Source organism: Poeciliopsis prolifica, unplaced genomic scaffold (assembly GCF_027474105.1).
Source record: "Poeciliopsis prolifica strain line A6 unplaced genomic scaffold, Auburn_PproV2 SCAFFOLD003, whole genome shotgun sequence".
NCBI lineage: Eukaryota > Metazoa > Chordata > Actinopteri > Cyprinodontiformes > Poeciliidae > Poeciliopsis > Poeciliopsis prolifica.
The window spans coordinates 3,115,613-3,323,182 of NW_026562378.1; the positions used below are offsets into that span (position 1 = coordinate 3,115,613).

At 39.6% G+C, this 207,570-nt stretch overlaps 5 protein-coding genes and 1 long non-coding RNA gene across 19 annotated transcripts; 1 reads left to right on the forward strand and 5 right to left on the reverse strand.

The window, feature by feature from the left end:
• The first annotated feature begins 64,830 nt into the window (after nt 1-64,830).
• On the forward strand, nt 64,831-81,804 carry LOC129358211 (uncharacterized). Its single transcript, XR_008605774.1, has 4 exons — nt 64,831-64,904; nt 72,600-72,664; nt 78,217-78,380; nt 81,738-81,804. It is a non-coding gene; the product is annotated as an uncharacterized LOC129358211 (long non-coding RNA).
• On the reverse strand, nt 70,332-76,813 carry LOC129358210 (ADP-ribosylation factor-like protein 8B). The gene is made up of 7 exons (XM_055027101.1): nt 76,595-76,813; nt 74,199-74,279; nt 73,127-73,200; nt 72,952-73,045; nt 72,797-72,864; nt 72,577-72,647; nt 70,332-71,808 (listed from the first exon to the last, which is right to left on the reverse strand). The coding sequence occupies exons 1-7, from the start codon at nt 76,715-76,717 to the stop codon at nt 71,759-71,761; spliced, it is 561 nt and encodes a 186-aa protein (XP_054883076.1). The 5' UTR covers nt 76,718-76,813; the 3' UTR covers nt 70,332-71,758.
• LOC129358209 (N-acylethanolamine-hydrolyzing acid amidase-like) lies at nt 76,975-81,885 on the reverse strand. The gene is made up of 11 exons (XM_055027100.1): nt 81,692-81,885; nt 80,769-80,933; nt 80,514-80,637; nt 79,458-79,548; nt 78,462-78,547; nt 78,204-78,376; nt 78,074-78,136; nt 77,926-77,992; nt 77,815-77,843; nt 77,177-77,246; nt 76,975-77,098 (listed from the first exon to the last, which is right to left on the reverse strand). The coding sequence occupies exons 1-11, from the start codon at nt 81,865-81,867 to the stop codon at nt 77,075-77,077; spliced, it is 1,068 nt and encodes a 355-aa protein (XP_054883075.1). The 5' UTR covers nt 81,868-81,885; the 3' UTR covers nt 76,975-77,074.
• A 2,938-nt stretch (nt 81,886-84,823) lies between these two features.
• Nucleotides 84,824-90,277, reverse strand: LOC129358208 (N-acylethanolamine-hydrolyzing acid amidase-like). The gene is made up of 11 exons (XM_055027099.1): nt 90,040-90,277; nt 87,939-88,103; nt 87,692-87,815; nt 87,231-87,321; nt 87,059-87,144; nt 86,799-86,971; nt 86,665-86,727; nt 86,523-86,589; nt 86,194-86,222; nt 85,737-85,806; nt 84,824-85,658 (listed from the first exon to the last, which is right to left on the reverse strand). Exons 1-11 carry the CDS (start codon nt 90,228-90,230, stop codon nt 85,638-85,640), a joined length of 1,080 nt encoding a protein of 359 aa, XP_054883074.1. The 5' UTR covers nt 90,231-90,277; the 3' UTR covers nt 84,824-85,637.
• Nucleotides 90,278-92,724: 2,447 nt separating this feature from the next.
• LOC129358457 (class E basic helix-loop-helix protein 40-like) lies at nt 92,725-96,171 on the reverse strand. The gene is made up of 5 exons (XM_055027521.1): nt 95,811-96,171; nt 95,647-95,710; nt 95,317-95,424; nt 94,861-94,984; nt 92,725-94,720 (listed from the first exon to the last, which is right to left on the reverse strand). The coding sequence occupies exons 1-5, from the start codon at nt 95,885-95,887 to the stop codon at nt 93,891-93,893; spliced, it is 1,203 nt and encodes a 400-aa protein (XP_054883496.1). The 5' UTR covers nt 95,888-96,171; the 3' UTR covers nt 92,725-93,890.
• Nucleotides 96,172-98,948: 2,777 nt separating this feature from the next.
• Nucleotides 98,949-207,252, reverse strand: LOC129353750 (inositol 1,4,5-trisphosphate receptor type 1-like). Of its 14 annotated transcripts, none has more exons than XM_055023141.1 (62): nt 207,072-207,252; nt 205,565-205,677; nt 200,662-200,732; nt 194,294-194,409; nt 194,107-194,193; nt 193,362-193,520; nt 190,734-190,832; nt 190,547-190,630; nt 190,295-190,441; nt 190,084-190,179; nt 189,074-189,118; nt 188,956-188,985; nt 188,503-188,657; nt 184,823-184,922; nt 184,574-184,734; nt 184,308-184,449; nt 184,054-184,212; nt 183,788-183,960; nt 182,812-182,931; nt 182,526-182,717; nt 181,759-182,010; nt 181,533-181,674; nt 181,307-181,460; nt 180,970-181,163; nt 180,755-180,893; nt 180,604-180,658; nt 180,318-180,483; nt 179,413-179,580; nt 179,247-179,318; nt 179,023-179,160; nt 178,756-178,881; nt 178,460-178,660; nt 177,966-178,217; nt 175,809-175,934; nt 175,511-175,639; nt 172,543-172,663; nt 172,278-172,462; nt 168,485-168,633; nt 166,820-166,931; nt 165,079-165,114; nt 159,752-159,787; nt 158,856-158,903; nt 157,164-157,293; nt 153,923-154,107; nt 142,244-142,427; nt 141,639-141,904; nt 140,255-140,455; nt 137,696-137,806; nt 136,360-136,455; nt 136,151-136,285; nt 135,234-135,341; nt 134,614-134,845; nt 131,615-131,737; nt 122,590-122,765; nt 122,328-122,492; nt 122,012-122,201; nt 120,833-120,925; nt 119,074-119,219; nt 115,719-115,884; nt 114,639-114,799; nt 103,756-103,917; nt 98,949-100,170 (listed from the first exon to the last, which is right to left on the reverse strand). In XM_055023141.1, exons 2-62 carry the CDS (start codon nt 205,654-205,656, stop codon nt 100,084-100,086), a joined length of 8,346 nt encoding a protein of 2,781 aa, XP_054879116.1. In that variant the 5' UTR covers nt 205,657-205,677; nt 207,072-207,252; the 3' UTR covers nt 98,949-100,083. The 14 variants fall into 14 exon arrangements, with proteins under 14 accessions (XP_054879116.1, XP_054879165.1, XP_054879108.1 ...); XM_055023190.1 differs by having other exon boundaries at nt 134,653-134,845; nt 190,075-190,179; XM_055023133.1 differs by having other exon boundaries at nt 190,075-190,179.
• Between the last annotated feature and the right edge of the window lie 318 nt (nt 207,253-207,570).

The window sequence follows — 207,570 nt, forward strand, 5'->3', positions numbered from 1 at the left end:
CCCCCATGTTCTCACCAGCACACGTCTCAGCTCAGAAAAGGAGTGTTCAGCACAACATTAAGGTGACCCATTTTGGTTTCTTGTACAGGAAAAGTATAGGTCTATACAACATGCTCATTATATTGCACTCAAAATCATTCTATGATAATTTAGTCTGGTCATTTGTGCCTGTTTTGAGCCGTTTTAGTGAGAAGATTTAAAGTCTTGAGTTGAGTCATGGAAATGGCTGCGAACGGATGCACAGCGACCAACCGTACAGCTCTGAAAAGCAGAAGTGGAGTCTCCTCCACAAACAACGACAATGCAGAAAGTGGTTTCTGAATGGTAAGTCAAAAACAAAGGACTGTATAACTGCAGAGTGGATTTACCATTACACAGTGGTAAAACCAGGTGACCGAACACGCAGGGTCTGAGCTCGGGCTGCCAGGTTACGGCGCCTTGCCTATCAAATGTGACTAAATCAGAACGTTTTTGTAATGGCTCATTTTCTAGACACCAAAAGACATTAACTTATTGACAAACAAAATGGCTGGGTGGTTCTTTTAATCACTGGGATGTCTGTAAAGGCAGTTTAAATCTAAATGAAAGTACAAGAAATGTGCAAAATGTCAAGTCTGCATAATGAATTCACTTTGGTTTCAGAAAAAAATCCATGTCTCATTTGCATTATGTGTCTATATAGCTATTCATAACACACTTTCATAGTATACTTGTATATAAAACTATATCTTTATTAATATAATTATGATTTTGGAGAAAATTGCTCTTTGCAGTTGCTGCCCTGCGAAAGCAGGCCTGACGTGTTGATGTACTGCGGTGATGGTTGAAACGCTCTCATCGACTATAATGGCTGCAAATTTACTGCAGGGTCCATTTCATGACGGAGCGGAGACGCGAGCGGTCCAAAGAGAGGGTCAGCATGCATGTGGCAACAATTGAAAGGAAAGACTTCTTCTTCAAAGATTTTCTGGCCTTTGTGAACTTTATTTGCAGTAGATTAGAGAGGAAATAAAGAGAGAGGGAATGGGGAGGTGACTTCAGATGCGAGATAAAACTTTACAGGGCGTAATAAAAGGGTGGAGAAATAATAATAGACAGATGACTTGCTGTGGCGGACCCTCAAGGGAAAAAGCTGAAAGCAAAAGAGGAAGAAATAATAGGACATTAAAAATAAAAGCACCAACTATATACATATATGAATACGTTTCAAATTGAATGCCTTCTCGAAGCAATCAAGTGCTTGGACCACCTTTCTTTGCCCCCCACCTGCATTTGGGGCCCTTGAGCAAAAGTTTCCTCTGTTGTTTTTGGCCAAACGTGGAGCTCCATAAATTTATTAGTCTCTAAAGGTCCAACGATACTTAACTGCCAGTATCGGCCCAGTTGCCTGAAGGAACCACTACCCACCGCAGAGAAACCACTTTGATTTTCTGCCACTTCTCACACGTCATGTGGCCAAAGAAACGACGACCTCAGTCTCGACTGAGCCGCAAAAAAAAAAACTAATGCAGCGTGAGCATGTGCGCTAAACGGCGTCTTGCGCTCATGCCGCGTTAGCAGGCGAGTACGTTTTCCAGCCACTACTCTACATCAGTGTTGACTTAATGTGAAAGGCAAATAGTCTGTAACGGAATAAAATCCCAGACATAAGTCCAGAAGGAAAAGAAACTGGCCTGCTTTCAGATTCTCAATACACTTCTGTTCTCCAACGAAGGCGGCCTGGAGTTTTTTCAGCTGTCACCTTAAACCTGAGCAAGAGGATCTTGACAAATAATCAGTCTAACAAAGTCTGAATGGTGATTTTATTCAGCGATCTACATTTGAAACACCCACGGCCAAGTCCTTGAGGTGGGTTGTGTTTGAGTCACGCTCTAGTATGCGTCATGCTTCCTTTTCACACCAACTTTCTGGGAGGTACCAGGCTGCGACAAAGTTGATTTTGTGTTGCTGCAATCCATCGGAGAATTAAAGCGTGATGACATCACTCAACAACCACACCAGTATATTTTGTTGTGCATGCAATCGGAATAATTGTCAATCACGCGCTGCTTCGGCTGTGTGTTTGACTGTGCTGAAGGTGCAGAGCATAAGTCAGCGGATGTTGAATTCACGTGATGCAGCTGAGGAACATGCATCTCACACAGTTTGAAGAAAAGTTGCATGAAGTTAAATAGAAAAAATACTTTGCTTCATGATTATCCAAAGCTTTCCTCAAGAACAAAAAAAAAAGTCTGAGGAATATTGGGAGTCAGGCCTTCAAGAGAACAGCAGATGAGGCCAAGTGTGCATTCACACCAGCTCTGCTCAGGCCTCTTTAACGCAGTTCTAGTTTGTCTAGAAAGTCCAGGTCGGTTGGGCAGGTGAGAACAAACGATCAAAGTCTGATGCGGACCAAAAAAATTAACCGTTTTGCCCCAAAAAATCTTGTCCTCAGTTTGGTTGAAGTGAAGTCTAGCGCGGTCTGAATGCATATGTGAATGCCAAGCAGACCAGAAAACGCTCCAGAAGCAGGAAGCGGACTATTGTGCAGAGAATTCTGGGTAAATATAACCAAAATGAAACACACTAGTTCAGCACTAGCAGGAGAAATCACTCGTGGTCTTTCGCCAAAGACAAAAGAGAAATCCATAATGTCTGACAGCGTTCCATTTTTGTTTACATGTTGCGAACAAGGAAGTTACACTCGTGTCATTTCCAATTCAGTAAATCTTGATCCAATGCCACCGCGTGTCTGCAAATGCATTTTTCCAAATGGTTTGGTCGTTTTGACACAGTGCAGCGTGACAATGAACTCCACCAGTTGAAAAATAATTTCAGACAATTAAATGTGAAAATCCCCCCAGAGACTGTCTTATCGTTTTTCTGCATTCATTTCTCCACTGCTGCTGCTGTCTAGTCTGTATATTCACTTGTGGCCGCAAAATACAAACAGTTCGTTACACATGGTGCAGGTCAGTGTTTTCAATATCTTTAGTAACGTGAATGAGAGGAAAGCCAATCAGTATCGACCGACCCACAAAAGATATGTATAGGTCAAGCTGACCTACATAGAGTCGCAGCATGACTGTAGCTGACACTGAATCAAACATATTAATGAGTTTCTCCACATTCTGTCCTATTGTTGTTACAGCTATGAATGTATTTCATTTAGTACTTTTTGTTAAAGTTCAACTTAATGTGAGAACGACTGAGAGACAGCAGGTCAAATGGGACGAGAGAGAGATTGTTACGGACTAATGGAAAGAAGAATGATGCCAAAAACCTTTTATAGAAACAGGAAAGGACACAGTGGCTTGGTTTCAGCAGGGTTGTCAAACCATGGCATGGTCAGCTGGACTTCCATTTTCTTTTAGCTGCTTCTCTCCCGTTGCCCAAACGGCTCAGTTCATCCCAGTCAGCACATTAATAAATAAGCTAAACTGGGAGCACGTTAAAAAGGTGGGTTCGCCTCCAGGCAAAGCCTTTAGCAAATCCTCACTTTGCATCCAGTCTCAGTAGTCTCATCGATTTTCTGTCCTTGTTGTCCTTCACACCAACAGCTGGACCTCGTCGGCTCAATCGAGGCAGTGAAAGAAAGAAAGAAAAAAGCCACTTCTGAAAGAAAACCATAAAAAGTCCCATAAATACTTCCAAACGTATGGAAGTATTTAATGGGAAGATGGGGTGAAATAAACGGGCAATCATGGAAGATAATCTGATAAAGGCTGAGACTTTATTCAGACTTTCCAAAAGGACAATCACCTTCAACATACAGTTTGTAGTGGCATGGTGTAAATCAAGGTACTGACTCAAAAAATGTGAAAACGACAACAAATCCCAACAATATATATTGTAGATATAACATGACAAGATCCTGTCATGACAGGGAAACCTAGACTCAACTACTTAGCAAGTACTTCAATATGTACTGTGCTTTTTGTTGCATTCCATGGTTGTTTGATTAAGACTGACATACTGAGTCAAAGTTGTGTTCTTCATTGGTTGTGCTGGTTCAGCTCGACTGCTTCAATCGAAAAGCAAACCATGTGACATTGATCCTTCCTATTCCAGCAGCAGTTGGTTTTCCAAGAACTCATTCATCTACCAAAACCTCAATCAACATCTTTCTCCATAAAAACTTTTATTTCCCTGAAAACATTCTCTGGAAAGACAACAGCTTTATTTCTAAACAACAAAACCCCCTCCAGTTCAAAGTGAAAGTCAGCTCAAAAAGATCTCAGAAGCAGAAAGTTTCCGACATCGATGCCAACAGTGGAACAGCTAAAGTCTACATAGTTGCTGGTGGGAGACGAGATACGAGGGACAATCTAAACTTTGCACTCTTTGTGGCTCACTTGCTATCTGTTGTGACGCTAACGCTGTGCAATGCTTCCTGAGAATGTCATGAGACTTGTGAAGGGTAAAAGTGCAACACTTCCCCGGGAATCTTGTTCGCTTCCTGCTCTGCAACAGGACAATGAGGCGCTGACCTCATCTGTTGAACCCGTCCTCAGGTTCGCCTAAGCTCCGGTCGCCGTGTTCAGTCGAAGTAAACATGACTTTTAAAACCTGTTGGGTGACTTTAACCTCTGCTTCCTGTCTTGATTTGATCTTGGATACAATGAGTGAAGACAGGTAAGCCTCCAAGAATGTCTCAGCTTTAACTGGACCGCATACAGATGATGCTTAAAAAACACCTCTCCGCACACAGGCTGGAAAAACATGTTTCAACCTAAACAATGTTTCAACCGAGTTTTAAAACCAGTTTCCATGTGAAAATACTGCAGTCGTAAGGAGCACAACCATCTGCAATCCTCTTGTTTCCTTTTGAGCAGACATTTTTGTGTCAATACATGATGTACAAAATATGTATGAGGTACAACAGCCCAGACTCCAGAGGTACCATGAAGTTTCTAATGGAACTGATCCTAAAAACTGGCCTGCAGCCCTCACTAGTATCAGTAGGGATAAGACACTTACTTCCCCTCCCACACCTCAATCGGTCCAGTGAAAGTCTGTCCACGGCAACCCCTCGCGTCCACTGGTTCTCTCTGGGTACTCTGGCTTGCAGCATACCTCTGGTCGCTGTGCTGGGTTCACGTTCACACCACAACGAGCCTCTCTAGAGTTCAACTCGAGTGGCGAGGAGTCTCAACCGCAGCAAGACTCCGAATGGTCTCGGTGTGGTGAAATGTGATTGTTGAGGTCCCATGACCATGGGAAGAAAATAACCGGAGTCCATTTTGTGTCCAGTCCATTCAACAGTGCAGCAGATAATTGAATATTTTAGAAAAATATTTCACATGCAGATTCAAGAACCTAACTTGGACAAGACGTTCTCAGAGGTTTGCTTTGTTTGAAAAAAACAAAAAAATAAGTTATTCACTGAAAAATTCAAGATGGCCACCAAGATGGTCAACAAGAAAAGCTCATTATTGCGATAGAACTGCCAATATTTATCACAAATGAACACCTTTGGTGTCAAATCATACATAACTGGACCCAAAGCAATCACACATACTGATATTTTGCTTATTTTTCAAGATGACCACTATGGCCGTCAGAGAAATTTAGATGAATGCATGTGGTGACAAACCAGCCTTGATCTTGCATTTCCCTTTTCCATTGGATATTTTTTTAAATGTTTGCCATGGTTGTAATGAAAACTGGCTACCTATTGCCACAGCTAACCAAAAAGCCAGGTTCACAAACCGCTAAAACACTGAACAACAATCTCAGCTCCGCTAATGCTAAACACATAAATCAGCAGAAGCTAACACCAAGCCGCTAAACACACAGAATTAGCAGACGCCAACGCTAAATATTAAGACGAGTGTCTCTCAGTCTTCCACCCATCAGCTTTACGACTGGCATGAAACTCGCAAATAGCAAAGTCCTGTGATTTTGCGACATACTGTTACTTTAAAGATATATGAATAAAATGATCAAAGACGCAAACATAAAAGTGGATGATAAGTTGTGGCAGTAATTTTAAAGCAGTTGGTAATATTATATATAATATGAAAAACATAAAACCTGAGGAGTGAACATGCTAATTTTATGCTTGTACCCGCAGTGTTAGGACTTTTACAGAGTTAATTCCTTAGGCTTCGAAGCAAGAGGCAGGAGATTTTTCATTGAGGGTTTTTTTTTTGCCATAAATACCGATATCTTCAGAAACTTTAAATATGTTTTCACATTTTGAATAAGTGTTTATCTCTGATTTAATCACTTTTCCAGCTCACCTGACACAGTTTCAGGTGTAAAGGGTGTGTGTGTGTGTGTGTGTGTGTGTGTGTGTGTGTGTGTGTGTGTGTGTGTGTGTGTGTGTGTGTGTGTGTGTGTGTGTGTGTGTGTGTGTGTGTGTGTGTGTGTGTGTGTGTGTGTAACAAACCACCCAACCAGGAAATGCAGTAACTTTACTTTGTTTTGGAAGCTGATCTGATCTCATCTCTTCCATGACTGACTCATGTTTCTGCCAGTGAGCTTCTGTGATTGCTGCTCTGTAGGTGTGAGCCAGAGGAAACACACACATACCTGCACTTCGGTATCTCCTTCGAATATCTTAGCAAGATTCCAATATAGATTGAACAAACGGATGTGCAGGGTTGCGCTCAATATTATCGCAAAGCCATCTGCAACTGTGGCATTTCAGGATGTGCGAACACTTTGATGTCCTTCAACACAATAACCCCCCATTCCCCTGAAGTGTACAACAAAGTGGAGCTATATGCCTGCATGGCAGTTCTGAGGCTGAGTGGAGACTTGGTAACCTTGTGTTACAACTCCTGGCCTTAATGCGAGTCTTGTGTTGTCTCCCATAATGCTTCAGGGGTTGTGGGTCCTCTGCATGCCCGGGCCGCTCAGATTCTTTTATTTATTTTTTTAAGACTCGACAGCAGGAACGCTAAAAAGTTATTTGCGTTGGGAACTAAATACCTGGTGAATTAGTGAAGCGCCACACTGAACACCTTTACGGGAAAATTCATATTTGTGTTCATCACCAACTCGCAAAGCAAACTTTTGGAAAACTTTCCTCTCGACTTCTTCACCAATCTGTTGCTGCGTTTGGGCGTGAACTAAACAGAGCGGATTGCATGATGTGAAGGGAGCGGCTGCTGGGCTGAACACACAGTGCCTCTGGGATGTTTTCAGTGAACGCCGCTCTGTGGTGATGTCAAATGTGCCAAGTGATCTAGAGGCAAGAAATGTCAAAAATAAACACAGAGTTGCCTGTGTTAGGGTTACTTACCACGACATAAAAATGAACTGGATGATGTTTCTGTTGACCAAATTACCTCTTAATTTGGCAGAGGAAATGGAAAATTTGTCACCTTTTCTCTGTGCAATCAACCTGACGGGTTGGAAATCTGATTCAATGAATTATGTAAAATATTTAACAAGGTCAGCGGATAAAACAAACACTGGAGTCATTCTGGGGAAACCCAGTGAAACCACATGGAGCAAATCAGTGAACAGTTTCCAGAAATGTGTCATCTTAAAGGTGTAGTATGCAACTTTTATATATAAAAAAAAAAATACACATTTTTTGCATGTTCGTTAAACTGTTATGTCTGTTATAGCAGTGTGGAATATGAGAGATGATCTGTGGAAACATCGGTCTCCTCCACCTCCCTGTGCTGCTATTGCCGTCTTAAGAAATGCACAGCTACCACCGAAAAGCATCCAATCAGAGCGAGGAGGCGGGTCTTAGCGCTGTCTACCAATCTCATGAAAACACTACTAAATGTGATAATGATGGCGAAACAACTCACCATCCCAGAAAAACTGTTTGACCGCTGTCATCAGTAGCGATGCTAACTAGCATTAGCATTCATAGCATGCTGTGCTGATCAGGGGAAGTTGTCGTGTGGCCCAGAACAAGGGAGGTGATGAGTATCGCTACATGGAGAGAGAATGACAGGTGTAAGTCCCTCCTCCTGGCTCTGATTGGTTGTTTCTAGGAAGCACTGAGAGAATGCAGAGGAGCTACACTTTCTCACAATGCAAGTTACAAGATATCTGAGCCAGTTTCTTCTAAACCAGCATCAATTTTATCAGTTCACTACATGCTCCTTTCATATAGAGGTGTCTGACAACATTTCCTCAATTTTTGGGGGGATCCCAATGATTTTACATGTGAAATGAAAGACATGCACTGATTGTGAAGTCCAACCAAGACTCCTCCACTCTGCATATTCTAATTAATTGCACTCTAAAGAGATTTATAATGAAATGCCTGCTTTAAAGTGATGACAGGATAACACAAAGTAGCAATAAAACCAGTCTGGTTAAAGCAAAACTCTCCCCCAAATAAACTTTTTTTTATTGCTGATGACCAAACTCAACAGGCTATTTATGGTTCTATATTTACGTTTGTGTGCAAATCTGGACATTTTTTTTTTCAATGAAAAGCTCATGAAACGCATAAAGTAGCTTTACACAATTAAAGTGTCACAAGAAACACCATTATGAAGTGAAACGACAGTGAAATCAATAAACCTCAACATAAATAAATACATCTTGAAATGGATGAAACAAATGAGACATAAAAACTGTCCAGTTTTATTTCCTAAATATTTGTCTTGTTTCATTTCACAGGAAAAGTTATTCACGGTGTTAAACATTCAATTGTTTATTAAAAGCACTGCTTATTTAATTTCGAATAAAAAGGCTCTCCATATTTAAGCAGGCTTCTCCAGACAGAAATGAATATATCGTTTTTATCAGCTGCAATAACAAAGAGTCGGTGTGAAAAAAAGAAAAGAAAAAAAAAACACGTGTTGAGCTGCGATCTGACAACTGAGCAGACGGCTGGAGAAGCCATGGTGATCAGATATCATCCCCTGTTTGCGTGGTACAGATGTTAAAGCCATGAACAAACCATTAAGTTTCATACACATGTAATAATTAATGGTGATGAGTGCCAATCCATATAGATGGTTATATGAGCAGGCTGTGTTGGACAGGCTCCCCACGCTCTCCGAAATACCATCTGTCATGATCTTCAATGGGTTTAGAATTAGTACTGCAGTCTTGTTAGCAAAAACAGTGCTAAAGAATTATGATGGCGGCTTCCATCCCCGCTATGCGTAAAGGCCGAAGGCTTCATTAAACTGGCGTCTGCGCGAACCTTCTGAACCGAATTGGTTCTCAGGCCTGGCTGGATTTCTACTTCATTCTCAGCTCATACGACCCATTAGAGGCGTCAGGAGAAGAGGATTTCGCAGCACGGATCTACTCACTGGCATCACATGCTGGCCTACAGAGTGGAATTTACTCTTGGGATTAAAGTATGAGTCACTCTTTGAGGAAAAACAGAACCAGTCACTCACAGGACACACACCGAACCTCGAATGTACACTGAGAAAGAAAATGCTGGAGTTCAATTAGACCCATTCAAGCATGTTATCAGGGCTGATTTCAATTAAAAATCCAGAGAATTGTAACTATTTGAAGGAATTACAGCCATTTTTGTTACTTTAATTAGATTTAAGTTCTTTTTTTAAGCAACTTCATTCAGTTTGTACAACATAAATACTTATGTCGCAGCTACTCTGTTATACAGTGACGTAAGGAGGTTACTTTCCAACTTAGATGTTAATCATTTCTGATCTGCTAATCTGTTTTCTGTCAGATTAGCAGATTATGCATCACTAAGACTGTCGCCGTCATTTGGCTTGTTTATTTGAAAAGAAACATTTTTGAAGACGTCATTGAATTTCTTAAATTTAAAGAGTTCAAAGCTAAATTATGGTTGAATACTCTGACGCAGGTTTATTCTGGAGGCCAATTGCTGCTTTTCTTAATGAGACGTTTGCAACACAGAGAGATGGTTCAGATGGTTCAGATGGTTTTTTATAGGTCAAATAAGTTGCTCCACTTGCTCCATATTTCAGGCACTTATCAGAAAAAAAAACGCATTAAATGTTTGAAGTCAAAAGTGAATAAAGTTCACCAACGGCTTCATTTCGGCTCCAATTTAAATGTTTTTTGTGAAATTTGCCCCCGAAGTGGACTCATCAAAAGGGGACCATTACAGGTCGGTAAATTTCTAAACTAATTTGGTTGATCAATATCTGGGTGACTTTACTTGCTAACATTCAACGACTGCAAAAAAGCCTCAGAAAAATATGTCCATGCAATTCCATCAGACGATTCTTTGTTATCATTTCATGCGGTGTACGGCAATGTTTATGTTGTTCTTAAGTCAATAAATGAAAAGACCAAAACCTATTTTGTCCAAATCTCATTATGAGATGTATATATGTACATTTTAAATGGAAATAAAGGACAGGACTCTCAGCATTGAGACAATGTGCGCCATCTGGCCTAAATCTGGGTTTTTATGGCACGTAAAACAGCAGGAAGTGATGCATAGTGGCAGCATGTTAGCATATGTATAGCATGTATGGCTTTCCTTGTGAATTCGAAAGAATGCCAGGGTCTGTTTGGTTACAGGACCACATATAGGGATATCTTCCCTTTATGTCAAAAAAAAAAAAAAACTGTTAAAATTTACAGCAGGTTGCAAAAGTGACTCTCTGGAATATTGTGGTGACTTATAATCAGGTGAGAAAAAATAAATAAAAATAGAAATGTATGCAAAAGGACAGAGAAGGAAATCAGCACCTGATGCCGATACCTGCGGGTCGGCTGGCCGGAGCGAGGGAATGCAGCGTGCAACAGGCGATCAGATAATCCCTGTATCCCAGCAGGCGGCCCCGGCTGCACACTCAGGTATCAGCAAGCACCGCTTTGATGGAGGTCCGGATAGCAACACAGCGCAGCGATGAGACGGGACAGATGGAGGTCAAACATTCTCTGTCACGACAATAGAGTCGGGTCGGGAAGGGCGCTGACATTAGGAACTAAGGCTTTTCTTTTCAATAATTTTGACGTGCTCTGTGTTAACAATTAGCAAATAAATCAAAGTGATCTGGATCAAAAATGGTACGTCTGAGCGTGCATCAGATTTAGCAATGTTATACATCCAGCATGAGTGGCTTGAAAACAAACCGAGCAGCTGTTTGCGGAGCCCGCTTTGGCTGCTGATGTTATCTTGAGAGGATGTTTTGGTGATAACGTGAATCACATTAACCATCTAAGTTGCTGAATAGCATTCACTTTATAAGCATTAAACATTGAACACCTGTTGAGCTGGTGGATTTTTCTAATCATGGCATTGCAAGATTTTAAACATTTCTCATTTTATCAACTTACGACCACAAAGCCCACAAATGTGTTTCACTGGGATTTTGTGTGAAAGACCAACACAAAGTCGGAAATAACAGGGAAATATAATAAATTATTTTTTGTTTGTTTGTAAATAAACCTGGTAAAGCATCTTGCAATTCAAAAATCTTTGCTCCTCCTCTAGGGTTACGCTAGGATTATTTTACTGCTTTCCTAACTAAATGCTCTTGTGGTCGAGCCCTTGCAGTTCTGCAGAGGAAGCATTTTAATATATTTTTACACAAATAAAACATTGGCATCCAAAACATAAAAATCACCAATTGGTAAATGAAAAAAACAAAAAATTGGCTATACCAAGTGACTGATGCTAAAATCTGATTTCATATCTGACAATTTTGTAAACAAACAAGGGTGTAAAGTTTTGTGAAAATTCTGGCAATTTGAAGACAAAATAACACAAAATTACTACAGATAAATACAAAACTCATTCAAGTAGAAGAAAGGTAAAATTAATACTTACAGTAGGTAAGCTGTATATGCCAGATAGTAATTTATGCATCTTAATTATTGGATCAACAAACAACATTACAACAACAAAGCAGAAACAACAAGTCTCTCCAACACAAACTGCAAGTCTGTGTCTCACAAATTTGGTTAAATTTGTTGTTCTGCAAGTAAAAGTTAAAAGTACAGTATTGCACAGCTACTCCTTAGAGTACATCTGTTTGGAAAAAAAAGAAAAAAGAAAGTCCCTGAAATAAAAGCAAATTCAAATTTAGTTTATTAGATGAAATCTTAATAAAACACGCAGAAATTACATGCCACCCCGTTGGTCTCATTTATTGTTCACTTGAAATTAAATGTTTCGGAACTGTTCCTATGACTTCATTTTTATTTGTGGTAGGAAGTCGACATAAGTTTAAGTTAAAGTAGCAGGACAGGCACCAATGACTCATTGTAAGGTTTACTAATAGGATTCCTGGCACGCCTAGAGTCAAATGTTAATGTATGGCATATGTGCGTCCACCTAACTCGACCACCCCGCCAAGCAGACGCAGTGGGCATGTCGGCTTTCTTCTCGCTCTGAAATCCCTGCTGCGGTTTCCTAAGAACATTTTGAAGGGTGAATGTGAACATAGGAGCTCGTCACGTTTTTAAAACCTACATAAACACGTCAATGAAGGTACGCACAGAAATCCCTCTAAACCAGACACTCTGCTCTGCTTATAGGATCCAGCAGGATGCATTGCAATTACATCACACCACTGAGTGTGACTAAGCATGTTGGATCAACTGCAAAGATCTCACCTTCAGAAAATAAAAGCATGTTGTAGTTTTGTGTGTGTGTGTGTGTGTGTGTGTGTGTGTGTGTGTGTGTGTGTGTGTGTGTGTGTGTGTGTGTGTGTGTGTGTGTGTGTGTGTGCGCGCGCGCGTTTCCGGTTTTAAAAAATAAACTTATTTTGACAAAATTTTTCAGACCAAAGTAGAACAACGTCTATACTTCTGCTGCTCTCAGAAGTGGCTGAATCGAGTCCTGATGCATTTTGGGATAAAAAATAAATAAATCAAATAAAATTCTGCATTTTCTGTGACCGGAGGAAAATCTGACCCGTCAAACCTCATATATTAAGAACACAACTATTTATAGAGTCTCAGGGACTGTGGTTATGTGGTGACAAAAAATAAAATTGTATGTGATGTTGCTGTGTGGGAAAAAATATATTTTGTGTGATGTTTGTTCTCTCCAATTCATAATTTTAAAAAATGACAGTGCTCCTCATCTGCCCAAAAAAATCTGAATATTCCATCAGTTATTCCAGCATAGCAGTGTTTATGAAGCATATAAAATCCAATTCCAAATGCGTCCGTGCCAAAACATTTATTTGTCCTTCAAAATGTTTTTCTATTTCAGGGCAGTTTTTCCAACTCTCCTTTGATGAAAATTAAAATGTTTGTTTACAACTGAAACAGAGACTCCAGTCTGAACCCAAACTGCTGAAGTATTGTTGACTGAACCTGAAGCAGTTGCAGAAAATTAAAGAAATCAAGGTTCCAGACAGCAGATGAATGATCTTTTAGGCGTCACGTAATTGCATCTAACAATGCCTGAAGAGATTAGGCTTTATGAGTCAGGGGGGGGGAGAAAAAGAAGCTTTGCTAAAGTTTACATTTGCCTTTTAAACCAAACCCAGTAGACTTCCTGGAGGCTGTAGTGTGTGGGCTGCTCAGTGAACTTGTTGCCCAATCTGTCTGATGGTTACCCCAGTGTCTTTCTTTGCTATGTTTTACTTTTTTTTTAAATGTACATTTACGCAAGCACAAACGCTCAAATCCCACACCGGCCCTTATTACAGCACACACAAACACAAAGGAGCACAACTTGCATCCCGGCCCCAGGGCTTCCCACTGTGGGTATTTACACCACAGACCTGGGGGCAGCGGGAATCCATTCACAGGGATACATGCCCGGCAGTAGAAAGTGATGCATTATTGCAGCAGCAGACATAAATTATGCTTAGTTAATGATTTTTGAACTGAGGTTTTGATAAAAAGGTTATAAGTTTGCCAGCAGTAGATAAATCTCAATATGTTCATGTCTTACTCTTAATTTTGTTTTTCCAACGTTGCAGTGGCCGGCAGCAAAACAGACTGCTGGCATTCTGGAATTACTTCACTGTCAGAATCTCATTTTTAAAAATGTAAAACCATTTTGTCAACTTTTAAACTTCCATCATGTTTGCAAAATATAAAGTTACTCGTAATGAATTTATTTGGTTTCCAGTATTTTTACACCCACAGGTCATAGGTTAGCATTGTAGCCTAACACCAGTTAGCATGAAATGATCACGTTTTGTGTGACTTATAATAAATCCTTTCCTACGAAATTCCTCACGATTCTCAACAATCCTTTTGATAGTCTTCCTGGGAGTGGAGGCCGTTTTTCTCCCTGTTTACTGATAATGGTGGCTGTCACTTAGCCTTCAAGTTAAGTGTTTTTGGAATTAAATCAATTATCTGACATTAAAAACAAAAGCAAAACAAACAAAACAAAAAAACACAGCCAAGCCATCTTTTGAAATGAGAACGCAGACGTCGGCCGTAGATGAGGAGGTCATTTGGAGCTGAGGATGTAAAGCGCAGGAAAACGAATAAAGCTGCAGCAAAAACAGTATCCAAAGGTTTGGGGGTCGCCTTCAAATTTCAATCAATAGTACATTCCTCATAAATGAAAATGTTGGCCTGTTCCCAATCAAGCCAAAATTGAAACACTTTCTTAAACACCTTCAGCGTTTCCCACATTTGAAGCCGTATGTGTGGCTCATGTTTGATAAGAGAAGGTTAATAAAAAGTCAGTTTGCTCTTGTCCCCTGCTGTCTTTTTTTTTTTTTTTTTTTACCTGGCAGGAAGATTCACAGCTTTTATTTCTGATGCTTTTTGTATTGGATTCCTGAGGTGGCGTGGCCTTCACGCGCTCCCATTTGGGCAGACGAACAGAAGACAGCGTTTAGTGTGTGGTATCCATGGCGACCAGCCCATCTTAGGCGGAGGGACTCTCTGCCAAGCATTGTGTGTCTAGACGCAGGAGGAATCAGCAGTCGACCGAGGCGAGTCTGGCGTGTCTCGCTTTCATGTGCGAGATCAGAGCCATGCTAATGCTAGTTTTAGCAGCACTCGAACTCTGCCTCCTTTTTAATTGTGCAGTTGCCACAGCAACCAGTGAACGAGGAACAGCGGGCTTCTTTTGTTGATGTTTGGCATAAGTGAGACCAAAATCAAACGGAAGTAGAGATTTTTTATTTTTTTGTCAGAACAAAGGAAGTTAAATTTAAAACCATTTCTCGTGGTAATAGACAAAATGGTTTGAAGCATCTGCCAAAGAACCTACACTCTGTTTTTGCAATATTGAAAAATGAATATGTTATTTTACAGTGAATATCTTTGTCCACTAGCTATTTAATGGAATATATAATGTTGACTGCCAGTGCGTCTGCCAGTTGTTTAGTGGTAACAGGGCTGCTGTTTTCACTACACTATACAGCAGCACTCATTTAAATCTTAATTTTTGAGATTTAAATAGATTATAGATGTACAAATCAAATAACCCAAAGTAGAGAAATAAGTTTAAAAAAAAATCTCTGAAAAATAAAATATGATTTTCTCTGCTGTGGGGAATATGGCGCCACTAGCAACTGTTTCTAATTTCCACAACAAATAGCAGGAGAAAATTAACTGTTTTTTGTTCTTTACAAAGTTAGTTAAGGCTCATCAAATTAAAAACAGTGTTCACAGAATTCTTCGCAAAGCTCCGATAAGTTGCCGGTTCACTTTTTCCTTCCACTCAACTTCCTATGAATTTGCTTGGATGTGGTACTGTGAGCAATCAGCTCCTTTAATAATGTCCTCCTGTGGCTTCCCTTCAGCGACAGTCGTCTTCCCCATGACTGTGTGATTCATTAGTGGAGTAGGTGGTGACAACACTAATGTACTTTTCACAATATTTTAACTTGGAGACCAAATGTAAATTGCATACATTTCTGAAAATGTCCAACAGGAGCTTGGTTTGCATTTTCCACCTGGGTCAAGTTGAGTCCCAGATCCCAGTAACTGATATCAGTTGGGTCGGCATTGCATTGCCGGTATTTGGCAGCTCCAGATAATCGCCTCATTGTCCCTGCAGCCTCGTCCTGCCATCACTCTTTATCAGAGCTGAGCAGGAATCAACCAACCGGCAGCAGCTCATAATGAAATACTGTATCCCCGCATCCCTCCGCCTATCCGCCCGAGTATCTCATTAGCCGCCGGGCTGTGTGGTATTCAGAGCAGGTGGGCAGCCTCGCTGCAGATGGTGACTGACATCTTGACATCTTCTTTTATCTACGGCTCTTTCATTCAATGTACCTCCACCTCACACTGAGAACTGGAGGGAAAAACAACAAAAAAAACCGAGTCAGTCGCTTGTCTCATTGTTGACATTTCATGCAAGAAGTTTTTTTAGAGGAATTTCTAAAAGTATTTTTTGCACGCTAATGTCAAATGCAAGAGAACATTACTAATACTGCCTGCTGGAGCTCCCGGGCTTTCCCACAGCGATGTACGCTGAGGTCATTTATGACGACGTCTTCGTGTCGGAGGACAGCTGCGGAGCAGCGGCTCCGTCACGCTCAGCAGGACTGTAACATGGACTACTGACATGCGGGCCCACACGCTTACATTCAGCTCTCCATGCACGTCGCAGTGGAAAACATGTGCATACCTTTCTAAATAAGCATGCGCTGTGTCATGATAAGCAGTCTGAATGAAAAAACTCAAAAGAATTCCCTTTTATTCCTCCACATTTTGTCTCGTCGTCAATTTCTGAAATCTCGTTAGCGTGCACACAAAGATGAAAACATAAAACAAACAATGCAGGAAAATAATTTGATTTTGTGCTTGTAGCATGCCCAATAATTTATTGGACATGAAAAATAAAAAACGACGATGTTATTTTCAGCATCTTCAATTTGTTCTTCATACCGCTTGATAATGTTTGTCTTTGTTTGTCCTAGATGGGAACATTTGCATTAGACAAAAACTCTTTACAGTGAGAATCACAGTGAAGCAGAGGCTGTTTGGGCCACAGGAACACCAGACGTAGCACTTTATGACGCATAAAGCACATTTACGGAACGGAACAGATTTTTGCGCACAAATAATGAACTGAAGCCGCAAGAAAAGTAAATAAAAAGCCACACCGTTAATGAGTCAACAAAATGGGGTAAACACGCTAATGTTAGCCTAGCGCTTCGGCTAACTACACGGCATGAGTAATTTGGCCCAATTTGGTGTGCACCGTGTAATTAAGGGGCGGTTTAATGTCAAGACTGGAACTTCACAAACCAGGGATTTATTACTGAAAAAGAACAGAAAAAGTAATAATTAAGCAAATGGCTTGCCCAAGATGTAAAAATACATTCTGTTTTTCACCTCGTCAACATGCATTGCGTTGTATTCAAAGTGTTTGTTTTTTTGTCAGACACGGAGGCCTTTTCAGCATTCAGAGTGACATTCACGCTGTAGCAGCAGGTAGTAATCTGAAACCAATCCAGACACTTCTCTTTGACCTCTCTCCTCCCAGCGCTCTGTAATTACTTTGACCTTCAGTGTCTGAATGACGACCACCAACACTTCAAAACAAGGGGAGCATCTCTCAAGTGTTCGCCCAGAAGATAAACGCAGCCGTTGGCGTCGCATCTGGAAACACCTTGGGTAGGTCGGCACACGCTGTCCACCAAACTCTGAGAACTTTCTTCCTCTTCGATAACAGACAGAATCGATAACAGACGGTTTCCTCAGTCGTCTCTAACGTTTAGAGACGCGATCAGGTGACAACCTGGATTTCTGTTTTGTAAATCTGACCACCTGGTCCGATGGCGATACAGGCCAAGAATATACGAAAGTCAATGCTGCTCTAAAGCAGGACCATGACAGACTACAAACATAGCACTCAGCTGACCAGCCGCGACCCCACCCTGCCTGACACCTTAAACAGCTTCTTTGCCCGCTTTGACACGGTGGGCAGCAGAGAAGCTGTACATCTACCCCGACTGGAAGAGCAGTACCAGCTTCTCGTCCTGCAGCAGCACCAGGTGACGTCCACCCTGAGGAGGATCAACACCCGCAAAGCTACAGGACCGGACAAGGTGTCAGGCCAGACGCTGAAAACGTGCGCCGACCAGCTGGCAGGAGTGTTTCTGGACATTTTCAATCTGTCCCTGCAGTTCACCATGGTTCCTGAGTGTCTCAAGTCTTCCACCATCATCCCTGTACCGAAGAAGACGACCATCACCAGCCTGAACGATTACCGGCCCATCGCTCTGACCCCGGTGATCATGAAGTGCTTTGAGAGGATTCTTCTGAGGTACATCAGACTTCATCCCTGCAGACCTGGACAGCCTCCAGTTCGCCTACAGAGCGAACCGGTCAACAGAGGATGCTGTCTCCATCACTCTGCACACAGCCCTGACCCATCTGCAGCATCCCAACACCTACGTCAGGATGCTATTTGTAGACTTCAGCTCAGCATTTAACACCGTCATCCCAGACAAGCTGGTGCTGAAGCTACTCAAGGTGGGGCTGCCTGCTTCACTGTGCCACTGGATCAGAGACTTCCTCACCAACAGGCCTCAGGTGGTGAGAATAGGTGGCTCAACATCGTCCCCACTGGTCCTCAACACAGGCACACCGCAGGGCTGTGTGCTCAGCCCAGCTCTCTTCACCCTGTTCACACACGACTGCGTTGCCATCCACCCCACCAACACAGTCGTCAAGTTCGCGGACGACACAACAGTAGTGGGTCTCATTTCAGACAACAACGAGACCCACTACAGAGAGTAAATTCAGCAGCTCACTCAGTGGTGTTCAGCCAATAACTTGGTGCTGAACACAGGGAAGACCAAGGAGGTCATTGTGGACTACAGAAGGTCCAGGAGGACGGGTCACACTCCCCTTCTCATAGATGGAGAAGAGGTGGAGCGTGTGGACAACATCAAGTTCCTGGGCCTCCACATCACGTCTGACCTCTCCTGGAATACCAACACCTCCCACCTGTGTGAAGAAAGCACAACAAAGGCTCTTCTTCCTCAGGAAACTGAGACGGGCTGGACTTTCCTCACGGCTGCTCGTGAACTTTTACAGGGCGACGATCGAGAGCGTCCTCTGCCTCAACGTGACTGTGTGGTACGGTAGCTGCACAGCACTGGAGAGGAAACAACTGACACGGGTGGTGAGAACAGCACAAGGCATTGTGGGATGCCCCCTCCCGGACCTGGACTCTATTTACATAGGCCGGGTCAAGAAGAGAGCTGGATCCATAGCCATGGATTCCAGCCACCCGGGCCACAGACTGTTTGTGCCGCTGCCATCAGGCAAGCGGTTCAGGAATATACGGACTACAACAAACAGACTGAGAAACAGTTTCTTCCCCACAGCTGTCAGAGCCATTACTCCCACACATATCATAACCTCACATACCCCCCACCCCACACACAGCCATTGCACTTGCACTGTCACATCATCTGCACTTTACCATAATTGGACCTGCTGCTTCTTCTTTGGTGTGGTTGAGTGCCTTTAGTTAATTTTAGTTGTATATATTATTATTATTGTGTGTTTGTTTATTTAATATTGTATATTTTGACTTTTTGCACGGGAGTTGCAATAGAAATTTCGTTGAATCCTGTTCAATGACAATAAATGCTATTCTATTCTATTCTATTCTATTCTATTCTATTCTATTCTATTCTATTCTATTCTATTCTATTCTATAACTTCCTGCAAAGTTGTACGTCCACATAGCAACAAACATGTTTTACATAATCCTGTCACATATAAGCAGTATAAGTCATTTCTGACCATGCATAAAATTTTCAGATGTAAACGCTAATAGTTTCATCCAGTAGAAAAAAAACAAAGTTTTTTTAAATGACTTTTTATAGGTGTCACATATTGTGCATTGTTCTCCAGAGGTTCAGCATTACTAGTTTTTTCTTTTTAAGCCACGGCTCACTGTCTCGGTTCTGATTCCACTTCACAAAACAAGAGCAAACTTAATTTACCACTTCAAAGCTAAAGTTGATGCACCACGAATTCAGTTGAAAGTTGGTAGATAAAGGTGGATAATCCTGGGCTAAGCTAGGCGTGGGATGTAGTTTATCTCCTCTTTTACTTTTTGCTTATTTACATTTCGTATTTCTCTGCTAAAGTTACAATGACTGAGGTTTGGGAGATCAAATCCACTTGACACTGCTTAGCCCGTCTGAATGGAAACTGAATGTTTTAATTATCTGTAATCACATCATTATGAAGAAGCTTGCATTGTCAGCAGGGATTTAGGCTGTGTGTACATCGACAAAAGATTTGTCAAAAATGCTTTATGCCCTTTTGCCGGATCAAGTTCCAAAACCAAGAACCGACTTACCGCCCGCAATTTACTCCCACAGACTGTTTGCTTTCGTCTTAATTGGAACGATGTAGTGCAACTCTTTACAGGCCTGCTGCCTGTAAACTCAAAATGATCTCAGAGTGTGAAGTTTGCTTTACATCAATGTCAAATAAGAGCTGGTGACATTTTTGCCTTTAATGCACAAGGCAGTATGAATTTGGGTCTTTTTTAGCCGTCATAAAAATGTATGCCCTGGGAAAATTGAAGTAGTCTAACTAGTTATGGTGGCTCGGCGATCAGCCTCACCCTGAGCTAAACCCATGTAAAAGTTGTGGATTATCACTAATTTAAGTGAGGATTGAATTATGAGTTTCTGTGAGACTATAGAAAACAAGTCCAGCGACATGGAGCGCTTTGGGAGGTTTTAAACATTTATTGGGATTTATGGTGACGGCGATAAATTGAAATTCCTATATGATAAAATAACGATAAATGAACTATACGATAACTGCCCAATAAAATAAATAAATAAACCTGAGCCTCTTTTTTTTTATTTTTTTTAAAAATCTGAATATCGCTTATGATGTCATTTCAGTAGGATGACAAAATAATCCAAAATGTTCAAACTTCTGGTTCTGGACCAGAAAAATGCAGTCATGGCTGAAAGTGAGACAGTCTCTGATGAGTGGAGGAAAACGTGTGATGCAGCCTTCACTGTGCGACCTGAAGCAGCTTCAATAGACTCACGCTACCAGAAGGTCAAAGCAATTGTTTTAAGGAGGGAAATTTAGCCAAGTTAATGAGACAAGTGGAAAAACAGGACAGATGGCAAAGGTCTGACCTGGCATTTAGACGAGTTTCTTTGCCCAACAGAAGACACAAACAGTGTTCTGTTCAGAGAAGATGGTGTCATTTGTTTCAGTTAATCATGTTACAGTTTACTGACCCTTGGCCGTAGCCTTTGGAGTTTTTTGTTGCTTTTAAGCTGCACACTTCAAGTCCAGACTCCAATCTGCTTTGGTTTGACTGTCACATCCATTTAGGGCGTTTTCACACCTGATAGACTGGCAGATTTTGTTCGACTAGGGACGAAAAGCACAATATTTGCTTCATTTTCATTTAAATATAATTTTGGTGATTCTCTTTCATTCTGTAGATATGGTTTTAATGAGGGAATAACATTAGAACATGATGTAAAGCTCTAAAATTATGTAAATCGATTTTTATATAGTACTGCCTCTTCAAAATGTGGCTGAATTGAAGTTTTAGGTCCATACATCTATGCATCTGACACAGCAGTCTCTAGTTCCTAAGCATTTCATTTTGCCTATGCTTGCATATAATTGTTTGATTGACTAGTGTGTCAAGTATTTGGACAAACCAGCTGCACAATCCTCTTCCTAATATCTGCCGACTTTTCCCATTGTGCAGATGCCTTCAAATACATCTACAGGAGAAGCCTCTGACTGACACGAATCTGACAATCTGCCCATCTGAGATTTCCAAAGACGCAACTTCTCAATCTCAAAAACATTTTCTCGCCACCTTTTAGCAAACAGAAATATTTCTGCTTATTCCAACTGACCTAAAACGAGAGAAACTTGGTCAGATTCAACTTCAGACAGCGAGAAAAAGAAAACAAACAACAAAACACCCTCATGAACATGTCTCTGTATTCGGTGTATGCAAACTTCTGGTTTCAAATGACCTCTGACGCCATTTTGGAAACACATTTGGCAGGACAGTCAGTGAACGCACCGTTTCCAGATGACTCCCTGTGGCTCTTGTGAAGTCGCCAGCTATCGCCGCTGTCATCTCTCAGCTCTTATCAGTCAGCCATGTCCTGAAGGCAAAACAATGTCATTCTGAATCCAAGGCACGCTACTATACGTTTACCCCATCCAGCCTGCAGCCATCACTCAGAGCCACTGGCTGACATTTTCATTACATCGCTGTAGTGTTTGGATTTTTTAATATATGTAACAGAATGCATACAAAGTCAGTGAGTGACTTACATTGGAGTTTTATGCGAGAGATTAACATGACGGTGTGCAATGCTGACGCTACAGAATTACGTCTATGGTTTTACAAACAAATCTGAAAACTGCAGGTGTATTCTTGCATGTAACTATGTATGTAACTATAGCTGCAAGTCTTTCACATTGTGCATTACACTGTAAAATATAATTCTGTGGAATTACATTTTTGTCAATTTCTCTTTAATTAGACAATTTTAGCTAGAGAGTTAAGTGTCCATCAAATTTTGGTATAGAAACTTCCTGTGTTTCCATTACAAATGTGTGTAAAACTTTTTCAATATTTGAAAAAAAAAGAAAGAAAGAAAAATTTCGTAATTGCAGCAATCCCAGGCTGCGTCATGACCCTCCGACTACTTCCTGTTGCTGTCTTCTTTGTGGATTGCGTCAGTGGAAACATCTGGTTGTCGATAATTTGACTCATGAGATGTGAAAAAAGTGTTTGCGTTGCAGTTTTGTGAAATAAACCCATTTCAACGAGGCCAAAAGACCCAGCTCACATGGCAGCAAAGCATCTTAGAAAAAATAAATTTAAAGTAGTTTTTTTGAATTTGGCATGTTTCCATTAAGAAAACTTAGTTTTGAAATGTCAAATTGTGCAACTATAAGGTCAATGGAAACACAGCTACTGACTGGACACATGCTTTGCTCTAAACCAGTCTAATGTGGATCTTGGTGTGGGTTCAGGGGTCTGCTGGAAAGTGAACTTCTCCCTCTGTTTTTGCAAAGTGTAGCAGGTTTTCCTCCAGTATTGTCCCGTATTCAGCTCCATCCAGAGTCTCATTAAGTTTCCCTGTGCCAAGCCCTGCTGTGTGTCACGATGTTCATCGGTGGGGGACCAACAACTCTGAAGAAGGGAGTTTAAACAAGGTGAAATCTCGAGAGAGAGAGAGAGAGAGAGAGAGAGAGAGAGAGAGAGGAACTCGAACCAACATAGCGTGAAACATGAAGATCTGGTGAAGTCTCATCATTTCATATGATCATATTTCTCAAAGCAGGTGAGTTAAGAATTAGTAAATTGGTAAATCTGACAAACACAATGTTAATCTAATAATTTTGTTCCTCTGAATCAGAAGACTCCTTTCCTGGCAGTTGCGTGAATGTTTGTGCACCATCTTGGTGGTGATCTTCTGTGTCTGGAGTTTGCCCAGCGTCGGAGCGCAATGTTTGCTCGTGAGAATGAATTTAAAAAAAAGAAAAAAACAACAAGAATCCATCTGAGCATGACTCCCCTGCGAGATCTCCGTGTTTACATCCATCTTGGCCTGTTAATTACCTGCATGTCTCAGGAGTTCTTGGGTTTCATCCCCCAGCGATGAATCGCGTTGAACAACCATATTTCATAAATTCATTGATCTTATCATTAAATTGCCTTAATTGCCTTTATCGCTTTGAACATTACCGGCTTTTGTCATGACCAGCTTTAATCTCTTGCCTTTCAAAGAAGTAAAAAAAAAAAAGAAAAATCTAAACAAAAAAAAAGAAGCACACAACAGGGAGACGTATGTAAAAACAACGGTGCGGTCCCGCTGTGGGCCGAGGCGTTTTCGCGCGAGTCCTCTGCACGGAAGAACAAGTGGCTGCTGGGAAAGGCCTTTGTTGTTCCGTGACGGTGCATGGGGGTATTTAAGTTAGATCTTCTCGATAACTTGTGGGTTGTGGGTGCGGCACTCAATTGCTTTTTGCAGACGAATTGCTTTGCTTTCAACGTTGTCATTAATAATTTCGCTCCAAAAAATAAAATAAGAGATGTGAAAATGTGGCGAGAGTGACCTCAAAATATAAACTGAAAAAAATATTTTCTATTCTCTAAAAACAATTTTTGAAGAGTTTGGGGGTTAATTTTTATTGGAATAAACAAATTTACTGAATTTGTCTTAAGTTTGCAAAAGCTTTCATATCAATTAAAGTTTTTTTTCAATTTTTTTTTTTTACATTTTGTCATATAGCTACAGCCTTCAGTTGGATTTAGTGATTTTATATATCAGACAAACACAAATGAGATAATCACTGATGTTTAGCAAGTGTGGTTTAACACTTTTTAATCGATCTAAATCAGAAAACAGAGTATAAAACCCCTAAATAGGATCCAGGGAAACCATTAACCTTTACATATGAACAAATTTTCAAACATAGTCCATATAAATGTAATTAACAGTTTCATGACACCGTGTGATGCTGGTGCAAACTTGCTACTGAAGATAAAAAACAAAAAAACAAACAAAAAAAACACTAATGCAGTAACGTTTGTGGACACACACAACATGTGAAAAAGTTCCAACAATATGAATACATGTACTTTGCACTGTATACAGTTGCAGGTACATGCATCATTATGGGAGGATCCTAACGATATCTGCTCTCCTGCCTGTTACTGCGAAGCTCCACGTCTTGATGAAGCCTGTCTGACCAGAGCCCCGATCAGGCTGCAGGCCTCATCACAGCCGATCCGTTATGTGCCTGAGAAACCAGCTCTGTGAGTCAGATTGACTCACCAGGGTTTTGCTACACAGTACATCATCTTTAGAGCTCATCTTTTATATTTTTCTTACATCTGTTTCCTATTAAACTGCTATCTGTGCTGGTTTCCCCCTCATCCCCTGACGTTTACCTAGCAAATAAGGTGAAAATGGAACTGGCTGGGATTCAAAATGTCTTTTTCATAGCTTAGTTTGAGTGATAGAGGATCATGTATTGTGGTTTTCACGTTTTTTTTATATACATTTCATAGCATTCCAATAATTTTAATTGGAAACATACCCTATTTGTTCCTAAAAACACCAGCTGAACCAGTCGGTGGTGAATCTTATCAGACGGTGGTTTAAGTAGGGATCAAGAAGTTTGTGATTAGAAAAAATAGGAAGTTGAAATATTTAAACACTCCATCTTCTACATGCACCAGGAGAATTACTGCCAAACCACTTCAGTTTATTTAAATACCTTCAATTTACAACAAATGTCATCTGAATGCATCTTTACAACTCAACCAGATCCAGTTCATAGTTGGTGTAAATGCCACAGATGCACATGGTCTCATTTTGCGACGCACAGGACACACTGTAACATAAATACCTGATTTATAAAAACATTTTTAAAAAATCCAGCTGAAGACCGTTTTCATTCACCTGGCTTAAAATTCACTTCCTGCTTCTTTCTTGGCTCCAAGTCAGATTTGAAAGATTTTAGCACAAGTTACAGAAAACCTTTTCCTTCAGGTCAGAAGCAAACCATCTAAAATTTATTCAACACTTGGCATCAGATCATATAGACATTAAGACCAGCTCTTTCAAAGTCAAGCCAGCCGTTTTGCTCCACGTTAAAGGCCCATTTATGGTTTCCATTTGGAGCCACTTCATTGACCTGCAGCAGGCGGAGGCGATAACACGGTCCTGATAAATCTGATTGAAAGCAGCGAACCCTACACCTCTGCTTGTTGTCTGGAAATGGAGAGCCGTGCCGCTTGTTTGGCTGACCTTTCCCATCATTAATCAGGCAGGCAAGGCGAGACTCTGAGGGTCTCACACCAACAACCCGACTACAGTGAGGCCTTCAAATACTGCACAGATCATTTTTAATCAATGTCGACATCCTAATGAGATAGGACGGCTCTTCCATTGCGATTTCTGCATGGCGGAAAGATTTGTTTTCAAATTTATGATTTATGACTTGTGATTTTGTTATTTTATTGTTTATTTGGCAAGAACAGACACACGAAACCACATTGTTGGCTGATTTGTAACACACATCACTAGAATCTTTAACAGTTGATTAAAGTTGAGGTTGACAGCAAATACAACAAAACTGTGAAAATCATATAAAGCAGTATTGAAAGAACTACTGATGAAGTTCAACCTCTGATCAAAACCTTTTAAAATGAGGTTTATGTCCATCACCAGTTGCATTTCTGTGGATTGTATAACTGCAGTTTGACATTTTGGAAATAAACTCATGTCATAGAAACACACCGATCTTGGACAAACTTGTCAAAGTTTTGGTATTAGGATGAGGTGGCTTATTTTTCAAAATTGGATTATCTTGCAAAACTGCAAGGAAAAGACTTTTTTTGTCACACGAGTCACATGATCAAGAAACCATGAAAACGACAGCAGCTGGAGGATCATGGTGCAGCATGTTAATGACTTGTCTTGTGAACAAACACATTCACGGGTGATTTTAATTGTGTTTTTTCATTTAATGGAAACACCACAATTGCGAAATAGTGTTTCTTTGACAACAGCAGAATATCGACAAGGATTGGCGCACATTTGTAGTGGAAGCACAGCTAGAGTTGATGTTAAAATTCGGCAATCATCTCTCATCCATGTGTTTGGTCAAACATACTGTTGCTTAGTGAGATTAAACCTGTGCCATGTGTTCATGATCTGGTTTCATACTCAATTTGAATTTGAAGCTCACACATCAAGAATCTTGGGTTTTCAAAGGGCAATACTTGGAAAGTGAGTGATGAACCCTTCCAATTTCACACAGCAGCTTTGCATCTGCCCATAGGCTATCACTGACAAGATACCCACCGTCCCTTGTAACTTGAGAGTTGGCGAGTTGGTCACATAAGAGAAGCTTGACTTGAAGACTAAAAGAGGGTTCAAACGTCACCTAACAGGGGGAGACTACTTGCAGGATAAGACAGACATGAGAGTGAGAAGTCGCCATGAAGATCGCGGCGGCTCCTTCTGAAGGAGCAGCCGGCCAGCTGCCTGCAGGGAGATTAAATCACCCTACAACTTGTTGCCTAGTGCTAAATAAATTCTGGCATGTTGTAGAGGGACACCCAACACTGTGGGTGGAGGGGTTGCTCACTCAGAGTTGTTCACGGCCTCCGGTCTCTCAACCTTCCTCTGCCCTGGTCATTCACACTCCCACTCTTCCCTGGGCACACTCCTGCATCAAATGCAACTTGCCAACGATTGGTTGGCTCACTGGGACCAGTCAATTCATTGATCAGGAGCAACTCAGCCATATGTTTATAACTTTTCCACTTTTTCTCACTTTACAACCTCTAACTTGTAATGGAGTTAATTGGGTTTTTTTGTTGATGTTAAAAAGACATCTGGTAGTCCGGTGGATTATCAGATCAAAATTATGGCATTTCTTACACTTTCAGCTGATGTGGTTCTTCTTCACACTGCACTGTCAAAAGATCCAAGCGAATTGGAAAACATGTTCACCCCCCTCACCTGTGGTGGAGCTGCAGGCAGGAAATGACATAAAAACTTGAGAAGACGACATGAACGCAACTTCCCTCTTCGCAAAATGTAAAAAATGGAGTAGTGCCAGATTTCAGCGGTTGTAGGATTTCTCTTTTGTCTTTGGCATTACAGAAAGCTAAGCACTACGATTCACTTCCTGCTTTTGGAGCCATTTATACAAACATAAACAGCCCAGAGTTCACTTTAATTGAATCGAGATCTGGGTTTTTAGGTGGACCAGAGTTTGCGTTTTGGTCCGTATCAGAGTTCAATTGTGCATTCACACCTGTGCAGAAGAACATAGCGCTTTTAAGACAAACAAACAAGAGTTTGACCAAGAAAATAAATAAAAGGCCTGGCAAGAATGCATCCTGGACCATCTTAAACGCGACTCAAAAAATGAAAAAAGTAGGTGAACCTAATGTTTAGCCATCCAAAAAGACTAAAGGGCCACACAAAGAAACATAATCAGAGCAGGGAGCAAAGAGACCTGCATAGATTCACAGCTCAAGTGAGAGAATCTACCGAAAGACCAGACGGAGATGATGAAACAGCCGTATCTTCATACACTTCAAAATATTGAATTATTAAGGCAATCTGCATCCTAAAAAAAAACAAAACTTCGTACCAAGGATGTACATAGTGAGATTGAACATGAATGGGGATTTTTTCAGACAACTGAAAATTAGAAAACCATCAAATAAAAGAAAAATAATCTTAAGCTATTTTGACAGTTGTGTCAAAAATGGAAAAAGTAAATAAGTTTCCAGGCACCGTTTCAAAATGATACAGTTCAACAATTTAACCTCCTCCCTTCAGTCATGACCTTTCAACTCATGCTGGTTAACAACTACACAATGTTTCATTACTTTCCTAATTTGAAGGAAGCCAGAATAATATTCTTGCGCTGCACCAAAAACCTTTTCTCTGAGAGAAAGGAGAAAGGTCTGCCCAGTCCTCGCTAACTGGCTTCCACCGCACAAAGGGAATTTATCATGAAAGCAGCAATCGATAACTCTCGCCCTACGCCCGACAAAGCGAGACTACTACAGCGAAGTCGGATGCTGAGCTCTGAGGACGGGTTGGAGGGGTACCAAAGGAGCTAATTAGAGGCTGAATGTCGGCTATCTTGTTAGCCCACACCGAGCTGTGGGAACGGCGCTAATGAGAGAGCCGTACCAACATAGACGGGCTGTTACTGCAACACGAAAGAAAAACTTCTCTCCCTACTCCCGCATGCTTCTGTAATCATTCAGGTAATACATATTTAATGTTCTTCATTCTCCTCTGGAGCTTCCCGCCGGTAGCCGAAGAGTCTCCGGCAGCTGTGCAGGCCCTACATGCAACTTGGTGTCAAACAGCGTGTAGACTCCTTCAGAAAAGGCCCCCGACATTCCTGAGGCGTGTAGCGCGCCCTTCATGGAAATGAGATTCATGTCTCATTAAAGTCAAATACAGACACTTGGCTTGTTTTAGCGCTAATGCGATGCAGCCATTTCATCTGCAACTCCAGCAAACTACAAAAATCTGTTTTGTTTTGTTTTTTTAACTGGAACTTGTTGAAAGTCGCTTGTTTTGCTGATTAATCTGGTAATTACCAATTAGCTTCAGTAATGGCTTGCATCCAGGCAGCCTGTAGAGCAGCAGGCCTGTTTTATCTTCATTAGGTGCAGGGAAGTAGAGTGCAGTGAGGCACATTTTTTGCTCCTTACTCCAGGGATGGGGCTTGGCAGCAGGTCGATGCTTCGAATCAGACTCAAACGTAATTCCTTGGTCTCCTTCTCCTCCTCCGATTTGTTGCTATTATTTCACATAATTTCAGCTGAATCTCATGGGAGAAGTTTAAAAAAAAAAACAAAAAACAAAAACAAAACAGGCAGTTTCAATCAACTTCATCAGGAAAAGATTAACATCTTTAAATTTATATTTGGTTTCAATCACATGTCTCAAAAAAAGAGCTCTGAAATGTTAAGTTACAGAAAACTATAAATGTACACAGAGCCTTTCTGAACTAATGTATTTTCCAAATAATGTCCAAATATATGTAAAGGTTTGTATATTTTCTTTTACACATTTATCCAGTACTCCATTCAAAACAATATTTTTTTAGAATTTTGCACAAGTCTTCTAGAAGCTGCAGGTACATCACAAAAACAAAACAGAATTTTTCTCAAATACACCGTAACCCTGTAAAAAAAGAAGAAGCTAATATTAAGCAATTATGTCAATTTGCAAATCACAAATGATTACAAATGGGGACACACAAATCCACTTTTTTCTCTTTCAATACCAATATTTGAGGTTTTGTATCAGCTGATACCGATACGATGCAGAAACACTGATGAATTGACTTAAAACTTAAAAAAAAAAAAAACAGATAAATGTACTGAATTAGAGTCATTGGTACCAGTAAAGCACAGTGAAGTCCACCAATAGCTTCACAAGGTTGGTCAAAAATGTAAAACAACAACTTTAATTTATTTAGTCAGTGCTAAATAACAGTAACAGTGATTTAGATAAAGATACGGAAGAAGGAAACTCCAAAAGAATTTCAAATATAATGTTAAATAAATAAAGCATGATGTCACTCACATCACAAAGCGCAGATCTGCCCTTGTATGCAGCACATTTTCATCCATACCTGATCTAGATTGTTTTTTGTGATATTGGGGCCGATACAGATTTTAATATTGTATTGGTGCATCTCAAATTACAATGAAACTAGCATAATGACAAGGGAAAAAACTAAGAAAAACTGAAGATAGTCATCCAAAGCAAGTAGGTGTCAATATTCCATTACAAATCTAGTTATTGGCTTACATTTAGATTCAAAATATCCATCTTAAATTGTTTTTGCTAATTTTTCCACAATGTAGACCTTTTTAATTCCGTCTGTTCGCGACAATCTCAACCAAGACATTGTTTCTCTGCAGTCTTAAGCGAGACTTAAATACTTATTGTCCATATCCCGTGTTTCCCTGGAACTAAAATACATAGATGGATCCAAAAGCCACCCTAAAGATATTCTTTATATCCATTTGCACATGGAGCCTTTTTAACACAATCTGATTCTAGGCGAGCTAAGAGGCCAAGATCTGCGGCTCCGTCTTCCGCCTCCCTCAGCTTCGCGGGCTCCTCAGCAGGGTAAATATTTACAAATGTGCACTCAGAAACATCTGCTGCGGTTTGGGATGCGGCAGCGCGCGGCGAGACGAGGCTCATCCTGGACTCCTGGGAACGGATCCGCGGTCTCTGGTTCCATCTGCTCACCTCGAGCCTCCGGTCCCAGATGTATGCCGTGATGCAACACAGATGAGCTCAAAACTTGCATAAGCCTTGTGTAAGTATTCGTGCTCTTTGGATTGCGCCCCCACAACACACACATTGTCGATTTTGAGACACAACCTTCAATGTGTGTTTGGCGGCGTTAATCAGAGAAAGGCAGAGTTTGGCAAAAGCAGTGAATGAGGGCGATGTGGCACAGATGCAGAAGCAGTTGCTCAGGTCAGGTAAGACCAAGACTGGAATATTTTTATTTTTGCAAAATAAAAATATTCTCCGCATGAGAGGAGATTGATGGCTGAAAGTCCAATCAACATCAGCTGGTGAAAAAATCTCAAAACGTATTTTAAGACATCAGGATTCGATCCTTCTTGAATTTGCTTGTTGAACCAGAGAACACAAACACAGTAGACAGGAGACGGAGAGAGCATTAAAACCCCAACAGGTGCACAAACACACACACGTCCCGCTAAAAGCTTTTTCATGCTCTGCTCTGGAAACACAACTGAGTGTGTGTGTTGGTGCCCAGTCAAATGGTAAGGTTTGACGGAGTGAGCATGTGGGACATAAAAGACTACAGGAAGGTGGGACGCCTGCTAGGATATACACTAAGCCCCTCGGCCATACCAGGAAGACGTCCCGTTTTCCCCTGTAAATCAAACTTTAAATGATTTTTTTTAAGACTGGAAGGTGATCTTCCAGGGCTACTAGTCTGATAGATAATGGGATTATTAATTTTTTTTGCTGTCCTCTTGCAAAGATCACAGGAAGACTGGTTTCACTAAAACCATTCAAGGATTCAGAAATCGTTTCGACTTTCTTTAAGCAAATCTATCCTTTGGTTTAGATTTACGGCCTGAGCCTGATCTGAAATTCGCTCCAGAATTATCTGCTTGATCGTCGGTTCGGGCTTCAGTGGCACATCTAATACATACCGGCCTTTAAAGTTAATTAGTCGGGTCTGCCTTCATGTTCCTTGAAAGGATGAAACGATTTTTGGTGTTTTCTCACAGTCCCGTATTTTCTGACTGGCAACTTCAATGAAACCCATGCATAAATCATAAAATATGCCTTTTTTTTTTTTAAACACATTTATCTATGAAACATCGCATGTACCAGCAGGGGTGCCAGTCAACCAGTGAATTAAGTTTTAAATATGTTCCACTTACTAGAAATCTGAGGCCTTAAAACTTAAGAGGCTCCTGGTTCAGTGGGATCCTTTGCCACAGGCAGAGACCGTTAGATACCTACCCACCAACCGGTGCTGTCTTTTTTTAAGAGAGTTTTGATGACTTTAGTTTTAGTGACTGGGTCAAGGATAAGAAGCAAGAGCTACTCTTATCTGACCCAAAGGGAGACCCTGCAGGGCACTGATCCACCAGGCTTATTGTTCACTTCATAACTACCCAGTAGTACCCAGGCTGCTCTTTTTTACTGTGATGGCTCTGCACCAAGAAACACTGAAAGAAATTGCAAAAATCTCTGAACAAGAGGTTTTTAAAGAACTTTCTTCTTTATGAAACAGACAAAAATGGAGTGGTGTGAGATTTTATCGCTTATAGGATTTCTCTCTTGTTTTGATGAAATACTACAAGTTGTTTCTCCCCCTAGAGCTAAACTCAAGTTTATTGTGGCCGCATTCACCCAGAATACAATGCACAAGAGTTCATTTCCTGCTTTTGGAGCGGTCTCTGATAAGCTTGCATCCGCATATGCATGCAAGCCGTGTCAGACTTCACTTTGACCAAACCAAGACTTAGGTTTTTAGGACCAGAGTTGGCATTTTGGTCCATACTGGAGTTCAAATTAGAGTGCAAAAGTAGTCTACGGCATCTGTTGTGCAATGCAACAAAGGGGAGAATAACTGAGTTTGATTGAGAAATTCTATGTATACACTGATAGAAAGAGGGTTCCTTCCACTTCTACCTGCTTTTGGCAATGCCCGATAAAAAAACCTCCTGATCTAATGATCGCTCCTTTCCCACACTGGTGAGAACAGGGGCCCATAGCACCAAGGACTTATAAAGTAAATGTAATGTTGGACGTCTCATTGGCCTGACAGTCAAAACCCCAAACTGCAGCTACCAGCCCACTGCACACCCCAGCATGAATAATTCCTGTTTAAGTGAGCTGCGCAGCCCCCTGCAGCTGCAGTGAATGTGTGTTTTTATGAGCTCTGGCACGGTACCGAGGTAATGAGCCCACCTCCATTAGCGGCACTTGCTTACTGGATCAGGTAAGGGTGGGAATGCACGTCTTTATTGAGTAAGCTGCTTGGTTTCAAGTTACTTGGCAATTAAAGTAAAAAATGCCAATTAAAGAGTGGATGATGGAGGATTTCAACAGACGTGTTTGCATCATGCAGCATGAACCTGTACAAAAATAAGCACATAAAATATTTTGAATGGATAGAGAAATATTTTCTACATTGTGGCAGAAAATTTGCATTAATTTTAAGATTTGAAAGCAAATCTGCCAAAAGGTACAACAAGGGCTTCCAGTGCCTTGAACTGGTCTGTCATATTAAAGCACCTCCACCCACCACCAAAAACAAAAGCAAAAACATTGTCATTTGTAGTTATAAGTTGATAAAAGATTTAAAAAAAAGACTCAAGGAGTATTAGTGCTTGTGTGAGGAATCCAAAGATTGTTTTATCTTTTAGCATGTAGGCTACGTCCACAAAGCAGGTGAATGGGACCCAAGTCAGATTTTTGATGTTATGTCTTAGTTTCACCTGGGGATAGCAAGATGCTTAATTTTGATTCTTTGTATGTTTAGAGTTATTAGGAACTGATCTTTTTATGCCCATGCCTGACTTTTTCATGGCAGTCCGAACAACTCAATTTTTTTCAATGATGTAGGGTACATCGGTCCATTACTGGGCTAAATTCCTATTAAATTTCTTGACGAAGCTTCAGTGTGAAACGATGAATAATAGTCGAAGGCTATCACTGAAGAGGAAATCCAGGCGATGTGTTGGCGTTCTCTGAGAGTGTGTGTTTAAGAGTTTTCCTTTTTGTGGTGGACAGGTGAAACTGAACAGAGTCAGTAGAAATGAAAGCTTGAAGAACATGAATCATTTTAACTAAGATTCATGATGAAATCAAAACTAGCCAACAAAAAAGACACATTCTGGTTGTCCAACTGCTCCTTAAATCACTAAAGACTGATTAGACAGTAGCCACCAGGTGTGCAGTACACCAGGAAAAGCCACACCCTCCAGCAGAGATCCTCTGTTCAGGGAAGAGTCCTCACGCACGCTCAAAAAACACACTAGAAGCCTGACGGCTTGAGTGTCGAGTTCCCGTCTTGTAAAGTATGTTTACTGTTGGTATTGCCATTTTGTTGGCAGACATGCATCGAGGCTTACCGGATACAGGACAGACTTTAAAATGTGAAACATGAAGCAGAATACTGCACAACCAAATTAACAGCCCGAAAAGTACAGTAACCTATAAAAGTCATTGTTAGCAGACACCAATACGTCTTCTGCGGGTAAGGACAGAAAAGTTGTTGGGTGATGAATAGCAGGTCTTGAAAATTGAATGTGGGGGTTTCCTCCCTCCCTCGTTTCCATTAAAATCACAAGCAGAAGAAATACCCCCCCGCGTTTGTGGTGTTGCCTTACAGTGAACTCCACGAAACCGTCCCGGCTGCCCGTTAAACGTCTGTTGAGCAATAGCTCGGTCAGCACAGATACGTTTTAAAGCTCCTTGATGACGGACTGACATGACAATGGGGAGCTTTTAAACGCTGATTTAAAGGAAGAGCTGAAGCATCGTCAGCACATGGCCAAGCAACAGTTGTAGGGTGAAAGTCTCACCTCTTCAGCTCTCGGCCTGTTAAACATGAGTCAGGATTTGTGGAGACGCTGTTCATCAACTTTATGGGGGTCAAGTGGCCACGGCTGTGCTATGAGGGGTGAAGGGCTAATGTCTCAATGTTCATTGACGTACAACTAGACCTAAGGTTCTATTCATGTCACCTCTGTGCCACCTTTACTCCTTTGTCATTTTTAAAGCAATAAAGGAGCTTTAAAAATGAATCGCCCTGCAGGACGTTCATCATGCACAAGTTTCTTCAATTGAACTCCTTGTGGAGAACTGAATCACCTCTGCTGCTGTTCACTTACTTTAATCGGGTATTACCAGCTTGGGTACAAAGTTCAGCACCCCATATTTGGAGGTTTATTATTCCTATACATCTGAGGTGTATTTAGTTAAATGGACATGGCCTTATTACTGCACGGTATTGATTTACATGCTGTTGACCTTTTTAAAAGTGCCACGGTGAGGGATTTACTTTTAGAGACAAACATGGTCACGTGTTTATAGCAGAGCTTTAGAGTCGTGCAAAGAAAAAATAAAAATCTATGAAAATAAAGTCATCAAATTTTGAGAATAAATACATAAAATGAGAATAAACTCAAAGAAAGTCATATTACAAGAACATATTTTGAGAAGTCATTTTCAGAGTCAAGTCATGCACAACCAGAGCTACAACGTAATGGTTGATATTAAAGCACAGATTTGTATTTATATTTCAAACAATCATTTCCTTTCTACTTCACAATTATGCACTAGTTTTGGTTGATCTGTCACTTCAAATACAAATTAAACACTCTAAAGTTTATGGTTGAAAAGGTTCGAGGGACAAACCTAGATCATTAACATTATTACAGTGCCACAAATAGACAGTCATTACTTAGAGGTTTGTTTTTTTTTTAATACAGTTGGAAATGACCTCAGCTGTCACAGTTCCGTTTTGTTCCCTGAAATCTGTTGCAGCTACCAGCTGACACCAATTTCTCCACCGAAGTTTGTTTCAGCTAATCAGTCAACAAACACAAGTCACAGCAAACAAAATGTCCCAGCAGTAATTGTCATTCAATCATGAGGCTTTGTTCTATTCCTAACTATAATCAGAGACCTATTGTCTAAAAAACCAGACACAAAAATTTCATCTCGACAAACTTGCAGTAAACTCTGAGCTCAACTTGAGGTGGACACGTCACTGCAGCAGTTTTCTAGGTGACCTGAACAAGTTTTGAGAAAGTGTTCTGGTCAAGTTCAGCTATGTTAACTCGAGTTGTAATAAAGATTTTATTTCCCAATTTAACACATTGAAATTAGGCCTGTGTCTCTTTAAAAGCCCCTGCTCACATCACTCCTCTATTAACCCTTTAAGAACATTTTTGCCAACCTTGCATTGAAAAGTAGCTCGTATTATAAGCTCAGCTGATCTTCCCCCAGGTGCTTGCCAATTGCTATTGGTTAGTCTGAAGGAGCTGAATAGGGGAGTTTCACAATTTCAGCTGCTTTCTTGGCTCTGTGCCATTTTGTGGTTTCTTTTATTTATTCAATCAACACTTATTCCTTTACTACAAATAACCTGATTTATTGACTTGTGTGTGTGTGTTGTGGGCATATGGTTTGAACTTCTTGTTAACAGGCCCATAAGAAACGCATCTACAAAGAAAAAGGTTAACGTACATCCTCGCTTCATTAATTCAAAGGATAAATTTGGTCAAAGGCTTGTGCATGTCTGTAGCAAGAGCACCAGTGAATTTGTCCAAGTCAAATTAGATAAGGAAATGCTCACTTTTTATAACCAGCAGTTTCGCTCCTTTCATTCAGGATTTCCAACGGGGGCCCCTCTGACAGACATACAAGTTATAATCAGGCTCTCTGGGGTCATTCAGAGTGACAGCGTAAAGCATCAGAGGTTAGCAGGGATTGGGTAGCCTTGCCTCTTGTTTCCTTCCAGGAGACATGATCCTGCCCCCTGCCTTGCAAGCTTGTCTCAAGCCAGCAGACCCCAGATGAGACCCAGTTAGGTCAAGTCACAGCACAGACCTTAGACACCTCCTTATGCATTCTGCACATACCAAGCCCAGGGCACCCGCAACAGGACCAATGCACTTGAACTTCCCTGTCACTTTATAGACGCAATGCTGGGCTAAGATTGTTTACTGTCACGTATAGCCAGCAGTCAGGTGCTGTTATCGTTAACATGCTTAATCTCTTTCTTGACAATGCGCGTGCCGGAGCGTAACATTTATGGCAGGAAGTGTTCTGAAGCAAGAAGACTTAAGGAACTCACGTGAACAAGGTTTTGCTCTGTGTGTCCCCCGAACAGTGGCAGCTCCAGGTCACCTTGCCTGTGGGAGCCAAACTAGTGGACTGCACTGCTGCATTCTGGTAATGAGAGATTTGTTGTGATTTTCATCAATGTCAACAAAGGCCCATTGAACCCTGTGCCAAGCAACAATCTTCTCTTGCGAAGTGGCTGAAGGAGAACAAGGTGAACGAAAGAGGTAAGGATGAATCAAAGTTGTGCTCTATGGGAGTTCGGTCAAACAATGCAGGTCTTTGTTTAAAAGGGGAGGTCAGAATGCTGACAGACACACAGATGTGGGCTGCAGCCGCTGCGGCCGCTGATGGATGGGAGATCCGAGACGAAACGGGTTCTGAAAGGAGCCGATTCCAGGTGATGGTGCACAACGTGAGCTGTGTGATTTCTACACCTGACTTCTTTGAATGTCATGCAAATCTAGCTATTGATCATCTAGAATAAGAGGTTTTACCCACAGGTGCCCAACCCTTTCCTAACCCGAACCCAACAGCTGGTTTGTACAGACTTCAAAAACCCAAATGGGGTAATAAAATAGCTTTTCTATTAGCCAATTCAGGCAGATGGTGATTTTGGCCATTTGTCATGAAAGGCGCCATATTTCAAACATAACCGTTTTGGAACGTTTCAATACTACTTCAGTCGGGAATGAAAGGCCGCACCTTCGATGCTCTTGCCTTACTGTCTCGAGCTTGAAATGTATTTACCATTATAAAAAAGGTTAAATACCAATACTATCACTTAAAATAGGTGCTGATAACACATCATGTGTTGTATGCAGAAACAAAATTCATGAAGGTTTCAGTCCTGAATGAGTTCAGACTCGTTGGGCATTTCAGAGTATAAAAAATGAGGGTGGGAAACTCAATGACTGTTATGACCTCCAGTCTTTCAGATGGCGCTGAAACTGTGGAACTCTTGACGCCGAGTGGGAAGACGTAACCATAGGAAAGTTTTCACTGCTCTGTGGCACAACATTACATCCTGAACTGCCACTTCAAACTTTACGGTGGAGGGAAAAAAAACATAAACAAGATGTAGGTTCAACTAACTGTCCACGTCTCTCAGCTTGCCAGTGATTGGACAGACCGTCGCATTGTGGAAACATGTTTTGCATTAAGAAGATTCATGTTTAGATGACATTTGGAAAAAAAGACACCATGTTCTCTATAACAGGATATTAGAACAACGTCTATTTGTAAAAGCAACTTGTCCAGAGACGAGAGCAAAACTACACTGGGAAAACATTACAAACGACAATGATGCAGAAAATGAATTGCTGGTCCGTCTTGCTTGTAGACATGACCTGTTCCCCAAAGGAATGTTTTCATAGTATTGAAACAAAAAATGTGAGGAGCCGCCACCCCCTACTGTTCCTACACAATAACAAATGCTTAGTCTACACAAAGAGCGAGAAAAATGTTTGGTTTCACAAAAGTGTAAGATTAAACATCTATATTTTTAGGAAGCCTAATACAACCAGAGATCACAAATCTCAAGGATTTTTAAACAGCAAAGCCCTGATGCCTATAACGACTGGAAACAAACATGCTTCAACTGACTATAGGTCAGATACGTCTTTTTAAATTACCAGGATATGAGGATTTTAGTCACTTCCTGTCCAGACAGTCTGAAGGCTATAGAAAACTGGACCACAGGGTTTTCTCTCCACACCCCTGCTGCTGCCATTTGCTGGATCTGCTTCCTGGGAAACTGTGCTTCATCCTGGATGAGGCTAAATACTCAATCTATGAAGTTCTGACTAGAAGGAGGGAGAACGCAAGAGAAGAAGAATGGTCAAACTGTGTCATAGATGACTAAACTAGTACTGTACTTTAAGTTGGAGATTTGAAACTCCGTTTCCCCTCACCACCACTTTCTCAAATCAAACAAAATTGGTATCAACAGTGCTACCAAAAAAATCTTTAAAATGACAGCCTCACAAATAAAACTTTCTGCTGCACAAATGTTTGACACAATTCCGTATTACCTTGTACTGGTCTACCACATAAAACCCATTGTGCAAGAGAATACCAGTAGTCATTATGAAAACCCAAGCTGTCTCTGCCACAATGAGGGAAAAGAGTGAGGATTGTGAGAGCTGCAAAAAAGAGAAAATCAAAGGACTTGCAGTTGCAAAACTGCAGCAATAAGTAACATCTTGAAATTGACCAAATTGTATCATAAAGACCTTTGGACACATTTGTTTTGGTCGCATTTACCCGGTATGCTCTGTGTTACAGTACTCTCTTGCTTTTGGAGTAGTCTGTGGTCCGCTTAGCATTCACATATGCACTTGAACTGCACTAGACTTTCAGGCGGACAAGAGTTTGCTTCTTTTTTGGTCTGCATCAGAGTTCAATTACACATTCACATCTCACCTAACTAACCGGGCCTTCAAGGCAAACAAACTCTAGTTTGAACTGAACAATGCTGGTGTGAATGCTTCTCATGTCTTCCTGCTTAGACCACATTGAGGTAGAAGGGTCAACAACTCCAGCTGGTTCTATATGCTGCAGATTGATGTGTAACAAGCATATGCAAGCATGCACAATACTTCAACTCAGTCATTGTTACACTACATGCCTGTGTGTTTCAGAAATTTGCTTAAAATCCTCAACTCTAAATTGTCCCACTACATCACTGAGATCTGACTGATAACTTGGGTAGCTGTATTTCATTATATTGTGAGATTTTACTCCTTTAGCAACTATGTGGTCAACTCCTGTTTATACTTAAATCTGAGTTGCCTACTTCTCGAAAGAGCTCCAGCTGTGATCGAAATATTACAATTCATCCCGTCAAATGCCACGCTTTTCACCACCACATTTCCACAACTTAAAAATCCAACCTTCTACAAGTCAAAGCTTCGGTGGGAAAAACAACCCCCTCCACTAGTCTGCTTCAGACGAGGAAACCCAGCGAGACCCTCATGCGATATTGATGAAGGACTCCGCCCAGATGGGTCTTGGATTTTCCCAGCCTTCCTTTGAAGAATATCCCACCGTCTAGTTCTGTTCATAAAGTTTTCAGGAATAGAGATGTGAACTTGTTCCCTGGGGACGTTTGTCAAGATCAGAAGTGTATGCACTCCTCTCTCTCATACTAGGATGCACCAATACACATGTTGAGGACGGTTCAGAGTTAGATTTGGATTACCAACAACTGAACCAAACAAAACGGGGCTGGACACTTGTTTCAGTCACAAGTACTTTTTGTATTATTTCAAACTTCCTTTTATTCAATTCATTCTGTCTGGTTAGGTTTAAACATCACTAAATACTGCTACGCTCAGTTCACAAACTCATAGTGGCAATGTGTTTGTGGCACACCACAGGTAATATATTAAATGGAGCTCGTATTTTTTCAATTGAGTGGTTTTGGAACCGAATTCAGACAGGTCTCTTCTGAGACCACTAACCATTTGGAAAAACATAACTAAGACCATGTGATCACAGGCAGTGCCAACATATAGACTTCTAAAGCCAAACCTCATGCCTAAGCACACACTTTAGCTTTGGTTCTTCCTTGCAATGATGCATACCTTTTTGGCAGAACGTTTGTAAATGAGATCATGACTTAGTACTGAGATCAGAGTACTTTCTGAGTTTGTGTAAGGATGAATGCTGACTTCATTGACAAAAAAATAAATAAATAAATCGTAATCACTGCAGCAGAGAAATATAAGGAAAATATGAGCCTGCAAATGATGAGGTTTTGTAGTTATACACAAGACTTTTTATACCAGTTTCCTAATTTTACAGTGATATATGGAGACACTTGTTTTCCTTTAGGTTTTACATTTTAGTATGTGTATGCATGTGGGAGTTTTTTCAGTGTCCATTCACAATACATGTCCAGGCTTTCGGAGTTGCAAAACAAAATATAAACCAGCTGTTCCTCTCTGGCTTGTTGTTTTAAAGAAAGTTTGGCAAGTAGTCCAGATGCCTTCTGTATTTACGATTACCCTGACTTGGGTGACTGAATGTCTACCCAAACAAAGTATTTAAAAGTTCAGAGCTATTTTGTACTTTCGCCTGATATTAAGGAGACTCGTTTTAACGTCCGTCCTGGAATTCTGCCAAAACTGAGTCAAACCGTTTTTTATAAAACTTGGATCACCTTCCAACGTTAACCAATTAGGATGTAACTGTAGTTAATCAAAGAGGAATTGAAAACGATAAAATCCCACCGGATGGCTCGAACTGAGCTTGAAATTTGTACTTTATGCTGCTGGAACTGAACATTCGTCAACAACTAACAAAGTCATAGTGCGCTATAGTAAAGGCAGATAATTTGCCTTGAGGAATTTCAATAATTGAGGTACTCAAAACATGAGGAATCGTGACAGACCTAGTTGCTTCCCCTGTCTTATTTTAGGATTTCATTGTGTGTGGGTGTGTTTGCAATTGTTTTATTTGTTGTTATTTTTTGGGAAAGAAACCAAAAAGTGCATTTTCCTGTGTCTAACAGTTTGATCTAATTGCTCTGAATATTTGCACATAGAATTAAATCATGAATGTCAAAAAAAAAAGCCAAAACAGATCTTGTGTTAAATTTTTTCTTCCAATTTGAAATGTAATTGCAGTAAATTAAGTAAAAGTTGTCTGCAAAAAAGTGACATAATTGGACAAACCTGACAAAGGAATAAGAACCGGTCATTCCTACGTACATTTCATCTCCACTTTGTTACACTACAGTTAAAAAATATTTCATATTCAGCCTTGTAACGGGTCAATAGTGATGGTGCTCAAACTTCTTTTAACCTCCAAGAACCCAACTCATTTGAAGCTTCACAGCTGAACAACACCCATACAATAAATCTCACCTAACCCAAAAGGAGAATCAGACAGCATGAATAAAAAGAGTGAGCTCGCTGCTGTTGCGCCATTGGTTGGGCTGCGCTCGTGTACGTCGCCCCAACATGACACACACCGAGTATGTGACCAACGGCGTTTCTCTTAACCGCTGCGGTTGTGGTTACAGTTCTGCTTCGCACGTGTTTGGAGGCATCCGTCGCAACAGCCACATCTGGAAACCACATGTGTTCAGGACGTGAACACCAAAAACAGCTTCCAGCAACATTCCCCACAAAGCTGGATTAACCTGGTTGCCTGTCAATCATCCCTAATCACCAACAACGCCCATTAGTGGGTACTTCTATGTACCATGCGTCTCTCATCAGGATGAAGTCACTCCAGCTGAACAGTGAGGTGGATCATTAAGTTCAGAAAAGGTACTTTCAGTTACCTCTGCCATGACTTGATTGGGGAACGCTTTGATAAATCAGTCTCTAATTGCGGCCATTTTCTGAAGAGCCAACACATTTCCACGAATCCAAACATGCCGACAGTCAAAAGAAAAATGAAGGCATTCAACACAAATGTTCTCAACGTGCCTCATTCTGAAAGGGATTTGGTGGGAGGAGATAAGTTTGTCATCTATGCTTTAGGAATCTGTTGTAATCTCCTTTTTTTCTCTCCAGGATCTGTTCCCACTGTCAACTCCACGATACCCGATTGATGCTGCCACTTGTTGAACCATTAATTAAAAGAGTATGCCACACTTGCAGATTGATATATATAAATTTAAGTTATTATTCCTTCCATTTTCTTAATATGCTCTTCTTTGTATTATGACAAAATTTAATTAAACCAGTGGCACCTCCAACATGACAAAATGTGCATATGAATACTTTTGTTTTTGCATTTGTTCTGCATTTTCATCTAGAATAGTGTCTTAGTAAAAAAAATGTTTCTCAAACATTTAGCATGTTTGGGAACTCCTTTAATCTCCTGAGGCAACCATTCAACTGTGCAAAACACCAAAGTGGATTTATCTCCGCCTTGGACGACAAAGCTCTTCCTGATTGGGAGCTGCAGTTGCAAATCTTGACAGAGCTCAGATCCCCACGCAGCTCCTTCAGAATCGCCAGCAAAAGATGACAAACTGCTGGTAACTGCACATCTGCCGAGTTTATTATACGAGCTGCTTCACTGTGCAGCACTGGTAAAAAACGTTTTTAAAGGGTTAATAGAGGAGCAACAATGTGATGACGTCCCGAAGGCGGAGCTTCAGAAAGACCAGGCATTTTTTAGAGAGAGAAACCCATCTTCAAGAGGTTAAATTACAAAGTCTCTTTTTTAATTCATATTTAAAATATAAAGCATTTTTAGGAAGACTGAAAGCAACAGCTACTTGATTGTGCTATAAAATGGCACTACATGGCTGGAGAATACACAGTAGTGCAACTTTAAGTTTGCTGACGTAAAGGACTAGGAGGACAACTTGTCCGGTATGTTTTCCGACTGTCATCACGTCGCCTGCATTTCCTCCATCCTTAAAATTGTACAACAACAAATAAAAGGATGTTTGGAGAGTCTTTGGTCACGCTGCAGCGCCACGCTGATGACTTCCACATGACTGTGGTGTCATTTTTTGTTCCCAAGTCGAACGGAGGGATGACATAAAGCCAGCCCCCTCCAAAGGGCAGGCTAATAAGTTGACGCTTGTAAATTAATCTAACCTTTGGTGCAACAATATCAGATGATGTACAAGCAGCACTGGCTCCTTTGCTTATGAAAACCAATTATGAGCCCTGCCGTGGCTAATGTGCTTTAAGCATTTTCTGGAAATAAAATAAAAGCAATGAGAGGAGGTACCATCCTATATGACTGCAAAGGTCTGGTTAATAAACTTTAAGCACAGATATTCTTTTGAAGAAAAAAGTTTTTCATCCTTTAAAGCCTAAAGACAAATTAGAGATCAATTTCAAAAGCTCTTGTGCATGCAGAGAAAATGTATGTCAGGCTGAAGGACACCGTGTCTGACACTGTGGTCAGCAGCACAGGAGCCCCTCAGGGCACAGTGCTGGCCCCTCTTCTCTTCACCCTGTACTCCTCTGACTTCCACTACAACTTGGAGCTGTGTCACATACAGAAGTATGCTGATGACACAGCCATAGTCGGATGTATCAGGGACGACGCAGAGGAGGAATATCGCTGTCTGGTGAGGGACTTTGCTCTCTGGTGCCACACAAACCACCTGGAACTCAACACCTCTAAGACGAAGGAGCTGGTTATAGACTTTGGGAGGTCCAGACCAAAGCCGAGACCAGTCGTACTAGAGGGAACGGAGGTTGAGGTCGTGGATTGGTCAAAACACCTCAGCCACCTGTATGGGAAGGTGCAGAGCAGGATGTACTTCCTGAGGAGACTGCAGTCCTTTAACATCTGCAGCAAACTGCTGTGGATGTTCTACCAGTCAGTGATCGCCAGTGTCCTCTTCTACACCGTGGTGTGCTGGGGAGGCAGCACATCCAAGAAGGACACGTCCAGACTGGACAAACTGATCAGGCGTGCCAGCTCTGTGGTCGGCATGAAGCTGGACTCTCTGGTGACGGTGGCAGAGAGGACACTGAACAAACTGCTGAACATTATGGACGATAGCAGCCACCCTCTACACGCCGTCATCAGCAGCCAGAGGAGCCTGTTCAGTGACAGACTGCTGCTTCCCAAGTGCCGGACCAATAGATTCAAGAACTCCTTTGTCCCCCACGCCTTCAGACTGTACAACTCCTCACTGGGGGGTCGGAGGTGACACAGGACAGAGGAAGAAGGAGTAGTTTTTCTACAAATGTGAACTCCATATTTATCAGGCCAAACCATACAGTGCAATACCATATCACTGGTCAATCTATCCACCAAATTGCTATAATTTTCTTTTGTGTTGTATTTATATTCTTTGTTTTGTATTTTTATTCTTATTATATTTACTGTGTACCTTGTATTTAATTTGTATTTTTTGTATTCTTTTGTGTATGCTTACTGTGTGCCACATTTTTGCCTGTGAGCTGCTGGTAACTATAATTTCCTGAGGGAGTCTTCCCAAGGGATCAATAAAGTCAAGTCTAAGTCTGTTTCACTAAAACATTTGACACAAAATGATTCTTCAAATCTTTTTATAGCCATTATCTAATGTGTGTCGTGGGTTTGTATTAAACTCCCTCTTACTGAGCAGACCAGGTATGATGTTAGTAGATGCAGTGGCAGCGTTAGCAAAACTGTAGATACATTTTTTTCCCCCATAATCCCCAGCACTCATGAAGTCATGAAGTGGCTCATGAAGTCAAAAAAAAAAAAAAAAAGATTAGCTGTAGTCGGTTCGGATGGAGGCCGTTCTGTATTCACACCAGAGTTAGTTTGGAAGCAGATTGAGAGAACCTCAAAAAGCGAGTCGGTGAATCTGTTCACACCCTCACTGGTGGTGGCACACCAGCACCAAAAACCACTGAAGGAAGCAACACGAAAACCTCTAAAGATGAGACTCAGCGCAACTTCCTTCTTCACAAAATGTGAACAGAAATGGACTGGTGTCGAATTTTAAGATTTCTCTTTGGCAAAAGACTACAAGCCATTCGTCCCGCTAACACAACATTTTTGCTTTTGCTTTGGTTACATTTACCCAGAATGCCCTGCTCTATAGTTCACTTCCAGAAGATGTTAGATGCATTGCAGCGCTGTTTTTAATTTAAGATGGTTTTTATTTAAAATGGTCGTCTGCGGAAAACGGACTCCAAACGAGTCACTCCTTATTAGCCAATCAGCAGGAGTGTGGAAGAGGCGACGGCGCACTTCCTTTTCTCCTTTTGATATTTTATGTGTTCGGGAACTATAATTCCTTTTCTCACCAAGATCCAATAAGCAGATTAAGTGGAAAAAAAAGCAAACCCAGGGGTTAAATCCAGCGTTAATAATCCCTGCTTTGCATTATACCACTAATGTTATCCGTTTGTGAACTTCAAATTAAGCCTCAAAGGGATCTGAACAACGATGCTTGTTATCAAAGTTTAGGTGTGGCTGAAACAGCCTGTCATTTTGAAAAGGTCAGACTTCTTTCGAACCCCCCCGTCGTGTTTTAGTTCCGTTTGACAAGCCTAATTAACTCCTCAGAGTGAACACAATTAGAATTTTGAGCATGTGAGCCAAAGAAGTGCAAAAAAACAAAAAGCGAACAAGCTTTCTCCCAGCCTGCGAGCATTCAGGCGTCTTTCGGTATGTGCAAGACGGTGCATGCTTGCATTTCTTAGAGATGCCTCTCAAATGACCCAGAGGTGCTCATGCCTGGCACAAGCCTAGAAGAAACAATCCCTCTTCGTCGCCAGCTTCAGGCTCAATAAAAGGAAAATTGCAATGACTCAGAGGAAAAGTCCTCACGAAACAGACTTTGTTACATGTAGACCAACAAAAACATTAAAATTGTTTTCTCTCTTTAAATGGCTGCAAATAGAGTGACTAATTTCAGACCACACAACGAAAATATGAAGAGCTGTGCAATATAGAAACCAAGGCTGGCTAATAAATCAATAATCGTGCATAATGTGATAGACACGTGATCAATAGCGATAGAAAATTCAATTTATAGAATGTCCAATAATTTCACTCAAGTCAAATTGAGACCGCAGAAAATCAAAAATTGGGAAGAGAAAAAATCTGACATTTTCTGGAAAATAACATGGAAATTTAGTCTTATGGTGAAAATGTTAGATTTGAAGCTCAGAAATTTCTGACATTTTTACACTTCATGTTATATGCTTTGTCTCCTGGACTGTAATTGGACACAGTCATGGCAGAATCTCATGTCACATGTACTAAACCCAAACCCTCTATCAAAATAAAACCAATATACTGTCAAATAGCCACAAAAAAAAAGTTAGTTTTTCTTCTGACCAATTATTTTGTTCATCAGCCGAATGTTTGGTGTGTCATGTTGCCATCACCACACAGACTACGCCATCACAGATCTAAATTCATTTATTTTGTAGACTGTGCAAACCTTACAATTTTTTTATGCCCTTGTGTGTAGATGGAGATCATCCTTTCAGACATGATGTAATTGTAAACTTCTTAAATATCCAACATGTTGGGAGAAAAAGAGAAAGAATATGCATCTACAATAGTTTAAGGAACAGAACTTGTCTGACAAGAGATGGAAAAAGAAAGTTCTATTTGAGTAGACAAACACAAACATCACAGCGTTTCCTACCTCATATCATCCTAAAAGATGAAAAACAAAATTCTTCCTCTCAGTAATCCAGATTTAAGGGAAAACTGAACAAAACAGAGTGCTGCAATCAGTTCTCACTGCGATGGGATCACTAAAAGAAAAAGAACAAACCCTGATATCCATCTGTTTTGTCTTATTGTGATGAGCAACAGTTTGCATGGCTGGATAAGTAGATCTGAAAGATGCTGTATCCAATTTAGATTGTATTACAATGGCGCAACAAAAGGCAGCGAGACACTGGTGAGCCACTCTTTGTCCCAACCTGATAAATATAAACAGTGACACCAAAAGAAGTTCAAATACGCTCAGATTTCGCTTGCAGACTCTTCTGCGCCGGCCGCGCAGCCTCATGTCTGGTTTCTACGAAAACGGTGACATTCACGTCTACGTCCTCCCGAAGGCAGGATGCATCACGACTCCCCACACAGGTAAAGTCAAACAACAAGGCGCCTCTGGCTTGTAATACAACTCCCGAGTGCCGATAAAACCCCCGGTGCCAAATGATGAATGTACAGTAAGCACTCGCTTAGCGGTAAGAATGTCGAGTCAGAGCCCCAGGGTCACATCTCCCACTTTTGTTCAGCGGCTACTGTGGCTGCAGTACGAGGGACCTCTACGTGTGATTGGCTCATATTTCTTGAAGCCCTGCACTGAAACATTTCATCAGCTGCATGACTTTAAGATATACGAGGCTCGCGGCTCAAAGATAAGAGGTTCTGTTTCAGCTGGGTGAAATGCAGGTAATTCATTCAGGTATTTGCTAATGGACTCTGTTCCTTTGCTGAGCTTCCCCCCACCCGCTTCCACGCCATCCTCATGAGTAAGATGTGTGGTTTTCAGGCATTTTAAAGCTTGCACGAATCTCCTCATGCATACATCACTCTGAAGCGAGAAACTTTGTACATCTTCTATAGCACACTCACATGAGATTTTGCAACCTCCATTTTGCAAAATCTCATGCCTTCACCTGAAAATGAATACATCTCCAGAACTACAGAAAGGATGTAATAAAAAAAAGGGACACTTTTTACTTCTGACATTTGTCATCAAAAATTGGAAGGCACCACTGCATGACCTTGTACAATGCAAAACCACCATCTGTAAAAAAATAAAATTAAAAAATAAAATTAACCTTTTAAAGTGTTTTAGCCTTTGGTGCACCACAACTTATGAGGAATCAGATTACTAATTAATTGGGATGTTTAAGCTTCATTCAATTACTGTAATCAAAAGATAATTACATTAATTTTCTGATAACATTGGAAAGAAAAAAAAGTCAACTTTTCTTATAGTTCAGTTGTTTTTTTTGTTTTTTAATCTCGCATCTTGTATTGTTCTCATATAATCTGGGCAAGATAAGCAGATTTTAACAAGTTTAATATGTTTTCTATCATTCAGAATACAGGCGTTTTTTTCCGTCTTTAAAAGAACGTATTGACTCAACAGGAGTCCATTACTCAGCGCTCTGCTTGCAGGACGCCTGGGTCCCCGATCACAACCTCTGTCCAATTTATGCTCCTCTTTGACTGCGAGGCCACGCGCCTGCTCCTGTTGTTTATGTGGGAGTTGAAAAGGAGGACCGCTCCGCTCTGAGGGCATGGTGCCAACCCCGTCCTGTTGGGAGAAAAAAAATTATAAATGAACAAAAACGATAATTTTAAACACTTGGAATATGTGAGTTCTACTTTGAGGTCCATAATGATTTTATTGACCTCAGAAAAAAAATAATAACGTGAGTCAATGCTACACATCAACTGATGGGGCATTTTGAATACTTCAAGCATAATTTATCATCCCTATTGTGACTGCTGGATTAAGGAGGAACCAATCACACTTTAATGAGAATATTAATTCTCATTAAAGCTAAGACTATAATGAGAATTGATAAAAACTTACAAATATTGAGTTGGGACCTAATAAAAAGGAGAGAGACAGAGGAGGAGAGCAGGAAGGGAGGAGATCCAGTGAAGGGAGTGGAAATGACAAAAGAACCAGGAGTACTAATTACAGGTAAGTGGATGCAGCCGGGGAGCGGAGCAGGTGGAGACAAACGAGGAAATGATTGACAACTGAGATGAGATGGAAAAAAAAAAAAAAAACTGACAGACATAGAGAGTCAGGGGAAAGGAAAACTGGACAGCAGCAGAAATACTGACATATTTAATGGAATAAAAGCAAAACACAAACTGAGAATAACTGAAAAAATAAAACAGGTGGTCCAACCTTAAAAAAAAAGAAGTTAATTTGTTATAATCAAATTAAGTTCATCAAGTTGTCATGTTAAACTTAAATAAGCGACAAATTTAATTTGACTACATATTTTTTTTACATTGGAGCTCCATTCTATTTTTTTTAGATTAAGAAATAAACTAAAATGGCAAAATGTAAGAAAATATACAATAAGGACATAATCAAAAGAGAAAATAGCTGAAAAAAAAACATCCCAGGATCATAACACCTGCTGAGGATTGCTCTCTAAAACATCGCTTAAAAATAAAAAGCTTTAACAAAAACATATATTTTTTATAGATTTCTGTCATTTTGACTCTGAAATCCAGGCAAAAAATAAAATAAAATAGTGAAATTGAATGCAATATTTTAAAAAGGAACAGAAAATAACGATAAAGGTAAAAGTTGATAAAATTTTGCCCTGTTGCTGCTTTAACTTCATTCTTAAACAAGGATGCAAATGGATTTTACTACTAAACATGAAAATAAAATAAAAAAAATTAAAAATGTAAATAAGGAACAGAAAAAACCTCAGTTTGTTTATGGCCTTATAACTATTTGAAATGTTGCTTTCTTTTGTCTTGGAACTGGTTCTCTTTGGCAAGCTTCGCTCCATCACAACAGAAAACATGAGTTATAAGATCTTGACTTTTCAAAGAGCTACAATTTCCTATGACAGCTGTTAGGAAGGATGGAAGATCATTTTGAAAAGGAAGATATTTCTAATTGCCTCCATACAAAGCAGGTAGAGCCTCTTCTATAAACCATGCATCAACTAGACAAGCTGCTTTTGGCGCAAGGCAACCACGTTTAGAAAAACAAAACAAGAAGCATGAAAAAAAGACATCATATGAAGGAGAAGTGAAGATTTTAAAGAAGGGGGGAAAAACATCCTCATTAACTGTTTTGTTTACATGAAACATAAGGAGAAGAAATATTAACAGACACAAAATTTGCTGGAAATCCAACCGCAGTAGCGTGTTTCTGCTCCTGTACAACTTTTACAATCGATCTCACTCCGCCCGATTTAGCTCAGAGTTCTCCCTGTTCATACACGCTGACGCATACCAAGTGATGATATTTTCATAACCCGGTTATGGTGAGGTAATCAGCTATAAAGGAAGGTCTCCACCAACAGCTGCACTGGAGTTAAACTTGGCTTGAGGAGGGACTTCACCCTTTTCTCTCCCCACACCTACGCTGCTTTTCATTTGACGTTTTTTGAACGGTCTAAGCAAAAGGAACTAAACTAGTGGAAATGAAGCATTTTAGTCTGGAGCAGCTGTCAGAGCCGATGAGCCGCTGGTGACGGGGACCTGGCGAACGCTGCCAAGGTGAAAACTGAACAACAGGAGAAGGTGTGATGGTTCAGAAAACCTCTCATTTCCTCTTTAATAAACAACAGCGGGCGACGACAGAAAGATCAAGTACCTTTCCGTCTTCTGAAAACACGTAGATTACTTCTGTGTTAAAGTGAAATGAATTATGGGTTGAAAAAAAAACAAACAATGACAAAAAAACAAAAAAAAAACATCCAAAACAATTTGCAGGTATTTTAACATGAATTTAGAGTGACAGATATTGATGCTGCTGTTGAGCAAACCAAATTAGGAATCCAGTCAAGCAACTTAGCATAGAGCATTCAGTGGTGGAAGGTGCATGAACAAGGTGCACCTTTACTTTACAGGTGAGCAGAAAGCATGAAGCTGGAGCCTCAGTCCTGTCATTTCAACATCACTGTCCCATTCAGCTCCTCCTACAACAGAGTCAATCTGCACTCTGTCAAAAACACTAAATTGTAGATTTGCTCTAGTTGCAAACGTCTGAGAACACTTGAAACAAGACAAAACTAACTTGAAACTTTTTAGCAAGATCTAGGAGCTTGTTCTAAGTAAATAATTGCTTTTGCTGGACGATAAATCGTCCCAGAAGTTATTGCGATAAATGATAATATTGTTGTTTTGAGACTATTTTCAAGTAGTACAATGACAATGACATAATAAGGCAAGAACATATTCTTAACGATCAATAAACTTCAGATTCTAATAAAAATTTGACAGAATTTGAACAGGAAAACATTTTAAATAGCCAAAATAAATAAAAACAACAAAAACAAAAAATCAATTAATTAAATGATTTATTGAGACAGACTTAGTTGTTGGTTGTAATATTCATAAATTTTGACGGACCAAAGTAAGCCAAACAGTTATTTTTCTTTTATTGCACAAATGGAAACCAAATGCATTTTTGTGCTTTTTAGACCGATTTTCCGCTTGACTGCCTTATTTCTCTGAAATTTGACGTAGACTAAATGAAACTGAATCATATCCAGCACAGAGGAAAAAAGGTAACTTTTGTCCCTCATTAAATCCACTTCCAATATGTTCTGGTTGCTCATCGACAAATGTTCCGCAATAAAAACAAAATCAACGAAGTATCACAAGATGTTGCATCAAAACAATATGACATATGTGCCTTCTGAGGCCTGGGTGAGAAAAGCAATGAAATTTATTGTGGGGAAATCAGATTTCCTAAAGTGGGGATAAAATATCAGTCATTTTAACATATTAAAGCCCTCCACCATGTAAAGTTAGTCCAGTTTTTACAGTAACAACAAGCTGTTACCTGTCTTGTTCTGGTGTGTTTGCGGCGGCCGCGTTAGAGCGGCCCTTGAGGACGGCAGCAGCCGTCGTCAGGGATCAGATGGTGAACAGGTGGATCGCTCCGTGGCCAGGCTGCTCCCTAACAACTGAACCCTAAGTGAGCATGGTGAGAACACATTCACAGCTCCCCCAGGGCAACAAAGGACTCCAGGCAGGCCTGAGTAAAACACCTGTGGGGACATTTCCCCTGGAAGAGCGCGGCTCTGGCGCTCGGCTCAGATCTGTGGTCAGACGTGTAGCCGCAAAGGCAAGATGGAGTCAGAGACGGAGGAATCTTACATGAGTTTTTGGAGTTTGCTTTAGGGAATTAAAAATGAAATACAGTTGTTGTTTTTTTCTCTATGTGATTCTGAGGCTCTTTCTGGCAGAATCATGATTAAGACAACAAAGCAGAAAATCATGCAATCATGAGAACTGAGTTAAATGTTCAAGCTGTTATTTTTGGTTAAACAAAGCTATGGCTGCCCAGGATTTCTTTAATTCTATTGCATTTCCTCCTTAACTTTGAACATTTCAACAAGCAATTTCTGAATAAATTACCAGAAAAAATTGTAACATTACCAGAATAAAGTTGGAATATTATGACTTTATTCTTGTATTATTTTGGCATTATTGTCAAAATATTGACCATATTCTTTTGACTATTTTGTAACAGTATGACTTTATTTTATTTACTAGTTTACTGTTGTAATATTTGTGCTTCATCCTTTAAAGCAGAAACAGCACATGAGCTTAACATAAGGGAAGGCTCAAAAATGTGGATTTTACACAACACTGTCCCTTTAAATTTCAGCGAGTTTAACTGGTTTAATAAGGTCACCATAAAAAGGCAAATGTCCACTGGAAAAGCTCAGTTGGTTTTACACGTAACAAAGATATCGGCAAAATTAATAAAGATTATCATATTTACAATTTCCATCAAGAAGCAGGACTAAATGAGGCAAAAATCATAACTTAAACCACCTGGAGTAATTTAAACCCTACAATGGGGTAAGGTGACTAAAGTGCAGTGACTAATTACTGCCTCTTGTGATGGTTTAGCTGTTATTTCATTAAAGACATTACGAGCTCATGAATTATCCACAGTTAATTAAGTTTCCTGGCTCAGCAGGACGGTCCTTCTATCCATCCGCTTCATGGATAGAAACCTCAGAGTTGCAGGTTTGGATTTCACAGGGGAACACCATAGAGAGCCGATACGTACAACGTCCCGGTTAATGTTACAGGTCCAGAAATGTGCTCGCTGGTGATGTATGCGCGCTGTCGGCTGACATTACACGAAAGATTCCCCTGGCCATAAGCTCAGCCGACTGCTCCGGATTAGGACGTTAAGTGCTTCATTTGATCCTGTGAGAAAGCCGAGGCTGGCTTGATCAAAGAACGGGACGGCGAAACGTCTTATCGGCGTCGGTGGACCTGTTGGCGGCGGACAGGACGACATAACGCGAACGCCTCTGGAGGAAATAAAACGCTGTCCGGAGAAAGTGGCTTCATGGGACTGTGGACGGTTTTTTTGACTTTCAGGTTGTGCCTTTCGGTGCTGATTACGACTTCTCAATACAATTTCTACACCAATGTCAGATGGTCATGAATGGATTGTTTGTTTGTTTGTTTTTTACCTTTATCAATGACAGTTTGTCTCAATAAGAGCCAAGACCTCTTTTGATCAAACAAAAGATTTCTCTTTTTGTCTTAGAAGTAAAGTGTTATATATTTTCTAAGCACATAGTGCCATTTTTTAGCATAATCAAATCATAACTGTTGCCCTCATTTGTTATCAAAATGTTATATATATTAAATATGACTTAAAATAAATTTTGCTTCCTGATTTAAAACCTTCAAATTGGGTCACTGTCTCTTTCTGAAACTCCGCCAAAAGGAAGTCATCACAACATGGCTCCTTTATCAACTTTAGCTCAGCTGATGTGCAGTTCCAGCAGGTGTTTGCTAATTGCGGCTGGCTAGTCTGAAGGAGCGAAGTGGAGGCGATAAAGGGGACTGCTCTGCAAGACAGAAGCTCAGAAGCTTGGAAACTTCAGTTCCTAGGAGGAGCTTCGTCCTCGAAGGCGGTGCTGGGTTGACCCAGGCCTTTTGCACGGCTGAATGGTTGCCATGGGAGATGAAAGGATTTCTCAAACACCATAGCACTCTGGTTATGGTTTCGATGAGGGAATAATATAACATGGCGTAAAGCTCAAAAAAGTCAATTTTACGTAATGCTTTCCCTTTAAGACATTTAAATTGTACCAAAGGAATCAGAGCATCTTCACTTTTTGATGAATCAGCTTATTTGCTGTTTATAAGGCTAACACCAGATCATTTACTGTTGTTTTCCACTATATTTGGTTCGGAATTAACATCATTTTATGTCATCATTTTCTCATTTATAGAGTGAATACATCGTTCCCTGTATCCTGTTTTGAAATTCTCAGTTCTTATTTACCTTGTAGCTTTCTGTTTGGAAAGGTACCCGTGTTATCACTTCTGTGTTATGTAGTTATTTATATCCCTCTGTTCTTAACTCAGCTGCAATGTATTCAATTAGATTAGTCGCACCTTGTTTGTTTCGCTGTCCACATTCCCAGTTATAAGCCAGTCAGTTTTCTTCCTTGCTAGTTTTCCTGTCCTATGTATGTATGAGTAATAATAATATAAGGAATTTTGGCATATAAAAATGTTTAGGAACCCTAAAGTCGAGTTTTTTGAGGGAGTATTTAGCAAACTTATTGGATTTCAAATAGCCAATCAGCAAACAAAAGGGTAAGTTATGAACGACGATGACGATGATCTGCACGGTTTTAGATTTGTAGTCTGCCCTGTCGTTTTAGCAGCAGCAGCGGAGGAAATGAACAAAGCCATCCGGTCTGTGTTGGCCACGCTTTCAAATATTTACCAGGCTAACTCCAAAAACGTTCAGTTTTATAATTTAAAGAGTGTTCCTTGGCAAAGCACATTTTCTGGTTTTCTTTTCCCACTCTGTTTTTGGTAATATAAAGTTCCTGAGTAGTCTATAAAAACTTGGGGGAGAAATATACATCCCACATTTTATTTTCTGACACAAAATGACCATTTCTTCTTCCAGGAGCTTTTACTCACTCTACCCAAGTATCCCTGGCCCCCTACTCAGGAGGAGAGGACATAAATCCACCCCCCTTCAGCGATTACACAGTATTAAAGGGATATGATTCAGGTTAGACAAAGAGCAGGGTTTAAGAGAGGGGCGACAGGAAAAACTCAAGCTCAACCGGAATGACTCTCATTGACACATTGGCTCCATTCTGCTCCCCATACTCAGCAGGTTTATTACAAAAACCCTGTTAGTGATGATTGGTCAAAGTAAAAAAAAAAAAGAAAAAAAAAGAAAAAAATATTTTAGCCTTGTATATCAAGCTTAACGGGAGGTCATGGTTTAGCTATGAAACAAGAGCGTAAACAGTGAGAAACGTTTTTTCATCTTTGTTCGTAAATGCACACTATGACAAATCAGGCACTTAGAGGGCATGGTGGGAATGAGAGGAGACTGAGTGTGTTGAAAAGGTCATGTGCCTGTACTGCAATAACTACAACATCTCCACCAGACTTGGCAGCAATGGCGTCTGGATACGTGATTTGGTGATCCTTTAGCTAGTTCTCAGTTAGCAAACAAGTTACTTCCACCAAAAACACTAAAAAACACTAATAGTTATAAATGTTAGTTCTGCTGATGTGAATATACCAATATGGCAAGTTAACAAAAGATCAGGGGAAGCTAAGCATGCTAAACGTTTTTAAAGTTAGCAAAAATGCTAAAGCGATATCAAAACATTTTGATTAGCAGATTAGCTCCAGTGTGCCCACCTCTGGATTTAAAAGCAAAAATAAGTTCTAGTAAGAAAAAATATGTCTCTGTACTATTCACAGCTTGCAGATATTCAATTAATCATGATGCTCCTGTGATTAAATAAAAATACATGTTAGACTATATGTCTGGCTGTAGCATGGCAGCCCAATAAAACAGAAGAAAACGCAAAGAACAGAAAACAAAAGAAGAAAAATGAAAATGTTTTAGCTTTTCTCTGAGTGGCTTTTCAGAAATAACTACATATTACTAAGCAGGTTATTTAAGCTGTTTTCACGTATGAATTCCTTCAACCATATGTTTCTAGTTTTGTGGATGTTTCCACACGTAACATAAAGCAGAATGCAGGAGAAGGGAACGCGCTGGATGAACTGTCAGGGTAAGAGGATCACACAGGTCAACATGACACTCTCCACATATCTGTTTGTTTTTGCAGATGTAACATATGACTGCAAGTGTTTATGTAATGATTATCATTACTCGTCTACTTTATTCCTGTTTCAGCCACAGCTGTACGAACAAAAACAAAGAGCTTAACGGTGGAAGTTTACATATCGCATAGCATATTACATTTATTAAAAGTCAAAGGTCTTCACAATATAAATGTAATGTAGGTCATAGTAAGCACAGGGAGAACTTATCATATCTGTGCCAGGAACCTGAAGTAAAATAAAAGGACTTTTTATGTTCCTTGTGTCCAACATCTGAAAATCTGTGGTTCATTTGTGTGACTTTGATTAATATTCTAGTTTTGATCATCAAATATAGTTATGTATTCTTTTCTTAGAGAAAACTCACTACAACAAAACAAATCAACTACCACACAGACCTAGTATGCCAGATATCTGCATACAATAAGTAATAAAAGAATGACATATCCTTTATTGTCCCACAATGGGGAAATTCAGAAAATATTCCATTTTCTTTCTCACTATCTGAGATTAAGTCACACTAAACAGTTCCTACTTTAATTCAGTTCAGATTATAAAGATAATTGTATTTTCCAAATTCCAGAACAACAAGAAAGAGATTGTTTTTTTCTTTCTAAATTCAGACATTTGCAAACAAAGGCTACATGCAGTACATTTAGTTAATCTGGGAAAGCTAAAATGGCTAGTATGCTAAGGTAACACTTTATAAACACTACTCCCTTCTAAGTTAGGCAAAATAACAAGAAGGAAATTGTGGATTCATTCTTGGGCGCCACATTCATCTGTTCAAACAATAATATTCATGGGAATATGGAACCATAACACAACTTTGCAAACTGATTCTGTGTGCCAGGCCTGATGTCTGTTGGTGTGAAATGTGTGGAACAAACCCACGAAAAAACAAAAGCGCTTATAGACAGGTTGGCTGAAACTAGGAAAAACAATTATTAAGGGAGTTCAGTACTGTACCGACATGGACCAAAAGGCCACTCAGTAGCCATTATTCCAGAAGACACATAAGTCAAATTATAGATTTGAAAATACACTCAGGGACAACAACCTTGATGTTTGCCGACATTTCCTGTGGTTTGGTGAAATTAAAATAGAGGGGTTTGGTCATAACGCCCATTGATACATTTGGACGAGCAAAGGGACACTTCATAAAACGGATAGCATCATGCGGACAGAACTTTAAGAGAAAATGTCTGTAAAATTTTGAAATTGAAGAAAGCGAAAACCAAAATAAAAAATAAAAGCTTTTTACCTCTCATTATTCTGGACATGGTTAAAATAATTAATTTTTGCGAACCCAACTGACCTACAACATGAAAGATTTAGTCAGATTTAATGCCCGTCTCTTTGCAGAATGTCTGCAAATATCTGGCTTAAACAACATGTCCCACTTGATCCTACAGAAACAAATTAATAGCAGCAGGGTGACTCACACACCACATCGAGTCTATATAAGTTTGGCTACATCTTTAATAAGAAAACTAAACACTTGCTGAGTGTTTGTACTTTTTAACAGGCTCTTGGCGCACAGCTAAGCAAAGGCTGCCCTGTTTGAAAGAACACACCAGAATGTGAAAGAGGCCCATAGACTTTCCTTGGCGTTCCCCCAACCTCTCCAATGGGTCTTTGAGGTGAAAGTAAGGAAGGAAGGATTCTTGTTGTTTCATGGTAAGCTGAAACATGGATGTGGCACAGACCAGAGAACGCCTGAGAAACTGCAGTGCAATTGGCTTTCATGCAAGGTTTGGATTGTGAAAAAAACCCATTTATACTCCCTTGTTCTTTTCAAATGTGTTGTAAGACTACATCTGTTGAACTGACAGTGCCTTACCAAGCCACTCTTGTACCAGATTTCCAGATCTTCACATGTGGAATGTAAAGATTAGATGTTGCACCTTGTGTTGTTTTACACAGTACCTACCTTGAATTGGAATGTATTTTATTGTAGGCTGCCATTGCCAAACTACAGCCCCTACATAGGCAGACGACAATCCTAAAATTGACAATGTCTTCATTATGTGACAGCTCTATGGTCTCCTTCAACCAGAGAAATCAAGCTCTTTGGGAGAGTCCCAGATGGAGCACTGAAGGAAAATGAGAGTTGGTTGCAATTGGAAAATTGAATAGGAAAACAATGGCCAGGCTCAGTTTGCTATATCATGCTCTTTTCCGTCTTTCACATGATGATTACATGCAACTCGGTGAGGTATTCCTAGCTTGATCTCTGACCTGTCTGAAGTGTCACCTGGTCTGTGTGATGCTGTTTCTTCTTCACCAATGTTCTCTAAGCTCTGAGGTCTTCACAGAACAGCTGGATTTAAATTGGTTTATTTTTTTAAAAGTCCAAGAGCTATTACCATTTTGAAAGGCACAGCATAAGACAAGTCAATGGGCAATAAGTCTGGACTATCTCTGGAAAAGAGGCTCTTACAATGGGACTGTTACACACAGCGGAGGATAGTTTTGTTAACCTGTCCCCGGGGGGGAGCGGCATCAGCAGAGTCCAGCAGGCAATCATGCAGGGCAAGGTCTCGAGGAGGAAGCATGATGGACAGGAGGGGGGAATGGCTGGACGAAGTGCCTGGGAACCTTACTCTAAGAGGATGACAGCTCTATAAGTCAGGCCCTGATAAAGCAGTCAGCAGTGACAATCTCTTGGCCCCAGTCGTCCTGCTCAGATAAAGTCAGACAGGCCATCCATCAGGCCGGAGACAGAAAGCTCTCCCCAGTTCGCCCGCCAAAGTGGAAGCACCCTAATGACCAACTCTGGCAGGAATGCAATGGAAGCTATTGCTCTTGAGAGGCAGCGGTGGCAACAAACAAAGATGACCGCAGACCCATTGGAGAAACCGTGCATTGGTGTTAGTGGGAGTGTGTGACGTGCCGCCCTGTAGAGAGGTAGAGGTGCCATGTCTGAATATAAAGGATGAAGAGGGTTGTTGACAATGGCTGCCACACAACTTCTTTTATAGCCAAAGGGACCACCACGGTGGCTGACAACCGGGCAGCTCCAGACAACCTTCATACCGTAATGAGAAAACAATTTGGCGTGGAAGACTGCAAATGTCACATATCACATTCCACATGTCAGCGCTGACAATGCAAGTGCCGAGAGGAGGGGGGGAACGAGAGCTGGAACTTTGATTTTGAAAAGATGCGTGCATTCAACTGGTGACAATATTTCAGGTACAAAAGGCAGCTTGCTTTGAGGTAAGAACAATGTTGTATTTGTCATGATAGTGAGCAAACATTTTCACCCAAATTTGTTTCTATAGTTCGCCTTTTATGAGCAACTCTTGTCGCTCTGTCTTCTTCTCATCTCCCGTTTTCTTTCTCCAAGGTACCCATCACTGTGTCAAGCTTAAGAAAATAGAACCCATATCACAAGAACAAATATCAATTTCCCTCTCGTGTTTACTCAGTGTTGCCCTGAGTATAAGTCGCAACATTATAAGAGACCCATTCCATTTGTGCCTATTCTTTTCTGTCCAGTCCAATCAGACACAACCAGTGACCAAACTAGTAGTAAAACCATAGCAATTTAATCTAAAATCTAAAAATCTTCTGAGTTAAATGTTTAGTCCAATACAAACCACGAGACTATGTCCTGCACAGAACAACAAGCGCTGTTCCAAGACCTTTTAATGACAGATTCTTCTAAGAATATTTTCACACCTGACAGTCCGGTAGACTTGGTTCAATTTGAGACCAAAAATGAAATAGCATCAGGTCTTAGTGGTTACAGAGATTCTTTTTGGCAGATGCACCACCCGAACGCTCTTCAAGAGCACAAAACATTTCAAAATGTTAAAGCAATTAGTGCAGTTTAATAAATCCACTGTCACAATGTGTCGACAAATGTTAAAGACGCTGTCACGCTGTGTCCTATGTATGGTAGTGTATTGAAAAATGTGTATCATTTCTATCAAAGCATGAGGGTTTGAAGGAGATTCTGTGGAAAGTCAAGTCCTGTCACATTTCTGAAGCATGTGTTTCCCCTTTTAATCTTCTCCCAGGCTGGACAGTTTGTGGGTATTGAGATCAAGAGTGTGGAAAACAACGTTTGTCAGGATGAGGTATTCCTTTGCCATGATGCCACACCTAACTTTTTGGGGGTTTTCAAATTCTTTTTTTCATGTTTAACTATTAACTTACCAACAATGGGATGAAATTTCAATGCTTTATGAGCCAAGTGGTCAAATAATAATTCACTGACTTTAGTAGAAAGTAGATTTAATATGTATGCAGAGAATCTTCATCAGGCAGACACTTTGCATCCTTTTGCATGAGATTAAGTGGCACTATCTTGTCAGTGCTGCAATATTTCAGTGGTAGTTGTGTAAATGCTGTGGGAGGGGTGATAGGCTGTTACGTTTCTGTTAAATATCATACTTTTGAGTGTTTTTTTGTCTTGGGTTGCTTAAAAATGCCAGGTTACTGTTACCACATTCATCCATACAGTGTCACCTTCAGAGAGGACTGCAGCCTGGCTCTATGACACAGGATCAATCTCAGCCAGAAATAGCAACTAGTCTTGATTTAAGAGTCAAACAGATTTAAGAGCATTAAAAAACAATAGCATTCCTGCATTGCTTCATCATCCTGCTTTATGGAAGGAATTTCTGCATTAAGGTGTTTGTACTCTCTGCAACCTCTAATCAAGCTTTAGGATTTATCTTTTTTTTTTTTAACTTGGCAGCATGGTGAGTGTGAAGGACAGTCTTTGTCCAAGAATGCAACTCTTTCTTCAGCTACGATTGCCATGCCTCTTCTCCGGCTATTCTGTGTACCCAAACAACTTCCTTCATCAGATCATGTTCAAACACTTCTTTAATTACAACATAACACATCGAGGTGGCTGAAAAGGCAATCCATTCACACAAAACATGGCAAAGGAATTACGCTGTGGAAAGTTTGCCTTGGAACCGTCTCACTGACAATGCAACACAGACAGAACTGTAACAAATGGGACGCACAACGCAGCCAGTGTGTCAGTCTGACTTCCAGTCAGAAAACGGTAGAAATGTTTCAGAGGAAGAAAAATCAAGCTGCAAACATACAGAGTACACTGTTGTTTGCTGCTTGTTGTATTGAAAGCTGAGCAGGTTTCAATTATTTTGCTAAATTTCAGAATGACGCCCACTTTTGAAGACGCCCCCCATTTTGGGGCTTTTTTGACCAATGATTGCCATAACATTTTATCCATTTTCAGGACTTTCATTAACTATATGTTGTATCATATGTTTTTGACTGTAGTTATTCTATTAATGTAACTTTAAAGTAACAATATGTAGATTTGCACACTTTGCTGTGTGCAAGTCTTATATCTGTCGTCAGGTGGAAGGAGATTAAGATAAGTGACACAGTTAGACATTTTTATAGTTAGCGTTATCTTATGCAATTTTGCTTTTTACCTGTTTGGCGGTTTAGTGTTAGCTTCCCGTAATTGTTTTTGTGTGTTTCGCATTAGCTTCTGCTAATTTTTGAATATGTTTTGTGGTTTTGCCTCAGCCTCTGCTAATTTATGTTATATTTAGTGGATTACAATTAGCAAAGCTAAGATTCTTGCCTAGCCAATTAATGGTCAGCTATGCTCACCACTGACAATAACGACTGCTGATTTTAGCACAAACACTCTGCATTACAACTATTTTGAAAAATCCCCAGCAGAAAAAGGAAACATTCTCAAGAAAATATATAGACTATGATTTGACACCAAAAGTGTTCCTCTCTGATAAATGTTGGAAAATTTAGTGTAAAAATACGTTTTCCTTGATGATCATGGTGGCCATCTTGAATTATTCAGAAGTGGATGTTTTTGCTGTTATTCAATTATCTGCTGCGCTCTGAAAGGCTTGTTTTTCAGCTGCTTCTCATTAGCTGAATTCCAATTCTTGTGGTATGTAGCATGAACGAACAACTACTACTTTTAATCTTTGAGCAAAGATAAAGTACATTTCTTCTAAGGTAAAACATGAGGTTATAGAATGTAATACTCAAGAAGAAAAAGCCAAAGGAAGAGAACAGAATCAAAATACAAGCAAGTGGGATTATCTAGGGACATCAAGAGAGGCTGACTCTTGATGCAGAGGCCTCTTCACTAAATCTAGCACTGCTGCCCAGGCATGAAACTGTAATGAATATTCAATCACCTTGTGTCAATTGGGCTGTGGGAGAGTTGCCCTGGCAGGGGATCAGACAGAGATGAAGACTCCTCAACCTGCAGCCTGATGCTGTCTGAAAACTGTACCTGCAGCCCAATGACTGTGCTGATATCAAAGGCAGCTTACCTGGTCCGTATCCAGCTGTCACCGCTTTTCCACTTCATCTGGTCTGAAGGAGCATCTGTCTGACTCCTTGAACTGAGTCCAAAGTCTCATCAAGGCCCTTTTTTGTTTATGGACAGGCGGCAGGCATGTGCTTTAGCTCGTTCAGGGAGCCGGAATAAGTGTTTAGAGAGAGCCCTAAAGGAAATATTGTACATTTATTTGAGTATTAAGTATTGAACAAAACCGATTCTATCTGATTTACTATAACAGCTCAGAACAAACAGAAGAAATTACAGTAAAATCTTTTTTCCCCAGTTCTTCTTCCACTATTTTGACACAATCATTTTTCTCCTACATTCCAGCTTGTGTTGCACCATTTATCCTATCAGAAGCTCATTCATAACCTTGAGGCTTTCAGCCATTGTCAGTCTGAAACTATGGTGACAGAAGAATAAAAGGACTCACATGGCCCTTTCATAATTCTTTTAACACACTCATACCTGATGCTGCAAGGTAACAAAAAGGAGCTAATAACGTTCTCTAGCCGTGCAGGCGAGAAGTTCAATGTGAAGAAAAGTTTTGCGGGAAACGTTATTCAAAAAATATGTGCATTAGTGAGGTGCTGAGTTGTTAACACCCTGCAACAAGCATTCCTCGAAATTGGCTAATATCGGTTTCAATATTGCTAAATTTGAGATTGGAAATTAGCCAGAAATACTCAAACAGTCATAAAAAATTTATTATTACACACTGAACCACGGATGTAAGGGGAGTGGTCCAGTTTTCGTTTTGGATTGTCCAGATGCTACAGACTCTGGTCATTGTGGGCCGTCAGGGTTCACATGCCTCTTCAAAGTAGATGGCAGACTACATGAAAACAGATACCAAAATCAGTAGAAAACTCTTAAGGTTCCTACACACTCAGGTCTGCTGTGCGTGCTCTGTGAGCCGCACTGACTATGCACGCATTGTCTGTGGACGGTTGAGATGTCATAGTTCAGTTTACCTTTTGCATTCAATTCTTGTGACAAATGCTGTCATTTCCCACAATCCAAATGGAAGCTAGCAAGTTCAATAAACTAGTTGGGCACCTCATGCAGTTTCTTTTGCAAGTGACACAGTGTCAGCCACCGTACACCTGTTTATGCGGCACAAGTGGCGGTCTAGCTACTGCGCGTCCTTAAGACTGTTTGCACAGACTCTCGAGCTTATCAGCTCAACGTCGGACACAAAACAGTTCAATGTGAACACTGTTTCCTGCTGAGCAGGTTACTAGGTGACAACAAGAAAAAGTATGCAACTGAAATTTTGTAAATTTTTAAATTTCACCATTAGTCACCATTAGTCGTGGCATATAAGCCACTTGCCTTCATGCAGATGTGTCCAGCGAATGTCCACTTTAACCTCGACCTCCGCTGTGTGACGTACATGCGAATATGTACGTCACACACTCGGAATATCAGAAGTAGTCTTCTAATACTCTAGATCGCATTAGCCCATTTTAGAACTGAATGGCACATATCTGAGAGCAGTAATCTCAAACTGCTGTCCTCAAGGGCCAGTGACCTGCAACTTTCAGATGTGTCCCTTGTCCTACACTTGATTTCAAAGACCAAACCATGTCTCTCTAGCAGGCAGTCAAGCTCTTCAGAGCTCTGCTAATAACTGGAGCCAGGTGTGCTGAAGCAAAGAGAAACCTAAAGGTTGCAGTAATGTGAGACCACTGTCTTAGAGCCCTGGAACTCAAGCTATGTCAATTCCCCAATATTAGTGACAAAGGTGGGTCGATTTTAAATTGTTTTCTGCCACAAAGTCCTCATTCAGGTCCATCTACAACACAAATACGAGGGACCATTTTGAATTTAGTGCAATTTTTTTAACATTACAATTTAGAAAGGCTTTCAATGTCAGATTGGCCATGTTTCAAAAATGCAATCTTCTACACTAAATAACCTGAATCGTAGAATTGTTTCCCTTAATTAATAATTGCAAATGAATGTTACTTGTAAATTTAAATTACCCAAGAAACTGATCAAATGTGTTTTTCAGTTTTGATTTTGGCTCCAAACAATTACTAAAACAAAACAAATACAAATAATTAGTATTACAATTATTTCCCCCACATACTAATCTGCAAATGGACTGCTTTGTTGTTTACTACAATATGCTTTGAAACTAAATTTGCATTTGTCAATTTAAGGACTGACATTTTTGTGATTGTGATTTTTATTTAATTTTTTTCATAATTGAGGAGCCTTACCTTGGGTGCAAAACGAAACTATTGAATATTTATTGATATTTCAAATGTATAGCAAGATGTGCCTTGTTTGATTGACGCTTGCTTAAGTAACCAAGAGGCAGATGCAAAGCATCCTTTTCATCCAATTATATGGATCCAAGAGTCGCTGTGTTCAGTTATCCTAAGGCGGAACCAACCAGCATTTTCGGATATTGGTTGTGGAAAAGTTTCACGTTTTGACGAGGCAGCCATCATGAATCTCCTGTAATTGTCACGTCAGGCCACTGGGTGGCGCTGGGATTTCAACGCGTCCTTGAGACGCGCATGCGCTTTTGACCGTTAGCTTCCACCCCGCTAGCTTCCTGTCCGTCTCTGAAGACCTGAGGTTCGCAACTGGGCTCCGTGGTGAGATCATTTGTCTCCTCTCCTGCTTAGAACGACACAGTTAAAGTTATAAATACAGCCGAAGAAGCGTAAAAAGACAAGACCTGTTATCTTTTCACTGCGAAGGAATGTTTTTGGCAGTTAACATGGCCAATGACCCCATTAAGACTTGAACTGAAACTGCCCTGCGTGCGCTACAAACACCTATTATAGCGTATCTCCACTGACAGCGGGATAAAGATAGTGATGGTTAATGCTTTGGATTCCTAAAGAGAACATGTTCATATGTAACCACTTAAAACAGAGGTGCAAATGATAATGGCGCACACCCCAAAGATTTTCACTAAAGTTTGAAGTTCAGTAGTGCACATGCTTTATTATTCAGCTCACATCGCATGTACACTCCCTTGTTCAAAGAATTACACCCTCGACATCAACTCTTCATTAAAAATACATAAATCCATCATGGTTTAATAAAGAGGACTTCAGTGAATCTGCTGTAAAATGCAGACTGATAAATACCCAATCTATATGTAAATATGAGGCACATGGGTGGGGGGAGGGAATCAAAATGCAGGAAAAAAATTTAATAACTACTCTATTTGATCAGAACCCCAGGAGCTAAAGTTTTGATTTTTTTTTTAATGGAATCCGAGGAGGAGAGCCGCACCGGGTAGGTGAGAGTTGTGAAAGCGTTCACACGGGAGCCAACTATCTGAGGGGCCACCGGATAACAGAGTGGGCCTGTAAGATTATTCTCACCCAGTGGGAATGGAAACATTGCATTTTGGAGGTCTCAGCAGCTTTTCTGCACTCCCACAATCACAGGAGAGAGGAGAAAGTTGCGGATTACAGCCGGGCGGAAATAACTTTACTTGTTCTGCGTCTCGGCGAACAGCAGCGGCCTCGAAAACAGAATCCCTTCGGAAGACGTTGGCTTTTCGATTTTCGATTTGAAACGCGCTTAGCCATTTCGGGGTTGCCCGTCTGATTGCCCAAACATAAACAAGACAAAACCAAAACTTTGAAAAATTAGAAAGTCAGTTAAAAGAACTGCCAGAAAGGGGTTTTTTTCCTGTATCACTAGCTGCATAGTATTAACATTGCATTGATCTCTTCCATAGCTTATTGTAACTTTAAATCACACACATTTATAATTCCATACTTCTTTGTTGGCCAATGTTTACTTGCAAAGCATAACAAGATTATCTATCTTGCTTTTAAACATAGTAGTTAGCCTGATCACTGCACCAATGGGTGAATTCCACTAGTTTTGACTCAACTGGGTGATGGGAAAAGCAGGTACATATAATGCAAATCTCTACAAAACTCATATTTTGTAGACATGATGAATTATAAAGATTGATTATTAATGTCCACTTTTTTTGGGTGAAAAATATAGGATTTCTTTTTTTTTTTTTTACATACTATCTTTAATTAAAGTCAAATTGTTTTATCAATTTTGGATTGTCAATCCACAATGGCTGCCACTTCGTTCCAAAATCAAAGTCCAAACATAAACGTTTTTAACAATGCTAACCTTAAACATGGTCAAATCAAGAACTCATTTTACTCAATATCATAAACGGCAGTTAATGACCGCCATAAAGCTGCAAGGTGGAGGGACGATGTCCACAGAGCCCCGTTATACTGGATTATTACAGGGTGTGTTTACTTGTAACCATCTGTCTTTAACAGGGTGTAGAGCGCTGAGGAATGATGATATGTGCCATGCGGCCACGAATGAATCATGTGACATTCCGCACGGCGATTAGTGCCAAATTAAGGTCTGCGCAGGGGAACTGAATGAAGTGCTTGCAGATGCCTGTCAATCCCAGTTCTCCAAAACATCTAGCCGGGTTAAATCTGCACTTTTAACAACTCTGAGTAACATTAGTTTCTGTCATAAAAAAGGGGGGGTTTTAGATCTCTGGATAAATGAACGGGAAAAAAATCACTTATTAAATTTGGATTTTAAAGTCTCATGAAGTATGCGATGTTTATTAATGTGGTCAAAGTGGCTCAACGACTGGAATGCCCAGGGCGGCATTCGATCAGGGGTTGGCACAAGTGGGACCACAGTGTGTTTTATTTCTTATTTGCATGGGCTGATACAGAGTTATGCTGACGTCAAACCCAAAGTTGCCAGTTATTCTAGTTAAGAAGTCGGAATTTCAACACGGCGAAGCCCGTAGATATCATTTCCAAACCCTTTTTAAACGTCATTTTAAGCTTTACTTTCCATAAGCAAACACCACTTTTAATTTAGTTGGTGACTTTACATGTAACATTGAATTTTAGAAGCACTTTTACATGCGTGTCTTGAAGAATAAATATGTTTCCACCACATCTTACTATTGATGCGAGGAGCGGCCATATTGAAATGTGAAGTCTCCCATCTAAGTCATAACTTGTGGTAGTCAGAGTCCCTCCCAGTTACCCAGTAGGAAATTCAATTTCGAAAGGTGTTCTAGTTGAGTACTGGAATATAACATAGGCATTGTAAGAAAACAAGCTGCACATATATGATATCAGTGACACTGGATTCCTTTTTGTACTGAAGGGCTCTTTTGGTTTATTTAACGGAAATTGACTAATTTCTGGTTCAAATTTAGCTATTTAGTTCAACTTTTAGTTTAACTCTAAACTAAAAGTTTAGAGACCTAAAGATTTAGATTTCTCTTGAGTATTACCGGTAATAAAGTATTTTGGAATTGAATGGTTTCTATGCATTAAACACTTTTTAAAAGCAGAGAAAAACAAACACGTGCGTTTTTGTTTTGTGAGAACAAAATAAGACGTATCGAGACCGATTCTTCAACAGCAGCCGCCGCATTTATCGTCTTGTCATCAGGATTTTTAAACCTGCACCTACGCAATCGCAAGATGCATGTTCTTGTCTTATTGGTATCCAGTAAAAATGCTGCGTAGCTGTGTTACGAATGTGCAGTGTAAACACTTCAAGCTGAAAGTCTTAATGCTGGAGGTAAATATTATTGCAGGCATGTCTGGAAGAAGTAAAAACTGTTTATGGTGACACAGCCAAGTGGGGAGGGAGAGGAAGGAAGTGGAAGTGCTTTAGCCTGCCTTTAGCAGTTCAGTCAACACTGCAGGCGCACGCTTTTGATAATTAACAACGTGGTGAGTGATTGAAAAGAAATTATGGAAGGCTTTTCTTTTTAAGTTTTATGGTTCTCGTTTAAGCAGATTTGTCAAGTTGGGCTTCTTTCACCAAACTGAACGCCAGTTGGCTCTCCACCCAGGGTGGCATAGCCTTTGGGATGCCACATACGCTCCAAAATAACAAAAGGCTGTTAGTTTTCTCTTGCTTATTTCCAGGCCTAGTCATTTTGGAGTGGGCACACCCCTGTGGCTGCACATTGTAAGCACAATAAGAAAATGAGATTGTGCTACTAAGGATAAAGATGAATCTGATTCAGTCTTCATGGCTTCTGACTTTACTGCTGATTTTAAAAACACAAGTCTGACTTTAGACAGGCCAATATTTGTTACTGTCTAAGAGCTATTGGTCAGGTGGGGTTGATGTTTCTGATTATACTGCTGAGAACAGACTTGTTGACAGCTAAGCTACACCCTTTTCAGCACATCCATCAATAATAATTTGACAGAGAAGATTCATCAAAGAGAAAGATCATCTCTGATGGAGCACCGAATGCTCCACTTTCAGGAGGAATCTTGTCATTTTGGTGATGGCTCATTATGTAGTCAACTAGTACATGTATCATTACACAATGAATGAAACTATATGTCACACCTTTAGGTCACCTCTATGACCTCTTCTCTGATTACGACTCCAAGTACTGTTCAGTCTATAGGCTTTTTCCTCTAGCTGTGAGCCACGTTAAAGGAGCCAGTAATAATTCTGGAGCGATGCCGCGTTTTGTGATGATTCGTGGGTTTCTTCAGGCAACACCCACGTCTGTCCACACCTTCCACCTATCAACACGGATACAACCAATGCCTGCAGGTGTTCATTTGACGCCGTGTTTAAGAAATGAGATTAATAACCAACTCTGTTGGTTCCTGTTGGACCAACAAAGGTCTGCACCACCTGGAGAGGACTCTAGTTATTGGCCCCCAGTGGGAAAACACGCTTGCGAACATTGCTGCATTTTTTATTTATTTATTTATTTTTTTCTACAATAAACCACTATGTGTTTGGATGGGGGTTTCTGCTTGTTCGGTGTCCACACGCCTGGAACTTCTCTGCATTTGAAATCATTGGTATTTAATGGGATAGATCGTCACAAAACATTGAGTTTCTGTGAAATAGGGCAACAATCAAACACAAAACATTTTTTAACAAATCAAAATTTTAAATGTGCACTTAGCCTGTGTAACATTGACACATCTAAATAAAGTATAGGAATAAGTTGGCTTTTGAAATAGTCTACCGGTAATTAATTTAACGGTTTGTTTCAGGATGTCATTTACGATCAGTATAAAAGTTTATAGAATAAATTAAATTGATCAAATTGTCATGTTAAACATCAACAAACGAAGTTTTCACAAACTTATTGGTAATTGAATTGCATGTAATTTTTTTTTTTTTAAATTTGGACCTCCATTCTCTTTTTTCAAGGTAGTGCATTTCTTAAGAACAAACAAACAAAAAAACATTACAAAGGTACCAGTAGAATCAATATGTAAACGAAAGTATGTTTGAGATCCAAATAAAGAAAATCTGGACAGACCAAAGGAGATTTTTATTGGTCAAATTCAGATTATTAAAATAATAATTAAAATGCAGATCAAAACAATAGTCATTTGTCTCAAATCAAGCTCGAGTTCATTTTCTTGCACTGTGCAATTACGCGCGACTTTTTGATTATTACAAAAAAAAACTAATTACTCTGCAATTTTTATCAGTTGCTACATTAAAAGGGCACGCAAAAAATTTATTTAAAAAAATGTAAAAATTTATTTTTAAAAAATGGAGACAAAAAATCTGAAAATCGAGTTAAGAAATTTATGAAAAAAAAAATATATATATATAGGAAAAGAAAAAAGAATCTTGTGTGTTTTTGGCATTTTCCTTGACACCCTGATATGTGACGGACATTACAAGCAGACGACTTTTCTGTCAAAGCAAAAAAAAGAGTATTCTGCATTTGAACAGCGAGTAAAAATTACAGGTAAAACATGGTTCAATGTGTTGCAGTGAATAGTTAGAACCGGACAGAAATTGAGAAATGGATGTGGAAGAACTCATCAGTGATGCAGCAGAAAATGTTCGTGTAACGCTATTCTCTTCAAACAAACCACGCCCTTTCAGCAACTGCTTTCATTTTTCTTCAAAATCACTTTCAAAAATATTCCACATTGGCTTCATGGCCTGCCTCACCATTCTGCGCCAAAGCCCTCTGCTGCCATCTAGTGGCGAAACAGCAAAATGAAGCTTTCACAAAAGACAGCACAGGTTGGAAATCCTTATAAATAAAAACAAAATTTATTGGCAATCACAGGGAGATAATGCATGACATCTACAGGAGCATTTATTTGAATGAAAATGCTAACATCTTATTTACAAAGTCTACCAATGAGTGTGAGCAAGCCCAGCACATGCAGGTACAAATAATGCAAATAGGTTATATTTATTTCACAGGTAACAAAAAAGCTTTCTGCAAGATAAGCCAAACGAACAGCTCCCCCTCCCTCACTGCTGCTGTGGTCCCGACAATCGACGCATGGACTAGATAGAGAGTGATGTGGGCGTGGCTTCAGTGGCATGATTCCAGAGACTTGAACGTAATGAGGAAAAGAAGAAAACTGATGAAGATACATCAACCAGGACGTTAGTGATTCGACCGATTAGTCTTGTTAATAAAAAGCAAACCCGTGTAAATGGGAAATATTTAATCAGAACAGAAGTGACTCAAATGAGGGATAACCTCGCTGTAACACTGGCTGTTACCAGACCGTACGTTTAAAACTCACCTCGAGAGAGACATCTGATTGGACTTGCGCCGCGGTCCGACTCTTTGCGTAAAAACACCCCTATCAATCTGTCCCAGCTTTCCACGCTGCAGACATAACTCAAAAAGGCTTCCGGACGCCCTGGCTAGCATGAGAAGAGTAGCATCTTCTCCGTTCTTTGTCGTCAGACATCGTTGACGCGCTTACTTGATTTATGGGGAGCTTAAAACAAGATTGTCTATTGGTGCTGTTAAGATAGGAGTCATCCAGGGATACTAACCATCTGATTGGGACACTTTTCGCAGTCAAAGGCACTTAAAATTTGGCTCAGGAAATCTTGCACACCGAAAACTCTTAACCTTTTAACGAGATTTAAAAGTTACGTGTAAACTTGAATTTAAGACACCCGAGCAGGAGACGCTTTCAAATGCCAAGCAAATGAAGAATGCTTTTGCAATGTCGCAAAAGATTTGGATTTCAAAAAAAAAAAAAAAGACAAAAGGAATAGGCAGAAGCAACCGTTGTCGTTTTGGCAAATAACTGCTCAAAGATACAATCACTAGATGCCGCGTACGCACTGAATGTTGATGAGGAACAGAATAGGCGGTTGGTGTTTGGGAGTGGAGGGAACAGCACGTTGTAATACCTTTAGCTTCCTGGACATCATTAATGAGAGGAAGAAAACTTCTGACAAGGTCTATCAGATAGAGGTTGGTGGGGGGGGATGGGTTAGTGCTGTACAGAAAGATACACATCTACGGTAGTGTACAAGGGGGCGGTAGTGAGCAAAGACAGCTGGACTACTTCACAGAGGCAGTGCAAAGGGTGACTGTTGAGAACCCCAGACTGAAGGGTGTGGTGTGGTGGGGCCAAGGCCAGCGCTGCGACAGGGCAGAGGTGGTGTTTGGGTGGGGGAGGAGGGCAGCCAGATTGCATTTTCAGCTTCTTCGTGACTTTGAATGCTGGATGAGCCACTGCAGTGTGATATCTGAGGTGAAAGGAAAACATATCGATGGTTTAGTTATTGGCATTACTAAGAGAAGACAATGCTTTGAGTCAATAGCTGCGTTTCTTTTGAGTCTTAAAATTGTGCAAATTGGAATTATGGAAACAAAATTTGCTTCATAGAAACATGACAATGTAGAAAACAAAAAAAAAAAAACAAATTAGGGGTGTACCGACTGCAGTTTTCTGATCTTTAAAAATAAAAATGTTTTGATTTCATATGAAAATGTCAAGAAATCAATGATTTCCCAAACTTAAGCAAATTGGGACAGATTTAACAGTACACCCTTATTATAAATATAAACCAACCTGCAAAAACTAGGTCAAGAAAGGCTTTATAAACAAAAACTTCAAGCAAAATAAAGGTAACCCAAAGATAAATAAAAATCGGTACTGGTTGGAATCAGAATCTGCCAAAAAAAAAAAAAAAAAGATTGGTGCAAACCACTCAAAAATGATTTCTTTATTGCTTCATCCCCATGACTATTTATGGACAGAAATGTTATTGGGACACATTTAGACTACATCTAATTTAATCTTTAGATACGTAAAGACAAACAACTAAACTGCAGAAAATATATATAAGCAAACACTTTTTGAGTAAATTCAAAAGTCGGCCAAAAACTGCAGTCAGTGCAACCCTACAAAACAATGACATTTTATCTGTAGGCCCACTGACCAACACAACTGAACGTTAAGATTCACGTCTGGCTTTCAACTTTGACCAGACAAACATCCCTCTGATATTTACCTATGTTGTCTTTCTCTTTGCAGGACACAGAGTAGCAGCAGATCTCCCGGTCCTGAATGGCAGAAAGGTTCCTGCGTAGATCAGGACGGTACGTTTAATTAGGAGTCAACATGAAAGCAAAAGAACAGACAGACATTAACTTTAGAACACAACACTTGACATGCTATTGAGTTTTAGTTCTTTAGAGCCACAGAAACTAAGTAAAATAAGCATTCCTCACATTTTTTCAATGAGCTGCTTCTCATCAAGTGCGTTGGGTAAGTCCCGCTTGTTACCCAGGACTAAAACCTGGAGAAAGGAAAAGGAAGTTTTATCAGAACCCCTTTGTGATAAAGCTAACGTCATGTTTTACTCCGAAGATAAGACATTTCTCACAGGAATTCCTTGTAGTTGTGGTTTCTCTAAAAGGTTGTGTAATTCATTTCTGGAACCTTCTATTTTCTCTCTGTCTGCTGCATCCACCATGTAACTGGAGGAATAAAACGGAGACATTATGAAATGCTCATGTCGAACCTTTGCCTGGCGTTCTAGCAGAACAGCGGCAGCTTACACGATAGCGTTGACTCCTCGACAGTAGCGCTCCCACATGCTCCTGAAGCGGGGCTGTCCACCTATGTCCCATATCTGAAACATCAGAGCACAAAGTCAACACCAAACATTAGCTATTTATGAGCCAATTGCTGCTTGGTATGTTGGAGGCCATCTGGAGGCATCCTGAGAATTCTTGTTATATCCAGAATCTCACAATTTTCAGCTTCACTGAGACGGATCGGTAACCCGCTGGTCAGAATCTCAAATAAAAACACATTGTTCCAGTCAGTGAACGGGTAAACTATCAACAAAGTCAGAGGAACAGCAGAGAAGTAAGAATGTATTTAAACAAAACAAAACAGTTTTTTGTTGTACATTCAGGAGTAGATTAAGAAATCGAGATTGTGGGTGACTAACAGGAAGGCTGAACATATTCCAGTAAAGTTGCTTCATTTTAACCTTGTGAGCTTCAAACTATATTATTGAAAATAATACAAGAATACATTCTCAAAAATCAAATGTTCAATTCTAATCAACATGCAACACCGGAACTGGAAAATATCCTAAATAAATAACAGAAACAGTTCAAATGAATTATGAAGCGTCTGTAAACAAAAGCGAGCCAGCCAGCTGAGACCAAAGCACCAGAATGAAGACTTTTGTCATCCAGTTTTTGGTAAAAGGTGAGAAAGAGAGAAAAACAACAAATCATGCAAATGAAAATCATTGAGGTAGGCCTAATTTTCAAGTGATTACCAGTGATTGATTTATTATTAATGGGCTACAGAAAACTCCTATTTACCCCTTTTGTTGTCTTTTAATCTCATTGCAAACCAGTCCAAAACATCCAGTCACTTTTACGCTGAAGCTGAGAAAGGGGCCCCAATTTGGTGAGACTCATATCCTCACCTACAATTGGACTGCTTTCTTGTGCTTTATTAAAACACAGCACATTTAGTTTATTATTGTGCTCACAGTAGAATTTGTTTCATATTTGTAACTTCAAAGCAACAGCCCAAAGCTTTAGGAAAACAGAAATTGGCCCCTTGTTTTCTGGGGCCAATCTTCTTTTCTTTTGCAGTCAGAATTACCTTTATTGTTACGTTGCCTTTAGTGACTTTACGCATGTTGAAACCGACTGTGGGAATCATGTCTTCACTGAACTGCCCCGACTGCAAACAAGAAAGAGAGAGAGAGAGAGAGAGAGAGATTATGTTAGAGAAAAAGTGGATGACTTGCATCTCTGAGCAAGTCGTCATGGTGTCATTTGATCTAAAATCTATGAGTGAGCAGGATTGTGGATATAAATTAGATCAGTAATAGGTTCTAATCGATGGACATAATTTCTCCTGACTGCTTTGGGAAACGTTTTACCTCCGTTAATCACCCTGATATGACGGCTGGTGTGATGTCATTGTGCGGTCTGGGAAAGGAATGCTTCCTCAACGTTTGGTGTCTGTACATTCTGGTTTAAGCAGATATAGAAGTTACAAAAACAGACGCTTGACTAAAACCCAGTGAGTATGCTGGACTGAGTGAGGAGAAAAATAATCTATATTTTTAACGTTTCGCGACACGTCTTCGTCGTCTGTACGTTTTCATAGAGCGAGCTTTAAGCAGAGACCGTCTTTTTGTCTTGTGGTAGAAACAGCTCAGAAAGTCTGAGGCCAGCAGAGAAAATGTAAGACAAGTATTGTTGTCAAACTGACCCAACGCTGCAGGGAAAAGTAGTTCTAAAAACAGACTCGCGTCATTTTACTCACTTATGAATATGTTTTTGAGGTATTAAGTGAACTGGATAAACCAGTGCCAATTTAAACAGGTTCAGGCTACAAACCAAATGAGCCAGGATAGCATTGATATGCACAATGTGAAGAGAATTATGACCCCCTCCAATCGGAAAAGCAATAATTATTCTTGATGTTGCTAAAGTAGAATCAACTATTAATTTTTACCATTACAATTATAATTAGAGGTGCACCGATTACAGATTTTCAGAAAAAAAATGAACATTGTAATTTTGGCAGACAGATATTTTTTTCTGAAAACTCATTGTTCCCCATGTAAGCATCAGACAATCTGCCAAAAATAAGAAAACTGCAGCTGCTAATCATAAATAAATGCAATAATACTTTTAAAGCTTATTGCACCAAATATTAAAGATTTTTGATATTAAAGATTTTTGATGTCTTCTCTTCATACAGTGACAAGTCTAATAAGCTGGTGTTGGATGGATAATTATGAATCGGTTCCGGTCGCTAGCCTGCACTCAACTACTTAACATGCAGCCAGTAGCTACCTTTGTGATGAGTGTGTAGTTTCCACACATTTCCCTGTCTAGGTTTTTTTTTTCTTCTTTTTTTTTTGCAATCAGAAATATTTTTTACATTTTTCTCCTTTCTCATAAGCAAAAGAAAAAGTGTATTATTAGCATTCTTTCAGGCAGCTGGTAGGCAGTGCACTAATCCAAAGGTTAAGAAACTTTAGAACCTTGGTAGCCTGTCATAATGCTAATTGGCCTAAAAATCTAATATTTTTTGTTTTGTTTTCAGCCAATAAAACTTGACAGTACAATTTGAGAAAAGAGTTTAATCAGCAGATTGGGTCAAAATAGCCCCGCTATGACAATGCAGTAAACATTTATGAGGGATCCATTTGAATAGAAGCCTAAAAGTAATCCAATTGGAAACCACAACAATTCAACAAATAGTACTGACGCATAAAGTACTGAAAACAACTCTGATCAGCTGCCTGGTGTGACGTCAGAGACATGTGGAGGGGTGGGGGAACTGACAATTACATGTTTTTTGTTTTTTTTTAATAGGTGACAGGGAATATGTTACATTATTTTTGATTCGTTTTGCAGGAAAGTCTGGTTGGTGCACCTAAGAAGCCGAATAACCTGGAATTACGTGACTATTGCCTCACATCATTTCTTCAAACTCGTCCAGCCTTTTCTGTAATTCCAAAGGACTACTAAACAAGTCCAACTGCACTGGAGGACAGAAACATGTGCGAACGAAAACTCACAAAACACCAGGCACTAAATGAGCACAGAGACTTCTTGTTTTTCTCCACAGGTCCAAGAGGAACCTAAAAACTTACGGTCGTCGTCGTCAGAAAACATGAACAGCCTGTTTCCAGCCATGAGCCCAGACCGGTGTTGTGGAAACACTGGGAGCCGCTACAAAGCCGTGACAGCGCGGTCACATGACCCGGTGTATTAGTAAGCACACAGTCACACCGAGAACTTCGTCATTCTCCAACACCAGCTGTTTCAGAGAGTTATTCCTCCTGCACTTTCTCACCCAAACACTACCAAAAGGATGTTTATTTTATTTTTTATTTTTTGCAAATATGTTCCCTTTTCTTCCCCGTCCGAGAAGTTGCAAAAGAAAAGGCTGTAATGTTTGACAGACACCTTCGCCCTCTCCCAGGTAGTAGCCTGGGCCCACTTTACGCGTCTTCGCTAACGCTGGCTACTTACAGCTATCACGTTGACAAATGTGGTTTTTCCAGAGTACTGAAGTCCGACTAACGTGAGCTCCATCTCTTCCTTCCAAAACAGCGACCGGAACCAGTCTAACAGTCTGTTAATGAGGGCCAGCATCTCGGAGGAGTCAGTAACCGCAGTCTGTTGCCGTCTGGAAGAAAGCCGCTAACTACTGCTTTGTCATATCATGTGACCCACAGACAGGCGTCCACTCCCGCTTCTTCTTCTCCTCACGTTCTTACCAAACCGCGCCTCGATACTGCCATCTTCTGGTGGTAACGAATTTTTTAAAATTAAACATATTCATGCCAAATTGGAAAAGTAGAAAGAAACCACAACATTCACATCTTTTTTTTACTCCGTTCTTTTTTTAATTGATCTTTTATTTTGGGATGAAGCCAGATGTCTTGTAAGAGTTGTATTGATTATGTTCTCAAACATTCACTCATTAGTCCCTGCTCCTTTTTGACCACTTCACATGATCTTCTTCGTGCAGCCCTTTAGAGAGAGAGAAAAAATAGTAGTGTGGAATAATGCCAACCATTTTCAATAACATTTCAGATGTAATTGCAATACCTTCTGGTGGAGAACTGCAGTGTACTCCCCGGGGGTTGCTGCACTCATGACTGTTGTGTAGATTGTAGTTCTGATGGTTTGATAAAGAAAATATAGATATACTGTCAGATTTTAATATTTATACTCATTAAAATGTGCCTGAAACACGGGTATGTGTACGTCTTAAACATTTTTACTGGTTTTTCATATCACAAACACAAACTTAAAGGTTTTCTATTAAGATTCCAGGCAATATCAGCACAAAGTATTGCAGGTTTCAGGTTTTATTTACAGATGTGTTATGACAAATGCAGAGTGCATTCACATTCAACCAAAATAAGTTGAATGTAAAATCACTTTTTATTGCAATTCAGTCTTCTGAGGTACAGCTCTCTTTTTTCCACTATTTCCATAGATTTGTGGATTGCATGACTAGCATTCACCTGTTTTCAATTCACTGCTTTTCATTCAAACGTCAGAACAATTCTGTTAATAGAGAAATGAATGTTGTGATTATATTGTGACAAAATCGAGGCACAAACATTCCTGCAGAGGCTGATGGCCGTTGCTGGTCTGTGTGGTTCTTCACCATTTTAGCAACAACAACTGCTGGGCAACAAAAGACGACGGGAATAAGACAATAATAATTTCACCCTCACCTGAGGCACACACGAGACAGAGACAGAACCTGGAGGAAAGCACTCCATCATTATATTAATCCTCATATTCATAAAATGAGCTGTGACTCGCATGACCTCCTCACTACTTGCCTGGTAAAGTTTATCCATACGTATGCGATTTTGGCCCACGGCATCCAGTTTCTTCATGACTACATCCCTAATAAGTGATCACATGACAGCAGTGTAGTAACAGAAACCAAACATTATGGATGTGTCATCACTCTGTGAGGTAACTAACCTTCGATTGATGTTTTCAGGAGGAGGAAGCCAGTGGTCAAAGTTGGTCTGCACTCTGTACCATCTAAGCAAACGAGGAAGGGTTACATGTTGCTTCACTGGTGTACCGACTCTCACCAGACTCTCCTTACTCTCCATTTAAAGGCTCCAGGGCCCAGATGTCAACGGGGCCCTTTTGATCTCTGGTGATGATGACCCCCTCTGCTGCCCGCACCCCACCCACGATGTAGTACACCCCGGTGATGAGGGGGGTCGTCGACAGACGCGTCACTGCGTCCTCAAAGTCTTTGGCCTCCTCCAGGGTCTGCGTGAGTACCACACCAACAATTTGATTTCAACGTGATGTCATGTCGCTTTTATTATCCGGCAATATTCTGCAATTTACTCACCACCCTAACAAGCCAGCTGACCGGGAAACTGTGGCTAAAGATGGCAGACACAACATTCTTCCACCACCTTAACCAAACCTGGGTTTCTTAGGAATGACAAAGTAGTTTAGGGACGAAAAGACGGTGTCAACAGTATATGCGTTGACAATTAGCTATATTAAAGTTATGAAGTATGCTTAATGGAAACAGGGCAATTTTAAAAAATGAAAAAAATAATGTTTTTTGTTACATGACGAGGCTTTTTTTCAGCCATATTAAATGAAATGGATGAATTTTACAAAACTACAGTGGAGACAATATTTTCGCATCACTAGTTAAAAAATGTTATGTATTTATTTTTGGGGGGATTTGTGTGCTAATTACCAAATTCTCATCTAATTTCCAGTAAAATGCAAAAAAGAAGGTTAACTAGTCATTTACAATGTTGACACTAAAACCTTTCTCTTCGGTTTTTTTAAGTTACTTAGCGTCCGGGTTTTGATCACGGGATCAAAAGCCGGATGATGATACTGATGAAATGTCGAAAGCAACGACCGGTAGTAGTCAGAGGATGATTCTTTTTTTTTTTCTTTTTTCAGACAATGTGCAACTGGCTCCACCAGAGCTCTCACAGAACCGCAAAGCTCATAAAAAGTTGCACGTCATACGATCATGCTGAACCCAGAGCACTTCTGTAAATTCGCAGGCTACATTTTCCCCAAAACGCCACATATGTTGCCGCTCCCAAGTATAGGGAGTCTGTGAGTGCAACGCCTGAGTAAGACAACGTCTTGATGAGCACTAGCGCCATAGCTGAATTATGAATACCATGTATTTAATGGAACCATTCCACGACTTACCAACTGAAGGAGCTTATTTATGTGGTTTTGATTTCAATTCTTATTTAATGGAAACACAGCAAATGCAAAATTGCAGTGTCGCTATGCTTTTTCAACAGCAGCAGAAAAGATTCACACACGTTTGAAATGGAAACGCGGTGATTGTCAGCAGTCTTACCTCGCTGGTTGCCAGACACAGTGAACTTGTATGGACTCATCCCGGTCCATAGCCCCACATAACCGGCTAATGACGTTCCAAAGTATGCTGGCTAGAAAGTTGCATGCAACAAAATAATCACACAGGCATTTCAGTTCACTAGCTATAACTTAACACCCGTACAAATATGTTTTACTGTGTGTCACTCATTCAGCTCCAGGTTTTTGGTGGAAGAATTAACAGTTGGGTAATTTGTCTGGGTTTACCACAGAGATACCACTTGCTAAAAAGTTATAGTAATCATTTGAAGGGAGAGGAGCTAACTTCGAAACAAACAGACAATTTTATCATTCACAAAAATGACTAACAAGCTACTCATTTTTATACACAAAAATATCTGAGTTATTTCTTTAACCCACATGCTAGTTTAATGCTGCTGAGTCAGCAAACAAAAGTTGTGACTAAGTTTGTTGGTGAGAGAAGATACTAGCAGGAGCCTCGACATTTTTCACAGGCCACCATGACTCACTGACATCACTGAACATAGAAACAATAAGAAACAATGCATAATAATGTCAATGTCAGTTGAGTGTGTTGCTGCCATTGTTCCACACTAGAAAGCCAGTTAAGATAACATTAGCCTTTAAGACTTTGGTCAATAATGTCAATAAAGAAAGGCACAATTTAATAAAGTGTAATAAAGTGAGTATTTAGTTGTTGAGGCTGCACCTGACCTACTTTTGGTTTTTTGCAAAGCCAAGTTTGTTTGACAGTTAATTGGGTTGAAGCGTACTCTCTGACTTGCTTGTTTGAAAAATCTTTTCTTTGAGATAAAACACTTTTCAACTCCAATTTTTTTTTTCTCCGTACACATTTTATGTTGCCACCACCGGATCCGGTAAACCTGGGGTTGTGACTTTTCAGTACCTTCCTGAAAAGCTAAGCCACCACTTCAGTATTTTGAATGCTGATATGATCCTGACAATGTGGTAACTCAAAATCAGAAGATTACTTTATGATCAACATGGCTCTCCTTCTACAGTTCTGTTGCTTAATGAGTATAAACGAAGATCATACCTCCCCGTTTTTGAAGAAGACAACATTCATGGTTAGATTCCTCAGAACTGGATGTGGAAAATCAAAATTCCTGCCATGGTAGATGTTCCCGTTCCCGTCCTGAGCCACGATGCTTGTGCAGTAACTGTGGATGGAGACGGTGGATGAACCTCATAAACCTTCTGACGTGTTGCTTCCATTCCTGCTTCGACTTTGTGAACATCTGACACCTGGACGTACTCACAACCACATGAACAGACTTGGAACTTTACGTACGCAGTAAATTCATACGCAAAGTTGAGGATGATGACATCAGCGAGGTTCATTTTCATCGTGCTGGCTATTCCACGGATTTCCCCGGCGTACGGCTGGGGAATGCGTTTTTCCAGGGACATCACAATGGGGCTAGTTGCCTTATGCAACCAATTTGGAACCTGCGAACTATTGACATAGATAAAAAGCATTGTGGTTATTGTTTACATGTGTATAATAGAAGATATTGTCTCAGTGTCTAAGAGTAAAGACCTACCAATGGACACAGAACTTTCTTTTCGCAAAATAAGTTGAATAGAGATAATGAATTTCAAAAAAGTGCTGGGTTCCACCTGTAATCTGCAAGTCCTTCACTGTTAGAGCCAACACGGAGAAGCTTTAACTTCTCTAATCAAAAATTAGAGAATAATCCATACGAAGTGATATGTTGACTCTTTCTTCCTCAAGCGATGCAGTGTTTAAGTTCAAACCAGCCATGGGAAACTTTTTCTTGTTCTGACATCTCCCAAATAGCCACACACGCTACAGTCAAGGTCACACTTCCGACATTTTGTCCGACACGTTATCAAGATTTCCAAAAAGTTTGACACAGTTTGATGTCATTTTAGGGCGATTAAACGTCAACAAATCAAAACTATAAGATAAAATGGCATCCTGGAGGACATCCAAAGAAGCTTGGAATAATTTAACACGAATAGTAACTTGTGTAACAAGGGAATAAAATAACCTGCTCCATTTATAGAATATTTCCAGGCATAATAAATATAGTAGAAAAAAAAATTATATGTAAATCTACATCTTTACCCTATGGAAACTAAAATATCAAACTGAGCTGAGAATTTTCTTTTGCAGGATTAGATGTTGCTTATATTCCCTAAGTCTGTGTGTTATGGCTTTTATTGATGGATAAACATAGAAGGACTTACCTAATGAGGATTTGTGCAGCTTTTTTCATTAAATCTGCATCAAAAGCTTCCTGAAGATGCTCCCACCGCTGTTCTGGACTAAGGTCCAGATCGACAGACACTGTAGGCGGCTGCTGAGACCGTAGAGACCCAGAGAGTCCAATCAGAACCAGCAGCGCTGAACTCCACAGCATCATGACTGCATCAGTCAGAAGAATGAGCCGCGCGACACTGAACGAGACTGGCAGCTTTAAGGTGATAATGAAATGCAGATAAAAGCCAAACCGCCTTCCTTTAATGGGTTTTTATAATAAAATAAGAGACGTGGGTCAGGGTTGATATCTGCCAAGGGTTTGCATGTTTTCATGCTTTATCCAGCTTTATGCAGTGTTACACCCATTTGTCTTTTTTCCCTTTCAGTTCTTAGACTTAATATGTACTTTAGGAATGTTTTAGATTTTTCAGCTAGGTGCGTTTATTTCCTGAAATATGACAATTGGATCTACACCAAGGCAATTCCAGTGATCTGATTTAAAATGAATTAACATATCTTGATTTTTGTGTTTATTTTTTTCTTTTACAAGAAGCTAGAAACACATTAAAATATGACCTGCCTTTCATGTCAACATAAAGTGGACAAGATGTGCTCCAGAAACATCCAGCTTTAAAAATATGACACAGTTAAGGAATAACACGTCTCTGTGAAAGCGAGCAGCAGTGAAACAAATGGGAACAGTCTTCACTGTAAGCACCGGTTTGTCTCAGAGTTTACTGCAAGTCATTTCTGCACAGCTAAAGAGTGTAGACAGGTTTGTTGTGATTCTGACAAGAGGAGAAGAAGGAAAACCTTCAACTGTACATTTTTTTGACATTTTCAGATTAATTTCTGAATTTTCTTTTAAAAACAAATCCCAAGTTTGAAAAGTTGACATTTTTCAATGAAATATTTTGTCCAGGCAGTTTCTGAAATTACTGTCAAAATTTTGAGGCAAGACTTTTGACTTTTCGAATAGAAATGTTCTTGTTTTCTTCTGCCAAATGTCCGAGAAATGTTCAACTTTTGAAACTCAGAAAATTATTTGTGTTTTTCTAGAACATTTCTGACTAGTTTTTATTTATTTTTTCATCATTAGTATTTCTGCAATCCTTTTTCCATCACCGACAGAAAAAGATCTCTTCACACGACAGTCATGGCCGTCATTTGAAGGCAGCCATGACTGACTCACTCTCACTGTCCTCAGCATCTTTCTGCAGGATATTTCTGTAACTTGACTTGTGTTTTCTCATTTTACACATTTGTTAGTGGAAGATATTTTATCTTTCAGCTTTTCTGGGACAAGGCCATTTGCGCATTCTTTTTACATATTTGCGTGATAAACCAGAAAATAAACACATCCTTATCTGGTGACTGTCTCCCTTGTACACTGTGATCAGTGTCGTGCTAGAGCATGCTCATTGAGAAAGGAGACTGTTGGGAAAGAACAGAAAGATCATTTCTAGGAATATGACGCAGCCTGCTGAAGGAAATGTGTGTTAGATATTCACATTTGTGAGATAAGCAGAACAGGCACGAAAACTTGATTTAGTAAGGCTGAGCTTAGAAGAAAAAACAACTTTTACATGTATTAGCAGTGACACGAAAGAGCCTGTAGATGGCAGTGTTGCAGAACAGCTCGGTGTATGTTTGGTGACTTTTCTCAGGTAGCAATCTGGCCTTACCACTTCCTGTTAAGAGGAGGTCAGGAGGTTTTATGTAACATAGACTTTTTGACTTTTTTTGTTATGTTATTCCCTCATCATTTATTGAGCCCGTTATGCCAGCTACTGCTCAGTAAAAGCCCCTTAGAGCACTTGTAAATGGCATAACGAGGAGCCTTGTTGTGATGACGAACCGTAGGCGACGTGCTGCAAAGAGCAGGAGCTTCTTAAAGAAACAGCAACCCAATTTCAATTCATCAAATTGAAAAGTCAGCTTTCTATTAAGTTGTACTGCATTTTCACAAGGCAGCTATGACTGTCCTACTAGCTGTCAAGAAGGACAGCCAGCTATAGTGGTAAAATGTAGCCTCTTGATAAAGAGTCATCTAACTGCTTCTGTGTGATTTGTCCTGATCTGAACTATGTCTCCTTTTTCTTTCGCTGTCTTGTGTTTCGTCGCCATTTGCTGTTCATTTTCAGTTCACCTTTTAGATTCGTATTGTATTTAGGTTGGGATGTGGATTTCAGTCTTCATGTTATGCTTTCCTTTGTAAGCGCTTATTTAGGAACCTGTCCTTCCTGGATGAATGTGATCTCCTCGCCGCCTCCTACTCTGAGTTTCCACGTCACCTTTTGGATCTGTTGTTGGCTTGTTTCCCGTTTCCATTTGTATGCTTTTCTGTCTGTTTGTTTTTTGTGGTTCTCTGTGTCGGTTCTTTTCAGCCTTTCCCTCAGTTCATCTCCAGATCGCTGCTTTCCCTCATTTATCTGTTATTAATAAACCACATCTCTCTTGTTCTGCATTCGCCATGTGAGCTTAGATCATTCTGTGAAGTTCTTGTTATTCTGTTTCCTTTTCTATTTATATCAGAAATATTGATCATTCCCTCTCTTAATTCTTCAGATGTAAGGAGGCTTGTGGATCTGAAGACATAAAATGATTTCTCTTTTCACTTTTGTATGAAACAAATGAAAACAATTCTGCTAATGTTAAGTGACCTAAAATAGGAAATTAATTCATATTTAATACAAGACAATAAAAAAATTACTCTTTTTTTTTTTTTTTTTACATTTTTTACGTCTGTGTAAATATTTGCTTCCACATTTGGAGGAAATTTGTGTTAATGATTGACTTGGGTTTCCCCTGAACTCAAAAGTCTGTCGTTTGATTTGTTCCTCTGGTGGCTCAGCGTCCTCATTCCCCTCAGCTCTTATTGATCTTTCACCAAACAAAACTTAACGCTCAATTCCTCTTCGGTCGCATGTTAAAATCACCGTTTCTAACATTAAAGTCCAAACCGAAGCTCCTGGTTGTCTTGTAACTAAGGTATAGTTCAAAGAAACTTTATGGAGAGGAGAAGAGAAAAGAGAACAGAGATCAGACTTCCCATTTCTTCTTTATAACGCTTCATAAATATATATAGGAATTCAACCAAAATTAATTAACAATGACACTTGTGGTAAGGCAAGGTTTTATTAAAACCAGTCAATGATTTCCAAACAAACTGATATCCATCATGACATGGAGCAACACAGCGATGAAAATGTGTCCTCGTCATCAGTTCAATAATTCCCATCTCCTTTTACTTTTTGCAGGGTTTCACATGATGGATTAAAGCTTTATTGCAAACGCACAAAATATAATTGACATACACAAAGAAACCCCTAAAAACCTGTTAAAACATTTGCATGATTTTAAAGAGCATCAGTAAAATTACATTATTTACACAATTTGCATAAGGCATTCGGTTATATGTGCACTTACTAAAGAACTTTTTATTTATTTATTTATTTATTTATTATTACTGGTTAAATGTAATGGTGTGACTGATTGGAGAAGTGGAGACCATCATTATTTAGATGGCTCTGGTTCCTGATAGGATATTTCAGTGGCTTTAGTTTAAGGTCAAGCTTTTTTCTGTGTGAAAAGGTGAAAATTAAAGAAGAATTAAAGAGCCATTTCTTCAATTGTGTCTGTTGATTTGGTTTTGTAGAAGACAAAAGAAAAAGATGAGACTGAATGAGTCAAAATGTCACATTCCAGCATTCCTCTCTCCTATTGTTTTTAACTAATTGGTGCTTCAAAATGCACTAATTTTGAAGCACCAAAATTAGTGCAAGCTAGCTGGGTAAGGCAGCGGCAAGATTCAATGTTCTTTCTTTAAGGGCAACCTAAAAAAACAAGGAAGTCAAACCTCCTCAATCTCACTTCCACATATCTGCATGTGATGAGCAGAAATGTGTTTTGTGTCCTACACACACAGTCGGATCAGTCGGTTTTGGAGCAGCCCTAAAAATAGATTGTCAGATGTAGATGAGTGAGTGAGTTATTCTGATCATTTCTCATTGACCGTTATCACGTCCATACCTGTGGTCTGACGATCGTGGTGTAATTCCCAGGCGATGCTGCACTCATAACTGTGGTATAAACTGTAATTCTGTGAGGATTTAAGACAGAAGGCGGCGGACGTCGTCAAATGTGATGGAATTAAAATAAGGAAAAGTATTTGCATATTTAGACCTTATTACTAATTCCAGGTTGAACCCTTTATGTCCCTCCTTCCCTTACTTTCTACTTCTACTAGAACCTCATATTGAACTGTGGTGGAATAACCATAAAGGACTGAGACTTCTGGAAAAGTCTGGATGGTTCACATGAAAAATGTGCAAAACCTGATAAATAGCACGTCGATAATTGGGCGTCTGCTGAACAACAGGAAGTAAAACTGCTCTGCACAGTACGGCTCCATTTGTGCAGAACAACAACAACACATGTGATTTCTAGATGCTAACAGATTAAAGACAGCAGCAAACAAGCATCTTACCTGTTGCAGACGGGATGCAGTGACAAGACCTGCAGGACAAGACTCACTGATCATTATGTGTCCCATTCTGAAATGTGAAGAGACTCTCACTACAACCAGTATCACCTAAACCTAACATCTATCATTATGGACTCCTTGAAGTGAATTAAGTGCAGAACAAGATGATCTAAGGCGTCCCCTCAATTAAAACTGGGAAAATCTGCTTCGACCTAAATGCATGTTAAGAGGAAGCAGAGGAATATTCTATCACATAAAATCTCAATGAAACCCATTGTGGTTAGTGTTTATGAGGTAAAGAATACCTTAGGTATCGACTAGACCCTACTTGCCTGATAAAGTTTGTCCATGTTGATGTGGTCTTGACCTGTAGCGTTGAGAGCCTTGTTTGCCGTTTCCCTAAGATACGATCACATAACCGCAGCTTAATCAGTTAGCAAACATTATGGATCATCATCATGTGAGATGACTGACCTTCGATGGTCTTTTGCAGGAGGAGGAAGCCAGTGGTCAAAGTTCGTCTCCACTCTGTACCATCTAAACAAACGAGGAAAGGTTACACCTGCCTTCAGTCCCATCGACCCAACCCCCCTGCAGATTCTCCATACCCTCCAGTTAAAGGCTCCAGGGCCCAGATGTCAGCGGGACCCTTTCGGTCTCTGGTGATGACGACTCCCTCCTTGGCTCGCACCCCACCCACGATGTAGTACACCCCGGTGATGAGGGGGGTTTTGGACAGACGCATGACTGCATCCAGGAAGTCCTCGGCCTCCTCCAGAGTCTAAATGAATCACATATGATTCGTTTCACTTCCTCAAGCTGTAAGCGCCACATTTAGCCACTGCTTTCCTGTAAGAAACGTACTCACCTCCCTCACAAGCCAGCTGACCGGCGACCTGTGAAACAGGGCCGCGGACACAACATTCTTCCACCAGTTCCACCAGTGCTCAGTCCCTGGTGAACCAGGAAACAAATATTAAAAATGGGGAAACGAATCAAATGAAATGTAGCATCTGTTCCGACCGTGAAGATTGTCTCACCTCGCTGATCGCCGGATACGGTGAACTTGTTGGGACTCATTCCTGTCCACAAGCCGACATAACCGGCAAATGACGTTCCGTAGTACGCCGCCTAAAAGTCAATGAAGGAGCATCACAGTTCCCCTTCCACTGGGCAAATGTTTAAATTACAGCATTTTTATGACTGATTTAAGTACAGAGTATAACTTTGCTAATCGCTATTATAAAACTGAAGACTGTTTCAAATGTCAGCTCCATGGTAACCTTCTCTTTGAGTTAAACAAGTAGAACTCAACGCACACAGTGTGAAGTCGGCTCTACTTCCAATATAAATAAGGAAGCATAAAAAAAACTATTCTGAACATTCAGAAATTGGACACAAAAAAACTGCTAGAAGAAAAAGAGCCTGTGGATATATTAATATTTTGTAAAAATTCCTTTGAACAGCTACCCCGCTCCATCATGCCGAGTCCGTGTTGTACCTTTCCATTCTTCTGGAAGACTAAATTCACGGTCATATTTCTCAGAACAGGGTGAGGGTAGTCGAGATTCCTCCCGTGAAACACGTTCCCATTTTTATCTTGAGCCACGATGCTGGTGCAAAAGCTATGAAAGCAGAAAGTTGGGTTTTTGTTAGTACTCCTGGGTTTCAATGGCATACCTGTCGGCATACGACAAGCTGGCTTTGTTCATTTACAAATGAAGACATATAATTGTAACTGTACATACGCAGTGAATTCATAGGCAAAGTTAAGAATGATGGCATCAGATAGGTTCCCTCCCAGGACAGAGGCCAGGCCACGGATTTCGCCAGCATACGGCGGAGGAATGTATTTTTCCAGGGACTTCACAATCGGGATCGCTGCGTGATGCACCCATTTTGGAACTGTTGCTCTGCAGAAGCAAAAAATAAATGAATAAATGCATATTTAAAAAAAACACACAGTAGAAGTTACTGTAAACATGATCATAATCGAACATAAATGGAGTGACTCAGACTTTGACATGTTAGTGTGTTGAATGTTCTGAGGTTGTCTATGTATGTAACATGCCAACCTTCACTGGTGTCATTTGTAATTAGCTTACGTCACACCAGTGGTATAAGAGCCAACTGAAAAAAAAATTTATTTGGATTTTTGAAGTGCAGAGTGGTAATGCAGTGTGCCATACTATTTGAAATTAATATCAGCTGATAGACACTGAGTTTGCAACAAACAAGTTTGATATCTTTTAATTTCCAAACACTGACAAAAGCCAACAGCAGGAAAATATTAACTGTATAACAACTATTAAAATGACATCAATATCATTTCCCATGTGTAATAGTATTTACTTTGTATTTTTTGTTTTTGATATTCTATATTTGGGGGATTTTTTTCACATGAGCTTGGTGCTCGTGGTCGCCCCCTGGAGGTGTGTTTTTTTTCTTTAATTTTACCTACATTTGCTTCTGATTTACAAAGGCATGACATCATCATCCAATTGTTCAAATGCATAATAATCCACTCATGTAGATTTAAGAATGTCATAAATAAAGATGATCATTTTATTTTGATGTAACAAATAGAAATCATGGTGACAGTCCTAACTGACCTAAAACAGAAAACACTTTATTTAAAGTCAAACAGTGAAAAAAAAAAAAAAAAAAACTGCGGCTATGCGGCTGTTTTCTAACAGAATGTCTGAATAAATGGTTCCAACTACACAGCCAGTAATTTGCAGCCTGTCATGTAGAGAAGTTGCCACTCTGAAACTGCCAAAGAGTGGAAGTTTCACTATTTTATCAGCAACAAAGTAAGGTTAGACCTCTTTTTTTTATTTTATTTTGAAAATCTGCGCTCTATGGAGCATGAAAGTCACCGGACCGGTATCAGAAAACTTCTGTGATGAGATGGTGGCAGTTCACTAGCTTGACATTTGAGATCTCAGGCATCTTGTGCACAGAGGCCCATAGAATCAGGAGAAGGACGCACACCCCCAAATTGTACGTAATAGCTCAAATATGCTAATACTTGACACTAATACTAGAGTATATATCATTATGTGCAGCTTTGCTGTATATATTTTGTTCTATGCAGTGGTTTGTGGTTTAGATGAGTGGCTACTCATCTTTATTATTTAGTTTATTTACTTTGGATCAGCATTATTAGCTTTTTCTTCTTTTGCTCTTTCTTTTGGTTTGTTATTTTGTTTGTATTTCCTTTTAATTCCTGTAAATTGTATTGCTGAAAATGTGCCATATAAATAAAATTACCTTTACTTTTATTTTGCCATTAAGACCCAGCACTGTAATAGTACATCTCTAATGTAACAAATGTTGACTTTAATTGAGTTTCTCCATCCAAACTTACAAGTTGGATCCCATAGTTCAGTCTTGTAATGCTATCGGATGGAGAATTTGCATTGGCATTTCCCCAACACTAAATCATAAAATATCATAACTTCAAACATTTTGGGCTGAGCAAAAATCTCTGTGGGGGAAAAAAACATACAACTGGATATTAATTGAACCAGATCAGTTCAAAACAGAACAAGGTTGAACTTTTTAAAACTTTTTATTTTTTTTCCCCTCATCTTTTCTCTGGGTTTTGTCCCTGCAAATTACTTCATGTAACAATATTATAGTTTATTACGAAACATTCACACAACCTCCACAATGTAATTTATTAAAATAATAATAATCCGTGTCATAACTCTGTCCTAACGCTTCAGCAATTCATTACCTGAACACAATTATGCTCATTTTAACTGAGCTCAGCTGGTCTGTGAACGTCACAAACAAACAAACACATTGTATTAAACTTTATCATACGCTAAACTTGAGACTCACTCGATGATTTCTGCCGCGGCTCGGCTCAGGTAGTTCACGTCAAAGACCTTTTTGAGAACCAACCACCGCAGCTCCGGTTCTTCGTCCAGGTCGATGACGACCGAGGGAGGAGACGGGCTCTGAGCCCGCAGGGAGCCGCAGAGTCCGAGCAGCAGCAGCAGCAGCGGCGGCGGCTCCGCAATCCGGAACATCCTGGTCCGCTGCAGGCAGAGGAGGAAGTAAACAAACCAGACCTCAACCTCGTAACGAACCTCAGGGAGAAAGAAAATCACTTCCGCTAAAAGCTTTTCAAAATAAAATAGGTATGAGATTGGGTGTTCCTTCTCTGTCTTTTTTTTTTTTGCCACGCGAGTCGACTTAAGAGTGTCAATGAATAAAAAACAACAGAAATACCACGGAAAGATGAACCCAAACTAATAGCAGAGCGGTTTTCAAAAGCAGCTCGTCTATATTCATGATAGAAGTTACATCTCTCTTTTTGGTTCTAATGCAGTGTTTATGTAACAGGTGGCACCAGTAGGTGTCGCACTCTCCACAGCCTGAGCCTCCAGAAAAGGGAAGGTGGAAGGGCGGTGGCCAGGTGTTCATTTCCGGTGTGTGAGACCAGGTGTGTTTTGGGCCCATGCTGTTTGCTGGCTGTGGTAGGTTTGGAGGAAAACTGTTTTAAAGTGAGTCTCTTAAGTGCTGATGTGGTGTTTTTATGCAGGGCTGCATTGTTAATGGCAGCACTACCTGGGCATGTGGATGTTCCACGCCACAGGTAGGTTTATACATTTGTCTAAATGTATAAACCGGTTAAATTTAAGTTAGCTGGGGATCCTCTGATGTGTGTAGCAATAAATATTGTTAATTAACTTCACTCTGATTATTGTTTGTTGCCCTTCGGCCTGACGGAACTATAACATTTAGTAAACTTCACCATCACATGTATGGTACCTTTAGAAAAGTATCAAACTTTGTTTTGTTGGCACATCACAACTAACTTTAACTTTTATGATGGTCTGATTTTATTACAGTTGAGTTACTAATCGGATCACCAAGAAAAAAAAATCCGAGAAAGGGATTTGACGTACTTTTTTCTCCTTTTTTGTTTTAGCAACACTCGGCCACTTGGGGGCAGAAGAGGCCAACATTTAATCTCTTTACTCATCAAACTCATTCACAACACCTTGAGCTTTTCTACATCCATGTACTTTATGGCAACACTGTTGATACCCACAAGCGGCGTGATTAGTTGTCACAGGATGACACTTGCAGTACAGTCTGACTAGCATGAATGCTAACCAGGCCACGGGTTCAAACATGTAAAGCAGCACAGCGGTTTATTTTGAGGTAAAGATGAAGCAGAAAGTGGTAAGGTGAAGACGCAAAAACTTTACAGTTATGCCAGAAGCAACAAAGTGAGTAGTGGAACCTTTATATTATTTGTAATATATTAAAACATAGGAAATTCAACTATGGTTGGACAATGGTCTGTTTGGTAGCATCGTTGCTTTGCGCAAGAAAGTTGTAGATTTGAATTCATATGATCAGGTATAAAAAAATAGACGGGCATAGTAGCTTTACTGCGTCATTTGGCAGATTAGACTTAAAGAATCAAGTCTCTTAAGTTGTCAAGAGAATAAACAGGAAGCAAGATGGCAAAGTTGTTTTTCATTTATTACTGGTCCGCATTCAGTCATTAAGTCAAAAAAAAAAAAAACATCATACCCCATGATAACCCCATGATAGTGAAAATCTTAAAATCAAGGTGTGGCTTAGCAAACTAAAGCGTCAAATTAATCAAAATTAACATGAAAACACTTTTGCGCTTTAGGAAATGGAAGGAGGAAGAGATTCTGCAAGATCAAAACAAATTTTCAATCTCACTTTTGTTTTTTCTGCTGAAAAAAAAGCTACTTCAAAATGTTTCCAGACTGCGTCGGAACCCAATTACACACACAATCTCCAAAACAAGCTGGTTTTACTCATTGGGCGCATTGTCAAATCCCTGGACGTCGAAAGCCGATTTGACACACTGGGGCCTCTTAATTTGAAAACGGAAAAGCAGCATGAAACCCAACTCCCACATGGTGGCGCTCGCGTCGCATGTTTTTGTTTGTGGGAACTACCACTGAGAGAAGACGGGCCCTGAAGGCAGCTGAGATCATCTCACTGATCTGCAGCTCGAGTCACAACATTTTGTTGTGATTAGAAGAAGAAGAAGAAAACTTCCACGCATCTCAGAGAGGCACGATGGGCGGGACGTCCTGATGGAGGGACCTGTTGATTTTTCCACGCTTGCTTTTAACTGGGCTTACATTACCACCTGCAGGAAATGAAGATGAAAGGAGACTTGTCATCATTAAACGCGAAGCTGCCCCGACCAGGGAGGATTCGTTTCCACTGAGGCAGACTCAATGGCCGTCCCTCAACAGTGTTAGAACTCCACCTTTTTACGAGTGTGAAAAGCGACTTATGCACAATGACCAGCTTTTTAAGAAGTAAAACTAACTCGTGATATCATTTCCCCCCCCTGAAAGCCTTTAGAATCAGGTCCAAGCCTGTAATCTAAGACGTGCTATTGATTTACAGAGGCTGTGCAGCTTTATGTGTTATGTAAGTGTTATGTAAGAGGTGTGCTGAGGAGTTGTCAGGGTGGCTGGCTGCAACACGTTGAAGCCAAACAGGCGGTCGAACACAGACTCCACAGGAGGACCAAAAGCTTTATTATTATTTTAATATATATATATTTATATCAATAATACTTTATGTACAAAATATGGACATCCTTTTGTTACAATGTCAAAATAAAAACCAATTAAAGTACCTCTTTCTATACAAAACTAAATGTTTTTGGGAATTTTACATTCAAGCGCTCCTGCTAAAGACAAACATCGAATTTGTTTGCAGCTCCAGTCATCGTGGTGTTTGGGTTAAACGAGTGAAGAAGGCGGGAACAGGAGCTCCAGATGCACGTCTACAAACTTGCTGCCTCATCCTTCCTGCGGCAGCTACGCACACACACACGCGCGCGCAGCACAAAAAAAAAAAAAAAAAAAAAACCCACTCTGCGGGTCTTGTATCAAAAATAGAGATGTACAAAGAGAAAAGCAAAACCAAAACGTTACTTCACAGGCGCTCCATCTGGATGCAACTTACAAAAAAAAAAAAGTAATCAAATAAAAATAGCCGTGAGTCACAGATTAGGTTTTAGAAGCCCGCTTCGACAGATTAGGTGACGCACCTGGTACAGGCTACGACGGGCCAACACCCTGAATTCTCTGAACTTCTTGAATTCCTGCATTTGTTTTCAGTGGCGGCACAAACAGACGTGAGAGAAGTTAGGTCTGGGAGGTCATGACCCAGAGATGCTGGTTGTTTTTCTTTTTTGGTTAAAATGGCTTGTAGCTGTCCCTGGGGGTGGCAAACACTGAGGGTAGATCCTGACATTTGCAGATCTACAGCAGCATTCACAGCAGATTTTATTAATTTCTTCTTTATACATCTTTACATTCATTTCAGGGGTGGTGAACAACAACACAGGTCCCAATTGATTTGGGACGAGAAATAAAACGAGGAATATGGGTTATATTCTGGGATTCCCTCTGACATTCGTAATTTCTGGAGTCAAAAAAAATGTATAAACTTTTGAAATCTCTTGTGCGCTGTTTAAAATGGCCGTCTTCACAGTGTTGAAGGGGTTGTACAGAGTCTTTAATATGAGCCTCAAAAAATAGTCCGGAGGTCAATGTCTGACAGTGTTGTCCTTAAAGGGTTTTGCTCTGAGAGGCCAAGTTACCCCAGAGGGTCAACACTGTCCCCTCTGGTTCAACATTCAGTGGGGCAAAGCTGATAGGTGAACCATCTGCTCAGTCTTTGGCTTCCAAGTTCAAAGGAGAGACCTGCCTTAAAGCTTTGTGGAGAGTGGAGGAATCCATTGGGATGCGGTGGGCCACCGGAGACCCCGCCCTCGGAGACATCAACAGAGACGAGGACAACGGGTCCGAGGTCAGGCCCGGGTACATGATGGGCATGCCGCCGGGGTACCAGCATTTTTCCAGCATCGGGAGGTATGCCGCGGCTGCCGCCGTCGATGGGGGGATGAGGTAGAAGGGGAAGGAAAAAGGGGGCTGGTTGGGAGAGACGTTTACATAACTGCCAGGAAATCCCGCTGGGTGGAAGGAGAGCATCTCATCCTCCGAGTCCACTCTTGACCTCTTTGCCCGGGGCTGGTCGCCTTCCTGCTTGACAACACTGACCGTCCGCTCCAATGCGGGAGGCTTTGCCTCGCCCTCCTTCTCGTTTTCTGACCACTGGGCTTTAGGCTTGTCGTGTTCTCCCCCGTAGCCGCTGTCAGTGTCCGTATCGTTGCCACTCTGCTCCCCCGTCCCGTGGTGGCAAGTCCGTTGGATGACCGGGACACAGTTCCTACCCGGGGCCTCGGGCGACACCGACGGCTGCCCGACTGGCCTCTTTGCCTCATCAGATTCTCGGGCGGCAGACCTGTCGGGTTGAGGGCTGCTTCCGTTGTGAAGAACTTCAGCGGCCACCTTCTGGATGTGACTGATGACGTGTGAGGGGGTCAGATCCCTGGTGGTCTCTTGACTCGCCAGGTAATGGAGGACTTCTCTGGCACAGAGGTGAAAGCCAGAGCGGAACATCTCCTCACTGGTCTCAGCACCATCTCCCACGTTATCACCTGAATCAACACAATCAAAATGAAACTCAAATTTCTTTAAGACTTTAGCTTTTAAAGAGCACACTTGTCTTTAAAATTCTCAAAAAAAAAAAAGCCATTTGTTAATGATCCCAACGCAAGGCATTAGGAATCCAACTTACTGATCTGCAGGTCTTTCTGGAGCGCCATTATTTTCTGCTGCTGTTGCTCCAGGACGGCGTTCAGAGTTTTCACATGCTTCAGTGTGAGCTCCAGCACCACGGCTTTCTCCAGATGACCCAGCGTCTAAAACAGGAAGACCTTCGATAAGCATGTTGATCTTCCTTATGTAACACATTCTGCAGCTGAACAGAGGGCCAGCGGCCAACACCGAGGGGGGAAACTACGCAAACTATGCACACAAGGACGATTCCTTACAGGATTAAATCTTAAACTCCACAACATGCTAATCAGGAATGTAAACTGTTGGTACATTTTTTTAAAACATATTTTTAAATGTAGCTCGTGTTTTTTTCTATAGCTTTGCAAAAAAATAAAAAATAAATTAATTAAAGCCAACATTTGATGCAATCAGCTGGATTTCAGTCTCAGACTAACTCAATGCATTCATTACTCACTGTAAGCTTAAGATGTTCTGGCAACAGGTCCTTCAGCTGGGCAATGCACTCATTTATTCTGTCCCGTCTTTTCTTTTCGATCAGTCTGTGTGGCAACTTGTAAGTCTCCTGGACAAAGTTAAAATTCTGTCAGTAATATTTAAGATCTGGAAATCAAACTGGAAAAACAAACAAACAAACAAAAAAAACAAAAACAAAAAAAAAAAAAAAAAAAAAAAAAAATATATATATATATATATATATATATATATATATATATATATATATATATATATATATATATATATATATATATATATACACAATTTCATTTTGAACTGAAATGTATACCTTGCATTCATCCCTGCTCTTCACTCCCCTCCTGCTTTTGCACATATAAATAGGATATTCTAGTCTGTAGAAGGAAAAGGATAAAACAAAACAATATTTGAGATTAAAGTGTTTCATAGAAGAACAGCAGCAGGTTCAGGTTGTGAAAACGCATCGTGTTTTACCGGCGCATGTCGGCTCCATCCATTGACGCGTGTTTCTGAATATAAGGAGGCGGCTGCGCACTGGTAATCCGCTCCATGTCGCTTTATCGACGGGCGACAAAAAAATAAAATCACCTGAAAAGCGCTCGCTCCTTTAAAACGGAACAAAAAGAGAAGAGAGGGCGAAAAGGAAAAAGTCAAGAATAACAAAAAAATAAATAAAAAAAGCAAAGCAAAAAGAAGCGTGACGCCTGCTCCGCTGTGGTCCTGCTGCAGGCTGAGGCTGGTCGCAGTTCAGAGTGCCGTCACTCTCCGGTCTGGGCTCGTTAGTATGCCGAGGGAGAAGCTCCACGCCCCGCGCGATGTGTGAGAGCTGGGTGGGTTGATGACTACGTGTTAAATAAACCCTGTGACTGCAGGCACGTCTCTCTCTCTCTCTCTCTCTCTCTCTCTCTCTCTCTCTCTCTCGGAGAGAGAAACTGCCTCTCCTCCGTCACATGAGCCTCACGTGTTGGACGGCGCTTTCAACTCCTCACCCCCCAGCACCCCATCCTCCCCCTCCTCCCCCCGCGCTGCGTGCCGCGAGGAGGAGCGCGGATGGCAAGCCGTTTTTATATTTAATCAACAGACACACCCATTCGTAGTTTGTCAGAATGTTCAATTCGACACAATGTACAGAGTTTATGAACAGCAGACAAGGTTCTGTTATATATATATATATATATATATATATATATATATATATATATATATATATATATATATGTCTTTTCACGATTAAAATGGTTCACAAACTGTCTTAAATAATCTCATCAGTGCTGAAGGCTAAAGTGGAGATTCAGTGTTGCCTTTTGTCCAGTTATGATTTTTTTTGTTTGTTTTTTTAAGATGTTGAAACATAATCAATATTCACTTTAAATGATCAATGTTCAGAGTGGAGTTATCAGTCTGACCACCTTTGGGTTTTAAACAAGAGATGCACAAATGCAGACTCAGATTCCTGAGTATCAATATTGGTTGACAGTCATCTCTAGATACTGCAGTGTCAGGGTCACTGCTAGTTTTTTTTTTTTAATCAAGTGTATAAGTGCTCATCTTTATATCCAGGATTAGAAATATTATATGTTGACAAAACAACAATGAAAGAATGCTCATGAAAATTTTTACAATGACTGCTCCAACAATACTTGATATTTGACAGCCAGATTGGTTATGTGAGCCAGTAGTATGGTGATGTTAGCTCAAAAAAACATTGTTCACCAGTAATTTCACCGAATAAGTGAAGAATGCGTCACAAAAATAAAAACGCGACTCTTCCGCCGTCATTAAATGTCCGAACGGGTTGCCGTAGCCCCACCTCTCTCTGAAGTGCTCGGCGCTGAGTCTCGTGGAGCTCCACGCTCCTCCGACTGGCCTCGCGCTGCTGAGCTTTTTCTTTCTGTTTTTTTTTTTTTTTTTTTTTTTTTTCCCTCAGAGCCTCGGTGTGTTTACATCAACAGAAAGTGGAGCAACATGAGACATGAGGTGAAATATCGGCCCCAAAGTTGCGGATACGCCGCAGTTTGTGCTCCACGTTCAGACATGAACCCGGAGCGGCCGCTCCAGACGGACGCAGTTCACTGCAGCGCGAGCGAGTTTCCAACAATAACAGCAACATTACGAGCTCGTGAGCTTGTTGTCTTTATTGTTGCAAAAAAAAAAAAAAAAAAAAAAAAAAAAAAACCCGTAACAATAAATTAAACAAAGTAAGCACAACATAATAATTCGATAACTATTTTAAATCATATAGGATGTAAACAAAAAACGAACAATACATTTTATTGACAGAAAGTTGGACCACGAGGCATTTTAATGTCACGGTGTCTCTGGAGACAGCCACAGTGTCACGCCGATTGTTGCCTGGCACGTGCACCTCCGGCAGGATGACACGGTTTGTTATAGAGCTGCGTTTTTTTTTTTTTTTCAAAGCTGCCGCCGTGTTGATTAAATCAGGCCGTCACGTTGAGCTCCTCATGGACTCGGCACACAGGATCCCTCGCCGCTGACGTCAGCCTGGCAGCCGACCGAGAGTGGCCGAGACCGGTCAGTCGGTCCCACTCGGCGACGTCCCGAAGCAGACCGGCTATATTTAGAAAGGGCTTCAAAACGCCGGAGTCAGCCGAGCTGCGAGCGGGAAGTGGGAAAATAGTCATCAGAGGTCAGGAAATGTTTCATATTCGGGCTTTTGTCAATATGCAGGGCAACGCAGGCTCACATTTAATCTAAATAGTGAATCTTACTATTCACTCAATAACACTATTTATACATAAAAAAAAAAAAATGGAAGCAATTTTTTGGCTCAATCGCTTCATCTATAATAAAGAAACATCTATTTAGTATTAATATGATTCTTAGAATTTAAATATGGAATAAATACCTACTTAATTTAGATTTTTTTAAGTGCTTCTAGCTCATCATGTTGTAGTAATGATTGATATATAACCTATTATAGCATAAGCTAAAAATAACTGAATATTCACCCTGCAGTCTGTGTGTTTAGATGAGACTGTTTGATATTTTTATATTCTTATTATGTTGTGGTTATTACTGTTGATTTTTAATCATACTGTGCGTTTTGGGGACAACACATGGAAATTAGCATTTGTAGCTATAACCTGGTGTATGTTGTGCGTTGTCCCATTTTAAATTCATTCATTAATTCACCTTTTTGAACTCTTTTTATTGACCCATAATAAGTGCATATTACCTGGGTAATTGATTGGACTAATGCTCCAATGCATTTACACCCTTTACATTTGCTTTATGTAAAGCGTGTCAGACAATTGTTAGGAATTTTTAGTTTAGTACACAGCCTTTCCTAAAATGAGAGGATAATTCATGATGAGGGACGAAAATCAAATCCTCCCAGAAATTTCTGTTTATGTCTGTAAACCCAGTGAGATATTTACACTATGAGTCCAAACTAGATGCAAACTGACAATCGGTGCTCATTCAAGTATTTTGTATAATTATATTCTACATATTATCTTTAAAGGTGATGTGCACACTTTAATTTTTTTTTTAAAAATGTCTACCAGTAACATAAAAATGTATCAACATGTCCCCCCAAAACTATCACAAATTGTTGCATTCTACATGAGACAAAAAAGGACAGCACAATTAAAGGATAATTACAATTTTAATAAATAATTCTACCTCTGTGTACAAATTGACAATGCTTTGCTTTGCTTACCCTTAACATTTTGTAACAGTAATATTTTTTTTGTGTCCATCTTAATTTTCTATACAAAAGCAAAGGTAAAGCAACAAACTTTATGTACACAAAGTCGTCCCTTGTCGGAAACAAAAGGTACATTCCTACCATGGAAAGAACTAAAACGTCAAACTAAAAGAACAGAGTTCCCGCAGAAGCAGCGGCCGCATGTCAGAATACACCAGTGGTAATTATTACTGTAGAATCTACATGACTCCTGAGCAACCCCTCTAACAGCAGACATGTTTCAGACGGCTGTTTGTAACCCTGTTAAATCATAAAGCTACTGCCCCATAAAATAACACAAATATTTCACCATATAATGGAAGCCATCTATTTGTTTATATTGCTCTCACACAATGTCCTAAATACCGAGTGTAGAAGCCTCTCAAAACAGTATGCATATTTTGACAAACTAAAAAAGAAGTAACATTATGAAGCCCAACTTATCATTATTATTGTCATTTTATCTGAGTTTATGTGTAAATACAGATGACAGCTTAATTGTCTAGAGAGAAAGAACAGGCGAAACCACTCCCCAGTGGATTTAAATGAAGTTTTAAAACTTAAATCTACACACCATTTGGTTGCATATTTAAGTTCATATATTGCACAACATTAAAAAGAATAAGACAATAAATACTGCTCAGTGTCAGGAATATAAATAGAAAACTTTTAAGTAAGTAAATAAAAAAAAACAACAATAACAATTCTATTATGTTTTCAATTGAACCCTTAAAGGCTGTTTGTTAAGAAATCCAAGTTGTTTCTTCAGAAAGAAAAAAACCCCCAAAAAAACATTTGGCACAGATTGAACAGAACAGAATGAGGTGGGTGTGTGTTACTGTCTGGAGTAACACTTTGGGTGGGGTAGAGCTACACATCGCCTTATAGCTATCTATGTTACAGCGTTTCCCTACCGTTCGTAAGGTACTTTCACACTCAGTGCTGCATACATTATCGTGAAGCCTTGGTCCCAGGACCCGACGGGTTCCTTTCCAGGCGCCGAGCGGCTCCTCGGACTCCGTCGGCAGTCGGACCCTACGCAGGTTGCTGGGGGTTGACGTTCAGGTGCTGAGGGTGTCCCAGCAGGCCAATCCGCTGCTTCTGCTTCCTCTGCTCTGTCATCTGAAGATCACAGAGAGATGAGGGTGTCTTTTTTTTTTTTTTTTGCTAGGTCACTTTTGCTAGTATGAGCATCATCTTCGGGTCGAGCTTCCCTGAACTACCGTCGTCGATGATACGGTTTTCCGTACCACTTTGCAGAAACTAACATCTGCGGCGCACAAATGCAACGCGCAACTGAAACTGATTCTTCTGAAGTCCTGCCAGCTTCGTCATCCACCCTGCCGGCTCGTCTGACGACAGCAGCACAATACGAGCGACTGATACTGAAACCCAGTTGATTAGAATTTCAGAGATCAAGCAAAGCCTGACTCATAACACCAGTGGTAACCTTTGCAGCAGCTGGAATCGGAAGGTCCTTTCTGCTCAGAAATAACTTTAATTAACATAAGGTTGTGAAATACGGCACAGCACTGAAACACAATGGTATTAATAGTGAAAAGACAAAGTGGTCCTGCAATGAGTGTTTCAACGGATATAGCTCTGCTTAGCAAAGGAATGGCTTGAGGAGGATATTGTCAAGGCTCATACAGTGGATAGTTTAGTTCAGCTAACAGTTTTTCTTTCTCACAGCTAGTTAATATTTTGCTTAAGCCAATTTTCCTTGGCATTACTCAATCACAGTGAAGTTTATTAAAAAATCCACATTTTGTACATTTCAGAGGTTAAAGTTAAGTGTTAGCAAGCTACAGTTTTTAAAAATAATGTTACGAAAGTAGTACACAAATTAATGGAGAATTACTCAATGTATAATAATTTCCCTCATTGTTGTGATGGCGCTTTTGCAGTTCTGGCATGGAAGTTCATTCACTTTACACATACAAAGCTGTGAACAAGTATTTACACCTCTACAGTCTTCGGTTCTTTTCTTCCTCACAGCCAATGTTTCAGATCTTCAGACAAACCTAATATCAAAGATTACACTCAACGAATACAAAAAAGTGTTTTTTAAATGATTTAATTGAAAGAACTACTTCATCTACATGACTTTCATAACCCTTAATGTCACAGTTACTGAATCATACTTTAAGCTACTGCCAACAGCCAGTTGGATTTGAAGGCTAGCCAGGAAAAGAAAAATTAAAAAATGACAAATAGGGTTAATAGGCAAACACCACTTTCTGGCACCATTCCTGATTAATCATTCATTCAGGAATTTACAAAGTAACAATGAACAAGATCTTAAGAAATGCAGATCTCGCTTGCTTCACCCAAGATTAATGCAAATGATTCTTCAACAAGAAAGTGACAGAGCAAATATTTATTGTTTGTTGGGCAGCTACTGCTATGCAGTATGAGTCCACCACAAATTTCCCCTGAGGTACAATTACATTCTATTCTAAAAAAAAAAAAAAAAAAAAAAAAAAAAAAAGCAGAGTGTTCAGACAAATCTGGACTTAACTCTGATTGGGATGGTGTAGCACGACCTTTGGCTGACTGAATTGGAACAATTCTACAAGTAAAGTTGGGCCAAAATTCCTCCACAGCTATGTAAAAACTTGCTGACTTTTAAGGCAAACATGATGCCACCTGTTAGCGCCACGTGTGCAACAACTACAGCAAAAGCCAGGAATATTTGCTCCCCTGATGATATCACACAAACCTCTTTATATTTCCATGGAAATGACCATAACAAACACTGTTTATGATTGTACGGCTTCAGAAAAAGACTCCACAAAGTTTGATCAGTATTTTACTGATGTGCTGAAAATATTACAAGAAAACTGAAAAGGTTTCGATCATTATCCCTTTTGACGTTCAATAGTCAATAGTGTGGCCTCTCTGTCTTATACATGACTTCATCTTCTTCCTGTACCAACTTACCAACCAACTTTATTTATAAAACACTTTAAAACAACCACAGCTGATACAAAGTGCTGTACATAAAATAGATAAAAACAAATAAAAACTCTTACAGTTTAAAACAAACAAACCTACAATGTAGTTCTTCTCTTGTGGTAGACGGGCCAACATTTTCATCTAGATTCTGTGGTGTTTGAGCATAAACACAGACTGCCGCAGATCGAGAACTGGGATCTCTGAAAGATCCTCTAGGATCCTGACCACCATGTCCCTCGAAAGGTTTGCGACTGACTAGAAGGTAAGCTTTGGGTCATTATCTTGGCCAGCGACGGCCAAAAACATGACTTGCAGTGGGTTTTCTCCAAATTACTCTCCAAAATGTTTTCATGGTTGGATGAACACAATTAAGGTTCCCAGTGTCTAGATCAGCAAAACGGCGCCACAACTTGATGGCCTCGCTTCTATGTTTTTCAGTGGGAGCTGTGTTTCCTTCTCCACACAAAAACATCTGTGTGTCCAAAGAACTTCAGTTTAGTCTCCTCAGACCAAAAGCTCCCAAAACAAGTCATCATTTTCCAGATATTCCCAGACAAACTTTAGTCATATATTGATGTGACGGTGTCTTAGCAATGCACATTGATCCAAAAGTCCTCCACAATGAAAAGTTCCCCCGACCGTCTTCCTTGACACTTCAGCTCTAGTAGAAGCCAGCTGAGCTACGATAATCCTCATTGACATCTCTAATAACTTCTTCTCTCTCCAAAGTTTTGGACATGTTGCGCTCCAGGCCACGCACAGTTTTTCTTGCGACTCTTCAATAATTAATTGTAGAGCCTTCTAGACACCGTGAAACATTTGGAAACGGCAGTGTAGCCTTCACTGCGACAATAAACATCTGCTATCCTCTGTCTGAACTTTAGACTTTTTTGGGCAAAAAGAACTAAAAAAAAGTTAGTCACTTTACCTAAGTTTTTAGGTAAGTTATTTATTTATTTTTACCTAAAAACTTTACCTGAACCTTTTAGGTAAAGTTTGGTTTTAAACTTTACTTAAGTTTTAAAACCAAAGCTTTACATTTAATGTGTAAATGAATGGATTTCAAGTCTTTTCTTTAGAGAATTGAGTCATTCTCAGTGCAAAAATAAACCAAAACTAGCCTGTCAAGATGTTGAACCCGGGATGAAATGTGACCAATGTTTGTGTGTCCTTCGCAGCTTTCAGTAACACAATAATCATTTCCCCCTGTCTGGGTCAAAATGTCTCAGAAACATTCACTTCCTCATAGATAGTTCTCATTTCAAGGGTAAGGGCAATTTTACAATTCTGTTTACTAGAAGCAGCAGATTGCAGCAATTGTGCAACCACAGTCCTGTTTATATGCAGACTCAGCGAAACCTTTTTGCCTGTCGAAGAACAACATCTGAATACGAAGTATATGGTGTTAAATATTTGCCATCACAAGTAGAAAGAACAGTTTGGAACACCTACTTTCTTCAGTTCATATAACAATAGATTCAATTTAACTCCAAAATATTCTTTAAATTGCTAAAAAAAAAAAACAGTTAACTGTTGGGAATTAAAACAAAATGAGACTGAAAAGCTCACAAGCTGTGCTGCAAACTATGACTCACTGGCATTTACTAAGCTCTGTAAAGGGCAACAAGTTGAAACAAACTAAGAGCAACGCGAGGTGTCCGAATTTGTCAGTGAAGATGTCTCACTTCTATCTAATGCTTTCCCCACGACGGAGCGATCAGATGGCTTCGTTCCCCCTCCCCCACCAACCTGCTCTTTGAGCTCGGTGAGCTGGCCCGACAGGTTGGTCACCAGCTTCATGGTGGACTCCAGTTTCTCCTGCAGGCTTCGGATCTCGTTCTGCTCCCCGTCGGCATCGCTGCTCACCAGAGACATGGCCCGCATCCGAGGAAACCAGTCCAAGTTGTGCTCCTGGTCAGTACGGAACCAAAGAGAAAAGCCACGGCACGGTCAGTATTGCACCACAACTAGAAAACACCGTCTTTGTGAGATTTTCTTTCCCCCTTCCTGTGTGCGGTATATTTTCGAGGAAGAAACACCTTTCATGTTGTAACTCGACAGGTCAAAATAGGTTCTGGTGAACGATTTTGTTTGTCCCGTTTGATTTGGACCCGTCTTCTCAGTCTCAGTTTAATTGCTTTTGACTGTGTGCGCAGTGATTTCAATCAAATACGCACGATGGGACTTTCCGTATTAGAATCACATGGGACACTTAGACATTCTTGAAAACACTCAAAACAGGCAGTTCACGCAGGGGTGATATGTTGGTTGCTTTTTTTCTTTTTCTTTTCTTTCAACACACAAAATAAAGTCTGCCACGCTTACAGTAGTCTGTAGAGCTGGGCAGACGATTTCCTCGTTCATGCAGCACCGAGATTAACACAAAACACTTGAGAGTTTTTATCAGCTAGAGTGAAGACAGATAAAAGAGCTGCTTCGAAATCTGGAGCTGCAGTTTCTGAGCAGCAAGAACCGAGCAGCAGCCGTAAAAGGTGATGGCACTTTTTTTTCTTTTTTTGAAGACGTGTGAAGGCTTAGAATATGACTTTCCAAAATACAGACTGGTGTGAAGTTTACTCAGAAGGGACTACGGTGTCACTTCTGGCACACAAGTGTAGGCAAAAACCACAGAGCATGTCAGCCTGATCTGAGGTCAATTCATCAACATTTTTTTTTGTTTTAAAAAACTATATATATCTTCTACAAAACACATTTTCCTTTTCCCAAATGAAAAGGAGAAGTTTAACTTGGAGAAAGCTGGCTGTTGCAGGATTTAGTTTATGCAGATGCATTTTAAATAAAGAAATCTAGTCGATGAGTGAAACTTTTTTTTTCAGTAATTAAATCCAAATGTTAGTCATACAGTATACATACTGTGTTTGCTACACAAAGTACAAACAATATAACTGTTTACATATGTTAGCTTAGATTACTTAAACTTGCACAACTGACAAAAAAATAAGTTTTTTATAAAATTAGTTCGTCACATTCATTTTACTTATTTCATTCATTTACAGTTTAAAATAAACATGAAACAGTACCATTAAAAAAAGTAATCAAAGGCTGCTGTTATCCCAACTTCCTGTGCAAGTCTTACTCTGACTTTTTTCTTTCACTTAATTAACTTTCCATTGATCTGTGCAGATGAAGCTCCTTGAAAAGCCAGCAACTTTAGTAGTAAACATTTTTTTTGGTCTTACACTAATTGTGTAGGATATTAATGACCTTCTGCAGAACAACCATCAAGTTAGAAGTGCTCACCAAAACATAACACTTCTGCTTTTTTCCTATTGGCTTTAACAGTTTTTTGAGAAACCAAAAATGTGAATTTCTTGAAATGCATACACCACTGTCTGTGTGATGCATTTACAGGTAAGCCCCACAATTATTCACACCACTGGGTGATTTTCAAGTTTCTTCTGACTGGGAGTCACTTCATTGTTTTTGGAGGAACCCAGCCAGAGTCCATCCTGGAATCTGTTGATGGAGCTGAAGATTAGTGTGATGGCTAAGAGGTTTCCCAGAAGAGTTGGAGCTCATTACCAACAAGCAACATAAGAACAAAGAAAAGCTCATCAATTAGTATGAGTTGGATTGCTGAAATGATAATGAAGATTTTCCCCTTGAATGAAGAGAAAATTTAAATTTTTTAAATAATTTAAAAAAATAAAAATAAAATGTATGTAAAAAATGGGGGTAAAAAAAAAAGTTAAAAATGAAAAGAAAATTTACTTAGTCTTGTTTTCTGTTTCATTGTAGAAAAAAATTTGGTCTATTTAAATCTGCTAGAGTTACAAATACATTTGCACTGCAAGTGTAAAATAAATATATTGAATTGAAGTGCCGAAATAACATATTCAATGATACTTTCATTTATTGTCACAGCTCCAATCAGAATTTAGCTCCCAGTTTTTATAAAGCTCGACCTTTCTCCTGGATTTATTTCAGAATGAATCCAAAATCAACATAAATATAAAACATTATTAGAAACATTTGAACACAAGTTCCAGTCAGAAAGATCATTTATGAGGTGATTTCTGTACTTTTAAAGTTGCATAGGTCCTAAATGGGAAAACAAAAAAAAACAGATGTGACTAACAGCCACTACTCTTAATATTATTGTACTTGTATATATTTTTTCACACTTCTATTTCCTCATGACACTTGAAACTGCTTGTCTTAAAAATAGGTAAATTGTGTGAGAGCACTTATCTTTATTTTCTTACACACCACAACACATCTCACCTTCACGAATCCCCAGTCAGAAAAGCGCAAAGGTGCACGAACCCAAGGATCGGACGCAGTGTAAAGCTGCTGTGGTCACTGGGTTGGAACGGTGCGGAGCAAAACAAAGCGGCTGAAAAAGTCCCTGGGTTTCAGTGGTTGATTTGGAGACAGCGGGGCAAGTGAGGTGGCCGTGCTTACCACAAACCAGCCCTGGGTCAGACGGCAGGCAGAGGGGAATCACACAACACTAAGATAATGAATAGCTCGCAGTCATTCTGAAAGAACCAGAGGATGACTGCGAAAATGTTCCACTTCCTGAATGCAAAGCGGCAGAGATTGTGTTTACCTACTTGGCCTGCACCCCACCCATTCAGCATGCGGAAGAGGACGAGACGGCCGAGTCCTCCATGATATAAGAAGCATAATTTAGCATAATTTAGATATAATTCACAAAAAGTATAAATGAAACTTGTTGTCTTTTTCTGTAATGATAATAATAATAAAAAGAACCTCTGAAGTTTATTTTTAGAGAATATTTAGTCCCTTTCACTCTAATAAAAAAAAACAGATTAAAGTTAAGCCCTTAATCATTTCACTTTATCAGTACTCATCGGTCAACAGCAGCACCCTGGGAGTAATGACTTGAGTTTTACTTTAACCCACTAACCCACTCAACTAGCTTCTGTCTTTAGCTCTGAACCTACAGCTGTCTGAATACCAGACCACTGAAAAATGAAAGGTGGGTGTGTTGAATTGGGCGGTGGAAACACTGGATGACTTGCGTCTCCCATGAAGCAGCGGCCACCTTCACATCCTCAAGCCCACCAGCAAACACAGCTGACATGGAGGACAGCTAGCTGAGAGATTCATGTTTGAATCAGGCTATTTCACTGTCAACACCATAAACTCAGGTATTTTATGCGTTTCTGCCTCATGCAGATAATGAATGGTCGGTTTCATCAGTTGTGCCTGATTTAAAACTAAATCCCATTTTAAAGAATTTTGCTTAAGAGGTTTGATATTTTGGAGACTGCTGTGATGAAAGTAGGATTTAGTGCTTAAATTGGACACGACTTCAAATGATTACCTTTTTCAACTGCTTCTTTTTTTATCATCTCAGACACCTGAGTTTTGCCAAGAACCCCAACATGCAGTTAGAGTCTCAACACTAATGGTTTTATGGGGCTAAAACCATAGCAGAGCACATCACAAGCTCTCTCATTTTCACTCAGGGGATTTTATATCCCTCCAGCTTCACCTGCACCTTTTGAATTCTGTGACGCTACCAAAGCATTTACAAATTGTCTGCATAAAATCAAAATTTGAGGCACAAATTTGTTGTCTCAGGTACTTTGAAGGAGATGCTCTTTTTATGCTGCTACAGCTAAAATTACTAAACTCTAACCGTCAGTCAGTAGTTTTCCAGGGTTCCTGAAGGTCTTAGTCTTATTTAATCATCACAGAAATTGCATCTAAAAGTCCCATTTTAAGAAAAGAGGAAATCCAGCACAGACTTGACACAGAATCAGAGAAACACCCTTCAGTTCTACTTTGTGACCAGATTCAGACGAAACATTTCACATTTCGGGAACTACCATTCTGATGCCAAAATGCTTTTTTTTTTGTCTCTCAGACTTGTTTTCCTCCTGATTTAGCTTTAAAAAAGAAAACAGGAACAAAAGGTGTTAGAGGCATGCTGCTAGTAAAACAAGGAGGTCAAAAGTTTCAATTTACAGTTGGTTCTTTGCCAGGTTGTCTGATATGCATAAGCTCAATAATTCAGTAACTATTCAATACTAAATAGCTAAGTAATGAATAATTACCTACCCTATCCATAAGTAACTACTAATTACTTATGAATAACTATTAATAAGAGTTTAAGAGGCTTCACAAACAAAAACGTCTAAAAGTGGTCAAAGATTGGAACAAAGCAACAAAATCTATGAAAGATTTTCAGAAAGGAAGAAGAGCTATTGATCACAACTACTTTAAAATGTCACAACAGCCTGTGATGTTGGAAGAAAAAGGGATGGATTCATGATACTTTTTCACAAATAACATTTATACTTTCTGTAACACCACTAAGGACTCCTTCACATTTTCCCAATTTATTCTCAAAGCATGTGAAATACCTTTCCCTTACCAGATCAGATTATATAACATCACATAAACCTGAGAGGCTGGTTATAATTTAAGCTAGTTCACCCAGGACAGATTATGGCAAGTAATGAGATTAGTTGCCATACATACGCAGATGATGCACAGCTTTTACGTTACAATGTCAATGTCAGGTGACCACAGACCCATTCAAGCACAGAGAAGACGCTCAGAACAAATTTACGGGCATGGATGTGCCGTAAATTTCTTCAACTGGAGTTAAACTGGAGTTATTTTCTTTGAACAATCAATTTGGCTAGAAACCACTGAAATCTGGGTGTTCTGATGGACTCAAACCTGAACCATTTGGAGACACATAAAGACAATTGCAAAATCAGTCTACCACCCGGAGAACTTTTCAATAATTAAAGGAATAATTTGCAAACTAGATCCAGACCCATGCCTTTGTCTTTAGTTGCATTGATCACTGCAATAATGTTTTCACAAGTCTGCCTAACAAATAATAATAATAATAAAAAAAAAACAAGCTTCTTCCCAAATTCTCACTAAATTCACTAAAACCAGGGACATGGAGTACATGACATCACTTGGCTTGCTAATGCAAAAGTTTCACGTTAATTCAAATCCTGTTTTGATTTTGACTGGGGCTTCTTTTCAAGACAGTGGAATGTCATGAAATTCACTTTCCTGTGTTGGTGAAAGCCAAAGAAGGAAACAAACCGAGCAAATCTTGCTGAGTGTGAGTTCACACTATTGATGCTCTTATACAGTCATTACATGTATAAGAGTTAATACAGATAAATCCAAAATTAGTCATATCTGGCAGGTTTTGGTGTAAAGTAGGCCGGTCTATCGATTAAAAAAAATTTAATCAAATTAATCACACTCCGGTACAGTGATTAATTGTGATAAATCACTGTACTCAACTTTGCAAGCTTGAAATATAAATATGCACACAGTTGTGGTTGTTGCAGGAATGCTTCCGCCCTCCTGATGCACCCCAACCAATTAAAATGAAAACAATTTTCAATTATTATTTTTTTCTTGCATCAGAAAAGAGGTAATGTAGTCTGCCGGTACTTATTCCACTACACATGCATTATTTTGTAGTGCTTAGGTGCCCTACCCCGGTCTGATGGCGCTCTGGGGAACTGCCCATGTCGCCCATGATTGTCCGTACCTGTTTTACAACCAAGACCTCTGTGCAAAAGACCGCATCGTATATTTAATATAACTTAATGGGCAATCATTTTTTTATTGGGTAGAAGTTTATTTACTGAAATACCAACACGTGTCCACAACGTTTACCATGAAAAGAGATTTCTTGATACAAAAAATGGTAAATTTACGTAGGCGTCAATCTCACCTATGTTCCATCAAATTGGTGTAAATATATGACTTTGTCTGGTTAATATGTGTAAGATAAGTAAGTTTTACTGTTTGAGACTCTTATTTTGAAGGACAAAAGGAAGTGGTTCTTTTTATGGCTTACTGTGTTTAATGAAGATTGCATAAGATTCCAGAAACATTTTTGAAGCTTCCACCGCTTTTAAACTTATCATATGTCAGAATTTGTCTTTAACAACAATAACAAAAAAAGTTATTCAGGAACAATTTATAGACACCGTTAGAACAACATGACTGGCTAACAACTTGAATTTCCTAAATCAAAAGTCTGAACTGAAATTGTTCATCTCTAGTAGAAAATCTAACATTATTAAAAGTATCTGAATAATTCAACAGTGCATTTTGGTTCTCATTAGAGAAAAACACAACATATGGACTGGTGAAACTCACACTAATAGTGATTCTTTAAAACACGGTTTTCTGACGTGTGAAAGCTTTACTCTTTTTAAGAAAACAGAAAAAAATTTGAATTTTTAATTTCTCCAAAAGTAGTACAAGAAATATTCAAGTTGGTAATCATTTTGTCTCATGAATGAATATATCACTTCAACCATTAGCCTGCATTTAAATAAGAAGTGACCTGGCAAAGGGATGTTACAAAAATATATTTTCAAATTCCCTATACCAAAAGGTTACCTTACCACTTCAGAATCAGATTTTTGCCATTTTTTTCTCCCCCAAATTAAATAATACAAAAACAATACATCCCTGTTGAACAATCATTTTGAGTTGCATATTTTACGTGAATTCACAGCATATCCTTAAAACCTCCTTTAGTATTTTCTCTAAAAACTAAATGTCACAGTTTTTAATTTTTCTGATAAAAACGCATTTTTTTTATTTTTAAGTGATTTTAGAGGTCTAACAGAATTTAGACAAAAAAATAAAACTATGACAAAGGTCATTAATGCCATCTGAATTCTGCTTGAGTTGACGCAATCCCCCCATCACCTCCCACTCAAAAAAAAAAACCATCGTGTTTGATGACTTTGTCACCTGCAGTTCAACTGTCTTTCCATTTCCAGTGTTTATAAATGAAAGCGCTTCCAGTAAACTGATAAGTGCAGGTACAAATTAAGACTCTACAACACACTGGTTCAATGGAAATGACGGAAGTACATTTTTCATTATTAAAACCGCACGAGCCATCACTGAGAAACAGGATGCTCTGTGGTTAAAACAGCAACAGAAAACGTCACAGTCATGCCACAGAGACACCTGACGCAGCCCACTCAACCTGCAGATATTCAAATGAGTCCAAAACAAAACAAAACCAAAAGAAAAAAAGAAATTACAAGTCCGAAAGAAAAGGAAGAAAAAGAAGAACAAGCTTGACCTTCTGCTTTCCTTCTTTTCACCTTTGAGAACAGGAAGATTTTGCGCTTTATTTCTACGACCAGACATTGGGAAGCACCTCAAAAGAGCAGAGGCGTCTTTCGGTGTCAGACAAAATAAGAATTAGAGCAGTGAGTGTGAACCATGCATCATCTTTTTACATCTTAGATGTGACATTTCACCCAGAGCCCTCCATCATTGACGTCAGTCCCAGTCATTGTTAGAGTAGTTTGCCTTGTACACCCCCTTCTGTTTTATCGCTTCTTCCACTTTACAGTCACATCAAAAAAAGCGAAACGCGGTGGGAGAGAGGCTGTACAGATTGAAAAAGGCTGCCTGGTCCAACACATTTCTGGTGAATGTGACTATCATACAAATAGGTATGGATGTACTTTAAAAAAAGAAAACAAAGAAAAAAGGAGCAAAAGAAATATTTACATGAGGAAAAAAAAAATTTAATGAATATTTATCTATAAATATTCATTAATATTTAATGAATATTTATAAATATTGAATGCAAATTTTTCTTTTAACCAGATTCAGGGTTTTGTTTGTCTTTTAAAATACATTGGTTTTTTTTTTTTTTTTTGTGGGATGGGGGTGCGGCAGCTTATTGCATGATTTATTGTTCCGTGGGGGGAAATAAAAGTCTTCTGGAAAGTTTTTGCAGAGCATGCCAAATGGCGAGCTAATGTGGTTATGCATGTAACCATTCAGGGTGTGGGTTACTCTGAACACTTTCTTTGATTAAAGTTAGCTGTGGCGATAAAGCATTAATACAAAGTTGGGTGTCGATCATTTTATATCAAGCTCACTGTTTTCACAGAAAGCCGAGAAATCCTCGACAAAAACGTCTACCGGTGATTCAGAGAATGGAAAATATGTTTCGGCATGTTCATTTAAAATGATTCATTAAGAAAAAAATTTCATTTTATATTATACATCTGTGCTCAAAGGCATAGGTTATTGAGAATTGGGAGCTTTTTTTTATTTTTTATTTTTAAACCAGACAGGATTACTAATATTTCTTACTCTAACACAAACTTTGAAAACTTGTGTGATATGATGCTGAAGAAAAACTGAAGGAAGAAATGGGAAGCTTAGAGCTAGGTAACATAATCCCTACCGTGAAGTACGGAAGGACACAAGGGTCATTTCGTGGGAGTGTTTTGTCACAGGAAGCATTGGTGCGCATCACAAAGCAGACGACACCATGAGAAAAGAACAGGAGGAAATGCTGAAACATCTTCAGAGAGTTTGCACAGCGACTCTAGACATGCCAACGGATTTGTGACAAAGTGGCTTAAACAGCTAACATCTAGCGGACGTCCTGGTCCCACCTCCCTAGAAACATTTGTGGGTAGAATGAAGAGGTGTGTGTGAGGGAGACAGCCACACACACCTGACCCGTTCACTCCAGTTCAGTCATGACAAATTCCAGCGAGAGATAGCGAGACTCTTATGGAAGGATTCCCAAAACACTTCACCCAACTTATACAGTTTAGCTGCAATGCAACTAAGGGCGTGTGCGTAAATTCAGACTTTGGGGACAATATTAATAACTGGTTGAAAGACTGCAGTTTTCTGGCCGAGCTCCGGTTACCGATCTTTAAAAAGCCTGGCCTGCCGATTCAGATTTTGGCTGATACAGATTTTGTTGCTGCAACAGTTGCTGAGCTTGCAAAAGTGGGGTGACTATTGTTAACTGGAAATGTGTGTAAATGACTTGGTAGGCGGGGCTAACAGTCAAACCTCTCACAGCAGAGCAGAGGACAGTGGATGATCTCTAGACCTTCACTGAGGTGGATCAGATCGGCTTCACAAGTCAGGATCAGCCGATCACTGAGCTCCCAAAATTAAGACAATTGGGGCCGATGTACTGGTGCACCGCTAATTAATAATAATAGGAACAAGAATAGTAATAATTATATACGAGCCAGTTGCAAAAATAAATAAAATAAAAAATTAGCCAGTATTACTTTTATTAAGCTAGTAAAACCAAAAGTAATACTTTGTCTGAACAAAAGAAAAGTGTCTTTGTATAGTGAACATTTATCTGCTTTCTAGTTAATAAAAAATATAACAAGAAATTAACAGGAAACCATCATTTCAAAAGCTCAAGACATTTTAGACATTTTTTATTTGAATACCAAGATCTGCAGCTTTATTCAAACATTCAGAGCAGATTGCATGTCAAAGGTAAATGCTGCAGGTAATTTTTCAAAAGCTGCTTTCAGACAAGATGATGAAAAAGCAGTGCAGTAAGCAAACTGAGTTGCAACCGAGACTGAACGCTGAGGAAGAACGGGTCACCTGACGGATCATCGGGGCTCCTCCTCTAAGCCGGAAAGCCGCTCTTCAAAACGCACGCTTGACAATCCGAGTTTGGCTCAATATGGTGCAGAGTTAATGAGAGGGAAGTGATGGTGAGGGGGAGGGGGGGTTATCCAAGATCAGGTGGTTCCTCACAAGACTGCAGCAGATCAAGAGAAAAAGGGGAAGAGTGGGCTAAATCTAATAAGAAACAGTCAGAGGCTGACAGCAGCGCCAGTGCGTCAATGAAGCAACCACTTCACAAAGTGGGGCTTTCCTTTGGCAGTTGAGATGTTTACGACTCGGCTGCAACAATCGAAATGAATCTGTCTTGGTTCCTACTCTTAAGGGCAAAGTTCCACCGTCGTCTATTTTTGGTGTTTGAAAATATGAGATGCCGTGACTTTCAAAAATGCACAAAAATAAGTCTAGAACGCCTCGTCACAAACAAGGTTATCGCATTTCATCGGGATTTTGTTGGTGTGCTGTTAAGTAATACATGCAATGGAAAATAACGCCTGAAAATAAAATACCAGGGATTACACATTATTGTTAGAATTATTATAATTATCAGTATTGTCATTACTTTCACAGTTTATCAAAATGATCTGTTTATGGAACAAATATGAGGAACAGTCAAATGAAACCAAAGAGAAAAGATCTATTCTTACTTTTATGAAATAAATAAAATATAATAAATATTTTAGGTATAATGAATTATATTGATTCAACAGAGTGCCATATCATTACAAAGATAATGCCTTTTTCTTTATTATTATTGCTAGAATAATAATAAAGACATTGCAAATTTTTGCTTGTTTTGTGCTTCAAGATGTATCCATACAGGTGGTTGCTCAAATTGGTTGGTTTTTAATATTTGTTTTTATTTTTTCTCCAAGCTACTCCTTTTTTATTTAAAACTTTGGTTTATGTGATATGTTTATTTTAATCTGTAAATGAAGGGAAACAATGATTGATAAAGTTTTGTTTTGCCAACACTGGGAATGCATTTTTTTTTTAAAGTTGTGGTGACTTCTCAAACAAAAAACAAAAACAAATCCAAGACTTTGTGGATAAATCTGAAAAATGTTTGTGTACATAAAGTTTCTCAAATAATTCTACAATTTACCTAAAAAATAAAAATAAATAAAAAAAAGAATGAGGACAACCCCCTGTGCCCCCCCCCCGCCAAAAAAAAAAAACAACAACATTGTGCAGAACAACATCCTCACCCGGATCATTTCAGCCACGTAGCTTTCGGGCCCCGTGAACTCTGTGGAGTCCTTCACCTTTACCAGGACAATGAAGAACAAGTAGTGCCACATGTTGTGCTCCACCTTGATGTGTTCTTCAAAAGTAACCGTCTTGTTGTCAAACTTATCTCTCTCCAGACCTAAAAAGGAAAGAAAGCAAGACCAACACCCACATACACACACACACACACCCAAAACAAACATTACACATGTTTTTTTCTCAATTCTTGGGAAAAAAAAAGCTAAGAAATAAGCCTTATTAGAGGATGACATAATTGTGCTTGGGGGCGACTGAGAACATAAGAGGAAACAGGGTCATGCGGGGAAAGAGAAAAAAACGTCAAAGGCGAGAAAGACTTTTTTGTTTTTTTATGTTTTCTGTTGCAATAAATCCCAGTAATCCACTGGTGTTCTTGGATTCTATTCACAAAAAAAGAAGAAGGCTTCACAGAGTCACCCAGCCCAAGGAGCAGGGATTATTCACTACAAAATGTCAACAAGTGACTGTCTGGGCCAGTGACTGCAGCGTGTTGTACAGTTGAACGTGGTCAAGCCTCATATGGCAACAGGAAGAAACACTCCTCCTCCACAGCAGCACCTTCCGTGACTAAACATTCATTCTGGGAAGAGGAGGCGTAGGGTATTTTTTTTTACAGAGAAAAAAAACAGCCCCCATTTTGCAAGCAGCCCTGATGTGAATCTGCTGCAGAGCAGTGGCACGCTCACATTCAGGGCAGACCACTCACATGACTTGCATTAATTTTGACTGAGAGCCATAAAGCTTACACCTGCCGCTCGATTAAAGCTTCATGCGACACATCGGGTATCGATTGCAGCTTTGACGCACTGGAGCTGAAAGACATCCGTTTGTTTGTTTTGCAGCAATTATAACTTGATTGTAAAAAGAGACAAAAAAAAAAAGAAAAAGGCAGCAATAATATCCCTAAACCACCGAGAGTAAAGTGTGGTTAGAAAACTGGCTGCAGAAACAAAAATAAGGGAAACCCAACATTTAATTTCCAATTACACCGATTTAAATAAATAAATAAATGTACCCACCACAAATGAAACATGTCGTCTTCAAGATTTCCTCTTTCTTCTGCTTTTCGCTCCTCAAGTCAGCAAAAGTATCAATGATGACACCAAAGATAAGGTTGAGGACAATGATGATGACCATGAAGAAGAAAAGCAGGTCGTAGATGACTCTGGCTGCAAACAAGGGTTCCTGAGGGAGTCGGGGAAGAAAACAAGAGAAGCACCAAGAGCTGATTTCATTCTCGGTGGAAATATTTTGTCAGTTTTTACAATAACTTTCAATTAAATTTGAGAAAGTAGGCAGAACAGAGGCCCGGGTCGTGCAAACTGATAAAAAGGAGAGTGTTGTGGGTTTTTTAGGGAGGAGTTGAGATGTGTTCATGGTCAGGAGTTGCTCCCAGGTGACTGGACAGCTACAGCTAATCTGATAAGAGAGACAGGTGGGAAGATACTTGGTGTGTCATCTGGAGGGAATAAAATAGAGAAGGAGGCAGATTTTATTTTATGGTTTTAAAGGCTCGACATTGAAGATGGTGAGAAGTAAAGGCAGCTTTCTGTTTTTTCATTCTGTTCTCGGCTCCCAGAGAGAAATTCTAGACTTTTCCAAAATTGGGGGGTCCGGACTCCTCCTCCCCCCTGGGATTCACGCCTGTGCATGGTAGTGGAATGGAAAAGTCCAGAAGCATATACATAGACAGAAGCTAGCCAAGAAGAAGTGAAAATGAGGACTGAGAATACAAAAGGTGTATGATGCTAGTTCGGACAATAAAAAGGGAGAGAATGAGTTTCATCCATCTGCCGAGGCAGAGATAGAGATAGAAAGACGTGCAGTAGGTGAGGGTGATTAAGGATGGGAATGGAAACATACTGACCACTACTTTGATGACTGAGGAAAATGAGAGAAAATGTAGAGTAGAAGTAGATAAGATTAGTAAGGTTGATGTGAGGAAAGTTTGAAGAGGATGAAGAGGGGAAAGGAAGTTGGTCCGGATGACACACTGGTGGAGGTATGCGAGTATCTAAGAGAGGTGGAGGTAGAGTTTTTAACTTGGTTGCATATTCTCACACTAGAATAGTGAGAGTATGCCTGAGGAAAGAAATCTTCTCACTCATCTGAAAGGAAAGGGAATAAAGATACAGTCAAGTGCAGTGTAATGTAGGCTTAGGTTAGCATTTGTGAGTATAAGAGAGGTTTTATGCCAAGAAAGAGTACTACAGATGTAATTTTTGCTTTGAAGATGCTGATGGAAAAGTGCAGAGAAGGCCAAAGCGAACGGCAGGGAGTAGACAGAGAAACTGTGGTCTTGGATGAGGAGGTGTGGAGTGGCAGGGAAGTTTTTTATATTGGTGAAGGGTGTGAATGAGAGCTATTGGACAGCAGTGAGGTGTGCTGTAGGAGAAGGAAAGGAGGTGGAGGTGGTGGCGAGACTGCACCAGAGATCGCCTCTCAGCCTCTTCTTGTTTGCTTTGGTGATCGAGATGCGGATAAATTCTTGCTATGGGCCGTCACGTGGTGCAGTGGATAGAGTGAGCGCCTCGTGTACAGAAGCTACAGACCTCGACAAATGTCCTCTGCATCCCTACCCCCTTCCTTTAGGGTGTATTGTTGAGTGAAGAAGGTCATGGTCAGTTGCTCCCAGGTGACTGGACAGTGCCAAAAAAAAAAAAAAAGAAATTCTTGCTTTGTGCGACTAAATGTAAAAAAGCGAGTAAAACTTGTTTTGGCCCATTAGTTCTGTTGTGATTTCATCATCTCATTGTTTTCCCCATAGTTATGGAATCAACTGAATTTCTGAGAAAAAAATCAATTATATATATATATATATATGCACACACACACGCATATATAATTCTACTTCGTTAGAAATTGCTTGTTTATTTTAAATGGAATGGACAGAGATGGAAAAAGGTGGGGAGGAAAGTTAGATATGAAGCAAATGCATAAAAATAGAGGAGGAAGAAGAAAGACCATACAAGATAACATCTGAGAAGTCTGCTTCTACAACTGTTGAAAAAGAGAGAGAAAAAAAACAGAACTGAAAAACCAGTGACGAATGTATGGCCAAAAAAAAAAAAAAAAAAGTTGCCACCAAAAAAAAAAAAAAAGGACACACTAATATTTTGTTAGACTGCCTTTAATTTTGAGCAAATTTTCTGTGGCATTGCTTTGAAAAGCTTTGAAATATCACAAGATTCATCTTTATCCAACCACTGTGTCCTCACTAGAAAATACTGTGTATTCATAAACTACCTTTGGGTGGGTTAGGAATAAGTCATGAAATGAACTTAATATAGAAAACCTCTTTTTTTTTTGCTATAAAAGTTACATACTGCAGCACTAAGAAAGATCTTTAATTTAAAAATAGGATATGCCATCAGTTTTACTTTCAGTTTCAAGCATTGGACATGCCAACATAGTATGTGTAGCGTAGCCTAGCATGAAATAGACTATTGTAGGTCGTTGTTGCAATATTTCAGAAACAGGCAAGTTGTGTCTGTGGCAGTTTTGCACATGTGCAGCAGCTACACGTTGCGCTCATGTTGAATTTTTCAACATGTCCAAAAAAAACCACAGCAAGCTGGCTTTTCATGGTCAACCTGTGTGTTTCAAATATGTGTTAAGGTAAGGCCAGAGCATTCCTCATTTCAGGGTTAAAACAAAAATATTTAATAGATATCTTGTTTGTTGCCATTATGCTGTAATTATATCGCATAATATTAATCATCAGAGTGGTTTGGTGAAAATAAACCTCTGTCCTGCTGCGTTTTTTGGCATGGAAAAAAAAAATCTCATCTAAGTTCATCTAAGTTTGAGTTTACTCCCTCATTCTTTACGTTAGACTGAAGATCTAAGGCATCCTGTGAGAGTACAGGCCTGTCTTCCTCCCTCATGAGATAACTTTATTGTCATTTCTGGAATGCTGGACGTTACAAGAGTCTTCATTGCAGCTGCGTTGACCTTTCAGCGGCGCGCTTCTCTCAGTCAGACAGAGCTTCTTTGTGCAGAGGGCAGTCCTTACATCATTTCTCAGGAAATAAACTGGTCAATGTGCACTTACCGGGTCAGATTTGTTACATGCTTTTTGAAGACAGGCAAAATTAACAGCTCGATGGTCTTGTTAGATCACAAGATTAAGACCGCTCACTTTTCTCCAATTACTTTAATTCAATTCAACTTAATTCAATCTGGTCGCAAGGCAGAAAAATGGCCAAGAATTCACGTCATGTGTGCTGCCGTTTTCTGCTTAAAAAGAAAGCAATGTGACAAAAAAAGAGCTAAAAAATATACACATTTGTGCTTTCAAGTGAACCTTTGTTTGATCACACTCTCAGAAACTTCCGGATGATCCCTTTGTTGCCGTGTTTGTTTACTCCGTACCTCTTTAGACGGCTTGCGCAGGACGTCCCCAACACCTCCTCCGCTCCTCAGGCCGTGACTCAGTACTGTGACAATGCACATGAGTAAGGAGTCACATGTTCGCTCCTTGTCCTCAATCACCACTGACGGCTGGACAGCAACAGCAGCTGCGAAGAGTAAGAAAATGTTACGTTTTTAGATCCCTGCCGTCGATGGCAAAATGCCAAAGTTGCTCTGCTGGAGAAGAGACATTTATTTTATCAATAAATCTCTGGACACAGATACGGGTTGGGGTCATTCTGAGCAGAGCTGGAACCAAACTGGATTCATGAGTCTGATATGTGAACGATTTTCTAGCTCTGACCCGCAGATAACTGCAGATTTCTCTTAAAGTACAAGGAAAACGTGAGAAAATTTAACAAAAGCGTGAACAGTAAAAAATGTTATTGGAAGTCAAGAGGACATTACATAAGGGTGTGAGAAAGTTGGTTTTACGATTTCAAAACAGACAAAAGTGGGTGCAAAGCGAGGATTTTATACCGTCTTTACCATCTTGAATGGGAGATTAGCTCAGACATATTAAAAGAACATTCTTTGGATATATTCAGACCTGTCACGATTCAGTGCATCTGCACTGAAAAGTGTTGTCACCGGCAGGTGAAAAAACATGTAAAATTTCTGAGGGGACAATTGCTTCGTCCACATCACAGAAGATAAATCTGTGCCAGTTCCAGTTACCAGTTTAAGAGTGGAAAGTAACTCCCAGTAGCTACTTTTAGTCTCATTACTGTAATTAATACAATTTGTCTGTACTTTGTTCCTTTTGAAGAAGTTAACAAAACCTAAACTTCTACGTAAGTACATTTTGAGTAACGTATTTTACTCAATTACATTTGAAATCATATCCATTGAGTAATTTTATTGTAATTCTTTAAATCTGTGTGGCACGAGGTCGATCATGTACACTGCTGTCCTGTGGGCAACGACCACTTTGACGATGAGACGGGTAAGGAAACCACTGTGCGATCCTTTTGATGAGCTGTGTGATTTTGTGGCATATAACATTGCCTAATTTATTTATTTTTAGGTCTTGATGCTGCATAACCTTGTTGAAGTCAGAAGAAATAAATAATGGATCACCAATTCCATACTTTTAGAGCTGGCTTGCGAAAGAAGCTGTGAGAACTTTCAGTGTAGGATTTTGTCCAATTAGCGACAAAAACTATCCCATACTTGAGCAGTGATGAAGGGTTTTGAAAGCTTAGGTGGGGTCGGGGTCAAGCAATTTGGGGATTGGATATGGCTGACTGATTGGTTTTAAGCTGCTGAATGTGTTCATGATTGAATGGTGGTTTTTCCCATCAAGATTAGTCGCTTCCAAAGACTTATTGCTTGGAGTTGGAGGCTTTCTGTGCCATCACTGGATGGATTGTTCAATCTACTTGTACTGGAGGTTTTTAATCCTTGACCTTTTCACCTCAGGCCCTAGTATCGGCTCTTAGGCTCGTCAACCCCTCTCCTGCAGCACGAGGGGTCTGAACCCCCTGACATTTCACCAGGTGGCTCAGTCTGACTAAATCTCGTGATTTGTTCAGCTGTGCTGATCTGGGTGACTCAGGAAAACGCAGAGCCGTCTTAAAACAAACATAAAAGCCACAAGCACAGTTGCACACCAAAAGCCTGGAATCTCATGCATGCACCAACACGTGGCTTCAGACCTAACAGAAGCCTTGAACTTTAACATCCTCCCTCCAACATGTTCATACATTTGTCAACGTACCATCCATGACGGCTTCTGTCGAGCAGTTTTCTCCATTTTCCTTCTGGCACGCTCCGCCCGAGAAGAACTCTCCAATCATGCTGGCTCCATGTTCTGTTCAGCAGCAGAACACGCATGATTATGCACGTGCACAAAGGGTCACACGCATATATATTTGCACAATGCATACAAGTGTATTGCAGAAGTACTGAGGTGCCTTAATTTATTAATTTGTAGACATTTTGTCACGTTTCAACCACAAACAGCAATGTATTTTGCTTTGGTTAAAGTGACAGACCTCGACTTCACAATTCTGAAAGTAGATCTTAAAGTGAAGTGACGGGAAATTATGCAAGGTTGCAACAAAGAAAAATCTGAATAGAGTGGTGAGAGTTTGGTATCCCGTATCAAGATCAATCATTTGCAGATCAACCTTCTGCTGCAGAAGACCTTCCACAGATCTCTGAGTGGATTAAGATCAGGACTATGAGTGAAGCATTCTAACACAGCAACATGGTCCATTCCACACCAATACATTGTAGGTACGAGTCTGTATTTAGTCTTTTTTCTTCTGATATAACAAAGCCCTTATGGACTCCGTCAGTTGGACAATGTTTTATACCCCAACATTCATTAAAATTCACTTTATATTTCATCTCTCTGCTGTTCCTTGTGCTCCTGCTTTGTACATCAGTGTTCTCTAACAAACATCTGAGGTCTTCACAGAACAGCTGAATTTAAACTGAGGTGAAATTATCTACAGATGAAATGGTCAGGTGACTTGTAAAGGCAATCGGATCGGACCCGATTTCACCAGAATAAAAATGGGGAAGTCCACCTTTTAGATTTCTTCTGAAAAATCTAAATAAAACCAAATATTACGTACCTACCCTTTTATAATTACAAACTACTTTATATTGTTATATTGCATAAAATCCCCCAAACATTGAAGTTTATGGTTGAAACAGTTTAAGGTGTGTGAATACTTTATTAAGGCAGTGTTGGTCACAAAACCAACATTGTAAAACTTGTAGAACAGGATTTTGACCAAAATGTAAAGACATTTTGATTGTATATCTTGGCTATACTGACATTTCTTCATTTAAGGTATTTTGATAATGATGAGTATCATTAAAATGAGTATTTGGGTCAAGAAGGGCAAGAAAGGCTTTTATGCTTCCAGCCAAGACTTAAACATACCGAGAGTTTTGTTGGGTATCCTGTCGACGGCCAAAATGAAGTCGTCCTTGAAGAAGATATATCCCACAATCGAGAAGAGGTAGACGAGGATGAGGGCCAACACGGCCGTCAGAACTATGGAGCGTCCGTTCCGGGTGACACTCTTTATCACGTTCAGTAAGGTTTCTTCTCGGTAAACAAGATCGAAGAGCTGAAAAAGATTAAAGTTTCATCTTTGAGAAACAGAAAAAAAAGGGGACCCTTTTTGTTTCCTTCATTTGTCTTTAGCACTATCAATGTTATCGAGCTAATGTGATTAGCGTGTGCCACCAAATACCAGCAAGCTGTAGAAGAAGACGTGGACGAAGACCCCCAGCGAGCAAATGATCAGGTAGAGCAGGTGGTACAGGAACTCCACGTCCATGATCATGGCCTTGTATCCGCGCGTGAAGGTTCCTCGGTTCCCAACGAAGCTCATTAGGAAGATCACCTTGTTACACAGCTGGTAAAACCAACAAACACCTCTTGTAATGCAGAGAAAACACGAGAATCGCAACCAGAAAACAGCCTCTTTCGTAAACATGTCGATGCAGACTTACATTAAACCCGCCCAGCAGGAGCAGCGTGGGCTCCAGGCCCACAGAGAAAATCAGGCGCAGGATGGTGGACGCAATCAGCGCCCTGATTCCATGAGGCTGAGGCAACACGATGACAATGGCCAGCGACACAAGCATGGCCAACCATAACAGAGCAGACAGGTGGGGCTCCAGGGTCCCTGGAGGAAAAAAACCCCAAAAGGATTTGATTAGAAAAGGTAGAAAAAAAATAATCTATTCGGTCACTTAAAGTCACAGCTGTTATTACAAATACTTGTTTTTCTCTCAGATGGCGACTATTTCTTCTCTTACAGCTAAATATAGTCCACATTATACGATGAGATAGCTAAAATATTGTCAGAAGTTCTAACAGTACAATGAAGACAATAATAAAGATGAAATTATGACAAAAGAGAGAAGAGACAACAATGAGGGGAGAACTGAGATCCAGCGTTAATTAAAATCTGGAAGAATTTGTAATTTCCTCCATCAGATAAACGTCCCAAACTTTTCGGAGTGTTACGTGGAAGGCGAGGCCTGTCACAATGACAAATAGAAACAACCCCAAAATCATTGTTATTTGCGATAATTCTGTTGTTTTGTATAATATTGTCCCATTTCAGAGTTTATAAACTGTCAATTTGTGAAGAAAACAACACTGAGACTGCAAGATATTTGGAATATCTAAAAAACATACACACCCAAACCCATCAGTAAAATGGATTATGACTTCTCTGCAAACAAAATTGCCCTTAAAAAAATATAAATCCTGGTTTTCTGTTTTTTTTAATCAATTTATTTTCTTTTAAAAATGTCAATGCCATGCATGTCTCTCTTGTAATTTCAGGACAAAGTTAACTGAATCACAAATGATGAAAATATTAATCAATACAAACTTTATGACTCTTGTTCTTCAGGTGCTTATCCAAGTCATTCAGGCTGCATTCAATGTAATTTAGAAATACTCTAAAAAAAAAACCTAGGAAAGTTCACCTTTTTTAATTGATTTACTGCTACAGTAAATTATATTAACAATTAACATCCAGTTCCTACCCATGCCTTTTGGGTGCCCACATATTTTTTTCTTTAACTCTACATGGTGCGTGGAGCTTTACTATCGCATGAGTCCTGATCAGTACGCAGCTGACGGATTGGGTGGCTTTGTTAATGGGATTCCCATTCCTCACAAAGCACACATTACAAAAGGAGTTTCGTCAAATTCTTTTTTGTCTAAGGCACCAAGTGGACCTCCCTAATCATCTCCTGAGTCTACAACGCTCGTCAGGTTTTTGTTACATAACCCTCTGCTGGATAAAAATAGACGCTGTAGCAGCCAAAGTTATCAGCGATGGTTCTAGGTTCGGCTTTGTTGCTCAAAACGCTCGATACAGACCCAGTAACACGCCATCCAAGGCTGCTTATCTCCATTTGTGCTTTTGAAGGATCTTCAGACGTGGGCTACAATGCCACACCAGCACCTTCAACAATCTTTCATCAAACACTTTGCCGTCCCCATGCGTCGTCTCGAAGGCCGGTGTGGTCACAGCCGACTCGTGTGAGGCCACGCTCGAGTTTGTTTGAACAGTTGGCCGTAGGATTTACAAGCGTAAACAAGGATTAAGGAGAGTTATACAATCAAATCAAAAGCATTTGCTCAGCCAAAGGAATTGTTACACCTAGTTTTTCCTCCATTCATATTCTATTTTTAAACAAACGATATATGAAGACTTCCAGCGCTGATTTTATGTGTAGTGCTGACGTATAAAGGTCCTGTTCTCCCACACTTTTCATGTAGTCACAACCCACAAAGGCTACAGAAACCACAAAATGTTAATTATCATTTGCATTCGACATGGCAATTTTAGAGACCGACTTTCTTTCTTTTCTTTTTTTTCCTAATTTCTTCAAAAAATCTGAGCCATTCTAACAAACTGAATATGCTTTGATCTAAACCATTTAATTTTAACTCTTACTACATGTTAAGTTTTTAAATCTTTTCTCAAAACCCATTTTTTCTTCTTTTGCATTTGAGACAGAGTGAGTTTCTTCTATCAAGTTTATTTATGCAGCTCATTTAAAACAAACACTGCTGAACAAAGTGCTTCACAGTACTTTCATCATAGATAAATACATAAATAATACAAGAAATAAAATTAGTTTAAGAAAATTAGCATAAAATTGGAAGTAAAATACCAAAAAAAAAAAAAAAAAACTAATATGAATCAAAACTAAAATATAGTTCATTTCAGTTGCAGCATTTTCCCAAAAACTCAAATCAATTAGGTACCAATTTTCCCTTTATTTGTTTAGCTAAAAAGACAGTCATGGAGTATATTTGTTTTAGTCTTAGTTTTATATATACATTTCTTGTTTTTGTTGTTTCATTGAATTATACAGCACTTTGGGCAACATATGTTGTTTTTATGCACTATTTATTTCCCGAAGTCTTTTGCTGCCACCAACGACAAACATGCAACAAACAGCAACCAAACCCTGTTCAGCTTCTCCACAACTATGTTGTTCTCCAACAAACTCTTAACCTTCATTATTAGTCTTCCACTTCTGTTGATCTTTCACATGAAATATCAATAAAAGCTTTGCAAGAAGGTTATCTTTACCTTGCAAATTGAGAACAGATTAATTTCCTCCACTCAGTCTAAGTTTAAGGTAGAAAACGTTTAAAAATAAACTGCAGCTAAATTTTAAAACACTAATTGCTTTCTTCTATATTTTAGATTGGGCCACCATAAGTGAGAAAATGAAACTGGAGCGACAATTTTTCTCATCTTCATCATTTTAGTAAGTTGTTCCTGTATGATTGACATGCAATGATAGTCATGACTTTCCTAGGACGGAAACAGCGCAGGGTCGCGTTTTATCACATACGAGGTTGTTACAGGTTACTTGGTTCACGCTGGTTAAGCTGCTGGTGCAACTGCGACAGGAAATGTTTCAGACACGAAGCTGCGTTTAGATACCCGCAGAAGAAGTCTTTACCAGATCAATATAATAAAGTTTAGCAACACTGAAACACACCGACCTTTGCTCTAGACTTGTACTTCTTTTTTTGGTCTCTTTATAGAGTGAAAAGCTTGAGGTGTCGCTATGTTTGCATTTGCTCCGTCACATTTCTGCAGCACTCCTTATTAATAGTTACCTTCACAATGGAACTGCGCTAAAAAAAAGAGGTTTTCTATATTAAGTTTGTTTATAAAGTGTTTAGATTTGTAGCTGACAGAGTCCAAGCATCAAACAATGTAATGATGTGTCTAAATGAAGGCCATATTAAGAAACTATTTTAATATGGTAAGAAATGTACGACCCCCATGCAAATTGTCGGTAAAGTGTAAAGTTTCTTTGAGAAATCATCAAAAATAAACGCCACAACACAATTTGGGGAGATTTCTTTTTGTCTTGTGTTTATTTTCTGGTCAGTCTATTAACTTTGGTTTAATACTTGATATCACTAGCCACAAATTGAGGCCACCGTCGGTTTGCAGATACAGCTTTTGTCCTAGATTGACTCTGAGCCCTCAGAAGATCCTTTAAAACTGAAAACCACATGAGGTTTCTAAAGCTAAGCAAAACAATCTTCTTTTTTTTTCTCCATAACTGAGGAAGTACAAACAAAAGGGGACCTCGCCATTTGACCCCAGCCAGAACAATCGAAAGTTTATGCAAACAATGTGCGTCTTCTCTTTGCTTCCAAACAAAAGAGGCCCTAATGACTGCCGGCTTTTCACATCTCCACAAGCGCCGTCCTCGAAGAGGGGCCAAAACGGGAAAAAAAAAAAAGAAAAAAAAAAAAGGAGAGACCAGAAGAAAAGGAAAACTGAAACTACGTGTGAAAACATGCTCAGATCTGTCACTTGCTCCCTTTGTTTGTGAAGAATAGCCTGTCGTGCAGAACTGCCAGCACTCAGACATCTGTTTCACTTAAAATACTTTTACTGAAGTAATCTGCTGGACCTTATGACCTGCGAGCAATTTAAATCTATTTTTCAAATCAGTGAGACATAACCTGCGAGACTAGAGGTAATAATAGTGTAGGAGGCAAAGTCAATTATCTAGTTTATCTCTGTGTGCGTGGTGATTGGGCCGCATCGCTTATGATGTTGAATTTTTCAAACAGAGGAGGCCTTATTGTGTCATCTGGACAGATCGCCAAGTTTAATAATAACACATGGATATCAAAATATGACTCAATATTTCAAAAATAGTGTTTCTTTAGAAAGTGCTCTGGTCGTCCATTTTCCTGACAAACATTGAAGGACTATGGCTTCTTTGCAAAAGTATGCGTTTTATTTAGGCAAAATGACGTTTTTCTGGTTTCCGTTCACAGCAGAATCCTCAGGCAGCCTTTGCAGAGCCGGTCAAAGATTATCTAGGGCAGGGGTGTTAAACTCCAGTCCTGGAGGGCCGGTGTCCTGCAACTTTTAGATGTGCCTCTGCTGCACCACACCAGAATAGAATAATTAGGTCATTAGCAAGGCTATGGAGACATGATCTACACAGGAGGAGGTAATGAAGCCATTTCATTCCTGTGTTTTGTACTTGTGGCACATCAAAAAACTGCAGGACAGTGGCCCTTGAGGACTGGAGTTTGACAACCCTGATCAAGGGCCTTCAGCTGACTTTGATTTGGGGCCCCACTTGCAGTAAGACACAAATATTAGCCTTAAAATCTCTCTTGATTTTTTAAAATCTTTTTGTATGAAGCACATTTTTCACTATTTGTTTGTAGGCCAACACCATTTTCCAACCTTATACAATGAACTAGTTTGCATAGTTAACCAAATAGTTTTTCACAGATTATCTGACTCATGTTAAACAGTCACAACATTATGACAGTTTTAACAAATATCTATAATATACTTTTTTAAATTAATAAGTTAAATGCTGGAATATATACATCACTGGAAACAGGTGAAGGAAAATATAAAATGGGTCTTCTTGAAATAAGCTAATAGTCTGACATCCATATCTTCTGACTGGAGAACATGTTCATCACTTCATTGCTTGTGGTAAAACTAGAGAAGTGTGAAGCTGCACCCAAACCACAAGCATTCAGGAGCACAGACAGCTCTGTAAAAATCTAAGAATTTCACACAGTATCCATGTATTGCCGACATAAGTTATACAAAAGTCAAATGAGATGTCAAAAGTCAATCTAAATCATCAGCTGCCATGGTAGTGGTGGTATTAACCCCATGGGAGATGCTTGAAAAACTCACATCTTGTGCTCCTTATTGTCAGTGTTCTGCTCCACCCCTGACCTCAGCAGGTTTTGCCTGTGCCATTTCAAGTTCCTGTGTTGTAATCTAGTTGTCACACTCATTGTGGTAACCACAGGGCACTGAACACATGCTTGCAGATTACAAGCGGTGCTTTGAGAAACAATCTGTTGTTCTCCATAGAAGAAAAGATTGATGAGATGGAAATAAAAAGCAGCCTTGAGGTGTAAGCATCTTTAAGAGTAACCTCGCTCATCCCACAAGAAGTGAAGAATACCTCTTCAAAGCTGCATTCAAATATACTGACAGGGTTTGTTTTTCTCTACAAAATATATATATCTATACTGTTTTTCTCCAACAGAGGTGGGTAGTCTGAGGTCATCAACCATTTAACATAGCTAGTTTTGCTACAGGTTATCGTTTGCCTGCATTTAAATGGCATTAATGAATTAAGGAAAAAAAAAAAAGTTATATATTCCCTTGTACCTTTTACCACTTAACAACAGATTAGTCAGTCAGCAGCAGCTCCAGCCCACGTCCTTCCTGACCCGTCCTCTCCTAAGTGAAATTAAAGCTGCAGTATGTAACTTTTATATATACAGTTAGGGCCATAAATATTTGGACAGTGACACAGGTTTTGTTATTTTAGCTGTTGACAAAAATATGTTCAGAAATACAATTTATATATAGTATGGGCTGAAAGTGCACACTCCCAGCTGCAATATGAGAGTTTCCACATCCAAATCGGAGAAAGGGTTAGGAATCATAGCTCTGTAATGCATAGCCTCCTCTTTTTCAAGGGACCAAAAGTAATTGGACAATGGACTCTAAGGGCTGCAAGTAACTCAAAAGGCCTTTCCCTCGTTAACCTGTAATCAAGTAAGTAGTTAAAAGGTCTGGGGTTGTTTCCAGGTGTGTGGTTTGCATTTGGAAGCTGTTGCTGTGACCAGACAACATGCGGTCAAAGGAGCTTCTCAATTGAGGTGAAGCAGAACATCCTGAGGCTGAAAAAAAGGAAAAAATCCATCAGAGAGATAGCAGACATGCTTGGAGTAGCAAAATCAACAGTCGGGTACATTCTGAGGAAAAAGGAATTAACTGGTGAGCTTGGGAACTCAAAAAGGCCTGGGCGTCCACGGAAGACAACGGTGGTGGATGATCGCCGCATACTTTCTTTGGTGAAGAAGAACCCGTTCACAACATCAACTGAGGTCCAGAACACTCTCAGAGAAGTAGGTGTATCTGTCTCTAAGTCAACAGTAAAGAGAAGACTCCATGAAAGCAAATACAAAGGGTTCACATGTAGATGCAAACCATTCATCAATTCCAAAAATAGACAGGCCAGAGTTAAATTTGCCCAAAAACACCTCAAGAAGCCAGCCCAGTTCTGGAAAAGTATTCTATGGACAGATGAGACAAAGATCAACCTGTACCAGAATGATGGGAAGAAAAAAGTTTGGAGAAGAAAGGGAACGGCACATGATCCAAGGCACACCACATCCTCTGTAAAACATGGTGGAGGCAACGTGATGGCATGGGCATGCATGGCTTTCAATGGCACTGGGTGACTTGTGTTTATTGATGACATAACAGCAGACAAGAGTAGCCGGATGAATTCTGAAGTGTACCGGGATATACTGTCAGCCCAGATTCAGCCAAATGCTGCAAAGTTGATCGGACGGCGCTTCACAGTACAGATGGATAATGACCACAAGCATACAGCCAAAGCTACCCAGGAGTTCATGAGAGCAAAAAGGTGGAATATTCTGCAATGGCCAAGTCAATCACCAGATCTTAACCCAATTGAGCATGCATTTCACTTGCTCAAATCCAGACTTCAGACGGAGAGACCCACTAACAAGCAAGACCTGAAGGCTGCGGCTGTAAAGGCCTGGCAAAGCATTAAGAAGGAGGAAACCCAGCGTTTGGTGATGTCCATGGGTTCCAGACTTAAGGCAGTGATTGCCTCCAAAGGATTCGCAACAAAATATTGAGAAAAAACTTTTTTGTTTGGGTTATGTTTATATGTCCAATTACTTTTGAGCTCCTAAAATGTGGAGTGTTTGTAAACAAATGTGTACAATTCCTACATTTTCTATCACATATTTTTGTTCAACCCTTTAAATTAAACGTTACAATCTGCACTTGAATTCTGTTGTAGAGGTTTCATTTCAAATCCAATGCGGTGGCATGCAGAGCCCAACTCACAAATATTGTGTTACTGTCCAAATATTTCTGGCCCTAACTGTATATATTTTTACCTATTTGTTAAAACTGTCATTATGTTGTGACTGTATGGTATGAGAGATAATCTGTGAAAAATCTATTTCCTCTGCTTTCTCCCAGTGCTATATAGAGACAACCAGTCAGTGGCAGGAGAGTTTTAGTGCTGTCAATCACAATCGCAAGTGGCTGCTCATCCCTACACTGCAGCTAGCATAGCCTGTCGTGAATGCTCAGTTTTGTTAGCATAGCTACATCAATGAAAACATAAAGTTCTGTTCAATACATTACAACTAAGAGATTTCGATGAACATCTTTTGTTCTTAAGGTTTTATTGACCATAAAATCAATTCATTGATGGATATTCTGGCTGCACACTGAACATGCACTTCTAGAAGACGACCAGACTTTTCTTGTTGCTTGAAAAGGTTTCAACTCTCCACCAGAAGATTCTAAACATTGGCTGGAAGTCATAGGCTTACAACCTGAAATCAGAACAATCACTTTTAGGGTCATGAAGATTGTTGTGCGGCATGTAGGATCCATATGTCACTGTCCCCAGCTTCTATTCAGATCAATGTCTGTCTCATAATTGCCTGACAACGCAAACATGTACCCAACGATAATTTGTTTTGGTCATGTGTCCCCAGCTATGATTTGGAGTAAAATCGCCTCGTGGAACAAGTCAGGTGTTAGCAAGATGAGACCTGAGGCCACATCCTCTGTTTTTTTGGGTGGTTTTTCATATTTAACATAGATAGTTTCTGTCACACCTCTCAAGCCACCTGCATTCTGTTTTGTGAAGACTGCAGTCTTCATACGAAGGTTGTCAAAGACTTGTCTTCCTCATCCTCGAGATTTAAATGAACCACTGATTCTTGACTAAAAGAGTTTGCTCTTTCGTTGTGGGTCATCCCTCATCACTGTTTACTTTCTCCAATGTAGAGGTCTGAATGTTCCTCACTGCACTTGCCTCTGATTTTGTGTTTTATAGTTGGGAGCAACCAGTGCTTATGATCCCTAGACAATATCCAGCTAAAGTTGAAATGAATTTGGTCCTAGTAATCCTAAAGTTTCTTTGCCATCTTCTCATACGTCTGCCCCACTCCTAATGTGTTTTTCTCAATAACACCATTAGGGTTACTCTTCCAATTCCAACTAACATTTATAAATTACTTCCAACCATTTCCCAACTGAGAATCAACACTAATGAAAGACCATCTACTTCAACTGAAATGCCAACCAAGTACATCAATGATCAGAGATGTAGCCCAAGGTAACTCTGGAGATGAGGGTAACTATTGCTTGTCAACTCCATCAATCTGATATTTATGGGAAAAAATGACCATGACCATAGAAAGTTCTGTTGGTGGTTTTCCACAAACCATGTAGGGGTCGTTGCTTTTCTTCAACAAGAATTGAGAATTCAGCAAAGGTTCACCTTCCACCAGGACATAAAGCCCAATAAAACCACAAAGTTTTAAAAATTCAATAAAACAAAGAAGTTTGTGAGGTATCAGCACTCCCCCCCCACGACAGCGTGTGGCGTAATAAAGCGAAAGTTGACTGACCTCCACGGACACCTTCCAGAGGGTAGAAGAAGGCCACAAGGAGGTTCATGAGTACGGCCAGGTTGAAGGAGATGCTGCTCCAGAAGGACATGTTCCTGGAGCACCAGTAAAGGATGGGCTGAGCTGAAATAGATTTTTACAATTTTGAGTAATTTCATCAATAGAAAATACAGCAGCATGCAAACATCCTCAACAAAGTACAACGTACTAAATAAAATTACCAAGGAGATTAACGTTTACACCCAAACAGAAGTGCTCTTCATCCTGACCTCAAGTGTCAAAATGTACAGTCTGAACTGCAATTCTTCTATTTTCCAAACCTCAAATATTAACACAAACAAAACAATCTGAACTTTAGGAAATTCAGTTTGGAACACAACCGGATTGCCTTTTGACATTTTGCACCAAAGTGGTTATTAGTCACAACCTATATGCTGCTCTTGGTCAGGAGATCAGTATCATGGGCCAATGCTATTTTGGGCCCAGTTTTTCTGCAGAAAAGCAGAACTGGCAGCTGAAAGGCATTATGTTCATGTCAAGTGGTTTGCACCAGCGGAAAGAGCACAATCTCCTGGTGTGTTGATTCACTCGTAGAGAAAACAGAAGGTGGCTTCTCACATGTTTTCACACTGCAGACCTGCAACACTCCTACACGCCTGACCATGGGACAAGCCAGAACATGTTCCTCAGTACAGAGAGAAGCGTAAACAAAGCGAAGTCTGAGAACTGAGTCAGTCAGAGGTCAATTTCACGACTCGACCTGAAAAGGAAACCTACTTTTGTTTGTTTTCATTATGTTCTTTCTGCTCTGGTTTAGTTTCTATATGTAGATTTACACTGAAACGTTAAATACGCTGCTTTGACTTGTCTCCAGACTCAGTGACAATTAGTGGTTCTGATCGCTCCAACTGGCAAGAACAGGAAGCAGGTCATAAGAGTCTGAGCACACTCAAAAGACCCAGATAAGCCAAATCTCGTCAGAAACGCCTTTTGCTTTCAGGTGAAAGAGGAGAGAATACTCAGACAATTATCTAATTGCATCAACCCTAGATGTAAAACCCAAAGTTGAATTCAGGGGTCGTTGAATTCAACTATCCACTGCAACTTAAAATTCACCAACTTGTTACGTATGACAAAGGTTATGCAATGATTCTTGGTGCATCAAGCTTAGCTTGAATTTGTTTAATACTAAATATTCACTACAGTTTAATAAAAAAAAAAAACATATATTCACATTAAGTCTAAAAAGGTTTATTAGGCATTTCCTGTTGCATCCCTCCAGGGTTCATGACAAAAGGAGTTAATCTCTTTCATATATATATATATATACATATATATATATATATATATATATATATATATATATATATATATATATATATATAAACACTTTGATATATTTCATTCAATTTTGAATTTTGTCAAAAAACAACAACAAAAACATAAAGTACTGTATCACAACCTCCAATCAATAACAGAATACTTGCTCTGACTGGACATTTATTCAGTAGCGGCGTTTGTGGGAAAACAAATTATTATAAGAAAAACATTGCCAATAGGACATATAATTATTTTATTAGATATCTAAATGTTGTAGTCTTATGAAAATTAGCTTAAATGTATACAAATGTGTGCTTTCATATTCAATCTTTCTTAAGCAGCAGTGTTTTTGTAAATTATTGACTCAAATTTTAAATAAAAGAAAAAGAAAGTAATGGGGCATTAAAGTTGGTTAAAAATGTAAACTTTAACCTGATAAATCCACCTCTCAGTGGGCGATAACAGCTAACGAGTGTTCACTACCCCCACTTTCATTGACATTTATAACCCAACGTCATCAATGACTCTGGGAATGTTTGTCTTCTTCACATGGCCATCTCTTAATGTTTTACAGGACATAACAAATGTTCCAAACTTTTTACGCAGTGCATTAAAAAGAAAAAAAAATCCCTGTCCATGACTGCTTCTCTTTAACTTTGTGGAACTGCCTGTTTCACTACTAATCACATTTCACTTTTATTTCATCATATAAATCCTATTTCCTTCAAATGATTTCTTACACTTTGAATTGTTTTCCCAAAAATGTTCAAATCATTTCTTTTTACAATGTTTTCATTTTGTTTTTGTTTTTTTTCCTTTGAAATTTGGTCCAAGCAGACTGACTGTTCTCTTGAACAATCATTTAAAAGCTTTAAAGCATTTCTATGGTTATAAATTGCAGCTCTTTTGGTTTGCGCCATTTTTCCTTGTCTAACAACAAATAAACAACAAACCATAAATTCTCTTGCAAGCCCAAACAATGATTTAACTATTCACACTTTTGCAGTACTGTTTCAGGAAAGGTTTGGAACTTTTTCTTTTGTAAGCAGAATTGATTAATTGTCCTGATGTTAGTATTTCTAAATAAAAATCTATACAGTTTTAGATTTTTACAATTTTTACATCTTTGTTTTGTTATAGCGTAGACAACTGGAACAGCCATGATTTATTACAGTGCTTTTAGCAAAGTACTCTTAAATGAGACAAGTGATCCAATATTTTCATGAGGATTTTAACTGATGTTGGATCAACCGTTTTTAATTTTTGGTCACCTGATGCCAAAATCAGTGAAGTCAGAAAAAGCTTTTAAAAATGTTTTAATTAATTTTTTGCATGTGTATGTTTCAATATTTGATATACGCATCAACGGATCTAGGATTTATTAGGCTATAATGATTAGCTTGTGATTCATCTACAGTGTTTTTGTCATTTCAAAGAAAGGTTCACAATATATAATTCAAGTGCCTGTGATGTGATCATCTGAGTATCAAGGAAGAAGAAAATGTTTTGGGAAATCCAGTCAGATCACAAGTTTAAAAAAAAAAAAAAATTCCGCAAGTATTCAAAAAATCTCGTTCATGCTTTTTAAAAATTTCATTTCCCATAATGGCCTGGAGAGATGCACAAGGAAGGAGTGCAAACTATGCAGAAGGATATAAAAAAGGTAGAGAAAAACGCACAGGGTACGGTGTTTGGGTTACCAGTGGCCTCTTGAGTACCTCGCAGCTTCTTCTGCCAGTTCATCTCGTTGAAAAGATCCTCAGCGCGCAGGAAAAAGTCATTTATCTTACTGCCCTGCTCGTCCCGCTCTGTGGTGTAGTACACTCGCAGTTTGGACTCTTGTGTGAGGAACTCGCAGATGTTGGGGACTGGAAACACAATCTGCTCCATGGTGCGATCCAGACGTACGATCTGAATGCAACCACAACAGTCAGCTTGATGCAACAGTTAGATCTAAGCTCTTTGACTGGGTGTGCAATAGTCTTTTGCTGCTCTGGTAAAATACTGGACCTCTCTGCAAAGAAAAAAACCCCACTGACAACTTTACCACAAATCGATGTTAACAATCTGCATTCCTTCTGCTTACGAGGCCGCACCGGGAAATGAGCGAGCATGCCAAAGGTTTTTGGCATCCTGCTGTGATGAAACCTAATAACTGTGGTAATAAAATTTAAACAAAAACCCTTTTATGACACGCATCGGGTGATCTCTTCACCAAAGCATGGCAGACAGCCAGAGATGTCAGCAGCAAATATATAAAACTCCTGCTTGGCCGAGGCACGGCGGCTAAACAGCTGACCTCGATCTGAGCCGTGTGTTTGGCGTAGAACTCCAGAGCCTCGTCTCCCTCTCCGTACGTCCCCCCAGGCTTCAGCATTGCCTGCAGTTCCTTGTTGTGACGCGCCAACTGAAACAGACCAGGCACAGATAATTAGCACTTCCATTATTTGTGAAGTCCTCAGAAAGGCGTAGCTGCCTTTTAGTCAAAGGTGTTGCACTAAGAATGGCTGTTTGTTTGAGTTAAGTTCAATGACGGTCTACGTCATCTTCTGTGTGTCTTGACAGTAAACATCAAGAAGCTGTTGTAAAGAACGCGGGCAGGGCTCTGGCTGTATTGAGATGTTGTAAACTTAATTGAACTCATAATCGGCTTGAATATTGTCTCACTAAGGCAGTTTTCACACCTGATAGTCCAGCAGACTCGGTTCGACTGGGGACTAAAATTGCAACATTTGCTACACTTTCAGGTGGTGGCAATCGCTTTCACACTGCACTTTGTCAAAGGATCCAAACTAATTGAAAAACCTGTTCACCTGTGGTGGAGTTGCACCAAGAACTACTGAAGGAATCGACATGAAAACGTCCCAAGAAGACACTGAGCGCCACTTCTTTTTTACCAAATGTAAACAAAAAATGGAGTAGCATCAGAGTTTAGCGGTTGTAGGACGTCCTTTCCGTGTCTTATAAAAGACCACGAGTCATTTTCTCCCTGCACTTCTGGACTCTATTATTTTGGCTCTATTGACCCAGAATGCTCTGTGCTATTGCTCACCACCTGCTTTTGGAGTGGTGTCCGGTCCGCTTGCACCCATACGTGCATCTTAATGAGTAACAGGAAATGACACGTTGAAAAAGAACAACTAAATTTGTTGGTTGTTGAGTATTTTAAGCATGTATGAGAACTGAGAGGGGCGGCGTTCTCTTTTGGGGGCTTACTTGATGTGCCAGAATGTAGATATTGTGTCCCACGTTCCGCGGAGACGCAGAATGTTCCTCCTCTCCATCCTCGCCCTCCTCGGGCTCCTCCACCTCTATCTCACCCTGCATGTAGGCTTTTTTGATAACTTCCACCTGCAAGGACCCACAAGGTCAGAAGAACACAAAATCAACAATGTTTGACGATTTTATGTGCGGCGTTTGCTCACCAGCTCTTTGGGCCTCATGTTGTATAGAATCCTCTCAGCGTTCTCACTGTCATGGCGACTCTCCATAATTGCGAGAAGCAGCTTAGAGGCATTGTTCTAGGGAAGAAATTAGTGAATGAGAACGTAGTAGACAGTTTTACAAAGTTTTCATGTGCCAGTATTATATGGAACCAGTTCTGCAAGAGGTATTAGTGGTATATTTTACTCTTTTACCTTACAGGCAACTTTTCTTGAAAACTTTACAACAGCAGCCAGAAAAGATGTTGTAAAATGTTTAACTGAATATAAATATGCTATCACACCCTTTCCTGTCCTGATGCCTGTGTTGACGTGTTGGAAAACAGGTATCATCATAAACACATGATGAAATAAAGCTACATTTTTAGAGTGTGTGTGTGTGTGTGTGTGTGTGTGTGTGTGTGTGTGTGTGTGTGTGTGTGTGTGTATGCGTGTGCGTATGTGTGTTGCTTGGTATGCAAAGGTGTGAAATGGAAAGTGTTTTACTTGATTCTGCCACATAATTTTTCTTTTTGTAACAGGTTGCTTTATCATTTTGGCTTTTATTTTTTACCAGACTGACTATGGGATTCCCCCTAGTGGTCAAAAAACCTATTTGGTGAATTGGTCAAAAAGCAGGTCAAACTATTTGATCTAACCATTTCAAGAATTCAGATTGATGAAGTGAGTTATCTTCATTAGCGCAGACAAAGGGTCTGCATAGCAAAGTATGAGATTAATGTTTTTATTGCTATAGCATTTTTGTAGTGCTTGTGGTATTTATCGCATGCTAGACTTACAAAAAGAGTCTGTGGCTATCAAATTACATATCGTCACCTTCTTAAAGTAATGGTCCAAGTCATTTTAGGCCATTATTTCAGGAAGGTGACAACATGATAAATTATAGAAGAATAAGAGGTCTATCGTGATCAATAATCGATTTTAACTAGCACATCTTTGTCCAAAAACCAAAATTCCAGCTATAAATGTGATAATATGACAGGTGTATAAGAGTCTGAGTTTAATCACTGATTTATTTAGCTATGGTACTATAAGGAAATACTAATACATTTACTTTTCAATTTTTCTATACACCCTTTTGGATTCAACCCCAGTTGCTTCAAGACAAACCGAGTGATTTTTTTTTATTTGTCACGTTCTCTGCTACAGCAATACATATTTCTGTGCAACTGAACAAAGATGATTCTTATTGTCTTTCTTAGCATATGTTGTGGCTGCATGTAGAAATTAGACCATCTGCCAGGCAATAAGGAAATAAACTAGTCAAATCACAAATTCTCTTAGTTGAAAACCATTAAATTGACCAAAGATCACTCACTTTGAGCTCCAGAACAAGGTCCATCCTCTTCTTACCCAGCGGGTTGATGTCGTTGAGAATGAGAGCAATGATGATATCAATGCCATTGCACTCATGAGTGGCTATGCAGTTCTGGAAAGCAAAAGAAAATGAGTTTTTAATTTTTATTTTACAAATTACACAGATTTTTCAAATCTAAAACCATTTAAACATTATACATCATGTATGAACTTGAAGCATCAACTCAAAATCCCATTAGGGGTTTTGAGTTGCACATTTCATGTAAGCAAACCACAACCGTTCTAAAACACGAAACTGATCAAACCACAGAGGAGCTGTCTGAAGATAATGAAGATAATGTTTGAAGCTGATGAACAATGCACATGACAATGACTGACGATAGAGAGGGGGTCTCAAGGTTGGCCTGCGGTTACAGGACCAACGCAAGCTGCAGACTTTGACTCCACTATTAAATCCTCAGAGTACTGAATTATTACCGAGGAAGATGTGAGGGTCTATATGTGCTACTTACTACAAGACAAAGTCCAGATCTCAACTCAAAGGAAATGCTGTGTGAAGACACTTAGACAAGCTTTGCATAACCTCAAAGAAAAACAAAAGAATTTCAAAATATTTGCATGGTCGCACTGCAAAGAAAAGCACAAATTCCTCTGCTAGGAATTTTCTCAAAGTCTTGATTTTATATTCCCTAATAATTTCTATGGACTTAAGAGTCATGAGGGCAGCTGTAACGGGCGTAACACTGAACATGAAACCACAGTGGTGTGGTTGGGCTGTGAAGACTCATCAACTTTTGGGAGTAGGCAGTTTGTGAGATGAGTTTTAACTCGTCTTTATTCCAGAGAAACATGATGTACCACCTTTTCCTTCCTCTCCCAAAAGTTTAATAAAAACACACCCATGTAGTCATTCATTAAATATTTTCACAAAGGAGAAGAAAATAGTAAAAACAAATACTATAAGAAAATATATATTTTTTAAAAATCTGAAATACTGAAGATAGTCTCTATCAGGTATAAAAACAACCTATTACATAGGTGAGCACAACTGCGACATTTATCACATTTTTCGGTTTGGCGTGTTTTTTTTTCACTCTGTCAAGTGAACAAAACCCTTTGAAAAACCTGTTTACTCCCCTTGACTGTGAGGATGGTGCACCAACGATCACTGGAGGAAACAACACAAACACCCTCTGAAGAAAACACTGAGCGCAACTTCCTTCTTCACGAAATGTAAATAAAAATGAAGTAGCGCCAGATTTTAGCAGTTGTAGGATTGTCTTCGGCAAAAGACAATGAGAAAATTCCTGTGCTAGCACTAATCATACGTTTGTTTTGGTTTATTTACCCAAGATGCCCAGCAAAATAGTTAGCTTCCTGCTTTTGGAGCACTTTTCTGCCCACTTGTTCCCATATGCATTCAAACCGAACCAAAGTTCACTTCAACAAAGCGAGACCAAGGTTTTTATGTGGACCGGTCACTTTTTTGGTCCGCATCAGAGACAGATTACGCATTCATGCCTTCCCAAACAAACCAGGCTTTCTAAGCTAGCAGACAAGGGTTAAATTAAAGTGGACTAAACCTAGCTGGTGTGAATGCAGCCTTAAGTAACTAATTTTAATGTCACTGTTACAAAATCAACAAGTAAGACATAAAATGGATTATCAGTAAAAGAACATTGTAGGGGTCGTAGAAAACATGTGGAGGAAGATCTTCTGCTCACATGAGACTAAAGTGAACCTTTTATTGCCTACATGCTATACACTATGCTTTAAGTACTGCACATCACACCAACATGAAACATGACGGTGGCAGCAACACACTAGTTGCTAGCCAGAATTGGTGGAGGATGGATGGAAGTAAATACAGGAAAACCCAGAGGAACTTTCAACTAAACGAAGGCCACAAGCAGGAAGTCAAATATGAATAACTTTTAATTGTGCTGAGAAGTCACAAGGGCACACATAGGTTTATTTCTGCACTGTTTTAATAAGATTCAGGGATAATTCATTCAGCCAAAAGAATGAACAAGATATTTAAGTGTTCCTCCATGTGAGCCTAAGGACTCACATGACTTGAAACAGGTCAATGACTAACCTGACCCCAACGACTTTTACGTCCTGTTGCTTCTTTCGAATCTTCGTGGTTTGTGGCAAACAAATCATTCGTGTCAGCATTGCCGCTTTCATTCAGGACTGAAATACTGCAGGTGACAGCATTACGCAGCCACTTATCTCAGTGTTTTCCTTGTTACAGGATTTAAATGAAGAGCCACCTTTAGTTTGGCAATCCCCTTTCCAGCACCGTCTAAGAGAACTGAAATGACTTCATGCAGCCACTGGCTTTATTCAGTCACCAGGTTCAGACTTGACCAGAATGTTATGACAGAGCTACTTGAAAAGAATCAATCAAAACTACATTTTCACAATCATTGCCTAAAATGATAATTAAAAAAAACAACCTACACACCTAGAACTTAATACAAATGGTAAGCATTGTAATTTTGATGTCAAACCGTAAGTCTTCTTGCACAAGGAGTGCTCAGAGGAGATTTATCACCTGGTTCTCGTGACACGGGCCCTGGCAGTACTCAGTCAGGCTCTCCACAGTCTGGTTGATCAGCCCGACGTTCTTCTCGTTGATGTAGAGTCCCAACAGCCCCAGTCCCCCGGTGGTGCTGCCACAGATGCAGTCCAGGAACTGAAGAGTCTCGCATACCAGATTATAGTTGTTTTTGTTGTTCTGATTGCGCAAGAAGTTCTGGAGAATGACAATTTAGAAAATATTAATAGATTAATTCTCTCTAAAGCAGGGCGTATGGAAATCACCTCAAGTAAGGTTTGTGCCTTGATGAGAGTAAATAAAACCATTTCTTGAAAAAATAATCTATACCTCTTTAGATTTTTAAATAACATTTTCTCACATGACTACAAATTTCAGAGCAGGATTTTATGTAATAGTAAAAAATAACAAGAACACAACAACTGAGAATCAGAAGGAAAATAATCATTTCTTTTTCTTACAAAAGTAGAAATGTGTATTTATATACAGCCCCCTTATTGTTTAAAATATTTTAAATATTTACTCAAGACTAAATGTATTGTCCACTCTTGAGACTCTTAAAGATAAATTTTTATTCATTGGATTTTAACACAATGAAAGTTTTGCTCTTACTGTTATTGCATTTAACCGTTTCTATTGTAGTCTTTAGTTCTTTCCATATTGTGAATGTTTATTATCTGTACTTAGTCGCAGCTATTTTTTTAATACAAGTGCATCATATAAAAAAAGCTCTCTTCCTAGCACCCTGTTAATACAATGGGTTGTACTGGATTTTATTTAGAGTTACTGGAGCAAATGGGGTTGAATGCAAATGCATGGCAAACTTTACAAAGGTGAAAAATATGCATCCTTTTCCTTGATAAGGAAAAGGATGTGTTGGTCTATCACATAATATCTCAATCATAGACATTTAAGTTTGGGAGTTTAAAGTTGCACAAAATTCAATCATTTAAATGGTTTGCAAACTTTTCTAAAGCACTGTTTTACAAAAGGATGATTTAATATCTTATGCCTTTTGGGAGGAGATGGCGGTGAAATAGGGACATCCAGACACCCCGTTTTAAAAATACCCGTCCCAGTTTAGAGAGTAAACAGAATCTGTGCGTGAAGGAAGTGTTCTGTCTGGGCTGCAGGAGCTTACAAATACACACCATCATAGTGAAACCAGACCAAGACATTGAAGATATGGAAACAGCAGCATCAGGAAGTTCTGCAACCGGTAACTATTTTCAACACGGTTTCGTTTCTGTATAACCGAGCGCGATGATTGAGTTTCAAAGCGGCGGGTTAAGGAAGACCTGCTGTCGACCCATGAGAGGTCGGGGGAACTGTTTATGCACGCCATCGTCCCCCGTAGTCAGAATGATAAACGCCGGCTGACCTGCAGGTCTCTGTTGTGGTTCTCGCAGAGCAGCTGCATGAGGCGTAGGATGGGCTGCATAATGGTGATGATGACACTCATCTCGCCTTCCTCTTGGCTCTTGTCGGCGGTCGGACCGGGGGCGCCATCGGCGGCGGCCGCCTGGTGCTCCTCGGCCTCCGCCTCGCGACGGTAGGTGGTGTAGGCCTTCTTGGTGATGGCGGAGGCCTCCACCAGCTGCTCCTTCACCTCCTCGGTCACCATTGCAACCACCGGCACGTCTTTCACTAACCAAAATTATACAAAAGTGAGTCAAATAGTGACAATTATGGAAATGAGATTCTTCATTTGACAAGCAGTATGGTATTCATAAAACAACCTAAATATTGCCACACTGTACTCCTACTCTACTAAGATCTGCCTCATTATTGCTGCTGTTAAACATTTTGTAGTACACAATTATAGCAACATTAAACATATTTAGAGATGAAATAAAGTGCTGCGTAGAAAACTGACTTTTTTTTTGCATCAGGGATCCACATTCGAGTTTTAGAGCCAATGTTTCTGCTTATTGCCTCTTCAAATTTTAATTTGAAGATATTTCAAACTCCTTAAAGTTTTGTCACCTTTTTTCCGTGTTGGCATGTCTTTGTCCGGTGGTTCCTCGTCCTTCTTCTTGCTCCCCAGGTCGCTGGTGTTGACTGTCACAGTGGCTTTGATCTCCTGCTGGGCCAGCTTCATGCGCTCATAAAACACCTTGAAGAATTTTTCTGACTTGTTGTCTCCAGTTAAACGATTATAAAAGGACCTCTGTGAGAACAAGCGAAGCAGAGAAAAAGGCCCAACAATTACAGGACATCAGTGGAATTCAACATTAGTCTCTTCGTTTTGAGAACTGCAAATAAAAAGAAAGATATGAGGTGTTATAATTCTTCTCTAAATGAGGTCGGTATCTTGAAGAGCAATCTAGCAGCTGAAAAAGTGAAATTCTTTGAAGCTATTACTTAGCATTACAGTGCTAAATATTAGCTTTGTATCTTACCTTTGAAGCTAATATTTAGCACTGGAATACTAAACATTAGCTCCAAAAGTGTCTGCTTTAATCTCCACACACATATATTAGACTAAATCAGCAGCATTGTGGCTGACAGTGACTGATAAGACACGAAAGATTTATAGCTATGTACATATTTTCTCATTTACTTTGTTTATTCAGTTTGTGAAACACACAAAAGGGGGTCATTTTCAGTGTTTTATTGTCACCTTGGAATTAGAAAAACCACATGATACATGGACTAGTTCAGCCTGAAGAACATTTTTAACAAAAACTTTGCTGAGGATTTATTAAGTATTTATCTACTTTGTAAACCTTCGAAGGCAGAGCCACTATATTGCAACGCAGCTTCCTGCCACAAGCTGTTAGAATGATAAACCTGTGCTAAGTTTCTGTACAACACTGCAATTATGCACTGATTCACCTACTAAGTGCTTTCATCATCCTTTTGTACGTTATGCGTTGGCTTTACAATGAATTGACAAAAGGTGGATTTGATTTCAATTCATCTATAAACACTGGAATAAAATTTAATACTACTTATCCTCCACATCGTTAATGACTTATTCTTTTTATACAAACTACAACCTAATGCCATCTATTACACCCAGCAGTGTATTATGCGGGACTTGAAATAATCCTGTTTATCAAAACAATATTTCTGTTCGACATCCTTTAAGGCAGGGGTGTCAACATCCAGTCCTCGGTGTCCTGCAACTTTTAGATGTGCCTCTGCTGCACCACACCTGAATAGAATAATTAGGTCGTTAGCAAGGCTTTGGAGAACAAGGAAGGAGGTAATTAAGCCATTTCATTCCTGTGTTTTGTACCTGGACTGGAGTTTGACACCCCTGCTTTAAGGTGACAATATCCAGTTCTACTTAATACGTTTGAATGAGTTCCAGGGAGGCTCTTTAGTCAGATTAAAAGTATATTTAACAATGTCTATTTTTGAGCAGACAAAACATGCTTTTCATTTGTCAACACATTTCTGTATTAAAAGTGAATGTTATTAGTAAGTTTGTCGCTATGAGCAGTTAATCCCAAGAGAAATTAAAGTGAGTTTCCATGCTGATTTATTTCTGATACATTTTATTTATGACTTGGTTCCGTGGATTTTTTGTTCCTGTTTATGTATTGTTTAAATACTCTGTATGTGGCACACACTGGTCTCAACTAGATTATCATTGATTGCGACTATAACCAGGACAATTTATTGTCAAACAAATTATGATAACATATCAGGCCTAGATATCGGTTTAATGTAATACTCTAATCATGAATGATGTGTTTTCATGAGTTGTAAACAGAAAATCCTCATAATTAACAAAAGTAAAGGTTTGAACACACCGGTCTCTGTGGAATCCATCTACACAGTGTGTGTCACTTAATGAGTTGAGTTACTGGATAATACTCTACTGAGTACAACTTCCCTTGTTATTTCTTGCAGGTGACTCTTTTTATTGTCTTATTGCTTCTGTGGCAAAGCTCTGAGTCAGTTGTTTGGTTAGACACGGTTACATAAGAGTCCTTTCACAGGAAAACAAGCTTAGCACTCCTCCTCGCTCACCTGACCCAACATTACCCTGTGTGCCCTCTGACCCCTTGGCCAGCGACGTATTTGTGGCATGTCATGGACATGCTGGGTGTCGATGTCTATGAGCTGCTCTCTCCATCAACAGCAGAACCCAAGACAAGATCTGGGATTAGCCTGCAGCCGACTACTAAAGGCTTCTTAGGCGTGCAACCAGTCCCACAACTCGTCCACGTGCTGCACATGCACATACCTCAAAAGCGAGCACGCTTTGAACACGAGGCTAGTCACGTCAAACACAAACTGGGCTAGACCCTAATGGAAGTTTCGCAGATATAATTACTTTGGTAAGTGGGGAAAGTTAGCCGAAGAAATGATAGGGAATCAAATGTTCTACACTTGGTGCGAGTACACAGACTGTAATCTTGTGCGACAGCGTTAGGGTTACGTTTTATTTTTTCCTGCAACCCACTCGTCTGTTCTGCCCCATTTTCCTTGCAGCAATCCCACCCCCGTCCTCGTCCCCCTTTACGTAAGACATGTAATCAGCTGAGTGGTTACAGTGAGGGCACACAGCACCTCAGCTCTAAACACTGTTACATCAGCCCACAGAGGGTGAGCTGAGGAGGGCCAGATGCAGGGGAGAGAGAGAGAAACAGAAAGAGAGGAAAACCCTGCCCTACTTTCATTGCCAGAATGGCACGAAGGGAACGTGTGGTGTGAGAGGAAAAGAGTTCGAAAGTAGGAAGGGAGGTGGGGCCCGGGGTTGATGGAAGCAGGACTTATCACGTTGAGATTCTGGGGCAGTTTGGAAAGCCTGTTGCATAAGACTCTTTCTAGGTTCAGCCTAACTAAATTACTTGTCTGAGATAGAGGAAATGTCTAAACAATGAAACACACAGCCAAAGTATCATATCAGCCCAGGGAATCTTTGATAACAGCGAACAGGGCTGGCCATTGAGTGCAGGCATGCAGTGTGGGCATGGCAAATCCCGAGGAAAACGGATCCCCCTCATATGTTACAATGTTTTTCTCCTCTTCTCTTCTTCCTTTATGCAACTATTCTTGCTTGTTTCTGGGAGTACACAGAAACAAGTGATAGTGATCTGATTAACAAGCCAGCTCTTTTTTTTTAAGGAGGGAAAACTCAAAAGAACAGAAAAACAACAGCTCTAGGATTCAGTGTATTAAAAACAGAACTCATGACCGTGCCCATAAAAACTAAATTTCTTCACCAATGTGAAGGCTTTCATTCCACCAACACTCGGCAGTCGTACTTTGCCCCCGGGGCAAAAGGAATGGCGTACAAATTTTGTATGGGGGCCCTGTTTACTCCGATTCCGGGTGGATATCAGACCTCATTTGTTTTTAACCAAAGTGAATCTGCTGATGACTATCGCTGCAAAGTAAGACCGACAGACGCTTGCTTGCTCAGACTGGTCTAATTTGCGTATGAAGCTGCAGTTCAAGGATGGATTTACAAATTGATTTCAAAGTTGGCATGAATTTATACACAAGAAAGGACTGCCTCGCTTATATCCGTAAAATAACTGCACGGTTTAAAAAGTTAATTGATTAAATGCAACCTCAGTTTCACAGCTTTTTTTCTGTCCAGTGGCTAAAGTGCCAAGCAAAAGTTTTTATACTGCTTTAACTTTTACGTTACAACCACAAACGTCAATGTCTTTTTCGAGGGGATTTTATAATCAGAAGACCAATACCAATCGATGGATTCAATTCAAATTTAAAAATCCTTGAATGCATGTTCACATTTTATACTGGAAGCACCAGTATGAAAGTCTGGGTGAATATCAATATCCGACATTGGTGTTATGGCAGATAACTGATAGTTATCGACATTGTATATACTCTAGGTATTTCACCAACCATGATACCTTGGAAAAAAACAAAGACAAAACACAGCTGACATCACCACAGCTACTTGATCTACCCACAATCCTGTGCTGCATTGCTATCACTGTCACATGACCAAACAAAAACCACATGACCAACCATCTCCCTTATCCCCATAAAACAAAACCGCAACAAGATCCAAATAAATATCGATTATTAATATTAATATCCCGTTTTTATTTACCGATACGTTAAAAAATACTACTAATATTGGCCGATATAGATGTCACTGCCGATATATTACAAAGTCCTACAAATTCATCGGGGCAAAAGTAAAACAGTCATTGTATATGTTCAACAAAAATGTACAAATGTTTGCAGCTCCTCCAGAGTTAGCCGCATCAGCAGAGCTCCACCAGAACCCAAGACGAGATCTGGGATTATCCAGATCTCGTCTTGGGTTCTGGGATTAGCCAGATCTCGTCTATGGGAAGAGTGTTGGTCCCGCACTCTAGAAAACTATGAGTCACTTCAGAGTGGCAAGAAGAAAGCAATCATTGAACTAAAGCGTCAACAAGTTTGGTCGGAATTTATGGAAAGAATGATTGAGCTAAACACAGGGCAATTGTGCAACACACCCTGTAAAAACACTTAACGATGAGACACGAGTTCACCTTGAAGCAGCACAACAACCCTGACAAGATACAACAGAATAGTCTAGATCCACATTCACAGCACTGGACTATTAAATGCGTTGAAAACCTGCACAGAGCAAAGTTACAAATTACTTTCTTGCAGCACATCAAGACATCATGTGACAAAAAAGGAACAAATTCAAAAGAAAAGGCCCCCACTTCCAATGTGATTAACCTCTCTAGACAGTGTGTTCAGCACGTGCTTCTCCCTAGTGCCTGTTGAGTCATTCTTAAAATAAGCAGTCAGTCAGCCAATTAGCCTGAGCTTTCTCCACAGGGAAGATTAACCCTCTTTGTGTATCACTACAGAGCCATTAAGGCCGCCGGGAGCTGTGCAGCTCCTCCTGTTGCCGGTCATGTAAGCTCATACCGACTCGCCTCTCTCTCTCCTAATCTGCGGGATCAACATGGGAGGCACAGCGGGGACCTTCTCTCTGACTATTTAGCGCGTCTACTTTTCTCTCCGCTTCCTGTCAGATGCCACTCTGGCTCCTGGCATCAACACGAGCCAGTTATGTAAGGCCTGTTTATACCATCAGCTATCTGGTTTTATCCGCCTCGGCAGCCTGACACCTCAGTGAGTGACAAAGCCATCTCTGTTCCTATTGGGTAGCAAAGCTTGGATACTCTGCCACCGCCCAGCTACCCATCCACTGAGATCTACTCCTCAAAGCGGACACAAGACAGACACGGTTCACCGATCGTTTAAAGCGTCTTCTCAGAAATATCGACAGGCAACTAGCCAATCAAAGGCAGCGAAGTATAAAGTAAGCACAACAACCTGACCAGAACTAAGCAAACTTCCTTAAACTGTAACATCTGAAAAGGAGCAATCCTTGGATGTGTTGTGGCAAAAGGAGAGCTGGCATGTTGACGGCGTTAATGCCTGGAAACTCACTTTGCAGAATCTTTTTAAAGGTTTCCAAGAGGTGGCCGAGCCGTGAACTTGAACCAATCAGAGGTGGAGGGGGATCAGTCTGGGAAGGGAAAGCTGCGTGCCACAACAAGCCTCTCGAGTAACATTGGCAACACCTGTTTGCTCCTATGAGTTTCAGGGATCTCATGCAGTGAGAAAGTGTTGAAAAGATGTTCTTTATGCCATGAGGAGTGGAGACGATATACTTCATTAGTCTAATAACAGAAACAGGCTCTCATTAAAAAAGCTCCTACCTACACAGTGTAGGTACCTGCTTTTATGGATTGACAGGTAATGGAATTTGATAAGGAACGTTTGAATAGAGTGTGCACCACCTTTTGTTTTTTTGTCAATATAATTGAAACTTTACCTTTATAATGTGATCTGGTTATTTGGAAACTCTTAATCAGTAATTCATATTTTATGGCCCTTTATCTTAGAAGTTCTTCAAATGGGGAAGACAAGAGAACAGGCTTTTCCTGTATAGGGTCTTCCATACTTCACCTTGAGCTGAGACACGGTCACATGGCTGCAGGATGTTCATATTCACACACACATTTCACACTCCCCACAGACCACCGTACTGAACCTCTCTGGGTTCAGCATGCGTAAAGTCCTCAACAATACAACTAACAAAAACAAGAGTGTCCTACCCTTCTGGAGACAGCATTCTCCATGGACAATGGCTTTACAATTTCTAAGAGTTTTTAGCCATTTAGCAATCTCTGTAGGCATTTTGTGAAGAATCTTACAAGTGTACATAATTTCTCACTGTGTCTGATAAACATTTGCCCCTGAAAAGCTGTTATGTGACCTGCAGATACAAAAAAACAGGTAATTGGAAGAGAAATCATTTCCACTAAGTGCCGACATCAATGTCAGTTTTAACCCTTCGAATGAAGTATGGAAGAGCCTTAAGGCAGACAAAAGTCAGGAACAGAAACCCTGTAGACTTTAATGTATTTTGGCTCCAAGTCTGTGATTTATAAGACAGAAGTATTTCACAGAGCTGTTGTTGCATCAACTTTGCAGATGCTGCAGGTCTTCTGGTTCTGGTCTGCCTTGGTTCTGGTTTGGATCCCCAAACCAGAACCAAACGTGCAGATGCAGCATTCAGTTTCTATGTTCCACTGATCTGAAAACTGCGCAACTGCTTAAACACAGAGTTCCTTTAAATCAAGGCCATAAAACAGACTAGAGCTGCATTTGGATAGCAATGACTGGAACAGTGATCATTATATTTCATGATGGCAAACTGATACAGTTTGATGATGTATCAGTTGACAAAATGTAACATTTATTGCTCGATTCATCATTGATTTTCCCTGGAAGAGCGGGCCGAAGCAGCTGGAGCGGGAAGTCTGGGCCTCTGCCCAGGCTGCTGCCGCGACGATCCAACCACAGATGAGTGGAAGGTAACGGGTGGATGGAGGTAGAGTCGCATACCATCAAGAAAACATCTAACTGCAATATTATTGCTGAAATATCACAATGCTGACATCTGTTCACATGATTCCACATTTTCTTTTCTCCTTCAATTTTTTTGTGTCCACCATTAAAGTAACGGGTTTGTTCCAGGTACATGAAATGTATCAGCTTTGATGGCCATGTCAGTGCTTTTTTGAAGTTTATTGTGTTTTGTGCTTCTCAGTCGACCATTTGAAACATTTGTGCAGCCTGTTCTAACCACAGGAACAAAGATGAAGAAGAAACCGTAGCAACCAGTCGTAATAATGTTGTGTATGAATATTAAATCTAGATACTTTTGAAATTGTCATACAATTTAATTATGAAATAAAGAAAAAAAGCAAGTGACTGATTGTCAGGCAAGTAAAAATCAAAGAGAAACGAATAAATGAAGAGTTTGCCGGTTTGCTTGTGTTCTTCGTGAGGAGTGGTTTTAATCAACAGCTAATGATGTCATTTGTTGCTAAATACTGGGCGGATGCATTTCAGATGCTCGTTATCCTCATTTTAACAGTTTAGTCTCAAGTTATAGATGTTAGTCGCTGCCATTTCCTTCCAGCGATAAAAGCTAATTACACGTACCCTACAAATCACAATATTATGAGGCGCAGCGCTTGCTAACGGCCCGTCTTCCATGGTGCTTCTCAGCAGCTGTCACAAATTCCTTTGAAGAACGGCCCCGAGACGCTTTCTTCCCGTCTCAGCGTGATTTCTGTTTTTTGGTGAGAACTGCAGTGGCGAAACGCTTGGCTGAAATCAATCACCCCTCTGAAGCAAACAACCGGAGCAGAGTTGGCAAGCGGGTGTGAAGTGGGCGGAGCGTCACGAGCGGCGCTCTATTGTCGCCAAACATGCTGCTGAAATTCGCCGGTTCTGTGATTCTAACACATTTTGTCACAGGATGTGGTGGCCTGAGCGGTTGACTTGTTGAAGGCTGACAGATGGGGGAGGGGAGAAGAGGGTCTTCATCTTTGCGACCATAGCATAAAACTGTCTAATGAAAATATTTCCTGCCTCGCTTTCAATTTCTCATAGTCTGAACGCTGGCCTTGTTCACACAAGCGGCTTTGAAAGTGCGCAACAATCTCTGCAGACGTGTGAAGTTAATAATTTTGCTGCTTCCCTGTAACGCATCTGGATTGGACGGGCAAAATCCAGTTCATCAAGTTCCAGCGACATGCCTTCAACCTTTACCGGTTAAATCCCAGATGATCACATTTCATAAGTTTAATTCTGGCTCGTTTCAACCTGAACTCAAGCTCTCACTTCAGCTTTTCTTTTTTCTTTTTACATCTACTCTTTTGGTGTGTGGAGATGGATTACGTCATTGTTTTATTAATGCTTGTTGTGTTTTCTGCTTCTCAATAAAATTAACCATTTGATGCATTTGTGCAGCATGTTCTGCACACAGGAACAAAGACGAGGAAGAAACCGTAGCAATAAGTTGTCATAAACAGAGTTTTTTTTTTTGTTTTTCCCCCCACATCGCTTGTTGGCTTGTTTACAACTCCGGTTTTGCCCTGAAAACAAAAGTCCAGATCGCATGCATCAATCTGTGTTTTTCTGCAGTTTTTTCCACTGAGGCAACAATGGGCTCCTCTGTCCTGAAAGCGGGGCATGCAACCAGTTGTGCAAGACAGGAAAATGTGATGGATCTGCTGATACATAGAGTTTTTATTTTACTCTGGATCACAGATAATATTTATACAAAGCTCAATTGTAGCACGGTGTTGTTCAGAAAAATAATTAATTTCATGTCCGCACATAACTTTGGTACATTTTTTTTTTTTAGTTAAACAAAATGCTGAACTTTTCTGCAAGACATCCTGTAAAATACATGCAAATCATTTGTGGGCGATTATGTTTGATAGTCAAATCATTGCTTCAAATAAAACCTTCCTTGATAATTTAACATGCACGTTTAGAAAATTTCCATTCTGTTGAAGACCAATAAAGAAACTTTTTTTATTTCAGAAATGTTCTAATAAAATAGTATGCCATATGCTGTAAAGAAAATTTGTTCTTTTGCATAAAGTTCTGCTTCAAGATTGTGGCCACGCTGATTTTGCCGAGCTCAGCATTCAGCTAATCTCCTCTCTCTCTTCTTCTCCTCACAATACCTCATAGATTAATCATCTATGAGGTATTGTGAGGAAGTCTAATAGTGATTTAATGGTCAATAAAGGAGGAATATGTGCTTTAGGAAAATGTGGTCAGGTGCCACATCACACTGGAAAATGACTTTGGGATGATAAAGCTCATCAGCAGTGAGCAGTTAAGCTGGGAAATGTGGCTTAAAAATAAAAATTTCAAATTTTAAACTGATTCCCCCACCCCCTGTTTTCTTTTCTAATAAAAGATATTACAGAAAGCATTTTAAAAAGTGTTTTTTTTTTCAATCATAGGAAAAAAAGAATAAAACAAAAGCGAAAAATTTGTTCCGCGTGACGAAAATCGCATCGTTCAACTTCTGTCCGACCATGTTGGCCCTTAATTAATGTGCACCAGGCAGCGTCTCATGTCCACGAGATTTTATCTGGTGCGCACGAGATAATATGTGTTGTGCAGCAAAAAGTATCTGGTGAGAAGGTTTTTTTTTTTTAGATATTTGATTGTCCCTCTAGGTCAGGGGTGTCAACATCCAGTCCTCGAGGGCCGGTGTCCTGCAACTTTTAGATGTGCCTCTGCTGCACCACACCTGAATAGAATAATTAGGTCATTAGCAAGACTCTGAAGAACTGATCTACACAAGGAGGAGGTAATTAAGCCATTTCATTCCTGTGTTTTGTACCTGTGGCACATCTAGAGACTCCAGGACAGTGGCCCTCGAGGACTGGATGTTGACACCCCTGATCTAATGGTTCTGTTCAATCTAGGACTTGTATAGCAGACTATTAGGGTGAGGCGATGTGAATTTTATGACTATATGACTACATTGTATAGTCATAAAATGACCAGAAATAAAATGCAATTCTACCAATGGCACGTTTTAATTTTAAGAGAAAAAGAAGTGGATTTAATGAGAAAAAAAGCTTCTATAGAGTTACGAAGATCTGACTTAACCAGCTCAGTGGTTATGTCAGGGTGGCTTTCTTTGAAACAGATTCAGTCGTTTGCTTAATGGATGCAAAGTCCTGCTACTGATAATAACTAGGTGATGATGTGATAAAATATGAAATACGTCCTCGTTTGCAAAACTGATACCAAAGTGCGACACTCAACTTTCCTTATTTAACTTTTTTGTTACTTTTTGTGTGAAAGTGTCTGCAAAATTGTCACTTTATTCTGAAGACACAAGGTAGAGGGGATAATAATCTGCATATTCCAAAAATGAAACCTTCAAAAACCAAAAATTCAGCAAATTTCTGGACTAAATATCCTTTTTGATCATCGATCGTTTTTGAAAAAATCTAACTTTTTGTAAAAACGATAATAGAATTTCAGTAGCTGCAATAAACAAAATGAGAGAGAGAAAAAAAGAGTTTTCATTTGAGATTAAATGAGCAAAATACTATTTTCTTGAGCTCCTGTGGCAACTCCATATTCTAATATATGTTATTGTATTGAGGTTCCAGATCAATTAAGTCTTCTGGTGCTGGTTCTACTCTGCAGCAGGAGAACCAAACAGGGAGAAGCAACTTTCACCTTCTATGCTCTACTATTCAAAAACAAGCTTCCAGAAAACTGTGAAACTACTGTTTCTTTAAATCAAATCTAAAAGAGTTGACTTTGATTAGTAGTAACTGGAACATTAATCAACATATTTGATGGGTAGTGATGATTTTGATGAAACAAACAAAATAATGTTTATCGTTTGTTTCATAATTGGTCATTTTTTATGATGTAAAGCACTTTGAACCGACAAAAATACAAAATGACACTTCAGCCCTAAAGTTTGGCAGAAGCAGGTCTAAACTCAGGCCACAAGAAGTGGTGTTTTCTCAAGTTGCATCACAGAACCTGCTGAAACCAAGTTTGTGGGTTGGATCTTTCACTGCCCTCTTCCCATTAGCAAAGCATGACCCAGTTAAGATTCTGGCAGGAACGCCAGGCGGCCCGAGGCGCTGGGCGTCACTCTTCCAGGCAGCGCTGCAGCTTATGTAACCGGGAGTCAAGCCAGCGTACACCTAAGGAAGTCAGGCCTCGTCAGGTAACAGCAACATGCAAATGGAGGATGCATTATGCAAGATAGCCGGCAACATCACACACACTGCACAAAACCACAAACCAGAACGCCCTGATAGACGGTTTTATGAGCAGCACGCAAACACGCACACGAAGCATGCACAGACACACCGGCACAGACCAGCAGTACACCCTGCGACGCTGAAATGATTTCACTGCAAACAGTGGCACTCTTGTCCTGAAAACTTCCGTCTGCGAGACTCCCGGAGAGTTAGGGTTGCCTGGGTAACCCTTGGCGAGCCACAAGGAAGCAATGATGCATTTGTCTGCACAGCTTGGAACTTTCCCAGAAATCCCGTGATCATGCTGTTGTGTTTGGCTTTCTTTTTTGTCCTCCACCACAAAACAAAATGTGGATAATAATAATAAAAAAAAAGTCAAGGTACTTTTCTACACCTGGCTGCAGATTGACCACAATATTTCCTGAACCTTAAAGGTGTGCGCAGCAACATATCTGAGTGCAGATTCCAATCGTGCCTTACATGCATGCTTTAAGTAGTCATGTAATCAAAACAAACACACAAATGCTTAACCTCGACTGAAACTTCACACCCACAGAGAGTTGGCTGGGTACGCATGAACTCGGTGACCTGCACTCACCTGGATTACTGTGTTTCCGCCCTCCAGCAGCGCGATGGCCAGTCGGATGCTCTCCTGGAAGATGCGGTCGCTGGTGGCGTTCATGATGAGGTCGATCACCAGGTCGGAGGCTCCCTCTTTGTCGAGGTGGCACTGGACCTCGGCCAGACTCAGCTCCCCCCGTCCTCCGATGCCGGAGCTCACCACTGGAGGCGAAGAAGTCAAACCTATCAGAATCCACTTTCTGGATCGTTTGTGTAAGGGGCAGAACATGGTGACAAACATCTCACCAAATTGTCACAGGAAATATTTTTGGGAAACTTGGCAAAAATTTTATGTTAAAGCGTTACCCATGTTCCAGGCACATGGTGCTAAAAAATGGCACTATCAAGTAAGCATATTAACTTTAGACATTAAAAATGCTATACATGTCAAATATGACTTAAAGAAATTTACTTCAGGATTTAACATTATGAAATTGGGCCTTTGGCTCTTTAAAACGTCCTGCTCTTTCTGAAACTCCGCCTTCAGGGAGGCATAACCACATCGTTCTACTAACCCTTCAACAAAGTCTTTACCAACAATGCACTGAAAAGTAGTTAATAAAATGAGCTCAAACGTGTTTGCTAACTGCTGCTGGCTAGTCTGAAGGAGCTTAGTGGCGGTGCTAGGTTTTGGATGCCTGGTTGGCTGGCATCAGAGATTAAAGTGTTTTTCAAATGTGCATTAAAAACATTTTGTCAAATATTTTTTTGAAAACGTACAAACAGTGGCAGTTTTTGATATGGGCAGATGATATGCCATCATCAATTGATGGGACACCCAAGAACGAAAAAAATCAATAAATAAAAATCTTGTGAGTTGTCCCCTAAACAAATTTACAACTAGTTGAATGCATGTGTAGTGGAGTAAGTTTCACTTATTTGCTTTTGAGAACTCATCAGCACCACCAGTTTCAGAATATAAAAAAAACAAAAACAAAACATTTCTAGCATTGGTGGGAGTGCAGAAGGAGGAGGAGCAAGCCCAGGGCAGAGTTCCTGAAAGAACCACAGCTGCGTACATATTCATATTTTACACTTTTACTAGAGTGTCATTAATCTGAAGACATTTTTTTATTGATTGACAGCACTTGTTTACACATAATCTTAAAGGAGGGGCATTTTTTTAGCTCTCATTAGTCAATACTTATTTTGGACTATGTTTCTTTGCACATCTAGAGACAGAATTTGTATGTATTTTTTTCCCCATTTATCTTTGAATAATCGGGTAAAGTCCCATCAGGTGTGATGAACAGCATCTCTGAATAGATGGACTGCCCTGCACTTCATCTTTTCCCATCATCCCATTAGCGCTGACCGCCCTCCTTGTCCTATCTTTGCTGAAGTGAAGCATTTCCACAGCATGATTCTGCCACCACCGGAATTCACAGCGGGAAAATAAACTTGCTCCTCGGTCTTCATGAAGCCGTTTCTTCACTTATGTTCTCCAACAACCCTTTGAGACCTTCACAAAATAACTGCATTTACTCTATATGAAGAGTTGTTGCATTGAAAGAGGGAGGCCAAGAAATGCATTTTTAGATTTCCATTTTTAAAACTTCTTTTATTAACCATGCATTCTCAATTTTATTATCGTGTACTAGTTTATGTTGGAAAAATCCAAATGAAATAGGTTCATTTGGAAAATATGGCCAACAATACCTGCACTTTACGTTCTAGTAAGATTAGATCAAGTTGGAAAAACCACTAAACCACTTTTAAAAATTGTTGACTTAAGTGTATTACAGTACGGTTAGTCTGTATGAATGTGTATTTATTTTTTTTCTCTGTTTCACTACATTCTTCTGTTTTCTGCTTTATGACATTCTGTTGTGATTTTTTGTTTTCTGGACATGAGAATTTCTTATTTTATTTAACCAAAGAAGTTTTATTTAACTTCTTTGGTAAAATAAAATGAAAGCATTTGCATCTGAGGTCGTAAAGTGACAAAATGGGAAAAAGTTCATGAAGTGTGAATATTCTCGCAAGGCACTAAAAGAAAGACACAAAACCTCCTCATGTTAAAAGAACGAAGTAACCAGATAAATGCACGATCAAAACAAATAAGGCAACATGTGGGCGCTTTATTAGAGGAGGTTGCAATTAAATGATCTATTTGGAGGAGAGGTTTACAGACTGACTCATGCATTCAGACGCCACACACGAACCACAACACTACAAGCGCCTTTAATCCACAGAGGTATTTTAATTCCCGCTGCTGCCGCCATCCGACGCACGCAGCAGAGGGAGGAACCGGTGACATAACGATACCCGTCAGAGCCATCTCTAGCAGGGCAGGCGGACTGAATCGACAACGTGTCCCGTTCTGCATGGCGCTTGGAACGCCGGTCTCCTAGCAATGACACGGGCAGCGTCGGGCCAAGGAGAGAGCCTTGAGGAGGCTTAAAAGGAGCACAAGGTCACTGGTGTGAATTAGGTCCTCTGTTTTCCCTATGCATTACAGACTAAATGATGCAATACGGACTATTTTATTCGGGGTTAGCCTAACCACGAAAGGATGTCTGGACGGCAGTTTTCCGTGCGTTTGCGTTCTGTTTATTCGTCTGAGAATCTGATTTGTGAGGTGAAGAAATGTGTGACCTTGATCGGCAGATTCGACCCACAGTCTGTTCCCTGCTACCCACTGGAAAGTGTCAGCGTTATCTCTGTCTTTTCTGTGTAATCTGGGTACTGGCAGCCGTTTCCGACATGAAACGACTCAAAACAACTCTTTGACGTCAAATTTTCAACTAATTTCTTTTTCAAATTTACTCAGTTTTGAAGCACAAACACTCAACTCCAACAACTGTCATAGCGCTAAAAAAAAACATTAAAAAATTGGTAGCTCATAAGAAATTCAATTGATATTTATTTAAAATATCACTTCCATATTCATATCAATGCATTACGAAGACCAAGACTTGCACAGCATTTTTAAATGATAAAGTATTTGGAACATCTTGACTAAACTTCCCCTTCTAGGGAGCTCTTTGAGAATTTGCAAGTTTCACTTTTGCTAATCAAATAGAGCGTTAGATTGCCCTAAAAAAAAAACAATCTCTTTATATAACACCCATCTTATGGCTTCAGATCAAGATAAAAAAGAAAACTTCTGTTCTAGGAACATCTACATCTTTATTGAAAACTTCATTAGTTGCATTACGTGCCTGTGGCATCAAACACTTTATCAGTTTTCATTCCCCTCATATCGTTTGACTCACGTGCGGGTGATTTTCCTTGAGCTCCGGGCGTGACTGGGCCGTTGCTGTAGGATGTGAGGCTCTCTCTCCTCTGACCAGGTTTGACGTTGCCATAGTACCGGTTGACCAAAATTAGACGCAAAGCCTCACCCTGTTTGAGAAACTCGGCGTTAGGGTGAAAAGAAAACAACCCAAAACATTCTGTTGAAGCAATTTAACAGTACAAGTTATTGTAACAATGTGGCAACAAATTAAACTAAAAATCACACAAAACTATTGAAAACAAATGGTTACACAAGAAACAACTTTTTTTCTTTTCTTTTTTTTGGATTGCATGAGCAATATGTGTCATTACTGATTATCACTACTCTTCAGATGATCAATGTGAAGGAGGATCCGGGTCAATTGACTCCCTCATCATCCCTGCATCCATCAATCCATCCATCCATCCATCCATCCATCCATCCATCCATCCATCATCTGTTCACCCTTGTCCCCATTGGGGTCGTGAGGTGCTAGTGCCTCACCAGCTGTGTTCCAGACGCCAGTCTGTCGCAGGGCAACACAGAAACAAACAGGACAAACAACCATGCACACACTCTCACACCTCTGGAATCTGGAAAGACCAATTAACGTAACAGTCATGTTTTTGGACTGTGGGAGGACGCCGGAGTACCCGGAGAAAACCCAGCATGCACAGGGAGAACGTGAAAACTCTGTGCAGAGAGACCCCGGGCCGGGCATCTTGCTGCAAGGCAACAGTGCTACCAACTGCGCCACTGTGCACTGTGTTTTCTCCAATGCAACCTGAAAGAATTCCAATTTGGCTTTCATTTGACTGGATGAAGCTAAAAAAGTAGCTGTCGGCTCGGCCTGGAGCTTAGCTAGAAGCCAGAAGCTAACCTCAAGGTGAATGTGGGCTTGTGCACTCAGTTCATTTCTAAAGTATGTCAGCTTGTCTTGAACAGCCAGGAGTTAGCCTCTCAGATATCACAGCATGCATTCTCAAGTTTTTATTTTTTATATACACAGCTAACTTCAGTAATTTTCCATTTTCTTCCCACTGCCACCCGAATTGCCTTTATTGGACAGAATGAAGCTATAAACTTATTTTTCACCTTGACATTGCAGCTAGAAGCTAACCTCAAGCCAGAAGCTAACATCAAGGTGGATGTGGCACACGGGGTTGAGAAATTGTCTCAGATTGTATAAATATCGCTCTTCAAATTTGTATGTACTGCTAGGTAAGTGCAGATAAGTTGACTTGATTAGATGATAACTTACAGGCTTGAGAGAAAGTAATTTTAGTAAATATCTACACCATATCTGGCTATTCTGGAGACGCGTTAACCACCTTCTTAGTATATGAAGAAATTACAATATTTTAAACGACAGACGAGAGACCACAATGAGGCCTCTTTGCCCCCCACAGCTCTTTCTTTGATTGGTGGAGTGCACAGAAGCAGCATTGAAGGATTCTTTATAAAAACCACCGCGTTTATCGGTAAAAAAGATTGAAAACTGCTGGTGATGTCCTCTCCCGCTGATCTGCCTCACATGTTGCATTCAAAAGAAGTGTGATCAGAGTGAATGGGCGCCATGCTGTGGAAGCAGCGTGACCGTGAGCGCTTCGCAACAGTTAGTCAGCTGCTGTCGCACGGCAAAAAAGGGATGGGAGTCTTGGACCAGACCACGGCAAAACACTTTACCTACCCTCCTCTGGTCCTCCACTTGCTTCAGTGGCTGGTTGGGATCAAGCTCCTTAAAGGTGTTGTGAGTAAACAGAAAGCATTGAAATAAGAAAAAAGTGAATAAAAGAAAAGTTTGGAAAACTGGGGGGTTAGGGGGAAATAATTAAGAGAACAAAACAGGTGTGTTAATCCTGTGCAAATTAGTTACTTTACATGCATGCAGGAAACGGGGTGCAGATTCGATCATGCAGTTAAGAGGGAAGTGGTTGTGTCAGGGAAGATGTGAGGTTGAGTCAAACTCATGCGAGGTTTCATGCAAGGGAGGACAGCTATTCATTCTAAAAGCAAGCAGCACCTGCAATATTTTTAACAGGGGCAGTTTGTGTTTCATCCCGTGACACACAAACATTAAAAATATCACATTGACCGATCTCAAAATTTGACTCGTGAGAAGCTCGGCACAATCTCAGGCCCACAGCACGACGTGGGGCTATTTGTCGCACTTCCATCCCCTCCCTCCCCACCTCTCCCGCCAAACATCACAAATTGATACAGTAGCGAGATAAAAGTATTTACATGACAGAATGCCAAGCCGCCTGAGGGGAGTAAACATAAAACAAGATCAAATGTGCAGGTGATATGAGTTACTCACACACACTGTTGCAACAGTTTGGCATGAAAAATCCCTCATCCATGATTCCAAACCCCAACTGTACTGGCATGAAACTGGAGTTTGGACAAACACCAAAGACCCGGGGTGACTCAGGCGGAGTCATAGGGGTAATTCAAAGACAAAACGCATGAGGATGGGCAGGGATTCTGATCTGCTGAGATGAAGAGATGTGAAACACCAAGCACGAACGTGATGGCATAGAACCGGTGTATCACGAATGACCCGAATCGTCTTTAAGAACACACCTCTGCAGGGACTTCGGGTTCAGGCAGAGGTGCCAGCTGATTGGAGATAAAAGGATGATGTTAGTTAAGGCGGGAAGGGGTTAATTTTCTTGTGTTTTTGCCTTCAACGTGCAGCACCCTCTTTAAAAAAACAAAACAAAACCTCATCATAATATATCTATACAAGTCTGCCAGATTTCTATAATCCACTAACATGCACGACTGGATTTAATCAATGTGCATGACTTGGAGCAAAGGGTGGAAGGGAACATTGCATCATTTTCATGGTTTCACTGAAGAGAAAACACAGATGAGAAGCAGCATTGACCTGCAGCGGCAAGAAAGCAGAAGCTCTGTGAAGGGGTGGGGGAAATGCTTTGTCTTCTCTTTCGACTTTGGCTACGGTGCAACACGTTAGTGTCTGTTTAGTGACCCGGTTCCCTTTTAACCTCTTGCCCATCTCTAACAGTGACACTGCAAGTATTAGCAAAGCACAAGATATGCATGCAATCTGCACCAATTTATGCACCGAGGTGCTGCTCTTGTACAGATGCAGCAAAAAAGTCAGGAGGAACAATTTGCAAAGTGGTGGCAAAGAAGGTGAGATGGAAGTAGTTTTGATGATAGCAAAAAAAAAAAAAAAAAAAACAGAAAATAACCACAGCTTACCTGCCTATTGTGTTCAGAATGTGAAAAACCAGTTACACAAGTCATCTAATTTTAAACATTTCCAGATATATTCAGCAAAAACACAACAACAAACAAATCACAGAAAAAGGGAAGAATTAAAAACATCTAACATCTAATTTTGGGACTTGCTTTAAAGTGAAAGCACAAAAGAAGAAAGATTATTGCATAACATTATTGGGATGGACGATACGGACTTAAACGTTTTATCACGATATTTTGTGGCATCATGATAATGGTAAAAGCTTCGATACCTATTCATTACTTCTTTTGTAGATGATTGTATGTCGTGTGTCACAGCCCTCACTGACACACAGACACAAATGCTGCTCTTGAAAAACATTCCCATTTGTAGAACACATCTTCAGGACATGAAGTGTGATTTGTATCACTGAAATCCACACACTAATTGCATTTAATTGAATTTACAAACTTATTTATTTTCTCTGCTGTTAAACAAACAGCAGAGAAAATAAAGAGTGAAACTAGCAGTCCTGACACGATGGACAGGAATAATCAATAATAAATCACAATTTTTATCATAAGTAACATATTGTGATGCATGACAAATGCTCACCCATAATTAGATTAAATTATTATTGATTAAAATCTGGAAATAAAGAAAGACACTTTAAGGTTTTTTTTTTATTAAAAAAACTTTTAATAAGGAAAAGTTTAAAGTCCCTAAATTGTTATTTACACCGACTTTAATTTAGCGCCAAACAGGGATACAGTTGCACAAACGACACTCTTCTGTGTGGAATTTGTTAACCACAGAAGAACAAAGAAAATTTCCCAAAAGCTCAAAAGGTGTAAGAATCGTTTTCAAGAGACACGTCCGACTGTTGTTTCAGGTGCCGTCAACAGGAAGTAGGACTTCAGAATTGAAGTTTAGCGTATTAGAGGAAGGTTGCTCCTCTTGATGTGTTCATGTTTTGTCACATTTTGCAAGATTGCAAAAATGTATTAATACTACAGGTGATGCAAACAGAGACTGAGCTTTTAGCTACGCAAACTGTGCTAATCATGCTGAGCGCAAAGCTAATAAACAGCTAAAAATGTCAAGCCGAGGTATTTTGTCTTTGCTTTGAAACATGTTTTACTGTATAACGATGACCTCTCACTACCCTGCCTCTAGTTCAAATAGAAATAATAATGGATAAGAGAAACAATAATAATCTCTTATTAATTTATTGGAAATGTACAGACTTCTAAGAAAATCTAACGCTCCACAAACTAAAGCAAAGCTTTTTTTCCTCATTAAAGTTAAGCTACTTTGAATGAATGCATAGGATGTTACATAGCGCATAAGTAGATTCTGAAGTGTGCAAAAAGGAAAAAAAGTAGTGAGTTTTATTTTTTAAGAGTAAAGGAAATGCGTTTTCATTCTCTTAAGTAGGTTTTGTTTCTACAGAGGCATCTTTCCCATAACTTTGACTGAAATTGGACATTTTCAGTGATGCAGAGAGAGCACTCTTTTGGTTTTTCCATCATCTTTTTAAACATATATTAAATTATTCAAGAGAAAATGGTACATGCTATAATCAGAACCAGAAATTTACTAAATGAATGAAGGGTACAACTCTAATTTAAAAACTGACTGACACTGGCTCTTTTTCTAGTTACATGAGGGGGACGTTTCAGCCACAAATAAGATCAGAATTAGTTTACACACATGCACGAAACTTGGGGGCTGGGTATGTGGAAAAGTAAACATTGAGAACCCAGTTGTGCCGCTTTAAGGTGATTAATTGTGCAACTGGACAGGAATTTCCCTGCATGAAGTCTTCTTTAGAGTCAACAACCATTTCCACAGAAACAATTTCATGCATCATGCAAGCAACTGAAGGCACATTCAGACTCTGTCAGCACGATTGAGCTTAATGCCTTCTTCATTTTTCTGTTGCGCGGACGTCCATCGTTTGAGTAATCTGGCCTCTTTTACGTGCCCAAAAATGCTTCTACAACACTTTTAGCTATATAAAACCAAAAAAAAAAATGCCTCATTTCGACTTGACCTCCTTAGATTTTTAGCATAATATTTGCTTGTCATGTTTCCTGCAACTCTTTAAATTGTCTCAAAAGTAGTGGTGGAAAAAAAAAAGATCGGCAAAGAGCTGACAAAAAAAAGCTGTTTGCATCTCTTAAAGAGGCCAGAAATGGCAATTTTTCTTCTTTTGAAACATTAAAGCCTTCAGTAATAAAATGTTAAAACGAGGGAAATAATTTAAGTCTGCAATCTTCAAGTATCTGCTGATCTAGTATAGTAAGTCCTCACCTCTGTAGTTTACCCAGAATGTTTTAAATCAAGGTTCAACGTCCTACATCTGCAGCCCTTTTAATATTTTTCATGACGGAGAATCCCACATTACTGATGGGTTTAAATTCCAGAGACAAAAATCAGAAAAATCTGAGTTAAAATATTGTTCCCACTTATGTAACTTCTGCTTGAGAGCTGGATTGAGACTAAGATTTGAGCAGCCTCAGGTTAAGAAAACTACGACTGGCTGCACATTGTAGTGAAACATCTAGAGCTCCCCCCATTGACTGAAGGGAAAAACTGCTGCCCAAAACTTAAGGAAGAAGAAAACTTAAAAACCCAGTACATTAGGGAAAAGGTAGAACTTTTGAGCATAAATTTATAGACTGAAGAACCTTTGGTTGATTTAAAGATGTTGGAAAACTTCAAAAGTGAAAAAAAATAAATAAAACTGACATTGGAAAATCGGTGACGGACTAAGCAAAAATAAATAGGAATGTTAAAAAAAAACACACACAAGCATAGGGAAAAAAACAAAACATCAATCATCATCTTTACAACCTTGACGTGACGCTCAAACGCGTTCATTAAAAGAACCAAGAAATAAATCAGCAAGGTTTTATGACGACATCCCTGGCTAGGATGTCATTATGTTATTATTGCAGGAAATAATAACATGACGGGAAAAAAAAATCATAATTACTCTGACTCATCCAATTCATCCAGCATTCTGGCTGAATATGCAAAATCTGGTGCATGGACTGGGCAAGCGGCTACAAGAAGTGTGAGGCAGACAGTCAGACAGTAGTGAAACTAACAGCTGCACTCATTCCTGGGGTTCTTGGCTAGATGTTTGGGTTTGGGAGGAGCCTAAGCTTGTGTGTGCGTGTGGCATAGTCGGTCAGAGAGCAGCATCGGGTTAAACACTTGTGTTGCGCAACAGGTACAGGGACGGGGTGTCTTGCAATTAGCGCAGGATGAGAGCAAGAAAACATGAGTAGACTCTTGAGTTACCGCTAATGGGCAGAGAGTTGCCAAAATAAAGTGCTGCTTTGTGAGATGAACCTTATTTTTCTTTTTTGGAAAGTGGGGATTTCCAACACTTCAGCACCAAACGGCCAGTAAAAGGGAGGAAAAGGAAGCAGGGAGAGCAAAACAGCAGCAACATAGTAGAGAAACTGAGATCTTGCAGCTTCCTGCAACTCTGGAAAGACCCTTTCCAATAAATAAGCTCCATTTCCACGCCAAGTGTCTTCGTCAAGTCTCTCACACTCAGCAGTCTCTTGTATAAACACAATTTTTTTTTTCTCAATGTTTTGAGGTGGTTTTCACAGGTACTGCAAATAGTCACACAAATTCTACCGCTTTGACAGAGCGCTCTTTCATTTTTGATGCATTTAACAAATTTGGGAGAAACCAGTTGGTGGTTTGAAATGATAAAGTCTTTGCCGTCAACAGCAGCATGAGCAGAGCGCCCACTTCCATCCAGTTTCCAAACCTGCCTTTCGCACCAACGTCGAGGAGGCAGACATGTTTTGAATTTATTATATTTTACGTTTTCTGTGCTTTTCTGTCTATTTTGCACAGAAAAACATGTGGGTGTAAACGAAGCAGATTTTGTGAAACAGGAGCTGTGAAGAGTGTCTGTCAGTCTGGATGTGCACCTGGCTCACTTGGCGTGCGCTTAGTGTGACTTTTACTTTTAGGTGCTCCCTTTTCATTGTTTCCGTATTTCAAGATCAGCTGAACACCAGAGGAGTGAGACTTCATCATGTCCGACTGTTCATAAGTGGCCAAATAATTATAAAAGATTATGAAGTTGAGAATGTAAAATAACTCAGAAAAAAAAGAAAAAAAAAAAAAAGATGAGTACTAAAAAAAAAAATTACTGACCTGGGGTTAAATGTGCTGAATGAAAGATTAATGTGAATCCTAACCTGTGAATATTACAACTGGCTGACGAGTCAAGAAATGTTTTTAATTTTACTATCAATACACAAAATTTATAAGTGCAAATCTGTTCAACTATAGCAACCCTCAAGAGGACCAATGGGAAAACTTTCAATATTCTCCAGTAAGTATTCAGCATATTTCACAAACATAAAAAAAAAAAAACCCTAATCACTATTGATCATATAGCACACTCAAATACGCCAAGTAGCTACACATGTGCAAGCAGGACAGACAAGCATGTAGGATAATTTGAACTAGAAAATGTCGATAATGTACTAGACTCTTACTAATGTAGGCAAATATGGAACAAGAAGGGATGATCTAAGCAGCTGACGCTGTCGCAGATGGGATTGCGAAGCTCAAAAAGTCTAATCAAAGGACAATTATGTCTATTCTGTTAGTGGGAGACAGATCAATGAACGTCACAATAGTAAGTAAAATGATCAACCTCAGCCACATCCATTTCATCATCAAAGGCAATCAGCTGCAAGAGAGAAAGTATAGGAGGCAGACAGTTAGTAGAGCTTGTTAGTGAGTTGAAGCTCCCGTCGCAAATGTGCACATGGAAAGCTTTTTAACAAAATAAATTAACATACAGTGACTTCCGCGATTATAGGCACCGGTGGCAAAATGTGTAAAAAAAAAAAAAAAATACAAAAATACAAAAATCCTTGAATGTATTTTTTAAAAATAACTTGAACCAATTTATATAATAAAACTGATTTTACTGAAAGAATAAACATTCTTGATTAAATGTACTTGGAGGTTGGATATTTTTTCTCTTTTTTTGTGAGTTTGTTTTTATGCTTCTACAATAAAACACAAATATTTAAAGGCTTTTCACACATCGTGACCACGGCCACCAATAAGTGCAGAAGGCACTTAAACATGTCAAGTTAGTAGATGATATTAGCTCATCTAATTAACATAGAAAATGGCTGAGGAAATAATTGTTCTTGCAGAGTTTCTTGCAGACATTTTGCGTGCAGTAAAATCACAGAAACATACTGAGTAATTTTGGTCAAGTTTCCAGTGCAACAAATGGGACAAAACTAACTTACAAGTGACTTTTCAGCAAGAAACAGCAGCTTGTTTTAAGTCAATAATTCCTTCATATTGAAACAAACATAAATCTCTTGCTGTACAAAATGAGTTTTGTCTTATTTCAAATGTACTAAGATATTTGGATTAGAAAGAAGACAAAAATTATTCGGTAGACTTTGGTTTTTGCAGCTTGAGAGTTTCTTGAGGAGTGTGAAATAAGTGATAATATATTTTGATAATGATCTATCAAATATAACCTTTTCTGTTATGTCAAATTAAAAATGTTATCCTTCATTTAAGCCAAATGGCTAACGTAATCCCAAAACCAGGAGATCGGATATATGATGCAGAAAGAGAAAGTCACATTACAAAGTCTGGATTTTCAGCATTTTGGCTCATTTGGTGGTGGGACTGTGTTGATCATAGCTGACGAACTGGTTGCATCAGTTCTGTCACCTCCATAATTACCTTGTGTAACGAGAGCAACTCGTTTCCCTGCAGTCTGTCCAAAAAATATGGAGAAACTGGAGATTTTGCACAAAATAAAGTGCAAACTGATCAAAATGAGAATATCAAAGTTATATTATTAAACTTTTAGGGGTTATGTTACATAAATAGAAAACCTAATAAAGTGATTATTGAAAAGTTGCCAAAGTAAATTCAGAACCAGTGACTAATTCCTAAATCCTATTTTTAGGTACTTCATATAAGAACATAGTATGTACTTAGTATTTTTATGTATTTAGTATCATAGCTTAGGATAAATTTACTATGTGTTAGTACATAGATCTTTAGCAGCAAATGAATGATATATGAATCAAGCATGTTGTTAATAATGTTAAAAATGCTAATTCTTATCCTCTGTGTCGTTTTGCTGTCCAGCAAAAGTTATTTTTGTAGAATTGAATCCATTTTTAGTGCAAATTTATCCCCTCAATTGCCCAAAAACATATTCAAGCTACAAAGAGTTATATCCAAATTGTAGCAGTTGCAGAGATTTCAAACGTATTCTGTACAAGTTATTAAAATCATTTCTGTGCACAAGTCAAGCTCTTGGCGAAACAAAAAATGGAAAGAAGTCATACCTTTTAATCTAATTTTAAGGTTTTCGTTAGCCGACAGAACAGAAACAACACCTGACCTACCTTCACTCCGTAGCCCCGATCTTTGGTCATCATTTCCCTGAGCGTCTTCAGCACTTTGATGCACAGATGCTCGTCGTTCTCTTCCAGGAGCTGCTTGGTGTGTTTGATCAGCCTGGTTACAGAGCGGACGAAACAATCAGAAACATTTTGATATTGTGTGACCTGGAGTGTCCAGCTGTAAACCAACGACAAGCAAATGAAGCAACATTCAATGTAAACAAAATACGAGGCTAATCAATGGTTAAAAAAAATTATTTGAAAAAGGACATCTGTGTATGGGTGATGTCAACAACAGGAATGGGAGAACATGAAAGATTAGTTTCATACAGCTGAGCAAATCACAAATAAAAAATAATTATGTTTTAAAGGCTAAAAGCACACGTGTCAAACTCGACACATGAGGTTCGATATCATTTGATTTGAAGAAATACTTAGCAAATGAAGGCTGTCTATTCTTATTTTAAAAGTATTTTAAATGTTTAAATGTCCTTTGATTCAGGATCTTGATATGGTCCAAACTAAAAATGAATTTGTCAATCAAAGTCAGAATATAACCATACAGGGAGTTGGCTTTGCTTCAACGTCTGACTTTACTTTGAATGTTTTTTTGTTATTTAAAGACTTCATTCTTAATTTACATACTAAAGTGGCTTCTATAGTAAACCATGCACTTTCATAACACTACTAACACCAAGTGTCTTCCGCTCCAGTTGTCAAAAACTGGGCCAAACATTAAACACCAGACAGGCCGAGCCACAACAGTACCATTTATGCTAGTCAGCGTTTCCAGTTCCTGGAATATCCTCCGTTTGGTCTAAAATGTCATGCTGTGCGCCGACTGGTATTGCTGAAAGAAAACCCATTTTTTCCTTCCTGTGAAGTTCCGACTCCAATTCTAAATCCTTCTAATCGCATGCAAAGCTCTTAATGGCTGAGCTTAGACTTGCATGAAACTGTTTATTGTTCTCCGTATAAGAGAACACGCCAACAATCCCGCCCAACTATTTCATCCTGGAGTTTAAAGCAGCAGAATCAGAGGAACAGCTTTTGGTTTCAGGATCCTCGCTCACCAAAACTGGCAACTTGTTTTGGTTTAATGCCAAATGCATCCTCGAAAGAAAGTTTTATTTCAAGAAACTTCCTGTTGCAGATTTTTCATAAAAAAAATTCAAAGATGACGTTTTTTCAAAAGGTCGGATAATATTTTGGCTCTAATGCGGTTTTATTTAGCAGCAGAGGACAAAAAAGGCTTTTGGATTGGATGGGTCAATCGACATGTTAATTTCCTAACATCCTGAGATAAAATGTTAGGAAATCAAATTGAATAAATACCATTTGCATAGTTGGATTTCTTAACACTCCATTAAAAAAAGATCAGGAACTTTCTGAGTTGGCCACTTAGCAAAAAAGAAGGTAAAACTACAATCATGCTTTTATTGTGGGATGCTGTGCAACAAGCTGATGCAGTTGGACAAATGACAAAAATACAAACATTACATAATCTAAACTGAATTACACTTCAGTTTATGGTTATATGACTCAGTCTTAGCGAGCTGCATCATTTACCCATAAAAACCATCTCATAGAGTTGTGCAATAAAATCAGAACTACGTTCAATGCAGCAAAACGAAACATTCAAAACTTCTATCAGAACTCAAGGCTCACTTTGATATGAATCCTCCGCTTTCGCATTTCTTGCGAGCGTCCGTGTTCTCGGGGAAGAGCAGCTCGGGGCGATGGAGGACGTCCACCAGGACGGAGAGCTCGGCTTGGACCAGCGGCCTCAGGCGATCCTCAAGAGCGGAAACGATGTCCTGCAGAGCGTGGCCGTAACGCCACAAGAGGAAAGTTACCGAAAAGAAACCTACAGTGAATTACACAGGTATGTCTAAAGATTTGGCGTCATCTCTGCTTTTTTTTTTAATTTTTTTAACTAAATTCTAATTGTGAAGGTTTTGCATTTAAGAAAAACTCTTCTTACATGTAATGTATGGAAAGTTACTAGATCTGGCTTTTGACACTATATGTAGAGTTAATATGCACACCTTGCAATGTTTTCACCAATGCACTCCTTGTGTTTCCACAGTTCTTTGTGATGTCAGCACGCCCAGGGCGGCCATCTTGCACATCAAGCCTGTTTCACAGCGCCTATTTATTTGGACTTTGAATTCAGGTCAATTGTGTGATGGAACATGAGGGCCGGGCTAACACTGTTTTTTTTTAAATATATATTATCTGAGTAAAGTTATAATATTAGAAGAATATTTTATGATTACTTCAACACAAAAAACTAAATTTAATTCAGGAGTATTGAGCATATTGTGATGTAATACTTTGGTATCAGATTTACAGACAATACTTCATAGAAATAATTCATCTTTTAACACATCAGTGCCAAATTATTAAGTGTTATCAGCAACTGGACTTTAAAACGTCAGCTTGCTGGGAAGAAAGAAGACCTGCAATTCTGAGGCAACTTACTTCCTCATTAAAAACGACTTTTTGGGGGGTTTTTTTACGTCATTTTTTTAGGTACAATTGCATCTATTCTTTTAGTGCGACTACATCATTGTAAAAGAACAAAAGATCTCGTAGCCTGGCGCTAATACTCCGTTGTACAAATAACAGACGGGATGATTGAAATAAAAAAAACTTTTGAAAATATTTCCTGTCATTCGTTGTTTCTTTTTTTCCTTTTTTTTTAGATAAGGCTATGAGAAATTGATGAAAGATGGATAAATTGCAAAAAAAAAATAAAAAATACAAATACAATTTTGGCGTCCTTTTGAACCAAATGCTTCAAAGAATTAAACAAAAACACATTTCATATCTATACAAATGACTTTGGTAACAACTAAACTGCAAGTCAACATTTGTATGTACATAGAGTCGACAAAAGCAAAAACTTTAATGTTTTATCACTCTAACTGCAGGTTTGAGTCATTATTCAACGAGCCGTCTGTTTAGGATGTAAGAAAACCAAAAAAAACTAAATGTGCAGCTGGGAAATGACAGAAGGGAGAAGCATTAAGTGAAGACAATTAAAACCAGAGGAAATGTACCGTCTGGGAGGAGGTCGGTGACTAACCAGAGTCTGCTTTGAGCATCATCATAGAACAGCACAGAGCTCCTGTCACGATAGGGTCTGTTTGCTTTATCAGGAAAAGAATGACTGCCTCCGCCAAACACAGTTTCCTCTGCGTGTCCCGGATAACAGCTGATCTCAACCAGGGAGGTCACTGACTGAGTTCTGTTTGTTTTGTTTTTTCTTTGCACACTTCCAGTGAATTTTTGAGTCATGCTTTGCAAGTAATTGGGTGTAACAACTTTTCCCATCATTGAAAGTCCTATTTATATGGCTGACTTGTGAGGCAACTTCTACAGAACCGTCTAGGAGACGAGGGTTACAACACGCATGACGCCACTCCTGGGAAGTACCAACAGTCAACGATGTTGCTGAAGTCTTAATTATTTACAGGTGGCCCAGTCAGACTAGGCAACAGGAACCACGGCTGCGGCTGAGATTTTTGGGCTTTTTTCCCCTATATGGACCAGATTAGGGTAAATGACAAAGATAAAATAGTCAAGAAAAATATGGCTCTGGCTCTCCAAAGTATTAACATGATGAGGCCATATTTTGAGAATTAAAATGTTGAGACCATCAAAAATTATATCCAAACTTTTTTCCACTTTTATATCTGTAAAAAAAGACATTTAAAAAGTACATTAAGCTGATGGAAACCATCACAAAAACATCTTTTTATTTAATTTTAGTTTTCAATCTTCTTTAAAAGCATCATCCCACATTTTGACTGGGTATTGAATCATAACTTCACCTTCCAAACCTTCTCCAATGTTTTTAAAATTATTATGTTGAACTCTTTCAGATCTCTTCAGGTACATTTTCTGTTTTCAAAATTTAACTCTGGCAAAGAGCCTTTTGTCAATTTTGCTTCAGTTTTTACTTTTTTAAGCACTTTGACAAATAATAACAATAATAGCAATAGTAATAATAACATCCCAAGTCCATTTGGAGGAATGTAAGCGGATGGCATAATGCTGCCACCACCGTGTTTTATTGTGGCTCTTTAACGGATGTTTCTGTGATACGTTTCCCTTCTGGAATTGTGGCTCAAAGGTAACAAATACATTTTCCCTCAAGTATTAGGGAGATTTTACCCAGGCCTGGATGTTTTCTGTGAAAGAAAAACCTTCTGTTTTGCAACCCCACTCCGTTCCACACAGTTAATCCAAAAAATTATTAATACCTTAGATTTTCATCGAGACCAGGAAGTGTGTTTCTGAGAGGAAACAAAGTTAAACTACAAAAACAGATACTTATCTAAAAGAATTAACTTACAAGTAACCTTTCAGCAAAACACAGGAATTCTTGCAAATCAATAAATCCATAATATTCATGGAAAAGTTCTAGTTCCACTAAGAAATTATTGACTTAAAACAACAAAGTTGCTTTAAGTTAGTTTTGTCTTATTTCTAGTGCAGTTAGATATCTGAACTAGTAACAAGACAAAAATACTTAGTAAAATGTGTTTTTCGAGTGCAAGCTGATTGTTCAAACTGTTGTATCCACGTAGAGCAAAGGAAAATTGAGTTTAAAGAAAAAGTGTTGCAGCAAAAAGCAGCGGAGGTAACTGTAGAACAAAGCTGAACCTGCACAACAGAGCAACAAGCTTTTCAAAATGGTCTTCCTGCAGGACAGGACAAGAAGAATCATGAGTCAAAAGAAACAAGACGATAATTTAACTTAGAAGGTCACTGAGACCTCAAGTACACGGTGATATAGATATTATTTCAGTCACAAAGAGTTGCTTCTCAGAAGAAGTGTCATATTAAGGGGTGATTAAAGTTTGAAAAGGATTTATCTTTTATTTTTAGGCATCAGAAATATTGAATTGTAACATGTATGGAGACGATTTGGAGAACCACTGACTGATCAGAACAAGAATCACACTGGGTTTTAGCTTTGTTTTGATTTCATCACTGCCATATTTAACTAATTAATTAATGGCTTGATCTTTGGGTTTGTTTTATAAAAAGCTCTTATTGGCTCTAGTGACCTTTATCTGAGAGTGGTTGGATGGGAAATGAGGTCATGAGAGAGGGGGAAGACATGCCACAAAGGTCATAAGGCAGGGAATTGAACCTGTGACATCAGAATCGAGGACTAAGGCCTCCTTAAGTGCTTTACCCTTGTGCCACCACATCACCCAAGATGGCTTGAAAATAAAACAATTTAAATTAAAAAAAATTTTGACTAAAAAAAGAAAAAAAAAAGTCCACAGCATTCAACATATTGCATTTCCCTCACATTTAGTGTCACTGATGTTTTCAAGTCGCTTTTATATTTATCTTTTTGTTGTTGTGTCCTTTGTTTCATTTTCTCCGTCTGAGCTGTGAGGCAACATTTCAGGTCCAAAATGCAAACTGTGCTACCAACCTGCAGCTTTTCAATGATGTTTCTGTAGTCTTTAGAGGCGCACAGGCTGGACTCTCGCCTAGACGTGTTCTTCGCCGACTGCTTCCAGTTGAGGAGCGTCTTCTGTACGACGTTATTGGGCTTGACGAACAAGTTGTTCACTTGACTGTCGAGGTCCACCGGGATGGCGATCGCTCTGCTCTTGGCTGGGAAAGGCATATGGGTGCGGCGACTTTAACGAGACTCGCGTGGAGAGCAGCGGTGATCGTCGAGTTTAGCTACTCACCCACGTCCGAAAGCACCTTGATGCACCCTTCCACCGAGTGCTTCTGGGCAGGGTTCAGCCAGTTGCAGTGGTAGACCCTGAACACTCCCTGCAGCAGTTGTACAAACACTGGCTGACGAGTCTGTAAGGCAAAGATGAAATCGAATTGTATAAGAAATCATCGCAAGGGAAGAATAAAATGAGCAAGTACTACAAGTGTTCATACCGCTGGAACTTTACAAAACTACCTCCGGACGTCATTGGGTTTTACTGACATTTCACACAATGGATCAACACAAGGTAATAAATAGTTGTGAAGTGGAAGGAAAACGACAGTTTTATATGTATGTAGTCTAAAAAAGTGTGGTATGCATCTGCCAACCCCCTTTATGCTGAACACCCTAAATAAAATTTGGTGTATTCAGAAGTCACCCGTTGTTTAGAGTTCAGCTAATTTCCACAATATCTCTTATTTAATTGGCAAAAAAAAAATTAGAAGAAGCAGCTAATGTCTTAAATACAGACATAATAAATGCAGGTTTTTAACAGTTTTTCTTTCCCCCCCTTACAATATTTGAAGTTTACCTTTATTTGAGATCCACAAATATAGATAAAATTTGGGTTCTTTAAAAATGACATAAATGTAGATAAATATCGACTTTAGAACATTGACATTTATCAATATTCAAAAAGTCATGCGGCATTTATGGCCTTTTTTAAGTTTGCTCAGAAAAGATTATAAATGTTGCAGACCTCTGGTCTAGATGAAACTGTGTGTTAAATTGGTCCAGTCAAAGTCCAGGTCTAAATCCAAATCTGTTACAAGACTTGAAATTTGTTGTTCACATGTGCTCTTGTATCCAGGCCGATTGAGGTTGACAAGAAATGTCGCAAAAAGTTTCATCTTCAGATTTGAAGACAAATTTTAATGAAAGTTGGTTCTAAAATAGTAAAACTCCACCGCACTTTTCAGATTGTTATTTGTAAAAAAAAAAAAAAAAATGTACTTCTCCATCAAATGTACTTCTCCATGTACTTCCTTCCACTTCACAGTTATGGTCCACTTTATGCTGCTGTAAAACCACAATAAAATGTTGTGGTTTTAAACCAATATGAAAAGGTTTTTGGGTTTTTGTTAAAGATGCACCGATCCACGTTTTTCCCCTTCTGATACCGATATCCGAGGTTTAGTATTGGCCGATACCGATCCGATACAGAAAAGCAGTGCTGAATTGACCGAAAGCATTTATTTCTTTTTTTTTTAATGCAGATATTAATGTACTTGATTTAAATTTTATTTGGTAACTTTGCACTTTTATGTCACACCTGAGCACAGCAACAGCTTCACAAGCTGGTCAAACATGTAAAAACAACAGCTTTAATTTTTTCAGGACAGCAGCCAATGTGAAATAAAGACACTAACAAAAACAACAGATTAAGTAAAGAAAGTGCAATTGGGATTTTTAAATGTACTGCAAAATTTACAAGAAAGCACGACATCACTCAGAGCACAAAGCATAGAATTAGACTGAATAGATTGGTTATTGATGACAACGTGCCCAATCAACAATTTTTCTAAATATCAGGACTGATACAGATATTAATATTGGACTGGTGCATCGCTTATTGTTTTTCTAATCCACAACCAATGGTTTTGTTTGGATGTACTCAAAACATTTCAGGTCCATCAGGCCAGCTGTTGATAAAAAAACGCTTACCTAACACAACATGTGCAACATACACCTACCAACAGCACAAAGGGTATCTATCTGCCAGCTGCCCAACAGTGCAATAAATACCTCCGTTATCTTTCCAAGAATGGCTGCCTGTCACAGGAAGAAAAGGTTGCTGCTGTGTCATTGTGTATCACTAAACCTCTGCTCTGAGTTTTATAAGGGAAAACATCCAGACTCATAGATTAAACATCAGGATATTTAGTGGGAACAAAAGCATTTCACACACATGCACAGTTCAGGGGAATTTTAAGTCTTTGATTCCCAGGAAAACTCATGAAAACTCCAGACATGGACTACTATGAGGTCACCACATGGCAAAAACGTTTCATATACAGTACACGCCACATCCCACAACAACCTCGTGTTACACATTCAGATCTGGGAAGACGTCTGAATGTCTTCCCAGATCTGAGCGGCAACAGCAGCTCAGGGAGGAAAAGTTTCAACTTTTCACTGACTAAGCAGTGAAAAGTTGAAACTAAGGCGAATGATTCTCAGCATTCAGAGCCAGTGACTCAGCAACACACCCAAAAGGTTGGGAGTGGAGGAGGAGCTTGGAGACGATGGTGGGACGTTATCACTACTTACATACATATGGCGAGCCATCTGTGTAAAGGGAAAAAAGTCAGCTTGAATGATATAAAGCACACATGATGCGGGTCAATTTTAAAGCTGCAGTTTGTAACTTTTATTTCAAAAAAAATCTTTTTACATATGTGTTGAAACTGTCACTATATTGTAACAGTGCAGTATGAGACAGACAAAATGTGGAAACAAAATATGCCTCTGCCCAGCGCTAACAAGAAACAATCAATCACAACGAGGAGGAGGAGGGTCTTAGCCCTGTCAATCACTCTCCATGCTGTCCGCTACAGAACCAATCTGAGCCTGTCGTGAATGCTAAGACTTGTTAGCATAGCCACCGGATAAACGGTTTCCTGTAACAATAAGTTGTTTCTCTGTCATTAACATAAGATCGATTGACAGCACTAAGACTCTCCCCCTGGCTCTGATTGGTTGTACTTCTTCAGGCGGCATTAGTAGCTCCAGGAGGATCTTTTTACATTTTATGTCTCATAAAATACTGTCACGACCTGGTGACGGTTTAAACAAACATGTAAAACACTGTGTAAAAGCTGCTCATCGCAGCTTTAAGGAGATTTTCGTTGACTGCATGCAACAACCTAAGAAACACACCTGCAAGTCTGCCCGTGTTTTGTAAATCGAAAATCAGTCGTGTCAGCTTTCACTACCTGCAGGCTGGTGCTCTGGTCAGAGAAAGGAGAGCTGAAGAAACACGTGACTATGCTCATGATGGTCTCGGTTACGTAACGCTCCAGGACCGTATCCGCATGCTTCCTGTCGCTGGTGTTGTTGCACACCTAAGAACGCACAGAGGAGAGAGATCAGGCAAGGCAACAGGACCCAACTTCCTGGATGCAGAAGGCGGTTAACAAACGTGTACCGACTGCGTTGTGGACCTAAAAAACGAAAAATCTCCCGGAAGTTTATTCTCATTGTTTTGACAATGTCAAATAGTTTTTGGCTTACCCTGCAAATGTCCACCAAGAAGTTCTCAAACAGCTTCCACATGTGGTTGGACGTGTAAATCTCTTTCATCTCCACCTCGGTGTCCACATAGCAGTGGTTTAAGAAGTTGATATAGGCAATCTTCACCTTTCGGGATAAATCAAACATTTTTATAAATTAAAAAAAATAGATGTCTAGAAAGCAAGTGATTGCTGAGAGCAATACCACACAGATATATAATTGTTTTTCATCAAACTTTAGATATGACTCATCCCTAAAAGCACATGATTTCGTGGTCTAATTATTTAATGCTTGATGGGTAAAAAAAAAAGCATATTTAGAGTGGGATAAAAGGTGCCTAGAGCTCTTTATTTACACAAATAAATTAAATTTTTTTTGGGCACGTTACTGCGTAAGAAAGGAACTTTAGGGGAATTCGATAAACTTTATCTTTTTATGTGACTGAATTGGCGGGCGCAGTCATCAGAACATGTGGTTGTAAGTGTACGTCAAGTGTGGTTGTAAAAAGAAAAAACAAAACATTAGTCGTCGCTAACAGGAAAGAAAACCAGTCACTGCGGCCCTGCGAAGGAGCAAAAGGCTTCAGAAAGTTGTTTCAGTTGCCTGTGTTGTGGTTTTCTTTCACTGCAGTGAGAATTAGCCTTTTTAATTCTCGAGAAGATGAAAACGAAGCTCAGTTTCATCGTTCAAAATGTTCTGAATGTCAACTGAATCATGTTTCTCCGCCTTCCAATGCACTTCAACTCTATTGAAATAATTATCATAAACTGTAGTTTAAAAAACCCAATGGAAATAATAACTGCAAAAACATCTCTACAAAAAGCTAGCGACTCCAGACACAACCCATCTGTCACATGTTAGAGGGCCAGACATTAAAATCTGACCCTCTTTGGCAGCATTTGAGCCTTGAACCTTCTCATATTACAACTGGAAAGATGAACAGCAAAGGTCATAGGTGAAGAAACAAACAGCCATTATGCATAAGAAAAAAGAAACTAGAAAACTGCATTTCATCCAGGATAAAGTGTAAATTTAGCGCAGAGGAGCTCCTATGACTGGTATTCCTTCAGGATCTGACCGGCGATGACCAGCCTCTGGATCTCGCTGTTGCCCTCCAGAGTTCTCGCAATCTGGTAACTTTCAGGTTGACCCGCCATCGGTGGGATTCAAGAATCTGATCATATTTCCATTCATTTTTTTTCCCCATTCGGCACTCTTCAGAGCCGAAAGAAGGAAACTCAGCGAGTTGTTCTCACTTTTACTAAGGTGTTCAAGATTAAATAAGAGAACCTGCCAAAGTAGTTGTTAAAGGAAACTGCATTTTCTATGATAAGTCTGAGCGTCATTCAGGTTATTACTAAAGCAGAGAGAACCTTCCAGTGATTCCATTCGAAAATATCCAGAAAACTTTCACAAAAAGAAATTCATGACGTTTATTTTTCTTTTTGCCATTTTTGGAACATTTGACCAAAAAAACCCCAGCAGAAATTGTACTTCCTTTTCACACCAAACAGTAAGCCACTCTACCATCCACACACACTCACAGACAGCCTCTTCTAATCATACCTCACTGCCACATACACAGCAGGCACTAATGTCACAATGAACAGTGAGCCTCTACGCTGAAAATGAATCATGAATGCTCCCCATACTGCTAAGAACCAAACCAGACGTTCCAAACTAAAGTAAGTAAATAATTCAGGTTGTCTGTTTTGGGTTGTTTTATCATCGGCTCATTTCTGGCTGACACCACTGAAAACTTCAGCTCATAGCAGGAAAATTGAACAAGTCGTTTTCTTTTGTTCAGCTTTTAATCTCAATCTGCTGAGTAACATTCTGGGATTTGGAGATGCAGACCAGCTTCTATTAATGTCAGAGAAAAGGTAAAGAAAACTCACAGACTGTAAACTCCAATTACCGATTTCAGACGTTCTACAAACTTAACCACTTTCACATTTCATGTGACGTTGCCCCTCTTCTCAAAATAAATTGGTGATAATGGCTCACAAGAAATATTTTCAAAGCTCAAATCTTTATCAGTAGGTCAAACTTTTATAACAACTGAAAGCCACAATTAGATGTTGCATTTCTAATCGGAATACAGCTAGTTTAGCTAAACAGCTCTTTAAAGGAAATAATTCATCTTTTCCCTCCCACCTCTGGGATGCAGTCTTCGTGGGTGACGACCCGCACTATGTCGTCCAAGGGCAACAAGGAGTTGCACTTTATCTCGGTGTAGACGTTCTTTCCCTCGGTGCAGACGGCCAGCAGCTCCACCAGGTGGATGTGATACATCAGAGCGCTGTTCTCGTCCAACCGGTCCCGCTCCGACCGCATCATCTGGACGAGGGTCTGAAAGGACGCGCGGTCGTTGTAGAAGACCAGGACGTCTTCACCAGAGTTCACCAGCTGGGTAGATGGTTGAGATTCCACATCAGATCTCTACCTGGATAGCATCGCTTTTGTTCTTGACAATATTTTTATCGGATCAGTGCATCACTTTTTATAGTTCTTGCTCATTTTTTTTTTGTATGTTTCAGAGCCAAAGGCAAGTTTCCACTCCAGTAGACCATAGAAATTTATTAAATTCAACAAATGAAGATTAAAAAAAAACACAAAAATCTAAACTGATTTCATTTCTACAGACTTACCTCTGCCATGACAATGTCCTGGCACTTCTTTATGAACTTGTTGTCAGCTTTAACAATCGTCTGAAGAAATTTAAGGTACTGGACATGTCGCCCATGTGTCTCGGTGCAGTGGACAAAGTGCTGAACGACGCGCTCGTTGATTTCATTGCACAGCTGCGAATTGTTCATGAAGATGTGCTGCATGGTGACAGCCTCAAGGATCTATGAGAATGAAAAGAAGGGTGGGAAAAAATGAAAAGAAATCAGCTTTCCCAGAATGTCTTATGTGTAAAATTAAACTCTCAGCCGACACTCACTCCTGGGTTGAGGAATAAGTTGATGTGCTTATGGAGAAGAATCTGGTTTTGCTGGTTCCCAGCGCAGAAATTCTGCAGAAATTCATGAGCCAATTTCATGATGTCCTGCATTCGGACATCTTCACCCTGGAGGCAAAACGAAAAATGTAATTATTAGTTACTAAAAACAAAAAGGAGATGGATGCAGATTGAGTAAAAATTATGGAAATCTTTCAAGATCCCGCTATAAGTATGTACTCAATTCACTAGAGAGTTAGACTTTGGAACCTTCTCGTAGGGGATTTGTAGCAGCTCCAGCACCACGCTGTGAGCTCCCATGTTCCTCAGCAGCCTCTGCTGCTCTTTCTTGCTCTTCTTTCCTGAGATGCCCTCCTGGACACACAGTTTACTGAGGCGTACAAGGATCTAAGCAAGTTGGAAACAAAGTGGGACTTAGATTAGAATAAAATCCCTTTAAAACTTGCTGATTGATCAAATTACAACAAGTGCACCTCCTTCACAACTCTGTAGTTGTAGTTGCTGGTGCTTTCTGACTTCTTCTTGTCTGAACCAGGGGAATCTCCCTGCATGGAGAAAAAAAAACAATGACTTTGTCATATTTTTGGATCCTATTAAATCTTATAGTTGATTAATGAGCCTAGGAAATATTAAGGCAACCTTCTTTTTGTTGTCAGACTCTGATGGGCCGTCTCCGTCCATCCCGTCCTCTCCTTGCCTCTTGTAAACCCACAGTTCAGATTTCTCCACAATAGACCGCAGCTGGTCCAGATCGGACTTAATCTGCTTGTAGTTCTCGACATCCTGACTGGTAACAAGCAGCTGAACCTATAAATAATGTCAGCACTGTAAAATTTATTTTGGACAAAACATATGGATTAAAATGAAGAATATTTGGTTGTTAGCATCTTGCTGAATGGATGTTCAGTTGATGGATATTCAGGCTACTATTATTGCATGATTGCTGCCAGTATTAATGACATGTGTAGTATCATAACTTAAAAACCAACTCAGTTAAAGATAAGGACTGTCAGAAGATTTGTGGTTGAAAACATTTCTGTGTTTGAGGCGGAGTTTAACTTTGTGCTCAGGTTCAGCTAACTTACCAACAGTGCTAATGCTAAGAGATTGCTAGCAATCTTTTAAACAACATTGAGGCAGTTGCTGCTAGTTAACATTTAGCGCCTCATTGGGCTAAATGTTCACATGCTTTATTCACAAATGCGCTCTTATTTATCTCTTTAACATGAACCACTAACCAGATGTTGAAATTTATACTAATAATTTTTGTTTGATGAGTAATCATATTTTAAAAACTGGTGAGATTTGGATCCACTAAAGCATCTTTAAGAAATTTAGCAAATACTGGGCACCAATTTGTGTATTTCTGTGTAACTCTACACAGAAATACAAATTGAAATTTAGTCAAATTAATTGTATGTGCATTGTTGCCAATTTTATCAGCATAAACCAAACTTCTAAAGATATGTTGAGCATATTAACTCATCAGAAAACCCTGGAAATGTATTGTGAGAAGCAAAAAAGTGAAATCTGGTATAGTTTACTTGTTTGAAGGCTTGGAGGACCTCCTGCCTCTGGCTGAAGTGTCTGAAGAGCAGCTGAAGCGCTCCAGACACAAGCGGCGGGTAGTCGTGCATCGTCAAATGCAACAGGACCCTCAGAAATGTCCGACCACCGTGATCGTCCAGATCTAAAGGAGTGTTTTCCTCGCTTTGGGAGAAACAAAAATAGATCACATTCCCTAAGCTATGGAAGAACTTTATTTTTATTTGTGGCATTCCATTTGAGATTTCACCAAAAAAGTCTTGAACTACAGAGAATCTGAGTCACCTTCCACCAAAGATCCCTTCTGCTTGTTCCTCGATGTTCTCAAAGTCAAGATTTCCTACAGTTCAGAGTTAAGACACTTTTACCAACTCTACAAATCCAAGTACCAAATAAAAAAATAATAATTGCTTTGTTACATAATGTGGTTCCATACCAGGCGTCTGAGTTGTAATGTTGTTGCCTCCGTTTGCACCGACAGCGTTGTCTCCTTGAGGATTGCTCTCGTCAAACTCACATTTGAAAATGCAGAGCAGGCATGAAATCCTGTAGTCTAGCCTCACGTCTAGAATAAACTACAGGGCAAAAAAAAAAGTTACAGCATGAACTAATATTTGTTCCTGAGAAATTAGAGATTTCACTGACACGTACCCTTAGGATCTCGATGATCTTGAGCTTTGTGTCCATGACCATGATGTCTTCTCTCTCAGGTTCGGTCTGCGTTTTCACCACGTCTCCTTCAGGCTGATGGGTTGGTGTGGTGGGCAGTAAGCCCCCTCCTCGCAGCACTACCTGCGTCATCAACTCCCCCACTCCATGAATAGACTTCATTACGTTACTGCCACCTGAAGAACACGGAGCAACGTCCAAACTAAATCAAATAGTGACAGTCTGAGACAAACTGGCTTTGCGTTTCTTTTGTCTCGCCACAAGGAATATCTCAGGTTGTAAAACGGGTCAAGTTGGGCTCCAGAAACAAACCGTTTACCTTTGCTTTCATCCCCTTTCTCAATCTTGTTGATGGGGAAAACAGTGCTGACGTGTACACAGTCTAAAATGTTGAGTAAGATCTTTGTCAAGCGTAGTAAGTCGCTGAAGTTGTAGAAGCCAAAGTATATGAGGTTTCGGGCCAGGTTTACTACCTGCAAATAATAGAGTTTGAACATATTCATTCAGCCCTCATCTGCTCACAAACCTCAACAGAAAACAATTACCTCAAAGGTGAGCTTGTTTTTCTCCTTGTCAGAGAAGGGAATGTTTTGCGACACCACCTCTCGCAGGTAGGTCTCAACAAAATCCATGGTGAGGCTGAAACGCTCTTTGATCTCATCTCTAGTGGTCCCGTCGTTATCGTAGCTGTTTAACACGGAGAGAACGTGTCAGAGACGTCTTCGGATGGCGAATGCACGGGAATTATAAGTAAACAGAAGTGACACTAACTCGTCAATGGCAATTTTAGGTGGAATCTCGGACCACAGACGAGCAAATTTGACCGGCGTGACCTGCTCCTGAGGGTCCCGGTCCACGTGCATGTGCAACATCAGGCGGCAGAAAGAGGCCCGCAGGTCAAAGGGCAGGTCTTCATCGGACATGCAGCGCAGGATCAAATCGACGTCAAGCTGACCAGCAATCTTGTTGATGGCCAAATACTGGCGGTCCAAACACATCCGAGCAAAGAGGTTCAGTTGGCACCTGGATGGAGAGAGATGGGAGCGTTAGAGGGATCAGACCTGGGAGCGTAATACTTATCCACAAAATGATTTGATACATTATGGGCATAAAATCTCTATTAATAGTTTTCCTGTTAAAAGAGTCTACCACCTTAGTTCTGGATTTACATAGCTTTCTTCAAAATTACCCAAGGCCTCTTTGCTGATTAAAGTTCTGCTGGAAGTTTAGGTGGATGGTCATGTCCTGGTAATTAATGAAACTGCGTCAAAATCTCCTAATTTTCAAACAACTGATCTTCTAATGTTCCAACTTCTAGGAGCTTTTAGAGATCACACCGAATTTACATTCCACAAAGTTTGACTCAATTTACTGAAGAGGCAAAGTCACACCACTCCATTCATATGTTTCATTCTACTTTCAAAAATCCCCAATAACTAAATTGTAACATGTAAAAATGTGTAAATTCACATGAAGTATCATCGCTTTTTGAAGGGGCTTCCAATGGTTTAATAGTCTTTTCATGCAGGACATCTCACCTGTAGTAGCTGACCACTTCCTGGTCCTCTTTCTGACCCTCCTTTGCATCCTGGGCCAACTCCCGAACGCTCTTACTACGAACCTCCTTGCAGTTGTCTTTCCAGTACAACCAGACCTCCTCCACCTCTTCTGCCTCAACAGGATCCTCCCCATTTGTCGTCAACTCAATCTCAAACCTGGACAGCACTAATCTGGTGGCAAGTAGGAAAACAATCGTATTCTTTCAGTGCTCATGTTTGCTCCTCCGAATCTCTCTCTCTCTCTCTCTTAAAACGAGTTTCTTACTTGGTCTCAATGAGGATGTCAGCGTTGCTGCTGTCCAGCACAGCGTTGCAGATGAGCTCCTGAGTAACTGGGATGGATTTGTGCATGGATACACAGAGATCTGACAGGTAGTCCAGAAATCTGTGAACAGATTATTTTATAAGTATTGGAGAAGCTAAAGCTGCAAAACATGGATTTAATTTATCTTAATTTTAGGGTATACATCTGGAATAAAGTTCATAAATTTAAATTTTGTTAAAGGGGCAGTTATTATGTGTTTCCCAGACACATAGGATGATTTTATAGCACGGGAAAGTAACTATGTTACCTTTATTTACTATAAAAATGCTACATATATTAAATATGACTTGACTTTGTAATTTAACGCCCTGAAATAGGGCCTCTGTCTCTTTAAGAAACTCCTGCTTTTTCTGAAACTCCATCTTCAGGAAGTCATCACAACATGGCTCCTCTATTAACCATTTCACAACATTTTTACCAGCGTTGGTTTGACAAGTGACTCCCATAATGACTTCAGCAGATGCTCAGCTACTCAGCTAGTGCTCCTTCAGACTAGCCAGCTGCTAATTGCTGCTGGCTAGTCTGAAGGAGCTGAGTGAGAGAATGGGTGAGTGAGGGCTTGGACACTGCAGGTCTGAAAAGGAGTTACGTCTCTAAAGTGAGGCTTGGTCCACCCAGCTGAATGATTGCCATGGGAGATTAGAGGATTTCTCAAAAATGCAAGGAAAAAAAAAAGTCAAGGTAAGACTCCAGGTATATTTCATAATATGATGTAAAGCTCAAAAAGATACATTTTACACAATACTTTCCCTTTAACAAAACTCAACATAATTAAAACCTGGAAGAATCTAAATAACTGGACAGGTTTTCCTCAGTTAATATATTTATAGCTAATAACATTCTTTTAGAGACCTTACAAACAAATCCTGGTCACATTAACAGCTTGCATCTCACTCTGTTCATATAAAAACATCACCTCGGTTCCCGATTTTTCCTCACTAGAGTGACAAAGGTGTCGATCTCAGCACCGGTGATGTGTTTTTCCAGCAGTTTCCGGTTGTTATGGAGCAGAGCTGTTATGGTGTCTTCTGCCAGAACGTCGTAGCCAATCTGCTTCTGCATGAAGCGGAACTGTTTGGCTATATATTCCTGTGAACAGAATAAAAACGGTGTTGCTTATGACAAAAAAAAAATAATAATAATCAAGATTCTGAGTTTTTATTGCAACAGTTTGTAGCTTACTTGGTTTTTCCTGTAATCCTGTTGGGAATGGCGGAGAACTCTGTAACAGAGCCGGCAAATGTGCCTGAACGGAGCGTGGCGCTGATCTCCCAGCTCCTCCAGTCGCAGCATGGGACCATCCCCGCTGTCTGTGAAAGGAGCTTGGAGAAGCTTAAAAATCTGCAAAGAAAATCAATAAGTTATTGTTTTCAAACGTTTGGTTAAGCGGCAACCTTATGCCAGTTAATATGAAGTCTACAGAGTTAAAGGCCCACCTGTTTAAGGATGTTCTGCTCTCTCATCAGTTTTTGTCTCTCCCTATTGGGTTTATTGACCATGATCTCCAGCACGTCCTGCCCACTGTTGGGGATGTCCACCACAAAGAAAACCAAATCTTCTAGCAGCTTTGTCACAAACCTGGAAAGTGAAGATGAAAGTATTTCACTTGAGCATATTTTTGCTAAATCAAACTTGCATGTTTACGAATGATACATTTAAATAACACAGTACCAGACATAGTACGGCGGACTGAGAAGCATACCTCCTTTCATTTTGCGTAATGGTTCCTTTTTCCAGCTTGCCAGCTATAGAAGCTAACACCTGACTAGCATCATTGGCGAAGTCTAAATCTCGCACTTCTAATGGTGGCACTGGGACTATGGCGAACGCTTCCTTGTCTTCTTTCACGGCCGATGTCCCAATCTGGAAAACGTAGCAAAACGTCCACCTGTCAAAGCAGACTGAACAATGCTACACTTGGTCAACTGATGGCAGCTGGCAAACCCCTCACCCGCAGCATGACGGGTTTCTCCTCCTCCTTGTCAATTGGGAGGTTGGTACTATGAACCCAGGTGCTGGTGCGCAAATGTCGAAGCCTGACGTAGGAATTCCTGAAAGTCAAGAGAGATGGTTATCAGAAAAAAAATAAATAAATAAAAGGACAAAGTCAACAAAAAGTAACAAAAGGTTTCGAATTGTATTTGAAATGTAATATGTAACAATGTATTGTTTATTCCATGATGCATGACTTTGTGTTTTTGTGTTTATGATGTAAAGCACGTTGAAATGCCTTGCTGCTGAAATGTGCTATACAAATAAAATTTGATTTGATTTTGATTTCAATAAATAATTACAAAGCAGAAGTAGTAGACGTGTTTCAAAACTTTTGGCAAATAGGTGGTTTTCAATCTCCAACACATTTCGCTGTTCCAGGACACCACAAGAAACACAAAATATTAACAAGCACACTTGAAATAAGACAAAATTAACTTAAAAGTAGCTTTTCAACAGGATATGGGAGTCAACTTTATTCATATAAGTCCTAGTTCCACTGGGAGATTGTTTACCTTATAACATGGGACAATGTCAGTGGAACCAATAGTTTTTTATAACTTATTTTAAGGAATTGTTAACCTAAAACAAGCTCTTACATCTTGCTGTAAAGTTACTTGTAAGTTAGTTTTGGCTCATTTCAAGTGTGCTATGATATTTGCACTGGACACGATTTTGTGTTTTTGCAGTGTAGGCCTCTACAAGCTTTGAAAATCTAGAGATCTGATTTTTTTGTTTGTTCTTCTTTGCAAAAACAGGTCAGTCAGTCAGTTTGGGTGGAGTAAGTCTGAACAATTTAAAATCTTCTCAGCTGGATTTAGGTCTGGACTTTGACTGGACTACACTAACACAGACAACATAGCTTGATCTATAACATCTAGATTTGTTTGTGGTCGTCCTCCTGGAAGCTGAGCCTCCTCCCCAGACTCAAGTATTTTGTAGCCTTCATCAGGTTTTCCTCTCGGATTGTTCAGCGTTTAGATATAATTATCCTCCGATCAACTGTGACAAGCGCCCATGTCGTTCGTTGCTGGGGATGGAATTTGAAGGCAGCATGCTATTTTGAAGGCCTAAAATGACAATTCATGTAACATCTGACCAGAGAATGTTCTTCCACATGTTTGTGTCTATGTGGATCGCCACATCTAAAAACAGAACTCGTATACTATTTGGAACAAATTCCTTCCATTTTCCACTTCAGACATTCAACAATAACAGTCTCTCTTTGATTTCAAAACCTAAATTTAAGCATTGTGTTTTTGTGTGAAGGAGATAACTCGTAAATCACACATGCAGAGGCCCAGAGGAATCTTTTAGATATCTTTGTGAATTGTTGAGTTGTCAATCAAGACAACTCGAGACATGTTACAAATGTTCGACTGCCTCTAAAGCAATAAAATGCAGCACCTGACAATAAAACAGATTGAAACAGTGCCAAGTAAAACAGAGAGGAAAGTGCACAACAACAGGATTCATTGCACAATGTACCGTGATAAAATGGCACACCTAATAAATAACAAATGACTATAATAATCAGACTGTGTCTGTTGCAACCTTATTGCCTCCCCGGTGAACTGTGTTGCATGTGTAGAGATTAGCTAGCGTTGGCTTGTGTGAACTTATTGCTCCTGTAAGCGCGCATTAAACTTCTATGCTTACTTCACTGCAACATCACCCGGCCTGCCCCATGTGTGACCGTCTGTGTCATCAGCCTGGCCTCAGGCGCACCATGCAGATAGTGACCACTTTCTGAGCAAAGATTATGTAATTAGCCGCCGAGGCTAACGAGCTAACCTTTGTTTGCCAGTTCTGTCAGGCGCTAATTAGCTGGCGTGGCTAAAGTCTGAGAGGCAGAGTCATATCAGGATGAAGTGGCAGGTAGTTACACAAAGGGCATGACGTTGTAAAGGCTCTAATCAAACTGTGTAGCCTCTATTTTTGTCTGGCAAGGATAAGTACACCATTGGACTTTCAGAACTAAACATTCATCCCTCATACCATGCAGTTAGAGAGAAGTCATAAACAAAAGGAAAACCTGAACACAGATGACAAGACTGCAGTAAGCGAAGGCAGGAACACAGCATTGCTGCTTAAAGGGGCGGTGCAATATATTTTCCAGGTACATGGTGCCGTTTGATAGGACAGCCAAGTAACTATAACTGTGTTTCTATTTCAGCCACGGCGATAGAGCTCATCAGCCACTGGAGGAGACGTTGACATCAGATGTGTGACAAAATCCTTGTTTTTGGGAGCGGCTACATATGCATGCGACGTTTTGGAGAACTTGTAGTCGTCCAACCTTTGACTGAAACTCAAGTTTTGATTAACGGTGCAATGCTGTAAGACCTCTGGGAGAGCCCGCTGCACATAGTCCAAGAAGGCCAGTGCCCAGATTTAAGAGCTTTGCTGCTGCATATAAAGTGACATGATGCCAAAAAACTGTTTGTTTGTTTTTTTTTTTTTCAAATTTGTTATGTTTCCATTTAGTAAATTTTAGTTTCAGAACTAAAAAAACTACTACATTTTTTAGTAATTTTAAGGTGTGGAATTTAAAATTAATGGAAACTAAGCTTATGCTGCTTTCGATTGTTATAAATATGCTCCATATATCAAACAGAACGTAAAAGACCTTAGACTTCACAATCTGAAATTGACCTCTGTCTCTTTAAGAAGTTGCTACTCTTTCCAATACGCTGCCTTCAGCATGCCATCACAAAATGCTTCTCATTAATGTTTCTTAGGAACACTGAACTGGGAAGTAGTTCATATGATGAGGTCAGCAGACTCTCAGCTCTACCAGGTGTTTACTAAATGCTGCTGCCGCTAGTCTGGAGGAGCTGAGTGGGGAAGGCGTGCTCTGTGAGGCAGAAGCAAGCAGGAGTGATTTTGATGAGGGAATAACTTTCTAACAAAAAAAGGTCAATTTTACACAATACCCACCATTTGAACAGTTTCCATTAACTTTGTTCTATTTAATCTACCAGATCTGATCTACCAGAAAATATCAGATCAGATTACAAAACATCCCCACTAAAAGTGTGGATCTTACATAATATGTGGTTTGTGTTTTTGCGTAGAAACATTAAAAATTATGTGGATATTTTGAAATCTCGGAGTTTTCTCCCTTTCTTGCTTTCATCTAGGCAAGCCTGACACAGTTCCTGTTTTGTCTTTGTAATACCATTCTTGTGTTTAAAAGGTCTGATTTTAGTCAAAAGAGAGCGATCACACAGTCAGAACGGACAGCACATAATAAAACCAGTCCATGTCCACAGTTGGCCACTTTTAAACTCAATACCACAGAAACTAGTTTCGACTGATGCTTTAAATTCCCCCTCCACAAAAACACATGACTCACATGTTATTCCTCTTTGAAATGTTGTTTTTTGACATCACTGTGGTCTTCATGAAGGAACAGTGTTTCGTCAACACAGTTGTCATTTGTCAAGTTTTTTTTTTGTTGTTTTTTTTTACCCCGCACTTTAAGATTCCTTCAGTACTGTGTTTTTGTTGAAAGTGAATCAGTCTTGAACTTTGCTTCTTTCTCATTCCTTCATAAAAAGATTAGTCTTCCTAAAGATTCGGGGGGGTTGATACGGGGGGGTTTTAGAGACTTGAATTTTCGTTTACGTGCCTTACCTGGGAACCATTGAATCCCCTCCTCTCAGGGTGGTGGGGTCCAACTCAAAGATGGAGGGCACCTCCCTGCCGTTGGGTACAGGGACCAGGGTGTGCATGATTTTCTCCTGTGGAGCGCGGAGGCGGCCTCGTAGAGCCTCGTTATCAGCATCCAGCTAAAAACAAAAAGAAAAATACAGTGAAGGACCCCCTGCACAGAATCAGTATTACTACTGATACTACTGCATTTGTGCTCTTAAAGAAAACAAAATATATTCTTATTCAATGACTCCCAGCACTGCTGGGAGTCAACTAAGATGATTACACAGTGACACCTTGTGGTAGTCAGGTGCTACTGACACACACAAAGCAAATTAATCTGTGTTGGAGTACAGATTTTAATTCATATGCATATGCACACAAATTTACGCCGACATAGCAACCAAACAACATCTATGTATGGTGTGACAATACCTGAAAATTGAAGGGTGTAAAGTCTACCACCTTGAGCAGCAAAGAGAAACCCAGAGCAGATTTTTAAAAAGAATGAAGCAGAGGCAAAGCTCCAACAATGAGAGAACATCTGACTTACAGAAGATCGCTGCTCGGCGCTCTCCTCCTCAAAGTCTGGATTCACCTGGAAAATCCATTTGAAAAACATAATCCAACGAATCATTCATTTAATAATGATGTACTTGTTTTCCTTAAATAAAATATATTTCACATAAATAACTGGCAATTTTGAAATCTCTGCTTCTTGGACATTTCAGAAAAAATTTTAAGGTTGTTTTGATGCCCTTTAAGCAGAACGATCTAAAAATGCATTGATTTGGCAAAATTACTGATCACAACAACATTGCAAAGAATTGTTGGAACTACAATTGATATCAGCCAAATGTTGGGCTCTCTACAACAATAATATGCATTTGGTGATGCTAGGTGCTTATCATATATGTAGATGTTTCTTTACCTAAACACCAATTTCAATCATTTGTAGCTTTCCAATAAAGTCATGCTGCTAATATATATATATATATATATTTTTTTTTTTTTTTTGCCAGAAGTTATTTTTGCAAAAAATAATCATCACCTCTTTTTTTGGCAAAAATAGACTTTTTTTCAGAAGGTGACAAAATACACCTGCTAAAAATACAGCGCAACAACAAAGCATTAAACACAAAACAAACATATAAAAATACACATCAATCAAATCAACACTGATCAGGACTTCATGATTTTTTTAAAGGATATTAGGATTTGTGCATCATGAATTTACATGTCCACCTTTAGCATCTCCTCTTCATTAACAAATCTGTTTTTCAAGAGTCCTTCAAAGCAACATCATCTCTGTTATCAGAACAGTTCAGATATTTTCCACATAATTTCCTTTCTTACCTTATTTCCTTACGTTTTTTTTTTACTACCTTTTGTTTTAATATTGCTTTGTTGTGTATGAAAAACTGTCTGTAAATTAGATGTCTCTTGGTGTTTAAGTATTGCTGCCAGTTCTGAAATTGCATGTTTGTCTAAATAACTATATTGTAAAAAAAAAAATTTAAATAAATAAAAAGGGTCCAATCCACCGACACACACCTCACCCACCTCTGCAGCCAAATAGTACCCGGTGGCCAAATGCTTAAACCTGAACAGACTGTTCCAGTAGCCTGCGCCTCCTCTGCACGGGTCATTGTGCACCACCTGGTGATGAGAAAAGAAACAGCAGTTAAAGTACAGCTAGTATTGTTTCCGTATCAGGGATCAGCAATTTATTGACTGGGGAACGGATCGCATTTTGGGAACACGTTTCACCAACCTCCACTTCCCACAGTGCTTTGCTGCTGGTGGCCGAAGTCGCCGACTGTCGACCGGTGGTTCGGAGAAAAACGTAGTGCTTCTTCCTGTGGTCGTCACAAGTTAGAAACTTTTCCTGCTCTGCGTGGAATAACCGCACGACATCACCCTGAAACAAAGCAAAAGAGCCCACAGGACATGATCAAGTAAATGTCCAGTTTTACTGCTGTAGACAAAAAAAAAATCAAGTAAAATTAATCGTGTTGGTGCCTACCCCCTTGAGGATAGTTTCCAAGTTGTCACTCCATTTCATGAATAGAACAACTTTCCAGCTTGTGTTGCAATTTACAGAATTAACCTGAAAAAAAGAGGGGAAAAAAAACACATAACAGAGAAATGCCATTTATTATAGAGTTATTACAAATGTTTCCATTTTACCATAAATGAAGTGACACTCGTACCTCGTTACACCCCTGGTTGTCAACTAGCTGGTGGCTGCTTGCATGGAGAGGTTGTCCTGCATTCACAGGGTTGAGGACGACTTTGTCTCCGATCACCACCTGCAGGAGCAACACACATTTACAGAGGAAGACCACATTGTTTAGAAGCAAGAGATAAACATAGAAACCCTTAAAATATGACAAAAACAAAGTCAATCATTTTACAAAAGAGACCTAAATTTTATAAATCAAATAAAAACGCTACAAGCTCAGATTTGTTTCTAACTATGAATGCCATCTCTTGAACACGAGGTGGAGCTAGAGTCCCTTTTTGTCTCTTACCAACATAAGAGACAAAACCCTCAAGCCTTAATTTATGACAAATAGTGATTTAGACAAAGCTTTGATTGTTTACATGTACCACGAGCTGAACTCAACTTTTCACAGCGGTACAAGAATTCACCTTAAAAAAATATAACTGTCTTTAAATATTTGATTTCAAAAGTCAAACATTTTGTGCCACAGAGGGTAATCCTCATGTTCTCAAAGAAACAGATTTTGAGGTTTTGCAAGGCTCTGGTCAGACTGACAGAGAGGCTCTGTCATTTTAAAAGGATGAATCAAAGGTGGAGGACAAATCTTCCCAAAGGGATTAATTAAGTGGAACTTAATTAGCTATTCAGCCAGTTTAACTCCATCACCTTCCATTAGCCACGATTAGAAACTGCAGCTCGAGCAGCAGAGGTTACGTTCACGTATGCTCCATTTAGCTGAGCCACTCCGACTTCCCTTCAAAAAGCATCACGCAAATGTAGCTTTATATAACCCATCTCCAAGAAAAACAGGAAATGTCCATTTATTTTCTTTCATAACGTCTTGCTTTTATAAGCACACCAGACAAGATGGGTGTGTTTTCTGCTCCAAGAAAAAAAAAAACAGGTGTGCTAAGCCAAGTGTCCATTTTCATTCCCAGAGACTCTCACATTTCGTGAGATGGTGTTGCCATCACAAACTTTATATAGCAGACTAACCCAAAGTGGCAAATAACTGGGAAAAGAAATGAAAGTGATGTATAGCTTCTAAAATTTAAACCATGTACCCAACCCTAAGTCAACCCTAACCACTTTAAGATGTAACTTTAACTGGTTACCAAACTCCACTCTGAATTTGTGCATATCATCCATTTTTAATCAAAAACACCTCAGTTTCCACCTGGACATCTGTGATTATAAAATTTCAAGTTTTGCTACACATCCTTGCTTAGATTTTAGTTTCTACTTTCACTGGGAAAGAACTTTATAAGAGGATTTTTGGGATAACCACTACGTTATATTCAGATATCTTTCAACAACAATGGCTTTTCCAGTATTGGGCCACATTTTGCATACATGTTATTTTCCCATTTTTCCCTCAAATGGGAACCTTTCTTCCACATGTTTGGGGTCTCCTCTTTGTGTGTTTTGACCTGTTACAAAGAAAGATCTTATCTTTTGTATCCTTTCTTTTACACTTCCTAATTTTGGTCTGTTTTCTGTTGGTCCATCACAAGAAAAATACATTGAATTTTGTGTTTGTAAGTTGACAAAATGAGCATAACTTCAATGGATCTGGATACTTAGCTGGGCACTGTACATCCATATCTGCAGCCTGCAGTTTTCTTTTTTCCAAGCACAGAGGAAATTGGCTGCACTCGAAGTGAATTCTCACACTGCGTCTCATTTCCTGCAGCTCTCTCTGGATCCAACCGCAGGTCAGTACATCGGATTAGCGCAGCATAGGTATTAAGAGAGATGTAATTAATAGATTCAATTTTACTGTACGCTGCTACGACGCAGACTCTTACAAAGTGTGTTTTCTGGGCCTAGTTTCTAGAGAAAATACTTTAGTACATTTGAAATAAGACAAAGCCGACTTTCAAGTAGCATTTTAGTAATTATGAGAATGTTTTAAGTCAATCATTGTCATATCTAATTATAAGAATATAATTCTTTAATATAGATGAAAAAGTTCTAATAACCACTGGCACATTATTTCACTAAAACGAGCAAGCTCCTGTATCTTCCTAAAACATTAATTGCAAGTCATAGTTATTTTTATTTATTTATTTTTTTATTCAGTATCAGCAGAAATCAGAATCAGCAGCCCAGACATCCTTGTTAAACTGTAAGGACAGATTTTGATGCTGCACAGTGACTAGTGGGATGGAAAGAAAGATGCACCAAAATCAGCCATGAAACAAGATATTTGCTCTAAAAACTGGTCATATTTTGTATTTTTCCAGTGTTTTTAGCATAAACAGCCTAGTTTCTTTGTTCTGTATCAAATATGTTTTTCATCTTGATGAATCTCATTATCGTCCAGCGCTTCACCTGAGCTTGTAAAACACAGCGGACAAGATTTTTAACACACAGTGCTTCTAATCCAACCAGACAGACTCTGTATCACTGACAGCTCATTGTTTATCAGCAGTTCCTCATGCTTGACAAGTTGAGCATTTCAAAACAAATGCCGTCAAGCCTGAACCGCAGGCTCAGATGTGGCGAGTGCGTGCGACTTCTGTTTTCGAACCCCATGTAAAGTCTAAAAATACATGCTACATTCCTCCTGTTGGGCATAATTAACAGGAATCCCACACCCGGCGCTACCCACACTGTCTCCCATGGATCTCAGCTTGTAGAACGGCTGGATGTAGAACCAGGATCCCTCGTTCCCTGCCGAGTCCAGAGTCACTCTCATGGCATTCTTCTCCAGAAGTGCAGGTAGCCGCTTGTTCACCGTCAGGTATTTATTGCTTTTCAGATGCAGCAACTGTTGGCACAACAAGGCATACAGTTACAGGAGATGTAGCCACTCGATCTCGCTCTCACTCTCTGGAGAGAGATGTGGAAAATGTTACACAACTTGAGAAAAATGTGGAAAAACTGGTGCAACAGAGGCCATTGGCACAACTTGAATGAACTTTACAGCAGAGATCCTTGATATTGTCTTTTCTTTTTAGGTCATGCAAGACTGTCAATTGTTAATTTGAGAACCTTAGTCACAGCTAGTTTTCTCCTAACAAGCTTCTAAGTGCATATTTCCCAAGCAGCAGTTGAATTATATAAGGTATGTGCAGCTGGGACATCCCACACTGTCTCCCTTATGCACATTACACAACAGGTTTCTCAGATTAACGCACATGAATGCAAAACCTTCATGAGCAATGAGTGAAGGGAAAGACCTTTTAACGGTGACCTTACAGGACTTCTTTGTTCTGTGGCAATTATTTAAAACGCTTCAGATTAAAAAACAGAATTATGGTCAGTTTTATCAAGCGCTCAGCTTCCTATAAGCATGCCGCACAGCGCCACACTTCATGTAAGCCAAGCCCCTTATCTCGTAGGCCGAAGAGCACCTGAATCACATTTCCATACTGGATGACTGTTCCCAGCAGCTTGCGGTTTTCAGACTCGTTCTGCTTCTTCTCGAGGTCTGCGGCGTGCTGCAAGGTCACGACAGAGCACACGGGTTGAATCGCAAACACGCATCGCCTGTGTAGTTACACTGCAATTATGGTTTGTGAGGATGGAAATAGATCTTACATGAAGCTTATTGAGCAGGACCGAGTCCGTTGTGCTGTTGCCGCCGGGCTTCGCCGCTTTCCAGAACTGTTTCTGTGCCGAGTATCTGTTCATTGGACACAGCTTGAAAAGGCAGTCTGGAAACACAAACAGAAAGACACACGTTTCATAATTTATCGTAAGAGTGTGCACTCGTGCCCAGTGTCCTGACCTCGGCAAACACAGCCAAGTTTGGGGAAAGTGGTACATTAAGACTAAAAATAGTCGTTTTCAAAAGCGGAATGGCCTCTACTTGGTCTCGTTCATAACAAACTTTAAGGATATGTGGGGATTCACAGATGAGAGTTACCAGCATGAAGAAATGGCTGTTTCACCAGCAGCAGGTTTGAAAAATAAATGGTGGCCAGGCAAAAAATAAATAAATAAAATAAAAAATAAAAATCACAAAAAAATAACCTGGACTTACATAAATTGAATATAATCTTCTGAAAATATTTGATTCATAGATTACAGTAAATCAAGTCAAGTTTATTTTCAGCATCAAGGTAGTTGCTCATAAAAACATCATTCAGCGAACAACTATGACACATGAAGTAAACATTACATTTTGTCAAAGGCCATCAACATCAAATAGGTTGATCAATGTTTCACTTACTATTAATCAAAGGCGACTCTAAGCAGGTGGGTTTTTAGTCTTGGTTTAAAGGAAGTCGATGACTTCATTTTAGGAGATCAGTGATTGGTCGATGCCAACGTGTGAAACTGGTCTTATCCACCAATCTTATCTACAAACATCTGAAAATCAGCCACTGTTACTGTTCACTCTGGCATGAGAGAGGACAGACTGACGGACAGACTGGCATATTACATGCAATAGAGCACTGAGCCACAAAAAACAACAAGCTCATTTATGCCAACCGTTTCCTATCGAGACCTGACAAATGATTTACAAGTTACACTTTTTTTCCTTAAAAAATGACAAATGATAGAAAATAGTCAATCTTTCAGAGTTGTTCTGAAGTGAAAGTTGAAGAGGGATGAAAAAACAGAAGCAGTAAAACATGTTTGTCAAACCAGATGGTATTTCTTTGGAGGAGTGACATTCTGAACTATGGAAACTCAAATGGAGAAAAAAAATCCTGATGTGCACAGCATAAAAGAAAAACTCTGGCTGAAATGGGGATTCAGTGTTATGGACAGCGTGAGGTTCACAGCTATTTTAAGGGGCAGCGAATATAGAAAGCGCTTTGCTCCATTCACAGGAGCAAACTGGGCTGGTTTGTGCGTCTGATAAAAAGACACCCACCTTTGTTTGAAACCTTTTGGGAAAGGTTTCAAACATGTTATGACAAAATACATCAGTGTCCGCGCCAAAGTTTGGGTGACCTACTCTGCTCAGTCTGTCCTAAACACAAACTTAATTTGGATCAGATTTGAAACAGACTGATACGTACACAAGACACAACTAGGAAAAAAAAAACTTTCTGAGTTGTAAAATGATAGACTGGCTCATCCGTTCAAACATTTACTATGAACTACTGCATTCCAAGTGTCAACTAGAACTCCACTGAGAAATGACAGATAAAAATATGCATTTGGGCTACCGTACTCAGAAATGCGGTCAAAGCAAAGAGTGTCGAGGGATTACCCATCATACAGCCTGGAGTGGAGGAAGCAGGGCAGGAAAGAGGAGGGCAAAGACCCAAAAAAAGAAAACGGGGCACTGGGAGAACATTTGTCCGCTGCAAATGGGCAATAATGGCTATTAAAAGCAGATAAATACCATGGCGTACTACTACGAAAGAAAGGAACTTACTAAAAAGTTAAATGCAAAATGTAGACATTATGAATCTGCAAAAATCTTCACAGATGAACACATGTTGGACTTTCAACCTCATTGTCCTCAAAAGCTGTTTCCATAATCGCAAAATTTGTCATTGTAAAAATAAATTTGCTTCATAAAAATAGAAAAACCAATGACAGTCCAGTGTGGGAACAACCCCAAAGATACTATTGACCCTTCGCATGTGACGTCACTGCTTCAGACGTCTGCCCGCGCCGCCATGACGGATGTAAAAACAACATATGTGCGCCTTTAAAGCCTGTCGAAAAGCAGATACCTGTAGCCTAATATCGCTTTTACTTGTGGGACTACTGGTGGTAATTAGCTAAATCTGGCATATTTACATGGTTATTTTAATGTACTCATGTTAATTAATATGCCCTGTTCTTTATTAAATAAATTCAAAAACACCCTCAATTGTGTTGCAAGCAGTTATGCTCTCAGCTTGCAATTCAGTCTTCAATTAACAACCAAGTCTGCATGATCTCAGAGTTTACATTTCTTTCCATTTCTTGACCTTTGCAAATGACCTAATAAGCAAGGACACCATGAAACAGTAATATAGTTGCACAGGAAGTGTGCTCATAAGGTGGATAGTTTGATTTCATACTGAGTTTATTGTGTACTTTTGAGAATAAACACAACCTGCATGTACAAAACACGAACTGATCAATTCATCCATTAGCCCCTCAAATCAGAGACAAGCTAGATTAAGCACTCAGCTCCCTGCAGAACTGACTTTTTAAATAGCTTACAAGTGCTCTTAATACTCCACAAAGAGGTTAGGCCCTAGGCCTGTTACAACGCTTCTGATTAACTCTGGTGGCCGACACAAAGGGCTTTTTTGTCGACGGATTAACTATTACTTCACAATGCTGAGGTAAATGGTCTGCTTGTCCGGAAACCGATTTGGCGACAAGAACCAGCATTTGCAAAACATGAATTATTATCATGTGTACTATGATACAGTGACTAAAGCGTGCAAGTAGGTCAATACGGTGAGAAATTCAGTCAGTGTGCCTCTGCAGTTACAGCAGCGGAGCGATGAACCACTCTTTTGAATATCATTTGACTAGCTCAGTTAGTCAAACTGAGCAGGTCACTTTTCTGCATCTTTAACTGGGAAGAAGTGGCCTTGTGAAACGGCGACCTGTCTGCAAATACAGAAAGGTACTGAGCGAGCGACCAGTCCTGACTAATCGCTCACAGCTGCTTCTCCACAGAATGAAACTGGAATAATTGTGTCAAACTCCTGAAGTGTTGATACGACATAACATTTCTCAATGCGACAGTAAAAGATGCTAAATAATTTGTGCTTACAAAAAACACATTGTAAAACAATGTAAACAAGTAAAACAAAAAATTCCTAAAATGTCTAATGAACAATAGAGACCAGTAGATATGAACTTACACAGCACGCGCTATCCAATGAGTTAGAATATTTGTTGTGATGAGACTAGTACCACTTCAAAACAGAAATGGTTTTGCTTGTTGGTCTGATGTTCTGTTATAATCTGAAATGTGCTTTTATGAGCTGTAAACAGACTCTTGTGTGGCGTTACTTTAAACAGCAAGTCATTAGCGAACAGTTACTGAAATAAACTTTTCATTTATATAATATATCGGACTTTGTAGAGCTATGAAAAACTAATTACCTCCTAAACCTAATAAACATCTCTGGAAATTAAAGCTCCACTTTTGTCTCGTCTGTTAAAGAATTTTTCCAAACGTATGAAACGTGAATGAAGCTCTGTTGAACACGTAGTCTCAAACATAGATATTACAATGGTTTGATTAAATTACACCGTCTTATGTCACATTGTGAAGGTTATGCATTTAACATGGACACAACTTTAATCAAAATAGTGTTTATTTTTTTCCCTTTCCTCTGATCTGCTATAAATCTTTAAATTGTCTTGTGTATTAAAGGTGCTATGCAATGAAACTTGCCTGATTTGATCAGGGCATTCAAATCACAAGACCGTTGACAATAAAGTTGCTGTTGTGACCTACTTAAAAGTAAACAAGTTGTTTTGTTGTTGTTCTCTATTTTAACATATTGACTTCACACTACTCGACTGTGCATCTGCGTTTAGATTTGCTGCCCCAATAAAATAGGTCACCTTCTGATTACCATGTAGCACACGAGGCTAAATTAGGCAGGCACTAGCCTGCTGGGGCGGAGACTCCATCCTCACACCTTCAGTTAAACTTTAGTTAGAGAATCTAAAAGAGAAATTATTTTGTTATTGTGTTTCTGTCCAATACGCAGGATGAAGTCGTCTCAGTTCCTGGAAAAATCCATGTGAACTAAAAGCCTTTCTTCCGATGAGCAGCCACTCTGTACTCGTCAACCACTGAGCAGTAGAAAATAACCGTGTTAGAAGCCACGACCAGACCACAATAAACAACTAACTTCAGTAAATCAAAAATGTGAAACATCTAAAGCATCAGAAGAAAAATAAGTGAGCCACATTTAGAGTTCCAGTCAAGTATTGGTCTGTCTTGAGACCGCAGCTCCAAATAGACACCTAAAGTAAATTTTATTACTGTACCCAAACTTAAAAAAAAATTTAGCTGCCAATTCATCACTAGTCAAAGAGTTCATGAAACAATAAATCATTTAGTCAGTAAAGCTTTAGCAAATATTCCTCTGAGGTGAGTTCATCATCTCTTCTTTCCAAACTCATCAACATAAAACATAAATCATTTCTCCATATGATCAAATAAATTGTATGTGGTTCCCCATCAAACAGCTTTTAAATGACCAAAGACCCAGACAAACAAAACACTTCCTGTTGGTATTTGGCTAATTCATAACAATCACAACTTTACAGGATTTTGTTTGAGGAATCCGGGTTTTCCCAATAGAAATAAAGCACCTTACACAGATTACAATAATGTTTCAGGAAAAAAGACATTATTGCCTGTAGTTAATGCCATCATTGTCTGCGTCATATGATCTGCTGTCAGCTGCGCTCAGATATTGTTGGAGAAAGAGAAAACCACAGCTGGAATATTAGTCATTATGTTTGACATTCAAACCAAATCAGAAAGTTTTACACAATCGAATCAAGGAGCTGTATTAAAAACAAACAGTAAACATGCTAATGTTATGCTTGCACTTCATCAAACCACAGGAAACAGCGAGATGAGACTTGGTTAAAGTCAGCAGATGGTGCCCAAAGTCCACTTTTTCTGACCCAAGCATATTTTAAAACACAGAAGATATAAAATTATAGAGTGAATGAAAAATAATTTGCCAAATCAGTTGCCAAAAAATGTTACATTTAGAGTAATTCAACTTTCACAGATAGTTTTGAAACACTTCTGGTGAATAAGCTGAAAGAAACCCATCGGTATCAATTGATGGGGAAAAAAATGTGGCCAATCACCAGATTACGATGCCCCTAAAACAATAAAGATTAGATTATTGATTGCAAATATTCTGACAGAATAGGAATGAATTTAAAACCAACATTTTAACATTTATTTTATCCGTGTGGACCTTTCAGAAATCATTCATAACTATGTTCAATATGTCTGTGTTTTTATTAATGACTTGCATCATTAATTTGTATATTTAATGCTGCAAGTCAGTTAAATATTTTGGCATTTAATGACAAACGTTAGAGTAAATGTTTCTGTTTCTTATTGATATATTCAACTTGATTTTGTGTGTTGCAAATACATTTTTAACCTCAGAAATTTGCAGAAGGATAAAGTAGATGTTTATTTGCTTCATCTTTAATATGCCAATACATATTATAACTATAGTTATAATATGTAGAACTATAGTGCTTTAGGCCATAAAGAAATAAAAAAAAACTTTAATTTTGGTACAAACCAACCCTTCATTTCCCCTCCTCATAAACCTCTCAAAAGAGAGCAATACTCGGTTTACAATAAACAAACAAAAACAATAAAAACTGAGTGCAATTATGAGCATACATTCACTTTACTTCATTGTGGATGACTTTTATGAAGAGTTTATTATACCTGCTGACAAGCTAAGCAGCTATAAAGCAAATCTTTCCCTTCTAATCCAAGCGATATATTTGAAGGTAGGAGATCTCAAAACAGGTAGTATCACATTACAGCCTTTAGAAAGTCACTATGGTTTCAAAATAATAATAAAAAAAAATACTTAAGAGTGGGAACAGACTGTTTCTATCAAAACAAAGGTCTAAAGGTTAGGCTGGACCTTCACAGCGTGATTCTGAGGCTTAAGGTCTATAACTATTGAACCAGGGTGAATTGAATCAATACGGCTTTTCAGCTCTAAATGCTTATAAAGGTTTTCGGAAAACTCCAGCTGTCCTGAAAAATCAAAGTGGTCCTAATGTAAAAGGGATACTTTTTGTGGAGTTTATAGATGATTGCTTTGTACATTTTTAAAATGGCGTGAGAGTCCAAAACTTAAAAAAAAAAAAACAAGAAAATAAAATATGTCAGGAAAAAACAAAGTCAAATGGGAGGGCAGACAAAACTGGCAGTAAATCTTAAACAATGAAAAACTCAGACATGAATGAGAGCGAGTCCTTACCTCTGAATTTACTGGGTGGGTTGTCGAGGTCTCCTGCATCTGGTTGTACGACACAGCGGTCATCCACAAGCCTGATGACACACACATTCATGTGAATATATTTCCCAAGTTCAAACTTTAGCTTTAATAACATAAAGCTACATCATGTTCAAAGTTTAATCAGTAACACTTTCATAACACATTTATGTCAGATTATGATTTCTTGGTTAATGTCAAGTTGTCATAACAAAGACATTTTGAATAATGTATCACATCCTTTTTTTCTTGCTTTCTTCCTCGCTCCAAAATTAAGAAAGAAAGCAACTCAAAGCCCATTAAGTGACCAAACCAAACACAGATGGATTCTAGTAGTTTCTCTCTTCCACATTGGAAACCACACAGAATTGTGCATCCGAGAACCACAGAGATATCACATGAGTATCGGGTAAATCCAATGAAGACACACCCAACTTAACGCAATTATATTCATAATGGCATCATAATTGCTGCAAAGCTTCCCAGAAATTAAAAACAGGCTCACTATCAGCTCATAATTTAATGGCCACATTAGTGAAAAAGTAGTTTTTCCTTGTGCACTTCTAAATTTTAGAGACTGAATGATCTCTAGTCATTAGGATTTATATTTATGGCACTTTTATTTGTATAATTGAACTTCAGAGACTACATCGGTCAACAGCACCGGATAGATTACTGTAAAAATAAAATTTACCACTGAAAATCTGTGTTTTAAGTGCCAGACATTTACAGAGAATGTGACAGGTTCATAAAATGAGCACTGACACATTCAGTTTTTAATGCATGGGAACATGCAGGTCACATTCAGGGTGACTAAACTGTTTTTATAACACAGAATAACGTCCGACTGATTCAATGCCAGCTCACTGTAGAATGAATACAACATCAATATTAATATATATGTCCCCATTCAAATTCATGTGAATTAATTCTCATTCACAGCTGCTTGGTTTTCTACGCAAGTGAAATGGATTCTATTTACTGTAAGAATTATGATGAACGATTATCTTTCGTCAGGTTCAGGTTTTAATTTAGACAGTTAATCTTGTAATATATCCTGAAACAAGAACAGCTTCATCAAAGGGTTGTTTTCAGTTTAATTCCTTTCCCAAAAGAAACCAAGAAAGGACTGAGGAATGAAAAAACACAAGACAACTGCTGCTGCTGAGCTGTATTAAACATTCAATGTTATGATCCAATTACATTTACCTTTTCAAATCCTTTACTGCCGACTCATATTTACAAAAGGACAAACTCAGAAACTAATTTCTGGCACAGAAAGCCAGATTTAATCATTTTAAAAATAAAAAAATACTTATCAGCAAGCAGAATGCAGGCAAGTGTTTCAAATCCATCAACTATACATGTATATAATACCTAATTTGGTTATGTGTTCAAATTACTTCTTTAGTTGAGGCCTAAAATTATCCACATTTCAGGCATGTTCAAGTTTCATGTGATATTTTAATTTTACCCGACAGGTTTCTTCTGGCTGGAAGCACTAGAGGCATTTTGGATGCTAATGATTTTACAGGTATTTTAGAACAAAATACCAGTGAAATCATCCCCCAAAAAATTGTCAGCAAATATAAGAAGGATTAGATTCCTGAAATACCAAACAAAAAAAATACAAATAAAAAATCTATTTCTGTGAAGAATTTGTGAAATTAAATTTTCTAATAAAACATACATTAAAAGCAAAGTTGACACTACCTTTTATTCTTAGGACATGCGTCTCACTTTCTATCAGAAATTAGCGTTTCTGTTGAATGAAAATTATTTCAAATCTAAATCTGAATAAATGAATAATTTTCAGGCTTAGCTGCAGTCTCCTGTCGCTGCTCCGTAACTCTGAACAGTCTCCAAGGTTCAGTTGGCTCCAGACATCAAAATTGTTGCCACTGGTGCAAACCATGAAGAAGGCGACAAGAAGTGGTTGAAGGATGATGGCGCAGCATGTCTTTTTTTAATGACTTATCACGGTAACAAACTTTTTCAAGTGTGATTTTAATTGTGCTCATTTTGTGGAAATACGGCAATTGCGAAATTGTGCTTTTTCGACATTAGCAGAATATCAACAAATTGCATTTGTGATGGAAACACAGCTACTGTTGAATAAAGAGAGGCGATTGACGAGAAATTTATCACAATAAACCACAAACGATGCAATAAATGCCCACCCTTAAAACCCATTCGTTTTTCCACACCAAAGTTCTTACTTAGCAATCATCTTCCCTTGTGCTGTTTTTCTAAGTAGGAATGTTCTGATCCGATTCCAAGTATTGGCCTCCTAATTTCTGTCAATGTATTGTCTGAGACTTTGTCAGCTACACCTACTGGAAGCGGCTGAATCTTGTATAGCCGACTTTTCACAACCAGTCTCTGTGGTCGGCTCCCAAAATAGTTTTATAAAATACTTTGAATGTTTTTGATTATTAGATATCTGGATTTTCCCTAAAAAAAAATAGGCACATCACAAACTTTAGAATAAAGTTTGGTCTTTGTCATGTGATCCACCTCTGACCAGTTCACTTCCAAGTAAGAAAGTGAAGCAGACAGAACTCCAGAAGGTTTTGTACACCCACAATTAACCAGAATGTCACTGAAATATGTTACAAATCTAAGTACTCACGAGTCATAGACTAAATGAGTGTAAACAGTATCTTCAACAAACTATCAAATGCCTGTTAATGTAGGATAAAAACATAGCAAGAGTAAAAGTTGAGTTTACTGACGATTGGCGTTTGCGTTAAATTTAAATTTCATGTAGTGACTTGAAATTTTGCTTTAATATGTCAAGGTAATGTTCTGTCCTTATGATGCCATCATCATCAGTTGTCTGGACTCCACCAGTCTATCCTGAACCAAAACATTCAATATAGTATGTTGCAGCAGACAGGATGACTGCTTGCAAGGTTCGCTCTTTTTGTCCGACTGATATAATGATGGTCATTACGGTCGGCCCATTTTAACACAGAACTTTTGGTCTTTGTCTAAGAGTACATGTCTTCTTCCTCTCCAAGAGGCCTTTGAGCCCATGTCAGTGCAGGGTCTGTACAAGGTATTTTTCTTGGATTCTGGGATATGTTGTACTCAATGCCATCATGGATAATTGAAAGACAATACATAGATGGATGGAAGGATGGATTTTGTCAGGATATTTTTTTACAATGCTAACCTTCTGAGCCTGACCATTGCCTTCCCATGCAGTTCTCACCTCCCCTCAGTGCTCTGTCTGGGCTTTTTTCCCATTGAGTTGAATGTCTCTGGTAGAATTTCGACCGGTCCAATCCGTGAACGGAAGGAGAAGTTGCGAACGATGACACTGATTTTCTGCGCCATTTTGTAGTTTAACAATCCAAATATTAAATTCACTTTCACAGCCATTTGGCTTGGCACTTTCTTCTCACTGCATTACATATGTCATGGCCAAACATTAGCTACTGGGAGAAATGTAAAACTTAAACGGCCTTCACACGTCCATGAAGCAATCTTTTCTCAATAGCCAAGAGTCCAGACCTTTACGCGTTATATGTAAATATTTGGTTTGAACTGTACATGGCAAAATGCTTCCTGTTAAACTGCATTTTAGCATGACATAATGATTGTTTTATATAGGTTAGTAGATAAAATATAATTAAAAGAACTTTTAAGGATACTCCAAACAGCTACATCTTTTTGCAACTGACTAAAGTGCAGAGGACCACTTCAGGTATCATCAACAAATGGATCCATTGTGTGTGATCAAAATGATGCAATAACGGGCCACGGTCCAAAAGGGAACAGGTGTTTGAAGACTCTGTTATCCTGTGTCAAGGAGAAAGCTGCTTCTGCTTTCTGCATCGAAGCTTAAGCAGCCAGGAGAGCACCAGGTGGATCCAGGTGTCTGTCAGGGGTCACATTCACAGAGCTGACAGCACAAGCAAAATTGAATACAGAAACAATGCTGCTATTTTTAGCTGCACCCTCCATGCTTTCCTCTTTAAACACACGGCACAGCAGCGGTGGGTGATCACAAGCACGAGAGCAGAGGACGGAAATTTAACAAATGAGAGATGTCATGTTAGCAGTCTTCAAAGCTGTGAACGCATTTGTTGCTATGGCGGTTAATGTGATGTGCCAAACTGTGAAAGAGCGTGGCTTCTGAAGTCTTGCGAACAATAGGGCCATGGCGCGGCCACTTCTGAGTCACAAATAAAATTGCTACACAGCGGGAAGAAAAAAATTTTAAAAAACAGACTGCCTGTCTTTCCTTAAGAAGGTGAAGGAGGACAATATAGACGCAGAATATACTTTAGAGACAAAAAAAAATACTTGGATAAGAAGAAAGGCAGACGAGATATTGGCGATCACACTCTCCTCCTCTTCCTCCTGGTTGCTACTTCTGACCAGTAATTACATGACACAGTTTGTTCTATTTTCACATAATGAGACGCACTTTTAACTCTGTGCCTACAATTAAGGCGGAGGGGAGATGCCAACTACCTAAACCCCATTCAGACACAGAGTGATCTGAGGGACGAAAAGGAACACAGCAACAAGCCAATCTAGCATCTCAAAAATAAGAAAAAGAAGCTTTACAAAGAAGAATCGCAACATAATTTTAAATAACCGGAATCTCAAGCACACAAACTTAATGGTTAGAGTGAATTCTCTGGTTAGGAGAAGCTGTCTCTAACCAAAACGTAATTCAAGTGCAGAAAAAAAGATGGAAATGTATTCGTGTTATTACTCGCATCATATGTCACTGTGGTTGCTTTACTTTAACAGTGCTCGCTCTTCTGCACAACACTGCCTGAGGTTTTATCTCTGAGGAATCCTTGCAGGTACTTTGCGAAATGAGGGAAGTGGAAAGTGGCTGTAGTGATGTGTGAATGAAAGCTCTTACCCCAGAGTGCTGATAAATCCACTGGTGGAGCCCTCTGCATACAGGGAACAAATGTCCCCTATATGGAGGAAACTGGACATTTTGTCCGACATGGTCTCTCTGGGTTAATTCACCTACAAAAATAATAATAATAATAAATCAGAAATGTTAAATGTGCAATTACTTACAAACCACTTATTTCTTTCAAGCATAAAATAATAAGTAATGATAATTACATATTGATGTACCAAATCAATGGTCCACTCTTGACTGAATGACTCAGTCAAGAGTGTCTTGTTCATTTAAGGCATTAAACTGAGTAGTTTCACACTTTTTTCTTCAAAAACCCAACAAACAGCTGAATTTATGGAGACATTGACAATTTCCATAAAATCAAAATTTATGCAAATAAAATTTGAGCCCCCCAGGAAAACTCAAATTCGGTATCAGAGGCTAAAAACCATTTCTAAAATTTAGATAAATACACAATTCAGACTGTTTTCATTCTACACGAGTCAAAATCATTTTACTGAAAATGTTTTTGTTTGTTTGTAGGTTTGTTTTGGTTTCTCCACAGCATCTACTATATCCAAAACAGTGGTCAAGGCAATAAAAAGGGGACAAAGTAAATATATTCTACAAACACCTGCCAGAAACTCCAGAGGGTAGATCTACTTTGCAACTAAACAAGCTGCAAAGTATTAAAACAAGCACAGGACGTCATTCACACAGCGATAATAACCAAAGAGGAAGAAACTGGTGGAGGCTTCATTAAAACTCTCAGGCTAAAACAGAGCAAACTGCTCAGTCAGGTTTGACACCCTGCAAAATAAAAAAATAATAAATAGCGTGACAGTGCAATGACAATAAAGTTGAATTCTATTCTATTCTATTCTAAAGTAAGTACAGCTGGGAAACAGAAAACTACTTTCTGTGTGCACCGTGTTATTGTCATCCGCGTGAAACCAGTTCACCCTAAATGTGGGTCGCCACTCAGAAAGCCTGGAGCGTGAATCCAGCAGCGGTGATGCAGGTAAAATATCCTGCCTCACTTCAACCACAACAACTTGACTTCAGGTGAAAACCACCAATGGCTTCGTGTCGACAAGCAGAACTCGAAGTCGCATCAGACCAGCATCATTTACTGAAAGCGCGTAAACGGCTGACTGAAACTGCACGTCTTACCGTAAAGGTGACATTGACCCATATCCCGACGGCCCGCCGAACTTCCCACTCGCGTGTAAACTTTGCGTTCTGTTACGTACAGAACTGCGTGAACACGCGCGCATTTTAACGGCGTTAAAAACCGCGGACAGGTAAACACAGGCAGCCGGAGAACATTTTTCCCCTCGGCTAATTTTTATTTATTTTTTTATACCGCTTTAGCGCACGAGCAGCAGTCAGCAACAGAAACAATTGAGCGCGTGGGCTACTTCCTCGATAGGGACGCTGTCATCTCTGTGGGGGGATGAACAATGCGCGAGGCTGGAAAACTACACACACACACACACACACAAGGAGTTCATACCTGGCAGGAATGAGAGACGGCGTCGGAGGACAACGAGAGAAAAACGCGAGAAGTGGGTCAGCACGGGATAATTTCCACAGCACCGTCCTCGGTTAAGTCCATGGCAGCGAAACTCCAGGTGGGTAAGAGTCGCGTGAGCGGCGTTTATCTCCAACAGCTCAACGCATCCTCGGCAACAATCCTCTTCTTACCTCCTCCACATGTCACCACGGGAACGCCCATTCAGTTACTATTTATATTCGGCAGAGCTTGCTGGGTACTGTAGTCCTTAACCTGAGGCGTCACTTTGAGACGAAGCGACGTGTTGGCATCGCAGGATGAAATGTCTGAACCGAACCTCTGTGGCTGCTTTTCAACTTAGAAAAATTATTGACAATGTCTTAAACCCATTTGGATCAAAACAAAATCGAAAAAATTAAAGAAAAAGTTTTTTTTGTTGTTGTTTCTTATCATATTTCTATATTACTATTAATCAAATGTACTGAAATTGGACATTTTT

Coding starts and splice junctions, on each gene's coding strand:
- LOC129353750 (XM_055023133.1), bottom strand. CDS start 205,656: ATGTCGGACAAAATGTCCAGTTTCCTCCATATAGGGGACATTTGTTCC. Junction 194,410..200,661: donor CCCACCCAGTAAATTCAGAG/GTAAGGACTCGC, acceptor TTGTGTTTCCAG/ACTGCCTTTTCAAGCTGTGT. Junction 140,456..141,638: donor ACCACAACAGAGACCTGCAG/GTCAGCCGGCGT, acceptor GTCATTCTCCAG/AACTTCTTGCGCAATCAGAA.
- LOC129358457 (XM_055027521.1), bottom strand. CDS start 95,887: ATGGAGCGGATTACCAGTGCGCAGCCGCCTCCTTATATTCAGAAACAC. Junction 95,425..95,646: donor AGAGCAGGGATGAATGCAAG/GTATACATTTCA, acceptor AACTTTGTCCAG/GAGACTTACAAGTTGCCACA. Junction 94,721..94,860: donor CCAGAAAGACCTGCAGATCA/GTAAGTTGGATT, acceptor GTGTTGATTCAG/GTGATAACGTGGGAGATGGT.
- LOC129358210 (XM_055027101.1), bottom strand. CDS start 76,717: ATGCTGGCCCTCATTAACAGACTGTTAGACTGGTTCCGGTCGCTGTTT. Junction 74,280..76,594: donor CATTTGTCAACGTGATAGCT/GTAAGTAGCCAG, acceptor TCTTGTTTGCAG/TCGGGGCAGTTCAGTGAAGA. Junction 71,809..72,576: donor CAAAGAGAAAGACAACATAG/GTAAATATCAGA, acceptor CTTTCACCTCAG/ATATCACACTGCAGTGGCTC.
- LOC129358209 (XM_055027100.1), bottom strand. CDS start 81,867: ATGATGCTGTGGAGTTCAGCGCTGCTGGTTCTGATTGGACTCTCTGGG. Junction 79,549..80,513: donor TCTTCTTCAAAAACGGGGAG/GTATGATCTTCG, acceptor GCAACTTTCTAG/CCAGCATACTTTGGAACGTC. Junction 77,247..77,814: donor CTGTCTCGTGTGTGCCTCAG/GTGAGGGTGAAA, acceptor TCAAACCATCAG/AACTACAATCTACACAACAG.
- LOC129358208 (XM_055027099.1), bottom strand. CDS start 90,230: ATGTTCCGGATTGCGGAGCCGCCGCCGCTGCTGCTGCTGCTGCTCGGA. Junction 87,816..87,938: donor TTTGCCTATGAATTCACTGC/GTATGTACAGTT, acceptor CTGCTTTCATAG/CTTTTGCACCAGCATCGTGG. Junction 86,728..86,798: donor CTGGAGCCTTTAACTGGAGG/GTATGGAGAATC, acceptor TCGTTTGTTTAG/ATGGTACAGAGTGGAGACGA.